This window comes from Oryctolagus cuniculus, chromosome 14 (genome assembly GCF_964237555.1).
Source record: "Oryctolagus cuniculus chromosome 14, mOryCun1.1, whole genome shotgun sequence".
NCBI lineage: Eukaryota > Metazoa > Chordata > Mammalia > Lagomorpha > Leporidae > Oryctolagus > Oryctolagus cuniculus.
In genome coordinates, this window is record NC_091445.1 from 52,042,581 (window position 1) to 52,257,710 (window position 215,130).

Here is a 215,130-nt window from a genome sequence, read left to right on the forward strand (position 1 = left end):
GGGCTGGTGCTGTGGGGTAGTGGGTAAAGAGGCCGCCTGCAGCACAGGTATCCCATATGGGCACCGGTTTGACACACAGCTACTCCACTTCCGATGCAGTTCCCTGCTAAATATGCCTGGAAGGCAGCCTAAGATGGCCCAAGTGCTTGGACCACTGAAGCCATATGGGACACCCTGATGAAGCTCGTGGCTTTGGCTTGGCTCAGCCAGCCCTGGCCTTTGCAGCCATTTGGGGAGTAAAACAGAGGATGGAAGATGGAAGATCTCTCTCTCTCTCCTTCTCTCTCTCCCTCTGCCTTTACCTGTCCTTCCTCTGTAACTCTGATCTTCAAATAAATAAATAAATCTTTAAAAATTTATTTTGGTATAGGATATTTTGAAAACCATGTATATTTTTATTCATAAAATATATTTTATGAGCTTTAAACTTTTAATTTTAATTTTATTTGAAATTCGGGATTGGAGGAGAGACAGAGAGAGAAACAGAGAGAAAGTGTATAGGCATTTGCTCACGTGATAAAGGAGGCAGAGAAATTCCTACAGTTGGCCATAAATAACATGGGGAACCAGGAAAGCTGTTGGTGTGATTTAACTTTAGTTTGAAGGCGTGAGACAGAGAAGGATCAATTTCTGAGATCAAATGGAAGCAAACTCATACTTTGTCTGCCTTCTTGTTCTGTTCAGGCCGGTTGTGGATTGAATTCTGCCTGCCCACATGGATGAGGACAACATGCTTTACTCAGTCTACCAATACAGATGCTAATCTCTTCCAGAATGCTTTCCCAGACCCACCAAGAAATAGTGTTTCATAGCTATCTGTGCATCCAGTTAATTGACCATCAATGTAGTAGCATTATGTTCTGATAAATATAAAAGATGCACCAAATATGTAGAAGAAATGGGAAAGATCAAAAGAAAGATCGAATGACTCTTGTATATAAAAATAGATAAAGTCCCAAGGGTACTATTAATGTTGTTATTTCAGAAAGAAAAACATTATCTAAGAAAAAACAGTGCTGTATACAATATACAAATACAACGAGATCCATTATAATAAGCTAATAAATATTTCTGAACATTAAACATGATTTAAAATGCAATACAGACATATCAACAAAATAAATATGATAAATTAACAAATATATTTGCTATAATGTTAGCAACAATATACCCAGTGTAATACTAAGATTATAGAAAATATATTTGCTAATATGTATAGATGTTTATATATCTTGATACATATTAATTATGACATAAAAGAGTGCAAGAAGTTTAACTTACCTTCTCAATATTTTCAAAGTGGCACATAACAGAAATTAAATTCTGGCTTTGCATTAGTCAAAAGTTATATGATTCAGTCAAATGTTGAAAAGAATGACAAGACTCAAAGAGTTTATAGTCACAGAAGAACTTTCTAACAGGCAAAGTATACAATACAGACTTTTCCTCCCATCCTTGGGAGGCCCCTTTGTTGATATCTCAAACAATCATAAGCATGCATGCATGGTAGTTCAGCAATAGAAAATGCAGTTTCTCACAATGCAAGTCCCTATGATAAGCTAGTCATGCAGAGACTTGGATAGACTTGGATAGACTTGATCTTGAAATTCCCTTCCAAGCACCCATCATCCCCAGAAACTAGGTGCAAAGCATGAATCCAATTGCTATTCTTTAACAATTCTGATAGACTGCTATAACCTATACTGAAAGAACTCCCTAGTGATGGCTACAAGAACATTTTTTTATTTTTAGTTGTTGAATTCTAAGTATTGGTCACAAGATGTTAGTTCTAAGGATACACATAAGGTAAATCTAGAACAACAAATACTAACCCATGCATTTTAAAAATAAAACCATGCAAAAATGTTTAGTCATGTTCATAAAAGATTTGCTAAATCAATGTAATAAAAAGGCTAACAACAAAGGATGAAAAAACATGCAAATCAAAATGTTAAGCAAGCAGAAGCCATCTTGATAACAGACAGGTAAATTTATTCATAAAAACATGAAACAAAAAATGCTAACAATTCTGAAATAGTTTATAATAAAAAAGTAACCATTATGAATGGCTAGGTATAAAACAACAGAATAATTGCTTATATAATACAGAAAGTACAGAAGATGTGAACAGATAGAATCATACTACTGATAGGGGATTTTAATATTGCATTCTAATTACAATACAGTTCAAGCATCACAATAGCAAACAAGAATACAGACGATAGGTGGATGAAAAGAATAAAATTTTTGGAAAATATTAAGTCAGTGTCTATTATAAAGAGCATACAGGAATATTTTATTGTTATAATTATTGTAAATTTGACTTATTGCAAGGTAACAATTTACCAAATTTTTCTACCTGTCATCATTTTTGTATTATTTGTATTATTCACGACTCTTTAAATTTAAAAAGTGTATCAATTTCCCCCACTTTCTGGCTTAAGTCAGATTTATTTAAAGAACTTTACTCTATAAATTAAGATTGAATGGTATCAAAATCAAATTTCATACTAAAAATAAATAACAAAATCCATAAAGCTGCAGTGTTTGAGTTATGGTATATGTGAGGATAAGAATAAATTATATGCAATCTTCTTTCAGATATTTTATACTGCTTCCTCAAATCTATTCATGTCTGCTGAAGAAGTGATTCTGTTTTTTTTTTCTTCTATCTAGTATTTTGTTTAATTTCCCCAAGTTTGTAGCGCCAACAAGCAACATCCTTCCCTCATAAAATATAATCTCTTTGCTCCTTTTTCCTTATCTCTAATACTTTCATCACATATAACCCAGAGTAGTGGCAGGGAAAATTGTATCATCAGCATTCTTGAACAAAATTATTTTGTTCTGTCAGTTGGAAAAGGAAGTCTAACTTTGAAAAGAAGGAAATATGTTCAATTTTTTCCAACTCATTCATAAATATTATAAATTTAAAAAAATCCTAGTATGCAAAAGAAAATAAAACAAGGCTATATATTGGCCTTATAAGCACAACGTATCTTAAAAAATGTTAACAAGTGACCATCCTCCTTGATCTGATTTCAAGTTGGGCTACTCCCACATCCTCTTGTTTTTCTTCTGCATTGATATGGTTGTAGCTATCCATTAAAAAAAAAAAGTAATCTTAATACCATTAGATTAATTTGTAAAGTTCTTGATTTTAGATGGAATAAAGCTGAGAGCTACATACTCGTAGTTTCAACCTGCCCAAGAAATTCTATCTCCAAATATGTTTGTTGGTGATTTCTTTATCATCATTCCATCATCCTCTACCATTGAAACAATGTTGGCCCATTAGTCACCATTTTCCCCAAGGTTCTTCTGTCACATAATGGGTTAATTTCCACGAATGATACAGGGCCCATTAAAACCCTCATTTCTAGGGACAGGTGAACTGTGTTTAACTCAAGCTCTGATTATTATGATAATTGTGATTTCAGAAAAGTAATTTAAATTCATTATATTGTTTCTCCACATGCCAATTTAAAAAATAATAGTATTGACTTATTTTCTCTGGCAGTGGCAGTAGGTATTATCTGCGGAAAATCTTGTTGTTATTTTTCTTAAATAAAATGAAAATCTCACCAGTCAGCAGTGTTACCCTAGACCTCTTACTGGTTTTTTTCAAGGTCATCTGCAAATTTAATGAAAGTAAACTGTTATTTACATGGACTTAGCTGGCAGTAGGAACAGAATGAAATTCAAGACTTACCTTATATTGCAGACAAAATTGGGAACTCAAAGGACTATACAGTGTTTCAGTATAAATGTGAAATTAAAGCAAGTCTGCTCCTATTTTTCTCCATACCTATGAAAAGATTGCAGGAATGAGTCCCTTGATCCTGACAAGGACAGACAATAGAGAAGCAAACTGTCACATTTGAGAAGCAATGGCGTGAGGCTTCTCACATGGATTTACGCCTCAGTTACATCACCTTGATAGTTAATTTGAAGAAAAAAAAAATCTTGAGTCCCAAACTAAGCTAAAGTTCTTTTTCTTTTTTTTTTTTTTTGACAAATGCAAATTCATGGAAGAAATAAATGGAGAAATGCCTCTTCATTTTAACCCTTAGTCATTCCTATAAATATTCTTCCAAAGGCAATACTTACCCTCATAATCTTAGATAACTCTTAAGAAAACAGAATTTTAAACAGGAATCAGCAGAAACTACAAAAACAGATTCTAAGAGGCTTTATCTATTGATGTCATGCACATCCCTCTGTCATGAGAAGTAGATAGGTTAGCTGCTGGGTAATTGTTGATGTCAATATGAGGAACAGTAAACACAAACTACAATTTAAACAGATGCATGTGTTCTTAAGAGAGTAGTCACTGTATCTCTTATAGATTACTGGGATTTGGGAGTGTTTTATATTATTACAGGCAAAATATAACTCATACTTGTACACTCTCATACACCTTGACACACTATAAGAGGTGATGAGAAACACTAATAAACGAAGGCAGGGAAATCATCACAATCTTTTTTTTAATGCTTTGAAATTAATTTATATCTACTTATAAGGCAGAGCAAGAGAGAGAGAGAGAGAGAGAGAGAGAGAAAGAGAGAGAGAGTTAGAAATAGAGTTCTCATCTGATGCTTCACTCTCCAAACACCCAAGACAGAAGACAGCCAGGGCTGCCCCAGTTCAATGCAAGCCAGTGTGGCCAGCGCTTTGGTGTGATGGGTTAAATCCCTGGCCTGCAGTGCCAGCATCCCATATGGGCACCAGTTCAAATCCTGGCTTCTGCATTTCCAATCCAGCTCTCTCTGCTATGGAAAGCTGTAGAAGATGGCCCAAGTCCTTGGGGCCCTGCACCTGCGTGAGAGACCCAGAAGAAGCTCCTGACTCCTGCCTTCGGATCAGCTCAGCTCTGGATGTTGGGGCCATTTGGGGAGTTAATCATCAGACGGAAGACCTCTCTCCTTCTGGCTCTACCTCTTTCTGTAACTCTTTCAAATAAATAAAATAAATCTAAAAAAAAAAAAATTCCATGTGGGTCATTCACATGGGTGGCAGGGGCCCAAGCACTTGAGCTATTATATGTTTCCTCCCAGGATGCATTAGCAGGAATCTACATCAGAAGCAGAGCATCAGGATTTGAACCAACACTCACATATATGATGTTGGGGTTCCAGACGACAGCTTAAACCCACAGCACCACATCATAATCCTCAGAAAAATTTGAAAAGGAGTTCAAATAGTTTAAAAATTAAACAAATGAAAGGGCCAGCATTGTGGCATAGTGGGTTAAGTCTTGGCTTGAAGCACCACCATTTCATAAGGGCACTAATTTGAGCCCCAGATGATGTTCCACTTCCTATTCAGCTCCCTGCTAAGACACCTAGGAAAGCAGTAGAGAATGGTCTAAGTCTTTGGGACCTTGAGACTAAATGGAGTTCCAGGCCCCTGGATTTGGCCTGGACCAGCCCCCACCTTTGTAGCCATTTTGGGGGTGAACTAGTAGATGGGAGATTCTCTCTCTCTTTCTCTCTCTCTCTTTCTCTCTCTCCATGTGTGTGCATGTGTGTGTGTCTGTGTGCATATGTCTATGCCTCTCTCTAATTCTATCTTTGGAAGAAATAAATAAACTTTCAAAAAAATGGAAAATTCCCTCAAAATATTTTTGACCTAAGAATCAAGTTCACTACATAGCATTGGTATCTTATTATGATGATGATTAAAATTTCAAAAAACCTACTTAGTGGACACTCAATTTGGGCAGGGGAATTAAGTCTTCTTTTCTTTTTCTTTTAAAAAATGTATTTATTTGGTTGGCAGAGAGAGAGAGATTCATACACCAAATGGCTAGAAAACCAAGCCAGTAGCTGGAAGCCAGGAACTGAATCAGGTTTCCCACATGGGTAGTAGGATCTCAGTTACCTTGGCCAACAATGGTGCTTCCCAGGGTCTGTATTAAAAGGAAGCTGGACTCATGTGCCAGAGCTGGATATCAAACCTAGGTATTCTGATAAAGGATTTGGGCATCTTCACTGGTATCTTCAATGCTAGGCCAAATACCTGTCCAAGGTACCTTCTTAGACACTTTTGTGGCCGGCGCTGTGGCGTAGCATGTAGCGCAACTGCCTGCAGTGCCAGCATCCCAGATGGGCAACAGAAAAAATCCTGGCTGCTCCACTTCTGATCTAGCTCTCTGCTATGGCTTGGGAAAGCAGTAGAAGATGGCCCAAGTCTTTGGACCCCTGTACCGTATGGGAGACCCAGAAGAAACTTCTGGCTCCTGGCTTCGGATGGGTCCAGCTCTGGCTAATGCGGCCATCTGGGGAGTGAACCAGAGGATAGAAGACCTCTCTCTCTGTTTTCTGGCTTTCTATAACACTGCATTTCAAATAAACAAATACATCTTTTTAAAATAATAAAAATAAGCATTTTATTTGCTCTCATCAGTATATAATTCTAATTCATCAACCAACATAAAGTTCTAAATATGTCCATAGCATTATAGTGTTAGCTTTCCCAATTAAAGCAATCTCAAGCTATACTAGAAGAAATTTCCTTGTATACTAATTGTATTTGTCAATCTGTGTTTATCCATAGTCATTGTGAGTGGACATATAATCCTCATCATTAGAAGATTTGTAAGTCATTTTCTCCTGTCCTTATTTCTTTTTTTCTTTTTCTTTTTTTTTTTTTTTTTTTGACAGGCAGAGTGGACAGGGAGAGAGAGAGAGAGAGAGAGAGAGAGAAAGGTTTTCCTTTTGCCGTTGGTTCACCCTCTAATGGCCGTTGCGGCTGATGTGCTGAGGCCAGTGCACTGCGCTGATCCGATGGCAGGAGCCAGGTACTTATCCTGGTCTCCCATGCAGGTGCAGGGCCCAAGTACTCGGGCCATCCTCCACTGCACTCCCTGGCCACAGCAGAGAGTTGGCCTGGAAGAGGGGCAACCGGGACAGAATCCGGCGCCCCGATGGGGACTAGAACCCCGTGTGCCAGCGCCGCAAGGCGGAGGATTAGCCTAGTGAGCCGGGGTGCCGGCCCTGTCCTTATTTCTTATTCCGTTAATTTTTAACTAGCTGTGACAGCTATATAATTTGCATGGTACAAATACTATCTTTTTAAAATGAAAAATCTCATTCTCCATAACAATACTGCTGATAGATATCTTATTGTTATTATTCTAGGATGTCAAGACTGATTATTTTATTCTTCTCAATATTAGGGTTGCGTCTAAAAATACTGTACTATAACTGAGTCATTTTTCCTTTTTAACTCCACTGAGTACTCCCAGAAGCACTTGGACAATTTTATTTAAGCTCACTCTTCCTGAAGTTGCTTCATATATACATTGGAGATAATAATAATACTTACCTCGTAAGGTCATTGTGTCGATAAATGTTTTAGTATAAATAGCCCTCCAAATAATCCAAACATATGTCATGTAAATAAATATGTTCCACCACCACCAGCATCATCATCACCACCATCATCTAATTTCTTAATCTTTATTGCTATCATAAATCAGATACTCTTAAGAATCTGTATAACTTTTCCAAGCATATATATTAAATGTGTGATTCATCATTGACATTGTATATAACTGTCTATTATTAAAATGGTGCATCGTTACATTTTAAGTGATTTGGAGAATAATTACCTTTGTGTTTGTCTTTATTTTTCTTACTATTTCATCAACATTGAAGAATGTATGATAATGAATTTGTCAAGGGACAAAGCAGATTATGTTCAGAATTCCATATTATAAGCAATGCATGGGTATTTTATTATCTGATGTAGCAAACTTAAAGACATAATAAGTTTTTCTTTAAATAACTTAAATCATTCACTTGCCAATATAAAGAAACTTGAAATTAAATTTCACTTTTCCTATTCCTGTCTCAAAAACAAAGTTTATAAAAGTACATCAAGATTGTGTTTCCTTCCATCCAGTCATCCCATGCTGTCTGCCCAGGCAATCACTTGTGGGAAGATGATGTAAGAAAGTTTCAGTATATAGCTGGCATAATTGTGCAATAGCTGCTGTCAAAAATTCCTAGGCAGAGACTGCCATCTTAAAAGGTTACTGTGACATTTCTAGAATATGCTTTTTCAAATATGAATGAAACATGCTGCCTTTTTTGTTGAGGGTGGGGAAGGCATGGAACCTGACATTTTCTGCACTGCCAAAATTAGAAAACAAAGTATTGGAATGCCAAGATTAATCAATCACCCAACGAGTATTTATGTAATACCTACTTAGGTGTCCAATGCACTGTGGGAACCTGTGCTTTATCAGGTCTTCGTATTTCACCCAATATAAGCTAAACTCAAGGAGTTACTTTCGTCTAAATTATATGAACCCTGGAAGAGGGTGTAAATTGTACCTATATTCTGGATGAGTATTTTTTTTTTTTTTTGCTCCATGTTAACAAATGGCATAATATTCTGACTACAATAAAGTTTAACTCTTCGTAGAAATAGAAGTAAGAAACTTTAATGATGTAGTTAAGTTGTTAAATAATAATGTCAAACAGATGACTTTGTAATGCCAAAGTCCTATTCTTATAAAAGTACATGAAATGTCAGCAGATTTAACTTTTTTTTAACAAAGGTGCATTGATATTAATATCACTTAGGAAATTATAATTACTTAGGAAATATTTCTTTAAGCTGTATGAGGAGTGGAAATGAAGACAAAAATGAGATAAAGGCAAATTATAATGCAATGATAGATTTTAAACACTGAAAGAATTTATTGAAAATCCTTTTGATTACAAGAGGAGAAAGGCCAAGATCATGGCCTGAGTCTTGGGCTGCCTTCTAAATATTTCACATTATGTAGGAGGTTTGCTCAGATAAATTTGGGAGTGAAATTGCTGTGCTATCCTTCCTGTGGAGTTGAAAATGTCATGTTCCACATTCAAGATAATTCCACAGCTGGAAAAAAATTTCACAATCTGCTTTCCATTTTTCTATTATGCTCTTGTCCATCTTTAACCCTTTCCTATTTTTGTCATTTAATAAGGAATATTCTATGGTGATACTTTACGCATCCTTTAGCATAGTCAACTTTATAATTAAAATAGAAAATAAAATTTAAAACCATCTTTGTCTTTACTTTTTTTTTTTATTTTTGTGAAGAATAAGCAATTTAGATATGTGTTTGGTGGGGGAATCTGTACCAAATCCTCTAGATTTGATAAGTATAAAATTTTATTGATAAGTATTAGTTATCTTTGGAATTTTTGGAGAAATCCAGAGTTATAAGTTAGGTGGTCACAAGAATTAAAATGGTAACTAAAATCCTCCTATCAATGAACAAACTAATACTGAGCTGAAGTTCAAGGTGCTGAAGTTGGATGGAGATGTTAACCCTGAAGAGAAATTTGGAAATAACCCTGTAGCCAAGGGGGTTTCAGGGATATCACTGACAAATAGAAAACAGGACACCCCCCCTTTTTTTTTTCTGTACAAAGATCATCAATCTGGTTTTTAGCGGGAGGTAGGGGGATCAATGGAATTGTAGGTATTTAGTGAGGAAAGAGAAGCTTGGAGATGGTTAACATTGGCAGTTGCACAAGTGAAATATGTAAGATGTTTAATCACAAAGATAGCACTCCACACACTGCAGTACTTTGTAGCTCTATTGCTTATTAATCCTGGTACTATTGAGATATTAGCATACTGGAAAATCTAGCATTATGACTAAAGAGAATGTCTTTGAAGTTCATGGCAAAAAAAACTGACATAGTATGACTCAATGATGGCAATGGAAATTGCAAATCAACAATAGGCAGACTAAAGCATTTACCTTGGAAGATTCTAGAGAAATAGAGAATTTAACAATAATATGAGCATATATGTATATTAGTAAAAAAGAAAACTAAGACCCCTACTAATTAGCTTTCTTAAAGAGAATTTTAGGGAACCTAATTTGGATGATATTAATGATTAATGTTATGATATTTTAATAAAAAAGATAAAACGTAAATGATAGAGCATATTAATGTCACTTTAAAATATCTAAATGAAGATAATTAAAACTTTCAGAATCCTAGTTACTAATCTAATATTAATAAAACTTGAAAATTTTAAAACTAACTTGTCACCAAATGTATACTATATTTGAATCACAAAGTATAATATGCATAAGACCTACCTTTTCTCTTTTCTGTTGTTCATTGACTTTACTTTTAATAATAACATCTAAGATATTGAGAATTTTTCCCTTCTTTGCTTCAACATAGATAATCAAACTCTTCTGATTTCTTATACTTTGTCCTTTTATTAGCCTGTCTTTGGTATACATTAATGGATTCTTAGAAAAGCGAAGTTAGTAAAACTGCAAGTTAATGTACTCAGATGCATCATTGGCCTTGTAATGTGATTGTACTTTCAACCAGACCACATGGGTCATTTTTCTTTTGGAATTAGGCGAACCAAAGCATCTGTCCTCAGAATGATGTAGACCCTGTCAGCCTGGATGTTGGAAAATATTATCATTCAAAAAGAATGAAATATTTAATTTTTCATTAAGAATACATCAATATCGCACCCTGACTTGTTCTGAAGTATGTTTTTTTATTTATTTATTTTTTGCTAATTAGAGATCACATAAATCTATGGTATTATTTAATACATACGCAGCAGGGAATGTGACTTCTAGCCCATGACCAAGGAAATGCTTCCTTTATAAATAAATCATGCTGTGGAGAAACAAGGAATTAGTGGCAGCTGGCTTTCTTGATTCTCAGGAATTTTTGATAATTAACAGCCAGTAATTTTATCTTTTAACTTTTTTTGCTATCCTTTGAATCATTCATTGACAGAAAAACAGACTTTGTTACAAATAAACATGTAATGCATTTTCTAAAACTTGACATAATTGCAATGCTATAACTTAATGGAATATTCAGCATCATTACTGTCATTACGAGGCATTTTCAGAGTCACCACAGGAGGTAAGTGTATTTTCCATTAAAGGATTATTTCTGTCTGAAATCTGTCTGAACTATTATTGCCTATAAGCCTCAATAGCACAAATATCATACAAAAATAAGAAAATGCTTTATTCTTTCAGATATTATTTTAGTGAACATGAACAAAATGGAATAACAGAATTGCTGGCGTCCTTAGCATAAGAATATAATGTTTTAAATTTCTTTGAATGATACATTTTTAAAATGTTTGTTTGTTTAATTTTATTTGAACGGCAGAGTGGTAGAGAGCAAGAATAACAAAAGCAGAGAGAAAAGGAAATATCGTCCTACCCTTGTTCACTGTCCAAAGGCCTGCAATACTGTGGGATGAGTCAGGATGAAGTTAGGAGCCAAGAACATCTTTTAGGTCTCCCACATGGGTGACAGAGACTCCCGTACCTGAAACTTCATCTGCTGACTCCCAGGGTGCACATCAACAGGAAGCTGGACTGGAAGTACGGGTAGGACTCAAGCATTCTGATAGGGAGGCAGGTGGCCCAAGTGGAGGTCTAACCTGGTGTACCACAATACCCCCCCAAGATAATGTTGAATGGTGTGGAAATAACTATTTCTTTTAAAATGAATATTTTAGGCCGGCGCCGCGGCTCAATAGGCTAATCCTCTGTCTTCAGCACTGGCACCCTGGGCACTGGTTCTGTCCCGGTTGCTCCTCTTCCAGTGTGGCCGGGGAGTGCAGTGGAGGATGGCCCAGGTCCTTGGGCCCTGCACCCGCATGGGAGACCAGGAGGGGGCACCTGGCTCCTGGCTTTGGATCTGCACAGCGCGCCGGCCCTGGCGGCCACTTGGGGAGTGAACCAAAGGAAAAAGGAGGACCCTTCTCTCTGTTTCTCTCTCTCACTAACTCTGCCTGTCAAAAAAATAAATGAATAAAAAATAAAACAATTTTTTAAAAAATAAACTGAATATTTTATATCACAATCACAGCCTAAGAAGACTCACAGGAGAAATAATTCTTACATAAATCATACTGACGTGGTTAGAAGTTTTCATATTAATTCTAGTGACTTCAGGTTCTTACTGTATTTAATGTAATATGAAGATATTTAGGTCATGAAGGACATTTTTCTTCCTAGAGGGGAATAAAAAAGAAGCTGGAGATAAAGTAGTTGTAAAAACTGGTTTATTTTTTAAAAATAAATACAAAAATATAAATATAAAACATTAGCAGATAGAATTTGATGAAATAAAATTGCACAAACGTTTTTGTATACCAGGTTGCATATCACACCTACTAACACCACATGTACTTTTTGTTTAATTTAATGTACAGAACAGGATATACCTTAAAATTTGTCTTCACCTTTGTAAAAGCATTATTTGCAAGGGCAGGGTGTGTATCTAACAGAAGCGGCTTGTTTGTGAGGTTGCTTAAGGGAAAACTATCCTGTTCATGTTTCTGAAATTATCCTTTATTTACTAAGATGGACAACACTAAATTTCCATAGCTTTGGCTCTTGGAAGTGATTAAATAAAATGTTGTATATATTCCATGAGACATCCTACAGGAAAGAATTAATGGAATTAATGAGCAAATTAAAAAGTAGATGGGAAAAAATTGTGCTGAGTGGCAGGAAAATTCTCCCGGATATCAAATATTGTGAAGTGGAGACGGTGTCCTAAAGTTCCTAGCTCGCCTGAGCGAGATGGGCTTGCTGGGTTAAGAGTCTTTGTCGCTCTCCCCGCCACCATACATTTCCGCCAGCTTATTGAACCGAGGACCCCATTCTCGGAGGTAATCATAGTTTTGGTCTCCTTCGGTAGTACCGGACTCTAAGGAACTCAGAGACTCGGCGATGGAGTCGTTGCCCTCGTAGGCGTAGGTGGCCAGCGAGTCGTAGGGCGGCGCCGTGGGGTCCAGGTCGTGCTCCTTGAGCCGCTCGTTAATGAAATCCCGCACGTCCGTGTTATCCGGGGCCGTGGGCGTCCTCCGAGGGATAAAGAGCGTCTCCGGGATGATATCCCGCCGGAGCTTCTTGTCCTCGATGGCCGCGGGATTCCTCAGGGTGCCGATGTCAAAGGCCTGCGTGTCCTCCTCGCCGCCGCCCTCGTCGTTGTAGCTCACTATGTTGTCTCTGATGTCCTCCTTGGACAGGATCAGAGGCTCCTTCTTCCGCTGCCGTTTCAGAGCTGCAAACAGCACGACGATCACTGGGAAAGACAGAAGGCACGTTAGAGGCCGTTCAAAGCGCTGTGAAGGCTCTGCCTGACAGGTTCTCAGGACGATCTGGGCGGGGTTGAGGAGGGAGGATGTGCCGGGGGTACAGCAACCATGCCTGGTGTTCAGAGGCCGCATTTACTTGCTTTTCAAGCAGTGTGGATTATTTCTCAAACACAAGAACATATTTTTCCTATTTTTAACATGTATTTAAAGATATTTACTGGTGATACAGAGGAAAGCTGTCGCGTGCATTAAATAGTGACATATTATTTAAAATAAATAAATAAATAAAAGATGTTAGGTTCGTCTTCAAGGAAGACAGTTAAGAAAGACAAAACTGGGACCAGCATTGTGGTGCAGCGGCTGAAGCCACTGCTGCCGATGCCTGCATCCCATGTGACCACCGGTTTCAGTCCAAGCTGCTCCACGCCCATGCAGCTCCCTGCTGATGTGTCTGGGAAGGCACTGGACGATGACCTCTTGGACCATGACGATAACCTCGGACCATGCCACCTGGGTGGGAGGCCTGCATGAAGTTCCAGGCTCCTGGTTTTGGCCTGGTGTAGGCTTGGCTATTGTGGCCTTTTGGGTGTGAACCAACAGAAGGAAAATCTCTCTCTTTCTCCCTTTCCCTCTCTCTCTCTGTCTCTCCCTGTTTCTCTCTGTAACTCTGGCTTATAAATAAATAAACAAACAATTTTTTTTTAAAAAAGGACAACTATTCCCCATTTTTCACAGATTTATACAATATTAAAAGGCAACATTGTCCACAAGATGTGGAAGGTCAGTTTCTCTTAAATAGCTTTGCTGATGGATTTATAAAGATTTTTTTCTTACTTTATAAAAGAGAGGCCTTAATTACTCAAAAAAATACTGGATTATTTAAACATGACATAGATTTAGAAATTTCTGAGGTTTCTATGGAAATATATACCTTTCATAGACCCTCAAAATTGTTAAATCACCTGAAAAAAAGGTATATATTCAAGTTACTCCATTGAATTTATTCCCAAATGCATTTAATGGCTGAGTGCAACTTAATCAAATATGACTAGAAGTATAAATGTATATTATTCAGAAAATTACGAATAAAAATTAGCAATAATCATAATAAGTGTAATAACACAAATGATGGGAGTAAGTATAAAATTTATCTCATTGCATTAGAGTTTACATTCTCTATTTACTATCACCAAAAAATTTCATCCTGATCCTTTAAATTGATTTGGAGAAGCAGATGTGACTTTTTTTTTTTTTTTTTGACAGGCAGAGTGGACAGTGAGAGAGAGACAGAGAGAAAGTTCTTCCTTTGCCGTTGGTTCACCCTCCAATGGCTGCCACGGCCGGCACTCTGCGGCCCACGCATGGCGCTGATCCGAAGCCAGGAGCCAGGTGCTTCTCCTGGTCTCCCATGTGGGTGCAGGGCCCAAGGACCTGGGCCACCCTCCACTGCACTCTCGGGCCATAGCAGAGAGCTGGCCTGCAAAAGGGGCAACTGGGACAGAATCCGGCACCCCGACCATGACCAGAATCCGGTGTGCCTGTGCCGTAGGCGGCCGTGAATTCATTTTGATTTAAAATATTTCTGGGTAGTTCTAGGAAGAAATACCTATATTTAATTACTTTAGAACAACCATTTAAAGTACTAGAGAATTATCTTACTATTATATCAAGGGATTGTAAGTTATGTTTTCTCTTTTTATAGACTTCCAATGCTCAACCGATTTATATTTAAGCTTATGTGAGATGGCAAATAAGGGACTTTTTTAATTCTACAAAAAAAAAAAAAAGGCTTTGGCCCACTAATAAATGTCCTTGATTTTTAAAAAATAAACTATGACAGAGATAGGAACTCATTTATTCTTGAGGCACTTGAGAAAATATGTCATTTTTATCTTGTATAATTTCATATATTCACACATCCACAAAAATGTGTGCTGAAAAGAGTTTAAAACTCAGATTGCTTATTACCTGCCAACCTGCCAAATAATTTTTACCCAGTTTTCAAAAAAGCTTCTTGTTAAACTAAAAATGAAACTTAATGAAGAATGGGATGGGAGAGGGAGTATAAGGTGGGACAGGAGTGGAGGTGGGAGGGCGGGTATGGGGGAAAGAACCACCATATTCCCAAAGTTGTACCTATGAAATTTTCATTCATTAAATAAAATCTTTTAAAAAATAAAAAATAAGCTTCTTACAATGAGAATAATGAAAATTTACTGATTGGCTCCAAATCCTAGTGCATTTCTCTACTTCTTGAAATGTCACATATAGTATTTTTTTTTTATTAAGATCAGAGGGTTAATCACAAAATTAGTTTTAGGTTAATGTAATTATAGGGTATAGCTAATTTTATTTTTAATTCAAAAGCAGTTAAAAAGCAATTTCATCTAGTTTATTAAATCAAGTATCAGTGTTTTGGGACAAGCAAATCAAATAAAAGGCTATTTAAGCTTGATTTCAAAGAAGATATAAGATTGTGAGGCCTCCATTGATTCAAAGGGAGAAAAAAGATGGAAAGCTTTAGATTCCTCTGGAAAACTATATACATAGTGACTAGGAAGGAGCCTTACTGTAAACAGTTGGAAATAATGTGTCTTGGAATATTTTGAATATTTGGAACTTTCAGCTTCATTATGTAAAAAGTGAAGAAAATAATCCTACATACTATATATTTTTAAAATGAATGAAAGGGTTTGGCAGTAATATGCTAATAAGTTTGACCAATAGTAAGATTTAATGAAACTTGCTATCATTAATATTATTGGTCATATTCTTACTGGAGACTTTTATTTTAAATATATACTTCAATGAATAATTTTTTCTATATAATTTAAAATATAGGTCCACAAAATAAATTTCTCCTATTATTTGCATTTGTAGGTTCTATTACTAGCATATTTATTAGCTTTCCTCAAAATATTTTTTTGTATTTAAGGCAAGAATTATAAAAGTTAACTTTGTCAATTCTCATATATTCTGTTAAATGAGATCAAGTTTATTATTCTTGTGATATCTGGAAAATTCTTGTCAGGCTTCACATTCCAGAAGAAGAGGATTTGTAATGTGTACTTTTAAGTTTGCACATTCTCATTTTGTGAACTACATAAAACTCTTATCTACATTTCACCATTTCATTAATTTAATGGTTTATCTTACATGGATATTTTACCTGTCAGTTATTAAAATAAAGATCTATATATATTCTATGATAAACATAGAAAATGAAATTTGTATAGATGAATTAGGTATAACAGATTATATAAACAGTGATGGAACATTTTAACCAATGTTTTATTATTGCAGATCATATAAATCATAAGATCATATTGCAGATTTGTATAAAAAACTGATCATTTGTTCAATCATGAAAAACATTGCTATCATCTATTCTTGTCAGGGTTATTTTAAAATTTGTGATGAGCACTAAGTCATTTTATTTAACTTTATTTTATAAATATGAAAAACTGGCAGTATTGAGATATGTTGGCTTGAAGTCTCTGTATACTCAGTCAAGTTTTTGAATTGCATTCTAACAAAATTGACAAATTTAACACCAGGCTCATTGAGATATGCTAATGTCCAATTTTCAGAGATAGGGCTTGAGATTTATTATGTTCCTCCAATTCTTTTAGCTCCTAGCATTCTGAATAGGCATTTGGCAAATGACCCAGAAAGAAACTGCCACAGAGGCTATTACCGTGCCACTCAGGAAAACATAACAGACCAGCAATAATGTAAATTTGGTCCTACCACTGCTGCTTCTTCCTTCATTTGTTCATGGGACCTAGGCTTCAAAGAAGGTTAAATCCCATCAGAACATTCAGCATGATCAGAAAAAATTCTGTCTCAACATTGTCTGCTCCTACAGAAGTCATTCTGCATTTATTTCTTTATTTTTAAAGCTTTATTTACTGATTTGAAAGAGTTACTGAGAGAGAAAGGGAGAGGAAATGGAGAGGGAGAGGTAGAGAGAGAGAGAGAGAGAGAGAGAGAGAGAACCATCCATCAGATGGTTCGCTCCCCAAATGGCCAAAATGGCCAGGGATGGGCCAGGCCGAAGCAAGAGACAGAAGCTACATCTGGGTCTCCCATGTGGGTGCAGGGGCCTGAGAACTTGGGTCGTCTTCTGCTGATTCCCTAGTCACATTAGCAGGGAGCACTGCATCAGAAGTGGAGCAGCTGAAACTTGAACGGGTCCCATAGGGATGCTGGCCCTGCAGGTGGACGCTTGACCTGCTGTGCCACAGCTCCGGCCCTGCATTCATTTCTTAACTGTTCCACTGTTCATTTAAAATTTTGCCATAAAAGATAGTTGTATGTTTTTAATTCAATTTATTTCTAAATGAATTTTAGGCTGCACTAGGGAAGATCTCGCTATTACTATTTTTACTACTGCTGCTGCTGCTAGAAATTTTTTTTATATATCCTTATGTGTTCTGATCAGGTAGACATTTTATTTTTTTAAAGATTTATTTTATTTATTTGAAAGACAGATTTACAGAGAGAGGCAGAGGCAGAGAGAGAGAGAGAGAGAGAGAGAGAGAGGTGTCCTCCATCCACTGGTTCACTCCCCAGATGGCCACAACGGCCAGAGCTGCACTGATCTGAAGCCAGGAGCCAGAAGTTTCCTCCGGGTCTCCCACATGGGTTCAGGGGCCCCAAGGACTTGGGCCATCCTCCACTGCTTTCTCAAGCCATAGCAGGGAGCTGGATCAGAAGAGGAGCAGCCAGGACTAGCACTGACACCCACGTGGGATGCCAGTGCCTCAGGCCAGGGCTTTAACCAGCTGCACCACAGTGCCGGCCCCAGGTAAGATATTTTAGTAAATAATATTTCATGGCTGTTTCATGTCTGTCTTAAAACTTGTGGTTAAGTTAGGTGGAGATATTTTAATAGCAATCTTTCCTTTAATTTCCTTGTAATTTGTATTTATTTATTTGTTTGTTTGGAGAGACAATGGTATCTTCTAAATGATGGTCTACTCTTCAAAAGCCCCCAGTAGCCAGCTTGGACCAGGCCAAGCAGGAGCTGTTAAGTCAGCCTTAGTCTCCCATATAGAAAAGAGAGAGAGAGAGAGAGAAAGAGAGAGAGAGAGAGAGAGAGTCTTCCATCACCTGCTGCTGCCTGGAAGCTGGAACTGGAGGCAGAGGTAGGTCTCAAATTCAGCTGCAAAGTTATCAGATAGAAAGTATCCCAAAGGGCATCTTAGTCACAGAGCCAAACGCCTTCCCCTATTAAGCAAACTTACTTATTTAAAATCATACTAAAACATGCAGTCTAGAAGATGATTCCTTTTTCTTCCAAGCGTCTTACCAAGAAGAATAATGATGCAGAGGAGAATGGCGATCAAAGCCCCGGTGCTGAGGCCGGCAGGCAGGAGCAGGGCCTCGGCGCTGCAGGACTGCATGTTCCCTTGGCTATCGCAGGCACACACTCTAATGGTCAGTGTGCCTGTGCTGCTCTGGATGGGGTAATCATTGTCTGATATCACCACAGGCAAGAGATAGGTACTGATTTCATGTCTATTGAATCCATTTTTCCTCGTTAAAATTCTGGCAGTATTATCTAAAATAAAAAAATATTACAATGGTTTGGGACAATAAATTTGTTTCATCCTATTAACCATAGCTTGACATAGACATAAAATATTTTATATAAGATTGTTATAGATTTTCCTATAAAAAAGTATACAATGCAATGAAAATGTAGATAAATTAGCTTGAAGAGACTCATACAATGAGTTGATATTTTTTGAGTTTTCAGGTAATTTCTAAATGATGACATTTCATAAATGAATCATTCAAAATTTTGAATTTAAAAATTTAAGACATAAAATTATACATATTTATAGAGTACTATGTGATATTTCTTTACATGTATACTTTGTCTGATATCCAATCAGGTTAAATATATTTATCCTTTCAGTCATCAGGTCTACATGTATAGATAATAACATTTTGTTTTTCAGACAATATATTTCCACACCAGGAAACACACATACAATAGACATTAGTCCAATACTTACGAGAAAATAAGCTTGGAAAGATTTAAGTATAGTATTTTTTAAAACCCAGAATGTAGTCAAAAACATTCAAGATTTCCAATATATGATGAATAATAAGCAATTTAATTATCAAAGTATGTGTATAACTCAAAGATTTTAGAGATGTGGAATACCTAACAAAATCCTAACAATTTAGTAAAATGTAACCTCCAGTAGTCTCACACTTTGCTACCAAGTGTTTACTTGATAAACCACTTAGAATGTTTACATGTGGGTTGTAGGATAGAAACCTTCTTCTAGTGCAATGGAACCAATATTTTATAAAAAAGGCAATGGTTGATTATTTCTTATCACCCTTGTTTATTCAGTGAAATCAGTCTTATGTGGCCCTTCCCACAAAGATTTTTGAAATGCTAATGGGAGAAATATACCGAAGGGAATCAGTTAACTGCTGAACTGAAAAACAAGATAGGAAAAAAGTGAAAATATCTTAAGGGCAAGATGGTTGAACATAAACCAATAATCTTGCAAAATATTAGTGAGGCATTAACCACATCAAGTAACCATGTAAGCTAGGAAACTATATTAGCAAAATAGCAAATACACATAAGTACATTTTAAAAATGGCACAATCTGGATATTTTGAAATTTCAACATAACTTCCAAGAATTATTATTACAGAAACCTTCCATTTTCAACCCTATAATGAGATAAGAAGTGAAGACATATAGGTATTTCTTAGAATCTTCTTGCCTTTTTTTATTTAACAGACTTCTGAACTATAGCTTACTTATAATAGTTTTGAAATATTGAGGAATCAAATGCAGTTTCACCATAAATTGACAGCTCTATTTCAAAATATTTATTGAACATTTAAAAAGAGCAGCAAATGATAATGCTTTTTATCTATAAGTTACTGAAAAGTGTGAAAAATAATGAAAAGCTCCTGTATAGGAGTATCCCAGACACAATGAATTAATTTCTAAAAAGTAAAGTTGTAATAAAATTAGATATTTGAGATGAGTGTGTAGATAAACACCATGTTATTTTCTCAAGCAAAGTTAATATTAATATGAGTTTTATATCTTGGAATCTTCTAAAATTCAGTATAACAGATAGCAGTAAATTTTTGTGGAAACAAGCAAAATATTCCATGGGACTTTAAAGATGTGTTATTTAATGACACAGTTTTACCTGAATATGAGTTGACCTCTTGCTTTTCAGTATAGAAAAATGTTAAAATTTGTCAAACCTTAATGAAGATTAGCCTTGAGTAGATTCCCTAGTAACTTTGAAATTCCTTGCTGAGACAATACTATTTCAAGTTTCTATCACTTTTTCCCATGTAGCTTATTGGGATTCAGTGTTCATGTTCACAAGAACAGAAAACATATTGAAATACAGCTAGAGGGAGGTATTGTTCCTTCAGTAATTTCAATTCAATATTGTCAGTTCAGTACCAAGGACAGTTTCAGTCAGCCCTCTCAATTTAGTAAGCCAAATTCAACAAATTAAAGCTCAAAGTTATTTTAAAACCTGAAATCAGAATTAATTCGACTTTTTTCTATTTTATGTAAAATTATGAGTTGATTTTTACATTCATTAATATTATAAAGGACCAAAGCCAGAGAAAACATAGATATTTCAGAAATTTTTACATATTTACATAATATTAATCCCAATGATATATTATTTACCAAGTAAGAGAGATGTTCAACTTCTTAAAAATTGTAACTGCTTATATATCTTTTTTCTAAAATGTTTTTCTGTATTTTATGACACTACAAGAAACAATTTTATAGACAATATAAAATTCATATATTATAGAGAAAAAGAATATAACTTATCTTCGCAATAATAATTTTGCACCAAATCTCCCCACAGGCTAATGTAACTATTTCTCAACTTTCTGTCTCTTTCTCAGTGCCTCTGATTCTTTGGTGAACCTGCTGCTCCTAAATCTCATCAAAGTTTTCATAAAAATCTCACCAAGTCATTCATTTCTCTGCTCATGTGTCCAATCTATTGTTAAAAGACCTGATTTCCTGCCTTTCTATTTTTTCAAGGTTCAACGTCTTCTTTAGTATTAAAAAGAGACTTCTTTCACAAATTTTATTATTTTAAATTATTAAATTGAATACTTTAAAATAAAATGCTATATTAAAGCATTAAATACCTAATGAAAACTAACCTTGTAACTCACAAAAATAAATTGATACATTGCATGTATTATAGTGGCTACATTATGGGAAATTTCCAGTAAAGTCATTGAAATATTAATAAATAAGTTCTAAAATTTACCTTCATTATCCTGTACTGTGAAGTTTGGATTGACAGCAGCTAAACTGAAGAAAAATTTCTGTCCACCCAAAGGATCATCTTTGTCTACTGCACTTATAGTCTGTATTAGCTGCAGAAAAGAGAAAAATATGTATTCATCAAATTTCAAATGTAATCTCTATAACATATAATTTTGACATCATAATTTCTGTCTAGAATTTTTAGGAAGACGATATATTTTTATGACCTTTTGAAGAGGGAAATTTTCTGTTTTTTTTTTTTTAACTTAAGACATAACTTGTCTTCTGGTGTCGACATTATTCATATCTAGAATTTTCCTTTAAATCTAGTTTTTGCATTTCCAACTACACAAATGACAATACTAATTTTTGTAAATGTGCCATAAAGAGTTATAATAGAAATTAGAAGTTGGCAAAAAGGAAATGAAACTAGTTCCCCTGGCCCTCTACCTAATCTATTTCATTTCAACTGGAGAAAAATTCACTTTTATCCATTTCCACTAAAAGATTTTGCCACAATTAGGAAACATATGATAAAAATTGAGTAACATCTGCACTCATTTTGAGGATATGAAAATGAAACAAAGATAAGTCTTTTTTACTTTACCTCTTCATCAAAAATATAACTGATTGATATTTGCTCTTGGCTTTTGCAATCTATCTTTAACTGTAAGGGTGGTTCAGTGATCATTCTCTTAAAGTGTAGAACAATGAATGAATTTTAAGATATTTAAAGGATGGAAAAACATGTCATTAAGATGTAATGTTTTAGCTTCTTCATGGGAGGATTCAGAGTTTGTGTTGATGATTAAAATATCCTTTGTTTTGGTAAAATACACCTTTATCAGTTGTTCAGAAAGTGTCTAAAGATTTTTCTACAGGGAATATGGGATGGGATATTTTTGGTTTGATGAGGGCTTGATTGCTATTTGGTTCAATATATATAATCAGTTAGTATTTGGGTTAAATTGGTTAGATATCATTAGTGGATAAATATAAGCAGCATCCCTCCCTACGAAGACTCCTTTGAAAAATCTATGAAATTAAAATATTATTTCCTTCCTAAACACTTAAAATTATTTTTTAAAGATTTCTTTCTTTCTTTGAAGTCAGAGTGACAGAGATATCAGAGAGAGAGAGAGAGATTCTTTAGTTCACTCCCCAGATAGCCACAGTGGCTGGGACTGACCCAGGCTGAAGCCAGGAGCCGGGAATTCCATCTGGGTCTCCCACATTGGTGGTAGGGGACCAAGTATCTGAGCAATTTCCCACTGCTTTCCCAGTTTCATTAGCAGGAAGAGCAGAGTAGACAGGACTCTGATAAAGCATGCCAGAGACACAGACCTAAGATTAAAATTATTAAATATATTTTATTGCCTGAAGGAGAAGACATGAGTGAGGTATAATGGAAGAGTAGAAACACAAGTACGCAAGTCTTCTTTCTTGTTTCTGGGTCTCCTGTCCCTCTGAAATAAAAAAGGTTTGCAGTCAAGTAGCCTAGTTCAGCCACAGGTGAGGACTATTCATACTATGTCTTTGCAGGTTGCAAAATTTCCAAAGAGGAAAGTCTTTGGCTTAAGCTTAGGTCAGGGAACAGGAACTAGCAGGGAACAGAAAGGAGGAGGGAATGCAAATTACTTTTATTTCTATCTTCTTATGACATCAACTCACCAAATAAATGGAATTATTCCTTATGCTTTGTTGTAAGAGCTACTTAAAAAACATTTTTTTGAAGGAGTGTTAGGTGGATTGAAATACTCCATAAATCACACCCAGAAGTCCTAACATGCTTCTACTTTCCTAGTCAGAGTGGAGACCAAGCTAACAAATGAATTTCAGGAAAGTCCAGTGAAGTTTATCCAAATAAATGCTTTAATTATGTTAGCTATGTAGGATGCCATAACTGAGAATTCCGTCAGTTAATATATAAATGTTTTTAAGCAAAAATAATTTTCAGCCAACAAGACCAGAGTCATATCTAACAAACTGGTTTTATTAAAAATAACTTGTAGGGCCGGAGCCGTGGCTCACTTTGTTAATCCTCTGCCTGCAGCACCGGCATCCCATATGGGAGCCAGGTTCTAATCCTGGTTGCTCCTCTTCTACTCCAGCTCTCTGCTGTGGCCCGGGAAGGCAGTGGAGGGTGGCCCAAGTACTTAGGCCCCTGCAGCCGTGTGGGAGACCAGGAAGAAGCACCTGGCTCCTGGCTTTGGATCGGCGCAGCGCCTGCTGTAGCAGCCATTTGGGGAGTGAACCAGAGGAAGGAAGACCTTTCTCTCTGTCTCTCTCTCACTGTCTATATCTCTACCTGTCAAATAAAAAATAATAACTTCTATATGAGGCTGTTAATATGCAATCAATTATACAAGAATTATTAATCATGTTCTTCTTACCAAGTTGATCAAGATAGGCTGTTAATTTTATAAAACGCATCTTTCATTTTATCATTTTCCTTAAATATTCTAGCTACTTTTTAAATGTCCAGAAAGTATGGAGGCCTTACTGAACCTGCTATAGTTTTCAAAAAAAAAAAAAGAAGGGTGTCCTATGAAGCAACCAGTTGAGGCCAATGTTGCCGCAGTTGGTGAATTCAACACAGCAGTTAGAGTAAGCAGAGTTAGAACAGTGGGCAGGCAGGACGACCAGGGACTGACTGCTACCACAGTGCACACTATAATCAAACACGTATACTTGTAAATGGCAGGCATTTCTTGGTGTTAGGTTTTCCCACAGTCCAACCGGTTTCCCCAGTCAAGTGAGCTGCATTTCTAGGCCGAACTGGAGTGCCTGCACTGCCCTTAACTTACAGACTTTCTCAGTCCACCACGTACCCTGGAAAGAACCCCTCACAAAAGGGAATAGGAAACTAGGAAGATTTTTTAAAATTTTTTAAATGTTGAATACATTTACTAATCATTACCAATAACAATCATTATATTATTATAATTATATATATAATATATATATATTATATATAATTAATATATATAATAATATAATGATTATTATTGGTAATGATTTATAAATCATTATTGGTAATGAAAGTGTATCTTTTGAAAATCAAATAGAATAACCATAGAGGAAGCGATGCATGCAGTATTAGCAAAGTGGGTAATTTATCTCTAAAAAACCCTCAACCTATACGATACTGAGCCTGCCAGGGAGAGGACTATTTGCAGTAGTGGTTTTAGGGCAAGCACTCTTTCATTAAGAAGTAAGTTGGAAGCAGCTAAGTCATTTAAATATTCCAAATTAAGCATTTCTGTAACATTTTCAAGTTAGAAAAATGAATCCAATTGCAGCAGTTTTACCATTTCAAACAATAGACAGACAATTGAATTCTTGCTGGAATCTTTTAAAGGAAGAATTTGAGATATTCCATAATACAATTTACATAAAAATGTAACAATGACATTGATTTTTATAAAGAACACCAAGTGATGTCAAAACACAATACAGTTTCATGATGGCTTTTCTTTCTTTAATAAAACACATTTGATTCCCAATTATTATTTATAACATGCAGCTTCCTTCTGTGAAGATAGCACTCAAGCCAATTAAGAGCATTTCTTTCAGACATATAAGCTGAAGCTTTTCAAACAACAAAATGAGTCCATTGAGGAAAAGACTTAAAGAATTATAAACAAAGTTGATGTAGGAAGAATGTTTTAAAGAACTAAATCATTAAGCACTTTCTGAATTGCTGTAATGATGAAATGCAATGTAGAAGTCCAAAGAGCAAATTCTAGTGCCATGCTTCAAAATTGTATTTTCGTTTATCTGAACATTTGCTAAATGTTTTGTTGAAGCCATACATTTGCTTCCAGGTATCCCCCAGATTTAATTTCCCTTATCTTTAACAATTATTAATATTAACCTAGTGTCACAGCAGGGATTCAGTAACTTGTTTTTGTTTTCTTAAAGTTTTAAAGTTATGTTTCGTATTCCTCAACTCTCACAGCAATGATAAAATCTTATCTTTGCAGTAGGACTTTTAAAGGAAATATGAAATCTGGCATTTAGCTATTTAATATATTGTCAATTTAAAAAAAAATAAGGCAGGCTGATGCCTCGGCTCACTAGGCTAATCCTCAGCCTGCAGCATCGACACCCCCGGGGTTCTAGTCCCAGTCTGGGTGCCAGATTCTGTCAGATTCTGTCCCGGTTGCTCCTCTTCCAGGCCAGCTCTCTGCTGTGGCCCGGGAAGGCAGTAGAGGATGGCCCAAGTGCTTGGGCCCTGCACCCTCATGGACACCCGGAGGAAACATCTAGCTCCTGGCTTCGGATCAGCGCAGAGCCGACCGTAGCGGCCATTTGGGGAGTGAACCAGTGGAAGGAAGACCTTTCTCTCTGTCTCTCTTTCTCACTGTCTAACTCTGCCTGGCAAAAAAATAAAAATAAAATAAGTCAAGGTTTTTAAAGTTATTGTATTATTGAGACTACATATGACATTCCTCTCAGGAATATGAAAAGGAAATATTTAACACACTGATAAAGTCTTCTCATTTTCAATACAGGTGATACTCACCTGCCCGGGTCTGGCATTTTCACATACAAAAGTGTCATAAAACACAGCAAACTGTGGGGCATTGTCATTGACATCTAAAATTCTCACAAAAACAGCCACACGAGTCATTTCTTTGGGATTATCTAAGAAAAGAAGAAAAAAAATTTGTTGACAAATACATTTGCACACCAGATTTAATTTATATAGGCATCTTGTAGATATTAAGTGCTGACATACAATAAGCACTGCATTCATTCAACTAACATAATGAGCAAATGCAATAAAGAAAATTACTACAGAGCCTAATTAAGTAGTCATGAATTCATTTGTTATTAGACGCAAGGGTACCATTATGATTCTGGAAAATCTTTTTAAGAGCACAACACAGTTTAATTGAGTTTGTATTATATTTGTGTCCTTAATGTCCAAATACACGAAATAGGAAAATTTATTTATTAAATTCTTGTTATTCATCACTATGTCATTGACTGTGTATTATTTTGGATAAAACAAACATTTTAAATAAATTTCTAACTTACTCACTAGCTCCTAAGTGATAGTAGCTGTATTAAAACCTACTCCACTGTCTACTTCTATCACTAAAACATATTCCAACAACTACTCTGAATTTGCCTTTCAGAAATTATTACAAAATGGGGCTGGTGGTTCCTCTTCTGGCTACTCCACTTCTGAGGTCCCTGCTAATGGCCTGTGAAAAGGAGCCGAGGATGGCTCCAGTAGTTTGAGCTTCTCCCACCGACCTGAGACTCCCTAATGAAGCTCCTGACACTTGGCTTTGGCATGGCTCAACAATGGCCATGGAAGACATCTGGGGAGTGAACCAGGGAATGAGAGATCTCTCTGCCTCTTCCTCTCTCTCTCTGACTCTGATGTCTATGTAACTGACTTTCAAATAAACAAATAAATCTTAAATTAAGAAAATATTGGACACATGGCTACTAGCTTCACAAATTTTTTGAAAATACAGTGAAATGAAAGTGTGAATACTATTAATATAGCCATTACTGGTAATATTTCAAGAATACAAGATCAATTTTGCATAAAACTTTCTTATTTCCAAATTAGCATAACAAACACTATAATTATTTTTGTTACAAATGCTAAAGTTAAAAGCATGAAAATTTTCACATGAAATATGCCTTTAAAATACTTTTGAATTGTAACTTTAAAATATAAAGATCTCTTTCTTTAGCTTAGCTTTTTAAATAACCCGGCATTTATCATAATTGCATTTTTCTCAATTATGTTTTTTCTGGACCTTCTACTGATATCTGAGGGTATTTTGACATTTCAAACTCAGTTTATATTCATCAACCTCCATGATATTAATATCTCAGTCTTTGCACATGGTTAAACTTCTGTGTGAACTTTGGCAATGTCAAGCTTAAGGGCAATATAAAAGGAGAAAGGAGATAATTAGCTAAAAACAAAACAAGACAAAAAATAGAGGAGCTGAGAGGCATCAGCAGCCTAATTAAATGGATTCTACCAATGTGGGTTAAGGGTAGTAACATTAACCTTTGTGAAATTTATCTGAATTTTAAATTTTCCCTAATTTTCTGATACAAATTAAAACATACCATCATATACAAATAAGGAATGTATCACTTTGCAAAATAATTTATTCTCCCCCTTTTGTCCATGTAATTGTACTGTTACTGAAGTAATTAAGTCAGTATTTTAAAAAATAATATGTAACAACTGATTACCCAACAGGGACATTTACAAGAGTGAAGCAGTACAAAGGAAGGCAGAGAGCACTTTAAATCCATTTCAAATGTATTTGTCTTGAAAGAGGAAATTTAAGTATCTTCAACACATCTGAAGCTCTACTTCAGTGTTCTTAATTCCCATGTACGCAATTGTCGGGATCATATTTCCTAGTTGCTAATAAAATGTTGTATATTGTCCCCTTCCTACTATGTCATGGCAGTAAGCATTCAAGCCTGGATTCCAACTGTGTTGCTTTCATTCTCTAATTTAACAATTTTTGAGTGTGTGACTGGTGAATTTACAGCACCTCAACAATATGTACCAAAGTAGGATCTCCAGTCTCACAGAGTTATTTTGGGGAATTAGTTAATTTGTAATTTGATGTTTTTATTAAAGTGTAAGTTTAGTGATCAGTATGTATCATAATGAAATATACTGGTTGTAAACATAATTATCTCTATTGTGACTGTCATATCTTTTAGACTTCCATAAGAACTTATATGTCATCTTCCCTATACAATCATTCATGCAATAAAAATATATTTTTGAATGAATAGGATCTTTATTTATTTTAAAATTGCTTTATTCTTTTCCAATTTTTAATTTTCATTTTTCAAAGACTGCATGTGTTTTGTGGATACAATTCTAGAACAAAAGTATATTCCCCAACTCCCTCTCATCCTCCCTCCCCCTCCTATATTAACCAGCTTTACTCTAATTGATTTGTGTTTGAAGATGGGTGTATTTGGAGAGAAGTCCAAAGAGGAGGAAAACAAGAGAAAAACGCTGTTCAATTATTTTCCTACCTCTCCTGTTTCTAGACAGTTTTCAATACACAAAGGTATGGTGTTTATCTACAAATGGATCTTCCACTACCTAATTACTTGTTGCTGTGGAGAAGGGTGGGAATATAAGTTTCCTCCATATTATACAAAATAGTCTTCAACCTTCCTATATAGTGGATAGACACAAGCACAATATTTTAATCTATTATCTCAACATAAAAATAACTCTTGTTAATAGTGATTCACTTTTTAACTATGCCACATTAGCCAGAAGAGACAGAAAAGTTTCATATCTAAGAAAATGGCATTGTCAACATCTTCCCTAACGCAATATACAGATTCTCCAGCCTCTTTTCAAATAACTCAAAGCTCCTCAAGTCAAAAGCTAAATTCACAGCAATGCTTATGCTTTGTAAAGCACCAGGCCTGGAGTCACCTATACAAAACACAGCGCTTATACTAATCTTTTTAGCTGGCAGACGATGCAGCTTAGGTATAAATAAGAGTATAACACATTCCAAGGAAAAATAATCCTGAATAGCAGCTGGCATGCATTTTGCAGCTGAATCTCCCTTGGAGGACTTCAGAAAATCCATAGAGTAGAAAAATATGGCAACAATAAAGAGCCTTGAAATGTATGTCCTAAGGTGAGGCCATTCCTATGCAATACACGCTTGTCCATACCTCCAAAAAAAGGAAACCTTAAAGCATTGTTTAGAAATCCCAGGCTTTGAAGGAAATGATTTTTCTACCTTCTTAGGGTGAGAATTTCCACTAAATAAAGACAATGGAGCCCTGTAGTTATACACTTTGCTCTGCTGTCCTCAGAATATATCACAATGATTGTAGCTAAACTTTCTTATGTGGTTTGACAATTTGGTTTTTATAAAAATGTGCTCTAAATTGCTAGATTTATTATTAAATCATTGATTATGATTCATCTTAGATTTTTTATTCTCCAACTGGCAGTGAAAATATTTTAGAGAAGAAACAGTGATAACTTCACTTTCATAGTATATAAATTTTACTTTTTTAGTATAAAGAACTGTATTATCTGCAGAAGTCTTTGCCATGTGATGCAATACGTTGCTGTGTAATGTAGAATTAAGCAGTTAGAGCCTGGAAACACATGGGTAGGAAGCACATTTGTACTTGATTCTGCCCTGCACATGGCTTAATGTGTGACACATTTACCTTAAACTAGTGCTTAAAGTCTAATAAAAACAATCCCCTGCAAGAGGTTTCTCTCTTACTCTCATTGCATTTAGTACCCAGAACAACATAATGGGGACCTGCCTGCTTGTGGTGTGGCAGGTAGGCATTCCCGAGGGCAGTTGTTCCATTGATTGATTCCATTTAAATGCAAAAAAAAAAAAAAAAAAAAAAAAAAAAGGTTTAGTTCTTAAGATGAAGAAGTAATTGGCTTAGCTTTTTACAGAATCGTAATTATTTCAGCTAGCTTTAGAAGTTAAATTTCTCAAAGTATCTGAAATAGAAAATTTGTTTTTTAGCTCATTGAGCTTGAATGAGGACCTTGAATCGGGTAGGGAGCACAAACAATGAGGATTCTGGAGTGGTCAGACTGGGTCCTGCTGGCATACCTAACCATGGGGATACAGAGACAGGTACATAAAGGAAAGTTTTCCTGAAACGAAAAATCTGTGAATCTCTCAGTTAGTCCTAAAAGGCACAGCCATGTATATGTCACTATGTGAAAACTGGATCATTTGAGGCCAATCTGTATTTCAGAGCCAGATTTAAAGAGAAAGCTCAATGTATTACCTCATCTTGAAGCATAGAGTTCATTGTTGAGGATCTGCCTAGCCTGATGTGATGCATCTAGAACACTTGGTGAACCAACCCCAGTTCTTTACCTTCCAAGGCCTGGGATGAGTACTTCAAAAAGCTTTTCCTCAACACCTGTTTGTGGATTCAGCTTAATGTTTCAGCTCTGGAATTTCTGGGCTTACTTTTATATCATGATTCACACTCAGTATGGGGATCAGAAACCATGAAAAGTTTGTATATGTGTGGGCATGTGACTTGAGCAGTTGTACAGGGCCTCAATCCTGAAGGGACCCACTTAATTTAATTCTGTGATCTTCTCATCTTAATCTCCTCAGTAATTTTTTAAGAACCTGATATTTTCATTTATGTAGCCAGTTTGTGAGCAAGAACTTTTGCTTCTCCTAGAATACTTATAGCTCTACTTCCATGAATAACTAAAAGAAATAATGGTAAAACCTATAGCTCTGGAGAAGTTACTTAAAAATTTAAAATGATAATTTGTATATACAATGAGCAGGTACATGAAGCATATTTAATGAAATAAATTTAATGAGCAATAAATCATGACATATATTTAACATGTTATAAAATCTTTAAATATATGTTGAGAAAGAGAAAAATGATATATGTACAAGAAATATAAACATGAACACATATAAATTATATGAATAAAGTTGATCTTACTGATTTCAGCAGCTATAACAGTAAGATTGTGCCACTGAGATAGTTCACGGTCAAGTGGTTTTGATGTATAAAGGGATCCATTTCCAGAATGTATGTTAAAGATCCTGTCAAGGTCAGTATGGCGATCCAAGGAGAATCTGAGCATAGAGGGCAAAGAAAAAAACACGGCAGTATTATGGATGGTTTGCAGGAGGAAATGATGAGGTACAAAGACACACATATCACTAGTACTTACAGGAAAGAAAGTAATACTGTTCTAGAATGTAGGCTGTTTCATTGATTTGTCAGATACACACACACATCCTCTCTAAAGTGTGAATAGGCACTTTGTCTTGCGTTCAAATGCTAGTCTTCTGAATGCTGTGGTATCTAAATAATTATCTATTACCCTACACAGTCAACTAATTTTGATGTATTTGCCCACAAAATGGTTTGTACTACAGGAGATTACATTACCAATTGACTTTATTTAGTGATTGAGTGTTCTACTGAAGAATTACCACATGGCTCTATTTACAAAAGATCATTCCCAGAAGCCTTCCTCACTGAGAAAACTGGAGGCAGCATTATTTTTTTTTCAAAGAAGTAAGGCATCAACTTATACTGTTGTGTACCTTCCTGCTATGATACGCATATAACTTTGGTTTCTTAAACATATGGATCATCTTAAAATGGATAATTTTTAACTGGAGATATTTTTAAAATAGAAAAAATTTAGAATGTTTTATAATACATCTAAAATGCATACCTAAAGCCTATATGCATTTTTTGATAGAAAATCTAGGTTGAAAATTTTTCATAGGCATTATGTTGGGTGCTACTCAAAGGGCTAACATTTGGTTTATTAATCTCTTTATGTCACTGGGATCAATTACATTTTTTCAAACTATATCATGCCTAACACAAATAAAAGCACTGTATCTCTGTATTTGAAATAATTCACAAATTTCATTCTAAGTTGACAAAATTATCTTATTACCGAAACACCCAACTTAGTGAATTTTCCCTCTTCCTTACAGTCAATCTTCCCTAATTGTCTAAAATAATGGCTATTTGTTTTCTACTATCCTAAAGTACCTTCTGCCACTCATTTATATCACTTATTACATTGTATTTGGAAATTCTTTCATTTCATAATTCAAACAGAAAAAAAGCATGAAAATACCAAGAATCACACTCCAGTAGGCACTCAGTAAATATTTGACTCTCATATTGAATCTTCTCCATAATAAACTGAAAAATCCTTGAGAAAAACATGTTAACATACAATATAGTGACCCACAAATACTTATTATTGAAAGCAAAAATGATTGAATTTTTTCATATTTTTGGCAAGTAAGTTTCCTTGCTTATGTAGAATATGACATAGAGTTGTAATATATAAATTAATACAAAGACGCTTGCTGACATACGTCTCTGACTTTGCCAAATCCTTTTCACAAATGTTCTTTCTTAATTATTTCTTGTCATTCACTTTAAAAAAAGTAATGGCAGGCCCGCCCGCGGCTCACTAGGCTAATCCTCCGCCTTGCGTCGCTGGCACACCGGGTTCTAGTTCTGGTCGGGGCGCCGGATTCTGTCCCGTTTGCCCCTCTTCCAGGCCAGCTGTCTGCTGTGGCCAGGGAGTGCAATGGAGGATGGCTCAAGTCCTTGGGCCCTGCACCCCATGGGAGACCAGGATAAGTACCTGGCTCCTGCCATCGGATCAGCGCGATGCGTGGGCCACAGCACGCCGGCCGTGGCAGCCATTGGAGGGTGAACCAATGGCAAAAAGGAAGACCTTTCTCCCTGTTTCTCTCTCTCACTGTCCACTCTGCCTGTCAAAAAAAAAAAAAGTAATGGCAAAACTTGTAAGACTGTATGACATTATCTTGGAAATACAAAAAGATCATAGCTATTCTTTTTCAAATATAATTCAAAGTGTAATTATACTTCTTAGTTCTCTATTGTCAAATATCATGTGTTAACTTTCATTTTCCTTTTTAAGTCATTTCAGTAATATACATTTTAAGTGAAGACTCTCGGTAATTACATTAACTTTTACATTTTTTTTTTTACAGGTAGAGTGGACAGTGAGAGAGAGAGACAGAGAGAAAGGTCTTCCTTTGCCGTTGGTTCACCCTCCAATGGCCGCCGCGGCCAGCGCACCGAAGGCAAGAGCCAGGTGCTTCTCCTGTTCTCCCATGGGGTGCAGGGCCCAAGCACTTGAGCCATCCTCCACTGCCTTCCCGGGCCACAGCAGAGAGCTGGCCTGGAAGAGGGGCAAACGGGACAGAATCCAGCACCCCAACTGGGACTAGAACCCGGTGTGCCAGCGCCGCAAGGCAGAGGATTAGCCTAGTGAGCTGCGGCGCTGGCCCCAATTACATTAACTTTTATAATATACAATTTATAACATGTCCAGATTGATCTATTCCATAAATGCATTATACTCATAAAGCTAGGTTTCATTATGTATATTGGGTTCATATATTTGAATATTCTCTCAATAATGTACATTCTAAAAAAAACTAATATCTAAGGGTATTTATGAGCATTTTATACATCAAGTTATAAAGTCAAACTATACAAAAACCTTTGTAGTGTATACTTTTTCATTATAAATGATGAAGTCATTAATTCTGCTTCATACAGTACATTTGAATGCAGTTTTTTCCTGCTGGTCCTTGAAATTGCATTCTGATTAAGCATCTTATTTCATTTATGATTGTTTTTAAATATTCACAGATACAAATATAATTTGACATATAACAAATATGACTATGAGTATAAAAATATCTTTCATTGTATGGGAAATATCTTGATATTATGATTTAATAATGCCACTTCATTTCAACATAATTCATGAGAAATATAACATTGAATTTTTAATGCCATTTTAAAATCAGAAGCACTAATACAGCTTTATTTGGGATCTCTTCTGGGGAAATGCTTGGTAAGTATTTAATGGGGAAAATTAAGCATGTATAATGGCTATTTTAAAACTTCAAAGGAAAAAAATCCAAAGAAAGCAGCAATTTATATAAATATACATGGACTGGGGAAAAGGCATTTATGAGGAAGTCATGATGGTGAATTGGAGCTCTGTGTGATTAATATGGGCAGATTTCTTATGCAAATATGTAACTTGTGATACTGCATGTGAATATAAGAAATCATACTCTTGCTGGCGCCGCGGCTCAATAGGCTAATCCTCCGCCTTGCGGCGCCGGCACACCAGGTTCTAGTCCTGGTCAGGGCGCCGGATTCTGTCCCGGTTGCCCATCTTCCAGGCCAGCTCTCTGCTGTGGCCAGGGAGTGCAGTGGAGGATGGCTCAAGTGCTTGGGCCCTGCACCCCATGGGAGACCAGGAGAAGCACCTAGCTCCTGGCTTTGGATCAGCGCGATGCAGCGGCCATTGGAGGGTGAACCAACGGCAAAGGAAGACCTTTCTCTCTGTCTCTCTCTCTCACTGTCCACTCTGCCTGTCCAAAAAAAAAAAAAAATACTCCTGTAAATGAATATTTACATGAATAAAATGATACAAAATATATATGACATCACTTGAAGAAATGGTAGAATTTTCTAAGTTTTTCTTTTATTTGAAAGGTAGAAAAACACAAATGGAAGGAGACAGAGGGCTTTTCAGTCCACTGGTTCCCCAGCAGCTGAAGTGGGTGGCAGGGACCCTTCCACTTGAGCTATCACCTGCTGTTCCCCAGGGTGCACTCTCTCAGGAACTTAGATTTAACAGCAGAGCCCAGCTGGATCCCAGGCACTTTGATATGGAAAGCGGGTGTCCTGTGTCATCTTAATTGTCACTAAATGCCCATCCCAGACCCTTGAACTTCTGATTTCATTCTAGCTGTTGTTCCAGGGCACTTAAAACTAGAGACTCGGTACTGGTACTTTAAGCTGCATGAATAGGAGGTCCAGGAGAATGCCTTAAGAAATTTCACAAAAACCCTTTGAATGAATTCTTGACTGGATTACATGGAAACAAACCAACCTGCTGAGAATTAGGGAAACATGAAAATCCAAACATGATGGACTTGGATAAAATTAAGCAGTCATTTGGATGTTGTCATTGTATACAGATATATGTATTTTTCTAAGGACAGAGCAAATGCCAAGGAAAACTTCAAATCCCCCTTAATTTCTTATGTTTATTGCATCTCATATGTTCTTTAGGCTGCCATAAAAGAAAAAAGTAAGACAAATGTGGTAAAGACTCTGATCTTTCATGAGTAGTCTAATTTTATTTTAAAGATTTATTTATTTAGTTGAAAGGCAGAGTTAGAGAGAGAGAGAGAGAGAAGAGAGACACAGAGAGAGATAGATCTTCCATCTTCTGGTTCCCTCCCCAGATGGCTGCAGCAGCAGGGATTGGGCCAGGCTGAAGCCAGGAGCCAAGAGCTTCCCCCATGTGGGTGCAGGTGCCCAAGGACTTGGGCCATCCTCCTCGGCTTTCTCAGGTGCATTATCAGGGAGCTGGATCGGAAGCAGATTAGCAAACTGGGACAATAACCTGAGCCTATATGGGAAGCCAGTTCTACAGACGGCAGCTTAACATGCTGCACCACAGTGCCAACACTTCTAATGTTTTTTGAAACAATAACAAAATACCACAACACAAATAAACTTCCTTTTTTTGATGGTTAGAGTATAAAAATAATTTATAATCTAGTATAACTGTGCTGCAGCATTATATAGTATTAAAATGTCTCTTCATCTCACATATTATACAGTTACTTGAAAACACAAGTGACTTGACTGCACTGTAAATGCACAGGTGACCTGTGTGTTTGATTTGTACAGGGGTCAGATCAGCAAACACTGTAAGGAGACTAGCAGATGATACAGGCCAGGTGTCTGCCTAAAAGGCATGCCCAGACTGAGCAAATAGCAAAGCCTGTGCATACCCTGCCCCAACACATTCGGAGACAATCTCCTTTCAACACTGAGCCTAACAAGTTTATATTCAACAACTGGAGTGGCTTTTGTGTCTCTCTTGGCGTTAATTTATTGATAGAATTTCATGATCTCTGTATGTATTTCAACTGCCTTTCTTTTCCTCTTATGCACAGGCATAATTACCTAATGGGACTGGAAGCAGAGTCTGGGTCCCTTGCCATTACAGTGCCAATAATGGTGCCCACTTCAATATCTTCATGAACCTCAAATAGATAGGAAGATCTGCTAAACACAGGAGGCTCATCCACATCTTCTATAGAGATTTTCACAATCGTGGTGTCTTTAAAAGGCCCCAGGTAATAAAAACGCGGATCCACATGGGTGTTTTCTGCTTCTACCTTCAGAGTGTAAAGTCTTCGACTTTCATAGTCAAGTGGCTGCATAAAGACACAAATCTTCCAGTTAGGGGGAGGGAAATGGGAAGACAGGATCCCCTCAAGTTTCAGTGTGATTTTAAATCCTGGTTGTTTCTGTCAGGTTGTTCATTAACCATGATGCTTAGTGAAATAAGCCAGAACCCAAAAGACAAATATCATAGTTTTCTCTGGCTTGTCATAGTTAATAGATAGAGCACAAGAAAAAATGTAATGTATGTGAGTGAAATTGGCATCTTGAGATCTGACTATGTTTTATAGCCCTTGTCTATACTCCTGTGGAATAGTAGTCTTTTTACTTATTATTTGTTGAATTTTTTTATTTAGTGAAAGTTAAGCCTATGATGACAAAGTAAATTGAAAATATATTATTGCAAACATTAAAAGGGAAAAGAAAGGAAGGAGTAGGGGGGAAGGAAGGGTGGTAAGTATCTTCATGTACTTAAAATTGCATATATGAAATATGTGAAATCTTTTTTATATATAAATAAATTTTTAATTTTAATTAAAAATTAAATTATATATATTCAAAGGTAATGTGAATGATCAAATAATCCTCAAACACCATTTAGGATGCAATGTTTGCTTTTATATAATAACTACGTAACATATAGAATAGGAAAAACTACTTTAATATTTATTTTAATTGACATATAATATGTATTTACAGCTAGGAAAAATTGGGATGAATATTCAAATATAACTCATAGAATGGTGCTTCATCATGAAAAATATCCTGGTGGACTGTGTTTGTGTTTGTGTGCCGAGGTGTTGTGTAATGTTAAATTTTTAAAGCAATAAATTCTGCTATTCTAAAAATTTTTATGTTGTGGCTTTTTCATTCAATGTAACAGGCTCATGTTATTGCACAAACTTTATGAAATTTTGAAGACTAATATAAAACTTTCAAGAATTATATAAAACATTCAAGATAAGGAAAACTTTATGTAATAAAAAAGGGAAAATGTTCATAGCAATTTGATATAAGTGTAGATTATGAGATAAAAGGGGACTCTTAAATATTGATATGAATACAGAATGAATCTAAATCAATAAATTAATATAAAATAAAGTTCCCTCATCTCATACCTCAACTAAAAATATGTTTTGTTAGCATAAATACACTGTTGATTCAGATTCCCTCAATTGTCTGTCTTATTCTGAGAAAAACTACATTCTATTTGCATCATCATTTCTATCAGGTCATGAGAAATAAAAAGAAAGCTACTCCCCCTTTCTCGTCACCGATCGTTAAATAGTTGTGTACCTTGTGTCTTGCATCATAATCCCAGAATAATTTTCTTGTCAACCAGTGCCTCAATCAATGGTTATTTTATGTGTGACATTTCATTAGGATCTAAATTTTAATGTGCCTTTTTTTCTCATAATGACAGTACTGACTCTACAATAAAAAGCTGGTTACCTTTAAATTGTGGCACTGAACATATGTTAGTAGAAAAGTTTAATTTATATAGCAGAAGGGAAAATGTGAACAATTAAATTATATTCCAATCCATTCTGTCTCTTTTCCTAGCAACTTCAATTATTGCTTCACACATCTGGGTGGCATGCTACTTTTATGCTTCCAACTGTGATGCAATATTGCCATTATTAGCTGTTAATTATTTTTTAAAGAAAATAATGTTATTTGGGGGAGCTTTTAAAATTACTCAGAAATATAATCTTGTGTTATCTTGCCTTTTAAATTTTGCAAAACTTCTGATTTTACATTTCATTAAACATGAACAGGTGGTCCAAATATCCAAGGAGCTCTTTAGCTTCATGTCCCTTTCACTTAAGCACAATACAAATTACATGTGAACATGATAGTGATACTTCTTAGTGGGTAATGCATGAGTGAAGAGGATGCAGTGATATTTCCAGTCTCTGAATATTCAGATGTTTATTATATGGAAAGTGGGCACCTTTTTCACAGTTATGATGCCTTCCTGTGTGTCCTTCTCAGTTATGATGTCAAACATATCAGTCCCATCACCGTCGATGATGCGATATTCCACTTCAGCATTTTTCCCAGTGTCAGCATCCGTAGCCTTGACACTTCCAATGGCTGTGCCAACTGGGGAGGATTCAAGAACCCGAAGATGTATAGTATCTGTAAAAAAATGATGTAAGAGAGAGAGAGATGTGGATAGAGAGATTTCAAGCAAAATATCCACAAATAAGATGTGCATGAGACAATATTATAAATCTTAAACTCAGGGCTGGCACTGTGGCTTAGTAGGCTAAGCCTTCAGCTGCAGTGCTAGCATTCCATACAAGCGCTGGTTCGAGTCCTGGCTGCTCTTCTTCCAATCCAGCTCTCTGCTATGATCTGGGAAAGCAATGGACAATGGCTTAAGTGCTTGGGTCCCTGCACTTACGTGGGAGACCCGGAGGTTGAGGCCATTTGGGGAGTGAAGCAGTGGATGGAAGCACTTTCTCTGTCTCTTCCTCTGTCTGTAACTACCTCTCAAATAAATAAGCAAAATCTTTATAAAACAAAAAACCAAGCTGTATTTCATTGTCTAGAACCGGATTATGTGACTATCTTCAAAAATAAATAAATAAATAAATCTTAAACTTTACATTAGATGTTAAGAGACTGAATATGTATAATAGGGCTAAAATTAAATTAAGGTCTAGAAACAGGACAAAAAACGGAGCCTCAGGGATTTCAGCCTGTGTATATCATTCTGAACAGTGAGGATCAACCTCTAATAGTACCAGCATTTCTATTACTAAAAATGAGCATGTTGTCATTATAATTTGTGCAGTTATGCACGTATCCACATTTATACAATCACAACAAACTACAGGATATACAGTTCTTGCTTCTTACTGTGTTCTATTTAGTTATCTGCTACTCTCACTTATTTCAGCTACTGGGGAAAATATTTCAAATTCCTATGAAGTCAGCCATAATGTGTAGGAAGCCCACTTCTCCTAGTGACAGCAGGAAGAATAGACAGTCTGTGGGAGAAATATAAAGATGCCCTTCACCGTGTCAGAGTCAAAACACTAAATTCTGGCAAACTCTCCTTCCTTCCAGAGCAAAACAAGAATTTATCAAAGCCCTCGGTGTACTTAGATGTGCTTACAGCATGAACAACCTCTACTGCTAATGAGATTTATACTTTAGCACCTCGTCATAAACTACATATTTCTGACAGATTAATCGACCTGAAGCACACTTCTGATTATAGCACCTGCTTGCTCATAAACCTTAAGTAATTCTCCTTAATATACATAATAAAGTCCAGACCTTTTAACTACTCCTGCCTGAGTATATCTTTCCTAATATTTTTCCTTTAGTTACTTCCATGAATTTTTCACTCCAAATTGGGCTTTCCATTTTCTAGTAAAAATCTAATTTACAACATCATTCTCTATATTTTTCTCATGACATTTCCTTCACATAGAATACTTTTCTCATTGTCCTCATAAAATTATATTGTCCTTTACAGAAACAGTTGGTCATTAACACTGTTACGGGCTGAGTGTTTTGGGGACTAAGTCAGCCAAGAGATGCCTCAGAAGAAAGAAGACCATCAAAACCTTGACCACAAATATCCAGCCTTAGAAATGTGAAGCAGTCACTTTCTCTTGTTCAAGACACACCACCTGTGGGACCTTGTTGTGGCAGCCCTAACAAATCAATGCAGGCATGTATGTCCACTCAGTTTTGGAAGTTATTTCCTGAGAGACATCATTAAAAGTTCCAGATGCACCGGTTGGTCTCAGCCTGTAGTGTCTTACATGTTTCTCTTTATTTTTGGTAACACAGTATTGAAAGTAACTCTCAATGCATTTCTTGACTTTGTCTTTTTGTCTCTCTTTGCCTTTGCTGTTGCTTCTCCTTAGAATACCTGTCCCCGAGATGTTCCAAAGACTCCTGTGCTCAGTTTCTTCAGTCTACTCAACTATGATCCCCTGAAAAGTGTGCACCAGTAACTTAAATGGGAAATAACTTCATTGAAAATTACACTCCCAATCACTCTTCCCACAACTCGCCATTGTCAGGCATTATATTATCATTTTATTAGTTTTGTGTACAATGAGAAGTTAGTACAACATAGGTACTTTGCATTTCTTAGCATTTTCTTGCCACCAGGTCACCTTGAGGGCCAAAACCGCTATATAATCAGTTCCCAACTAATCTACCAGGTAGTATGCTTCACCAAATCCAATCAGTCCTTAGATACTGTCAGTCTATGCTGCAGCCAGTATATTTGAAAACAGGAATTTCATCAACATTGCTCAGAACTGCAAAATTATTGAGTTGTTCCCATTCTATCTACAGTGAAATTAAACATCCATAAACTGGCCTTCCATAACTTGGTACCACTGTCAAACTCTACATTAATTTATACTCTACTACTCTAGGCTCATCTAGCATATTTTTCTTATTTTTACCTAGTGCATTTTTCCTCCATATGAAAAATTTTGCTCATAATTCCTTGCTTGACAACTCCATTCTCTTCCATTTTATATAGACCTATTTCAACATGATTCTACCACAAATCATCAACTCTAGCCTGCTTCCCATAAGAATTCACTTTAAAATTGAATCTTACAGGAGTGGACCTTCTGGTAAGTGAGTTATGCTACCACTTGTGATGCCCACATGTAGTATCAGATAGTACCAGTTCAACTACTAGACACTCTGCTTCTAGCTAATGAGGTGCTAAATAAGGCAGCAGATGATGGTCCCAAGTGTTTGGGACCCTGCTACTCACACAGAAGACCTGAATGGATTCCAGATTCCTGGCATAGGCTTGGCCCAGCCTTAGCTGTCAAAACATTTGGGAAGTGTAGTAGAAATGGAAGATCTCTGTCTTTTTCCCCTCTTGGTGTGTCTCTCTCCCTTTCAAATAAATAAATAAAATAAAAGTCTTCAAAAAATGAAATCTTATAGAAGCATGCCTTAATTCAATGACTTATTACTGTATGATTTTAGTAAATACAAAAAAGGTATGATTGCCTCACTGGAAAAATGTACTGTTGATGATGAGTAAAATTTATTACCTTGGTTTATAAAGTAATCTTATAAAATATGATCTCTGCTAAAGTCTTCAGGGCTGTCATTATTGATTCTCAAATCTAGGGCATATAGGAAATGTAGCCATGCTAATGTTTTCCAATGATTGTTTAAACAAAAATGTGAATATATGAATTTTTTATTTATTTTGTAACCATTTATTTATTTACTTATTTAAGAGGCAGAGATGCAGACAGAGAGAGGAAGGGACAGAGAGAAAGGTCTTTCACTCCCCAAATGGCTGCAATGGCCAGAGCTGAGCAGATCCAAAGCCAGGAGCCAGGATGTTTCTCCAGGTCTCCCACATGTGTGCAGGAACCCAAACACTTGGATCATCTTCCACTGCTTTCCCAGGCTACTAGCAGGGAGCTGCATTGGAAATGGAACATCTGGGGCATGAACAGGAGCCTATATGTGATGCCAGTGCCATAGGTAGAGGCTTAGCCTACTACACCACAGCACTGGCTCCTGTATGAAATGTTTAACAAACAAATTGAAATGTAAATAAAACCTCCATGTACCATCTGACATGGAGTATAAAAAGTATAAATTCTTTTTAAGCAGAAAAGAAGTATTTAATGCAATGTGATCAAGTACAATAACTGATTAGGAAAGTTTGAATGCATTTTAATAAAATAGTATCTACTAAATACCCAGACCATGCTATAATTAAAGCACATATTTTTTTTTTAAAAAGAAGATTTATTTATTTATTTGAAAGGCAGAATTACACACAGAGACCAGGAGAAGCAGAGAGAGGTCTTCTATCCACTGGTTCACTTCCCAGTTAGCCACAACTGCCAGAGCTGAAACGATCCGAAGCCAGGAACCAGGAGCTTCTAGCAGGTCTTCCACTAGGATTCAGGGGCCCAAGGACTTGGGCCATCTCCTACTGCTTTCCCAGGCCACAGCAGAGAGCTGGATCAGAAGTAGGGCAGCTGGGACTTGAACCAGTGCCCAAATGGGATGCCAGCAATGCAGGTGGCGGTTTTACCTACTACGCCGCAGCACCAGCCCCAAAACACATATTAATAGGAAAGAAATAATACCAATCCAAAATGTTTGAGAATTTTAAAAGAAGAAAATAAAAAAATAGTTTTCTATGGTTCAAATAAATAACATTTGAGGGCAAATGAAACAAAACATCTACAACTTTAAAAATTGAAATAAAAGCATATGGTTTAGAGAAAATGATACTACATAGAGAAGATAATTTATAACCTTCCATAAGTGTATACAAATAAAGAGAAGGTGAAATTAATGAGTGAAACATTAAACAAATGAAAATGAAAGATATAATAACCCCACTGCCAAAGGAATAGAAGTCAATAATAAAGATAAAAATAGAAATTAAGGAAGTACATTATACATAATATACAACAAAAATAAATTGAACAAAATTTTGCTTGTTTTTTAAAGACTGACAAAATAAGTATATATTTATCACAACTGTTCAGGCAAAATGTATTACTAAGAATTTAACAGAATGGAACCAGTGCTGTGGCATAGTGGGTAGAGTTGCTGCTGCAGTGCCAGCATTCCATGTAGACCTGGCTGCTCCACTTCTGATCCAACTCTCCTCTATGGCCTGGGAAAGCAATGGAAGATGGCCCAAGTCCTCGGCCCTTGCACCCACGTGGGAGACCTGGAAGAAGCTCCTGGCTTCTGCTTTCGGGTCAGCCCAGCTCTAGCTGTTGCTGTCATCTGGGGAATGAACCAGTGGATGGAAGACCTCTCTCTCTCTCTGTCTCTCTCTCTCTCTCTGCTTCTCTGTAACTCTGCTTTTCAAATAAATTAATAAATCTTTAAATAAAAATATTTTAACAGAAAAGGAAAACAACTTCAGATAATATTGACATTAAGAAGGTAAGAGAATATTATGAACACCTATATATCAGTAAAATTAAAAATTTAGCTATAGTGGAAAATTTCCAAAAGTAATTAAAATATACTAAAACTCACTAAAGAAGATTTACAATTATCCACCATTGGTGAGCACTTAACCAACAGTTAAGATGCCTGCATCTCACATCTGAATATCTGGGCTTGATTCCCAGCTCTGGCTCGTGACTTCAGGTTCCTGTCATTGCTCACTCTCTATCTCACTTTCAGCGAAGTTCCTTATTTCCAGACATCATAAAATGTTCCAGATTCATCTCATATTCTCTCTGAAGCCACCTTTGGCCTCAGAATATTTATTATTTTCACAAAATTAATCTTTGCTTTTATAGCATCTTAAAGTCAGGAAGACATACACCATTCCTGTTTATCCACACCAAGGCTACAAGCGTGTCTGTATTTATAGTCTGTATTTAATATTGTCTAGGATCCACCCACATATTTTCCACACATCTATAGTTCACCACTTTGGTATTGTGCTGAAATATGTGACATTTACATATATAATATTATGTATAATATTACATATATAATATACCATATCTGTATGTGTATTTATAGTCTCCACAACAACCTAGGAACAAACAGCTCTGCACTAGGGCAGGGATGAGCTGAATCCAAGACAAGCCTGAGGACATTTTAGATTCATGGCATGGGCTCAAATAACACCGGCCATTCACATTTCCTACAGATACAGGCAACTTTAACTGCTGGGAAATAGGGATGACACTATGGCATCTGTTACAGATGGGATAAGGGATCATAAGGCAGTTGAAAATCACTTCAGAAACAATTTATGGACAGGAAAAAAAAAAAAAAACACTGAATTTATGCTACCTGAGAGAACTTTTCTTGGCTACTTTTCCTTGTATCTTTTTCCCTCGGGTACCTTTTTAAAAAGTGAGGTAAATTAATAGCTCTGCAAAAGTACATTATAGCCCAATGGGAACAGAATTGTTAATATTTGGCTCATAACACCAGAAAGGAAGAAACAATGATGGAGTTGATTGCTTTGAGATATAGAGTAACTTGTCAAATGTCTTTTGAAAAGGATATGTGTGTGTATGTATGTTGAAATACATACAAATATGTATATACATGCATACAAATTTACATATATACACAGGTGAATATGCATATACATATATACATATTTTGATGTATATGTACGAGTATATAGAAAGATAAATTGGTCATCTTAACAATTAATTGATGTTTAATATCGATTGGAATATCTCATTCATAAATACTCCTGTGAAATTTCACAGTGATTCAGGTCTCCCATGTGGGTGGCAAGATTCTAATTACTGGATCCATCACACTCCCTCTAAGGGCTCTATTGGCAGGCTAGAGACAGGAGCCAAAATGGAGATTCAAATATAGGTAGTCTAATATAGAATGTGGACATCTTAGTTGCTAGGCTAATGCCCACTCCCTATGTTAATATATAGTACCTATTGAGACTGAAGCAGGAGAATTATCACGTTCATTGATTTACATTATAATGGTCCTAATGGCTTCATTGTTATAATGAAAATGATGCTCTATTTTTATCTATAGTTGCTTGTTACAAAATAGTAAATCAGCACACATACATATAATATACCTATTTATTTTGCCTAAAACATTAATAAAATGTTTCAAATATGTTCCAAATTCCTGAAAAACAATCATTAGTATTGACTCCATTCAATAAAATAGCACAGATTACTTCTGTCAAATAATCAAATTGGTTCTAAAATAAAGTTACATGAATATATGCCATACATACAAACATTCATACTTCACTTGATTATGTGGCAACTTTAAGGTTAATTTTCTCAACAAATTTTTATTCCCTGTCCTACATATACTTGTAAAATTTGACAGTGCTTTCACTGCAATTACGTTTATGTTCAGAAACCATTTTTAAGATAAGATTTATTGGATGTATTTCAAAATTTAAAAGTTCATGTCTATATTTTAAATGTATGGAAGAGTAATTCACTCAGAATTCATTATTTATTTCCAAATCTTCTATACCGAATGCAAGCATGCTAGTTTTGTCAAAACGAAATTACTTTAATTGAGAGCCAGCACGTCCCTGCTTCAGGCATGTTCATCACGTACAGCAAGCAACAGAGTGGAACTAGACAGAAGGCATAGATTGCTGAGCATACAATGACAAAGGCAATAGAGCGCCTGTCACCCTTCTTAAGTCTCATTTCTCCTTAAAGACATCTATTTGCATGTTCCTTATTTTTTAGCTTACAGTTGATGGAGCTTTAATTATGTGATACGCTTTCCTATCAATTCCAATTTATGATTGTTTTAAATTCATTCCTAGTTGTCAGATTGAATCACTTGCTTCTCTTTCAATATTTAGGGTGGGTAACTATTTTGTACTGGTGAGTATGTTCTTAGCTTGACTATCCATATGAGCACAAAGCCAAAATGTGTACAGGAAAGATGGAATTGCCATTTCTGTTTTGTAGTATTGTTCAAGTAAAAAGTAGTATTGCACAAATAAAAATCCTGAAACATAATATTGCAAAGAAGCCTTTCTATGAACTAAAATGCACAGTGATTTAAATGACCATATTTTCAGACTGTCATCAATAATGTCACATAACATCTGAACTGTCATTATTAAAGATTTTTAAAATTTTTTATGTATTTCTGTATATCTGATATTGAGACTGATATTCTATGGCACTGGTTCTACCAAACTTTAATCAATAGGACTTTCATTATAGAATATTAAAAGTATTGCCGGTTCAGAGGCATATAATCTAGTAGTTGACACCAAGTCCCACAGTGAATACTTGGGAGTTCTTTTCCCAATTATAGCCCCTGACTCCAGCTTCCTGTCATTGCAGACCCTCGGAGGCAGTAGTGATGGCTTAAGTAATTGGGTTTCTGCCACCTTGAGTTCCCAACTCCTGCTCTATAACTGGCTCAGTGTCAGTTGTTAGGGGTTTTTCAGAAGTGTACCACTGGATGGGAGCTATCTGTCTCTCTGCTTCTACAGAGCTTCGTACTAAAACTAGGAGTAATAGATGGTTTAATATGAGTAAGAGGCTTCCAATGAAGACACAAGGTAGGCAGATAGAAATGTGATTGGGAAGACCAGGTGTCTTCCCTAAGAATGAAAAAAGAGATACCTGAAATCAGCCAGGAGAACACCAAGGACAAACTGCTGATAGGCAGGTATTGAGCTTGGCAACAAATAGCTGCTATTTGGTTTTGTTGGGGGTGGGGAAGAGTTTCAAAGAACTATAATTTCTGTATCCTTTGTTCCCTGCCTTTGTTTCTAGTTTCATTTACTCAAGAACTTTCTACTCTTCCAAAGTTGGGGTTAAAAAAGCATCACATATATGAATCAACAAAATAATTTAACATTAGTTTAATTTTTTATTTGCTTTGTGTATAATCTTATTGTAACATCTCTATGCTGCACATTAATCTCAAACAATACTTGCTTTAAGAAAAATGACACAATTATGCATGTTTATAAACCATTCCATTGTATAATGTTTAAAAGATGCTTTTTAATGAGCTTAACAGGAAGAAATTAAAAACAAGATAAAGCTCCTTGGAGGCAACTGTAGGGTAGTTAAGGAAATTATGCAATGCTAAATGAGCATTTAGGAGAAAGCAGAGGAGAGTTGAAAGTCACACTAGAGACTGACAAACTATCAAGGCTTTGGAATTGAAGACTCTCACCAGAGGAAAGGCAGAAGCCTAAATTTGAAAGCGGTACAGACAAGATCACTAACTTAGCTTTGAGCATTTAAGTTAAATTAGAGCAAAACAAGATGCTGCACTGCTCTGCATGCAACGTGTTTTAGTTTCCTGTTTATGACATTGAGGAAGGCAACACAACATAGCCTTCAGAGAAGTCATCACTGTTTTGCAGAATCTAGGGAATCCTTTTTTGATACATTTCTTTGAAATTGTCTCCAACTTAATTGGCATATATATACATATATACACACACACATAATTACAATGTGTAGAAACATGAAAAGTACAGAATTGGGTGAAGTTAAGATAAATGTTAGTCATTCATAAATTTTTACACCGTAAATTTTAAATTAGACATTCACAAATGTTACTTTGTAACAGAAACTCAGTCTTCTTACAATGTGCTTCACCTGCAGGTGGACAAAAACTCTGTAAAAATAGCCTGCTCCTGTCTATACATATTTGCATAATTGCATTTCTTTATTTCTATATGTACATCTACTCAGGGGTAATGTTCAAGAGAGTTCCAAAGGATACCACAATATAGAGGGACTTAGAGCTCCATGAGCAAAATGTAAATACATTAATTAAGCATAAGCAACTCTACACTAAAATAACTAGAGGATTCTAAGTGGTTTTTGTGTTTATTTTTGTGTTTTTGTGTTATTTATTTTAAAGGCAGTGATACAGAGATAGAGAGAGAGGCAGAGAGATACCTTCATCTGCTGGTTCACTCCCCAAATGGTCACACTAGCCAGGTAGGTCAGGCAGAAGCCAGTAGCCAGGATCTGTATTTGGGGCTCCTACATAGGTTTAAGGACCCAAGGACTTGGGCCATCTTCTGCTGCTCTCCTAGATGCATTATCAGGGAGCTGGATCAAAAGGAGAGTAGCCGGGACCTGAATCAGCACCCACATGGGATGCCAGTGCTGCCAACAATTTAATCTGCTACATCACAGCTCCAGCCCCCAAAGTGGGCTTTTATATGACTTTCATGTACATTTCTCATACAAAACTATAATTTTATCACATATGGGAAATTGTACATTTCTCCAGGTCCTGTCATTCAATATTTATCTAAGCTGAGATCTTGCTTGTCTATATTCCCATCAAAACTATTTGGGTGTTCAGTAAGTTCAAGGAAAATGTGATAATTAAATAGCTATTATGGAAGTAGAATATTTTACACCAAAGTAAGCATATTTTGAAAAAGTGTAAGAGAGAGAAAGAGGGGAGGAGAGACAGAGAGAGAGAGAGAGAGAGAGAGAGAGGGAGAGGGAGAGAGAGAAAATCTTCCATCTACCGGTTCACTAATAGCTGAGGGTGGGCCTGGCTGGAACTGGGAGCCAAAAATTCAGTGTGGGTCTCCCAAATGGGTGTCAAGGACCCAACTATTGAAGCCACCATCTGCTGCCTCCCAGGGGGTACACTGGCAGGAAGCTGTAATTAGAAACAGAACTGAGACTCTCTGATATGAGATGTAGGTGCCCTAAAGTATGACTGCACCACTGGGCCAAACACCCATCTCTATACTTATCTTTTGATCCTATTTTCCCACAAACATTTTGGAGTATTCCCATATGGTACACAGACCTCTCTGATCTCTCTCTAGCCACGGATATTTACATCTTCCTGCAGGTGTTACAATTCAGAGTGTACAAATTGATTTGAATTCAGTCTTCAAATAAACTTTTAGGTAGAAGCTCAAAGGCATCTTTTGATCTATATTTTTATTTTTATCCCTCAACTCTTTTATCATCCTAGTTATAAGACCTTTGGATCATTCTCTTTAATATACTGCAGTCTCAAGTCTCTCATCTCCTTAGTATTGCTTCATACTGGTCAACTCTCTCCTGTGCAAGCAGTGTGCTTCTTTGCTACCAGGATAATTACATATAATGAAGCACTAAACCTAATGCTCTGAGAAAAAAAAATATCTTAGATAATATATGTAATACTGTATCTTTGGATCCAACTCTCTTCATGAGGCTAATACTGCTCATATGTCAATTCTCATCTCTCAAAATTTCTGCTTTAAACCCTGGAGTCCAACCAAGCCAAATTATACACATTTCACTTAGTGCCATATTTCTCCTTTTGTTCTCTCTGACTGAAATGTTCTTCTACAAGAACTCTTTGCTTTACCAGGAAAACTTTTGTTTACTTTAGATGTAGCTTTAAATAATCTTGCTTTTCGTGTTTGTGCCCCTCGTTGTCTGTGTGTTTATTTTTCCCTGGGCAATTCTGTCAGCCGTTCAATCCACCAGCGCCTCAACAGACAGCAACTGCTGATTTCCTTTCTGTTTCCTTTTTTATTTTAAGATCTTTATACTACATCTTTTTAAAGTCCTATGAATGTATGTGTTATTAAACTGCTTTAGTATGAAAAAAAATCTTGCTTTTCTGATCCCTTTAAATTAGAGAGTATCATTTTATGATTGGATCCATATTTGATAAATAGATCACTAATATTGTTCTATTACTCATCAATTACATCTGCATAAACTTTATGAACATAGCACATGCATGCACATATTTACACACATACATATATACAAAGAGTAAGAAAACGAGTGTGAGAGACATGAGTACAAAAGAAACTACACAGTAACAAAATTTTTGTGTATGCCTATGGGAGACACTGTCTGTATACATGATCAAAATGCAAACTGCTTGTGAGCTTATCCAGTATCATGTGTCATGTTTCTCAAAATCATTACAATTATTGTTTCATAGCATACTTCTTTATGCACAGCAGGACTTCAGTCGAGGTTAAACAAATCAACAAATGTTTTACTAACATCATTTCTTTGTATTTTCCACAATTATAGACATTGTTACAATGAGGAAAAATCCTGAAAATACTTGAGAGTACTTTCATGATCACAATAAAAATCATACTGTATTAACCAAATTGAAGAACAGTGCCTATAATATATTTTAATTTTGTTCTAGACTATAACGATGGGGAAAAGAGATGTTTCAAATTCCATTTGCTCCTTTCTCATGCTGAACCATCTTCCTTAGGACATACCTGACAGTTGTTTTAGTAGAGAAGTGCTTGATAATTTTAAAATATGCAGATCAGCCTGGGGCATACATTACCTTGGATCCCCTGTAGACAAGAGGTTGACTTTGTTTACAAAGTAAAAATCAGCACTTATTAAATCAAATCTCTCTTGTACCAGGCAGGGATTGTGGTAGTCTCCCAGCTCACACAATGAAAGTGTCTTAAGTCCCCTCACCCATATATATACATACATACATATATATATATATATATACACACACATATATATATACATATATAAATGTATCACCTATTTCCTTGAAAGTTTTTGTCTCATGCAAATTCAATTCATGCATTAACTGCCCAAGCAGCATGGAATCTAGAAAAAGGATTATTTGTATTGGATCCTTAAGTAAACCAATAAAGAACAATAAAGTTGCAGCTCTCCTGTCTTTACATGTAATGTAGAAATATTTAAAGAATTGGTGTGCCTTGCCTGAAATTGGCCCCTATAATCTGTGTGTAAGAAATCATGGAATTAAGTGAAGATGAGATATAGCAAGGAAGGTAGGGTTTTTGATGTAGCGCTTTTTTCTTGGTGCAGTGCCTTTTAGTAGCATGTACTTGAAAGCCAAGTAACTAGGTCCTCAACCTGCCTCTTATTTATTTACAGCTGTACTGCCATGATCAAGTGACTTAAGTTGACATGCTTCAGGGTTTTCTTATCTAATAAAGATATCTACCTCATAGAGATATTGTGAAGATTAAATTAATATCTGTGCTATATTTTACAATGTTTGGCACATACTAGAACAGACCATAACTGTTATTTTCAAACTGTTGCTCTATTTATTTTGGGCCACCAGATAATTCATGTTTGAGTAATTTAGTGGGATAAATTCAGTAATTAATTAAGTACAGTCAGATAAAACAAACAAGCTTGGAGAGGTATGAAAACCCTATTTGGAGCTGTGATTTCAGAGTTGTTTACTGTTGCTTCTAAAATGACTATAGTTGTACATAATCTTTAGAAGAAATTGATGGAAAATATAAAGATGTAGCTTTGAAATACTCAAGAAATAAAAGCCTTATTTTGTCTGTCTTATTATGTTTATGCTGTCTGATTATGTTTAACACCCAAATGCCTTCTTTTACCAATAATGTATCTTAATAAAAATGTTGTTATAAACAAGAAATTTTGTGTTAATTTTCAGAACTATTGAACAGAATATTGAAGAACTGATTTTTGTTACTTTTCTCACTAATTCTTGGAGAAAATATAGCAGAAAGCAATGAATTCATAATTTCGAATGACTTGGGATATATCCAGATGCTTCTAAGAAATACTATATCAAGGGGGCCGGTGCTGTGGCGTACTATGTTAATCCTCTGCCTGTGGCGCCGGCATCCCATTTGGGTGCCGGGTTCTAGTCCTGATTGCTCCTCTTCCAGTCCAGCTCTCTGCTGTGGCCCGGGAGGGCAGTGGAGGATGGCCCAAGTGCTTGGACCCCTGCACCTGCATCGGAGACCAGGAGGAAGCACCTGGCTCCTGGCTTCGGATTGATGTAGCTCTGGCCGTTGCGGCCATTTGGGGCATGAACCAATGGAAGGAAGGCCTTTCTCTCTGTCTCTCTTTCTCACTATCTGTAACTATACTTGTCAAATAAATAAATAAAAACCTTCAATAAAAAGAAATACTATTATCAACTTTTCATTACTTTGATATTATCTCTCTATATGATATCTGACATACAAAGGAGAAAGCCACCCCATCAGACAATGATCTTGTGTTGGCAGCTCACCTTTTTCCATTCATTCTCTGCTAAGCTGACATTTCATAAATGTATATATGTTTGGCCTCTGAATTTCACTTGTCAACCTAAACTTGTGTGCAAAACCATCTGGGAGTCAGGGCTAAGTATACTAGAGTATGCTTCTATGGAAGCTCTGTTTCCTGGGTGCCCATACCCATGGCTAAGTAGAATGTTTGTCTCTATGATAGGATGTCTGGGGAATCACCTGCTTGCATGTAAAGGACACCCTTAGCCAAATATGTTTCAACAAATGAATATATGATTTCACTCAAGCTATTATTCACATAATATATCTAATAAATAAAGGGCAACCCATCTGTGGATCAGGATATTCGGCCTAAGCTTCTAAGATGCTAGGTTCCCTTTTTTTATCCTGAGGCCTAGGACTGTCCTACCCCATGGATCTCTTTCAAGAATTACAGGCAAGTCCTAGGCTGAACTAGTTGTATAGGAACTTGACTACCTGCTTAACTGATTTTGCAAACATCTTATCCAGATCTGAACTCTCTTTCTGTATCTTTTTCTCCTGCCTCTGCCTTGAATAGATTTGAGCGTCTTATCACATATTTGTCCTCTGTAGCAGTAAGGATGCTGGAACTGGCCTGGGTTCTGAAGATTAGACATCCCTAAATCACTGTCTTGGAACCAGGTGAGAATCAATACGGTAGCACATCCTTAGGAAAGCTTTTCATGAAAAAGGTCATTGGAAAAAGAATCCTATTGTTTCTCTTAGTTTTGCAAAGACCTACAATGATCAGCTGACAGTCATTTAATCTTTTCCTAGACCTTTTCTATGAAGTCTGTTTTATTTTTAAGGTTTTAAGGAAAAGAAAGAAGGAAGTGAGGTGAATGAGACTAAAATAAATATTCAAGCAGATAAATGGAATGTGTGAAAGTATTATGTATCTCTAACACCAACATGGTGAAATGTAATTGTGATTGTTGCCTGACTTGCTAAAACAGGATGATTTGCTTTAGATTCTTCATTCTTAGCTTTTTATCTTTCAAAGCTCATTCTTAGAGAAATGTGTTTTTTGAAATGAATTTATAATTTCATCTGAATTATTCTTCTCATAACATATGTAAGTTTTTTAAACCTAGACACTACTGACATATTGGCCCAGATAATTCTTTGTCATTTCCATCATGAGGAAGCTTAGCAGTATCCCTACCTTCCATCTATTAGCTGCCAGTAATACTCACCAGTTAAGGTGACTGAAAATGTTTTAAGACATTGCTATATACTGACTAGTAGGGGAGTAAACTGCCAGAGAATAATTTTTCCCAATAAATAAATTATTATTTATAATAATTATTAAAATAATATGGTTAACACATATATCTGAATAAATAAATAACTACACAACAGTTTGCACTGCCCTTGTCCTCTCCAAATGAAGGGTTTTGATGAAGCATATTAAAAATATTGAATATGGGTTAGTCACCATTAAAAAAAGATTAAATTCTAACCCTATTTTGTAATATTTTTTAATTATAGAGCATCACCAGCACAAATCAATATTACTAACACATAAATACACTAAGTGCCAAGCATTGGGTCAATGCTTCACAGACCTTGACTAATTTTTTACTTACATCACTCCGTGAGGTAGACATTGTGCCATCCAGCACTCACTGTTGACATTGATGAATAAGAATGCAGTTTAATTAACTAATGCCAGAAAGTCGCTAAGCAAATATCATCACAGTTGTCCAATATGGCAGCCGTTAGACAAGCCACTAACCTCATATGAGCAAGGATGGGAAATGTAGTATGAATTGAGATTTGATATAACTCAAAAATATAATGTGAATATAATAAAGAAGGAACAAAGAACATTGTATGCTGATGATGTATATAAAGGTAGTATTATGTTAAAGAAAAATATATAATAAATGTCTCCTGTATCTATAACTTTTTGAATACAGCTAAGAGAAAATTTTAAATTACATATGTGACATACATTTCTGGGTTTTGTGATATATTTACATTGGGTAGCACTGGTTTGTTTTCCATGTTCACAGTGACCCTCTTTTCTTACTCTGTATATTAGTTATAAAAATAAGGAGGAGGAGAAGGAGGAGGAGGAGGAGAGGGTGGAAGAGGAAAAGGAGGAAGAAGAGAAGGAAAAGGAGAGGAAGAGATCTATATAGACTACTAGTGAGGTTTCCATTATTTGTCCTATGTGAAAAACTTCATAAACTGCAGAACTCTCTCTAAACCTTGGTTATGTAATTAAATGATATTAGAAATTAAAAACTAGTTCCCTGGATATTAGATGACTTACATTATCAAGTAATAGTCTAATTTCCTTGACTGTGTTTCCACTAGTCAGATATGGTTGCAAATATTCACAACAGAAGATATAATTTAGAAAACAAAAATATCTAAGTTATGTTTTCATCCATAATTTAAAAAATAATGAGACAAGAAGCCCTAAAGTTCTTCTACATATATTATTCTGTACATTTGGAGTTGGCGACAGGTGACTTCCCACCTCTACTATGATAAGATTGACTTTAGCATCTTTAACCTTTGCTTTCCCATTTGAAGAGTGTAGATCATAATGCTGACATAAATGAGTAGTTATGATGAAATAAGAATAAAAATAGAAGTTTATTCATTTTTATCAGTACCATTATTATTACTACAACTTTTATCATGCCAGAGTTCATGCATATGCCCAACAGTTGTCAGTCACAAAAAGGAAAGAAGATGTTTATTGAATGAATAAGAGTCACAGTAAATGAAAAAATAATAAAAGGAATTTTAACTGGCATAATTGTCTTTAGAATGTCCAATTCCCCGTTCTATTAGAATACATTCACTTGCTTATGGAATGCTCATTTGTAAATGTACAACATTTTAGACACACATGTATATTCCTGAAAATTAAAAATATAATCACAAAACTACTGTCTTTTTATTTTAATACTTTATCAGGAAGACATTTAAGTCTATAAACAAAAAAGTAAAATTGAGGAATCTAAACTTTAATATTTATCAAATTCTGAAAACTAAGGACATAGCAGTATTTATTTTTTAGGCAACATTCCTGATATCATGAAATTCTATCCCATAGGACCTTTTAGAATAGAATGAAATTTGATGAGTCTTGATGTATCTGCTCAGGGGCAATACCACCCGCTCCAACAGGCAACTAGACACGTAGTCTATCAAATGTGTCAAAGAAAGGAAAATAAATGCATTCTTTCCATGGTCAGAAGATAATGATGCTTAACATATTTTAAACCTATTTCAAGAATGAAAGGTTAGATCAACAATATAAGTATTTTCTTGTGGCTGCCATTCCACACAGAATGATAATCAATGGAGATCTGATTAGTTTGAAAGCTTCATTTGTACTTTCTTCTCTGGCAGAGTCCTTAATGTTTATCAAATTTTATTTTTAATGGAAAATTTTACTCTCAGTTTAGGCTCCTTTTTACTAAACTCTAAGTATAGACAAACAAATTTATTGTAAATTTTGAATCGTGTTTTCCAATAAAAGAATATTTTCTTTTGCTCACTGAAGAAATAGTTTTTATATATTAGATTTAGGAAAGGGTTTGGGAATAGCAGATCTTTCTACGTTTTCATGAGACATGGCTGGAATGTTTAATTTTATCTTTTAATAACAGTATATACATGCTCATTCATTTGCATAAGACATTTTAATATGTTCTAAATAAAATGATTAATCACTGACTTCTCTTTACATTTATTTTTAATTCTAAATCTGTTGACCTGCCCAATGACCATTAATAGGATCTTACTCTGCGGGAAGCGAGGAGGGTTGTCATTGACATCAGTCAGTGTGATGTTCACTGTGGTGGTCCCCGATAAGCCTCCCATCTGGCCGCCCATGTCCTTGGCCTGGATGACCACCTGGTATTGCTCCCTGTTTTCTCTGTTCATGTTTGGTAAAGCAGTCCTGATGATACCTTTGAAAAAATACAAGCACATTTGTTATGTTCACTAAATTCTCAATTACTTGATCAAGAAGCTTACAAATAGTTTTCTTAAAGTAGTAATATTTACAATTAATTTTCATCTAAAATTGTAAAGTGATTACATGATTACACTTGATAATTTATATATTATTTTTCTATCTTCAAGTAACCCCATATATTCAGTAGGGTGACCTAAATCCATACATAAAAACATCAAAGCAGTTATATTAGCTCATTCCATTTAATGTTGAGTTCTAACATCTTCAAGCGTGGCATCATCATTCTTCATGAGTGCTAATGTTAAGGTTTTGTTCTCCTTCTCCCATCTATCCAATTCTAAAGGTCATAACAATGATTAAATTAACAAATGCTGATTCATTATTCCTGACCTGTTTCAGGCTCCACAGAGAAATAGGGCTGCCCTTGAAGTATGCTGTAAATTACTCTGGCGCTGTTCCCATATGAAGGGTCATCGGCATCTGTAGCTGTGACTTGCACCACAGAAGTACCTGAAGTATCCAAATTCAGCTTAGTTCTGCACAGTACCAGAAGGAGGAGCAAAAGCACTGGTTTTCATTGAAGACTACAATGATTTTTGGCTTTAATAATGACCTCTTAAAGAAACTGCTGTATATTATTCTGATGAAAATCATACATATAAATGATTATTTTTATAATATTGTTATAAGTAAATTTTTGAATGCAAATATTTGGCCAACAGTGTATTTTTATGCATGCAATAGGTAATGCTATCATAACATAATATCAGAATACAATAAATGCAGTACGCTTGTTAATGCTCATCTTTGATGTTTAAATTCATTTTCACAAAGTAGATTTGTTTAACGAAAAGGGCATATCTAGGAGTAAGTATATCTTCTCTTCCCCTCACCACTAAATAACACTAAAAATAATTAACATCTGTTCTAAAATACAATTTTATGAATAGATAGATTCTAAACTTAGAAATAATCCAAGATGATCCCAAGTTCCAGGAACTATGAAAATCTTTTTAATAAGTTCATTATATTTAAAAGGGCTTTATATGTAAGGTGACTGCCAAAAGTCCTTGGGATTTACTGAAGTAAATATCAAATAACAATTTCAGAAAAATGCTTAAGAAACATGGTCTGAGAAGTTGCTATTATATAACGCTAGAGCCACTTCATCAGTTTAAACAACTACACACAAATCTGAGAAGTGTTAATTCTACCTCATGCAAATATACATGTCGAAAAATGCTCATCTTTTTCCTATGCTCATAATTCCCTGCCATTATCTCTTTAATAGTAAGAAAAATTTTAAGTAGTTTTAACTTTCTTTGTCTATAAATACACCTTTATTTACATTGAACAAGAAACCCCATTTTATTAAGTGTATGAGGATACTTTAAAGTTTGGGGAAAAATTGAACTATAAGATAACTTCATTTTGGTGCAAAAGAATTCTGAAATCCATGCATGCTTTTTCCTAATACACATTTCCCATGAATTTTCAGAAAACCCCTAGCATAGTTCTCCTTTTTCATTCCACCTGTTCTATAGCTTCTGAAACTGTTTACTTCTATACAGCTTATGATTAACTGTGGGTTTTAAGCTGGTTTATTTTAATAGGAGATTTAAATTTGTAGATTTTTGTATATAAAGATGTACTAATGAAAGTTTCTTAACATTGAATAAACATTCAGTAATATAAAAATAAAAATTCACTCTATTATATCTATGATAGTCTAAATGTAGTTATCATGTATTTGGTATCAAATTTTACTCTTATCCAAATCCATGTAACAAAATTTTTATGTTCATACATTTTCTACTGAAGTTCTATGATATTTTCTTAATTTTTGAAGAAAGTATCTATATATACGTATCATAAGATTTATAAATCCATAAGAATTGTAAAATGAAATAATCTTTTTTTCTAACTCATTTTTTCCTAAGTGAAAAAAAAAGTACACTTAGAAGTGAATCAATGTTAATTTCAATTAACTGATCCTAATATTGTAAGAATTCTTGATAATTACTGTTCATGCTTTGAAACCATCATAAAAGATGTCAATGAACTTACCAACAACGGACATTTCAGGAACACTAGCTGTATAAATTTCTTCTGGAAATGTTGGCTCATTGTCATTGATATCATGGATTTTGATCACAAACTCAGATTCCGGTTCTACTGGTCTCAACGTTCTTCTGTTAATAGCTTGTGCACGTAGAGTATAGAAGGCCTTTTCCTCCCTATCAATTCTTCGTGTGGCATGAATATCACCTGTTTTTTCATCAATAATAAATAGAGTACCAGCTCCATCTCCAGATAAAATATATTTGAGTGATCCATCTCCTTTATCTTGGTCTGAATGGAGCTGGGGGGAATAAAAGAATATATAGCCGTGATATTGTCTAAAGACACACAATGCCGAAGGAATTAAAAAAAAAAAAAAAAAAGATCTGTCAAACCCCATCACTGACTGAATAATGGAGTCAGTTATCTTGGTTCTTGAAATGTGAGTGGAATAAATTTGAACACACTAATTTTTAACACTTTAAACACTAGGAAGCCTTTTGCATATTAGTGCGATTTTTATTTTAAATAGACAAAGTATTGAAAATAAACTAATCTCTCTTCTTTGTTTTGCTTGTAAATAACCATTGTTGAGGGCAAATATCCTCGTAAAGACATTTCCTATGCTGGTGTAAATACTGATGGCTCATATCTTTCTGGGTATAGAAAATTATTTTACTTTTGGGAAAGTCATATCCTATAAGCCTAGTTTTAGCTCTTGTGTTTCACGGAATAATTAGTGGCATCTTAAGCAAAGCTATGTGTGACATACTTCCTACTTTAAGAACACCATACCCCATTTTTTGTTTCTTAAAAATTATCAAAACAAGTATTTTATTGAGGAACTCAGCAGGGGTATAGATAGATGTCTATAAAACACATGCCTCTATGTTTTAAAGTTGCAAATAAAGTTAGTAAACTATAAAATATGTTATAGCCACCAATCAAATACATCATAAAAACTTCAAAAGACAAGCTCTGTGTAGGAGCAAAGCAGCACAGGACAAGCCAACTTCTTGGTCTCCTGAATATACCTTTAACACAACCACACTAAATCTTTCAAAATGCACATTCCATCTCAGTGCAAATGATAGCCAAGAAGCCCAAGTGCTGTAAGTGAATCCCATGTATATTATTTTTCAACAGGTGCCCAAGAGGTTAGACTGCTGGCTTATGGGTGTATATAGCAGTGATTTTGATCTTTATGTCACCGAACTAGAGAAGAGACTCTCCTAAGACTTAGAAAGAATCTCAAGGATCTCTGATCAGAGAGTAATGAATAGATTCCAAGTACAATGAGGATATTCTGGAAATAAATAAGTGGCACTAGATAGACATACCCACCATCTCCCATGAGCTTCTTATCCTGAAGGAAGGGGTTGACCATGTAGAAACAGAGCTTGGCTTTGAAAAACCCCCAAGATTATAAATTCTTCTTTGGTTAATCCACCTAATCAACATGCATTTTTATATGCTAGGATCATAGTTTTATTATTTGTAATATAAAAATGTACTTTGGGGGCTGGTATTGGAGGGCAGAAGTTAAACCACCATTTGTAATTAAGTTCCAGCTGCTTCACTTCTAATACAGCTCTCTCAGAATGCACCTTGGAAAACAGCAGAAGATGGCCTAAGTGCTTGGGCCCCTGTACCAGCATAGGAGATTCTGATGGAGTAATAGACTCCTGGCTTCTGTATGGCCCAGCCCCTGCTTTTGCAGCCATGTTGGGAGTAAACCAGTTGGAAGATCTCTCTCTCTCTCTATCTCCAACTCTGCAACTCTGCCTTTCAAATAAATTAAAATATTTAAAATAATACAATTTTTAGATTTCATTATTTATTGAATGAGAAATATTTAGTATCCTGTAGGTTTTAAACTTCTATGAAGCATTTCTTATACCTGAAACATCATCACAGTCATGTATTATTTATTTAATTTTAATTTGATTTTGCAATTCTTTGCTTAAATTTTTATTTAGGTAGCTTATTTGAAAGGCAGAGAAACAGAGCAATAGAGACAGACAAAAGATATTCCAGTAGGGCCTAGCTATAGCCAGAACACAATCCATGGGAATGCTAGGAATTCAACCACCTGCTGCCTGCCAGGTAGCACTTTAGCAAACAACTGGAATGTGGAGTGAAACCAAAACTCAGACCCATGTACTTTATATGGAATGAGCACATCCCAAGTATTATCTTAAATACTGTAACAAATACTCATCCCTATATTTAAATATTCATGTAAAATATATATCCAAATCAGAATAGACACATTGAAATGTAGCCTAGAGAATTAAAAATAGGAGACAATATACTCCAATTATGTGAAACATCACATCTAAATAGCTTCTGTTTGTGTTCTTTAGATTACCTACATCAACACATTTTCATCTAATTAAGTGTAAGAATATCAAGCTAATTACTTCCTATTTAAAGGAGAATTTTATTTCTTTAATTGAAAGATTCTTTTTTATGGAAACATATGTCAATGAAGTTAACTGAAAATATTTTATATAGACATTAAAGTATTTAAAATAAATATATTTATATGTTTATAATATGTTGTGTTACAGATTATCTTTGGTTCTAAAAAGCAGCCTGCTTTTGGATTAGTGGTTTGTAATAAACATTTAGCCATCAACTCTGGATAAAACTATTTTCTGGATAAATAACTCATTATTGGAGGTATAAGTGATAAAGAAAATCCCAAATGGAAATATAGTTTGAGAAAAAGATAAAGAATTCAAATAAGAAACAATTTTACTGTATTTTTAGCTATTCAAAAACAGTAAAGTAAGGGTAAGAAACTCAGGAAGTATCTGCCTTTATGTGAAAAGCCCTCAGAAGTAACATATGACTGTGTTGTCCAGGGAACCATTCTCAAAAAGTCACAAGACTGATGCTTTGTAGTAATTGAAAATGCTGCAGTTGCCTGGAAACTTTCCAATTATATGCAAGTACAACACAGTGGCAATTTTCTAAGTAGCAGATCTAAGTATTATATATTTATTATTCTGTCAGGGAATCAAAATAATTCAAGAAAAGATTATTGATTTTATCAATCATTTGTTTAGATAATTTTGTGGTTTGTAGAGACAGCTATAATGTTTACTGTCTACTCGTTCAATAGATTTAATTGAGAAATATTTGTTTACTCTCACAAGAGTCAGGTATTTCCAATAGTAAATCAACAATTTCATTCTAATTACGTGGAACAGAAACAGTATGCATAGAAGTCATAAGACAGTCCCTATACTAACCCAGAGCCATGACTGAGGGTTTCTAAAGCATCAGTATCCAACCTGGCAGATAAAGAATGCATAAAGTTTTGAACCCAGATAATTTTGATATTTTATGAATTTCACATCTTAGAACAAACACATAAAATAGATTTGGGGTAGAGAAAGATCTAAGGCAAGATCATTAAAACCAGCTACCATTTCTAATCAGTTAGAAAGTTTAAAAGAAACGTTGCTTGGATGGTGAGATTTTAATTTTTATAAAGCTCAGATTTTAGAATATAAATCACAGCAGGATTTTACCTTCACTTATACTGCAGAGAGTGAAAATGAAGTTTTGTAATTGGACCACATACTGTGGGAATTTCTGTTGGCTCAGAAAATTGAACATGGTCATATGAAATTAGAAACAAGGGTAGCAAGTTAGATATACTGTGGTTTTGAGAATCAGAAAATGAAAGGATTTCTACTTTTCCTAATAGGCATATAATTAAAAGAAAAAAATTGCATCTATGAATTTCTAAGTTTTGCTCTTAAGAAGCCAGAGTTATCAGATATCTTTCTTGAACTACAGCTTACATTAATGGCCTTTGAAATTGCTCTTTTCTTACTGAGGGAATGAACTGAACAGCAACATTAGAAAAAAGAGCAAAAATTACCATACTGGGGTCATGACATTAGCCTGCATTTAATGAAAGATTATCTTAAAACATATTTGAAAAAAATTGAAAATTAAGGAAGTACATGAAATGTTCATTATAGTGGGTGTGGCAGAAATACCAATATTCTAGATCTCCTGAGATGGAGAATTGTTTCATCTAGAGCTGAATAATAACATATAAATTGATGCTGATGATTTCGTAACAGGTTTAGAAAGAGACTAATGGACAACATTCTTTAAATATAATCTACTGTCTAGGTTACTCTGCTTCTTTTTAAAGTTTCTTTTATTTTATTTGAAAGGCAAAAAAACAGGGACTATGAGAGAGAGAGAGAGAGAGAGAGAGAAAGGCGCACTGAAAGCTCTCCTATCTTGAGGCTCACTCCACAAATGTCCAGCGTAGCCACCACCACTGGGCTAGGCAGAAGCTCAGAGCCATCAGTTCAGTCCAGGTCTCTACACTGCTGGAAGGGACCTCACTATTTGAGCTATCTATCACCAAGGTGTGTATTAGCAGAAAGCGGGATTGGAATCAGTTGTGGGAGGAGGTTGTGGGGGTTGAGACAGGACTCAAACCCAGGTATTCTGATATAAGATGTAGAAACCCAGTTTGTTTGTTTTTTTTTTTTTTTTAGTTTTTCTGTCCCTATTTATTTACTTATTTATTTTTATAACTTTTATTTATACAAAGTGAACAAATTTAATGTATTTCATATATACAGATTTAGAAGCATAGTGATAGTGCCTACTGTATTCTCCTTCCTGCCCACTCTCCCACCTTCACTCCAACTTCCTTTCTTATTCATTGTTTTAATTTTTATAATGACATACTGTCAGTTTATTTTGAAATCATAAGGCCAGTGTCTAAAGAGGTGGAAAAACTCGCATTTAATGTTTTTGTTTATTATTTTAATCATCTCTTTTCTGTTGTATTTTCTCCTTTTGGCCTGGTATTATCTCCTTTCCTAATTCTTTATTTGTGTGATGCAATTTTATTTTCCATTTCTACTCATTTACTAGGTAATGATCAGAGGAGTCATTTTTTTTTAAAGATTTATTTATTTATTTGACAGGAGGTAGAGTTACAGTGAGAGGGAGAGACAAAGACAAAGGTCTTCTATCCACTGATTCACTCCCCAGATGGCCGCAAGGCCAGAGCTGTGCTAATGCAAAGCCAGAAGCCAGGAGCTTCTTCTGGGTTTCCGATGTGAGGACAGAGGGCCAAGCACTTGGGCCATCTTTTACTGTTTCCCCTAGCCATAGCAGAGAGCTGGATTGGAAGTGGAGCAGCCGGTACTCAAAATCCATACGGGATGCCGGCACTGTAGGTGGTGGATTTACCCATTGTAACACAGCACTGGCCCCAGGAGTCAGTTCTTACAACTGTAGCCTCTTATTAAGCCTTCTTTTTAAAAATTTGTGTATAAGATAACAGTATTTGGATTTAGTAAACATTTAATTGAATAAAACCAGCAATTTGTATCACAGGTCATGTACCAAAAATCTTAAAACATTGACTTTGAAAAAATACTTTTATATTGATTTGTCTTGTGCTATTTTGCTATGTGAGGCATTAGGTTTCCTTTAAACATAGGAAAAATATTAAATTCTTGTGGCTTTAGTTCCTCAGTAACACCTGTTCTCCGGTGTGAAACATTTGTGCCACAAATCTTTAAGAAGAATTTTATGTTAATACTGACCTTTTCCTTCCTTGAGAAAAGCCTATTAAAAATTCACAACCTTCTGTGTTCCTTGTAAACTCACAAGCAGATAAAGGACATGGCAAGATACATGACAACTAATGAAAATTGAACAACTGGTACTGCACATTTAAAAGTCATTTTCCTATTGTCTAACTTTTTATTCAAATATGTTTAATTATAAATCATTACTATATTTTCTTATATTGAATAGCTTTAATACTCAATACTAAACAATCCATTGAATTTAAAGCAATACTTTATCCATGAATCATTTAATGAGTGCCTGGGAATTTCAAGTATGCCTAGTTGCCAATAATTTTATAACATATAATTTTTTTTTGCCAAGCAGTCATCTTCAGGTGTTTGTGTAAAATGGAGTTTATAAGATAACAGGAATTTTGTGACCTATCTAGTTTAAGACCACCTTCTTTTTAATAGGAAGAAATTTAGATTACATATCATCCATCTAATGAAAGTTAAATAAGGGTTACGCTTCAGCATTGTACTGAGTTTGTGGAAGTTTTTGTGGGCTGGGGCTGCTATAGAATGATACTGCAGATGGGAGTCTTACAATCAGCACGTGTTTATTTCTCCTGGTTCTGGGAGCTGGGAAAGCCTGAGACCAAGGTGCCCACAGATCTGGTATCTGGTGAGGACCAGCTTTCGGATTCATAGAGGGTTCCTTCATTTGGCAGCACAGGCAAGGAATCTCCCCCGGGGCTTCTCTGACAAGAGCACAGTTCCCATCTGTGGTGGCTCCACATTCAAATTTGCACCACCTAAAACCGTTACCATGGGGATTAGGATTTCATTGTATGAATTTTGTACAGAGAACATTACACTGCAGCAAATTCTTATTTCACATGATCACTTCATTTTTCTTTTCCAGTTACATTGAATGAAGAAATATTCTAAGAAGCAATCAAAGTTTGTCCATTCAAAGTGCAGAGAGTTTAAGTAATTTGCTACCAAAAGGAAAACAAATATAAAAGATTTTTCTTTATATTTTTACCTCTCGCTAGAAGAAAATATGAAGAACAACTTAAAAAGTGTAAAATTATATCCATCCATATTGCCAGTACAAAATTAAGATTCAGAAGAACTAATATTGCTTATATTTTTAGATAATTTTCCTCATTCAAATTCTTGATACCATTTTATATTAATAATTATTGATATCTAGCTGCATTCTAAAATTGGGAAATCATAGTGGGGAAAATCTGAACTACATTTCAAGAATTATATTAAAGTTTGCATTGATAGAATAATTTCATGAATGATAAATTTTGAGAAATGAATCACAGAAACCAAAGCATACAGAGTTTTAACAATTTCTGTTTCGTTTTTCATGTGCATCAATCTAAAATTATCAGAAATTGAAGAGGTTTTCTAATGTACCATGATAATTTTATGCCTGATTTTCTATCAAACAGCCAACATATTTTATAATTATTTAGAAAAATCCAGAATGTGGCAAATATGCTGTTCTCTTCTGTTGGCATCAACATTAGCATGCTGCTCTAATTGCTCCAGTGAGTAATATGATATCAATTGAAAAATAAATCACTAAATCAAATAACTAAATTTGCATCCAATAAAAATACTGGTGAAGACTGCCCAGCAACAGAAAGCAGCTGAAAGCTTGTTAAGACCAGCAAAAACAATCTGGTCAGAAATAAATAAGCAGCTACTCATTTGGTGGGAACTGGAAAGCAAAAAAAGCAAGAATGCTGGGAAAATGAATTGGAGCATGGGAAGTGTGCAGGGTAAGATTATGAAGAATTCTCCAAGTATATTTTTCTTCACCAAGACATAAAACACATAGCAATGCATCTACCATTTTTTTTTTAAATCTCAGTGGAAAAATTCTTTCAAAAATAGAAATGAAGAGAACTAAAATGCCAATATAATGGATTATATAAACAATTATAATTAGCTTAAAATATACCATACATATGATTAAGATGAATATGCACTTTTTTAATTATTCCCTTCTGGGACCAGACACAAGAACAGATGATTTAAACGATGAATGGGGGGGCCGGTGCTGTAGTGCAGCTGATTAAAGCCCTGGCCTGAAGTGCTGGCATCCCATATAGGCACCAGTTCTAGTCCCTGCTGCTCCTCTTCCAATCCAGCTCTCTGCTATGGCCTGGGAAAGAAGATGGTCCAAGTCCTTGGGCCCCTGCATCCATGTGGGAGACCCAGAAGACACGCCTGGCTCCTGGCTTCAGATGGGTACAGCTCTGGCCATGGCAGCCATCTGGGAAGTGAACCAGTGGATGGAAGACCTCTCTCTCTGTCTCTAACTCTCTCTGTAACTCTTTCAAATAAATAAAATAAATTTTAAAATAAATGAATACATAAATAAGTGATGAATGGAGAGTCATGTCTGCACAGTTAAGTGCTTAGATAGATAGATAGATAGGTAGTGATTTGTTTTCCATATTTGTCAGGGTTCTTTCCTAGAGGGCTCTTCCAAGAGAAAATATTTCATTGGGTCTAGACTGAATATCTAGTGATTCTTGTTCCCATCTGATCTAAGAGCACAAGTACTAGAAGCTGGCCTTGAGTAAATGGTGTGCCCTACATAGTAAGTCCAGTCTGGGATGATACTGCAGCTTTAGAAGCTCTCTTAGAAATCACTAAGAATTACTGGAATTGGCATGTGACACAAGGTAAACTAACCACTTTGGAGGCCCACATCCCATATGAGAATGCTTCCTTCAAGTTCTGGTTATTCCACTTCGGACCCAGCTCCCTGCTAATTGGCACCTTTAGAGACGGCAGATAATGGCTCAAGCACTCGGGTCCTTGCCACCCATGTGGGAGACCCAGATTGAGTTCTGAGATCCTGATTTTGGCTAGTTCTGGGCTCCTGGCCCAACCCTAACTATTATGGGCATTTGGGAAGGGAAGGGAATCAGTAGATAAAGGATCTCTCCGTGTATCTCTTTCTCTGTTTCTCTATGCCATTCCAATACAATGAAAAATAGAAAAAAAATTTTAAAAAATTATTCAACACCCTACAAAAGCTCAAACTTCTTAGCAGAAAGGACTATAAAATTCTAGAAAGTACCTCCTAAAAAACACTAGTAACCCATATTTTGAAATATCTCAAGTTTGGATATATTTATTTGCTAATACTACAAGTATACCAAAATTACTTTGAATGGATATACTTAATTTATTCAAAGACATACTTTTACAGACTTATCTGCTTCAAAGTCCAGCAATTTCAAAACTATTCTAGGGGAAATTGCAAGATCTTTAATGGTATGTAAAATATGCAACAGACTTTTTTTTCTAATGTGTTATATTATTCATTTTAAAGAAAGTTATTTGGGACAAGAGAAGGAAGGTCAACAGTCTTTAGATGCTAGTATCTTCCTTCCTATAATCTTGGAAATCTTGGAGTTATGCAAAATATTCCCAGTGACCTGAAAATCACAATGAATATTTTGATAACTTGTTTTCCCTACAATTAATGATGTCTTCCAGAGCATCCTGGACTCACAGTATAAGTGAAGAGGAGATAGAGAAGAAAGAGAGAGGGAGAGGGAGAGGGAGAGGGAGAAGGAGGGAGCTAGAAGGAGGAGGAGGGAGAGAAAAAGAGAGAGAAACAGACATATCAAGGAAGTGGCTCCTGTTAATAATGGGACTGGCACCCTAAAATCTATTGGGAAAGTCTTAAAATTGACACTGCAACCTTGAGTCAGAAATTCACAGGACAGGACAGCGTGTTGAAAGTTCAGTTAAGATTTCTATATGGAGGTGTTGAGGTAGAACAGTTTTTCTTCTTTGGCAAGTTTCAATCCTTAATCCCAAGGCCTTCACTGCTTGGAAGAAGCCCACCCACATCATGGAGGATAACTTCTTTATGTCATGTTTACACTTTATAAATGTCAATCTCAGCTAAGAAATAGCTTTATAACTACATTGAGACTAAAGTTTAACCAGACAACAGGGCATCATATTTTAACAAGATTATCATGTAAAATTAATGATCACAGGTGATAAGCAGTAATCTAACAAACAAAAAGAATAATGAAAAACAACCCATTTTAGAGGATTTATGTTCTAATAGATGGTGTTTGCTAAAGAATAAAAATTACACATGCAAAAAGGCATGATCATATGACAAATGCATACATGGTACAACAGAAAATGGAAATATAGGTAATTAACACAGATTTAGAAGATGAGTATAATATATTGGAGAGCGTAAGGGAAAGATTGAAAAATATATAAAAAAGGTAAAAAAGAATCAAAAGATCTTTCAAAAGTGAAATTCTATGTCAGGAATTCATAAATCTAAATAGTTTTGCAGCAGATTGAATAAAGATCCAAAATTAATCTTTGGAAAAGTAATAAAGAAATCCCCAGATGCAATCAGATGCACAGAATATATACAAAATAAAACACAAATAAGAAAAATAATAAATAAAAACTACCATTGGATGCTATAAAGCAGAATAAACAGTTGCAACACACATGAAATTTGATTCCCGGAGGGAAGAAATTGAGAACTTTATTTGAAAGGAAAAATGGCTTAAAATTTTTAAAACTGGCAAAAGCTATCAACCCATAAAAAATAGAGTTTGAAAATTTCAAAAAAAAATAGTAAAAGCAAACCCACAACTAATTAAGTTACAGTCCAAATTTTGAAGTCCAAGACATAGGAATATTTTTGAGCATCCTGAAAAGAAAAACACTAACATCAAAGCAGCGAGTTTAACCTTATGAGTTGTTTCTCAATAGAAATAATGAGAACCAAACACAATTGAATAACAGTGATAGACAATGATTGTGTAAAAATGGATTTTGAAAGGAAGGACATTTTAGTATGATCTTAGATAAAAACTAAGGGAATCTACTCCAAAAGGCTTTCAGTAAGAGCAACACCAAGTTCCCAGGCAGAGTAAACATGAAAATGCTGAACGCCATAATTCTAAATGATAAATATAAATCATTACCAAATATCAAGAACAATAAGAGTAATGTCTTTGCTGTAGTACAGGGCAAATATAACTTAGAAAATATTCTAAATTTCCAACAAGTTTATGAAAATGCATAGAATCCTACTCTTAAAAATATCTCTAGTATTATGCCCAATAGAAAAATTAAATTCTACTTTTAATTGATCAATAATAATCATATCTATTTATAAAGTTTCATATCTGGTAGGTCAGAGTGGAAAGACTGTGCAAAGATAAACTGTGTTAAATTGGAATTGTACATTTTGTTATATACCTTTTAAGTACAATTTTATTGTTGAATACAAATTTAGCATAGTTTAGCACAGTTTATCTGTGGCATCTTTCCATTTCCTATCTGACTCCACCACCCACACCCTTCATCAACTCCAGACTTGCAAGTATCTCTGTAATGCATAGAAAAAATACAACTACAATGAAATATAAAAAATAAACAAAACAAATGGCAGGATCCCATAAATGTAAGTACTTTATTAAACTTACACCAGATTTTTTTTTTTTTTTTTGACAGGCAGAGTTAGACATTGAGAGAGAGACAGAAAGGTCTTCCTTCCATTGGTTTACCTCCGAAATGGCCACTACGGTCAGCTCGCTGTGTTGATCCGAAGCCAGGAGCCAGGTGCTTCCTCCTGGTCTCCCATGCAGGTGCAGGGCCCAAGTACTTGGGCCATCCTCCACTGCCTTACCGGGCCACAGCAGAGAGCTGGACTGCAAGAGGAGCAACCGGGACAGAATCCGGTGCCCTAATTGGGACTAGAACCTGGGGTGCCAGTGCCTTAGGCGGAGGATTAGCCTAGTGAGCAACGGTGCCAGCCATATACCATATATTTTTAAGAAATAAAATGCAACTGAATTGAATTGTAGTTCAGGTGAATAAATCTTTGTGTGTCCTTTCACCCCTTTCCATACTTCCTTATGCATGCCACCGTCGTGAGGTCAGAGTGTATCTTTTTCTTCCATATTTTGTATTTTTACAATTTGAATAACAGCAGTTCTCCTAAACAGAACATAGCAATTGAATTACCCATCCCACCATGAAGTCTTTGCTTTTTGGAAACTGTATGGTTATCAAGCCAGGTGTTCAAGCTAATAACCTAGAAGTTATTCGTTCTTTCCCCTAGTCTACCCCTTTATTACATAAGCAAATCCTTTATGATTTCAACATATATCTCTAATCACTTCTCACAGTGCTCACCACTACCATTAAGGCACAAATCAATGAAAGCTGCCACCTATACCCCATCTAATCTCTCTGTTTATGTTCCCATTTTTCTATGGTCATTTCCTACCCACCTGCCAATGCAATCATTTTAAATGAAAAGTGGTACATATACCTACTCCACACAAAACTCACCGAGGTTTACCCATCACATTTAAACAAAGTAGCCTAATTTACAACGTTTATAATGATGCAGCCCCTGCCTTTCACTCTTTTTTAAAAATTATTTATATACAGGGAACAAATTTCATGTATTTCAAATATATACTGTTTTAAGAGTATAATGATACTTCCCATAATGATACTCCCTCTTTCCTTCCTTCCCTCCTCCTTCTTTTGTTATTTTTGTTCTAATTTTTACAATGACATACGTTAGATTTACTTTACAATCACAAGCTTAACCCTCCACTGAATGAATAATTTAACTAGTATTAAGTAGAAAAAAACACTGTTCTTCAGGAGTATGGACAAGGGCTGTAAACAACAATCAAATCTCAAAATGCCAAGTTTTCTCATATATATTACTTTTTTTTGTACTCTGTATATTACCACAAATCAGGGAAAGCATGTGAGATTTGTCTTTTGGGAATTGGCTAATTTCACTAAAGCATAATGCCTTTCACCTTGATTTCACGTCTTTCCATTTTTCCTTTAACCACTAAAACCCATCCTGGGTGTCTTAGTCTTGTTTGTGTTGCTATAAAAATAGCTGAGGCTCAGAATTTTATTTTAAAAAGAGGTTTATTTAACTCAAAGTTTTGGAAACTGAAAATCCAAGAGGCAGTGCCATCTGTTCAGTCTCTAATGAAGGCCTTCATCTTCTGTCTACATCATAACATGGCAAATAGAATCACATGGCAGGAGCACCACAGTACATGTGGAAGAGAGAACAAGAAAGAAGGGAGGAGCCAGGCTCACTCACTTGTGTGGACTGGCTCTTGTGAGAATTAATCCACTCCTAACCTGAAGCCCAACCTGAAGTAACAAAACAACGTACAAGAACAAAAACCATGCTAAAACTTTGATTTGGATTGCAATGAGCTTACAAATTTTAATTGTGGATTATGTCATTTGATCATGTTTTCAATGATCTCCATTTAGTAGAACATTGCAGTGTCCATCAATACTATTACATTTTTATTTTTAATACTTACCTCACTTCTACCATTTGAACTTATGAGGCTCATGTTCAAGTTTCTAGGTGTTACTGTGGGTGATATTTTTCTAGTGCACTGTTTTCAATGGTTATAGTCATGTCTAGTGTCTAAAACTGCTACTCATTCTAATACTTGAAGAAAATCGACTATATAGGAGTATTACCAACCTTACCAGTTGTAATAAATATAATCAATAAGTCTTCCATTAAACATCATTTTACAATTTTCTTGTGTTTTTAAATATCACAGAAATACAATATATCTTCAGTAATTATTTTGCATTTTATATAGTGTTAATTATTTATTTTGTAACTATTTGAGTAGTATACCATTTTCCATGCACCAATCTCAGTGTTACTGTGTTTATGTAATTAAGGTTAACAACTTAAATATGGAGCTGATTTTTGTTTCTGTTCTTCTATACCCAGAATGATGAATTTTCTTTCTCAATACACAACTTTGTTTCCACTATTACTTTTTAATTTCCTCACACCTATAGTTTCTTGTGTTTTGTTTTTTATACTTATCCAACCAAAAACTCTTCAATAAATGCTTACATTTCTCCTCCAGCTGCAGAGGCTAAGCAGAATTCATCTTTCTGAAGACAAATCTCTGAGAGCCCTCTGATACAGTCCAAAAGGTACTGTGCAGGAGTCACACAGGAGTACACAGCTGTCATCCTGTGATAGTTCCTCATCAGCATCCTTGGCCTTTCCAGTCTCCAGTATGTTTTCCTCGTCTTTTTGTTGTCTATTCTTTGATTGTGATGTGACATAAAAATACTGGATAGCTCATGTATACAAGAGCAAAATAAGTCAAGGCTAGATATTATTTATTTTGAGAATACTGAATGTACCACTTCATTATCATCTTCCCCTTAGTATTTATATTAAGAAATCTGTAGTCATTCTGATCTATTATCTTAGACTCAGGGATTTATTATCTGTAGATGCTTATAGAATATTTTGTTCAGATTTCTGAAAATTTGTGGTATTGTTCCTGGGTACATCTATATTTCTATCAAAACTGCTGGCATTGTGGTATAATGACGGTTCATGTTCCAGCTACTCTGATCCAGCTACTTTTGATCCAGCTCCCTGCTAATGGCCTGGAAAGGCAGGGGAAAATGGCCAAATACTTGGGACCCTGTCACCCAACTGGGGAACTTGGATGAAGCTCCTGGCTCCTGGCTCCAAGCTTCAGCTTGGCTCAGCCCTGGCCTTTGTAGTCACCTGGCTCACTCCCAAAATGGCTGCAACAGCCAGGGCTGGGCCCAGCTGAAGTCAAGACCCTGGAGACTTTTCTGGATCTCCCACATGGGTGCAAGGGCCCAAGGACTTGAGCCATCTTCCACTGCTCTCACAGGTGCATTATCAGAGAAAAGGATTGGAAGTGGAACAGCCAGGTCTTGAACTGGCACCCATATGTGATTCCAGCATGGCAGGCGGTGGTTTCACCCATTATGCCACAATGCCAGCCCCTACATGATTTCTTTGTATACCTGTGCAAAATTCTGTTTTGGGTTTTTCTTTATTCTCGGTGTTTTCTAACCTCTTCAATAGTTTCATTTTCTTCCATTTTTTTTTGTTCTGTGATTTTAATAAGGGCTTTCCTCACATGACTTTGTGAATAATTTAGACATAAAACTTCATGTTCCAAATTATTTTTTCAGAAATCTTAGAAATTGAACTACTTTCTTCTAAAACCTGATTTTACTGTTGAAAACTCCAATCAATGTCTTCATTTAGCTATATTGAGAGAGATCATTGTAAGAATATTTAAGAGTGAGATCTTCATAGCTTTAAAAATCTCACAATAACATTACTAGAAATTCAGCTCTTTTACATGGTAATATTTCTGGTATTTCAGTCTAAAAATTGATGTCTTTGGAAATATATTACAGTCATTAATATTTGATCATCTACATTTTCTGACCATTATTCTCCTCTCTCTGTTTTCACTTAGAAATTTATTATATATCAATTTATGCCTGTTTTTTCCAGACCAACTCACATTAAAATGGATTTTAGTATTTGTCATTTGAAAAAAAATGTTTGCTTCAAATGATCTTTTTTATAAGCATATCTTACATTTTCCCTACTTCCTAAGAGCATGTAAGTATTCTGAAGTTTTTTATTCTTCTCTAATTTACTTCATGATCCCTCATAGAGTGATGTGCTATTTATTAGGAGAGAGAGAGACAGTGAGAGAGAGAGAAAGAAAGGGATTGCATTTCCTAAAGTAGCAGCGGCATTCTGTTATTCTTTTAGTTTTATAAAAGACCCATTACAGAATTATATGACATTTCTCTTTCCTTACACGCCTGACCCTTAAATGAACATAAGGATATCAAGCTGTTTAAATAGGACTGCCAGCAGCCAGGCAGTCCCTAAGCAGTAGCATGGTAGCAGCTGTGCAGTGGGTTTGCCACACACTCTGTACGTTTGATGACTAAACATACATTGAGGCCAAACAAATTTAGATAGTCTATTACTTTACCAGCCAAGTTTGCTCCACAAGGTTCCTCTTTTCCCCCAAGTCACAAAGACAGGATGCAGCATCAGAGATCCATTGGATCTACCATGGGCCTGTATCACGGCTGTGTCACAACTGAGAGACAGGGAGCTCAGAAAACCCACGAGCGAATTTCTGGCACTACCTGAATCCCCCTGGCATGGAAGTAAATTTTCACTGGGAATGAAAGGAGCAGGATTTTTCTTTTATCCTGAACTAAAACTGTGGAGCAAACTATATTATATTTGTATTCTTCCATAATGTGCATTAATCTAAATCAACTGTCTGTTGATAACAGGAGGGAAGAAATGGGAGATGTTTATGAGAATTTATTTTCCAGCAAGGTTAGGAAACGTCTATCGGGACTGGAGAACTTCAAGATAAATGGTGCAAGTGGGAAAGATGAAGATAAACTTCCACCCCCACTTTCCTGCACAAAACCAGGCCTGACTCTGGTTAGTCATTTTCAATCTGGGAAGAGATCTTATTGGATGTTTTGCTTATGCTACCAGAAGAGGTGGAAGCTGAGGAGGCAGCAACAGGAAGGTCATTATTGAGAATGAAGTAAAATAAGTAAAAATGAGTTCCATTGAAACAATAGTCCCTCCCACATTAACTTCCTTCTGCACTACTCATATCAGTGTGTGTATCTATCTATTCTGGGGATGACTGGGGATGGCTAAGAGCAACCAATCCAATTTTAAACTCTGGAAATTCTTCATGATTTTGGTTCATTTGACATTATTATTATCAGTTTGTTCCTTGTGCTTCTAACTTATACTTATTATGTCATTTTCTTATTTTTTTAGGTGCAAAGGAAATGATCATGATTAAGGAAATAGTAAGAAGAGTAATAAGACCATCAGAGTGGCATAGAGGGCTAAGTCTCCACCTGCAGTGCCAGCATCCCATATGGTTGCCAATTCCAGTGCTGGCTCCTCCATTTTTGATCCAGCTCTCTTTTAATGGCCTGAAAGAAGCAGTGGAATATGGGCCAACTGTTTACACCCATGTAGGAGACCCAGATGAAGCTCCTGGCTCCTGGCTTTCTACTACCCCAGCCCTGGCTGTTGTGGCCATTTGGACAGTGAACCAGTGGATGGAAGACCTCTCTTTTTTCTGTATTGCTGCCTTTCAAACAAATGCATAAATCTTAAAAAGAAAAAAAATTGAATTGAATTTGTTCTCCTAGCTCTCTAAAAACAATTGTAAATTGATTTATATTATTAAAAGAAATAAAGCTGTGAAGATTATATTAATTTTGTTTTGTGATAGAATATTCAAAATTCAAAAATATTTAAAATATCTAAAATACATTTTATATGATTAGCTCAACCAAGTCTTTATAAGATGTAATTAAAATCAAACTTACAGTCATAGCTCCATTCTTAGTGAAAAAGTATCTTAAAAGTCTTTCCATTAATAATTATTAAACAAAATTTTTGTTGGAACTAACCATTAAATAGTAATTCTCTGGATGATTTTCCAAAATTTAATGACTAAACATTATAAGTAATTTAATTAAACTCTAATAAAATTTGATAAACTATTCAATATATTTTATTAAAAACAATCCCATTTATTTCTTATGCTTTTCATTCTAAGAAGAAATTAATTGGGAATAATTTTCATAATATTGTAATAATCACGATTTCTAGAGTGAATGTCACAACTTTTTTTTTATATGTACTGGCACTTAATTAAAATGATTTTAAACCTAGAGGACAATTTTAGATTTAAAGTTTATCTTTAAATTTTTTCTTTAAACAGAATAACAAGAAAATACATTTGAAGTTATTACCATACATGTTTGCTAAAACAGTTATTTCATTTATTGCCTTCATTGACAAGTATTGGTATGCATGCTTGTGGTGAATGGGGGAAGGGGAGAAGAGTGATGATGTTAGATGGCTTTCTATTGTTAAGATTGTATTCTGCAATTTGAACAAAGATAATAATGAGACTAGCAAAACCCACACATTTTAAATTTTGTGTTATTTCCTATGGTTTAATTTAGATGCTTTTCATTAACCACTGATATTGTAGAAAAAAATTTAAGATGAAATGTGCTGCCCTTTATTCTTTTGTGTTTCTTGTAACTTGCTTTGACAAATAAGCAAGGTATTATATGTTTCTTCTATTTTAACATCTTCAGTTTAAATAGTCATTCTGGTTTCTCATTATTTCACATTCTGTCCATACTCATTTTTAGTAAAACAGGACCAATTTGTGGCTTAAAAAAAGCTCAATATATTTCCATACACTTCCAAGCTTAATATCATTTATGATTCCCAGACTCCTTTATTTAAAAGTAGAAAACACACCATTAAAATTCCACAGCTTAGTTTCACTTTTTAGCTAATTTACCTGCTTCCATCCTCCAGTCAGGAGGATGAATTCACAGATGAATTCCAATCAGTTAAGGAAAAAGAAATGAAAGCCCGAGGTTACCAACAAGGATCTGGGTCTAATACAAGAACAAAGAACTATTTCAGCTTCTGCAGAACCTTCCCCTCTGCATTTCAAGATTAGTTATGTTTTGTTATAGTCACAAAGCAAAATAAGATGAATACAATGGGTTGAAAATGCAAATAATGATGCATATCAGTTCTCTCAAGCAAGAACAGAATTTAATTGTTTAACCCTTTTGAGAAATCTTCACAGCAATATTATGTTTTGTTAAAACCTTTTCACCACCTCCAGTATTCATGTATTTTAAGGATTTATTTATTTATTTCAAAGTCAGAGCTAAAGACAGAGAGAGAGAGAGAGTCTTCTATCCACATGTTCACTCCCCAAGTGGCCGCTACAACTAGGACTGGGCCAAGCTGAAGGTAGGAGCCAGGAACTTCTGGGTTTCCCACATAGGTGCATGGGCCCAAACACTTGCACTATTCTCTGCTGCTTTCCCAGTCGCACTCACAGGAAACTGGATCAGAAGTGGAACAGAGGAGACTGAACCAGCACCTATATGGGTTGCCAGTGCCACAAGTGGCTTAACCCACTATTCCACAGCGTCGACAGCTTCATGTATTTCAAAACAAGAGGCCAAGTATAAAAATAAGTCATTTTTGTGTCTCTTACAACTTTATGTGAAATTAATAACAAAACAGAAAAAAGAAACAAATCATATATTTTAACTGAAAATTCAAATAAGCACAATGTAAACCAAAAATTATTTATGTGTTGAAAATCAGTAGGACTTTCACTAATGTAGTGCTAACAGTTATGTATATTTGGACAAGCTGTCTGTAGCTGAGGCTATTTAATGCAGTGTTTGTATATCTATCATTTCAGAATCTTTGGTTATACGGAAATTGCATCTTTGTTAATCATTCATTATCATAAAGTATGACTAAGATTGTGGGTATTCACAACTTCACATATTCTCCCAAAATAAAATTTGAGTTTAGCAAGTAATGACACTTTGGCAAAGCAATTACAAAAAATTAAGTAAAGTAATGCTAATTGGGATGAAAAATTTAAAAACCATGATTAGTCTAGAGGATTACTATAGATAACTACAATTTATTTACATGATCATACTTCATGTAGAATGCTCTATTCAATTGCCAAAGAGAGTAAGCATATTCTTGATGACTTAATTAAATTCATGACACATCTCACAGAAACAAAATTGAACTAGGAAGAAACTCAGAGCCAAGAAATGCAGATATCAGCATTATAATTAGAGGTTAAAAATAATATGCAGAAAAAATCAAAAACATATTATAAGAAGAAATATGTCCAGATTTTTACAATTTATATGTTTGTTCAACCAGGACTCACAAAGCATGTACATCAGGATGTCCAATAATGAAGCCTCAATTTTTACTTTTTTGTGACCTGCCAATATGAATTTGAATGTATGTTAGTCAATACAGGAATCTAATGTTTCAAGATGCAGATTATTTTCTCATGAGTTTACTCTGATATCATTTATCATGTTCCTTTATTAAATTATTTTGGTGATTTTTAATATTTTTCCCTTAGAGGCAAGCATTCATTTGGGGTAATGTGATACATATTAAATGTCTATTTTGAATTATTTTTAGCTGTTTGTTTAAGATCATTCTACTTATAAAACTATGCATCTGATATTACATTCGTATTACTGGTGAAAACAGATAAATATCCTGCTAGGAAATAGGTATCAGAGGAATTATTTTTCCTTAGCTTAGTAAAAATAAAAAGGTAAAGAAAAGTAGGCTGTTAAATTTTACTCTGAGCAAACCATCCCACAAACCTATTTTAGTCAATTTCTATCACACAGCCAATATTAGAAATAAATTGGTATCTGTTAAAATTTGCTACTTGGTTTTGCATTAGTTGGCTATAAATCTGAATATATACCTGACCACATTAGAATTAATTAATTAATATCCACCCTTAGCTACGATATGCATTAACTGACGTTAGGTCAATATCCTGCACAACACTTGCATCAGATTTTTCAATATTTGGCTGTTTCACACTGTATTCTCTTTATACTGAGATATATGTTTATTGAGAAAGAAAACTCAAGTGATTTTTGCTCTACTGAAAATATACTATGGGCAAGAAAAAGAAAAACAGTCTTTTCTAATACAATGATGTTCTGCTTAAAATATTACTAAAACTAGATGTTATTTTGCATGACAATGAAACAGGTGACAACAGTAATTGATGAGTTTGAAAGAAAAAGACTGGTTGCAAAATAGATAGCTTGATATCAAAGTCCAAATTCATAAGAACAAAATGTTGCTATCTAGCAAAATTACTACCCCAAAATAGGATATGAATTATTTCATTTGAGATAGTTTAAATGCTTAAAATGCCAAAAAAAGTTTCTTATTTTATAAGCCAGTTTTCAGTAGCTATATTGCTACTGGCCAGAAAACAAATTAAACGTATGGTCATACTTTTTATATTTTAAAGTGTGATTTTTAGATTTTTTGCTTTTATATAACTACTCTTAATTGATTATCAGTTTTCATCAATTTTAAATCTGTGAACATCTGATTTGTGTCTTGCCTTTAAACTAACATTTTGGATAGTTTTACTTTAGTAATCCATGATCCCAGCTCCTCCACCTAAAGCAAGATTTTTCTTTACTTTCTTCTGATTAAATTAAAAATATGATACAGAGATGTTGTTTTCACTTGGAAACTACTTCCAGTTGTGTGTCTGTGAGTGTGTGCAGGCTTCGGTATTCTCACATTCCCTTTGGCTTGCATGTTTCCAGCATATTTAACAAGCCAGCAGGAAAATATGCTGGGAAATAGGCCCATCCACCAACACAAAACATGGCCAATATGCAATTAATACTTCTGCTGCCACTTCCATTTATGACTATTTCCTTCAGAATCCTCTTTTCATTTCTACAAATACAAGAGCACTGAATTAAATATGCTCTTTGATAGAAACTATTGTGCTATTTCATTGATGTGTGCCCTAAGTTTTAATGATGCTGGGCATTTTAGTGAGGCTTGATAGATTTTTAAAGAGTTTGCATATTCATCATCTAATTTTGATTTCTAAAATTACAACTTACAAGACTATATGCTATTATTTCATTTAAGAATATAAAAACTGAGACTCTGGGAGATTGGTCATTTTTTCAAGAAACTGGATGCTTATCCATGCTGGAGTTGAAACTTCATTATTTTCTCTACAAATGGTTGTGTATTTTTAGAGTAAAGCAATTTGTGCCTGACAATTTATGGCTAATAGATTTATGCATTCAATCAGAATCCTGTCCATAAAAACAAAAAAATTGTAATTACTCTGATATGTATAGATATAGATATAGATATAGATATTCCCAGTACATATCGTGGAATAATCAACTTTCTTGGTTACCCGAATCCTAACTTTTTAATATATTGCCTAAATAGCTAGATTTGATCATCGATGTTTTTAGGTTTCAGTTTCCTTTTGGTGAACTGAGGATGAACATAGTCACCAGCCCAAGTCCATGGACATAAGGGGACTGACTCACATTTAACCTAATGGTTAGGATGTCTCTTGGGATGTCCACCCTCCCCATGGGAGTGCCTGAGTTTCAGTCCAGGCTCTGTCCCTGATTCCACCTTCCTGCTAATGTGTACCCTGAGAGACAGTGATGAGACAGAGATGATAGCCCAGGCAATTGGATCCCCACCAGTGTATGGGAGTCCAAGACTGTTTTCCTTGCTCCTGGCCTCAGACTTGTCATGTCTTAGCTGCACTTGGGGAATGAACCACCAGGTGGAAATTGTCTCTAACTCTCTATAGTCTCTCTCTGCCTGACTGTCGAATAAATAAAAATAAATACTTCTCAAATAAATAAAAATAAATACAAATTTTAAAAATAAATATGTTATCAAAACTGTGAGCAATAACATTAGAACCATGCCTTCAAGAAGTGATAACTAGCATTATTTTAAATTTTAAATTATTACATATATTTCATTTTAGGAAACATACTGCTAATATCATGTCAGTGTATGTTACATGTAGGAAAATATGACTAGAAAAGAATATTAAAGCGTTTAAAAGCAATGATCTCTGGAGGATTATCATAAATTTTATACTCTATTTTAGTCATTTCAGAAATACATGTTGGTATAAATTTAAATGGATTTCATAATCAAAAAAGAATGATAAAAATAATTCTATGACGAAATTATGAGTACAACTTTAGTAAGAGAAGACAAAAGAATACTCATACACATTTCTAGCCACCTTACAGTTAATTTACTCTGCACTTAATTTCAGGGTAATTTTCCTGGTGATTAGCTCCAAAGGAGCCATCATTAGTGAACCTATTGAATTCTTCAATTCCCTTATCCCTCCCTGTAGTAATTCCATACCGCTTCTCCCACTTTGGAGTCATCCCCTCTCTCTCCCACAATTATATGAAAATGAAAGTACACACCTGTTTTTAAAGAACAAAGTCACTGTGGTATATTGGAACAGAAACTATAAAATGTCTTAAAAACTCCCATATTAAATGCAAATTATTTGCAATGCTGGTAAATGAAAGCAAAGTAAAATCTCAGCATAAAATAACTGAGCGATCCGTTAATCTCTAGGACACCCTGAAATTCAAGCTTAGAGCAACAAATCATAATTATGTAATCAATTCATGGGACAATGACCAAAGTAATACCTTAAAGACAGAAATTCAAAACATGAGGGGATCTGGCTCATGTCCTCATTACCTCTGTGGACTATGCACAGAAATTAAAACCAAAACAAAAGTAAAAGCAAAACAAAGAGGCTCTCTGATGCTGACTTGAGTCCAATTCTGTAATAATCTGCTGGGTTTGGCTGATTAATAGTTTATTTTGTTTTCTAATTTGGAAGATGTATATAATGATATACTGCACAGCAATTAGAAATAATAATCTATAGAGAGAAATTATACTATACCATTAAGTATATTCACCATTGAAAATAGTGAGTAAAATAAGAACAATGAAAACTGAGAAAAAGTAACAAAATACCATTCACACAATTTTTTAAAAATATGCTTACATAACTATACTTACTATTTTATATGACCATGTTGTATGCAATTCTTCCCTCACCTCACTAATTTTGAAATATTTCTCTTTAGATTTCTGTTAAAAGTTCAAGTAAGTCAGGAGATATTATCTCCCTTTCCTGTATTCATGAATATATTTTTCCTTCTTTTATTTTATCAGTTATGGGATATGGAATTACATAATCTGACTATATATAAAATTTCAACTCATCCAACTAGACCATTTTCACTTTTAATCAAACCATAAACCAAAGGAATTCAATGATGTGCCCCTAATCATACTGATAATTTGTAGCAGGGTATGGAGTTCACCATGTCTTATTACAAGTCCTACAGGAAGTAAAATCTACAAGACTACTCACATTAATTGTGTATTTCTATTTTGTATTTTACAGTAAGCCATTCTAATGCCCAATTTTCTACTTATTCTACAAAATTTATTGTAGCTAACATCCTATATGATATAGAAAGCCAAAATTATTTGTCCCTAAAATGAAACATGGCAAGAAAGTCCATTCTCAACATTTCCATTTAATATAATACTGGAGAGTCTAGGCAAAGCATTACAATTATTATGTAGACATATGCATGCAATCATAGGTATATTAACTGAAAAAAAAAGAGAAAAAAATTTTTCAAAAGGCATTTGAAATACAGATGTCTGAAATGCTGAGAACTGAAATATACCATTTATTTTTGTTTCAGCATTTGGCAGTATCAGTGAGACCAGAACACCTTGTTGGACATCTCTTAACTTGAAGATCTAGATAACTCTAACAATTGCAGATGAGTTGTGTTGCATATCTGCCTCCATTAAGCATGTGTGGTTTGCTCATGTTTAGATTTAGATTGGGCATTTTTGGTACACTTATCGTGGACGTGGTGCCCCTTTCTTTTTATATCTTGCCAACAAGCACAAAGTTTTAACAAATCTTTACCAATGATACTTATTTAATCAATTAAGTTTTCTCCTCTGGCAAACTTTACATTTCCCTTGTCCACTTCTGACCCAGCTTGCCACTAACGCACTTGGGAAAGCAGAGCAAGATGGTCCAAGTACCTGGGCTGCTGCCACACAGAGGGAGACTAGAATGGAGTTCCTGGCTCCTGGCTTCTGTCTGGCCCAGCCATGTTTACTGTGGCCATTCTGGGGAACGAACCAGCAGATGGAAGATATCACTCTCTAGTGTCTCCCTCTCTCTGTAACTCTGCCTTTCAAATAAAATAAACAATAGTAAAAACCTCTGAGGGAGACAGAGAGAGAGAGAGAGAGAGAGAGAAAGAACACTGGATTGGAAGTGGGGCAGTTGAGAATGAATCCAGCACCCATATGGGATGCTGGCATTGTAGGTGGTGGCTTAACCTGATATTCCATAGCACCAGCCCCTCTCCTTCCCTTTATAACTCTTTCAAATAAATAAGACAGAAGTCTCATGATCTTTCCAGAAAAATACCTTCAATATTTCTTACCTTAACCATTTTCTTTTTAATTTTAGGTTGTATTAAAGCACTTAAAATAAGTCTTAAGTTAGATTTGTGATTAAATTAAAAAACACACAATAGAGAATAGAGGGAAGAAGTTAATATATAATCTATCTTATGTCCATTAAAAATGAGCATAGAGAATATAACTTTAACACACATAAAATAATTCATGAAATAATTTATATAGACATCCCAATTAAAATGAGTTCATTATCTGGATAGATATTTCTCCAAAGTAGACATGCATAGGGCTAATAAACACACGAAAATCTGCACAACAGCACTGGTCTCTAGAACGCTAACCAAACTACAATGAGACATCACTTCTTTTGCAGTGGGAAGGTAATTATCCACAAAGCAGAAAAAATAAAGCAAGCGTTGATGAAAATGATGAGAAATTGGAACCCTTGAACATTGCTGGTAGAATTCTGCAACCAATGGGAAAACTACTATAATAGTTTCAAAAAATTAAATATAGAATTAGAGGGGCCGATTTGTGACATAACGAGTTAAGCACCATCTGAGACGTTGACATCCTTTATGGGCATCAGTTCAAATACCAGTTGCTGCACTTCTGATGCAACTCCTTGGTTATAGTCTAAGAAAAACAACTGAAAATGACCCAAATGTTTGAACCCCTGATATCCACATGGGAGATCTGGATGAAGCTCCTGCCTACTGCATTTGGCCTGGCTCAGAAGTGGTTGTTCTGGCCATTTGGTGAGTGAACCAGTAGATGAAAGATCTTTCTTTCTATTTCTTCCTCTCTGTCTGCAACTCTGACTTTCAAATAAATAAATAAATCTCCTTTAAAAATCAATATAGAATTACAGTGTGATCCAACAATTCTATTTCTGGGTATATGCACAAGAAAACTGAAAGCAAGGACTTGAGAAAATATTTGAGTAGCATATTTGTTATTTGCCTGGATTAACAGCACACTATTCAGAAGAGTTAAAGGGTTGGAACAACCTCAATGTTGACAGATAAAAGGATAAACAAAGATTGTTTTTACATACACAAAAATATTATTCAGCCTTAAAATAGAATGGATTTCTGAAGACATGCTACCACATGAAAAACCTTGGAAACACGCTAAGTAAAATTGGAGTTCGTGCTGTGGCACAGCGGGTAAAACCTCTACCTGCACTGTCGGCATCCATATGGAAGCCAGTACAAATCCCGGATGCTGCACTTCTGATCCAGCTCTCTGCTATAGCCTGGGAAAGCAGAAGAAGATGGTCCTAGTCCTTGGGCCCCTGCACCCATGTGGGAGACCTGGAAGAAACTCCTGGCTTCTGACTTGGGATCTGTACAGCTCTGGCCATTGCAGCCATCTGGAGAGTGAACCAGCAAATGGAAGACCTCTCTCTCTCTGCCTTGGCCTCTGTAACTCTGCCTTTCAAATAAACAAATATTTTTTTTTTTAAAAAAAGGACAGCTGTTATACACTTTTACTGATCTAAGATACCTACAATAGGTAAGTTCACAGAGAACAATGTAGTGATCATTAGGGTCTCTGGAGAGAGTAAAGCGGAGATATTGTTTAAGGGGTACAGATTTTGCCTCAAATGATGAAAATATCCTGGAAATAAATGTGGTGATGGTTTCATAATACTATGAATGTAATTAACATCACTGAATTACACACTTAAAATGGTGGTAGTTTATGTATATTTTGTTACAATTATAAAATAATTTTAAGAATTTTATTGTTATGCAAATTTTAATAAACTTGATGTGTGCTTGTTTTTATACAGATGCTAAAAGTAAAGCTATATATGTGTGTGTGTGTCTATATTCTTAGAACTTTACCTAGAAACTACATTGAATCTGTTCTTTTTGTATGAATATCACATTAACATGAGAATTGTGTTGTACTATGCATTTGCTGTGACCTTAAGAATCTAATATATTAATAAATTCCTTAAAAAAGAAAAAACAATTCACTTAGATATTTTGAAAGGAATTTAGTCAAAAATGTAGGTTTTCCTCAAACCTCTAGTGCCATTTCTAAAATAATTTGTACAAAATTACAAAATTATATTATTTATTGCTCTTTAGATTTCCTTCACTCAAATAACATTTTTGTTCCAAAATTCAGGAGACTTAGTCAACTTACTTCATATTATATCTTCTTTCAAATGTTGGTTCTATTGAGAGGATTCATTGCCATTTATGTGCATGTTTCTGTGAGTAAGTGTGTGCCTTCTGGGAGGTTTATTTTTGCCTGAAATTGTTCCCATTTCTTGTTGTGTTGGGGTTTTATTATTCTCTTAGAAATTAATGCTTAGGTATTTTGCATGACTTTAACACTGATAATGTTTTCTACTTAACTTTGCATACTGAAAACAATAAGGCAAACATATCTGTCTGTGGGTTGTGCATAGTTGGCAGCCGCAGTTCTGCCTTGAAGGTAGAATGTTACTTCAGCTGCGAGAAGCCCTATTCAGGCTCACTTCAGCTTCAAGGGGCTGCCTAGTCGCGGGTCAACAATTCTGGGGTAACCACATCCAGGTCTCATGGATGTAGGGTGTAAAGAACTGGCCATTCCATTTGGTGAAGGAAGAATCTGAAAGGCTTTTTAGGTTTAGAGACCCTGATGGGTGGGCAGAAGCTGTAGGGACTACAATACTGCCCAGCAGCTCACTGTCCAGTCCTGTCAGATATATCTCCCTTCCACAGATGTTTCCAGCAAGAGCTCTCCCTATTACGCATTCTGAAAGTTGCCTCATGGGACACACAAAACATGCACTGTTTGCTTGTTATCTATCGTAAATAATTTGTATTAGCAAAACAGTCTCTGCATTTCTATCTTATCAGATCTCAAGATTGAAAAGCTGTCTCTGTAGAATATATAGAAGATGCCTGCTTATCTTAGTTTCCTGCTTCACATTTTCAATATAATTTGCTTCGGCACCATTTAAAACTTACTCTTCAGAACTAATCTCTTTGTGAATGATACAGAATCATTTGTTGTTGTTGTTGCTGTTGCTTCCAAAGGCATTTATGACCTGGCTAGACTCACTGTCCTGTGTAAAGTGAACTACAGCCTCTGGCTTTGAAGCCCTGCTGACTTATTACCTATTTTAATAAGAACTAGTATCTAAAGGTCTGTTTTTAAATTTTGATCTGAATAAAAAAGACAAACAGTCTCTGTTAACTTAAGAAAGTGCATGCTATTCAAAATGGAATTCTGTATCAGTGAAGATCTAATTAAAGTGTTGGAGGGAGAGCCAGTCCTCTTCTACTATGGAACCCATCACAATCAGCATCTGGGTGGTCAGCGGACTGTATACAGAGCAAATACATTAATAATTGATTTGCTTCAGTATATTTTAATAGTTTGTTTCATGATGAGCCCTGAGGAATTGTAAGAAAAAAAGGAAAGTTTTTTTTTTTTTAATATTCTAGAAAAACATCGACACACACACATAATACACACACACACAGGATGTAGAAAATAATAAAAATAGCTTCAATTAAACTGAGAAGAAATTGATTAATGCTGAAAGCCACAGGGGTCAGAAGTAAGAAAATGCTTCATGAAAAGGAATAATTGAGGAGTTATGTGACAGGAAAATAAATTTAGAAGGCAGGAAAGCATGATTATCCAGTTTTGAGTCAAGGTCAATATAAGAACAATGAAGCAATTCAAAAGAAATCCCATTTTGGTTGTGAAAACAAGTTAAGACAGTGGCTAGAATGGAACCATAGGGGCTAGCATAGTGGCACAATGGGTTAAGCTGCTGCTTACAACACCAGCACCCATTACCTGAGCCTTGGTTGATGGCCCAGTTGTTTCACTTCTGTTCCAGCTCCTTACTAATATGCCTGGGAAAGCAGCGGATGACGGCCCAAGTACTTGGGTCCCAATCACCCATGTGGAAGACTCCTTGGAGTTCCAGTTTCCTAGCTTGTTGCATCCATTTGTGGAGTGAAGCAGTGGATGGAAGGTCTCTTTCTCTCTTTCTGTCACTCTGCCTTTCGAATAGATAAAATAAATCTTACAGAAAAGGAGAATACAACAGTAAGAAGGCAAGAAAAAGGAGGACATTTATAGTATGCCAGAAAACATACTTCATGTAGTCCATGAATTATTATCTTCAATCCCAGTAACAATTCTGTGAAATGAATGTTGTAATTCTGCTGGCAAATTTTTAACAATTAGCTAACTAGAGGCCTGATTTGTAGTTTTCACCCATGTCTGTGGAATAAATACCTTAACATATGTGTTTAACCCCATCTTGTGCCTGCCATAGAATCAATTGGCATCTAAAAGTCTGAAAAATTAACAATAGCGTCCTGCAAGTAGGTATGAGCTGACTTATGTGTATATTTACAAAATTTACAATGTAAATATGAAATATATATTTAGAAATCAAAATATTATTTTAAATCATATGTCAAGAGTAGACGCAAATTTTTTATGTAAAACGTTTCTGACCCAGAAATCCATTATTTTATCATATCAATATTCAATAAACAAAAAAATGACAACAAAATCAAAAACTTGTTAAAGTGGACATTTGATCTAGTGTTGCAGACATGACTAGGGACACCCACAGAGTGCCAGGGTTCAAGTCTTGGTTCCATTTACGATTCCAGCTTCTGTTAATGCATACCCTGAAAGGCAGCTGATGTGGGAGACCCAGATGGAGTTGTAGGTTTCTGTCTTTGTCCTGGCTCTGCACTGGCTGATGTGGGCATTTGAGGAGTAAACTAATAGATGAGAAAGCTCTCTCTCTCCTCTTCTCTCCCTCTCTGTCACTCTGCCTTTAAAATAAACAAACAGCTATATCTTTTAGGATTGTACATATTGATGAATCAGATGAACTACTAAAGAAAATGTGTTACATATACACAGTGGAATAATATTCAATTACTAAAAGAAAAGAAATCTTGTCATTTGCAGCAAAATGTATGGAACTTGAGGACATGATGTTTAGTGAAATAGTTCAGACATAGAAATATGAGTACCACATGTTCTCATTCATATATGAGATTTAAAAAAATCATCAATTCAATCCAAGAATCATGATTACCAAAGGTTGAAGGAATGGGAGGATAGAGATGCTTTGGATAATGAATTCTAAATTCATGTTTTGATCAGCATGTATTTATACATGTGTTGAAATAGCACACCGTAGTCCATAAACATGTACAGTTATTGTAATAAAATTATTTTAGATGAAAATACAATTATTTTATACTGGGATACTGGGCTAACAAGCTGTCTTTTATTTATTTATTTATTTGACAGATGGAATTAGACAATGAGGGAGAGAGACAGAGAGAAAGGAGGATTAACCAAGTAACATGCTGTCTTTTGAATTTACCCCACTACTAAAGTTTATCAACTCCTGCATTGAGGTAACAAAGAGTTAAAGCCAATATGCAGGAATACAAGGCAATAATATGAAACTACGAAAATTTCAACCGGTTCAAAAGATGGCACATGAAACAGGAAAGGGGGATTAAAAGCAGATTAAGCAAAAATAAATCAGATAGGAAGATGATAGATTTTAAGCATAACAATAATTAAACAAAAATATCTCAATATATAACTTAGAAGTGAAATTAATAATTACTACAAAACAGGGGCTGGCGCCCTGGCTCACTTGGTTAATTCTCCACCTGTGGCACCAGCATCCCATATGGGCGCCGGGTTCTAGTCCCGGTTGCTCCTCCTCCAGTCCAGCTCTCTGCTGTGGCCCAGGAGGGCAGTGGAGGATGGCCCAAGTGCTTGGGCACCTGCACCCCTGTGGGTGACCAGGAAGAAGCACCTGACTCCTGACTTTGGGTTGGTGCAGCGCCAGCTGTGGCGGCCGTTTGGGGAGTGAACCAATAGAAGGAAGACCTTTCTTTCTCTTTCGCTGTCTATAACTCTACCTGTCCAAAAAAAAAAAAAAAAGAATTACTACAAAACAATGTTTTCAGATAAATTTTTCATATTCATTCAAGCTGATCAAAGACAAAGAGGTTAACTTTTCCTTCAAAATGTCTCCTGCTTCCTGACTGAAATTTAAATTTTTCATGAAAGATTTTACCTAAAAGTGAGCATAATGAACATTTGAATTTGTTTATATTTTTTGAAATTGGGCCTTTATGAAAATATAATTTTTGAAGAGCATCATTACATCTAGATTATCATACTGCTATTTGTTGCTTTATTTGTTTAAACTAATATTTAATAAGTGTCAATAATTCAGCTTACTAAGGCAGAGAGGAAAGACAACTTGAATTTCTCTCTAGCCATTAAAGAAAACAAGACAACAGGTGAAATTTTTCTACAATAAAATTGTAATACCATCAGGCATCCTTAGTGAATTCTGTCCAACTTTCATCAAAACTACACTTAAGAGAATAAAACATGTCTACTTCATTTTGTGTGGTTAGTAAAAGTTTGATACTAAGTCCAGTAAAAATAATTAAAGACAAGTCATTTCATAAGGTGATAATTGTATAAAAATGAGTGATTTTTATAAAATCAGATATATGAAGCAAAATATGAGGAAAAGAAGGCATAATATATAGGCATTATATTGTCACTGTGTCTCCAGATTTCCCAAGTTTAGTTCAAACATCAAGAGTTATTTAAGGCCGGCGTCATGGCTCAATAGGCTAATCCTCTGCCTTGTGGCGCCGGCACACCGGGTTCTAGTCCCGGTCGGGGCGCCGGATTCTGTCCCAGTTGCCCCTCTTCCAGGCCAGCTCTCTGCTGTGGCCCGGGAAGGCAGTGGAGGATGGCCCAAGTCCTTGGGCCCTGCACCCCATGGGAGACCAGAGAGGCACCTGGCTCCTGCCATCAGATCAGCGCGGTGCGCCGGCAGCAGCGCACCAGCTGTGGCGGCCATTGGAGGGTGAACCAACGGCAAAAGGAAGACCTTTCTCTCTGTCTCTCTCTCTCACTATCCACTCTGCCTGTCAAAAAAAAAAAAAAAAAAAAAGTTATTTAAGGTAATCTCTCAGATTAATTTAATAAAAGGCAAATAGCAGCTCAATAGATATATAAATGTATCTGACAATATTTGGTTTTCCTTTATGAGCAAACACAGGACATTAGAATTAAAGGTTTGTTTCTTATTTTGCTAAAATTATCTTCAAAGATAGTCTTAAGGAACTTCATAATCAATGATAAAAACCAAGACAAAGCTAGGTGTCACTCATTAATTTTGACAAGGATACTAATAAGAGATGTTAATAGGGAAAATGTGATATGAAGTGTATGGGAACTCTGTGTTACTACGTCACATATTTTGTTTTGTAAATTTAAAACTATTCTGAGATAGAAATATTTAAAAAGGAAGAAATGAGAATCCTTATTTTCTATTAAATACTGTAAAGAGGTCCTTATCATTGCTGAGAGATAATTTTTTTCTCTTATTCTTCCTAACACTGCTTCCTGCCAGAAACATTGCTATTGCATGCAGTGTATTCACTTCCTTTAACGAAACTCTCCAAGGGTGCGTGCATATGCTTTCTCCAGTTTCCCTCTTTGCATTCTAAGAATTTTGGATCCACCATATCATTGAATTTTTAATGGTTACATTTGCCTTTAATTTCTATGAAACTAAAGTTAACAGTCAATTCAAAACTCCCATCACATTTGATTTAGTAGCAGGTTTAGTGTTGACACAGTTCTCCATACACTTATGTAATCTGTCTTCTAGCACATTCCAGGTTCTTAGTTTTCCTTGAAACTTATTGAATATTTACTCCATTTTGGATGCTGGATTTTCTTCTTTGTCTACCCCCTGCTCTATCACAAACATCTCTTAATGCAAGCTTGGCCATGAAGGCAGACCTAGTTCCCTTTTTCTCTTTACACTCACTGGATGGATACCATGTGGCCCCGTGCTGTGGGACTGACAGGGGGTTTTACCAACAACCTGTCCCTTGCTCCTTTTGCTATTCAGCCACACTCACCTCCTTGCTCTCCCTGAATACTTACAAGGATCCTCCAGATCCTTGTTGCAGTAACTATTTGTCTTTATGCTGAATATGCCCCCTCACCATGTCTTGTTTATCTCCTTCTGTTCCTTCAAGTAATTTGCTCAAGCATCACTTACTAATTGAGGAATGTTTGACCACCACCACCTGCACTACTCCACCCTCCCGATAGCTCCTATCTTGCTTTATTATTCCTTATAATACCACTTTCTAACATACCATAAGAATAATATATTACAAATATATTTACTTTATATCCCTTAAAAATAGGAGTACAAGAGGTTTGAATGTGTTGTCAACTAGTGAGAGATATGACACAATGACATGGAGAATGCTTAGAAAATCATCATACCCCAATCTATTACAGATTAGAGAATGAAACAATTCAGCAGAAAAGAACAGATAATCTGAAAGAACAATCAGTAAACACCTGGAAAACTCCTGGGCAATATACAAGGACATTGTTATCAAGGAACGTCAAATGTCAGCCATAAAAAAGAATGAACTCTTATCTTTAGCAACAAAGTGGATGCAGCAGGAAACCGTTATGCTTAGTGAAATAAACTAGTCTCAAAAAGAAAAAAATATTGTTTTCTCTGATATGTGGCAGTTAGTACAGAATGCAAAAAAATGTATAAGAATGAAATGGGCATTTTGGAGTATTATTGTCATTTTTAGCCCTTGTTTATACTACTGTGGAACTGAAGCCTTCCTATATTGTACTTGTTAAATATTATGATTAGTGGTGAATTAAGCCTATGAACATAGAGTGGATTAAAATCACATCTGGAAATCTGCTGAAGGGACGAAGGTTGAGCGGGATGGAAAGTGAGGGAAGTGTGGTTGTCTTCTTGGAACTGTACCTATGGAATGACATATGTTCTCTTTATAGTAATATTTTTAAAATATTTATTTTATTTATTTGAAAGACAAAGTTACAGAGAAAAGTGGAGACATAGAGAGAGGTCTTCCGCCCACTGGTTCACTCCCCAATTGGCCGCAATGGCTGGAGCTGCGCCATTCCGAAGCCAGGAGCCAGGAGCTTCTTCCAAGTCTCCCACATGGGTGCAGGGGCCCAAGAACTTGGGCCATCTTCTACTGCTATCCCAGGCCATAGCAGAGAGCTGGATTGGAAGAGGAGCAGCTGGGACTAGAACCAGCACCCATATGGGATGCTGGCACTTCAGGCCAGGGCTTTAACCTGCTGCACCACAGTGCTGGCCCCAAATTATTACATTTTTTAAAACCCCACAGGGTTGAAAACATTTCTAAAAGTAGAACGTGGGTGTTGACGTAGAATAACAGGAACTCATATACTGCTGGTACGAGTATAGCAGTCTCTTGACAATACAGAACCAGATATACACTTTAGATCAGCATTTTTATTCCAAACTACATACTTGCATCCCAATGTTATTTAATATATGTAACCATCAGGATACACTTACAAAGATCTTCATAATAATAGAAAAAGCTAAAGGGGGGGGCAACTTCACCTATACATTATTGAAAGGTTATATAAACAAATTCTAACATTTATATAAAGAGATATTATACATAACAATATTTGGAAAAGAAAAAAGACAAAAATATTCAAAGAATATTTACACCCACAAATTTCAAGGACAGGCAAAACTCCAGTGTTTTAATTTTGAATAGATACACAGATATTCAATTTATAAAGAGACATAAATGCTATTATCACAAAATGAAGCTATTCTCATCTCTAGGTAGAGAAATTGTGTATTTATTTTTATACACAGAAAGGGATTCTCAAGTGCACCAAATACTTACTTCCTTAATGGGTGGCAATCACTCCATTTGACTTATAGCTATGCAGTAAAAAGCTTGCATGAGGGTACTTTTAGAAGTTCATGTAAATGATACTAAACACAAGTTTATTTAGATGCAAACCGTTTTGAACTCCATGCATATTTTCATTATACACATTTCCTATGAAGTTTTTGAAGGCCTCTTGTATGCATGAATTTTGACAGTATTTGTACCAAACGTTTTTAAAAGGTGTATTTTCTTTTATTTGAAATGCAGAGTGACAAAAAGAGGGAAAGAGAGCAAGAGAGATCTCCTACCTACTGGTTCACTCTCTGACTTCAGTCTACAATTGGGGCTGGAGTCAGAAACTGATCAAGGTCTCCCATGTTTGTGACAGGGACTCAGGTACTTGAGCCATTATCTGCTGCCTCCTAGGTACATTAAAAGGAAGCAGAATCAGAATAGGAGTAGCTGGGACTAAAACCTCACAATTTCATTTGAGAAGTGAGTGTCCCAAGTAGCAGTTTAATCCACTGTGCCATCATTTGTGCCCCCTAAACTTATATTTTATTTCCATTTTCATGAACTTTTGACATCTCTTCATATATTTTTATGCAAATTTTAGTATATATTTATCTAAGAATAATAAATAATTGTCTTTTAAAGGACAATTGTAGGTCAAGAGAAAAAATACACTGTCAATAGAAAAACTAACAAAGGACATAGACACATTTTTAAAACACAAAATGGGATCAACCTTGTGGCACAGCAGTTTAAGCTATAGCTTGAGATGCCAGAATTCCAAATTGGAGTTCTTAATTGGGTATCTGCTACTCTGCTTCCTATAAGGCTCCCTGCAAATCTTCCTGGGAAGGCAGTAGAAGATAGTGTAGTCCAAGTCTTTGGGCCACTGCCATCCATGTTGGAGACCAGGATGGAGCTCCTGACTCCTGGCTTTACCCTGGTCCCAACTCAGCTGGTCCCAACCATTTGCAAAGTGAACCAGTGATGCAAGATCTCTCTCTATCTTTCTCTCCCCCACCACCTCTCCTCTCTCTGTGTAACTCTGACTTTCAAGTAAAATAAATAAATCTTTAAAAAATTAAAATGCAAATGTACTTTATACATGTAAATAGGTGCATGGTTTTGGGAAAATATCTGTCCCAATTATATATATATATTTAAATCCACACTCTGTGTTATTTTTTCCAAAGATTTACTTATTTATTTGAAGTTCAGAGTTACAGAGGGAGAAAGAGGGAGGGAAAGGAGGCAAGGGAGAGAAAGAGAGGAGGAGGACAGCAGGGCTTGGGGGAGGAGAGAGAAAAAGGGCAGAGGAGAGGAACAGAGAAAGAGAGAGGTAGAGATAGATCTCTCATCCACTAATTCAGTTTCCAAATGACTGCAATGGCCAAATCTGGGCCAAGCTGAAACCAGAAACCAAGAATTCCATTCAGGTCTCCCATATGAGTGCAGGTGCCTCTGCACTTGCTTTCCTAGGCCCATTAGCAGGGAGCTGGATGGCAAGTGGAGCAGCTGGGACTCATAGGTGCCTGCCTAACAGTTGGCAGCTTAAATTGATGTGCCACAATGCCAGCCCCTTAAGTTATATTTTCTAACTAAAAAAGGATGGGAATTAAATAATTCTGCAAAAAGAATAATGTATATTATAAAATCAAGATCATACACATATTTACATAATTATGGGATGTTTCTTGAATCATATTCAAAATAGTATATGCATATGACTTTTAGCTAGAGAACTATGGTTGCCCATGGAGTGCAGTTGGAATTTTAGTCTTAACTGTGTATCTTATTTGCCTTTAAAAGTTTCTAAACAGTACATTCATTGTTTTTAAAAATACAAATTAAGCAATAAAAATATAAAAACTAAAAATTAATTAGAATTTTCTGTGAAGTAGAAAAATATGTGCCTATTATCTATACAAAGTCCTAGTTATTGCACTAATATCATTCAGAAAAAAAACATAGGTAATTTACTCATCATTGCAATGTTTAAATAAGAAAGCAATTGTTGAGGCCAATGCCATGGTGAAGTAGGTTAATTCTCTGCCTGCGGTGCCAGCATCCCAAATGAGTGCCAGTTCTAGTCCTGTCTGCCCCTCTTCCAATCCAGCTCTCTGCTATGGCCTGGGAAAGCAGTAGAAGATGGACAAGTGCTCGGGCCCCTACAATGCATGGGAGACTGGGAAGAACCACCTGGCTCATGCCCTCAGATCTGCACAGCTTTGGCTGTTCTGGACATCTGAAGTGTGAACCAATGGAAAAAAGACCTTTCTCTCTGTCTCCCCTCTCACTGTCTGTAACTCTACCTCTCAAATAAATAAATAAAATTTTTTTTAAAAAAAGAACATAATTGCTTTACCAGGTAATGTCCATATAATATTAATAGCAATAAGAATATTATTATTAATAATGGTGCAAAATGAGGTATAATATTGAATTAGTCCACTCTGTGGAGTCATACCTTCTGAGTTAGACTCTCAACAACTTATTAGTCTTTTTCTATTAGAAAACTTACCTAGGACATGAGAACATCCACATTTTTTACTTGAAAATAAGAGACAATAGTAAAAAATACTTCATGGGGTTTTGGGATTATGAAGTAAAATCACAAGTATACTAAACTTTAAAGATAGCATTATGGGGGCCCTGGCACTGTGGCGTAGTGAGTTAAGATGCCTCCTGCAATACCAGCATCCCATATGGGCCCTGGTTCGAGATCCAGCTGCTCTACTTCCAATCCAGCTTTCTGCTGTGGCTTGGGAAAGCAGTGGAGGATGGCCCAAGTCCTTGGGCCCCTGTACCCATGTGGGAGACTTGGAAGAAGCTCCTGGCTCCTGGCTTCAGATTGACTCAGCTCTGGCTGTTGCAGCCAACTGCGGAGTGATTCAGTGGACGGAAGACCTCTCTCTCTCTGCCTCTCCTTCTCTCTCTGTGTAACATTGACTTTCAAATAAATAAATGAATATTTTTTAAAAAAAAGGATAGTATTATCAGGATGCATTCATATTTTTGGAAATTATAAATCTCCAACATGGGAAGTGAGATACACAGCAGACCCATAGAATGGCAGATGTCCTAAACAGCACTCTGGCCTCTGAATCAGCCCTTAAAGCATGCAGATCCGGCTGAAAAGCCCATGAGAGTATTTCAGGCATGGAAAGCCAAGACACTCTGGCAAAAAAAAAAAAAAAAAAAAAAAAAAAAAAAAAAAAAAAACCAAATGAAAGATCTCCACGAGTGAGATCCCAGTGGAAAGAACGGGTCATCAAAGAAGGAGGTACCTTTCTCTGAAGGGAGGAGAGAACTTCCACTTTGACCATGGCCTTGTCTAAAAATTATCAGAGTCGGTGAACTCAGGGAGCTTCTATAGCCTTGGCAGCTCATGACAAGAGCCTAGGGTGATTACTGAGGCCATAAACAAGAGTGTCAATTTGTTAAGTCAACAACAGGAGTCACTGTGCACTTACTCCTCATGTAGGATCTTTGTCCTTAGTGAGCTGTACATTGAGATTTAATGCTATAACTAGTACTCAAACAGTATTTTTCACTTTATGTTTCTGTGTGGGAGCAAACTGTTGAAATCTTTACTTAATGTATGCTAAACTGATCTTCTGTATATAAAGAGAAAAGAAAATGAATCTTGATGTGAATGGACGGGGAGAGGGAGTGGGAAAGGGGAGGGTTGCGGGTGGGAGGGACCTTATGGGGGGGGGAAGCCATTGTAATCCATAAGCTGTACATTGGAAATTTATATTCATTAAATAAAAGTTTAAAAAAATAAAATTAAATCAAAAAAAGAAAAAAATCTCATTTAATTCTCATGAAATTGTGTGTGATAGTGTTTACACTAGGACTTTGCTTCCAGAATAGTATTAAATGTTAGTGGTGGGAAATCTTTTTTTTTCCTCATTGCTTTAATTTGTTGGTGATTGAAATGAGAACACATTTTGTATCCTGATTCTGCAAATTTAATATAGACGCTTCCAACTCCTCATGAAATAAATCAAGCTCACCTGATGTTCACACCCACATCCTCTTTCTGTCTACATTATACCATACCTATAGCTCATCATTTCAAAATATCACTTTCTCCTCATTAAATGTATCTTCCTAATAATATGCCTAATAATATGTGACCGAGTGGTTACGATGTCACTTGCTGTACCCACATTCCATATCAAGGTGCCTAGATTTAAATGCCAGTTCCACTTCTGTGGGGAGCAACTGGGAGCAACTCGGACTAGACTAAGTTACTGGAATTAAGACATATTCTATGCATCTGCTCTCCCACAATATGGTGCTGGGAGAGGAGGAAACAGCTTCTACACAGCTGCCTCCAGTTCAACCAATAAGCAGCAGGACCTGCTCCTGATTGCAGGAGAGCAGCGTACTCAGCTTGTGGGTAGCAGAGTTGGGATTGGTGGAAGAGGACTATAAAGGAGGAGAGAGACAACATGCACCAGGAACATCTGAAGGAACACCTGTGCAGCCCCCGAGAGAGCCGGCCGGCGGTGTGCCGCTCCCCACGGAAGTGGGGAAAGTGGCAGGGGGAACCGCCCTTCCATGGAGGTGGAAGGGTCGGTAGCCAACCCGGGAAGAACCAGCAGCAAACCCGGGGAGTGCCGAGCAGACAAAAGAACAGTGCAGGGTCCTGTGTCGTTCCTCCACGAAGACGGGGAGCGACACACTTCTGAGTCCAGATTTGTAAAAATGTGTACTCTGTGAAGCACCAAGTGATGGCTTGAGTCTCTGAGTTCCTGCGAGCCACGTGGGAGACCCAGATTGAATTCTGAGATCCTGCATTACTCCTGACACAGACCTATCTGTTTCGGGCATTTGGGGTGTGAACAAGCTGATACCTCTCTGTGTCTCTGTGTTTCTCAAATAAATATATGCCTCAGATAGTGTTTAGTGGAGATAGCTGGGACTTGAACTGGTGCCCTTGTAGGATACTGGCCATATTGATGAGTTTTTAGCATCCAAAACAAGAGTAATCATTTGCTTTGAGATTTTTTTTTCTCCTTTGGTCTCCAGAAATGCCTTAGTTTCCTATCCCCATACCCCTCAAAACATCTCCTCCTTTGATGTTCTCTACCACTAGGACTAAACTTAAAGACATATCTTTCATTTCTACTTTGTAGATCTCATGTAATCCTTTAGAAGCTCAACTATTATAAGCTTAGAAACAGCCCATTCATGATTTATAACTGCATTCTGTTTGGTTGCTTTTAAATAGTGACAAAAAAGTGTCAAGAGGGGCTAATGTGGTGCAGCCAGTTAAACTGCTGCTTGTGACCCCAGTATCCCATATCGGAGTGCCAGTTTGAGTTCCGGCTACTCTACTTCTGATCCAACTTCCTGCTAATGTGCATGGGAAGACAGTGGATGATGGCCCATGACGTACTTGCGCTCATACAAGCCATGAGGGAGACAAGGATGGAGTTCCTGGCTCCTGGTTTAACCTGACCCAGACCTGGCAGCTGCAGCTACTGGGGAGTAGACCAGTGGATGAAAGATTTTCTCAATCTCTCTCTCTCTCTGTGTCTCTCTCCCTTCTCCCTCTTTCTGTCATCCTGCTAAGATTTATTTATTTATTTGAAAGGTAGAATTACAGAGAGGCACAGGCAGAGAAAAAGAGAAAGAGAAAGAGAAAGAGAAAGAGAGAGAGAGAGAGAGAGAGAGAGAGAGATGTCTTCCATCCGTTGGTTCCACTCCCCAAATGGTCACAACATCCAGAGCTGAGCCTATCCAAAGCTAGGAGCCAGGAGCTTCTTCTGGGTCTCTCATATGGGTGCAGGGGCCGAAGCACTTGAGCCATTTTCTACTGCTTTCCCAGGCCATAGCAGAAAGCTGTATCGGAAGTGGAGCAGCCAGTACTTGAACTGGCACCCATATGGAATGCCAACACTGCAGCCGGCAGCTTTACCTGCTATGCCACAGTGCTGGCCCCAATTTGGAGCTTTGTTGTGGTATTTGAAATACCACTTTGACAAATTCAGTGATAAAATTAAACTAAACATCATCCCAAATTAAAAAAAAAAAAGTTGCTTTAGAAAATCTGATATGAGAGGACATTTTTCAAATTCCTATTTGATAATATAACTCTAATTTGAGATTGGGACCCAATATTTGAATTTAAAGATCTAAGTAAAATTTAATATAATAAATAAATGTATAAAATTTACTTTATAAAGTATAGTACTAAAAATGGATCTGAAATTTTCATAAAATACCCTTTGTGAGTTGTGGATTAGGATTCTTTTTAAATGTTTATCTTTAATTTATTTTCATCTGTTTGTAAAGCTAAGTGACAGAAAAAGAAAGAGGGAGAAAGAGAGAGAGAGAGTCTTCTTCCATCTACTGATTTACTCCCCAAATTGCTGCAGCAGCCAGGTCTGGGTCAGGTTAAGCCAGGAGCCAGGAACTCAGTCCAAGTCTCCAAAAAATCAGGGACCCAAGTGTTTGATTCATTATCAGCTACCTTCCAGGATGCTTTAGGAGAAAGCTAGACCCAAAGCAGAGGATTTGGGAATGCAAATGTCACTGCAATATGAGATAAGGATGTTGCAAAGAACAGCTTATCTCACATGGAAATTGCATGGTTTGTTTAAATTTGTTAAAATTACCAGGAGACATGGAAAACAGTTACATCATTATTATCATCATCATCACCATCATCAAACAATAAAAGATTAAGATTGAAAAATATTATTTAATAAAAATGATATAGAAAATTAACTGTTAAGTGAGTGCTTGAATTTTTTTTAAAGTGCTCCCTCCTGTTTATGTTTTCATATCATGTAACTGAGAATTTAAATACAAAAATAAATATCAAGTTTGAGAGAGTTATGAACGAAGTTAATAATTTTAATCCCCTTTTTATTTGTTGAGAAGAACAATGGGAACAAAATAATTGGATATATAATTATATATATTGTCTCCCAGAAAATCAATGTGCACTTTGGTAGACATTCATAACTATAATAAATCCCCATGCTTCATGGCCATTACACATGCATCTGTTATTGAGATACTTTCTTCAGAGCAAATTTATGAGATTTAACACATTTTTCATTTACAGAGTTTTCTCCTGAGTTTTAGCTGAAAGCCATTGATTTAATTTTCATATAATGTTCATTATTAGATGACTAGAGTTTTTCAAAGTTTAGTGAGTTTAGGGTTTAAACATTATGGGGCTGGCACCGCTGTTCACTTGGTTAATCCTCCATCTGCGGCACTGGCACCCCATTTCTAGTTCTGGTCAGGGCACCAGATTCTGTCTCGGTTGCTCCTCTTCCAGTCCAGCTCTCTGTTGTGGCCCGGGAGGGCAGTGGAGGATGGCCCGAGTGCTTGGGCTCTGCACGCACGTGGGAGACCAGGAGGAAGCACCTGACTCCTGGCTTCGGATCAGCGCAGCGTGCCGGCTGCAATGAGCCGGCAGTAGTGGCCACTTGGGGGGTGAACCAACGGAAAAAGGAAGACCTTTCTCTCTGACTCTCTCACTCTCACTGTCTAACTCTGCCTGTCAAAATAAATAAATAAATAAATAAACATTATTGGAGGGGCCGGCACTATGACAAGGTGGGTTAAAGCCCCAGTCTGCAGTGCCAGCATCCCATATGGGTGCCAGTTGAAGTCCCTGTTGCTCCAGTTCAGATCCAACTCTCTGCTGTGGCCTGGGAAAGCAGTAGAAGATGGCCCAACTCTTGGGCTCCTGCACTCATGTGGGAGACCTGAAAGAAGCTCCTGGCTCCTGGCTTCCGAATGGCTCAGCTCTGGCCGTTTCAGCCATGTGGGGAGTGAACCAGCAGATAAAAGATCTCTCTCTTTCTCTCTCTGTCTCTCTGTAACTCTTTCAAATAAATAAATAAATCTTTAAAAATTGGATAAACTGTAAATCTAAATGTATTATTTTAATTTGAAAATCTTCAAATAATAGGAAAGATAATCCAAACTTAAAGTTGGCAAAGAAAAATTTTGAGTCTTTTTTCTTTTTTTTAAAGAATTAAATCACAATGTAACTTTTATTTATTTATTTATTTGAAAGCCACAGTTACACACAGAGAGAAGGAGAAGCAGAGAGAGAGAGAGAGAGAGAGAATCTTCCATCAGCTGGCTCACTCCCAATTGGCCACAATGGCTGGAGCTGTGCCTATCTGAAGCCAGGAGCCAGGAGCTTCTTCCACATCTCTAACATGGGTGCAGGGGCCCAAGGACTTGGGCCATCTTCCACTGCTTTCCCAGGCCATAGCAGAGAGCTGGATTGGAGGTGGAGCAGCTGGGACTCGAACCGGAGCCCATATGGGATGTGGACACAGTAAGCGGCGGCTTTAACAGCTATGCCACAGCGCCGGCCCCGTCTTTTTCATTGTTATCAAAGTCTTTCTCCATCTACTTCCAATTGTCAACAGATCTTCTGAAATCACTGGCCTAACTAGTTCTAAAGAATATGTTTTAGAAAGCAAATTCATATTTAGCTCTCATCTAAAACAACATGTCCTGATGTAAATAAATTCAAGGGAGAAGTGTATTTTTTTTTTTTTTTGGACAGGCAGAGTTAGACAGTGAGAGAGAGAGAGACAAGGAGAAAGGTCTTCCTTTTTTTTTGCCGTTGGTGTATTTTAAAAGACACTAAGCAAGTAACTGAAGAACAGGAAAAAGATGCTTTGTGGGAGAGTCAGGAAAGCAGTAAACACAGAAGATGAATATGAAGAAAATCAGTCTTTGGTGGGGAAGAAAAAGTGAGAAAACTCAACATATCTAGGTTAACTCAAGGGGAGAAAAGAACAGTGGAGAAAGACGGGCTTCCCAGGAATTCCTAGAGTAGGCATTGGGAGGTGGAGTGGAGTGAATATGTGGTATGGTGGTTTGTTGTTGTTGCTGTCTGAAGGTCCTAAAGTGAACTTACAACACACATGCTTGTGTCGCTCCCCCTCTTCGTGGAGGAACGACACAGGACCCTGCGCTGTTCTTTCGTCTGCTCGGCCCTCCCCGGGTTTGCTGCTGGTTCTTCCCGGGTTGGCTACTATCCCTTCCACCTCCGTGGAAGGGCAGTTCCCCCTGGCCACATTCCCCACTTCCACAGGGGAGCGGCACACCGCCGGCCGGCTTTCTCGGGGGCTGCACAGGTGTTCCTCCAGCTAGATGTTCCCCTTAGGTGTTCCCCATGCATGCCGTCTCTCTCCTCCTTTATAGTCCTCCTCTGCCAATCCTAACTCGGCTGCCCACACGCCGAGTACGCTGCTCTCCTCCAATCAGGAGCAGGTCCTGCAGCTTGTCAAGTTGGTGAGAGGCAGCTGGGTAGAAGCTGTTGCCTCCTCTCCCAGCGCCATATTGTGGGAGAGCAGATGCATAGAATAAGTCTTAATTCCAGTAACTCAGCTAGTCCGGATTGCTCCCCACAGCTTGGATTACCCCAATGTTAGATGACGTGTTATGCAACTAATTTTGGAGAAGAGTATAGGAAACATATGTAGTAAGTACTACCAGAAAGAATAAAATGAGGGGCCGACACTGTGGTGTAGTGATCAAGCTGCGGCCTGCAGTGCCACCATCCCATGTGGGCGCCGGTTCAAGTCTCAGCTGGGAGACCTGGAAGAAGTTCCTGATTCTGGCTTAGGATCACCTCAGTTCAGGCTATTGCGGCCCATTGAGGGAGTAAACCAGCAGATGGATGACCTCTCTCTCTGCCTCTCCTTCTCTCTCTGTGTAACTCTTTCAAAAAAATAAAAAAAAATACATCTTTAAAAAAAAGAATAACATGAGATGTTAATAAGAGGAAAAGTGAGGTGAGTGGTTTATGGGAACTGTTGGTATTATTCCTTCAAACTTAACTAAAATGTTTTTAAAAAGAAAATATTTAATGGGGATCACTTTTCAGTTAAATTTAAACACCTAAGGATAATTGTGTTAATCAAAGAGTTCAACCAAAGGTATTAAGTAGAACAAAAAAATACTAAAAGGAATAAAGTAGTAAGTTGTTCCTCGATAGTCAGGACAAGGGCTGATCAAGTCATTGTTTCTCATGGTGTCCATTTCACTTCAGCAGGTTTCTCAAACAGCACTTTGTACTTTGTGTTTCTGTGTGGGTGCAAACTGTTGAAATCTTACTTAGTATATACTAAATTGATCTTCTGTATATAAAGATAATTGAAAATGAATCTTTATGTGAATGGGATGGGAGAGGAAGTGGGAGATGGGATAGTTGCGGGTGGGAGGAAGGTTATGGGGGGAAAAAGCCACTATAATCCAAAAGTTGTACTTTGGAAATTTATATTTATTAAATAAAAGTTAAAAAAAGAAAATTAAAAAAGAGGATGATTGTGGTCACTATTTATACATGGATATCTCATACTGAATGTCATTTATCTTGGCTTTTTAAATTTTTATTGTATTTTTTAAATATTTCATATTTGTTTATTTGAAAGACAGAATGACAGAGAGAGAGGGAGAGACTTAGAGATCTTGCATCTGTTGGTTTATTCCCAAATGGCTCCAACAGCTAGGGCTGGACCAGGCTGAAGCCAGGAGCCAGAAACTCCATCCAGGTCACTCACCTGGAAGGCAGGGACTTAAGCATCCGAGCCCTCACTTGCTGCTTCCCCATTGCATTATTAAAGAATTGTTTTGAAAGCAAAATAGTACTCTGAAATGGGATGCTGGTATCACAAGTGGTGGTTTAACCCATTGTGCCACAACATCAAACCCTAAATTTTATTTTTAGTTGACAAATAATAATTGCATATATTTATTGGGTACAACGTAATATTTTGATACATATTTACATCAGCTCACAAACTTATCTTTTTCTATTTTTTAAAGATTTGTTTTTATTTTATTTGAAAGGCAGAGTTACATAGAGAGAGAGGGAGAGACAAGAAGTGAGAGAGAGATTTTTTTCCATTCACTGGTTCACTCCTTAAATAGCTGCAATGGTCAGAGCTGCACCAGACTGAAGCCAGAAACCAGCAGCTTCCTCTAGGAAGCTAGTAGAAACAACTAGATTTTCCATATGGATTCAGGCGCTCAAGCACTTGAATTATTCTCTGCTGCCTTTCCAGGTGCACTAGCAGTGAGCTGGATAAGTGGAGGATCTGGGACTTGAACCAGCCCTGACATGGGATGCCAACACCACCGGCACTACAGGTGGCAACTTCACCTGCCACACCAAAGCGCCGATCCCACAAATTAGACTTCTTTGCAATAAAGCAATTAAGATTATTTAAGTCATTTAAATTACATAATGCATTATTAATTATTGTATTTACCATTCAGTGTAATAGATCACAAAAGTTTATTCTTCCAGTCCAAGTAAACCTTTGTATTCTTTGATTAATATCACCCTTTTTTTTTTTTTCATTTTTTAAATTTATTTGAAAGTCAAAGTTACACCGAGAAAGAGAGAGAAGCAGAGAGAGAGAGAGAGAAAGTCTTCCATCTGCTGGTCCCCTCCCCAGATGGCCGCAACGGCCAGAGCTGTGCTGATCTGAAGCTCGGAGCCAGGAGCTTCCTCCAGGTCTCCCATGCTGCTGCAGGGGCCCAAGGACTTGGGCCACCTTCTACTGCTTTCCCAGGCGATAGCAGAGAGCTTGATCAGAAATGGGGCAGCTGGGACTCGAACTGACGCCCATATGGGATGCTGGCACCACTGGTGGCGGCCTTACCCGCTACGCCACAGCGCTGGCCCCAAATATCACCCATTTCTCCATTTGGTCCTTTCCTCCACCCTCTAGTAACCATCATTCTACTTTATATTATATGAGCTCAACTTTTTAAGGATTTATAGGTAAGTAAAATTATGTGGTAGCTGTGTTTATATGTCTATCTTATTTCTACTAACAAAACATCCTCTAGGTTAATCTAGATTATTGTAAATTACAAGATTTCCTTCCCTTACAAAGCTGAATAGTATTCCATTGTGTTTATATACCATATTTTCTTTATCCACTCGTCTGATGTTGGAGACGTAGCTTGCTCCTGTATCATAGCAATTAGATATGGAAGTGAAGATACCAGTATAGCACGTATATTTCAATTTATTTCAGTATATATACACAGAAATGAGGTGAGTGTGTTACAGGGTAATTTTATTTTTGGTTTTCTAGGCACTTCCACATAATTGCTGTGTTGATTTAGATCCCCATCAGTAGTTTGCCAGGGTATCCTTTTATCCACACGCTCACCAACACTTATTATCTTCTAGAATTGTGACAAGAATCAGTCTAACCATTACATTTTCAATTTATATTTCTCTGAGGATATATGGTTGATAATAATTTTTCATATGTCTGCTGGCCATTTGTATATTTCCTTTTGAGAAGCATGTATATACCCTTCTGTTCATTGTTAATTGATTTTTTCCTTTAATTGAGTCTGTGTTCTTTATATATGCTGGACATTAACCTCTTATCAGATTCATAGCTTCTTAATATATTTTCCCTGTTGGTGCCTTGTCACTTCACTCTTAATTGTTTTGCTGTGTGCATAACATTTTTATGTTGATACAATCCCAATAGTTAACTTTTGCTTTTGTTGCCTGTCCTTTCAGGGTCAGAACAAAAAAATCTTTTCCCAAACCAATATCTTAGAGCATTTTCCTTATGTTGCCTTCTGGTTGTTTTACAGTTTCAGGACTTTTATTTAAATCTTTAGTTCATTTTGGGTTGATTTTTGTTAGTGGTTTAAGAGTGGGCCAATTTCATTTTTCTGCTTGTGGATATCCAGTTTTCCCAGCACAAATTATTGAAGTGACTGTCTTTTCTCTATTCAACTTTGTTGAGAAACAATTCATCATAAATATATAGGTTTACTTCTGGGCTGTTTATACGATTCCACAGGTCAGTGTGTTTGTTTTTATGCCAATATTATGCTGTTTTGATTATTATAGTTTTGCAGTCAAGAAGTGTGATTCCTCCAGCTTTGTTCTTTTTGCACAAGATTGTTTGGAATATTTGAGGTATTTTGTAGTCCTATTAAAGATGTTAAGATTGTATTTTAATTTCTATGAAAATGACTGGAAGTTCTATAGATTTATTTTAATTTGTAGATTAATTGTAAAGCCATCTGGTCTTAGGATTTTTCTCCTGTGGGAGACTTTTTAAAATTTTTTACTAAGATGCCTTAATCAGTAGTCTGCTCAGATTTCCTTTCTTATTGATTCAGCTTTGGTAGTCTTTATATTTCTAGGAATTCATCCATTACTTTAAGGTTTTTCAATTTGTTGGTGCATAATTCTTCATATTTTATAATCATTTGTATTTCTGTGGTATCAGTTGTTATATCTTCTCTTTCATTTCTGATTTTATTTATTTGAGTCTTCTTGCAATCTAGAATTTTCTTTATGGTTTCAAAGAATCTGCTTTAAATTTCAATGATCTTTTCTTTTATGTTTCCATCCTATATTTATTTAATTATTTTCTGGTCATTACTTCCTTCCTTTTACTGATATTGTGTTTAAAAAGTGTGTGTTTTACTGCTGTTGGATGGAATGATCTTTACCTACATATGTAGTAGTACACTGATATAGATATATGGATATAGATTAGATCCTTTAGTCTAAAGGCATTTTCAATTTCACAATTATCTGATAATTTTATTTCAGGATAGGTTTTATCTTTTTTACATTCAACATTTGACAATTTTCTTGGGAACACTAACAGGCAGTCTGTTCCCTATTATTATAAATGGAAAAAATATAAGCTTATACGTCAAAGTGAAACAAAATCTGGAAAATTCAGAAGATCTAGGAGAAAATTTCTCAACCTCATCAATATTGACATTGACAATTGAAAAACTGTGTTCTGTCTTATGAATTGTAGGGTTTTTTTATACATTTACTTGAAAGTCAGGGTTGCATTAAAACAGGGAGAGATAGAGATTTTCCATCCCCTGGATTACTCCCCAGATGCCCACAATGGCTGGAGATGAGTCAGGGCAAAGCCTGAAGTCAGGAGCTTCCTCTAGGTCCCACACATGGGTGGCAGCAGCCCAAGCAATTTGGTCATCTTCTGCTACTTTTCTCAGGCCATTATCATGGAGCTCAACAGGAAGCAGAGCAGCTGGGACTCGAACTAGTGCCCATAGGGGATACTGGTGTGACTCCACAATGCCACCACAAATTGAAGGACTCCTAGGAACATTCCTGGTGAGTACCCACTAGGTATCAGTAGCAAGTCCACCATAATCACCAAGTTGCAAAAACCAAAGAAACAAATATTGCCTGGGTAGCAAAACTACCAATAGATAGAGTCATCCACAAAGGATACTTAGAACTCATCACATTCATTCAAGGAACACAGACAAATACAAAAGCACTAAAGATGTAGAGTTAAATAGTCTGCAAAATATAGGACTCATTCCATTATCTTTCATCATGAAAGAATATAGAGTCAGAGATTATTAACTGAAATATTCAAAAGCCAAGTGACCAGATAATGCTCATGCAAACAGAAGTAGCTGCTTCTGAACTGAAAACAAACAAACCTAATTGGGGCAGGGAGAATGTTTCCACTAACTACTCAAGGTGAGGTGAGTGTCCTGTTTTGTACATTATAGAAAAGCAAAATCATTGTGAACTGTGAGGAATAAAGTGACTAGTGATGAGAAAGGAATCCTAGGTAAAAGAAGATGGAATGCCATCACTATTGCTTTAGCCTTCTGAGGGATCAAATTATTAGGGAAAGAAGATATGAAGTTAAGACATAATTGAATATGCATTTCGATTTTTCAGGAATGCTAAGCAATTGAGAACTCAACAAGAATCACAAAAAACAATTTGACAATTTTTGTACCAAATGTGTTCAGCATTTAGGGAAGAATATCAATGAAATGCTACTAATTTAGAAAGGTTTAAAGGCCAAGCTCTTACTACATATTTGAGATGTCTATGTTTTTATTATCAAGAAGTTCTACACAGTTGTCGTATTACATACTTATATGTAATATTTTATTTCTTGCAGTGAACTGTTTTTCCTATACTGACCCAGAATTGGATTTGTGGTTGTTGCTTACATTATTACATTTTTGGGTGTTTTGAGATGTTTCTCAATTTCTGATTTTGAATAAAATCAATTTTTTGCATGTTTTTCACCATGTTGAGACTACTTATTAGACAGAACCATCCAAGTTAGTGCAATAAATAAAGTTAGTAACTTGGTTAGACTAGTGTTTGTTATCATTAAAAGCAAATTCAAGTTGTATAATCTTTAAGGTCAATATTTATTTTAGACTTGAAGACATAGAAGACAAGAAATTGAAATGATCTGTTCAGGACTACTGGACCAGGCAAAAGAAAATTGCGATTGGAAATCACATGTAAAAAGACACTAAACTAATCAAAACCAGGAATTTATAACCACACTGTATTTCAATTATTAAATTGGGAAAATATTAAATGTTTATAAAAGATTACAATATGAAGATAATAGCTCAAAAGCACGTTTCTTGAAGTTTAATTGCTGAAACTCTTTCTTTAGAAGATGAACAAAGGGGAACATGTTAAATAGGAAAGTCCTATATATTTGTTATTCAATACACTTCTTAAATTCCTGTATATAGCAAATTTCTTAAAGGTCAGTGTTATGATTAGCTCACTGAAAAGAAAAAAAAAACTATATATAAACTACCTTCTTTTAGAATCTCTGCGCTTGGGTGATTTAGAGGAATATGCTTCTTAGTCATTGAGAATTGAAGAAACACTTTGAGTTCATTATGTTTGACTTTGTTTTGTAATGAAATAAAGGCATCTTGGCAATGAAACTTCATCACTGGGCCTAGGACCTAAATAATTCATTGATATCTCTCTCCCTCATTCCATCTCTCTCTCTTTCTCTCTCTCTCTCTCACACACACATACACACACACATAAACACCCATTTAGTCTTCTATTTTTCCACATGAGATTTAAAATACAATCCATTTTGCATTCATAATATAATAATATTTTAAATACACAGACAGATGAGAGTATTTTGAAAAGTTCATAAAATGGACTTAAAAGACGAATTGATTTTGGTACAAAAATCTTTTGAAATCCAAGCATAGTTTTTTCATAACACATATTTCCATGGCCTCTTTTTGAAGACTATCATGCTGTTTGATTTCATAGATTAAAAAGGAAAGCCATAATAAGTTTGCTAACTTGAAAGAGAAATAGTGGCAGACACAGTTTTGCATCCTAGGTCTTCAGATCTTCAGATGTTTGCTTTACCTTAGCTTTTCTCTGCTCTGACCACATGAGCAGCAGTGGGTTTTCTCTCAGAAACTCTACACAGCTATTCTTTATATGATCTAGTTGGCGCTGGGTATATTTTTTTTAATTTTTCTTCCTTTCTGTACGCATTCTTTCTTGTGTTGTGAACATCCCATCAGTGTAATTCATTCATTTGCTATTCGGAGCTACCAAAATACTACCTGCCACAGTGAGATGTTGGTCTCTATGTTCCCATCTGGCTATTTTAAAGCGCATATTCCTCCTATGTATACCAACCTGGAGACCTTAAAACAAATAGCATCAATATCATTGCCTTTTTTAAAGAAACTAAAAAGTGAGAGACATTTCTGAAAGTAAGGATGACTATGTAATAAATACATTATAAATAATTTTGGAGGGACTATGTGGGGGATTTTAAGTTTTTATATTTCATGAGGAAAATATAACAACCACAATGTAGGTTCAATATGATGAATGCTTATTAAAATATTATACTAAGACCTCAAAGAGTTAATGATTATGGAATTAAAAAGCAAGTTTTTCTGACATAAAAAATAAATGCATTACACAAATGATCTTCCAAAAATTAAGAAGAGGGGCTGGCATTGTGGAGTAATGGGGTAAGCCATTGCCTGCAATACCAGCATGCCATATGGGTGCTCATTTCAGTCCTGGTTGCTCCACTTCTGATTCAATCCCCTGCTAGCACCACATGGGGGAACAGGATGAAGCTCCTGGCTCCTGGCTTAGGCATGGTGCAGCCCTGGCCTTTAAGGCCATTTGGGAAGTGAATATGCACATGAAAGCATTCCCTCACTCTCTCCCCCCTCTCTCTCTTTTTAACTCTGCCTTTCAAATAAATAACAATACATCTTTTAAAAATCTCTCAGGGGAATGTATATAATGAAATGCAAGGATTCCCAACTTGACACTAAATAAACTTTATTTTTTAATTCCATTTTTCCATGAAATTTTGAATTCCCCACATATGTTGAGCTTGCCTTTTGTCATATATAAACCTGCACATTTATATATAAAATAACGCTTTAATGGTGTAAGTAATCAATGCAACATAAATATAAATGAGAAATTGGTAGAATACAATGCTACAGGCAAAACTTTCTTTAAATATCTATTTTACAGGTCATAGCATAAAAAATATAGAAACTACAAAACGGACTTGAAAAAATCGACACACTGGCCATTCAAATTAGATTCTATTAACTGTTACAGTTAATACTCCTACATCCGTACAATAGAGTTTCTGAGTCTGATACTCAGCTCTGCTTCTTGACTCCAGCTTCTTGTCAATGCAGATACTAAAAGTCAGCGGTGATGGCTCAAGTAATTGGGTTCCTGCCACTCATGTGCAAGAGCAAGTTGAGTACTGGCTCCTAGCCACTGCAGGCATTTGAGCAATGAGTCAGTGGATGGGAGTTCACATTCTCCCCCCCCACACCGCCCTCCTTCTCTCTCCCTCTCCCTCTCACTACCTCTCATGTTCCTTCATTCCATCTCTCTCTCTCTCTCTCTCTCTCTCTCTCTCTCTCTCAGTGAACAAATAATTTTTAAAAGTAGATTCAGGGAGGTGTGAATGCTATAAGTATCTAGTAAAATTCTGTTTTTCTTGTTAGATTTGCACACATTACATGGAAAGCAACTGGTGAATACGTTCCAAAAGTCCTTAACCTATCTTAAAGATTTCCTGATTAGCTTTTACAGCACACAATAGCAAAAATAAAATTTGAGTTATAAATCAAGATGTATGCAAAGTGCTTCAAAAAGTTTTGGGAAATGGAATCATAAGTTTGTTTTGGTGTAAAAATATTTTTATGCTTATTTTTCATAATGGACTGTTTCCATGAATTTTTAAGGATTTTCATGTATCTTAACTACAAGCTTTAATTGTTCACAGTGATTTAAAATTTTAGATTACTTTTCTCTTAGAGCTGTGTGGCACCAAGTGACTGAGGGAATTCAATTGAATAAGACTCATGTTAATACAGTCAGCTAAAGTGTTTAAGCTCTAACAGTTATAGACAAGGAGAGATAAGAAGTACAAGTCTTGATTTCAGGGTATTGATATTATAAGGGAAAAGAAAACAGAAAAAGCAAGTAAAAAGTAGCTTGACTATCACAATAGAGTATAAGGTGTAATCATAGCTCAACTTACCAACACGTATTAAATACTCATGGAGGACTAGGTGAAAGAAAATAGATGCAAATCAATCTACCAATTGCTTTGTCCTGGAAGAATAAAAGAAAACTCTTTTTGTTTTTATGGCCTAGATTTCTACTATATTTTTATATGGTTGGTTTCATAAACCAAACATTTCCTTTAGCAGCATCCACACAATCTACCTGCTCCCTGTGTTCTTAAGAATTCAATTAGAGTTACTTGTGCTGAGTCTGCTGCTTTGTGTTTCCTGGTGAGATTGCTTTGGTTGCTTCTCCTTCTACTCAGTCTGATTTTTAACCTTTGATATCATCTTTTCCTTCTTGCAACGATGGAAGTACTGAAATAATCAGAATATGACTAAAGATAAAAAAGTGTTTTAAATTAAATGAAAATGCATTCTCTCAAAAGGTTTTCATAAAATAAATGCTCATAAAATAAAAGCTAATCTTCTGTCATATCACAATAAGTAAGGTATTTTGACCTCTTAATCTTATTTGTTTTTCCTTTACATAAACTCATCCATACTATGACTAAAGAAAAATAAAGTATTTGGCATTACTGTTATTATAAGTAAGAACTATTTTTTACCCTTGGTTCTTATTTTAATTACTTCATTTCTCATTCTCTCTATGAAATATCAATCTTTTTAAAGACTTATTTATTCATTTGAAAGGCAGCTTGATGAGAGAGGAAAAAAATCAGAGATATCTTCCATTCACTAGTTCCCTTCCCAAATGACCACAACAGCTAGGGCTGGCCCAGGCCAAAGCCAGCAGCCTGACAATCCACCTGAATCTCCTTCTGGGTGGCAGGAACTAAAGTACTTGAGCATCATCTGCTGCTTTCCAGACACATTAGCACGGAGCTGAATTAGAGCAGCTGAGACTTGAACCAACACTCCAATATGGGTCGTGGGTGTTGCAAGCAGTGGCTTACCATACTGCGCCATAATGCCCCGCCCAGACTATCCCTTTAAATAAGTATTTCTCCATTATTGAACAGTTCCAGTGTTTGTGTATGTGTGTGTGCATTTCATGACAGTATCAAAAACATATGTATATATGTAATTCAAATATTATAATGAAAATAGCAATAATGATAAATAATTTTCTACCACTTTCAATATAAATTATCAAATTACAATTTTTAGCATCTCTTTATGAATTTTTGACAGAATTAATTCTAGCCAATGTATTCTTGGATTTATCATTTATGTTCATTCCATAGTTTATCAGAGTAGAATCTATGTTTCATAAATAATAGTGTATTATGGATAACTCAAGAATAGAATCAATAAGATCATCATGATGATGGACTTTAACCTTCTTCAGTAGGACATACAAAGAATTTAAACACTTCCCATTTCATTAATACTTACCTTGCCTACATATTGATAATCAGATCCTGTATATTCCTCCAATAAGAAAAACTGATTCCACATCCAACCACGTTTTTGACGATGCAGGATTTTGCCATCGCTCCTTGGTACCCGTGTACCTAAAATTCTTTGCTGCGGCACAGGAGTCCTTCTAAATGTTATCTCCGGAGAACATAAATGTGGCAGGCACTCCCAGAGTAGAAACAGTAGCATAAATTGATGTATTGTCATAGTTCACTTCTTGATAAATCCCAAGTGGATGAAGAGAAAGCAGTCTTTATGTACTGGATTGAATTTCACTGTGTTTCAACTGGTTTCCAACATTTCATTGATGGTTTGTTCATGTTTCCAAAAGCTTCAAACAAGCAAATAAAAATAAAGTCAGTTGATAATACTGTGAATGCTACTTGTTACTGTAAGTTGAAAGTGCTTTAATATTAGCAACCAAAATATTTATTTTTCTTTACTTCTTATAAATTAATGATGTTGCAGAAACATGAGTTGTCTACTGAGATGTTTATAATTTAGGAGAGCAGAATTATATACATTCTATTTCAAATGTTTTTCAAGGGACACTGTTATCTTTTTTACCTTTCAGTTATTGTAATACCATATATCATGGAGATGTAATCCATTTAAATTAACTATATGAATCATGTATTTTGTTCCACAATGCAATTATTTTTAAATTAAAAAAAAAAATCACTGGGGGGCCGCCGCCGTGGCTCACTTGGCTAATACTCCGCCTGTGGCTCCGGCATCCCATATGGGCTCCAGGTTCTAGTCCTGGTTGCTCCTCTTCCGGTCCAGCTCTCTGCTGTAGCCCGGGAAGGCAGTGGAGGATGGCCCAAGTTCTTGGGCACTTGCACCTGCATGGGAGACCAGGAGGAAGCACCTGGCTCCTGGCTTCGGATCGGCGCAACACACTGGCCGTAGCAACCATTTGCGGGGTGAACCAACGGAAGGAAGACCTTTCTCTCTGTCTCTCTTTCTCTCTTGCTGTCTAACTCTGCCTGTCTAATTAAAAAAAATCACTGGGATAAATTCTACTTTTTAATCCTACTTAGTGTTTCAAGTAAAGGCAAGAATAAAATAAGAGAAATAAAAACAGGAGTAATTCAATTGAAGACCTGTTAGTTTGGTCTGTGGAATTCCATATCCTAAAGTAGAAAACACCACTACAAGAGTGAGTCTATTTGTAATATGATTAATACTACAGGGTAGGAAGATGTGTGGTGGTGTCAGCAACACCTGTGATAACTTTGCACAGTCTATGCTTTTGGAAACATCGCTACTGCTACTGCCATTGACTAGTAGAGAATGCCATAATGCCTCACTCTGACTGTATAACATCTTATTTGTCGCTCCCCCTCTTCGTGGAGGAACGACACAGGACCCTGCGTTGTTCTTTTGTCTGCTCGGCCCTCCCTGGGTTTGCTGCTGGTTCTTCCCGGGTTGGCTACCGACCCTTCCACCTCCGTGGAAGGGCGGTTCCCCCTGCCACTTTCCCCACTTCCGCGGGGGAGCGGCACACCGCCTGCCGGCTCTCTTGGGGGCTGCACAGGTGTTCCTTCAGATAGATGTTCCTGGTGCATGTTGTCTCTCTCCTCCTTTATAGTCCTCTTCCACCAATCCCAACTCTGCTACCCACACGCCGAGTACGCTGCTCTCCTCCAATCAGGAGCAGGTCCTACAGTTTATTGGTTGAACTGGAGGCAGCTGTGTAGAAGCTGTTTTACTCCTCTCCCAGCGCCATATTGTGGGAGAGCAGATGCATAGAATAAGTCTTAATTCCAGTAACTTAGTCTAGTCCGAGTTGCTCCCCACACTATTGACTGCTCTCCATCCTTCTCTGTACCACTGTTTTCTCAACAAAATTTCTAAGTAATCCAATTGAAATGCAAGTCAGTTCATGCCACTCAGCTCAGTACTAATGCGCCAGGGAAGGCAGTGAAAGATGACCCAAATACAGGAGTCCTGGAACCTCATGTGGGAGACCCAGGTGGAGTTCCTGATTCCTGGCTTCAGCCTGGCTCATTCCTGGTTGTTGAGGCTAAATGAGGAGTGAACTAGTAGATGGAATATTTTTCTCTCTCAAATCAATCAATTAATCAATAAATAAATCTTTTAAAAAAAATAAATAGTGCCTGTTTGTATGCATGTATTAGGGCATTCTCCAGGATCTTACACTGTTCTCAGGGGCAGGGGAGAGTTCAGCCATTGGTTTATTCTCTCTTCCACAAAAACTTCAAAATTTACTAAGACCACACTCACCTTCATTTCATTTCTCTGTTTTCTTCATTAAAAAAATGCCATCAACTATATTCTATATTGATTATCATTGTCAATATAATTTTAACTTCATCAGTAATGTTAAAAAGATAAGTCACCAATATTTTGGAAAAGAGTAGTTGAAGACTATCTGCAAAAGTTTTAGTAAATAATTGGAATTCCACCTAAACAATCAGATGTATTTTACCTAAAAAGTGTTTGACAAAACTACTTCAACTAGTGACAAGAGTAAGCAAAAATGAGAACTATAAGAAACATCAAACAGCACTGTAATAAATACCATGAATAATCATTCTCCCAGTAACCTGATTCAAACTAGAAAGTATCTTTGATATTTTTCCTTTAACCAATTATACATCTTATATGGTCACTCAATATAATACATTTTTTCTTTATAATGCTCAGGTCTTTTTATTTTCACATTCAATATACTACTATACTACATTAAAGGATCATCATTCCATGCAAAATAGCTTGCAATATCTCCTAACATGTTTTCATAACCTCAATCTTTCTTATTTAAAATATATCCTACAGGGTGTTAGTTAAATTAATTTTCCAAACCCACTTCACCAAGGCTGAAATCAATTAAATTCTGAATATGACTTCTACTGGGAAGATAACATCTGAACTTCATATTTCATTCCAATATCTGGAACCATATAATTGCTTTAAATTGATTTCACATATTTTCTATTTTTTTCAACTTTGATGTGCACCTTTCTGTGTGTATAAACTACTTCCTTAATAATGTATAATTTGGAATAAGGCCCAGAGGACTTCACCTTATTAAACTGCCCTCAGTAGAGAATAGCACGTTGTTAGGTATATGCAGATCTATCAGTAACTGCTTCTTGAATTATGTAATTGATATGCTCATTAAAGAGCCTTTCTGAATAGGTAGGACTATTTATGATAAAAATAAAAGCTAAATTTTATAATATAAGGTACATAAGGCAATTCCATGTGTTTGAGATTATAAACAAATACAATTAAAAGGATTTAAGCAAATTGAGACCAAAGCTAGCTATCACTTGGAATGAAAATACTAAAAATCAACAAAAATTCCATAATGTAGTTTTCAGTTGATATTTTTAATTTTTAAGAAATGTTTTTAAAATCACATTTCTTTATTCCAATCTCAAATATAATTTACTTCAAATATCATATCACAATTAAAGAATTATTAAATCATCCATTAACTCTCTGAATCCCCAGGTTTCCTCTAGATCAATGTTTCTCAGTTTTATTGTACATTCACAACTCTAAAAATCTTGTAATCATTCAGCAGGTCTGGGGAGGACAGACAGATTCTGTCCTTGTGAAAAGCAGTGAGCAACAAACTCGTAGGCCTCCCTCAAATCTACACTCATCCTCAGAATGTGTTTACAACTGTTTCTTGTTTCATGCGTCAGAGCCTGGAGAGGTTGCCTAACTACAGGATGGGTAAATGGAATACAAGGGTCCTGCAATGGAAAGATCAGAACATGCCTTGCCTTCTAATCATTCTCACTCTTTCTCTGGATTTTTTTTTTTTTTACCAGAGAAGATATTTTATTCAAAGTGACGCACACTACAACAATTTTTCTCCTTTTAATGGAATCAGTTTTGGTTTTCCTTACACACAGATTTTGAAGCACTTTTCTTTATTGAATCTTATTTCATTTTTACCATCGTAGGGTTTTCATTATTCTGAAATCCTTTTAATAAACACCATTTTCTCAATAACCTGCTAACTTTATTACAGAGGCAGCCAAGAACAGCAGATCACAGAATACAATATAATAGGCATCTTGGCACATCTCAGTTACTAATTAAGTCTCCACACATCACAGCTGATCAATTAACCTACAATCCATTTTAGGCTAATAAAAAGAATTAGTCATTCTTCAGTCAATTGATTATGTTGATTAGGATCTTAATGCACCAGCAATTTTTAAAACAAGAAATTTTACCATTTATAACGGTCATAGAAAATGCAAAAGATTTTTGAGACCAAAACTAAGCCCTGAACGGTGAGCAGTTTTCATCCTTTTAGTTTGGTACAACCAGTAGAGTCTAATGAAATTTCAACATGGAGAAATAAAGGGACATTTTTCAGGTGTGTTTATGTGATTAAAATGAGTCAATGCATACTAAATAGTTCCTTTACATTCAGCTGCTATCATTTTATGCATCTAATATAAAGTACGCTGTGAGATCATTGAATCAAAGCATTACACTAAAGACTCAAATAATGAGTCCATACGTTTCATCTTATTTTTCCAAGAGTTCATTATACATTATCCACTGTGCTCTAATGTTTTAGAAAATATATAATTCTATATTGAATATTTATAACTATATTTTAAGTATTTTGCATGCATTTTTCTATTTAGGCAATAAGTTTAAAACAGGGTCTTTACATCCTGCATGTGAAGTTAGCAATATAGTGATGCAAACAGTGCTTAATCAATATTTTTGAATTTGATAGACTTATTCTTTCTAAAATTTCTCAGTATGAAGGAAATGTGTTCTCTTTCCTTCAAATAAAGAGACATGTTAAAAATCATTTAAACCATGTTATACTTATATCCTACTTGTATTTAACATGACAAAACTTACATTAAGATATTAACCAAAGAAGTAATCAATTTATCATTGTTGAAAGAGATATTCAGCACAAAGATTTGCTAGTCCCAGGTAAGTTATCAGACATTGCTAGGATTTTCACTAATGCTGAAAGAATTTGAAGAAGCTCTGGTCTTTTTTATTCTTCTCAGATTAAAATTCCCCTTCAAGTAAAACTGCTTGAAATTAGTTTTAGTCTCTAGGAATGTGACCTGCACACAAACTGGTAATGCACTTTTACAGTTGTACCAGACATTAACGTTCTCACATGAGAATTTGCATAAACAGACATAACCCATATAAATTTACAGCAGTGAGTGGGTGAAGCATATGGCAGGGGTAAAGAGACACATTGGTTAATGAGGCACAAACTTGGTGTGGCCATTATCTCTAAGATTCCTGCTAATAGGCTGAAGAGCAGCATCCAAGAGTTCTTGCTGCTCTCTCAATAACCTTTTTAACTCAATAGCAAATGTGACAGTCCCAGATGTAACCTGATCCACAACCAAGTTAGCAATGCCAGTGCAGCTGTGACATTACACCTGCTGATTCCTGGAAGTCTCATTCCACTGTAGCAAGGATTTATTTCATTATTTGGAAATTGGTAGCAAGAATGCTCTCAGGGTAACATAAAGATGTTCAGATAAAAACCATCTGGTACCCAATTTTCTTTGATCCAGGACTTGAACTGCTTCTGTAATACAATGAGTGAAGAGATGGGAGGGAGAGTTTGGGAATTTGTTTGGAATTGTCACTCAAGACAGTTTGTCATTTTTCTCTAAATTCATTATTAGAACATCAGAGGAAAAAAGCTGAAAGAATCCATTAAAGATAATTTGTCCTCTAAGTTATTTCTATGAAGGCCTTCTGCGCAGTTACTAATAAATAGTGTGTAGTGTGTAGAATAAATCAAGACAGTTTAGTATGTTCTAGTATATTTATGTGCATACTATGCACGAAACTGAAACTAATTGTATTATGAAGTAATTTTGCTGTTACACCTGAAAATGCAAAAATTGTGACGTTATGTTTTGCAAACATAAGAAGATGTAAAATTGGCCATTAAAAATCTCTGTAAAGGGCAGAAATTTGGTCCAGTGATTAAACCACCAGTTGGGATGTCTGTATCCTATATCAGTGCCTGAGTTTGAGTACTGGCTTTGCTCCCAATTTGAACTTTCTGCTAATGCATACTCTAGGAGGCAGCAGGTGGCTCAAGTGAATAGGTTCCTGGTACCCATGAAAGAGACCTGGACTGAGTTCCTGAAACCCAAATTTAGCCTGCTTCAGGCCTGGTTATCGGGTAAATTGAAGGAGTGATGCAGTGGATGACAGCTCTTTCTGTCTGCCTCTCTATGGCTCTCTTTCTCTCTGTCTCTCTCTCTCCCTCCCTGCCCTCAAAAATAATCTAAGATCAAAGTATACATGTAGTTATTTACATGAAGACAAGCACAGTAATTATAAGACATATCTTTGTGGCATCTATTTGTGAGATAATCAGGCATAAGTAAAAGAAGTAGAAAAAAAATCAGCATTAATTTTTAATTCTAATTATGCTTCAATATTTGCACAATACTAAAAATATCACTTATAGATAGCCTATTTTATCTCTATATGGAGGCCCATCCATAGAATATGATTTTTTTCTTTTTTTGACAGGCAGAGTTAGACAGTGAGAGAGAGAGACAGAGAGAAAGGTCTTCCTTTCATTGATTCACCCCCAAAATGGTCGCTACCTGCGCCGATCCGAAGCCAGGAGCCACGTGCTTTTTCCTGGTCTGCCATGCGGGTGTAGGGACCAAGCACTTGGGCCATCCTCCACTGCCTTCCTGGGCCACAGCAGAGAGCTGGACTGGATGAGGAGCAACTGAGATAGAACTGGCACCCCAACCGGGCTAGAACCTGGAGTGCCGGTGTCGCAGGCGGAGGACAAGCCTAGCGAGCTGCAGCGCCGGTTTAGAATATGATTTTCTATTAAATTGTGTATCACAGTTGAAATATAAAATTGGAATAATATTACATTTGCTGCAATTTCATTTCCTTGAAAGGGGCTAGATAGCAATTTATTTTCTATTTATTGTAATGCTTGGCTGAATACTAAATTGTACTCTCATTCTAGTTTTCACCCAAATAAAAAGACAATATGAATTTTATTTCATCATTTTGAATACTTATTTTAATTTTTAAAGGTATGAATGTCAGTGTATAGACTTTATACTCCAAAAACTCCTACTAGTTATGTTAATACTTGAAGTATTAGGCTATAAAACAGTGAGTACCTCAATGATCCAGTTGCAGAGCAAACCTTTGTTTTATTTTTGCTTCTTAAAGCAGTATGCATAGACTTTTCATTCTATAAATGAAGTCACTGAGGCTCAGAATTACTCTGTCAACAATGTCTATGAGCACTACCTCTGTGCAATAAATTCTTCTGTATGAAAACTATCAAACTGGTCAAAACCGAAATGGATCTCACCATCTAAGCACTGACGATGGGAATACGTGAAAAGAGTACCTAATCCAAACACGCGTGTTCTGAACCATCTCATGAGGAAAATCATGGCCGAAAGGAAGATTAGAATATCCATACGCTGGGCTGGCACTGTGGCTCACTTGCTAATCCTCTCTCTGCCTGTGGCACCAGCATCCCATATGGGCGCCGGGTTCTAGTTCCGGTTGTTCCTCTTCCAGGCCCACTCTCTGCTGTGGCCCGGGAGGGCAGTGGAGGATGGCCCGAGTGCTTGGGCTCTGCACCCACATGGGAGACCAGGAGGAAGCACCTGGCTCCTGGCTTCGGATCAGCGTAGCTCTGGCTGTGACAGCCATTTGGGGGTTGAACCAACGGAAAAGGAAGACCTTTCTCTTTCTCTCCCTCCCCCCCCCCCCCACTGTCTAACTCTATCTGACAAATAAATAAATAAATAAATAAATAAAAAGGAATATCCATATGAGTGAGTACTGTATGTGCAAACACACACACCAGAAAATGCAGGGGTTGTGACAACACAACAAAGTAGAATTATGTTCCATAAATTGTGATAAATAAGTCATGAATGTGCAATTTAAAAGAATGTGTCAAATTCCAGAGGAGGAAGAGGAACATATATATTAAAGAAATTAATTTCACTTTGTATGACAACCTTAAGATGACTAAGTTCAAACCTAAATTTAGGTACAGCCCTGTTTGAAATATCAGATAATTTTCCAGTCACAACTTTGTCTATCTTAGCCAGGTTGAGTTGTGACATTTCTGAGGCTTAACAGTTGGCCTTAATGAACTTTTTCCTCGATAGGAAGGAAGGAAGGAAGGAAGGAAGGAAGGAAGGAAGGAAGGAAAGAAGGAAGGAAGGAAGGAAAATATTTTACAACTGCATTCATATAAAACACATATAGTAAAAATATATATTAAAGTTCATCTCCTCTAAAAAAAAAAAGCCCATTGTCTTCTCTGATCCTAAAAGAGATGAAAACATTTTAATTGGTTCCTAAAAGCAGGAAGGGCCCTCAGCTCTGTGCCTACTGTAATGGATAAAGAAGCTACTTGGTCCAGACGTTAGCAGCAAACATAATCATGGACTTTTGAACCCACTTCAGAAATAGATTTTCTTCTCCTATGAGTTAATCTGACAGGAATGGAAATCGTTTCAAGAGTAATATTATGTGAGTTGTTCAGTCTCAAACACTTAGTGTCATAGGCAGAAATAACTTGGGTGACCAGATTCCCTATGAACTGTTCTGAAATCTGCATAATTTAGTAATGAATAGATGTTATTAGGATTAAAATTTACACTTCAATGTTCTTATCCAGGAGACATCCCTGTTAGCTTACAGTTTGCTGAGTACAAAGAAAGACTCACAAGGAGCAGGAGAGTTCTGATGTCATGAGAAGTGTTACAAACTGCAGACCAAGGACATATTTGAATAAATACATTGCACTAAATTCTATGTAAAGACGGTTTGCTCAAAATGCTTTTGAAATTTCCTGTGCACATCTACATTCCAAAGATTGGATTTGGTCTGAAACACAGTATAAATTTGCTATTCAAATCACCTCGAGAACAAAGATTTAATAGTTTTTTTTTGCCTGGCGCCACAGCTCAATAGGTTAATTCTCCACCTGCGGTGCCGGTACACCGGGTTCTAGTCCCGGTTCGGGCGCCGGATTCTGTCCCGGTTGCTCCTCTTCCACTCCAGCTCTCTGTGGCCCGGGAGTGCAGTCGAGGATGGCCCAAGTGCTTGGGCCCTGCACCCGCACAGGAGACCAGGAGAAGCACCTGGCTCCTGGCTTTGGATCAGCGCTGCGCCAGCCGAAGTGCGCCAGCAATGGGGAGGTGAACCAGCGGAAAAGGAAGACCTTTCTCTCTGTCTCTCTCTCTCTCTCATTGTCCACTCTGCTTGTCAAAAAAAAAATAGTTTTTTTCTTTTAAAATAATATATCAGTAGAAAAAAGTTTGAATCAGTAAATTATTTTTTAGTTTCCCTTAAAAGCATGGAGATAGCACTTTATTCACCCAACATCTTTTATTTCAAACCCTGATGTTGAGTTGACTAGTCATACTCCTGCTTTCCACCTTGTAACTCCAATTGAAATACAGCCTCCTGTGCTTCATTTAATGATCACTCACTTTAACAAACTCTGGTATCTGTACATGTATGTCCGGAAATTTTCATTATGCATACACCAACAGGGAAATCATTCCTTTTAATTATTTTAACCATTAGCATTTACAAATAAAGTGAAATATTTGGTGCCTGAATGCAATGTAACAGTAAACAAATCACCACAACAAAAATCTACACTTACTGAAGGCAATGAAATTTATGAGCTTTCAGACATTAACAAAGATCATGCAATGGCCCAGCAATAATTAGATACTTGACCTATACTGTGTCACAATTACTGTGGAAACCAGAGAGTCATCATTTCAGTAAGAATTTAGTAGGCTGCCGTTGGTGCCAGGAACAAAGAAGCACATCTAAATTCTAGACTATCACACCACAGTTCATTCAGTTAATTACAAAATACTATTTCAAGCAGAGTGCTCCTCAGCATGTCCCAGCTCCTTTGGATAGCTAGTATGCTTTTTATTGTCATTTACCTCTGTCTATGTTTAAGTGATACCTCCTGAATTTTCTAATTACAGGGGATCTCAGGTTTTATCTATCCCTCAGAACAGACACTGTACACCTGGGGGAAAGATATCATTTATCGCTGTTGTTGCTGTTGTGTGTGTGTGTGTATGTGTGTGTGCTGACCTTCACTGGACTGAGTTAATCAAAGGAAAGACTCCCTTTTGAGCTCATTTTAACTTGCTCTCCTGACTCCCACCACAATCTAGGGATATATTTATATATATAGTAGCACATTATGGCAGATGGCGAGGTGGGAGAGAAACAGAAAATACGTTGTAACTTTCCTTCGACTGAATTTTCTATTTCATGCTCCCACAAATCAGGTGTGGAATGAGAATGAGACATCAAAGGGAAGAAAATGCCACAAGGCCTAATTTTATATAATGAAGGCTTCCTGTATTCATTCAATATTGCTCCCAATGTCTTCTGTAAACGCATACAGTCACTTTCTAAAATATATGCTGTTGATCAAGCCCCCATACATCTTGTATTATAGCTGTTTCATCTGATAACGAAACTCTAAAATCTATAAGATCTCAATTTTTATAGAGGAGTGGGATAGGACAACTATCAGAGGTAAAAATGAAACACCTGCAGAATGAAAACCAGAAAAAATAGTGTGATGAGGAAGCTCAGGACTCCGCATTCTTTAGCTCTAGTTACAAAGAGCACTCTGTTCAATCTACCCCTTTTATCTTTGGATTCTAACACAAACCAAGCAGAGTCCCTTCCATCCATTTCTCTATATCATAAACACTTCCCACCCTGTTTTATAAAGGCACATAACCTTGACATCAGTTCAACAAAACATAATTATAAGAAGGATGAGGCTAGTATTGTGGCACAGAGGGTTAAGCTGCTGCCTACAACTCCGGCATCCCATATGAGCACAGTTCAAGTCCAAGATGCTCCACTTAGTACGATCCAGCTTCCAGGTAAAGCGTCTGGGAAAGCAGTGAAGATGACCCAAGTGTTCAGATTCCTGCCACCCACAAGAGCGACCTGGGTGAAGTTCCAGGCTCCTGGCATTGGCAGAAAGCTGGAGCCAGGATTTGAACCTAGGTACTCCAGTATGGGAGGTGAGCATCTTAACCAGCAGGCTAAAAATATGCTGCAATGTTTCTCAATATATATTTAGTGAGAAGATTTTAGTGTCTTTAATTAAAGCACCATATATGCTAAAAAATGATACCATAGGAGACAATTTTTCAGTTGGCAAATATTTCTAATAGATCATCATAAAATCAGAATTCATAGATTTGATAATAGCAAAAGCTCTTTAAAAGGTGACATTAATAAAATAATAAGTCGGGGCGGGCATCGTGGCTGGCATCGTGGCGCACTAGGTTAATCCTCTTCCTGCGGCGCCGGCATCCCATATGGGTGCCAGTTCTAGTCCCAGTTGTTCTTCTTCCAGTCCCGCTCTCTGCTGTGGCCAGGGATAGCAGTGGAGGATGGTCCAAATGTTTGGACCCCTGTACCCTCATGGGAGACCAGGAAGAAACTCCTGGCTCCTGGCTTCGGATTGGCTCAGTTCTGTCCGTTGCAGCCATTTGGGGAGTGAACCAACAGAAGAAAGACCTTTCTCTCTGTCTCTCTCACTGTCTATAACTCTACCTGTCAAATAAATAAATAAATAATAAAATAAAATAACAAGTCATAAAATTAGAGAAGTAATTGTAAAATACTTATGTGATAAAATATTTATCTATATACTACAGTAAGAAATTTAAGTGGGCCTTCAGCCTACTGATTAAGATGCCCATATTCCACATTAGAGTCCTTGGGTTTGATTCTTAGCTCCAGCAACTGACTGCAGCCTCTTGCTATTGCAAACCCTTGGAGGCAGTGGTGATGGCTGAAGTAAATGGAGATCTTCCACCTGGTGGGAGAACTAGACGGAGTTCCAAGCTCCTGGTTTCATCCCTAACCTTTGTAGACATTTGGGAGTCTCTCTCTCGCTCTCTCTCTCTCTCAAATATTTTTAATTAAAAACATAAAACAGTAAGTGAAAACAAAAAATCCAATTAAAAATAGCCAAAGACTTGAATATACATTTCAAAAGGGAAAATGCACTGAAAACAATCACATAAAAAGATTCCCAGCATCATTCTTCTTTGCGTAATGAAAATCTGAAAATTAAAACCACAATGACCATTTCCCATTCAATTATTATACACAACTATTGCCTATATTCCCACTTTACTAAAATCTTTTTGCTTTTCCCTTGTTAAATTTCTTATTTGGTGGAATAATATGCCTTTTTACTGTAATGTAATTTTAAAATATGATATCTCAAAAACTAAAAAAATAAGTAAAGGGGGAAGGAGGAAGGGTAGAAGGGAGGGGGGTAGGGAGGTAGGGAGGAAGTTAATATCATTATATTCTTTGAATTGTATCTATGAACTATATTGTATCTGTTAAAAGTTAATTTAAAATTTTAAAAAAGCGCAAGGCATATCACTACAGTAAATGAAAATAGCTAGAATACTATTTCTAGAAGACATTATTAAGCATTCCAGGAATGTAGAGCCATTGGAATTACTATACTTTCCTCATTAGAATACAAAAATGCTTATGCTTTATTATATTGATACACATACACTCATCATTTGATCCATCTTCATATTCTTTTTTTTTTTTTTTGACAGGCAGAGTGGACAGTGAGAGAGAGAGACAGAGAGAAAGGTCTTCCCTTGCCGTTGGTTCACCCTCCAATGGACGCCACTGCCAGCGCGCTGCGGCTGGCGCACCCCGCTGATCCGAAGCCAGGAGCCAGGTGCTTCTCCTGGTCTCCCAGGGGGTGCAGGGCCCAAGGACTTGGGCCATCCTCCACTGCACTCCGTTGCCACAGCAGAGAGCTGGCCTGGAAGAGGGGCAACCGGAACAGATACCAACACCCCGACTGGGACTAGAACCCGGTGTACTGGCACCGCAGGTGGAGGATTAGCCTAGTGAGCCAGCCTCATCCTTCATATTCTATGTATATGTGCAGGAAAACTAAAAGCACTCATTCACATAAAACTTTGTTAAAATGGGTATAACTGATTTATTCATAATCATCAAAAACTGAAAGCAACCTAAATTTTGAATGGATATGTCCATATAATGACAGAGTATATTGTCAGTAAAATGGAATGAACTATTTATATATGCAAAAACATGAATAAGTATCAAATGCTACGGGGGAGAAACTAGACTCAGAATAATGTATAGCATATTATGAAATTTCTATGCGAAAATAAAGGTGTAAACTTAGAAGACAGATCAGTGACTACCGAGATCTACTCACTACAAAGTAACATAACAGCATTTTGAAGGGAGACAAAAATGTTCTCTGTACGCATTTGTCAAATTACCTAGAATTTTACCCTAGAGAAGATATATGTTACTAAATGAAAAGTTTCTCCATAAAAAAGACCAATGGGTACGTGAAGAGATGTTCAACATCACTGACCATCAGGAAAATGTAAACTAAACCCACAATGAGGTATCCTCTCACACATTTTAGGATGACTTGTCTATGAAAGAATAAATGCAATTCTTAAAAAAGGATGCTTAGCTTTCTCCATTGCATTTTCTTTATCAAATAAAAAATATTTTTATAATAAAAACTTTCAAGAGTGTATGATTTTATAAATTATACAGGAAATAAAAATCTACTACATACTAATTCTATACCTAAATATGCAGTATACAGGACAGTCAGCATTCGAAAATTTTATTTAGACCAGTGATTCTTTCATTCTATTGTAAGATGTCGGTGTTCCAAACAAAAAAGGTTCTCTAAATTGTACATCCTGTCTTGTTTCCTGTGATTTATTCTTTGATTCTAGCTAGTTATCAGTTGTCAAAACAACAGACTAACCCTCACAACCTAACAGCATGCCAAATTTCTTCTAAAAAATATATCTCCAAAACCTCATTAGGACTTTGTGTCTTCAGCTTTTCCTGGACAACCTCAGATTCAGTAAACAGGGAGTCAATGCAATAGTGCATAAAATATGAGGGCTCTGAAAGCCTGTGCCTGCTTAGGGGAGTGTGTAATTTAATAAAGTGTTCATTGATGTCAGCACGCTGGCTCATCAGACTTGTGTTGATGTCGATGCCTGCAGCACAGAGACTCCTGCCCCTAATTAGATGACTGAACTAAGATTACATTTTCCCTTGGAGACAGACATGGGTGGGAGAGTTATTCCCACCGGGATTTAGATTTACAAGTATCTGAAGGAACAGAACAAAAACAGGGAAAGGCATGCTTTAAAGAAAGCCAACTAAGGAAATGAACTTGACAGAGTTGTACAATTTATGAGAAAGAAAGCATGAAAGACACCACTAGATTTCCATTGTTTCTATCTTATCCACACACCAATTTCTAACATACATTATAAATAACAAAAATATTTTATACCTTATATGCTAAGCTTTCTTACAGTATCTTGAAATTCCAGAGAAAGTTAAGTTATAAGAGTTAGAATTCCATGTATTGCCTTATACATTTTATTGTCTAGGGATGCCCATTAATTGTATTTTTTAAAATTATATATGAAAAGGTCAAATTAATAATTTCTCAAAAGAGGTTAAACTTGAATTATATATCATTTACAAAGCTAGGCAAGACTTTTCATCTGAGAACATACTAATGAAATTTTGTTCATATTAAAGAAAAAGCAAATATTCTATGGTTTATGGGAAAGTGTTTCATTAATATCTTAAATACTTTATATTCCAGCCTGACCTAAATCTGGCCATAAATATATATCATCTCAGTATTGTTATAAAGATAATTTTATATTTTAATCAGGATCTCTGTTTTTTGTTAAGCTGACAGCATCAGTCTGGATATTTTAAGTTGCCTGTCACATTTGAACCCTTACACATTGCTACTGATATACTTTAGACAAGAAAAGTCAGCATTAGTAAAAGGTCCACTACATAGTATATGTGAGGCTATATTTTAGATTATTTAATAGTAGAGCCATATTCTTATGAAATACAAGATTGCTAACTACAAACAGAATCATCCAGTTTTAAGCCAGCAGTAATGAGAAAGAATAGGAAGCAGTAATGAGTTCTGTTGGCAAATTGAGCCATGGTCCTTGAGTTTTCATACTTTGTCTCTCAAGACAATATATGCCATTCCTCATGGTTTATGGTACTTATATTCAGGCATGGAAAGCCAAGACACTGTGACAAAAAAAATGATCTACATGAGAGATCTCTGTGAGTGAGATACTGGTGGAAAGAAGGGGTCATCAAAGGAGGTACCTTTCTCTGAAGGGAGGAGAGAACTTCCACTTTGATTATGGCCTTGTCTAAATAAGGTCGGAGTTTGTGGACTCAAGAGGCTTCCATAGCCTTGGCAGCTCATGCAAGAGCCTCGGTTGATTACTCATGTCATAAAGAAGAGTGCCAAATGTTAAATCAACAACAGGAGTCACTGTGCACTTGCTCCCCCTCTGTCTTTAATGTGCTGTATTATCAAAATTAATGGTAAAACTAGTCTTCAAACAGTACTTTATACTTTGTGTGCCTGTGTGGGTGCAAACTGTTGAAATCTTTACTTAGTATAGAGTTGATCTTCTATATATAAAGATAATTAAAAATGAATCTTAATGAAGAGTGGGATGGGCGAGGAAGTAGGAGGTGGGATGGTTTGGGGATAGGAGGAAGGGCATTGAAGGGAAAACCTCTATAATCCAAAAGTTTTACTTATGAAATTTATATTTATTAAATAAAAGCTTTCTATAAAAAATACAATGAAGTAGCAAAAATTACATTGTTCTGAAATTTCAGTGAAAACAAATTTTAAAATGTTTACCATCCAATTATTTAATTATTTCAATGAGCAATTATTTAATACTTTGTAGGAACCAGATACTGGTTCATCAGAGTGAAACAGATATATAAAAAATACCAAAAGAATGAGCATTTTAAAACTTATTAAAATTTGCATTTTTAAATATTTCCAATAACACATATTGCATATGGCTATAGTTCCATTGACCTGACATTTTTATGAGCTGTTAGCTTTTGGTGACAGGCTGCCAGGATGTGAACAAAATAAAGATATGACAAAGTGCTGAGTTTCAAGTTGTGTTTTCTTCAGTGCATTTATGGAATAAATTCCTTGAAAGTGGTTACAGTTTAATTTGTAACCTGTATTAAAAACTCATTATGGAGAAAAAAGAATAAAATGGTTCTCTCCCCATTGGGTCAGGGGAGACCATTATGAATTCTGAAGAACAGCTCTCAGGAAAAGAAATTCAGAAGTTCCAAGAAGCTAGCATACTGGGTTCCGACTCCCTCTTCTTCTATGCCTCTAGTCATCATCCCTGAAGGTCGGCTGAAGGATGAGGGGGAAAAGCTAGAAGTCCAGACAAGGTGGTACTTAAGACATGGTTGATGAGAGTGTATTGGTAGCTAAGTTGGAATGGTAGCCTCTTGGAGCCACAGACAATTCAACACGTGTTCAGAAAGTAACTCATGAACAGGAACAAAAACTGTGAGAGACAAAGAGACAACAAAGCTGGGAGTAGAGACAGCAGCAGCGGGTTATGACAGGACACTACTAGAAAGCATTAAGACAGAGGCCCACACAACCCCAGGGATATCTTACAACGTGAAGCATTAAGAGCCAACAGGAATCCAAGAGACCATGTGTCATCATGGCAAGGCTGTGTAAGTTCCCTGTGATGTTTCCATGTTTTCTCATCTACTTTAGACACCTCCTGGCACATAAAAGTCCAAGTCCAGGGGCTGGCTGTGTGGCCTACAGGGTAAAGCTGCTGCATGCAATATCAACATCCCATGTAACTGCTGCTTTGAGACCTGGCTGCTCCACTTCTGATCCAGCTCCCAGTTAGTGTGCCTGGGAAAGCAGTGGAAGATAGACCAAGGGCTTGGGCCCCTGTATCCACATGAGATATCCACAGGAAGCTTTTGACTCCTGGCTTTGGCCTGGCCCAACCCTGGCCGTTGCAGTCATTTGGGGAATGACTCAGCAGATGGAAGATTTTTTTTTTTCTCTCTGTCTCTTCCTTTCTCTGAGTGGCTCTTACTTTCAAATAAATAAATAAACGTTAAAAAAATGCCCATTGTGGTTTGAGTTATCTTCACCACCTCTGACAGTCTCTTAATCTCCTGTCTCTGACTTTTCCTCAATGGTTAGGAGTCCATTAGAATTACTGTCCATGCTGTTCCCTACCTTTCAGATGTCCATCCACTCCTTACCTCACCATTTCCAGGATCCAGGCTACAACAGCTGGCAGTCCTGCTAATGCAAGTCAGGCTACAGAGCAGACAAACGGGGAGGAGATGCCACTGCTAAGTAAATGGAATTATGATCCCTAAACATAGAGATTTATATATTGATTTGCTGTATTTACAGAAAAAAATCTTCTTGCTAACATCAGTAAATATTTTCTGGCAATAGTCTCAATCCTCAGTATTGTATTCTTTGGATTCAAACTTTTAAGAAAACTTTGAATGCTCTTGGGTGATAATAAAAAATGTTCATAAATGGGAGGAGGTGGAGAAATGTTAACCATTGAGTTAGAGTTCCTTAAATCATCAATTCCTAAGACTGTAACAATCATCCCTTGGCAATTCACTGGTGAGTACAAGGTATGATGTATGGTAAGGCTCAGTTATCAGAGAAAAAGAACAGAAGTCCTCTTTAGAGTCATTATTTTTGGAATGTCTTTTTAGGCCAGAGATATTTCTGTAGACTTTTAAACACTGTAAGTAACACTATATGCTTGAAGTTGAATATGCAAAATACATGGAATGTGTTCTATTTATTTAAGTAAAAAAAAGAATTCCAAAACACCACATTAACTCTCATTTTAGATAATTCACTATCTAGCATATTTCTAGATATTTCCTCAATAAACTCCTGGAAAGGAACATACTATTGTTTTTCGCTTATAAGATGCCCACAGCCAAGTTATATTAAATATGAATCATATTTCATTGATAAATCAAACAAGGCTGACAGATTAAGGAACATGGTTTATGTCACACAGCTAGTAAATGGCCAACCTGGGATTTCATTAGTGTTTCTCTACCCTCTTTATTATGATCTCTTTAAACAAGACTCTCATAACTTGCAAAACACCAAAACCAAGTATCTTTAGGGTAGGTGGTAAAACAGGATCACTATAAGGGTTGTTAAAGAATTCCTGTCTCCTACTTTTCCGAACAGATTTTATTAATAGTCAACTTCTAACAGGGAAACAGTGATTTCATTCTCCTGGTTTGTACTTTCTGTAGAATACTGTCCTGTTGAGCATGAGCTAGTCTTATGACTCATTTCTAACCAAGAAAACACAGTGAAAGTGAAGCATTGTCACTCTCATGGTGCTATTACAAACTATGGCAACCCACATGCTGATAGCAGGCTCTGCAATCCTCATGGCTCTCATGCTTGGACAAACAAACAGCCATGTTGGAGTGGATCATGTGGCAACAAATTGACTGCAACCAAAGCCAACAACCATAAAGGAATTGAGGACCTAGGTCCAACAATCTGCAAAAAAAAAAAAGGCATTAAAAAAATTATTGGGGCCACCGCCCCAGCTCACTAGGCTAATCCTCCACCTTGCGGCGCCGGCACACCAGGTTCTAGTCCCAGTCGGGGTGTCGGATTCTGTACCGGTTGCCCCTCTTCCAGGCCAGCTCTCTGCTGTGGCCAGGGAGTGCAGTGGAGGATGGCCCAAGTCCTTGGGCCCTGCACCCCATGGGAGACCAGGATAAGTACCTGGCTCCTGCCATCGGATCAGCGCGGTGCGCTGGCCGCAGCGCGCTGGCTGCGGCGGCCATTGGAGGGTGAACCAATGGCAAAAAAGGAAGACCTTTCTCTCTGTCTCTCTCTCTCACTGTCCACTCTGCCTGTCAAAAAAAAAAAAAAAAAAAATCTTGGGATCAGACATCTATTTTAGTGGTTAAGATGCCTGCATCCTAAAATGGCGTACCTGGGCTCAGTTCTCAGCACTGTCTCATGATTTCAGTTTCCTGCTAATCTGCAAACGGAAGGCAGAAGTTGATAGTTCAAGTAATTGGTCACTGCCATCTATCATGGGAGACATGGATTGGGACACCAGCTCCTAGCTCAGTCCCAATCAAGCCTCAGATGTTGAGGGCATCTGAACAGCCATTCCTCTGTCCACAGCTGCCTGCACAATCCCCTTTAAGAATTATATCTTGATTGTAATCCATGTGAGAAACCAAAGCAGGGAATATGGCACAACAATTGATAATTAATTCTGTGATGTTGCATATTATCATATGCCTAATATAATAGCAAGCAATGTATTTGTTAAAAGACTTATGGGGTGGGGGAGCTGTGCTGTGGTGTAGTGGGTAGAGCTCCCGCCTGCTGTGCTGACATTCCACATGGTTGCCGATTCAAGTCTTGGCTGCTCTACTTCTGATCTAGCTCTCTGCTTGGCCTGGGAAAGCAGTAGAAGATGGCCCAAGTCCTTGGGCCCTTGCACCCGTGTGGGAGACCCAGAAGAAGCTCCTGGGTCCTGGCTTTGGATTGGCACAGCTCCAGCCATTGTGGCCATCTGGGAGTGAACCAATGGATGGAGGACCTCTCTCTTTTCTCTCTCTCTCTCGCTCTCTCCCCCTCCCCTTCTCTCCTTCTCTCCCCCTCTCCCTCTATCTGCCTTTGCCTCTCTGTAACTCTGCCTTTCAAATAAATAAATAAATCTTTTAAAAGAATTATAGGGGTGGATGTCATAGCTCAAGTTAAGGTACTCTCAGGATGCCCACATCCCCTATTGGAATGTGGGATCAAGACCAGACTCCACTTCCAGATTACAGTTTCCTACAAGAGTATCCTTAAGAGGCAAAAGTGATGACCCAGTTACTTGGGTCCCTGCCACCTGGGAGGGAGACCTGGATTGACTTCTATACTGCTGACTTCAGTCTGATCCAGTCCCAGGTGTTGCTGGCATTTGGGGAGTGAACCAGCACATAGAAGATTTCCCTTTGTGTCCCTCTTGGGTCTCTTCCATTTAATATTCTTTCTCTCCTGGGACCAATCTCTCTTCCTTTCATATAAAATGAAGAGAAATAAATTCAAAAAAATTAGAAATAACATTTTAGTGGAAATGACATTGTTTATGATATTATCTCAACAAGACACACTTTTAGATTTTATCATCTGTGAGTAGAGAAAATATCATTCAATTAATGACACAGTTGAACTGAAAATAATTTGCTCTCTCAGTGTCACAAAATAATGGTGCTTGTACAGTTGATAAATAACTGATAAATGTTTTAATAGAATAAATAATGTTCTTTTTGGGTCTTCATTATTGAAAAACATCAAGCTGCATAAAAACACTGGTGTTTAGAAAATTGGAACTCAACAGAAATTATACAGTACTTGGCTTAATAAACATTTCTTATAGCAATTTTAATTTTTTTCATTAATGCAAATTAACTGATGTGCCCCTATTAATCAATATACTGAAACTGACATGACATAATTGAACTCTGAGAGCACAAGGTAGTTTTTAAGCCATTTTAAAACACATGTGGTAATCACTGCTTTTGATGGAGTTAGTACTATTGTATTCTTGAATCATTTTTTAAGGATGAATTGACTTCTTCACCAAGATTGAGCAGTACACATAGCATAAAGACAGTGTCCTCTGAGAGGTGTATCCATATCTACCGCTTTGGACATAAACTGCTAGTAACAGACTTTGGGGTATTATTGTCATAATTTAGCAAAATCCTGGAGCACTTCCACACAGAAATGTGAAAGTATGCAATGTTATAATTTTCATTGTACCCTGATTGTATGTATCTTTTCCTAAGAGTGAAAAGGAATACCACAGCTGCAAATGAGCAACGGAAAGTTTCCTAGGTATGAACAAGGAGCACTGAACTCCTAATATTCCATGCTTTTTTTGACTATAGCTGTAGAAAGTAAAAATACCTTGAAAAAAAAGAAAAATAATGCATTTTTACTTCGTGTTAACATACCTGTGAGCAAGCACAGTGTTTAGATAATTCATTTTCACTGCAGTACAATTCACTTTCATAGTCATCTTATGAAAAGAGAGATTAAATCATCTTTATTTTTGGTATGTTCTTTCTTTCTTGTATAGTAGTTTCAAAATTTTGCTCACTGTATTCTTTGCTCTATTGTTTGACTTGCAAGCATCCTATTTGCTGGGGAAAAAAAAACAGAGGAAATGACAACTTTCATTTCCCATAAAAGTGAAAGAATATTTGGGACAGCTGCTGAAGATGTGCTCAGTAAGTACTAATGCAGACAATGTTTACATAGGTCCTTCTGGCAACTATTTCAAATCTTATTATTATTTATTTTATTATTGTAAAGATTTATTTCTTTATTTGAGAGGCAGAGTTAGAGGGAGAGAAAGAGGCAGAGACAGAGAGAGACAGCTTCTATCCGTTGGTTTATTTCCCAAATGGCCACAATGGCTGGAGCTATGCCAGTTGAAGCCAGGAGCCAGAACCTTCTTCTAGGTCTCCCACATGGGTACAGAGGTCCAAGGACATGAGGCATCCTCTGCTGCTTTCCGAGAAGCATTATCAGAGAGCTGGATGGGAAGTGGAGCAGCTGGGACTTAAACAATCACTCATACCCACTACCTTCACAACACTGGCCCCTCAAATTTTAAATAAACATATTCGGGCACATGATTAATTGGTCATTAAATAATCAGTCTCTGAAGCAAAAAATTACCTGAGACAGATGAAATAGTCTCACTCATTTTTAAACAGAAATATTTATGACAGAAAGGCCTTTTTTGAACAAGGGAGGTATTTATTGTTAGCAGCACCCCCCACTCCAAATCTACACATGCTGAAACCCCTTGAATGAGAAATTCATCTCTTAATCTGAATGATTCAGTGCCCAAACACCAAAGTGATTTTGTGTGTAAAAATATGCATTAGAGACCAGTGGTCTAAAGTCAGAGCAAACATCTAAGAAAATAGCCTGATAAGAATTTTGATTAGCATGTTTTCTGGTTATACTGTATGATTGGTGCTGTAACACATTTATAATACAACCATTGTGGATCTGAAAGTGTCAAAAATAACTTCTTGCTAATGTTTAGACAAATTCTGAGAGCTCTATGAGTTCTAAAGGATGGCTATATCTTCGCTGTGGACATTCATGTAGTAAGAAAATGTAAACGAGAAAGGAAAAAAGGTATATTTGAATAATGGGATCTAGCTTTAAAAGAGAATGTCATGTATTACCTGTATTTCCAGCAAAACTATAGATAAATAGGAAAATGTCTCTTATTTTATTTTTTAAAGATTAATTTATTTATTTGAAAGGCAGAATTACAGAGAAGCAGAAGCAGAGGTACAGGCAGAAAGAAAGAAGTCTTCCATTCACTGGTTCACTCCCCAGACGGCCAAAATGGCCAGAGCTGGGCTGATCTGAAGCCAGGATCCAGGAGCTTCTTCTAGGTCTCCCACAGAGGTACAGGAGCCCAAGGACTTGGGCCATCTTCTATTACCTCTGCCTCTCTGTAATTCTGCCTTTCAAATAAATAAATACATAAATAAATCTTTTTTTAAAAAAGAACATATACTCTTTTCTACATATTCTATTTAATTGTTATAACACCCCAATTTTATAATGAAGAACCACTATTTATTTGAATGTCTTTAATTATGAGCAGTAGTAGTTGAGTTTGTTTTTAGATACTATTTGCACACAGAAGACTTTTAATTCTCTAATGAGAATTATTACGTTCTTAATGTTGTGTAGGCAACATGAAAGCAACTTTGAGATCCAAACACCAGGTTGTTATTTTTTTTCACTCATGAACTAATTCTACTATCTCAGTTTGCTGAGATAGTACATACTACATATTATATACTACATACTACATATTATACTGCTATTTTGATTTTTCACAAAATAATTCAAATAATGAATGATAAACCAATCAAACTGTTCTGGTAATACAAAGCATCATACTCATAGGAGAGACACTATTAAAAAGGATTTTGTATGTGATAAAAAAAATCAGAGTGCTTCCCTAAAACATCCTATACTTCTCAAAGATGTATCTCAATGCCTGCTGAACAAAATATCCCAGATATTAGAATATAATAATGTAAACAGAGCTGTCCAATCTATAGTTGATTTCTAAGTAAGTTGATTTCTCACCATCTTGCTTCCCTGTTAGACTGACCCCTCTTTATACAACTTTACTGATATTTGTAATTCAGCATAGTGATCAAGGATAAGAACGTCAAACAGCATGGAAAATATAACTTGAGGCACAAGATGTTACATATTGTGTTCACCCTTGGTGGATACTTACTGTTGAAATATCTGGGCAAATTAGAGCCTATGACCTTAACCACAGAATTTTCATTTGTCTCCCCACATTGCCAAGAAATTAGCCTGCCTTTCTCTGCTGATATGCCAAATCACATCAATGTATTTCATGTATCTTTCCCTGTAATCATCTACTTTGTTAATACCCTTTCAAAAAAAAGTAAGTATTGCATTACATTGTATGAGTTTCTTTTCATAAGATTAAAAATAAATAGGAGAGTCTATGTAATAATTTTTAAGAGAATATATCTGGGTTTGGAAAACAAAAGTAAACTTCAGCTATCTATTTTTATTCTGCCGCAAAGACCAAGTAATATTTAAATGTTTCTACTTAAGTCACTAAATGAAGATTTATTTTGTGTTGTACAAGGCTAATAAAAGTCATGAATTTGTTTTTTAACCAATAAATCTGGACTGTAATTAGCAATAGGATATTCAACATTATTTAAATTTTGGGAAAAAACTGAATATGTATTTTATATTTGGAGGACTTTTTAAAGCCAAAACAAAAAAGAAGAGAAAAGTATAAAGTATGTAAATACCAAAGCAAATGATAACATTGATAAATAAGAATGAAGTTCATACATAGGAAAGGATATTAGATGGTAATTCTTTTGAAAATCTGGGCAAAGCAAATACTTTATAAGTTTAAAAAATCTACAGTTAATAGTTCCTATTCTATGAAGACTGAAAGAGAAAAGTAAACCTTATTACCCAGAAAGTTTTGCTAGGCATATAGTTATCTCACTGATTATAGATAAATATTCATATCAAATTCATATTTCTGTTAAATCACTGGACTAAGGCCAAAGTCTTGTGTTCATAAACTTGTTTGCCAGCTAAGTTCAGTCTTTGGCATGACCATAAATTATAATGATCCTCAGGGTGCATGTACTACTTTTTTCCCTAGCAACTATCTTATGAATGGATCATATTTTGTTCAAGGATACCTAATATACCAATTTTATAAAAACACAACTCTCACATTATAATTCCATTGAATATAATACCTCATCCCTTTGAATTCTTATCTCTTTAATCAAAAATCTCTGCATTATAACCATCTGGAGCTGCATGACTTTTATTCATGTAATTCAAGCTCAATCACCTCTAAGTCTCTTCTCATGGGTTTTCCCCTTATGTAGCAGGGGGAAGGCTCAGCTCTTCCTGTTTCCCAAAGTAGTGGTTGACCCCAGTGATTCTTTAATATCCAGGGATCGATTTGTGGCCAGTTTTAATGAGGGTCAGTTCCCCATCTGAGATAGAATAGGAGTTTTGTTGATGTCTCCACCACCCAAAGGGGAAAGTAGGCACCCATGCTTCTTCCTCTTGACTTGTGAAGAATGTTGCTTCAGTTCTTCCCTTGGCTTCTGAGCTTCCACCACATAGCCATCGGTTATGTGCCAAGGGTTTCCATACTATTTCCCCACAACCCATAAATGTCCCTGGGCTTCTGGCCTTTGCCTGAGTAGACTGTGAATATCCATCACATAACCCAGCTATCTAGTAATTTGTATCCATGGCTTAACCCATTTCAGACGATCTCTAAGTTTCTTCTGGAACCTTCCTCTCTTCTGTGTGGACCTCCCTTTTTGATCCATATTTTGACCTGGAAATGCCTGGCTTTCTAATGGTTAGCTTGCCCGAGTCTTTGTCAGTCCACCTTTAAAGAATCTGACCTGCTTGCTGAACCTGCCAGCTTGAGAAAAACAAAAGCACCTGTCTACCCCTGCATTCCTTTCTCTTTACCTGGCTGTAGTCAGAAGACACATGTGTATGCTTTTTGCATGCCTGCCAAGCATTTCCCTGTCCATGATCCAAGTGCTCTGCCCAGGAATAGAGATTCCCCTTGTACCTCATGGGTGCATTGTCCCAACCCTTATGAGAAGGGTGAGATATCCTATCCCCATTCCAAAGGTTTTAACCATTGGTGCAAGGACACATTGGTTCCTAGAAAGAATGAGGGAGGGAATGCAATGAGTGAAGGGCAGCCAGCATCTGCTTCCACACCAAATCAGCCATGGTCCAATGCTGGAGACAAGCAAGAGGGCATATAGCCCTGCTACCTTCAGCATCATGCAACCAACATAATATGCAAGCTAAGTTATCTGATATGAAGCCATAGGAGACGAGTTTGCCTTAGATGAACAACATTGGCTTGGCTTCATCTAACCCAACAATGTATTTCAAGCAATCTAAATTCATTCAAACAACTATTATCTTTCCACATGGAGAGTCTCATCGTTTGAGATCTCTAGGGATCCAAGATGGTTACCAGGCAGAGCTTCCATCCTATCCTTTTGGATGATGTGACCAGCCTTTTGGACCAAAGAAGACAATCTTTTTCCAAGGCCACCCTCAAATACATAGGGCAGAAAACAAGAGAAAATACTTGTAATCAACTCTATGCCCATATAGCAGCTTGAAGAAAATACAGAATATCGATCTTTACCCAAGATACCTCCATAGGATTATGGGTTATTTATTTTGAGGGGGAAATGTTAAAGTACCTCAGTAGACATTAGTCTACGTCTATACGAGGGATGAAAGAAAATGGGAATCTTTGAAGAAAATATGGATTTTTGTGTAGCTGAATGAGGGAAGTAATTTAGAAGCAAGCCTGGGGAGCAGAGAAGCATTTATACATGAAAAGTCTTGCCCTTGTTTGGTAGCCTTGTTTTGTGAGTTTTTGTGTTGAATGAGAGAAAAAATGAAGAAGTCAGCCTGACTAGCAATTACATATCTAAAATGTTGCTTTTGTTACATAACCTTGTTAGGTAGGTCCCAGAATCTCAAGGGGACACCAAGGAGTTATTAGGCAATTATGAAATAATTGGAAGAATTTCAGCAATTCCACTTGCAGGAAAACCTCCACCCAACAATGTCCCAGAAGAGGGAGACAGAGGAGAAACAGAAAGCCTACCTGTATCCTTAAAAATTCCAATCTGAGTACAGACTGGGCTTTCTTCTATCCTGAGATGCCTGCTTGGTCTGTCAGATGTACTGTCTTCATTACAACTGCCTGGTATGCTTACCATATATGAATAAATAAAAATGTAAATATTTAAATAAATCTGCATCAGTTTTTACTGAAAAGGACAGGTAAATCCAGCCCTTTCACAAGTATATCAAGTATATCACAAGTATATTGTATTCAGGATGAGCTTACATCAGAGCTTTCCAATCCTGACACCTTGATGTTTTAGAGAAAATAAATCTTTGTTGTTGATAATGGAGGAGGAGGCAGCCTTTATTTTGGAGAATATCTGGCAGCATCCCTTGTCTCTATCTACCAAATGTCAATCGCAGTGTCCCTACTAGTTAGTGACAAATACAAATTTCCAGATGTTACTAAGGGTTATCTTATCTTATCTGAGAGAAAAGCAAAACTGCCCTAATTGAGAATCACAAAATCGTAACATAACCTAAAATATTAATATTCAGACAAATAGCCCAATGAAGCCCTGAAAGCAAGCCTTAAATAAAATATGCAAGTGTAAAGAAAAAAATTAAAACTGATATTGGAACTTGGCTGAATTCCTGAAAAGCAGTTTTATACATTAAATATATGTTTGCTAATCAATTTATATACAAACTTACAATGTAAACCACTTTTTGTAGGACACTGTTCTGTTTTCCAGGCTATTCTTATAAGAGTCCATTTACACTAAAGTGTGAATTTGGCAAAGGTCAGTGAGTTTTATTCTGTAATAATTGGTAGAGAGTAACTTGAAAAATCAGCACCTAGGGTGTATGGGAGAAGGTAGAGGCAAGAATGTTTAGGTTTAAAGGAGCTCAGTCACTCTATAAACAATAATACACAGTGCTTACATATATGTAACTCTAAGTTTTTGTGATTATATTTGCAACATATATTAATTTCACATCAGTGGGAAAATATAATATTGGGAGTTCTGTTAGGATTTGGGGAAAAAACAACAAAACAAGCCAAATACACCAAAATTTAGGATCCTACCAGAATCTAAATCAAAATGAGCCAAACAGTAGTTTTTAAATACAATACCAAAAATTAGGTATGACAATACTACACATCTTTACTGATTTAATACACTTACTCAAGAATACAAACCATGTAAAAGTGGTAACAATAACAACCCACATATTTTAGGAACAGTATGAATGTCTGGGAAAAAAATACATGCAAACTACTTGACAAAAATTCTGATGCTTCTAAAGGATAAAGTACTTTAACAGTTTGATAAAAAAAGAAAAGAACCAAAATGAAAACAATAAATAGAGAAATAAAAAGGTGAAATGCAAAGAAAATTAAGAAATGTTGTGTTAAATGTTTAACATTATTTTGCTGTCAACTCTTTTCTAAATTGAGTGTATGGCCTGCCTTATAATTTCCAACTCCCAAGGAAGAATTCAAAAGAATATCTTTCTTTGCCTTTTTGAGCCTCCTTTATAATTAGGAAATCCACATGTGAATCTGGCCCCACAAATTTGATCTATCAAAATTCCACGTAATACAGAAATCAGTAGGGAATGTGGTTGCAGGCAACAGAACCTCAGGGAAATAGAAATGTTGACTTCATTAGGCCAGGTAGAACTATGTCTCTCCTCCAAAAAACATCCAACTGAAACTAAAAATGAAATCTCAGCCCTTGATACACAGTAAGGAAACAACTAATCAAATTGTGGCCCATGGTAACACAGAGTACAAGGCCCACTGAGCACAATTCTTCAAGGGATCAGGTACCTTTCCCAAAAGAATAAAACGAAGGGTGCGGGGAAGCATATACTATTAAGATGAGCTGATGGATCAAGATGCTTGAAGAAAAATGGTAACTAGCACAAATGCCTAAAATCTTGGCTCAAGACCCAGAGAAAGTCCATGAGAATTTTATAACTGGTGAAAACCATCATCATTTGCAATTTTAGTCTTACAGCAGAAATATAAACTCAAAAGGTTGATCCTACCAATTATGAAACTCCAGTGTTGTGTGCCTACACAATCTCACCATGGCAGCAGCATGAAAGCTAGTGCATTCATTGAGAAAGACATTTCAAAAATTGGAGCAGGTTAATATAATAGAATCCAAGAGGCTCAATGTAGCAGAAGCAGCCCTTCCTCCTACATCCAGAGAGGCCCTTTTGTCTTGCTTAGGGATAATGCAAAGCTTATTTAATGTGTACTGCTTAAGAAACTCTGGTGTTCTATTACAAAGTATGGTGATTATAGATAATGATAAGGTACTGTACTTTTCCTAAAAAAAAGAAAAAAAAAGAATGAGAAGAATTTTAAATATCTTCTCCACAATGAAATAATAAAATGGTTGAGGAGGAGACAGATAGGTATACACTGATTGGATGTTATGCAATGTATCCAAAGAACAAAACACCATATGGTAGCCCATAAGTATGCATAAATCTAGGCTTTCAGATAAAATTTTAAAATTAAAAAAGATTAAATTAATTTTGAAAATCGAATGGTTATATCCTGAGAAAGATTTATCTTACAAAGGAAAACAAGCACTACCATTTTTAATTATCTGCAGGTCTAAATTAGAATGAGAGTTTAATACACTCTATGGATACATTCACAAACTTAAACTACAGCAGAAATTAAACAAGAAACATTGCAGGAATTTTTATATTTGTATCAGTTAATATTTAGAAAAACAAGCAGAGAAATAAATTCTGAATTTGCTAAACCAAATGTTGCAAAATATAATTTTATGAGTGAATATTTAAAATTATTAAAGCTGGCTTTCCAAAAGCTTGGATTTATTGTTCTAAAATGAGCACATGAGAATTTGATTTGCTCTTCTGCTTGGTTATAATACTGAAATATGGACTTAATGTAGACTCCAGGATGATTAAAGCTTTTGATATACAATAATCAATAAAAAAAGTTTCAATTAGTCTAAGATATTAGAATGGTTAAATTATTCTATCATCTATGATTCATTCAACCTATTCCATATATCTCTTGAGACAGTATGGATAAAATATATTTTTCTAATCTAAATATTCAGAAATACAATAATGGTGGAGCATAAGCATCCTTGAGAAAGTACTGTACAGGCAATCATTCATTAGCAGGGATGGGTGATAGAAAATGCTGCAATTGTAATAGGCTCCTTTACTCTATGGGTATGATGACATCCCCAGGAACTAAGAACAAATATTATCAATGAGCCATTAGATGCAAGACATGATTTCCCATAATTAATTGTGATTCTACAAGGGAGTAATTTTCCAGCTGCTGATTGATCATTCTGTCCCTAAGACTGAAATAGAAACACAGAATCTAAAATCTCCATGAATTGCATAGCTGGAGGACCTCTCTGTTGATCTGACAAAAAACTGACTTGTTCCACTGCAAGTGTGATGTACGGTTCTTCAGCCAAGTTGCAGTTCAGAGTCACTTCCAGGACTCAAAGGTTATTGAATGGGAAAATATTTTGGAACACGTGAGGGGTGACGCACCAGATATATTTCCCTACATTCTCCACAAAAAAACTAGGCATTTCCTAGGCTGAGTTGAAGAGAGAGAAATTCCTCTCCAAATACTGAATACTTGGCTCCAAATATAGAAGAATGGATTATCCTCTTTTTTATTTTATACTATATAAAGAAATATCCAGAGGCATTATATAATGGCAGTAATAAATCTCGTCTCATGAATCATCATGAATATATATTTGATAAAACAAATACTTGATTATTGAATTTGAATTAGTTACAAACTCTAAAGAATACTGTGTCAAATGTTTAATACTTATAATTGCTATTTTTTAAAGATTTATTTATTTATTTATTTGAAAGGCAGAGTTACACATAGAAAGGAGAGGTAGAGAGAGAGAGGTCTTCCATTCGATGGTTCACTCCCCAATTGACCACTATGGCCGGAACTGTGCCGATCTGAAGCCAGGAGCCAGGAGCTTCTTCTGGGTCTCCCATGTGAGTGCAGGGGCCCAAGGACTTGGGCCATCTTTTTCTGTTTTCCAGGTCATAGCAGAGAGCTGGATCAGAAGAGGAGCAGCCAGGACTAGAACTGGCACCCATATGGGATGCCCGTGCTTCAGGCCAGGGCGTTAACCCACAGCACCGGTCCCATAATTGCTATTTTTTAATTGTGTGTATTCTATGGGGTTATTGAACAATACTAAAATAAGTAAAGTTAAAATAGTTGAAATCAAAGGCTGGCATTGTGGCAAAGCAGGTAAAGCCACCAGCTGCAATGCCAGCATCCCAACTGGACGCTGGTTCATGTCCCAACTGCTCCACTTCCAATCCAGTCTGTTAAAGGCCTGGGAAAAGTAGTAGAAGATGGACCAAGTGATTGTGTGAGAACAGGATGAAACTCCTGGCTCCTGGCTTCAGCCTGAACCAGTGCTGGCCTATGTGGCCACCTAGCGAGTGACTGAGTAGAAGGAAGATTCTCTCTATATAACTCTTTCATAATAAATAAATATTTTTAAATATATCTGAAAACTTAAGCTTCTTCATGAATTGAGAAGAGTATACAAAAAATAGGATGCAAATTTCCTGATCTTTCATTATTTACACAGAGGTTTAACATGACCCTAGACCAACAGAACTATCCAGGCTGAGGGAGCCACAAGTGAGTAGCACAGGCATGGAGCCACCCCAGAAGTGAGGTCACTGCAGACACCTGCCCTCAGAAAGCTTCCCAAAGCCATAAGGGGGGACCACAACTCCTGTGTGTCCAGAGGTTGGTAACTCCACTCCTGTGGACCAGGAAGGCAAAGCATTGAAACAGAGATCATTTTTAAACCCGGGCGTTCGGGGCTTGCTTGGGACCTGAGACTCCTGTCCCTTTTACTAGTTATCCCTTTGGGAATCGGAATGTCTATCCTATGGTTCTTTCATGAGTGCAGTTTGGAAACACATAATATATTTGATTTCAGAGTATCATTACCACATAGTTTACTAAAGATGAACTAAACCTTGTATCTTACCTACATTTGATGTCATAGCCTGAGTGTTTATGTTCCTACAGAATTCAAATGTTGGAAATATAGCTCCCATAGGGTTGATATTGGGGGAGGGGCTTTGAGAAGTGATTAGGTCATTACTGGGAAAATTATGCTACTAAAAACAACCCAGAGAGCTAGCTATCTCTCACAGTAGTCATAGAAGTTGTTTCTGTAACAGCAAAACTTACATTATTTCCTACTCTTTTTTTTAGACAGCTAAAAATGCAATACTTATCTGCATATATTATATTTTGAGAAAATCATGTGTGTTAAAAGAAGAGCATAAAATGTAGAAAAATGAAAGATAATGAAAATCTAGATAATCTTCCTCAATAATTAGGTTCCCAGATGGACTGAGAAACAATATTATTAAAAAGCAAAGTTCTTCAAAATTTGAGCCTAAAAACTTGAAACAATTTCTCTAAAAGAAACCAATCTTAATTTTTAGTAAATTAAGATAAAAGATTTTACATAAGATAATTAAATGTGACTGCTTTTTTTTTCTTCTAAAAATATGACATTTGAATACAGGAATATGTAAAAATGAAACTGCACATTAACACTGAATTTATTTAAAAATCACATAAATCCAACTATTTTTCTAGTCATATAGTACATGTAGTAATAACAAGACATGTATGAGTCAGTGTTGTACTTTTCTGACTTTGATATGTAATTTAGAATTATTCTTAACAATCATCAACTCTGAATATGCCAGTTATATATCACCACAGTCAAGGACATAACAGATTTTTTTCATTTTTTTCTCATTGACACAGTTTAGAAAATGGGATCCATACCAATAAGAATTCATATCAGGCATAAAGAATATTGACAGAAAAGGCACACAAAAAATAGATGAATCCCACAAAGTGGTCAACAGTTTTGCTAGTTGACCAGCTCTGGACAGTTTCAACTTTTGGGGGTTTATGGAAACTTTTAATTTCATCTTCTCATCAAGGCTTAATGCCACACAAACAACAGGACATATGGATCTAACAGCATTTGACTTGATGTTTTGAGATTGCAACAGGAATGCATCTACCAATTCACAGCAAAATTGGTAGGGCTGATGCAGCTTAATTCAGAATGGAACTTCCTTCAGCTGTCACAAGGATAATGGGAACTGCCAGATCCTAAGAGCCCCTAGAGCATGTATAAGCATCCTTGCTGTTGTCCCTTGCCCACAATAGTGATTAGCATCAGACCAGCAGCAGGAAAGTGGAGAATCAAAGTAGGTATTCAATCTCCTTGATCTCTATGTAGAAACTAGAGGGAACTCCCATATTCATTCATTTATCCATGCATGTAACCAAAAGAATATCTATTGAAAGAAAATGTAGCCAAATAATCTGCTTTCTTAGCTAGAACTGGATTTACATTTCAGTGGGTAGAGACAGACAGTAAGCACAATAAATAAGGAACCCAGCAGAAACAAAACAAGTAAATTCACCGTCAGCAGGACGCTTTTTTGGGAGAACATCAACAACAGACAAATGGAATAAGTAAAATACATAGTTTGTTGCATGTGATAAGGGTCTACAAATCATTATAACTGGACAATGGAATAAGGATTGTTGAGCATCATAAATAGGAAAATCAAGGGGAAACCACAGTGAATGGGTCATTTTGTTTCAAGGTCTTGAGGAAAGGAGGGTCCCTGGTGAATACATATCTGTATAATCATATCCATTCATAGGTTTATACATCTCAATATAAATATATATATACATATCCATGAAATGCATGCACATTTGTGTGTACATCTATATAAATGTATATGCATGTAAAACTTTCATGTCAAAAAGAAAGCAAGATGCAAAAGACCCACTCAAGCCAAGGATATGTGAGAATGTTACATAAGTAGCTAAAAATCACCTGGGGCAGCCTGAGGGCTCTGGTCCCTGGGAGAATAGAGAAGATGAAGACAGACAGGCAATGGGCATGGCCATATTGGTGCTTTGTTAGCTCTTGCAATGGCTTTGGCTTTTACACCAAGTCAGATGTTTGCATAGAAGTAATACAGTTTACTTGGTTTGAAGTAGACTGATGTCAGGCAAACACAGACATCAGGAGGTACTCAAAGCAGTTACTACTAAGATTCCAGGGGCTAGGCCGGCGCCGCAGCTCAGTAGGCTAATCCTCCTCCTTGCAGCGCTGGCACACCGGGTTCTAGTCCTGGTGGGGGCGCTGGATTCTGTCCCAGTTGCCCCTCTTCCAGGCCAGCTCTCTGCTGTGGCCAGGGAGTGCAGTGGAGGATGGCCCAAGTCCTTGGGCCCTGCACCCCATGGGAGACCAGGATAAGTACCTGGTTCCTGCCATCGGATCAGCACGGTGCCCTGGCCGCAGCGCGCTGGCTGAGGTGGCCATTGGAGGGTGAACCAACGGCAAAGGAAGACCTTCTCTCTCTCTCACTGTCCACTCTGCCTGTCAAAAAAATAAAAATAAAAAAAAAAATAAAATAAATTCCGGGGGCCCGTGCTGTGGTGTATCAGGTAAAGCTGCAGCCTGCAGTAACAGCATCCTGGCTGCTCCACTTCCTATCCAGCTCTCTGCTATGGCCTGAGAAAGCAGCAGAAGACGATCCAAATCCTTGGGTCGCTGCATCCATGTCAAAGACCTGCAAGAACCTCCTGGCTCTTGGCCAAGGTTCAGTGCAGCTCCAGCCATTGCAGTCAACTGGGGAGTGAACCAGCGGAAGGAAGAACTTTCTCTGCCTCTCCTCTCTATGTGTAACTCTGCCTTTCAAATAAATAAATACATCTTAAAAAAAAAGATTCCAGAAAATCACAGCACAAACTCAAATTCGCTATCAGAACAGATGATTTTTGACAAAATATATTAATTTTATACAGTGAATGACTGTTGACCACATTTTTTTCAGCTTCAAAATGTTGTGTAAAAGATAATACGTGATGGAGCAAGTAAATAGGTTTTACATAAATAAAAATAAAAATAAAGGTAGCTGGAAAGGGGGACAATCCCTGATATCACATTTATATTTTACCCAGATATTTTTTGTTATTTATTTATTTGTTTGTTTGTTTTTCATTTTATTTGAGAGACAGTGAATTTCCATGTGCTGGTTCATTCTCCCAAATGCCTGAAACAGTGAGTGGTGGGCTTCACTGAAGCCAGGAACCAGGAACTCTGTAGATGTCTCCCATGAGGGTGACTGCAACCCAAATACCTGAGCCATCATTTGGTTCCTCCACAGGTGAACACTGGCAGGAAGCTGGATTAGAAGCAGAGGCAGGACTCAAGCCCAATCACTCTGATATGGGATGTAGGCAACCCAAGCAGCTACTTAACATCTAAATCAAAGGCCTGCCTCTACCCATAGTTTTTAAATAAATCTTTTTTTGAAATTTTCATTTTTTAAAACTCAGGAAAATAAATGTTAGGTAACATTTAAGTCAAACCTTTCATTTCCAAAGGGGGATTCTGGGATCAAACAAAATTATGTAGCCTGCATATCTGACCTCAGTTCTGGCACTTTCTAGGGCATATAAAAATGTGAGGTAGCTTCAAAGAGTGCTATGCTTATAATGCCAAGTGTATGATGTGGGGGCAAATGGTATGCTTCTGGCATAAATGAGTAGTATTTCACTTTTCCTTTGTGTCACACAGGAATGAAAGGGAGGTTTAGGAAACAGAGAAAGCGGATCAGGGCAGCCTCACAGCATTGGTTCTGCAGTCAGTTCTAAACCAGCAGCCCAGCAGATGCCACAATGCTAGTCAGGCACACGGCTGGTGGGGATACTAGCTTTATTTAACAGTTTTGAACAGCTGGAGAGCACCCAGCTAACAACCACTTGAGCATGAAAGTGTCTGATGATTGCAAATAAAGTCTGACACGCGATGAGGCAAAAAGGTAATAACAATATACAAAACAAATGTGCAGTGACAGGCCAAAACATGTAAATTGCATAACAAATTTTAAAAGAGAGCTGTCATTGTAATGTGCATTCCTATAGTGGATTATTTCTTTCAAACTAGAAATAATTTAAACAATCAGGGAAATTCCCTAGTTCCAATCACCTCAACTATACATGAATGGGAAATGATACAAACTTAGCTTTAGAGAAATAAGAAAATCCCAAATAGAGAAATTTTCAGATCTGGCAGGGCTTTTTCAATAGCATCTAAGCATGATATGAAAAAAAAATTGAAATTGAAGTAATCCTCCAGTCATAATATCTCTTACCTTGCAGGAAAAGAAAACTATCAGAAAGAAAGCAAGTAAGTGGCAATGCTGAATTCCAAATGCAATTGTACAATGAGCTGTGCTTTTAAATAACTGCATATGTGTTTTTAGGGATTTGTCTCACAGCACACTTTTTTTTCACATAACTGTCAACTATATCAGTGATGAAAATGAAAAATACATCACTCAAAACAATTTTTGCATTTTTGAACTACACCTTATCTACTGAGAAATGAAAGTTCTCTCTTCACTTTTTTTCCTCAAGAATTATGATTCTGTAACATTTCTACACTATCAAAGTATAACAGCAGGTTGAAGGGAAAAACAGGACACACCCTGTTTTTGAGAGCTTGCTAAGTGTTCTGAGGTATCACAGGAAAAAAAAAAAAAAGACCCTAGTATCAATAGCAGTGTCCTATTGTGAGGAAGGAAAAATTTATAAATTAATAATACCCCCCTTCACCGTGATTTCTCCATAGAAAGAATTGCACTTGCTCATATCAAATCTTTTATTTAATTTTTTTGTGTGACCCCAATATTTAAACTCCATGAGGTCACAGATTTTATTTATATAAAAATTTCCCGGCCTGAGCCACTGCTCATTAAGCTAATCCTCCGCCTGCGGTGCTGGCACCCCGGGTTCTAGTCCCGGTTGGGGCGCCGGATTCTGTCCCGGTTGCTCCTCTTCCAGTCCAGCTCACTGCTGTGGCCCGGAAAGGCAGTGGAAGATGGTCCAAGTGCTTGGGCCCTGCACCGGTATGGGAGACCAGGAGGAAGCACTTTGCTCCTGGCTTCAGATCAGCGTAGCTCTGACCGTGGCGACCATTTGGAGGGTGAACCAACAGAAAAGGAAGACCTTTCTCTATGTCTCTCTCTCTCTCTCTCTCCCACTGTCTAACTCTGCCTGTCAAAAAAATATAAATAAATAAATAATAAGGATTTCCCCCCATATTTTCAATGAATATTTAAATGGATAAAATAATTATCAAATATTGTAAATTCCCAAATTATGCTCAGCAACACACATAAAGGGGGAAGAAAATATGATTTTCTCTGTGACATTGAAAGAAAGCTATGATGAGGTGACACAGACTAAGTATGAGGATCACTGAGATATGGAAGGATTTATAGGCCAATGCATGGGGCCACATGAGTCTGTCCATATTAATCATGAAAAGAGGTGAGAGTCAATTCTTTTTATTTTATTCTGTATCTCATCTGTCACTTCTAAAGTATGCATTCTTTAAAAGTAGTAATTTTCTAATTTCATTTCTGAGACTCAAGAATTAGAATGGAAGTTAGGAGAAAATTCATTCAAATGCCCAATTTGTGGTGAAAGGAAATTAAATCCAGAAGTATTAAGGCAAATGTTAAAGATCTACTGAAAAAAAGAGGATTGGAACCTGTACTCTGAAATACTCTCACATTCTGTGATTAACTCCTAGGAACCATGTGCTGGAATGTTCTCACACAAGCTGACTGCATACCTCAAAGAAATATAATAGTGGTAGAAAATCCTCACAAAAAGACAAACTATCATTACAGAAGTGGAATGGCTTTATATAGGAAGACCTTAAAGATTAGAATCTTCAATCTGGAAACTCTGACATCTATTAAATCATGAAGAAGGCGGTGAGTGTGAAAACCATGGTACCCACACACTTCAATTATACAAGGTCTAAGGGCACCCTTTGAAGTTTAAAAGAGATAAATTTAGGACAAATAATGGAAAGTACCATACTACTTTATTTATTAGGTAGAGTGCTCATGGAAGTAGCACGGGTTGAAAACATAATAGATTCATAAAAGGTTTAGATAAAAAACATACAATAAATCAATTCTACACTATTAAAGGGAATTGGTCCAATGTATCAATGTACCAATGTACTATTAATACTACTTTTATCTTTGTCAAAGTACAGAGCTCTCTTTGCTCTTTAGTTATATTCTAAGTGATCAAGCTTGGGCATTTCTGTACTGATTAAAAGAAAACAAACTGGTGTCTTAGTAATAGGGACTGAATAGTAAGACTTGATGTGGTACAATAGTGGTACTTAATAGTTCCTTGTTTAATGAATTAATTTTTTGTATTCAAAGTAAAATTTCCAAATGGCCATTATGAAAATGTGATTAGTTCTCTCGCTCTCTCTCTCTCTCTCTGTCTCTCTCTCTCTCAGTGCATTCTCCTCAAAGAGGTGAATTAAACCTTTGCATTTATTTATAGGATATGTCTGTCTGGGATATATCCACAAATGTAGATAAATTCATGAAGGCACTTTAGCTTTTGGTACATGGAGAGCATTGTTTTGAATCATCTTGGTATTTTGGTTTGGGAATCTATACTTTAATATGATGTTCATCACATTTTCAAATGTTACGTTGCTACAGAACAAAATACTTTCATAATATATTACTCTCACTCAGTATTCATGATTTTCAAAACTCTACTAAACATGGAGAAAGAATTTCAGATTTAAATTGGGCTAGTATGTTGAATTGTCTTCTCAGGATTTTTTAAATTCTTTTCATTTACATAAGAGGAACAAATTTCATGTATTTCATTATACAGTTTTAAGAGCATAATGATACTTATGTTCTCAGGATTACACTTGCTGCTACATTGATATGAAATATGTGTAGATTAGCATTACTGGAACATGTAAAAATTAAGCATAAAAGTCCATATAGTTTTTTAGAAAAATTGTGTATATTTAAGCTTATAAGACTTGTAAACTCAATATATAAAAACCAAAAAATCAATAGTTATTGATATTACTTTCATTGACCAGATTTTTTATTCTCAAAATCAAAGTGGCTAATGACTATTTCACAAAAACTCTTAAAATATATGCATATAGGGGAAATAATTAAGCCTAATAGTTAAAGCATAAGTTACGATCACAAAAACTAAGATTTATTTATTTATTTGAAAGGTAGAATTAGAGAGAGAGAGAGAGAGAGAGAGAGAGAATCTTCCATCCACTGGTTCCCTCCCCAAATACCGCAACAGCCAGGTATGGGCCAGGTGGAAGCCAAGAGTCCTGAACTCAATCCTAGTCTCCCACTATCCTCTGCTTGCTTTCTTAGGTTCATAATCAGGGAGCTAGATTGGAAGCAGAGCAGCCAGGACTCAGTGGGATGCTGGCATTGCAGGCAGTGACTTAACTGAATGCACAATTATGTCAGCTCCCATAACAATAATTTCTAAAAGAAATTAAGTGTATATAATGAAAATGGTCCTCTAACTGCAGACACATGAGTCACTTACACTTACATTCAGAAGTGAGCAAAGTGAATATCTTCTTTTTCCTTTTTTTAAAATTCAGATAATTAATAGATTTGAGTTTTTGAAGAGATTATTGTCTTTAAAAGAAGATATTTTTAGCCATTATGTTGGAACACTTTTCCTTTCTGGGGATTTAGTTTCTGTTTTTTTAAAAATTTTTATTAATGTAAAGAAACAGATTTCATGTACTTAATATGCACCATTCTAAGAAGATAACCATACTTAGCTCCCTCTCTCATTTTCTCTCTACCTCTCTCTCTTCCTCAAACCTCCTCCTTCCTTCTTTTCTTTAATTTAGGCAAAAACAGAATTTCAACCCAATCTATAATCACAGGCTTAATGCACCATTAATCATAAGATTCAAAATGTAAAAAGTAGAAAGACCATAGTTCCATGGGAGTATAAGCAGGGGCAAAAATATTAAATCACAAGATGTCTATTTAATTTCTGTATATTTTTTAGTATTCTCTATTAATTACCACATATCAAGGATAACATGATATTTGTCTTTTTGGGACTGGATTATTTCACTAAGCATAATTGTTTACATTTGCATACACTGTGTTGCAAAAGACAGAATTTCATTCTTTTTTATGGCTGACTAGGATGCACACACATACACAGAGACCACAATATCTTTATCCAGTCTTCAGCTGATGGACATCTGGGTTAATTCCAAATCTTAGCTATTGTGAATTGAACTGCAATAAATATGGGGGCACAGATGAATCATTCATATGTTGATTTCATTTCCTTTGGATAAATTCTCAGGGCTGCCTGGTTCATATGAGAGATCTATTTTCAAATTTCTGAGGAATCTCCATACTATTTTCTACAATGGCTGTACTAGTTTGTATTACAACCAACATTGTGTTAGGGTTCTTTTTCCACTACATCCTCACCAACATTTATTATTTTTTGATTTTTGGATGATAATCATTCTAAGTTGAGTGAAGTGAAATCTCATTATGGTTTTTATTTGAATTTCCCTTGATGGGTAGTGATCCTGAGCACTTTTTCATGTCTCTGTTGACCATTTGTGTTTCATCCTTTGAAAAATACTTGTTCAAGTCTGTTGCCCACTCCTTAACTGGATTATTTGTTTTGTTGCTGTTGAGTTTCTTTAGCTCTTTATAGGTTGTAGATATTAATCTTTTATCAGTTGCGTAGTTTGCAAATATTTTTCCCCATTATGTTGGCTGCTTCTTCACTTTGTTGCGTGTTTCCTTTGCAGCACATTGCAAATATTTTCATGTATATACCTTAAAAGTATTCTATATATGTTAAAATATATAACACTATATGCTTTATTTATCTAACAGGAAACTTAAAAAAAAAATACATTGCTATCGCCGGCGCCACGGCTCACTGGGCTAATCCTCTGCCTTGCGGCGCCAGCACACCGGGTTCTAGTCCTGGTTGGGGCGCCAGATTCTGTCCCAGTTGCCCCCCTTCGAGGCCAGCTCTCTGCTGTGGCCAGGGAGTGCATGGAGGATGGCCCAAGTGCCTGGGCCTTGCACCCCATGGGAGACCAGGATAAGTACCTGGCTCCTGCCTTCAGATCAGTGCGGTGTGCCGGCCACAGCGCGCTGGCCGTGGCGGCCATTGGAGGGTGAACCAATGGCAAAGGAAGACCTTTCTCTCTTCTCTCTCTCACTGTCCACTCTGCCTGTCAAAATATGTGTGTGTGTATATATATATATATATATATATATATTGCTATCCAATGCTAAGAGAAGGACATGATGTTCACTGAGAAATTTGTGGCTGTTTTTTTATCTAGTTATTTCAGTAACACTATTTCTATCTGTAGTGTAAGTCTCCACACTCTATATTTATTTTATTTTTAATTAATTTTTAACACATTCAATCCGCTTTGTAAATACAATTCTGTGAACATGATGGTATTGCCCTACTCCCTCCTTGCCTTCATCCCTCTGTCTTCTTCTCACCCTTCCTTCTCTCTTTTTTTAGTTTTTGAGATAACATGTTTTAAATTTATATTACTATAAAAAGGCATAACACTTCACCAAATAAGAAATTTAACAAGGCTTTAGTTTAGTGGGGAATAGACAATGGCTATAAATAATAATTGAATGGAAAAATAACCACTTAACCCATATACAATGAATTTTAAAGTAATCACAGATCATTAAAACTACAGTAGCATAACATTCTTAACTATTAGTTTCACAAAGATATAAAACAAAGTTTTACAAAACTATATTTGCAGAAATACCAATTCACATGGACATTTATTTCTTTTTTGTTTGTGTTTTTGAATTATAGCTCCTACATGTAAGGTACAGCACGCAGTATTTGTCTTTCTGGGTCTGGCTTATTTTACTCAACATGATAGCTTCCAGTTACAGCCATTTTGCTGCAAAAGGTAGACTTTCGTTCTTTTTTATAGCTGATTAATACTCCATTGTGTAAATATATCACATTTTCTTTATCCATTCATCTGATGATGGGCATCTGGTTCATTCCAAATTTTGTCTATTATGTACAATGTTGCTTTGAACATGATGATGCAGGTGTCTCTTTGACACATTGTGTTCAAGTTTTGGGAGTATATATCCAGTGGTGGGATTGTTGGGTCACATGGAAAGTCTATTTCCAGCTTTTTTTAGAAATTTCCACATAGTTTTCCAAAGTGGCTGCACTAATTTACATTCCCACCAACAGCATATAAGTGTTCCCCTTTGTCCGCAACCTCGCCAGCACTTGCTACTCTCTGTGGTTTGGATCTCAGCCATTCTGACAGGGGTGAGGTGATATCTTATTGTGGTTTTGATTTGCATTTCCCTGATGGCTAGTGATGTTGAGTAGTTTTTCATGTATATGTTGGTCATTTGTATTTCTTTTTATGAGAAATGTCTATTAAAATCCTTTACACATTTCTCAACTAGATTGGTTGTTCTTTTGTTGAGTTTTTTAAGTGGCTGATATATTTGGCATATTAATCCTTTGTCAGATAGGTGGTTGGAAAATATTTTTCCCATTCTGTATGATGTCTTCTCACTCTATCGATCATTTCCAGTGCTGTGCAAAAGCTCCTGAGTTTGATACAGTATCATTTATTTAGTTGTGGTTTTGTTGCTGGTGCTTTGGGGGTCTTATCCAAGAAGCGGGGAGAGGGGAGCAGCAGGGGAGGAGACTGCTGGTTCACTCCACAAATGGCTATAACAGCTGGGGCTGGAACATGCCAATGCTAGGAGTGTGGAACACCATCTGAGTCCCCATTGTGGGTGACAGGGGCTCAAAAACTGGGTCATCCTCTGCTGCTTTCCCAGGTGTTTTTTTTTTTTTATTTGACAAGTAGAGATATAGACAGTGTGTGTGTGTGTGTGTGTGTGAGAGAGAGAGAGAGAGAGAGAGAGAGAAAGGTTTTCCTTCCGTTGGTTCACCCCTGAAATGGCCGTCACGGTTGGAGCACTCCCGGGCCACAACAGAGAGCTGGACTGGAAGAGGAGCAACCAGGACTAGAACCTGGCACCCATGTGGGATGCCGGTGCCGCAAGGGGGAGGATTAACCAAGTGAGCCATGGCACTGGCCTTTCCCAGGTGTTTTAGCATGGAGCTGGCCTAGAGTGGAGCAGCTGGGACTCTAACAGGCACCCAAAAGGGATGTCAGCATCACAGGCAGAAGCTTAAGCCTCTGTGACATAATGCCAGTGCTGGTGTCCTTTTAAATGCTTAAAGTTCTAGTTACCTATAAGTCAATTTTCTCTCATGGAAGAATAAATAATAAAAATCAGTTCCTAACAGAATTTTATAAAAAGGAAAATAACAGTGAAAAAATATATAAAATCATATAATCGCATTTTCACCTTGGGAATATAAATATGAGTGTTTTAATATGGGGAACAGGGGTGGGAGCTGTGGCAAAGTAGGTTAAGCCACCACTTATGATGCCCATGTCACAATTCATTGCTGGTTCAAATCCTGGCTACTCCACTTCAGATCTATCTCCCTGCTACTGCACCTGTGAATCAGTAGATGAATGCTCAAGTAGTTGAGTGTCTGCCACCCATGTTGGAAACCCAGGTGGAGTTCTGGCTCCTGGCCTTGGGAGTGAACAAGCAGATGGCAGACTCTCTCTCTGTCTCCCTCTCCCTCTCTCTCCCCCTCTCTTCCCCCTCTCTCCCTCTCTCTCCCTCTCTCTCCCCCTCTCTTCCCCCTCTCTCCATAAACCTCCATAAACCAGCTAAGTTCCTTAGGAAACAACCACTACTCCATGTTTCTTCCTTGCCTTGGCTCATAGGGCACAAATTCTGAATATTTGTTCTTCATATACATTCTATATATTCTCCTATCCAAGGTCAAGTAAAACTTCCATCTCCTCCAAGACTTCAGTTTTCTGACTTGTACTCATAATTCCTAGTATTTACTGATCTGTTATGGTCATTTGGTGCTTAGATACATATCACTGAGTATTTCCGTGCACTATTTTATTTCACAAAGAGATAAAATGTTTCTTTTTGTGTAATTACATTCATCTAAGTGCATAACACAAAGCTCTGTATAAAATATGTGCTTGAAACAATGAACGGCCATAAAATAAGATTAAATTTAACAAAATCAAGTAACTTGTTTCAAAATAATTAAGGTCCCTTTCAGCGATACTACTTTAAAGAGTAGGTGGTTGCCATTTTCAGTGTATTTTGAAACCTTCCCTTTAAAAACTTATTTTATAATCAGTTTGTGGATCAGGCATGAAAACACGTCAGTATTTTCCAGTTATTATTAGTCTGAAGTTCACATTCAACTCATCAAGGGAGATTTTTAAAATATATGTGGTCATACCAAAACTCCAAAAATTATGATTCAGAGCCCATAGTGAGACCAAGCGTGCATATTAAATGAGTAAGATAACAAAGGAACAAATAAGTTATCAGGAATAGATTAAAACAACTGCTTTAATGTTTCTCTTTCATACACACAAGAAAACTGCTTTAGGTTAAAAAAGAGATAGGGAATATTGTCCAGTTGAAAAAAAGCATCCTTTGTGTCTTTCATGAGTCACTTAATCTTTCAATTACTTTATGAGAGTATCTTTACTCATAAAATTGAAACCATATGAATTTCCTTAAACATATTTGCTTCTATACGGGAGATACTGAGTTAAGTGTTGGGGATGTAGATACACAATTAGAGTGATCCTGGTCTTAAGAATATAATAATATACAAAAATAGTAAAGCATGTACAAAGAATAACTCAAGGCAAATAATGACTCATTGTAAAAGAAAACAAGCACAAAGAAGTATGGATTTTCCAAAGCTAGAGACTTTCTTGCTGGAGAACTCAAAACCTATGTGAAATCTACTTGAATTAGATGGGAGTTTTCGCAGGCAGAGTCTTCAGGCAGAGGGATTAGTGTAATAACAAAACAACAAACAAAGGAGAGACAACTCTCTCCTACAGCTAAAAACTGATCAATTTGTCTATATGATGAGGTTAATTACAATACAGGCACAGGTGCAACAATGATCTAAAAGAAGAAGGGATAGTTAAATCAGAATAGGTTAAGGAATTTAATTTTACCTAGTAATAATATTAATTTGCCCAGTAACTGTAATAATGCTGGTAACATTTACTAGGCATTTAATTCTAATAGTATCTTATTCTTCAATTGTTCTGTGCAATTGTTAGACTATATTGTAACTTATGTTTTGAGTTCCTCCTGGAAAATACAAGAAGTCATCTAAGGTCAGGAAAGTGAATTCCTTCCACCATATCTCATGCCTCAACATGTTTTTCTCCACAAGTAAAAATCAGTACAGTATTCCTCCCTTATTTATGGCGGATATGCTCTGAGAATCCCAGTAGATGCCTGAAACAACACATAATAGAGAAACCTATACGTATTGCTTGCCATAAACATGCACTCCTGTGACAAAGTTTAATTTGTATATTAGACACAATAAGGGATCAACAATAATTTGCCATATATCTTTATAATCTCATATTTTTTTCTTTCCTTATTAAGAAACACTTTATAACTTCTCTCTGGCATATCTGAATTGCTAGCATCACTGCTTTTAATACATTACTGAGTAAAATAAAAGTTATTCATTGTACAAGCACAGTGCTATTCCAAAAGTCCACCTGAAAACTGAAATGGCTACAAGGTGGCTAACAGTTGGGTAACATACACAACATGGAAACACTAGGCAAAAATGTGATGCCTATCCTGAGCAAGGCAGAGGGATAAGTCATGATATTTCATTATGATGCTCAGAGCAGGTGTGCAATTTAAAACTGAAGGATTTTTCCAGAATTTTCCATGTAATGTTATCAGATCACAGTTGATCACCAATAGTGAAACAATAGAAAATAAAACCACAGATAATAAGGGAGTACTGTATATATTACCAAATAAAAATAAAAGGAAAATGTATTCAAAATACTTTTTAAGAAGGAGTAGAGGGGAAGAGATAACAGCACGAAGATCAGGTAGGAGGACTTGCAGTCATGTCCCTTGCTTCACTTTTAATCCCAATGAAACAGTATTTACCTTTCAAGATCCTTCAGCTCGCCTATACACCCCCATGTTCCTTCTTCCACACCGGCCTACAATTTCATTCATACCACAAGCAAAGCACTAAATAATTTACAATGCATTTACCAGAAAATGTTAATCTCCCTCTCTCCATTTTAATCTCATTTAAGGGACTATATATTATCTACACCCATTTTCCAAGTTCCCAGCAAACCCTGTAATAAATACCAAGAATTTTATAATTGAGGACTGGCAGAGTGTTGCAGCAGATGAAGCTGCCTTATTCAATGCTACAGCCCACACTAGAGTGCTAGCTCAAGCCTTGGCTGACTGCTTCAGATCCAGCTTTCTGTTAATGAGTCTGTGAAGACAGCAAATGATGGCCCACATGCTGGATCCCCTGCCTCCCATGTTGGAGATCCAGATGAAATTCCTGGCTCCTGCCTCCTGTCTTCTGCCTGGTCTAGCCTTTTGCAGGGTGAACTAGTGAACTGAAGTGTGCTCTCTCTCTCTCTCTCAAAAAAAAAAAAAAAAATCCATAATTAGACTGAATTGTAAGGAAAAACTTCATGTGAACTTCTTCCATAGAGTAGAGTTGCAATCAAAAGGAAAGTATCAGTCTTTATTACTATAGATTAAGAAAAATTGTTAACCAAATATGCTTTTCTAAAAACAGAGTTGGAATTTGAAGACAACAAAGGTATGACCCCAGAACACTGAAAAATGGTAAACAGTTAAAAAAATGTTCTTAGGGTCATGATGGACCCTGGACATCTCTCATTTACAGCAAAATATTCTCTAACAGATATAAATATTTCAGACAAAATTGAGAAGTAGAAATTTTCAGCTAAAGTATTCTTGTTTTGTTTCTCACTTATGGAAGTATTTTAATATTTTTTTCATTTACATATATGATTATCAATTGACTATTCAGTCTGAAAAACACTTGTCCTAGGCGGCAGCACTAAATATGAATGACATCACCAAAAGGTCGCATCTAAACTTTTAACATCTTGAATCTCCTAAGTACACCATTTAAATGTTTGTCTTGGGCCAGCGCCGCGGCTCAATAGACTAATCCTAAACCTTGCGGCGCCAGCACACCAGGTTCTAGTCCCGGTCAGGGCGCCGGATTCTGTCCCGGTTGCCCCTCTTCCAGGCCAGCTCTCTGCTATGGCCCGGGGGTGCAGTGGAGGATGGCCCAAGTGTTTGGGCCCTGCACCCGCATGGGAGACCAGGAAAAGCACCTAGCTCCTAGCTTTGGATCAGCGCGATGCGCCGGCATCGGCAGCAATTGGAGGGTGAACCAACGGCAAAAGGAAGACCTTTCTCTCTGTCTCTCTCTCTCTCTCACTGTCTACTCTGCCTGTCAAAAATAAAAATAAAAAAAAGTTTGTCTTGTGTTTTGAATTGAAATAAACACCTTAAATATTCATTAGCTGGTATGTGACATTGCATAGCAGAAAATTCTAGCAGTCTTTAGAAAATAAAAGCAAATCAATAGTAATATCTCTTAGAACAGAAGCACTTTTGTTGATAGAGGGAGCATGGTTTAATGGGAAGCAAAGTAATTTTTGTTTTCAGTCAGACTGTTGGGGGGGGGTGCATGAGAAATGCCATGCTCTGACCACTTGCTTTATGTTACAAGGCTATTTGAGGCCGGCGCCGCGGCTCACTAGGCTAATCCTCCGCCTTGCGGCACTGGCACACTGGGTTCTAGTCCCGGTCGGGGCGCCGGATTCTGTCCCGGTTGCCCCTCTTCCAGGCCAGCTCTCTGCTGTGGCCAGGGAGTGCAGTGGAGGATGGCCCAAGTCCTTGGGCCCTGCACCCCATGGGAGACCAGGAGAAGTACCTGGCTCCTGCCATCTGATCGGCGCGGCGCACCGGCCGCAGCACGCCAGCCGCAGCGGCCATTGGAGGGTGAACCAATGGCAAAAGGAAGACCTTTCTCTCGGTCTCTCTCTCTCACTGTCTACTCTGCCTGTAAAAAAAAAAAAAAAAAAAAAAAAAAAAAAAAAAAAAAAAAAGGCTATCTGGATGTTCAGAATAGAGAAAAAATAACTTGCCTCGTAGCAATGGTAGCAATAGGTTTGGATGATCACAATGATGGTGATGATGAAAATAATACTGAAAGATGTAAAATAGTGTGTCTGGATGGTAGATTTAACTGCAATATAGCTGTAAGTGATGATAGTACAGATGTAAAACAGGATAAAAAGGTATAACTATTTGTTACTATGGGTTATACACAAAGAAAACTCATTTGGGTCAAATTTCATCACATAATAAATTAAAATAAATAATGAGGAATAAGACCACATGAGATGCTGGCGCTGTGGCTCAACAGGCTAATCCTCCACCTGCGGCGCCAGCACACCGGGTTCTAGTCCCGGTCGGGGCGCCGGATTCTGTCCCGGTTGCCCCTCTTCCAGGCCAGCTCTCTGCTGTGGCCTGGGAGTGCAGTGGAGGATGGCCCAAGTGCCTGGGCCTTGCACCCCATGGGAGACCAGGAGAAGAACCTGGCTCCTGGCTTCCGATCAGTGTGGTGTGCCGGCCACAGCGCTCTGGCCGCGGCAGCCATTGGAGGGTGAACCAATGGCAAAGGAAGACCTTTCTCTCTTTCTCTCTCTCTCTCACTGTCCACTCTGCCTGTCAAAAAAAAAAAAAAAAAAGCCATATGAGAAAAGATAGATTGTTCTGTACTGGAACATAGGCATGTTTTCTAGTTTCTATATTATTTTTCTTTTAAGTTTACTATTTCATTGTAAAATCATAAGAGAAGCAGTAACTGTATTCTGCTCCCATGTAAGTATGTCACTAGGTTATGAAAGACTTAGAAATGAGGTTTGCTATTGAGGAAATACTCACACTGCATTAAATAAATGCAAATTATTGTAGTACTAATTGCAAAATGAAACAAACATTTGTATCTCAGCATGCCCAACTGCATACAGCAAACATATTCTATGACCTGTGTGTTAATTCTTTGCTTTTCATGAAATCAGCTCCTATACACTTGAGTTTTGCAAAATGTAAAAATAATCATAACGCACTCCCTGGTTTCCTCATGCTGAACACCAGACTATGCAAGAAGGAATTCACCTTGAGATTGTTAAATGTTGAAGTCATTGGAATTTACTTATAGTTACAAAGAAAATAATTTGAACTTAAAAATTGTGTCTTGCCTCCAAAGTGTTTACAATATTTTGGATTTTTGTAAAAAAATATTTTATAACAAATAAACATGCTAAAATTATCTAATGCCTTTTTGTAACCCTTAATGTAAATTCACATCTGTTTCAAAGCTTCAAGTGCAATGTTCAATTGGAAAACAAACAATCTGAAGCCAGAGTACATTCTCCAATACACTGTGACATGACCACAAGGTGGCTCCAAACACCAAAACATGTTATTTCCCTCTGGACAAGTGAATACACATTAACAGGAAATATTAGCAGCAATTCACCCTATAAATGGTCAGTACTTCAAAAACATAAATTCATCTCAACCTTCTGATAAAATTTCTAAGTCCAATTTATGTTGCTTTAAGTTTCAGGCACTCAAAATGACACACCAAATGGCTGAAATATCTTTAAAGAATTTAAAAGATCTTCAAAGGAAAGAATTGTTTCTCTCGTCTGCATAAGTAATTAGTCAATAATATTTATTTTATCAGGCTTTAAAATTTTTTTCCTCTAATTTTCCACAATTTATTTTCATCTTATTTTCAACTAAATGAAATAAAAACATAGGCAAGTTAATGAATTTTGTAGTGTAATTAAAGAATTTTTGAAGTAAAGAGAAATTATATTTCATTGGTTAGCACTTAGCAGACCTAACTGTAAAAATGCATATTTTAAATATCAAATATACTAAATTTAAATGTCTTTAATAGTAATAGAGTACTTCAGCCATCCTGATCAATCAGTGATAAAGTTACTACAAATAGTACAGTGAAGTAAGGGGAAAAATGTTATTAAATGATGAAAATATTTAATAAAGATAACGACAGAAATACTGGTTATATGGTGTATGACTAAATACAAAATTAATATAAGTATATAGTTAATGCAAAAATGAGAATTGTATCTATCATGTTCATTAATTTATGTGTGTGAATTAGTTTTAGTAGTCTCTTACTGTTCACCTCATCTTGAGAAATTGGTGCATAATTTTAAGTGTTAGGCATGTCCTTTAAATGAATTTCTAAAATAAATATATTAATCATTTCTGAGCTACAAACAAAAACAAAAATTGTGATGGAATCCTGGATTTTTAAAATGACATTTCACAAAGAAAGGTATTTGTGGACCCACATGAATGTATAGTTCATGGCTTCAGTGTTTTGGACTGTTCATGTAATAGAAATCATTCCAGGCCGGCGCCGCGGCTCACTAGGCTAATATTCCGCCTTGCGGCGCCAGCACACAGGGTTCTAATCCCGGTCGGGGCGCCGGATTCTGTCCTGGTTGCCCCTCTTCCAGGCCAGCTCTCTGCTGTGGCCAGGGAGTGCAGTGGAGGATGGCCCAAGTCCTTGGGCCCTGTACCCCATAGGAGACCAGGATAAGTACCTGGCTCCTGCCATCAGATCAGCGCAGTATGCAGGCCTCAGCGTGCCCGCCGCGGTTGCCATTAGAGGGTGAACCAATGGCAAAAGGAAGACCTTTCTCTCTGTCTCTCTCTCTCACTGTCCACTCTGCCTGTCAAAAATAAATAAATAAATAAATAAATAAAATAAAATAAAATAAAAAATAAATCATTCCAGATCCCTTTGAAATTACCATCTAAAGAGAACCACTAACAGGAATGAAAAACCAGAAACAGAGATTTTAAATTTATCTTCATATCTCCTTGGATGTACAGAGTGAAAAGAATGAATTTTCTAAACCAAATCTGTTAAATTTTTCACACTTTGCAGTAGGCTCTCTATCTTCATCAGATAGCTTCAGGGACCTAGCCTGGAGATCAGTTGCCCACTGACCTTCTATCTTGAATAGAGACTATAGAAGTATTCTTGAGATTTATAGGTATCAAAACTTTAATGGGATTATTTCTGTAATGCACTGCCTCTGTTCATCATTCTTTTCCTAATTCTCATTACTCTGACCTCAAGAAGGAGAATCTAGGAAAGGAATCATTACTGCAGTGTATTCAGAAATGGCTCATGTTTCAGCTGAGTGAGTTTATGTGGCTTATGGCACTCACAACAGTTAGTCTCCATCTTTCTAATGCTCTCTTCCTCCTTTGTCCTCATCTTAGGTCCTTCACATCATTTTCAGAATTCATATCCCTTAATTCCCTAGTCCATTCAATGATTATATGAGAACGCAATTTAAGTTTTCAGGTTACTTTCCACTCTAAGTAAGTGACATTTTCACATTCATTAGGGAACAAGGATATTTATAACTATTATATATTGAGCCCTTTCCAGTTACAATAATAGATGGTATGAGCACTTTCCAATTATAATAATAGGTAAATTAACTATGTCCTTGGAAATTTTACTGTTCAAACTCTCATTCCCCCCACCCCAAAATGAAATGATAAATTTGTAATGTTCTTATATAACTAGAGAAATAATCAGATTTAAGACATCAAGAACTTTCTTCAATTCAAGGACAAAATTATTATAACATGGCACAAGTTAACTTATTTAAAAATTGAACATATGTAGCTCAAATCATGCCATATGCTATGTTTAAAATAAAACACAAAAAATGAAAAAATAGGTCATATGAATTTATATATAACAAAAAATAACAATAGTAGGTAACTTCAGAACAGCTATTGTGTGTCAGGTATTGTTACTTGACTTCACAGTTATTGCTTTTTTTAGTCTTCACACCTGCCCTATTATGTAAGTACAATTATAAATCTTCTTTTACTGATGAAAAAACTATCACTGATACTAAGTATAAAATAATGGTAAGTGACACAGGCAGGGATGAAACCCAGACAGTCTGGTACCCACAGTGCATTTTTTATTCCTCAGAAGTCCTTGTGAAAACATTTACACTAGGGTCATAAGATTCATCTCACTGCTTCTGGAGTGAAGCCTTATCACTGCATAGTCTCCTTATTAAAAATTACTTTAGAATATTATATAGAAGAGACTTAGAGTAAGAAAATGAGAATCTCAGTGGCTTCTAAGGGGTACATATTTTCATTACTTGGGGAGTATGGAAACTGCTTTTCATGAAAAGTTTTAGCAACAGAATTTCAAAGTACACTTGACCATCAATTCATACATTTTTTATATACTCGATATCTGGGGTGGGTATATTAGTCTTAACTTTAAACCCTTGTTTTAATCCATATAGTTTCCCATTTGTATAAAAAGATAGTTAGCTATGGCTAATTTTAAGTAAGCACCAATCACCAACCAAGGAGTTGCTATTGGCTGAAGTATCAATCCAGAACCTACCCTCAGGGCTCCATGGAATGAATCAAGCTACACAAAAATATATCTTGATCCAAACTGCTACCTCAGTCTGTTATTTTCTTTAAAAGATACAGTATGGGCTGCCGCTGCGGCTCAATAGGCTAATCCTCCACCTGCGGTGCCGACACACCAGGTTCTAGTCCTGGTTGGGGCGCCGGATTCTGTCCCAGTTGCCCCCCTTCCAGGCCAGCTCTCTGCTGTGGCCAGGGAGTGCAGTGGAGGATGGCCCAAGTGCTTGGGCCCTGCACCCCATTGGAGACCAGGAGAAGCACCTGGCTCCTGGCTTCAGATCAGCGGGGTACGCTGACCACGGCAGCCATTGGAGGGTGAACCAATGGCAAAAGGAAGACCTTTCTCTCTGTCTCTCTCTCTCACTGTCCACTCTGTCTGTCAAAAAAAAAAAAAAAAGATATAGCATGGCTTTGTATTTAATAATACATTTTTTAAAAAATACAGATGAAGTTAGATCTCATATTATTAACTTCAAAAGTACCTAGTGATTCTCCTTATATTAATCAAAACTGGAATGTAATAACAAGTCCTATGATTATCTATTCAATTCTTTGCTATAGCAGAGGTCTCTCTCTCTCTCTCTCTCTCTCTCTCTCTCTCTTTCCTCATCTCTCACTCCATGCTATTTTCTCTGGTTCCTTGAAAGGCATCTTCATTATGGCAGGCACTTAAAGCCAATTTGGAAAATGAATTAATGTAATAATGAATGAGTGAAAGAAGATATTGGGAAGTTCCTCCAGTGGTACATATACTAGCTCAAAACATAAGACTTCGGGATTACCCAATGATGTTCTACTATCTACTTTTACTACAATTACATGAAGATTAAAATTTGGAATATAACTACTGATATTTGTTATACTTTATATTATATTTAATTATTAATATCTCACATTAGAATTTGCCTCCCTTCAAGGATAAAATTTATATTGAATTTATCATCACATCTTGGGATGTGACAAAAAAAGGAATGGCTCATGGTAACTTCTAAAAGGAATGAAATTACTTAGAAGAGACGGAAAATTGAGTAAGTTACTGTATAAATGCTAAGAAACTATTTAAATTTATAATAGAAATGCAAATGGACAGCAACTTGGTGGCTTCGCAGGTTAAGCTACCACTTGCTACCCTGGCATTGCATACTGGCACCAGTACAAGTCCCAGTTGCTGCACTTCCAATCCAGCTCCCTGATAATAGGCCTGGGGAAAGCAGAAGATGACCCAGGACCGTCGGCCACTGCCACTTATGTGGAAGACCCAGAAGAAGCTCCTGGATCCTGGCTTCAGACCTGCACAGCTCTGGCTGTTCCAGCCATCTGGAAAGTCAAAAAGTGGATGAAAGACTTCTCTCTTTCTTTCTCTCTCTCTCTCTATGTGTGTGTGTGTGTCTAAAACTCTGACTTTCAAATAAATAAATAAATCTTAAACAATTTTTTAAAGTAAATAAATAAAAATAAAAATAGAAAATGTGAATGAAACTGTATAATACATGCAAACAACCAGTAATATATCATAGCCTAATTTTAAAGAATTACTTATGACTTGATTTTGCATTATGGTAGCCAGCAACTACTAATGAAAATCGAAAATTTCCAAAAGATTTGTTGAGCATACTGGTTTACATGCAAAGTGTCCGTTTACTTCAGTGAAGTAGAAGCATCTTCTCATTCAAACCATTTTTCCCTCTTAAGAAACGTACTTGCTCTAGCTTCTCCCCATAAATTAAATTAGTGTTCTTGCCCTCAATTCAAGATTATATCTGTCATTTCTTTTACTTCCTAGGTCCATCAAGTTAGATTTCAGATTTCATGATCTATGATGGCAGAAAATTCAATTCCAAGAGAAAAACACATTAGTAAAGAAAATATTTTTCTTGCCTTAGTTTCAGGGATGTTTCATTATGTTCTTCAAAACGTTCATTAGAGTCCATAAAATCAAAAATCTATGCATGGCTTGCAAATTTGTTTCTACAAAATAATTTCATCTTTTAATCTCATTTTACATAAAGTTTTTGATGTACCCTTGTATATATTTAGCATTGGTAATAAATACTTTTGTCTATTCCCAATTCAACGAAGCTTTGCAAATTAATAAATTCTATATGGGACTACCTAGGTATTAACTCTTAGAAATCAAGAGATATGCTTCAAAAAGTACACTAGTTAGCAGAGTAGAATTTCTTAGAAAAAAGTAGAAGTCTCTTTTTTATGGCATTCATCCAATGTCAGTAGGTGGGAATATCATTTATTTTGTGTAGAAATTCTATAGCTAACATCCGCCTTTCACCCAGCAGGGGGGAAAAGCAGAAAAGTAAAAATAAAAAAAAAAAAAAAACTTGTAATAAAAGAAGAAAAAGTGCCTCTAAGCACATGCTGCTTAGCATTTTTTTTTTTTAATTATCATTTTATTTGGAGGGTGGGTGGGGGGAGAGAATTTCTATCCATTGGTTTACTCCTTAAGGTTGCAATATACAGGGCTGGGTTAGGCTTAGGCCAAGAGCCCAGAACTCTATCTGTGTTTCCCACATGAGTGGCAGGAACCCAAATATTGAGCCATTATCTGCAGTCTCCTATGGTGTGCATTAGCAGGAAGCTGGATTGGAAGCATCAGTAGCCAGGATTCGCACCAAACACTCCCACTGAGATGTGGGCATCTCAAGCAGTGACTTAACTGCTGACCAGAGTTCACTGCTAGCATTCAATTTGTAACTAGTCTCCAGAAGAATAACTGAAACTTTGGTTGAGGAGGCAGATAAAAAAAATACTTTCCATAATTTCCTGTTGATGGGGAAAATATTTTTTCAAATATATTTCAAGCCTACAGAGGAGAAATAGTTTCCAGCTTATCAAGATTTAGAAAGAATTCTTTTTAAAGTGAAAATATTACACTTGACTAGTTAATGGTTAATCATTGTATATTTGGTATCTTTATTTGATGAAATAAGTTGTCAGACACTTTATTTTACTTCAGTAATTTGTTTTCTTTACATCATCACTCAAGAAAATAAATATCAGACTTCTGATTTAGAAAGAACATAATTCATATTCTTTATTTACAGCAGATTCAAATCTATTGAGTAAGATCTTAATGTTTACTTAATTAAAGCAAATAGTTAAATAAAAATAAATGATTAACATACTTTAGAGGTTGATGATTTACATGGTAAATGCAAAAACCTTTAAAATCCTCAGAGACTTCAAATATTTTTAAATCCACCCAAGTATGAGACTATTAATTTAAAGTTTATCATTAGAAGTCAAATCATATGAAAACAGTAGGGATCCTGATTTAAATTAGAACTTCAGTTCAAGAATTAAGGAAACAACCATTGTTTCTAAAAATCCCAGAAGTTACAATGGCTTCCAAGAACTTTAACTTGATTTTGATAGAGACAAAACTACATGAAAAAGAGAATCATTTGCATTTTAAAAGCTCATATTGGATTATGCACAATATTTAGGATTATGTACTCAATATTTTCCAGTTACCTACACAAATATGTTGTTTCTCATTTACTCAGATAACTGTACCAATGTTCAACTTCAATACTTACACCTTGGGGCCGCTGTTGTGGTGAAGTGGGTAAAGCTGCCACCTGCAATGCCAGCATCCCATATAGGTGCAGGTTCAAGAACTGATGTTCCACTTCCAATTAAGCTTCCTGCTAATGCACATGAAAAACCTGAGGAAGATGGCCTAAGTACTTGGGCCCCTGCACCCACATAGGAGATCTGGAAGAAGCTCGTGCCTCCTGGCTAAATCAGTTGGGGCAATTTGGGGAATGAACCAACAGATGGAAGATCGATTCTCTCTCTCTCTCTCTCTCTCTCTCTCTCTCTGTAACTTCCAAATAAATAAATAAATCTTTAAAAAATACACTTGTACATACTATTCTAACAATGCAGAAAATTATCATAATTCTTCAAATAAAACATCTACTATATTCAGTAGATTACTATATATTCAGTAGATTATTTTAATTTTTCACACGCCCCACTTAACTTGATTATTGTCACAGTTTGTTTCCCACATTTTCAATTGGAAACAAAAAGAAGCAGTGGTAATTTTTTAATCCACAATATCTAGAATAGACATTTGCTCACTATATATCAGTTTTCACTTTTAGATTACAAACTGGGAATATTTGCTGCTTGCCAAGGAGAAGAATCAACATGTCTAATGAAACACTTCTTTCTGGAAGCATGCAATTTATGTTCAATTTATTTTCAAAATAAGGGCTGTCAAACTATTTCAATTTCCTTTCATACAGTAAATCAACAGATTCCCAATCAATAACTGATGTGCTGAGGATAATAACTTATGTCTGTGCATCCCACATTCTGATAATTTGCAGAAGTCATTTCATTAAAAAAGTGCTGAATTCCCATACTTTGCTTGTTGGTGCAGTAAACTCTAATGATGTCACTTTCAATACTTTTTGAAACCTTAGTATTATAGAATGAATTACTTTCATTTTAGAGGACAAGTTCCAGCCAAGTGACTGGTCATATACTTTATCCTAAATACAAAGGATAATTTAACAAACTCAATGTGGCAGTTGATAGAGCACAGGCCACAAAAACCACAAGATTCATAGAACAATAATTTCATATATGACAATATTTTAAAAACACATGGAAAATTTATTCAGGGGTGTTTGTAATTGTCATCAATGAAAGAGGAGTGAAAAGAAGGAGGAAAAGGATGAGGAGGCAGGAGAGAGAGAGAGAGAGAGAGAAAGAGAGAAGTTCCACTAAAATTAGGATGATCAGCAGAGCTCTGAAGAGTTTAGACATGTCATCTAACACTGAATTTCCTGTTTGAAACAATGTTGTATGATATATAATGGCCTATTGCTTGATCTTGTCCTGAAACTTGATATGTCATTTAACTTTAATTTATATCACTGCAGCATGTAGAATATGTAGAATCAAGATTGCTTTCTTTAAAGAAATGAAAATTGAGATCACATGATATAGTAATGTGCTTTATAATGTTACTGACAAACTCTTTAAGGATAGGAGTCTTTTTGCTGTAAGGGACTGCTACATAAAGGCATTTCCACCCCCACAGGCAGGCATTTTCAAGAAATGCTACATTTTATTTCCTGAAATGTTGTCAAATGTGATCTTATTTTACAAAATCTTATTTAATTTGCAGCCTTCCCTTTCTTTAACTCCACTTCCAATATGGTTAACGTTAACTAATGTCTCTTAGTCATATCACCTAGACTGTAAAAAAGAAACATGTGACAATAAAAAGACTTGGTGAAAATATGGCACATTCATTCTTAGAAAAATTGAGTTCCTCTTTTCCTGAGAAACTGCACAGATAATACAAATGAAGAAAAAGTTGTAATGAAAAAAATTAAACCTGCCAGATTCTTTACCTGTTCAATGTTAATTTTTAATTACAGATAACGCATTCTCAGAGATTCATAACTCTAATGTGAAGATCTGCCTTTCTTTAACTGTGTGTCTCTTGAGGTTATCTGGATAGAGTGATGACAAATAAGGTATACCAAAAGCAAAGTCACCTAATATGCTATAGGTCCTGTTATAGTTAGGGAAGACAAGAAAACTGGAAGGGCTCACACTAAAATGTCAAGTGAGATAAGATAGTCACACAGCAAGAGGACAGAGGTGACCCTGATCTTAAATTGTTATCTGAGAAAACAGGCATTGCTTGCTGATTGTGTGAAATTTTCTCTTAATCATATGGTGAAAAAAATCTAATGTTGAACTTGCTAAACTTATTGGAGTAGAAACAAGAAATGCAATATTAATCTGTTAATATGATCCAAAAGCTTTAACTAGAAAACACGGCAGATTTATTATTATTGTACTTTTTTCTATCTTTATATTTTAGATTATTGCAATGACAACATAACATTTTCTTAATAAACTCATTCGTTTCAATAAATGTTGAGAAAAGGAACACAGATTCTTCTATGTTAACTTTCATTTCTCAAAGATGCATTCATAATATCATTCCTTGGTCTCTGCTTTTTTCCCCAAAAACTATCCATGGTAGATATCATATACTGTACTTGGGACAACAATCGATTTTCTCATTGCTTAGTATAAGGCTAACAAGAATACAGGGATATTTTGCTGCCTGAGGTTTTTAAGTTCAGTTTAATTCAGACATGACTATTAAATATTCTAAAATTAGTAAATTGACTTTATTGAAGCTCTATTCCAGATAATATTTTGGGTTAATAACATATACCTCTAAAATTTGAGAGTGAATATCTGCATAAAATTACCTATGATTGGCATAAATAATTTTATGTGCCTCTATATTTTGTATCAGTATTTTGCAAAGCATGTCTAAGGTGACAATGATATTAGAATGTAATTTGCATAGTAGAAATTATAATACTTTATAACTAATGCTTTGGAAGGCCATGGGCTAGACTGAAGGTAGTTGGGTTTGCATCCTTGATTTGTATTAAACAATTAATATGCAACACATTACTGATGCTAACACCTGACGAAAATATGGTTCACTTTGCTGCTGAATCAGCATCATCAAAACCAGTGCTGCTCCCATGCTGCAGCCTAGTGGAATGATTTGGTATAAAAATGATATGTTCTAGGAGGACATGGTGCTGTCACTTGCTGCAAAGTAGGTTAACAAACATTAGAAATAAGCCATAGGCTCAGAAATTCCCCAGAAAACATACACTTCACTTCAGTTATTTACACAGAAAATTAAGTGAAGATCCATCACTTTATCCTATATTTTGAACAGGATTGAAATGTTTTGGAATTAACCTTTGTAGTTTTAAAGATTCTGTTCTATAACAAGAAAAAAAAAATCCTACCTCTTTCAGATTCCACTAACTTCCTTAGTAATGTGCCAGAAATGTATGTCTCTTGACACATGAAATCAATTTTTGATTCTTTTTATTTTTTAAAGAAAATTCCAGTATAAGTAAAAATCTAACAGTGAAATATTAAATTGAGTAACTGTATAGTTCTGTTTTTAATCAATAAACAACTGGTTTTTATAAACATCAAGGAACATCACCTGGAGCATTAACCAGGCACCAGGCAATTGAAACATTTCCTTCATATATAAGCATAGATACATGGGTGCTCATCCAGTTACACTCTCTTCCCATCTCCATGGATTTATCTTCCCCCAAACAGCTAAGTGTATGGAATTCTGCTCTTTGATTGGAGTCAAGGAAGGCATATGCATTCACCAGGGAAGTCAATTTGTTACCAACAACTATTTGAAACCAAAGAAGTATCTGATTTAATGCAAACAGACATTGACTCATACTTTAAAAGCACAGTGGTAAAATAAAAAAGGTGAAAGCAAATCAAAGAAGCATTTCTTTATATTTTTATCAACATAATGGGTTTAGATTTGATGTGCCCCTAAGCCAAACTCAGGCTGTTTATACTTGCGCACTATGCATCCCCTTCACCACCCCCTCCCTAAGTAGACTATGATTTTCTTATGCAACACACATTTAATGCACATGTGCCTCATTTATTACATATCATGTATGCAACTTATTTACCTACTTCCCTGGGACACAACCTCTTCCTTTTTTCTGTCTCACTTTAACTAAAAACGAACATACAGCTCTGTCAATGACATAATATTTTCATGAAAGTTCTACTAATTAAAAATCCTCACCATACCAGACCTAAAAAATGAGCACACTGTTGCCAAGTGTTATTCCCACAGAGAAGCTCTTTTAGCTACATTTTAAAGAAAGAGAGGGGGATGATGTGCAGGTAGAAAGTCTACTAACATATGCATGGAAGTACAACAGTCCTCAGCATCACAGGGACTGATTTCTTTTTAATATAAATTTTCCAAGAAAAAACCATGCCACTCCAAAGAACTGGAAGTAATGGATGTGCAGTTTTGGATAATAAAAGCTTTTATTTACTGGAATGAAGAACCACTATTAAAGGAAATAGATTTATTTTTGAAAGCAAAATATGATAGATTAGTTTTAAAATGATGTTTGTTTTTGATTATACCTGTAGACTCCCCTTTTTAATAAGAAGATAATTGATTTTTTACCATAGGGAATAAAACACTTTGAGAGTCCTGCTTTTATCCATACTTACAGTGCTATCAATAGTTACTTGTTGGGGACATGCATTTAGACTTCCAATATGCTGCATTAATTTAACACCACATAAAATATGGATTTTATTGCAGCAGAGACAATAAATGCAGCAACTGCTGACTGCATGCATTTAATCTCTCCCTCTTTATCTTCCCCCCTCAGACTTCTGACTCAGATATAAAATGTGAATATAGGAATTATGCCTATTTTATTTCTGATGAATGTCAATCTGTTGTATTTATGTAGATGCTTAGTGACTATTGACAGTTTCAAGGAATCTGTCTTCTGTCTGTCATTTCTCTTTATACTGAGTGTACAATGAACTATGACTATGAAGATGTGCAGAGTGAATCCATTCATATGGAATGCAAAGTAGTGTTCGATGATGTTAGAGTTCACAGCAACAATGCTATCTCCTAAACTGATTGTTAAATAAGGATGAAAAGTATGAACACGACAAAATACATTCCATAAAATATTTTAGCATTTGTTCAGAGTGAATTAATTCACAAACTCTAATGCCACACTGTTGAGAAATATACATACGATTTATCCAGCTTTACAATACATATATAGATATTCAAAGCAGTTGTCTTTAAAAATCTAACATACAGATTTCTGTGTTTATTTATGTATTAAAGATAATTATTTAAAAATAATCGCTGAATACTACTTAAAAGCAAATATTCTCCGACCAGGAGAAGAAAACCAAAGACCTTAAAGGAGTTAAAAGAAAAGAGGTGAAGTCTTCCTACCTTTTTTTTTTTTTATCAGCTTCTTGATAACGGAAGTTGGTTGCAGCCAAAATAACCCCGGAGAAATTGTCACTATGTCCCCCTTCTTGTTTGTTTTCGGCTGTTATTTTCTGTCACCGATTCTACTTCAATCTAACTCAAGCTTTCTCTCAGCATCACTTTTAACTCTGGACGCCAGGGAACCGAAGAAAACGGGGGGCGAGCTCTCTCTCTGATTGGCTTTCATTCAGTGCTTCTGATTAAGGGAGGGAAAAAAAAAAAAAAAAAAAAAAAAAAGCGAAAGGGGGAAAAAGCCCTTCCTCACCCGGAGAGAAAGGTTCTGCTGATAGAGCTGCGGCGCTCGCCATGGGAAGGTTAGAGACTGGGGGAGCGCTGGCGTCTGCAGGCACACAGCGATTTGCAAGTGAATGCGAGGGGCGGGCGCATCCGCGAGCAGAGCTGTGCATGAAAGGAGTCCCCTCCCCCGCAGGGCAGAAAGGCTCTCTGTTTCAAGGCGAAGGTAATCAGCCCCAGCGCATTCGCCTGCGTCCGGAACACAGGCTCAGGGACTGCGCTGCGCCGCGCAGTTCTGTAGCATAGATACTCCTGGCATACATATGCCTGCACCATCCTTAGCCTCGACAAGCAGCATCCGAGCCTTCGGATACCCTGCCCGACTGATTTTTGTTGCTGCTTGAAATGTTTGTTTGTTTTTGCTTTTCAGGGAACTTTCTTTTCTTGATTCTCCAAACACCTTTTTGTTTCTTGGTTTGTCTTTTGGGTGTCATGGGAGAACCTACCTTGCTCCTCGTTTTAGGATGTTCGTGAGCCAACCTTGACGCGGTCTCACTGGCTTTGCATGTTCATATTTTGTGGGTAAAATGAGACATGAACGATTTAAATATGTAACTAATGCTGCTCAGATATTTAGGCTTTGGACTTGACGTAATCTCATTTGTTTTCTTTTTAACTTTTTTTTTTTTTATCCCTCTAAGAAATAGGAGTTTCATGCCCAAATAATTGTGTGACCAGATGTAAATACCTCTGGATGGTTCTAAGTCTCAACCATCTGACAGTCCATCTCCAATCGAGCTCCACATTAAGTTGTATTCAACCAAAACCTTACCAAAGGATGTCAGTATAGCTCCACAAAATAATTACAAGAGTTACATTTTTCTGGCTATGTGTTGATTCCTTTTCCAAGTGACATCCATAAATAAATAATATACATATGAATTACAGAAATACTTCTAAAGCTGGAGGAAAAATTAAAATGATGGTCTTCTCCAATTGTGACTTTTTTTTCTCTTCTTTCCTTAGCAAAAAATCAAGTTCAAAATGCTCAATGGCTTGTTTAACAGCTAACTAGTGACAAGGTTAATACTACAATATCAGATTCCTACTTCCAGGTTAGTGCTTTCTGATGCCACAGTGCCTCTTGGTGACTTATTTGGTCATTGTATCATTAGGCCCCTTACACAATCAACACACAGAAAAGGAAGCAAACACAATCTTAAGAAGACAGAGTAGTGTAGACTATGATGAGGTAAGGAGATACAAAGGTAGATCTCAAACAACTTTTAGTTAACCAAAAGGTTATTTTATAATCCATGTTAATAACTAGCTCTTTATTTGAATATACAAATATTTCTACTTAGCTAAATGGTATTTAAAATAGAATTAATTTTACAGATGAGGACAAGGTTTAGAAAATTATAATGAGACTGTTAAAGTTTTGTGTTACTAGAGCTACAATTCCAACAGTTATCTCTGGATCACTTGCCCATGTTTTCAAGGAGTGCCTAAATTTCAGAGTTAGAGGAAAATATGAATTCCACATTTATCTGTAATGTAAGTTTTTCTGCTAATATGTTGCATGAGTGTACTCAATATGGCACTGCCATTGACATATTAAAGTTGACTGCCAAGAGAAATTTCAGAATCTCATACTCTATATAGATGTTAAGTAGATTCAGTGGGTTGGGTATACGCACACATATGCACAGGTTGTTCTCATGTTATAAATTTTTTGTGTGTTTGTGTTTGATGGTAATTTCAGAATAAATGATTATGTAATATGAAGAATTTTTTAACCATAGTCAAAGGGACAAGGTCGAGAAAATAACCAAGTTTGATACCTGCTTTATTAATTAGAATACATGTCACAATGATGTATACTAGAAATAATAGATTTTTATTCCTCTTTTACGTGAATTTCTGAGTTGAAATGATGGCTCTACCCCATGGAGTCATCAGAAACTCAGGCTTCTTTTGTGCTGATGCTCTTTGTTTTTAAGAAGTTGAGAAGTGCCTATTATATCTGTGTATTTCATTGTAGCATATTTTATAAAATATTGTTTAAGAGAAAAATGTATTCATATTTAAAATTAAAATTTGGTTGTAATGTCAGTGAATGGCATCTTTGAAATAAATTTAATAGTGTTTTAGTTCTTAGAAGTTTTAAACAACTGTCTTACAGTTATTGCATTTTCCATTTTATGCTAAAGTGGTATATTTTGTAGCTGATAAGCAAAACCTCCAAGCATTTCAAAGTTCAAGAATATAGATACATATATGATAGGTACATATATAAACAATAAATATATTACAACTCATCACATTTTTCCTTAACGCCCTTCTTACAAAAGTTTTTCGAATTCTGGATCTGAGATTTCATGCCATTTTACTGATTCTGAGTCTTAGTAATATAAATTAAATTATAAATAGAACATTTACTATAAATTAAAACCTCTGACAATGGATTTTGTTTCATTAAACAGCATCATTTTAAGATTCCACCTTTATTTCATACTATTTGTGGGTTAACTTGGGATTCTGCAAGATTTTTCTAATTCTCCTGAGTTTTCCTTGCAAATCTTATGTAACCTAGTCCTTCAAGTTAGATAAAGCTTTCTGTAGTCACCAATATTAGGAAATGGTGGCACATGGGAAGTGAAATGATTGAAAATGTAGGATTGCTAAGCTCAGGATAAGTGGAATGAAAGGATCAGCACCTAACTACAGTGTCTAGGCAAATATCTTATTCTCAAAGTTTTAAAATAAAATTTTTCACACATCTTCTAAAACTAAGCATAAAATAATACAGGAAATTCCTTAGTGTAATTACAAAACACTAACGGAGGTGAATATCATTCTGTCATTGTTATAGTAAGAGGCCTTATGAGGGCCTATTGCTGCAGATGATAAAAACCCAGTTTGACTAAAATCAATTAAATAAAACAAACATCCATTGTAGGTTATGTAATTTTATGTCTGAAAGCTGTCATGCTGTTGCTAAACAATAAACATACATCCTTTAGCTGTCACTTGCTACACATATATTCTTTAATATGGTAGCTTCCCAACCACCCTCCCCCTGGATTTATTTGAATGTTGTGAGTGATAACATTGATTTCCATTTTATCTTAGGAAGCCTATCAGATCTAGGTCTTTCTCCATGACTATTAGGTGAGAATAGAGAATTCCACGTTATTTTACTCAGCATAGATGATGTTGACAGCAAAATTATTTGTCACAGTTTATCTAAAAACATTTTTTTCCAATCTCTTTCTATTCCGTGATACTGGATAGTACAGGGAGGCCTGGAAATTTTTTTTTTTTTTAATTACATTTCCCTTGCAGGCAGTTGTGGGTTGGAGAGTGATTTGCTTTTAGTTATTCAGATGTCCTCATTATCCTACTTAGAAGCCAAGTTCAGTAAAGACAAAGGCTAAACCAAAGCAGTAATTTTACTACCTTAAGAAGTAGCTGTGGAAGGATGGTTTTGCAGGCCTCACCATTACTTTAAAGTGATGTTGGGTGGCAGCTTTCTGGACCACAGCAATGTTTGTGAGATTCTGGAGAAAGAGAGTCCTCTCAAAATTCACCTAGACCTTTGATTTTTATTCCTGGAGTAAACAATCTATCATTCAAAAACTGAATTAAGAGCAGGCTAAAATAGCTGGAGGGACTTTTTTTTTTTTTAATCTGCAACTGAACCATTCCTGTTTCTTCTAGTCTGTACTTATACCTCAGCATTTAAGTCCTGAAACTTGGGAGTGGGGAAATGGTAGACAGAGCTAGAGAGAAAAATAAAGTGTCAAATAGTTACGGGTGTTTCTCTCTGAGAGCCACCATGTTCCTGAATGTTAGGGACAAATGTCACTGCTTGGTCATTTTTTTTTTTTAACCTTCTTAGGTCAAACGAGTCAAATTGTTTGACTTTTTGTGTTATTTTTAACATCAAAATTTTGGTGACTTATGGAAAGATTACAAGTAAATTGAGTTCTGTCTTCCTAGAAAAGCAAAAAAAAAAAAAAAAAAGATTGAATAATTTGAATAATTCTTATGTTGAGTGAAAACTAAATTCTTTTTTTTTTAAGATTTATTTTATTTATTTGAGAGGCAGAGTTACAGACAGAGTGTGAGACAGAGAGAGCTCTTCCATCCACTGGTTCACTCCTCAAATGACCAAACTGCCAGAGCTGAGCAGATCCAAAGCCAGGAGCCAAAAGCTTCCTCTAGGTCTCCCACGTGGGTGCAAGGGCCCAAGCACTGCTTTTCCAGGCCATAAGCAAAGAGCTGAATTGGAAGAAGAGCAGCCAGGACATGATTGTGAACTCACATGAGATGAGGGCAACAGGTGGAGACTTAGCCTAGGGCGCCACAACGACAGCCCCAAAGCCATTTAATTTAGCGTATTTTCTACTTTCCCCCATTTTGTTACAAAGGACAGAATTTCCTTCTTTTTAAAGCTGTATGATGTTTCAACTGTTTATTTATACTGCATTTTCTCTATCCATTCTTCTATTGCTAGATTGCTTCCCCATCTTGGCAATGGTAAATAATGCTGAAAAATATATGAATGCAAGTTTTTCTTTGGTGTATTGATTTCAATTCCTTTGGATATAAAACCATAAATGGGATTGCTGGATATGATGCTTTGGATGTCGTTTGTCTGACAAGGATTCATGTGCTGGGAGACCTGGTTCTCAATGTGGTGGTATCATGAGGTGGTCAGACTTCTAAGATGCAGGGCATGAGGGTAAGGTGGTTGCATTTTCAAGGACATCACTCAGAAGGTGTTAAGCATGATCTCATGGAATTCATTCTCTGGAGAGTGGTTGTTATGAAGGAACCAGCCTAGTCTTTGAATCCTTCTCTGGGTTCCTGTTTTAGCATGTGATCTCTCCCTCTTGCACATGCTCCTACCATTGTGCCATCTGCCTTGGGAGGTAGCTGGAAGCCTCTTACTAGGGACAGGGGTTGGAGTTGCCATGCTCTTGGCCCTCCTTGGAGAGTAAAATAAATCTCTTTTAAAAAAATAAAATAAAATAAAGGATACAGCCTCAGGTATTTTAGTTGAACTACACAAAATATACTAATGCATTGAATCATATGCTAATTCTATTTTTAGTTTTTTTTCGTGGAAGCTTTATATTAGTTTCCAAAACAGCTAGACTCATAATGTATGATCTCATTTATAGGCATAATATATAAAAGTCAATCTCACAGAAACAGAAAATAGAAATGTGATTACCAGAGACTGAGGGTGGGGGTTGTATCATGGGGAAAGGGAAGATGTTGGTGATCCAAGGGGACACAGTTTCATTCATGTTAACCACAATTAATTGTAATGTATTGCATATTTCAAAATGAGTGAGTTTAGATTTTTAAGATTTGCAACTTTTTTACCACATACATGCACACACACACACACACAATGGTGGACATTAGTTTGAATAAATCTTTCTACAATGTATATGTAAATTAAGAAATTCAAATTATATCCCAAAAAATATATGTAAGTATTTGTTAATTATAGCAAATAGCTACTCCTTCTCTCTAGGCACCATACCGCATGCACCCTTAGCAATGTGTTGTTGGAGAGATTATGGGTTCCAAATGAGTAATGAGAGGCTGAAGGTGAGAGTATTAGGTAAGGAACTTGATTTTCATACTTTTGTGGTAATGGACTAAGAAAAATACTTAATAAAACCAATTTAATATAATAATTCTCATTATTTTTAATCCAAAATTAATTTTAACTCAACAGAAAGGTATCAAACATTTTTTCATAATTTTGCATCAACACAATGACAATTACAAATATTAAATAATTTATGTCCCTTAAGCAGTTATTTTGGTCTTCATTTTTTGTCTTCCTCTCTAACTATTTAGATGGTGAGGAAGAGTCGGTAGGAATTTTGGTTTTCAAATATCTATTCTTTAATCTCCTTGTACCTTTAACATTTCTTCTCTTTTAACCTTTCTTCTAAATGCCTGGAAATGTTCTTTACTCCTACCTAGAGCCCAGGCAGAAATATCCTTCTAAACTTATGCAAATTGAGAGGAATGAGGCCAGTTTTCCAACTTGCTCCTTCACGCTGAGTTTTATTCTTGCCTTCGAATGCACACAGCACGTGGTCACCACAATTCTTAGGAAAATTCTGAAAATGGCTGGGAATTCTATCTCTAGAACTAATTTCATGAACTGGAACAATGGATCTCAAAAAATCCAGTAACCAATAGTACTAGATTCACCCAGGAACTTGTTTGAAATGAAAATTCTCAGTTGTCACATCAGACCTAATGAACCAGATGTTATGGGAGTGGACAACATTCTATATATTCAAAAGTATTAAGATGATTCTGAGAGTTAGAATTTGAGAACCTGCAATAATGACAGTAAAGCAATCTAGAAAAGAAAGAAACCCCAGATTAAATTTCATGGAATACAAATGAGAGATTTGTTTATTCCATCTCTTGTTTATTTTAACACATATAACATAATGCAGAATCACTTCAAAAGATAAGGCTGTTTATGAGATTGTGGGTGAGAACTATAATCGCTATCCTAGCTAAATAAGGGTTTAACCGTCTAATGAGAGAGACAGAAATGAAAACAAGTGATATTCAAAAGTAAGTGAGGGGGGAGAAAGAAAGGAATGTTGCCAAGTGTGTGATGCATGTAGACGTAGTTACCAATGAGTTTTCAAAATAGAGCATCACAATTGTGATGAATGTCAGCTTTGGCTTTCATTTCAGCAATCAGCACGCTAAGAGAAGGGTTGCAGTGAAAACGACAGGGCTGTGATGCTCTGTGCAAGCGCAGCAGGTTGACAATACAAAGTCCCACCAGGGCTGGCAAGAGAACAGACCAGAAGGAGGAGGGGCTCCCAACTGCTTTCTTATAATCTCCATTGATGATGGTAAATTGCTTTGCATGCAAATGTCTGTTCTTTTTCCAGTCCCTCTTGTAATAATATTTTCCCTGTGAATCCTTAGCATGAAACATTATGGGAGAGAGAGAATGAGACCATCAGAGGAAAGAGGAGAGGAAATGCTATAAAAAATTCTAAAACTAAAAGAAACCAAAAATTCTGGCATCATTTTTGTTATGGCTGGCTTCATGGATGTGCACCCCAAACAACTGCATAGAGTCCCTACTCTTGGTTTAATGCACTATTGTTGCATTATTGAATTTCTTAACACTTTTTGAACAAGCAGTTCTACTTCTTCAGTTTCTATTGGGACACAAAATTTTGCAAACAATCTGCTTATTGACTGACTGGCAATGCTGATGCAGTATAACAGTTCCCATGGGCCACAAAGGTCCCATCACAGGTGTATGTTTGAACAGTAATCAATGTTGACATTCAATAGACAAACACATTGATAAATCTGTTAGTCATTAGTAAACAAAGACAACCAAGTGTACTTGACTCTCATTAATCTGTGCCTGATTCTTTCTAACATTTGATCCCTAGTGTCAAGGCACTAGCATAAGACCCCCATGAAATCAGTAGGTAAAGTTTTTTTTTTTTTTTTCCATGTATTCAGTTTGTCATTATCCAGCAAGGTATCAAGCAGAGCCAATGTGTCAGATGTTTGCTTAGCAGTGGGAATGCGATGGTAATTGCTAGTTTACTTAGTTCTCAACCCACAGAGCTCATATTCTAGCAGGGAAGAAATATCATTCAATCATATAAATGATCACACTTTTATTTGTGGTGATAAGCGTTCTGAAGGAAGTCAGTTATTCTTTATTGCTACTTATAAGGGTCCTGACCTAACTGAGGGAAAGGTAAAGGGAGGGGATGGAAAGGGGGCAGGGAAGTTTCCTTGAGATGTGGCTTAGGGTAAAATCAGAAACATGGCAGAATATCCTTTACTCCAATAACTTTTAGAAGAAATAATTCTGTGTGTTGTCTCGTAACATTTAAATATTACCATTCTAACAAATGATTGGCCAAGAAATACATTTAGATTTCTGTAACTAATACCACATTAGATATTCAAATGATCAGACATATTGTGCATAGAATATTCTCCTAAGTTGCCTGTGAGCATTTTACTCGTGCTGAAGCGCATAGGAAATGAACAAAAGAGACAAAGTGTCACAATGTGCTATCTATGAAATGTGCTATTAGTGAAAATACTTTTGTGCTCTTTGATTTAAAGAGTTTTATTTTTAGATATAGATGTATGGTTCATAATTTTCATCACTTAAGAAATGGAGTATCCAAGATCTCAAACTAAGAACAGCTTCTTACCATTTTATATTTCTTTTCACATTGCAATTAAAGCAAACGGATTGAAAGTCTTTACCAAAAATGCACAATCAAAAGCAAATTCTTGATAATTAGTCATTAGTAGTTAAATTATTGCCTAGCTTAAAATATTTTCTAAAAATGTTAAAAATTAAAGACATCAAATAATAAGAGAAATCATTTGTGAAAGTCCCGAGTCTATTTTTGTAAACCCTGCTATAGAAATAGTACATTTAAAAGTTTGATCTTTATCAGTTTTACTTGTGTAATTTGTCATCAGGGCATCTGGTTAAATGTTCCCCATACCCTTAAAAAGACCAATATTTGAGAAAAGCTAAGGAACACCACTACCACACAAATAAATATAGAATTTCAAATACAGGGAAAGATTGAAGTTGCCAAATAATCAGTGACTTTTGCTGTCAACACATATAGAATACATATTTACTCTAAACATTTTAAATGTGTTTATACAGGCATGATGCTTTGAATATTATAGTTTTCATGTATGTTTAAGTGTCATTATTATTGCTTTTACTTATCAAAAAGAATTATTTTTTGCATTTCCATCCTAAGCTGCCTTTTTTGCTTGCTTGTATCTCCTTTTGCTGGCCTTCCAGACCTATTTCTCATTATTAAGTTAGGTGTTTTTTGCTCATAATATCCTGCTCTAAGATTTGGAGGAGAGAGTAACATTGTTGGTAGAGGTGTGTGGGTCTTAGAAGATAGTGGGTCAGAAATGAGTTTGAATTGATGTCCCGGGATAGGTAGGCCTCCAAATCCTGGTTTGGCACAGGAGGCTGTTACCACAATGGGAGACTGCTTCACTCCCTAAAATCCGGGTGGAGAATAAGGTGGGGGCTATGCTAAACAGAAGTTTATGATTCATTATTGCACTGTTTAATCCTAAAGTCCCATGTACATTCTTAAGTGTTTTTTATCATTTACTTATTTGTTTGTTTTATGTGAGACAGACAGAAAGAGCTGGCTCCCTCCCCAAATGTCCACGAGGCCATCTCTTGGCCAGGCTGAAGCTAGGAGCTGGGAATTCAATCCAGGTCTCCCACCTGGATGACAGTGACCCAGTCACCTGTTGCTTATAGGGTACTCATTAGCAGGAAGCTGGAATCTGGAGCAGAGCCAGGGATCAAACCCAGACACTCCAATATGGGAAACATGGTCACAGTTAGCATCTTCTTTTTTTTTAATATTTATTAATTTATTTTAAAGTCAGAGTTACACAGAGAGAGAAGGAAAGGCAAAGAGAGAGGTCTTCCATTGGTTCACTCCCCAATTGGCTGCAATGGCTGGAGCTGCGCTGATCTGAAGCCAGGAGCCAGGAGCTTCTTCTGAACTCCCACGTGGGTGCAGGGGTCCAAGGACTTGGACCATTCTCCACTGTTTTCCCAGGCCATAGCAGAGAACTGGATTGGAAGTGGAGCAGCCAGGTCTTAAACTGGTGCCCATATGGGATGCTGGCACTGCAGGCGGTGGCTTAACCCACTATGCCACAGCGCCGGCCCCATCAGTTGGCATCTTAACTGATAGCTCAAACAGCAACCCCTGTTTTTCTTAATGAATGTAATTTTTATCTGATTATAAACTTTCAATAGAAGATTTATTCATTTTCCTTAACTTAATCTATCATTCCTTTGGTGTATATGGGAGATGCTATGGTCAGTAAATGGATTGCTATAATCAAAATCATATTAGTGTACAGATATTACTATACTTGCTTTAATTCTATTCTTAGATTCAAGTGAAGCCACAAATTTCTTTTCTTATTAAGCATCATTGTACAAACTTAAGGCCACACTGTGACAATTCCACACAATGTGTCCTGATCAAAACAGGGTAACAACATTTCCCCTTCCTGGGTTACTTGATGATTGGGGTCCTGAAGCTCCCCTCTTCTACTTTCTTATAAAATACGAAATAGTTTATTGTGAGCTATAGTCACCCAAATACGCAGTGTAACACCAATAGCTTTTTCCTTCAATTTGTCTCTGATTTGACATACAGTCTTTAGTAATGTATCTGAATTTCAATATTGAATCCACTACCTAGTCATATATGTATGATGTAGTTATTGAATGAAACTGAGATTTAGTCATTCATCATTTTTTGATATTTCCAAGATCCCAAGGACTATTTTATACTATTTATATGTTTTTTTCCATGTAATGCAAATTTATATAAAGCCCTGGGGTGTTTTTCCTCATACAGAACCTCTGAAGATGATGCATTATTTTTCTTTCCTTCTTTTGTTTAATGAATAGCTGGTGATCTACTTCCATAGTTCCATTTGCCTTCTCTTACTCCATTCTCAAAATTTAAGAAAACAAGTGTTCACATTTTCAAAAATCTCTCTCCAAGTTTTAGGTATCAATTTATGACTGAAGGATAGAATTAAAGGTACAATGGAAAATAAACCAAGCCCTCAGCTATTCTTTTTTGACTTATTGTGACCTCACTGATTGAGAAACTAGTTTTTATGTACAGTGCAGAATTATTGCTGCTTTGAACACAATATCTTATTGGACAAAGGTTAAAGAAGGTAGGTCAATGTAAACTTGAGAAAGACTTTCATCACAATTGTTTTCCCTTGCAATAGAATTATAGAATATTATTATTTTTGGTCCTGTATGTGTTTCAATTCCCCAAAGAAATATTTATCTCATCATCTATGAAAGAGTAAAATAGAGTACATAATAATAGGTCCACAAAGCAGCTAAAAATACAGTTTTAGCTTAGGGTTTTATATATTTTTTTTTTCCAAAAACCGAGTACACAAAAAGTGAATAAAGACCCAGATCAGTGGCCTTTATTTTTCATCTATAAGCTGAAACGCACCAAAAGGCCTTTTAAAAAGTTTATTTATTTATATTTACTTGGAAAGCAGAGCAAAAAAGAAAGAGAGGAGCAGGAGGAGTAGGTGGGGAGTACAAAGAGGGAGGAAGAAGAGAGAGCGAGCAGGGGTGGAGAGGGAGAGAGAGAAGTAAGATAGAATCCATCTCTCATTCATTGGTTCACTCCCCAAATGGCTGCAACAGGAAGGGCTGGATCAGGCCAATGTCAGGATCCAGGAGCTTAATCCAGGTCTCTTACTCTCTCCCAAACCTGAGTTCTGAAATTTTCTAATGTGTGGGACTGAAAGAAGTTAGAAGCTACGATTAATTGCAATGGGAGATTATGAGCTCAGCCTTTAATGGCTCAGAGATATTTTCCTTTGCCTGTTTTGCCTTTGTTTCAGGTTTTAAAATAAGAATTAATGGATTGGTTTTGAAAGGCAGAGAAACAGAGATAGATAGACAAAAAGAGTTCCCATCAAATGGTTCATTCCACAAATGTGTACTGACCAAGGCAAGACCAGAGATACAGTCAAAGACTAGGAAATACATCTAGGTCTTTTACTTGGGTGCCAAGAACCCAACCACTTGAATGATCACTGCTCTCGCCAGGGTGCTTATTAACAGGAAGCTGAAGGTAACAGCCAAAAGCAGGTATTGAACTCAGGTCCTCTGATGTGGGATTTGGCCATTTTATCCTATATTTTAATGGTAGGCTTAACTCTTATAAACTTTTCAGTTTTAGAAAGCCACACAGAATTAAGATTCAGAGTTGCCTGAAAATCTCATTCATTGCCATGTATGATTATTACCAGATGCTTTGTGAACTCAGTGATGGTATTGCCAGGAAAGTGCTTCTCATTGTTCTGAGGGGTTAATATTAATAAAATTTTAAAGATTTGCTTTCAATAAAATTCTGAGGCAGTTTGGAGAACACTCCATATGTATGCCTTCAGGAAGAATTTCATCTAAGATAATTTATTCCAAATATTGTTTCAATTATAGAACATTACATGGCAAAATTCTACTATAAATTGATTACCACCTGACAATATCTTACATTTCTCTCTCATCTACATTTTCAGTACTGGTCAATTATAAATGTAAAGCTGACGAACAGTAACTCAATCAATGATGTTTTTAGAGAACTTAAAGATAACATATGAAATAACACAGTATAAATTAAATGGTATGCAATGTAAGTTATTTTTTCCTGCACTAAATTAGACCAGCTATGCTATTTGTGGTTATATCAACAAAGTGATTACTTGAAATTAAAAGTAAAAATGCAGTCAACTTGTTTTTAAAATGCTAAATAATATTTTTTGCAAGGTTTTTATAAGTTCAACCAATTTTAGTTGAGTTAAGCAGATTTTGATTTAAGGTACATCGTGCATCTATTCAGAGAGATGGACCTGGTTTCATTTAGAAAGGTACATCTGTTGCTTAGTTGATAGTGAGTAAACTGAGATATATTTGTTTCAGAAATACTATATTAATTTCATATGTTTGCAGAGCTAAAATAGCAGAACCTTGTATATTGTTTTTATATCTCCATCTTCATCTTATTGTTAATGATAGTGATATAATGGGGGTGGTGGGAAAACAGGCAAATGATTTCATCATATTTTACTTAAAAACTATGTGCTATGTTCTTTTTTTACTATTTTTGCCCTGTTCCTCAATGGCTGTGTGACAATGTGCAAGTGGCTTACACTCTTTCTTCCACCATTTCCTCATCTCTAAAATACACCAATCTCAGCTGGTGCCGCAGCTCACTAGGCTAATCCTCCGCCTTACGGCGCCAGCACACCGGGTTCTAGCCCCAGTCGGGGCGCCGGATTCTGTCCCGGTTGCCCCTCTTCCAGGCCAGCTCTCTGCTGTGGCCACGGAGTGCAGTGGAGGATGGCCCAAGTCCTTGGGCCCTGCACCCCATGGGAGACCAGGATAAGTACCTGGCTCCTGCCATCGGATCAGCGCGGTGCGCTGGCTGCAGGGCACTGGCCGCAGCGGCCATTGGAGGGTAAACCAACGGCAAAGGAAGACCTTTCTCTCTGTCTCTCTCTCTCACTGTCCACTCTGCCTGTCAAAAAATGAAAAAAAAAATACACCAATCTCTTTTGGTGTTACTTTCAGCAGTATTGCTAACAGCTCAGAATTATAGCCATCTGTGGTGAGCATTGAGGCACAACAGGTTAATTAAACCACTTCTTGCGACACTGGTTCAAGACCTGGCTGCTCCATTTCTGATCCAGCTTCCTGCTAATGCATCCTGATAAACAGCAGATGATGGCTCAAGTGTTTGGGCCCCTGGCATCTATGTGGGCAACCTCATTGGTGTTTTGGGCTAATGGGTTTGGCCTGGGTCAGCCTTGGCTGTTGTGAGCATTTGGGTGTAAATTAGGGGATGAGAAGTCTCTCTCATTCTCTCCCTCTTTCTCTCTCTTTGGAATTTTCAAGTAGGTAAAAATAAATAAATACTCTTAAAATATGATGATATATGCTGTTTAAAAATAAACGTAAATAAATCTCAAAATATATTTGTAGTACTTAAAGGTTTTATAGAAATAACTCACATAATTTTTCTTATTAAGGCAAAACAGTGATGTTTTCATCATGTACTTACTAATCTAGTTTGATCTTCCCTAAAATCAACTGGTTTTCTAGAACATGGAAAAGTCTTTCAGTTATTTTGGCTTGATGTATAATATTGTGATTTTCATTTCAAGAAGTCTTAAAAATAAAATCCAGTGTATTATTTCTGAAAATACGTGTAAATTCTTTTAATTCTGATTTTGAAAATTATCATGTGCATATTAGTGATCAGCAAATCAAGTATTTAATCTATTGAAAGTGAGTTATTACTATATTAGAATAAAATTGGAGTTGCTTCTCTTTAAGAAAGATATGTAGAGATTTGAACTGGCAAGTATTTCATTTCAATAAGAACGAAGTTTTAATCAAGTGGTAGTCACAGAGCTTTTATTTCTTAGAGTCCTGAAAAAGTCCTTAAATATCCATTGTTAAATTTTTTATAATAGTAAATACCATACACATATAAATTGCCTTAAAATAAAATTATATGTATATGTATTCAACTTGTAATTACTAATTAATTTGACTAAGTATAATATTAAATAGTCCATGATGTACATACTTTCAGAGAATGAGCTAATTTTGTTAGATGACCATCATAAATGAACCCAGAAGAGAGTTTGATCTAATGATTAAATTAGTGCCTAAGACTGAAAGAGTTGAACATGAGCTAAATTCCCCTGCATAAAATAAAAATCTGAAGAAGAAGACCATTGTAAACCTCTCCAAAGGGGGCTTCCTACACTATGCTGGTTGGATGTACTCAACAACACATTCCTTCAAATCAATATTGGTCAGGTATGTCATGCAGAATGGGCTTTTGTTTAGGAAGACGCTAATATGTACATTATGGTACTGTGTTAGAGCAGAAATAGAGGTTTTTCAAGTACAGATGGAAGCATCTGGCTCAAATCTGTGTGTGTGTGTGTGTGTGTGTGTACATTTCTGTACGGTTCAAACTCCAAGTACAATTAAAGGAACAAAAATAATTTATCAACAACTCACTCTTATACACACATATGTCAAAAATAAAATTGGCTAGCAATGAAATATTTCTTAAATTTCTCTTTCTTCTTACCATGAATTGACTTCACGCCATGTAGCTACCTGCACATGCGGTCTCTAAACTCTCAATACATTTATACCTTCAAACACCTTCAAAATCCTTGTGCTGCATGTGCCACCCATATTTTCTGTTTTTCTTTTCCCTTCCTCATAATAACTATATACGTATTTTCATCCATACCTGGAAAATTCTAGGTGAAAGAAGTTATCCATGTATGTATCTACACAAGTGGTTAGCAATTTGGGGCACACATATACTCTGAGAAAGAATCAGATGATGCTCCTTATTTTCCTTTGATCACTTCAGAAGTTAAGAAGTACCTTGGAACCTAATGCAGCAGCAAGTTAGGATTTTCTTAAACACCCACATTGAGGCCATTTCAGCATTCAGTTTCTTGGCTGTTTGTGCTTAGCAATTTGTATATTTTTGAGTTTCTTTTTCTATAAAAGCTCCATTAAGTTATGAAGCATAGTGAAGTGAATAAAAGCATGGATCTTGCAGCCAACATTTTACACTGCAAGTATTGGCTTTGCCATCAACTAGTGGTGAGATGCAACAAAGCCATGTATCGTTTGTCTAATTCATTTCCTTATCTGTGCCATGGAGAAAACAATATTTCCCTCTTCAAACTAAATTCTGGGGAGTAAATGACTTAATTTATACTCAAGACTTCAGTAATTAATTGAAATCAAAGGGGAGTTTGTAATCCAATTTTCACCATACACAGAATATGAAAATCACTTGCATTACAGAACTAAAGATTCAAACACAGAAACATGAGTTATTCATAATCAAAATAATCAGAACATCCTTTAGCTTCATCTATTATCAGCAGCATTTATTTTCCTTTCCTTCATTTTCAAATGTAACTTTAATGATCCGTTATCCATGGAACAATAACAAACGGGAAAATGGCTCTTTATTTCTCTGTTTCTCACCTATATGATAGTATCATATAGTATTCACCAAATAATCCAATGGATAAAAGTCATGTTTATCTTCTTCTCCTTCTCCTTCTCCTCTTGCCCTTCCTTAGAAAACACTGGAGCCATGAGCTTAGAAGAAAAAATGGAAACAAAATATAAGTACTTGGGGAAAAAAACCTTTTTTTTTCATTTTCTTAAACAAAATACACTTTTCCTCTTTGTAATTAAATGACAATAAAAAAAGTTTCTGTACTTAAGACTTTCAAATTCAAACGTGTCCTAACTCTATCAATTATCTCCTACATCATTATCAGCAATTAAAAATGTATTGATCAAAACCCAGTACTTCTCCCTGAAGTTTTCATTTTGAATCTTTACAAATCCCTGTGTTTGATTAAAATTTCATAGAATTAAATATGCACCAATCTGAAAAAAATCTTAAAAATGTAATTTTATTATTCCATTATAAGAAGCACAAACATGTCTATGAAGAAAGCTTATTTTTTCTTTCCACAATCATCAAAACAAGGCTACACGTTTAGTAGTTTTGTTTTCAGCTAAAAAGGATTAGAGTTAAAAAAGATTAAAAAATGACTGCAGTGAACAGAGAGCTACGGTGAAACATAAGAGAGTATGATGACAACTAAATCAAATGAATGTTTTCAACTTCTAATCTAAATCACAAGCTGAATTTAATATGATGTTTGTACCAACTACTTCATACTTTCACAGACACTGAGAAAGTCTGAGTCTAGGGATAGATTGCATATAATCTTATTTATTATGTATGACTAAATAAACACCATCCCATTTCTCTCCCATTATAATCTAATTACTGCAGTTCAACCATTCACCATTTAAACTATCTATATAATAAAAACCTTTGGTGGCGAAAGTCTAATTTTCTTTTCCTCTAAGGAGAAATGTCTGAAGTTTCCAATGTTGACTCTTCTGTTTACTAAAAGTCAGGTATTTTATCCAAAGATTGAAGCAAAGCATAAAACTGATAAAGCCTAATATCACTTCAAATCAAGTTTAAAGCTTTAAAAGTTATAGTTCTCACCAATTTCCCCATTTCTCATTGAACTATTAAGCCACAGTGGTATATCCAATTTGATACCATGTGTGTGTCTTAAAATATCTATACAATTTTCATTATTAATACCAGGGATATATCATTCAACATTAATATTCACAAAGTGTTAAAATTTTGTTGTTGAAGTTGTCGCAATAAACAGAAGCACAAGATCTAATTTACTTTTAGTACCCACAGCACACTGGGAAAAATAGGATAATACAATTACCCCTCTATTATCATGTATTATTGAAATCACAATATGTTTGGAACATTAAGACATGATCTTAGAGAAAAAAAAAAAACATGGACAGGCCAATTTATAATCTGTAGAACACATTCATGTATATGTTCTACGGGCAGAAGTGAGACCAGAAATTTTAAGAAATGTATCAAAGTCACACAGCAAAGCATTAGGCCAGATATGCAACTCTATTTCAATATAGATCTTAAGGTCTTTCAATTTCACTAGGAACTGTTTAAAAAATGACATTAAACTTTTTTGTACTTATCATAAAGAACTTTGTTCTCAAGTGGAAGTGCCATGAGTGATATATATGACTCAAAAAATGAGAACACCAAATCAGTCGGAAACGCAGTTCTACATCATGATTTAACTATCAGTATTAACAGTCATTGAAAAATTACTTATTTGGAAGATAGAATTAGACTTTATTTTTTTAAAAAGGATTATTTATTTACTTGAAAGGCAAACTTACAGAGAGACAGAGGCACAGAGAGATCTTCCATCTGCAGTTCACTCACCAAATGATTGCAACATCTGGAGCTGGGCCCGTCCGAAGCCAGCAGCTTGCAGCTTTTTCAGGGTCTCCCATGCGAGTGTAGGGACCCAAGCACTTGGGCTATATTCTACTGCTTTCCCAGGCTAAAGCAGAGAGCTGGTTCAGAAGTGGCCCAGCTGGGACTTGAACGGGCATCCATATGTGATGCTGGCACTGCAGGTGGCGGATTTTACCTGCTATTTCACAGCATTGGCCCCAGAATTAAATCTTAAAGGAATAAAAAATTGAAAAGTTACAGGATACTTGATTGGGCAAAGACCAGTTGCATTCATTTTAAATAACACAAATTGAAGTGTACATAATGATTCCTTAAAGTGGAGTGGTAAATAAAGCTTTATTTATATAAAGATTTATTTATTTACTTGAAAGAGACTTAGAGCCGGCGCCGCGGCTCAATAGGCTAATCCTCCGCCTTGTGGCGCTGGCACACCGGGTTCTAGTCCCAGTTGGGGCGCCGGATTCTGTCCCGGTTGCCCCTCTTCCAGGCCAGCTCTCTGCTGTGGCCAGGGAGTGCAGTGGAGGATGGCCCAAGTGCTTGGGTCCTGCACCCCATGGGAGACCAGGAGAAGCACCTGGCTCCTGCCTTTGGATTAGCGTGGTGCGCCGGCCGCAGCGCGCCAGCCGTGGCGGCCATTGGAAGGTGAACCAATGACAAAGGAAGACCTTTCTCTCTGTCTCTCTCTCTGACTGTCCACTCTGCCTGTCAAAAAAAAAAAAAAAAAAGTGTCTTAGAGAAAGAGGAAGAGAGAGAGGGCAAGAGAGATCTTCCATCCTCTGGTTCACTCTCCAGATGACTGAAACAACCAGTGCTGGGCCAGGAGCCAAGACCTTCATCTGGGTCTCCCACATGTGTGGCCATCTTCCATTTCTTTTCCCAGACCATTAGCAGGAATCCTGGATCAGAAGTGGAGTAGCCAGGATTTGAATGGGTACCCATATGGGATGCCGATGTCCCAGATAGCAGCTTTGTCCACTGTGCCAAAATGCCAGCCCCAAAACAATGTAATTCTTGAAAGAGACAGAGAGAGGGAAGAGAGAAACACACTAAGTGAAATCATTCTTCAAATATTTTAGCCTTATTTAAAGTCCTAGTCCATGAGGAATATATTGGCTAGAACTCAAGAAGATAAATGATGTCTTATTAATTCACAATGTTAGAAAATAGAGTTATGGTCTGCCAGAGTGATTCGAAATTGAACAGAGACATTCTATATAAGAAAAAAAAAACACCCATAGTGGACATTACTGAAACTTGAATATAAATTCCTTTATATTCTTGACTGAACTCTGGCCTTAATATGTGTAAAAAGGAGACTAGCCATTGAAGCCTAGAAGCTGAACTAGGGACAGACAGATTAGACAGTTGTAGTCTCAAAATATGGGAAGTACTTCATCAAGATTTCATGTTTATCACTGAAGATCTAAAACAAAATTTAAAGAGAAAAAATACCAAAAATCATTATACCTTATATTATGACTGTATTGCAAGACTGAGAGAATTTGCCTATAGAAAGCAAGGAAGGAAGGAAGGAAGGAAGGAAGGAAGGAAGGAAGGAAGGAAGGAAGGAAGGAAAGAAGGGAGGGAGGGAGGAAAGAAGGGAGGGAGGGAGGGAGGAAGGGAAGGAGGGAGGGAGGAAGAAAGGAAGAAGGAAAAAACGTATAACACCAAATTCCCATAAAATTCAACTGAAAGTCAGTAGTTTAATTTTAGACTAGAATATAAATAAACATATTCTTGAACATAATAGAATTCAGAGTGTCTTCAGTTTACTATATATACTATATGGTTTATAGTGAAAGTTAGACTAATGTAATGCAAAATGTAAAAAAAAAATCAGAAGAAAGAAAAGTCAAGCTACATGGAAATTGGTCACATTGATGTTAGAAGTAATGTACAAAAACTGTGGCAGGCAGAATCCTAAAGTGGCCCATCAATTAAAATTTTCTATCATAATTCCTGTTACTGCAATGTGAGAAGATATCACACCAATAATTATGCTATGTAACATTGCAAGAGATTTAGCAAACTAAGATTTATGCTTGTGGTAGTTAGTTTTGTGTGTCATAGTTGAAGGTATTTTTGGGAGGAGATTAACAATTCAATCAGTTAAATTTGTGTATGTAGATCACCTTCCATGAAGTTCATAAGCCTCATCTAATATATTGAATGATGAAGACCTGACTCGAACAAAAAGCAGACAAGCTTCCCAAAGCATGGAGGAATTTTCTGGAAGATTCTGTGTTACTGGCTCTTCTGGGTCCTCCACTTGCTGGTGTTCAGACTAGAAATGCACCACGGACTCTTCTTGATCTCAATCCTGCTGGCCCATATTACAGATTTGGATTTGCAAACAGCTCCATAGTCACATGAGGTATATTTTTTTAAGATTTATTTATTTGAAAGTCAGAATTACACAGAGAGAGAAGGAGAGGCAAAGAGAGAGAGAGAGGAAGGTCTTCCATCCACTGGTTCACTCCCCAGTTGGTCGCAATGACTGGAGCTGCGCTGATCTGAAGCGAGGAGCCAGGAGCTTCTTCTGGGTCTCCCATGTGGCTGCAGGGGCCCAAGGACTTGGGCCATCTTCTACTGCTGTCCCAAGCCATAGCAGAGAGCTGGATCGGAAGTGGAGCAGCTGGGACTCCAACTTGCACCCATATGGGATGTCGGTGGTGCAGGTGGCAGCTTTACCCTCTATGCCACAGTGCTGGCCCTGAGGCAAGTCTTTATAATGCATCTCTTCATAGTTTGCTATATCTTATTCTACTTTTCTTGATAACCCTACCAGTGCACTAATTATATGATTCTTCAGTCTGAGTTAACTAACATGGAGTTTAGTGAGAGAGGCCCAATTTAAACAAATTAACCCTTTAGAAGCTAAAAGTGTGTTTTGGATAGCAGTAGAATGATTTGGAACACTTGAAACGTTTGATATAACAGTGCTGGCTTTCACAATAGAAACAGCACATTCAAGTTCTGGAGAGTGGCTTCCAGGATTTGAGGCATTTCTCTGTAAGATTAACTAGCCCCTATTTAAGAGATAGATAGATTTCTTGCATAGAATAATAACAATAACAACATAATACATTAAATATAAGAGAAAATAATAAATTTTGTTTCTTCAAAGTGAAAGTATCTGGACTTCTGCTTTCAGTCTAACACGTAAAACTACCTTTGTGTTTACTTGCAGAAGTACAACAAACTGCAACTGAGTAGTCTCTCTTGAGTTATCAGGTAACTAACACAGAGGTAGAGTAAAGCATCCACTCTGAGATTTGGAAAGATCAGCAAATCCAGAGATTCAGAGCAGAGATCCAGAGTTCCTAGAGCCATCATACAGAAGAATGTTTAGAAGTAATTTCAGTGTTTTCTGGAGTTTGAATGAGAGTGAGAGCTGTTAGGAACTGTGGTCCTTGTGGGCATCCACAAGTTTTTGGTCTATATCTCTTGAAATCCCACCAGATGCTCAAGAACCCCACATGGCTCTCACAGGGAATCAAGATGATCATGAAATAGCCCAGAGATTTACCCTGGAGACGTTCCAGGGAAAAGATATTTTATCAAAACCCCATCTCTTTGAGGGAAAAAGTTCCTCCGAATTTATTCCCAAAACCTTCCTTTCTTATATGGAGGAAGAAGAGCTATGTCATAACCCAGAGACTGAAACTTAATAAAAGACCAAGATTTAATTATAACATTATGGAATACTTCCTCTTCCTCTATACCTTACCATCATACCGAGAAGGTTCTAGCAAAGCAGACTGTCTGAAGGGCACTGAAGGAATTGCACTCATAAGAATGGAGGTAAAAGAACCCACTAGCAAGTTTGAATTTCTGTGTCCCTATAGTCATAGCAAATATTAAACAAGTCCAACTTTTAGAGAGAATATTAAAAATACTTGCATGATAGACCTATTTAGCCTTAGGTTCTAATGCCTGATAAAATACCTCTGACTTTCAACAAATATTAGAGATGTACTAAAACATGAAAAAAAAAAAACCCCTCTAAACAGAATAAGCATCAGAACTAGACTTGGATATGAGGCACATGTTAGAATTATCAGATAAGGGGCAAAAAGTATCCACAATGTATCAAGGGCTTTAATGGAAACATTATAAAATTTGTATTAGATGGACAAATTAGGAGAGATGCGATCTAATCAAGAACCAGAAGACACCTAGAAATCACAAACATTCCAAACAAATGAAGAATACTTTTGGTGAGCTCTAAGTAGACAAGACATGGATGAAGAAAGAGTCAATAAATTTGCAGGTAGGTCAAGATTAAATTCTCAAACTGAAATTGAAAGAGAAAAGAAAAAGAGAAAAAAAAAGAAAGCAAAAAATCAAAAACAAAAACAAAGGAACAGAAAGCTCTAGAAATGTGAAGTAATTTCAAAACTTGTGACACATGTGAAATAGAAATGCTGAAGGAGAACAAAAAAGCAGATCTCTAAAGTAAATGTAATAATGCCAAGAACTTTCTAAAGCTAAGACAGACACTGAAGTATAGACTTAGGAAGGTCAGAAAACACCCACCAAAATAAATATAATAAAAATCCCTTATACTTACATGTACTGTTCAGGAAACTGATGATACAAAGAAATTCTGGAAAGCTTGAGGAGACAAAAACCTTAAATAAATGAGGTAAGATTTCTAATGGAATTCTCAAAAAGCATGCAAACACTGACACTCCAGTAGCAACAAGTACATTTTGCACTGAAATCTTGGTTCCTAACACTATTCTCCAATAAAAAGAACCAGGACTCCTTAGAGAAATGGCTGATTTTAGAACTGGGGCAAGAAATGTAAAAGATGAACCAGAAGCATCCTGAGGAAGTACTAATATATGTGTGTTTGTGTGTAGTAATATACACTAAAACATGTTCAAAATTACATGACATCAGGGAATTAAGAATTTAAGCAGCAATGCAATACAACTTCTCAGCGCTTGGAATGGTTAAAATTAAAATTTATTTTATTTTTTAACTTTTATTTAATAAATATTAATTTCCATAGTACAACTCTTCGATTATACCAGCTTTTTCCCCTCATAATCAAAATCTTTCTAACATCAAATACTGACAAAAACGTGGGACAGAAGCAGTTTTCCCTCATTACAGGTCAGAATGTAAAAAAGTGCAGCCACAATAGAAGATAGCTTATAGTTTCTTACAAAGAAGAAGACATGCTTAACTTATGACTCAGCATTTGTTATAAACATATATATGTATATATATATGTGTATGTATATATATATATATTAATGCTCAAATGATTTGAAAATATGTATCTACACAAAAACTCACATTAGAAGCCTATTTGGCCATCATAATTGGCAAAAACTAGAAACAACCAAAATATCCTTGTATAGGTGAATGGATGAGTCCATTGTGGCAAAACCATTAAGTGGAATGTTATTCACTAAGAAATGAACAATAAAGTCATGAAAAAATGAGGAAAATATAAGCATGTATTGCTAAGTGAAATGAAGTCTGAAAAAGACAACACCATGTGAATCCAATTATATAATACTCTAGCTAAGACAAAACTATGGAGACAGGTGAGCAACAACTAGTCCTCCAGGTTCAGGATGAATAAGGGGAGGGACAAATAGGTGGAGCACAAGGGACATTAAGGGCAATGATGAAGGATTTGTGACATTAGGCATATGCATTTGTCAAAATTTACATATAGCTACCTATCCTGCACAATTTGTAAACCTCAATATAATCTGTGGGCTTAATGAATAATAATGCATCAACATTGGCTCATCAATTTTAGCATATATGAAATATTAATGAAAATGTTAGTAATAGGAGATAATAGGAGTTAATAATAATAGGAGTTAATAATAAACTTAAGGGAGTAAAAGGAAAACATGTGCTTTCTCTTCAATTTTTCTCTAATTCTAAAACTGATTTAAAATAAAACTTATTTATTGCAAACAAACTAGTTAATCATAAATAAAAATAAAATCAGGGGATATGCTGAAGGAACGCTGTTCCAATTGAAAGATTTACTAATAGCCAAAGCCAGAACTTTTTGAACAAGAAAACATACTAAATATTGTTGTTTTATAACCCCAAATATAAAATACTTTTATATGTTCACTGAGTCAACAGAGATAAAAAATCATTGAATAAACAATGAGAAAGAAGAGAGAAATCTTTAATGTTGAAGAATTACAAATAATTTATGAGATACTCTGAATCAAGGTGGTATCTAAGTGCTCACTCCTTACAGTTGGGCTGTATATAGACACTCTTCCAAAAAACACAGTGTGGAATGCGTGGGTGGAGGGAGGTGGATTTGAATAACTTTACAGGAGAGAAACTTACATTGCTTCATCTAGGACATCAAGGTCAATATCAACAACAATAAGTCATGTTGATAGTTTATACTCCCTAATGTTATGAAAGTGCCTCTTTATTTTTATGGTCTTCCAAATGTGCATGTCCCCAGAGTATCATGAGAAAAAAAGCATTAGACTGATACCACTTGTGGGGCATTCTACATAATCCCTGGCAAGTACTTGTCTACAACAGTACTGTCAGTACAAACACCTATGAGACTGTTGCAATCAAGAAGAGCCTAAGGAGATACCTACTAAATGCAATATGGAATCCCTGATGAGATCCTGGAACAGAGAAAGAATATTAGGCGAAAACTAAGGAAACCTGAAAAAGCCTGAACTTTAGTTAATAAGCATGTATTGATATTGCTTCACTAATTATAACAAATGAACTATACTAATGTAAGAAATTTTGAGGTTTGATTATTATTTATAGCCCTTGCCTATACTCCCAAGGGACAGTGGCTTTTCTATTTACTATTTGTTGAGTTATTTGATTTAGTGGAAGGTTAAGCTCGTGATTATAAAGTAAATTGAAATTGTGTCATTGTACAAATTAAAAGAAAAATAACAAATGAAGGAGACGGTAACAAGGGAGGGAGAGAGGGCAAGGGAGGAAGTATCTTTATTTTCTTAAAACTGTAGGCCAGCGCCACAGCTCACTTGGCTAATCCTCTGCCTAAGGCGCCGGCACCCTGGGTTCTAGTCCAGGTTGTGGCGCCAGATTCTGTCCTGGTTGCTCCTCTTCCAGTCCAACTCTCTGCTGTGGCCCAGGAAGTGCAGTGGAGGATGGCCCAGGTCCTTGGGCCCTGCACCCGCATGTGAGACCAGGAGGAAGCACCTGGATCCTGGCTTCGGATCAGCGCAACACGCTGTCCGCAACGCACCGGCCATAGCAGCCACTTGGGGGGAACCAATGGAAAAAGGAAGACGTTTCTCTCTCTCTCTCTCTCTCTCTCTATCTATCTCTCACTGTCTAACTCTGCTTGTCCAAATAAATAAATAAATAAATAATAAACTGTGTACATAAAATACATGAATTTTTTCCATTTATACAAATTTAAAAAAATTAAAATTGATTTTAATAATAGGAGACATTAGGTGTGAAGTCTATGGGGACTCTTGTACTAACTGACATTTTCCTAAAATTGTTTTAAAATAATTTATTTTAATAACTTACGTACTACTTTTCAAAAGATTTTGCTAAGTAAATGAATACATAACCACAATTATATGTGCCAGACACTCATATCCATACTAGGTAAGAATTATTGTCAACTAACAATAAGAAATAATACAAGCTCTCAAAAGTAGAAAAAAAGTTCTAAAAAATTATAACAGACTAGTAAGTAATTGAATGACTACTTCACATCACTAGTCATCAGATAACTGAAAACCAAGCTGTGTCAAATGTAATTAAAAGGATAAAATTAAAAATACTGTATAAACTACATAACCTCTGGTACATACTTCTCTAAAACAGTCACTGTCATCACAAATGCCCGTGAAGCGTCACAACCAAGAAGAATCTAAGGAGACAGCTACTGAATGTAATGTGGAATCCCTGATGGGATCCTGGAGGAAAAAAGAATCTTAAGTGTAAACTAAGGAAAGCTGATTAAACCTGAGCTTTGGTTAACATTAACTTTCGTGTGTGTGTGTGTGTGTGTGTGTGTGTGTGTATTGGAGCAACTGAGTCTCACATGGTTGCTGAAGGAAATGTAAAATATTGGACAACTTTCAAAAAGTGCTTGATAGGGGCCGGTGCTGTGGTGCAGCGGGTTTACGCCCTGGCCTGAAGTGCCGGTATCCCATATGGGCGCCGGTTCTATTCTTGGCTGCTCCACTTCCGATCCAGCTCTCTGCTGTGGCCTGGGAAAGCAGTAGAAGATGACCCAAGTCCTTGGGCCCCTGCACCTGCGTGAGAGATCCGGAAGAAGCTCCTGGCTCCTGGCTTTGGATCGGCGCAGTTCTGGCCATTGCGGCCAATTGGGGAGTGAACCATCTGATGGAAGATCTCTCTCTCTCTCTCTCTCTCTCTCTCTCTTTCTCTCTCTTCCTCTCCTCTCTCTATGTAACTCTGACTTTCAAATATATACATTTTTTTCTTTAAAAAAGTGCTTGATAATATAAAGTAAATGTATATCCACCCTACCATGAAGGAGAGATGAAAACAGATATCCATCAAAAACACTACTGTATGAATGTTCCTAGCAACTTTACTCATAACAGACAAAAGCTGACAACGAAACACTATCAGTAAAGCAACAGATGAAATGATTGTATTCTAATCAATACCCATTATTTACCCAGTGGAATAAACCTTTGTGCTGAAAAGGAAATAACCTCTGCAAATATACAAAACATGAATGAATGCCAAACATACTGTACCAAAAAAGCCAAAAACAAAATACTACATGCTCAGTACTTATGTTTATATGGAGTTCAGGAACAGGCAAAACTCAGCTGTGGAGTTAGAAATAAGAGTGATGTTTACTCATGAGGGAGTAAGGACTGATTTGAAGTGGGCATAAAGGAACTTCCTGGAAGGAAAAATATATGATTCATTTTAGTTGTGTATTTCCATGGGTGGTTGCGTTTATAGAGGCTCATCAAATTAGATCTTTGCATTTTGTCATTTGTAGAATTTACCTTAATATAGTGTTAATAAAAGTCTATGAAGGACTATTAAACCATATATCATTTATAAATATTTATGGTAAGTATTAGAAAATTTATTTTGCAACAGTTTATTAGATTATTTTTTGAGTGGAGAACATAGCATCCTTACTTATTTTTACAAATTATACATTCAGAAACATGGCATTATATGTATACATATTCTCCTTATTACCTTCTAATTATGTAACAGCAGGTTTTTCCTTTATGAAAGCAAATCCTGCAATTCATCCTGAAACTGTTGGTACAAGGAAATAATATATAACATATTTGGTTTCCCATTCACATGACTAGTGTTTTTTTTTTTTTTAATCTCAGAGGGAGAGATGTCATTCAATGGGGGGGAAAAGAATTAAAAATGAACGATAGAACTGAGGGCAGCAAAAGGACAGAAGGTCTAGAATGACAACCACAATTTGTAGGTTGCAGTGCAATTTCCACGTTAGTAAGAGCATCCCTGGGTGATATGGTTATGTCCCTAAGGCAAGGAGCTCCTTATGGAGGGCAGATGGAATGCTATTTCTCTGGTGTCAGAACCTAGGGATGTCTGCTTTACTCACTTTATTTTAAATACACATTTCTCCTTCCTTTGAAATATTGCACTATACACTGCAGAAAGCAGAAGGGATGATGATGCAGCATAAAAATTTGAAACAGTAATAAGAATCCAGGGCAGCAGGTGCACTTGGCTAAAGAACGAAAAAGGCACAGTGTGGCACAGACAGCAGGAGATTTAGAAGAAATGCATAGGCATTTCACAGGGAGAAAAAGTTGGTAGCAAATAGGTTTGAGAAGAGAACAGAACAATGTGATTCTGGATTGGGTACTGAGAACAGAAATCATATTTATGTAGAATAGAAAGTTAAGTGCTCAGAAACAAAAACAAATCAAAAGATAGAAGAGTTGGAGTCAGCATCTCATTATAGTATGCATCACAGAAAGCATTATAACTGCGAGTATGAGGGGTCTTCAAAGAGTTCATTGAAAATGCTTTCATTATGAAAAAAGTCATGCTTGGATTTTAAGTTTTTGGAAGCAAATTCAATCTTACTTTTTATTCCATTTTTTTCATTAATCTTTTGAAATACCCTCATATACTAGCCAAGGGATCAGCAAACTATGATCCACAGGCCAGATCTGGGCCATGACATAATGGCTAAAGAATCAATGTATACACACACACAAATAGACAAAATGCAAAGAAACATAAGTCACAGAAACAACATGGCTTCCAAGACTAAAATATTTACTATCCGGCATTTATTTTAAAAGTTTTATTCTCTTTAATCAAGTTGTTATTAAATATTCAGTAAATCCATTCATTTCTTTGTCTCCTTCTTCAACTCACTGATCAATGTTTTTTTGCCTATCTTGTGCCTGCCAGGTAGTGTGTCACATGCTGAACCATGAGGAGGTGGCAGTCTGGAACACTGTATTCCTGAATGTAAAGGGATCAAAAGTCAGCAAGTATTACTAAAGTAAGTAATTACAATAAAAGAAGCATAGGCATTTCCTACCAGGGACAGGCTATGAGCGGACATTCCCTGATCTAGGAAACCGTTAATGATTTCCACGAGGAAGCGATCATGAAATGGAGGACTTGCAGGTAAATACGTGCTACTCAGGATGAAGAGGAAGGAAGAAGAGAGTTAGTGAGAAGAGGAGAGGGACTGCAATTTACCCAGAGGAGTTTTCAGGAGTCTATCACCTCTCAGGCATTTGAGGAAATTTATCAGCCAATAGATTGCAACACAGAGAATAAAAAGAGGACAGAGAGTGAGATGCAATGTGATCACAGAAGGAAGAAGGTGTAAGATTTTGCTGTGTCTTGAAGACTCTGAATGGTTGACAGTATTTCTATGTTTGCCACGTCCATGGGTCGAGTTCACCCTACCACAAATTTTTGCTTTCCACCCAAAGATCAGCAAGAGACCAGGCTTGGCAGTCCAGTGGTTTGTTCAAGGTTGCACACTTAAACTATATTGTGACCACTGTGTTTCCGCTTGGGACATTTACCGGAATGATTCTGGAAGCACTCTTTCTCCTCCCAGGGAAGCTCAAGTTATAATGGCATGTAGGTGTATGGATGCCACTGGCATCTAGAATCTGCATGCAGAAGTTGTTCTGTCAGTGAAAAGAAACGCAGAACTGAGAGGGATAAAACAGTCAGATCCCTGAGGACATAAGTAGAGCACCTATTCAACCATGACTGAAGAATGTATCATTGGGCTTTTGTCAGCTTTATGAAACAATAATTTGGTTGCTTATCACATCTTTTGAGTTGGATTTTTGTTACTGACAGCTAAAAGAGATTTTACACGTTCTGGATTTTGTAAACTCGGAGAGTTGGTAATTTTACCCAATGTTTCCTCAAGCATCCTTCCTAATTTTCTCATTTTGAGGCAAATGTGGAGAAATGGAAGAATGTTGAAATCTATGCAAAATAGCTTTCTACAGAAAGCTTTTGTTTATCTCTCAGGGAAGAGAGAGAAGGAAACATACTTAGGTATACTTGTTCACTCACCACATGTTTATGAAGCACATATTATATGCCCAATATTTTTCAATGCACTAAGTATATAAAAACACATAAAACAAAAAAACCCACCTTCAAGGGATTTCTATTTTAGCATATGTAAATTAAATTATCGAAAGTGCATTAATGAGGAATGTAAAGTAGATCAAGAATAACACAGTATCATTCTTCATGTAATGAGTACGAAAATTTGATGATTTATCACTTTACCTACATAATTAATTTCTAATTTAAGCCCTAGAAGGGAAGAGCCAGTGTATCTGGGCTTTGGCTTCTGATACAATCAGATGTAAGAAATGAGGTGGTTGTTCTATTCTGACTTTCAGAAACTTCAACACTTGTGATTTGTAAAATAGTATAAAACTTGGGCTCATTGCTGTGATTTTTTTGGGCACAATAACTTTGGGTTTCAGGAGAATGCTTAGCCAATCTACCACTAGATATCTCCTTCCCAGGAACAGTCTGTGCCTGAGATGGAAAATGCGAAAGGATAAATGGAGTCTTCAAAATTTCACAGAAATTGTGTTTTATAAAATAGCTATGCATAGACTTTAAAGGCTTTGGGATGGGAGAATACATATTTGGCACAACAATTAATACACTGCTTGAGACGCCTGAATTAATACACTGCTTGAGACATATCAGAATGCCTGGGTTCTAACCCCCAACCCTGCTTCTTGTTCTACATTAATGTGTAATCTCAAAGAAAGCAGATTATAAACTCAATACTTGGGTCCCTGGTATCCATGTGTAAAATGTAGATTGAGTTGCCAGCTCCTGTCCTTGTCATGGCCCAGCTTGGTCTATTACAGGAATTTTGAGAGTGAGCCAGTAGTTGGCAGATCTCCTCTCTCTCTCTCTTTCATTCACTCTACCTTCTATCCCTCTGAATTTCAAGTAGGTAAGATAAATAAAATGAATCCTTAACAAAGAGTTTTTTTTTTTTTTTTGGCACTAAAATAAACTTACTGTTTCATTTTCCATGAACTTTTTGAAGTAACCTCCTATAGGTAATGTCACTTTCAACGTCACTTTCCCTATTCAAGGGATTGTTCTTTGTGGACAATTAGTGGTAATTGTGGAGGAATAGTCCCTAGTTCAAAACATTAGAACTGTGGTGAACTTCCCAGAGAAAAGGACTTGGGTTAAAGCTGTATTTCAGAATTTGACGTGACTATAGTTAGTGATTTGGTCATTTGTAGAAAGCAAGGGGGAAAGCTTTTGCACCTTTCAATAGTTTCGCTGTGAGAGTAAAATGTCTGTGTGTGCTCATTTTAGAGGTGATTGTGAACTTGGTACGACATGGATTGATATTGAATTATTCATATTTATATTGAGAATTAAGAATGCTGACATGGCCATACTATATTGAAATTCACTTTTGATTTTTCTGGCCCTGCCTCTATTTTATACCTCTGCTCCCACATACAATGGATGGAAAGCCCCAAGAAAGAAATGATTGGAGTTGTTAGCTAAATTATGTCTGTGTGCTCAAAAAAGTACTTAAGTTGATAGCGCATTTAATCCAGAAGTAAAGAATACCATGAAGCATCAGCTGGGATGTTCCTAGATTGACAATGGAGCTTGTACATTTTAATGTAGAACAGTAACATTAGCAGCAGTCTCAGTAGAGACTTGTCCTAGATCTTCCTCTGCTGACCCAGTAAACACTCCACAGACGCAATGAGCACTTGCGCTGCAGATGAGGAATGAGTTGACTTGGAAAGTCAGTTCTCTCATGGCAGCCCATGCTTCCCGCTCGCAGGGTACTGGACAACCATGAGCTGCTGCTGTCAGTGGGTTAGGAATCTTTTCATCTGCTTCACATACAGTGGAATAGGGTTTTGTTGAATATAAGAGTATAAGTGTAGAGTGCAGTTCTCAGGAGATGAGAATGATCCTGCTTTAGGGTAAGCCAGAGTGTCAGCCAATGAGTTTAAAGTAATTGTTTTGCTGTGTATCCCACTAATTACAGAGTTCAACCAATAGTATTAAGTAGGACAAAAAAATACTAAAAGGGATAAAGTATTAACTTGTTCATCAACAGTCAGGACAAGGGCTGATCAAGTCACTGTTTCTCATAGTGTCCATTTCACTTCAACAGGTTTCGTTTTTAGTGCTCTGTTAGTTGTCACTGATCAGGGAGAACATATGGTATTTGTCCCTTTGGGACTGGCTTAATTCACTCAGCATGATGTTTTCCAAATTCCTCCATCTTGTTGCAAATGACTGGGTTTCATTGTTTTTGACTGCTGTATAGTATTCTATAGAATACATGTCCCATAATTTCTTTATCCAGTTTACTGTTGATGGGTTTTTAGGTTGATTCCAGGTCTTACCTAATGTGAATTGAGCTGCAATAAACATTAAGGTGCAGACAGCTTTTTTGTTTGCCAATTTAATTTCCTTTGGGTAAATTCCAAGGAGTGGGATGGCTGGGTTGTATGGTAGGGTTATATTCAGGTTTCTGAGGAATCTCCAGACTGACTTCCATAGTGGATTTACCAGTTTGCAGACTCATAGAATGGCAGATGCCCTAAACAGCACTCTGGCCTCAGAATTAGCCCTTAAGGCATTCGGATCTGGCTGAAAAGCCCATGAGAATATTTTAGACATGGAAAGCCAAGACACTCCGGCACAAAAAAAAAAAAATCAAAACAAAAAAACTAAATGAAAGATCTCTGAGAGTGAGATCCCAATGAAAAGAACAGGCCATCAAAGGGGAGGTACCTTTCTCTGAAGGGAGGAGAGAACTTCCACTTTGACTATGACCTCGTTTAAATAAGATCAGAGTCGGCAAACTCAAAATGCTTCCATAGCCTTGGTAGCTCATGACAAGAGCCTAGGGTGATTACTGATGCCATAAACAAGAGTGTCAATTTGCTAAGTCAACAACAGGAGTCACTGTGCACTTACTCCTCATGTAAGATCTCTGTCCTTAATGTGCTGTACAATGTAAATTAACGTTATAACTGGTACTCAAACAGTATTTTACACTTTGTTTCAGTGTGGCTGCAAAATGTTGAAATCTTTATTTAATTTATACTAAATTGATCTTCTGTATATAAAGATAATGAAAAATGAATTTTGATGTGAATGGAATGGGACAGGGAGTGGGAGATGGGAGGGTTGCAGTTGGGAGGGAAGTTATCAGGTGGAAAAAGCCATTGTAATCCATAAACTGTACTTTGGAAATTTATATGTATTAAATAAAATTAAAAAAATAAAATAATTGTTTTGTTGCATTGCTTTGCAAATCAGTATGAATAACCAGATGCTGAGTATTATTTATATAGTATGCACTAATTTGCTAAACATGTATATATATATATATAGATCTGCACATGTGACTATGCAAAAAACAACTCATACTCTTGATATGTCTATTAAAATACAGTTCCTAATACAGCATTGACAATTGAGTGGCTTTTGTTCAGAATTTTCCTTGTCTGCCCACTGGAAATTGTAACATTATCCTTTTTACTGTGTTTTCTGAGCTCTCTGCCTGCCTTCTTCTTCTCCTTATCGTCTGTCTCTTCATTTGTGAATTTGATCAGTTTACAGGGAAGGAAGAACATGGAGTCATTACCCTCCAGTTTAACTAAAAAGACTGAAAGCTGAGGTGTTGAAAATGCCCTGATCATTATATAAATAACCTGCACATATGAAAAAAAAATCCCTCTCTGACGGAGATCAGATTAAAAATGTACAGTTTAAGTGTGAAGTGACACTTGTGCATTGCAAATAATGTCACCTAGAGGAAATACCAATTTTTGCATTCTGTTTCACAGCTACTGAGGTCAGACCAATTAAAAACAAGAAACAGTAAAGATGTTCTCTTGATAATCTAGGCCAAAGGATGTGCTTGTGCTTTGAATCCTTGTTGTATTAGCTCAACTGAACTATGTGTTTCCCCCAACACCCTGTTGGTTTCCAGCATATGTGTGTGTAATTACTAGTGTGTGACCTTCTACTGTTTGCCACTTAAATATCTGTTCCCTTGCCTTTTGCCAGCTGTACTAAGTGATATTCCCAGGTATGTTTTTGGTCCTGTCAGCAATTTAAGTATCAGAAAGAACACAGATGCATGTTTCTCAAAAATTCTCCTTTCTTTTCCCACTGAGTTTCCCATCCCACACTTGAACAACACTGACTCTAAGTATCATTTTATCTTGTGAGTTTTTAGCCTTTAACATTTTTATGCAGCTTAATTTTAGATTCCAAAATATATATCTTCAAAGCGGATATATCTTTGCAAAGAAGGGGAATAGATAAGATAAACAATAAATACCTGAGACAAATGCTTTAAGAGACTTGATTTTTTTGTCCCCTTCTTCCCTCTTCCATTTCTCCCCTTACTCAAGACAACATAATCCAAACTAGCTATAATAGGAGGGGAATGGCAACATTAATGGGATATTTTTGTCTCTCACTAGGTTATAAAGGAAATTCAGAAATTCTTAATGCTTTAAGCACTGTCTTTTGCAAAGTTTATTTCCATTGGAAGTTACATTAACTCCTTCAGACCACAGTGGCATTGCTTACTTTTAGTTATTGCTGTCTTTACAAATAGCTTTGCCAAAACTCTAAGTAATGAATGAAGCTATGAACTATGCCTCAATTGTTAAAGTATAAAAAAGAGTAATTGAGACATGTGAAGTACATCCTTGACAAATTATAACCAGCATTTCTTTTCTTCTCCCCCTCACTCCACTATATTTTCCTCTTCCTTGAACAGGATAAACTCCAACTGGCAGGCCCACTAATAGGCTCCATTTCAGCATCTAATGATAACTGAATTCAGATGCAATGGTCTTTGACAAATTGAATTCTGATGTTTAATGCATTCACAACTTCTTTGTTCTAAACATGGGAAGATGGACTCCACTGTCAAGCAGAGAGTAGAATGGTTTATAGTGTGTTACTTGCTATGATTTTAAGGATATCTTATGATCTATGATCCACTTTGTACTGAAGAAAAGGATCTAAAGCTTGGGACACATCTATTCTCAGTATCTTATTTCTGCTGTTATAGTGTTAAACTTTCCCATTGAGTTAACATAAGGCTCATTGAATATGAATGCATTAAAGTGCATTGGCGTATTCCTTCAATCTGAAGACTGATGCTTTCTGAGTTCTTACATTTTCAATCATTTCTGCTAAAATATTGCAGTTTCACTGTTCTGTCATCTAAATTCTAGCTAAATTTATCTTAGAGATCTCAAACTTCTTTGAAATATTCACAAACTGACCTCTGATTTCTGAATTCCCTTAAATTTCATATCCATATACACATTCTATATATGTATATTTTTTATTCTGGTTTGTATTTTATATTTTTTGACAATAAAGTTTTTTGACATTGCCATTCATTTATTTTTGAGGACTGAAATTATATTCAAATTAAGATGTATCATTTTCTAATTTTAATTTAATTAAGAATAAATTGCATCCCCTAGGTTTTCTTTCATGGCATATTCATTTGTGTGATTTAAAGCAAGCATTTATGAAACATTGTAGGTGTAAATTAACACTCTTTTTTGCCTGTTGTTTTTTTGTGTGTTTTACTCTGTGTGTTTGGAAGCTTTGGCAACAACTTAATAACCAACTTCATTTTTTACCAATGCAAAAGCAGCTTGGAGACTTTGTCACTTGCATAGAATGGATATTTAAAGTTCACGCACCCAACCATCATGGTGGCTGGTCCCCGCCTCTCCCAAGATCCCCAAATAATTCATAGTCTCAGAAAGTGATAAACCAGCAGCAGCTTTTCCCATTCTCTTCTCAGCAAGTGGTTCTCACACTGGTTGCCTGTTTTGGAGTAGGGAGCCTTGTTTTGCTTCTGTGCTTTAAATGAAATTGTTTACTTTCATTACCGAGGGAACCTTTCTTCTGATCTCTGTTGTCTGCTGGCTGGAGGTCAGGAGGCTTTAAACCTCAGCTCAGTGCTCTGATTTGTTTTTAAGTTTGGATTATGGTTGATGGATATGGTTATCTACTATAGTTGAACTCTGGAAGTTCTTTGCTAAATCTCAGATTATTAATTAAAACTATTATGACGTATGTGCATGCTTGGAATTGTATTCAAAATATCTTCAAAGATAATCTGTATTGAAAGTTCAGAACATTACCAATATCCAATAGAATTTACCCTTAGTGTTTGAATTCATCCACTGTAGAAATGTATAAAGTTACTTTTGAAATTCATAAGAACTAAGATTTATATATAAGAATATTGTATTCTGTGTTTTTTTTTTACAGCAAACAATGTATGTTTTCCTCTGTTAACATTGTCGTGGGTAATATAATAACATTATTCATAGATTAATTTTATAAACAATAGTGTTGAAAGTTCAGTGAACTATAATTTTGATTATAATTTCCCTAATACTAAATTCTTAGGTAATGATCATTCTGTTTGGTAAGTTGCATCACAGTGAATTAAAATACTGTTTCCAAAAATCAGGTACATAATCCAAACAAGAAAATGAAAATGAATAGAAAGCTTTGGAATATATTATATTCCATTGACACATTTAACTTTTTCCAGCACAGTGAGAATTGATTTATTGAAATAAATTCTTATGTACATGAAAGTCTAAGTTTTTATTAAACTAAGAAAATATGGAATTTAATATTAAATTTTGTTATGTAAATCGAACAATATATTTTATTGTTGGAAGAAAATACTTACCTCACCTTTTATTTTTTAACAATTGGGAGTGAACTAGTGGGTAGAAGACCTCTCTCTGTCTCTCTCTGCCTTCCCTTCTCTCTGTGTAACTCTGACTTTCATATAAAATCTTAAAAAAAAAGAGCTAGGAGCTTCTTCTGGGGCTTCCATGCAGATGCAGGGGCCACAGTACTTGGGCCACCTTCCACTGCTTTCCCAGGCCATGGCAGAAAGTGGAATCAGAAGATGAGCAGCCTGGACACGAACTGGTGCCCATATGGGATTCTGGCACCACAGGTGGAGCTTTAGCCCACTATGCCACAGCGCTGGCCCCTTACCTCACCTTTAGTTTAACCCATTTCACTATATAGATACTGAAATCATCACTGTATTCATTTATAGTTTGTGTATCTTCAAAAAAATGAAGTTAAGTGTTGCCACTACTAAGTGTATTGGAAGACACATTCATTAATTTGAAATGAGTTCTATGAGTGCTCAGTGACATTCTCTCTTCTCACTAACTGCTATCATGTTTTATATCAGTGGTGATATGCAGAGAATTGCTTTTAATGTTTACTTAATTAGGAATTAACCCTAATCTAAGACAAGTCTTACCTATTGAGTATGTTTAACAGAATATTGTTGATTACATTATCCAAGAAATAATATAGATATATTGCTCTTACATATATATCTTGTTGGAAAAAATGAAAAATGATATTTATTTACATATTTTATCACTTTATTTTGGTGCAAAATCTTAACATCCATGCATACAGGAGTTTTCATGTAGTTTATGTAAAATGCATATTATAAAAATCTCTGCATGGATTTCAAAATTGTTTACAGCAATATAATTATCTTTTAATTCTATTTTCTCACAAAGTTTTAAAGTATTTCAAAATTGACATTGCAAAACATACAATAAGTATAAAGAATAGCCAACATGTTTCAGTACAGAATGTAAGAGTTGTGTTACGTAATTTAACAACAGACAAACCACTGAATCAAAAGTGCATGTCATTCTTGAGACAAGTTACAAGCAATTGATGTGGTTTGATTATGTCATGCAAAATTATGTCTTGGAAATGTAATTTTCCACACCACATTGTTGAGAGGTGGGCCTTATGGAAGGTGTATGGCTCATGACAGGTCAGCTCCCATGAATGGATTCATGTTATAAAACAGACTTGTGAGGGTGAGTTTTCTCATATCTGCTCTTTGCCATGTAAGAAACAGGGTTCAAGGCACCATCTTGGAAATGGATTCCCTGTCCTTACCAGAATTGAAACCTGCCAACATCTTGATCTTGGACTTCCCAGTCTCAAGAACTGTGAGGAAATGTATTTCTGTTTCTTATGAATTATCCACTCTGTCATTTTGTTATAATAGCATAAAAGGATCTTAAACAGGAAAAAAGAAAACCCACAGTGGAATACACAGACTAATACTTGTGTAATTTAAAGATCATCATAAATAATTGAAAGAAAGATAACTATTAAAAGTGGTGCTTGTTAAATTGACCATTTATAACACAAATTTTGTATTGAATCTTACACATTGTCTTCTTCAGCTGGGGCTGCAGTAACAAATACATAGAGTAGATCACTTTTAGCAACAGACACTTATTTCTCACAATTCTAGAAGCAGGGAAGTCCAAGATTAAGGTGCTGGATCATCTAGTTTCTGGCAAGGACCCTCAACCTAGATTGCAGAAGAGACCTTCTTTCTGTATGCTCACACTGAGAGAGAGGCATCCTCATGTCTTCTCTTACAGGAGTACTGATTCCATCATGAGATCTGCACTCGCACAACCCAGTAATCTCCTACAGGCCTTAATTCCAAATACCACACTGGGCTTCAGCATAGTAATTTAGGGGGAAACAAACAGTCCATACACTCAGCATCAAGCAGAAAATGCATAACTGCGTAAACTAACCCCAGTTTAAAGCATTAAATGTAGCCAACAAAATTACAAAATATACTGTTCTGACCTCTGTTCAATATAAGCTGATTTTCTAAACAGAATATCAACAAATACCAATTTACTGCAAAAAATGAAAAATCAAAATCAGTGGATGATTGTTGGATTTTAGAACCCGCAAAGGAAGTACAACTAAAACATCCTCAAAGTTAACATACAGCCATAAAAAATGCAAGAAAACATGCGGGAAAAGTGGTTACAGTACATATACATAAACACACCTAATTATCATCATCTAGGGAAAAATTATAGTCTATTCCTAGAATAAAATAAAAGAATAAAGATGTTCAAAACAATAGTAATCAAAATGAACCATAAAGAAAGCATGATTTTCAATTAGAACATTCATAAATTATTTCTTTATATGTACACTTTAAGATTTATTTTACTTTTGAAAGGCAGAGTTACAGAGAGGGAAAGAGAATGAGAGTGAGAGATCTTCCATCTGCAGGTTTGCTCCCCAGATATTCTCAAAGGCCAGGGTTGGGCCAGAACAAAGTCAGGAGCCAGGAGCTTTTTCCAGGTTTCTCACGTGAGTGCAGGACCCCAGGCACTTGGGTTGTCTGCTGCTGCTTTCCCAGGCCATTAGCAAGGAACTAGATTGGAAGTGGAGCAACTGGGAAACAAACCAGAGCTCCTATAGGATGCAGGCATCATAGGCAGCAGCTTCACCTACTATGCCACATGCCAGGCCCTCTTTTTTTTTTTTTCTTTTTTTTTCCTTTTTTTTTCTTTTTTTTTTTAATGTGATATGTCTTAAAGCAGATGAATGGTGACCATAGCAATATTTTTGGATTAGGTTTCTCAAGCTGTATTACTATTCACTCACAAAATATTTTGTAACATACTAATTTTTCTTATAATTTCTCTATTTTCTAATGTTTCCTGTTGTCATCTAAATTATTTTTAGGAAACAAGAGAAATGTCAAACATAATGGAAGTATGCCAAAGGGAAAGTTTAATAATTAAATAAGTAAAAACTAAAAAGAGAGATAGAGAACTTTATTTCTTTTTCGTTATATAATGGATATCTCAAGACAATTGGGTAGTCCATTGAGTCTCTAAATTAGAGAACATTTGGATGTTTCTGACAGTGTTCAGATTTTGTTTTCATCCTCTGAGATACTGAGATTCACTAGGGAAACCTAGCATTCCAAATGTGTTAGAAAATACATAATGTGTCAACACATTGTGACATGGGAGTGATACTAGTAAAAGCTGTTTGGGTCTATTAATAACATAAAACCAGCTCATTCTAATAGCAGGAAAAATAGTAAATTCCAATTTTTTCTGTTCTTTTTATTCTATGCTTCTGCAACATTATCTTATAAATTAAGAGAATGCGTACAATTTAAAAATAGATATAAGATGTTTTGTATGGAAATTTCCTCTTTTAATTCTATCCATAACTATTTTTCCATACATTGTTTCTTTTGTCTCATTTATATTACCTCTTGTTATTTCTACTGCATTATCTTGTTGTTACTATTCAGATGACAAATAAGAGAATAATATTTTGCAATATTTATGAATTGACACCAATATTGACTCACAAAATTCATTTGTTGACTAATTCATCCTTCAGACTCCACCTTTTATGAAATTGATAAAGAAAGGAGAGAACAGGAGCAATAAGTAAATGAATTTGATCTAAACAGAATGTGTTTATGGTAGGAAAATGTTAACAGGTGTAATGAATCAGTAGGCACCTTATTTCATTTGTAGATAAAATAATTGAGTTAACTTTTCCAAATTTTCCTCTATGTCTACATGGACAATTTGCAGAGAGGTGCCTAATGTTTATTAACAATATTGTCTTATTTATTATTATTCATGTTTATGACTTGCTTAAGTTTGAGAAACCTTGTTTAGAATCAAGTGTGTTGGAGCTGGCACTGTGGCATAGCCTGCATCCCATATGGGTGCTGATTCAAGTCCTAGATGCTCCTCTTCTGATCCAGCTCTCTGTCATGGCCTGGGAAAGCAATAGATGATGGCCTAACTCCTTGAGTCTCTGCACCCATGTGGGAGACCCAGAAGAAGAAGACCCAGAAGAAGCTCCTGGATCCTGGCTTCAGATCAGCTCAGCTCTGGGTGTTGGGTCATTTGGGGAGTAAACCAGGAGAATGGAAGACATCTCTCTCTCTGGCTCTACCTCTCTTTGTAACTCTGGCTTTCAAACAAAACAATTCTTTGAAAAAAAAATCAAATGTGTCTAATTTTTTTTTCATTGCTGGTAGAACTTCAAATTTCCAATCTTTATTAGCACATGAAGTTGCTTCCATTTTATCAATAGACATTTTGGAGAGATGACATTTAAGCCTGCCTGGACATATACTGATTATTGCAGCTTCTACAAAAATGTATGTAACTGATGTGATATATGACAAGGTGACCCAGTGCTTATGATAGTAGTGATAATAAGGAGACAAGAAAACCCAGCACTGTTGTCACCTCAGTTCAGTGAGCAAAAATGAACAACAACCAAAAAGCTGCAGAATTTTTCCCCTTGGGTAACTTATTTTTTGTTAGGTTTGTTCTCTCATTATTATTGTAAATTGAATTAACTTATTTCATCAATTTTAGTCTCATCTTTAATATGCTAAGATATGTCAAATGTGTCCAATTGCATTGAACAATTTGGATACATTCTATTTTAATCTTATTGACTATATTGATCTCATTCTACTCCTCAAACAACACAGCCAAAAATATGCCATCCATTTCAGTAAATGAAACCTCTGGGTGAAGGTTAATTACACGGCTTCTAAATGAAACAACTGAAAAGAGACAATGGTCAATTGAAAATAGACCCTAATAAAGTATGTGCATTTCCCCTTACACCATAAGGATTGGAATTATAAGCCACAGATGCCAGTTCCCAGTTACCCATGCCAGCTGGGGGTGCATTCGCTCCCACTCTTCCCCATTGGATTTGAAAACTGCTTAATTATCTTTATATTCCAAGGGCTGCTTTGCCAGCAGGGCTCTGAGATCTAAATCCTTTCTCAGATAACAGAGATAGTTTCCATTTATCTGTTTAAAGATAGGCCTTTTTCATGCATATACATATTTGACTGTCATAAAGTAAGAGGAAGAACATTTATGTCTATCGAATTAAAAAGAATGCATGAGATTTGCTCTTTGTGTGTGTGTAAGGGAGATTGGGGAGAGAGAAGCGAGCTGGCACTCTTTCAGGGACAGACTAGCTATTTGCTATTCCACAGTTGCTTCAGGAATCTGCGGTGGCAGCTGGTAGCGCTTCTCTGATGGCCACGCTTCCAGGAAACAGCAGAGCTAAGACTTAACCTAAAACAATAAACCAAATCCTATTAACAAATTACTGCCCCTCCCCTCCTTTATACCAATCCCTTTCCAGAAAACATCTGTCTTCCTGGTTTCCATTTTGCATGCATCAAGTAATTCTAAAGTTCACAACTTCCTGAATACTTTTCTGTTCTTCATTTTAAAGCAAGTTTTTCTCACCATCATCTGGCAACCTTTCTACAGTATTTAGGTATTTTTTTCCTCTAAAGATTTATTTATTTCAAAGGCAGAAAGGTAGAGATAGACAGAAATAAAAATTTTCTATCCACTGGTTCACTCCCAAAATGTCCACAACATCCCACGGATGGGGCAGGCCAAAGCCAGGAGCCAGGAACTCTATCTGAGTCTTCAAGTGGGTGGCTGAGTCCCAAGTACTTGGGCCATCATTTGCTGCATCCAGCTGGGATTCATACCAGCACTCTACTATGGCAAGCTGGCTTTGCAAGCAGTGTTTTATCCTGCTGTACAGTACTAACTCCAATTGTATTTAGTTCTACAGTAGTCTCCCCTTAGCCATGAGAGATGCATTCTAAGACTCCTGGTGGAGGCCTTGAAACCACAGGTAGTGCTAAACTATGTAATACTATTTTTTCCTGTGCATATATACTTATAGTAAAGGTTAATTTATAAATTATGCACAGAAATTAGCAATAATAACCAATTACAAAATAGAACAATTGTAATGGTATAATAAAATTATGTGAATGTGGCCTTCCTTTGTCTCTGAAAGTATTTTCTTCTGTAGTAGCCACTCTTCTTGTGATGATGTGAGATGGTAGAACACCTCTGTTACGAAATGAAGTAAAATGAAGAACACAGGCTTGCGACATAGTTAACACTGAGTTACTATGTAATGATAACATGAACCCAAGCTACTGTAATTCCAAGTCAGTCAATATGGTAACAGATAATGTCTTAAAAGCTAGGTGGTTGGTAGAGTATACAGCATAGATATACAGGAAAAAGAGATAGAGGAGATGGAGCACAGTGTGAGATTTAATTATGCTACTGAGGACAATGTATAATTTATAAAGTATGACTGTTTTATTCCTAGACTTTTTTGTTTAATATTTACAAACAATGGTTGAATATTGTTGACCAGAACTGTGAAAAGTAGAATCATGGAGAAAGAAAGATTACTGCACTGTCTGTATCAAAATACTCTGCTTACATACAAGGCAATGGAGAAAGGACATGTGTGATGAAGGCAAGCTGAAATTTTTGTGTTGCAGTTGATTTCTCAACAATGCTGCAGTGGATTTGTTTCTGAGAGGAGCGTGGTGGGGGCAAGAGGCGCGGAGTCACCACA

The 215,130-nt window shown here is 36.3% G+C and overlaps 1 protein-coding gene across 2 annotated transcripts; it reads right to left on the reverse strand.

Annotated features, from left to right (window-relative positions):
• Positions 1-12,064: 12,064 nt before the first annotated feature.
• Positions 12,065-172,926, reverse strand: CDH10 (cadherin 10). Of its 2 annotated transcripts, XM_017344663.3 has the most exons (12): positions 172,424-172,926; positions 111,759-112,113; positions 57,760-58,054; positions 56,083-56,202; positions 55,517-55,684; positions 38,178-38,365; positions 36,002-36,255; positions 30,926-31,062; positions 25,956-26,077; positions 21,429-21,537; positions 18,437-18,688; positions 12,065-13,109 (listed from the first exon to the last, which is right to left on the reverse strand). In XM_017344663.3, exons 2-12 carry the CDS (start codon positions 111,987-111,989, stop codon positions 12,619-12,621), a joined length of 2,367 nt encoding a protein of 788 aa, XP_017200152.2. In that variant the 5' UTR covers positions 111,990-112,113; positions 172,424-172,926; the 3' UTR covers positions 12,065-12,618. The 2 variants fall into 2 exon arrangements, with proteins under 2 accessions (XP_017200152.2, XP_069912998.1); XM_070056897.1 differs by lacking the exons at positions 111,759-112,113; positions 172,424-172,926 and having other exon boundaries at positions 56,083-56,228; positions 57,760-57,898.
• Positions 172,927-215,130: the final 42,204 nt, after the last annotated feature.

What these genes read in the sequence shown, in the direction of transcription:
- CDH10 (XM_017344663.3), bottom strand. Translation starts at nt 111,989, where the DNA reads ATGACAATACATCAATTTATGCTACTGTTTCTACTCTGGGAGTGCCTG. An exon ending in CTCTGTGGAGCCTGAAACAG is followed by an intron (nt 55,685 to 56,082) that starts GTCAGGAATAAT and finishes ATTTTTTCAAAG; the next exon opens with GTATCATCAGGACTGCTTTA. An exon ending in CACAGTACAGGATAATGAAG is followed by an intron (nt 18,689 to 21,428) that starts GTAAATTTTAGA and finishes TTTTTATTTTAG; the next exon opens with ATAATACTGCCAGAATTTTA.